This window comes from Coregonus lavaretus (genome assembly GCF_964263955.1).
Source record: "Coregonus lavaretus genome assembly, chromosome: 1".
NCBI classification, from domain to species: domain Eukaryota; kingdom Metazoa; phylum Chordata; class Actinopteri; order Salmoniformes; family Salmonidae; genus Coregonus; species Coregonus lavaretus.
The window spans coordinates 34759719-35048076 of NC_139988.1; the positions used below are offsets into that span (position 1 = coordinate 34759719).

General features: G+C 42.9%; 5 protein-coding genes across 9 annotated transcripts in view; 3 read left to right on the top strand and 2 right to left on the bottom strand.

Annotated features, from left to right (window-relative positions):
* The first annotated feature begins 23342 nt into the window (after positions 1–23342).
* LOC311105042 (polyribonucleotide nucleotidyltransferase 1, mitochondrial-like) lies at positions 23343–33358 on the top strand. The gene is made up of 28 exons (XM_084147025.1): positions 23343–23485; positions 23781–23841; positions 23938–24012; positions 24224–24329; positions 25880–25929; positions 26028–26091; positions 26181–26228; positions 26322–26435; positions 26579–26765; positions 26857–26908; positions 26998–27055; positions 27157–27253; positions 27381–27483; positions 27628–27698; positions 27806–27842; positions 27954–28020; positions 28121–28210; positions 28356–28409; positions 28514–28623; positions 28725–28796; positions 28889–28952; positions 29046–29129; positions 29215–29298; positions 29417–29523; positions 32325–32380; positions 32533–32611; positions 32798–32845; positions 32943–33358. The coding sequence occupies exons 1-28, from the start codon at positions 23367–23369 to the stop codon at positions 33096–33098; spliced, it is 2313 nt and encodes a 770-aa protein (XP_084003151.1). The 5' UTR covers positions 23343–23366; the 3' UTR covers positions 33099–33358.
* A 277-nt stretch (positions 33359–33635) lies between these two features.
* LOC311108508 (serine/threonine-protein phosphatase 4 regulatory subunit 3B-like) lies at positions 33636–66796 on the top strand. 4 transcript variants are annotated; one of them, XM_084151141.1, is made up of 16 exons: positions 33636–34092; positions 35214–35269; positions 37669–37767; positions 38219–38842; positions 46936–47013; positions 47121–47237; positions 47771–47887; positions 48185–48316; positions 48438–48540; positions 63552–63593; positions 63679–63837; positions 64283–64452; positions 64534–64673; positions 64933–65081; positions 65170–65407; positions 65519–66796. In XM_084151141.1, the coding sequence occupies exons 1-15, from the start codon at positions 33951–33953 to the stop codon at positions 65397–65399; spliced, it is 2358 nt and encodes a 785-aa protein (XP_084007267.1). In that variant the 5' UTR covers positions 33636–33950; the 3' UTR covers positions 65400–65407; positions 65519–66796. The 4 variants fall into 4 exon arrangements, with proteins under 4 accessions (XP_084007267.1, XP_084007266.1, XP_084007269.1 ...); XM_084151140.1 differs by having other exon boundaries at positions 65170–65369; XM_084151143.1 differs by having other exon boundaries at positions 65251–65407.
* Positions 66797–67462: 666 nt separating this feature from the next.
* Positions 67463–91814, bottom strand: LOC311108754 (cilia- and flagella-associated protein 36-like). 2 transcript variants are annotated; one of them, XM_084151492.1, is made up of 10 exons: positions 91480–91814; positions 86784–86848; positions 86429–86530; positions 84589–84703; positions 84169–84256; positions 70313–70469; positions 69450–69561; positions 68983–69143; positions 68644–68790; positions 67463–67996 (listed from the first exon to the last, which is right to left on the bottom strand). In XM_084151492.1, the coding sequence occupies exons 1-10, from the start codon at positions 91580–91582 to the stop codon at positions 67913–67915; spliced, it is 1134 nt and encodes a 377-aa protein (XP_084007618.1). In that variant the 5' UTR covers positions 91583–91814; the 3' UTR covers positions 67463–67912. The 2 variants fall into 2 exon arrangements, with proteins under 2 accessions (XP_084007618.1, XP_084007619.1); XM_084151493.1 differs by lacking the exon at positions 67463–67996 and adding an exon at positions 68449–68549 and having other exon boundaries at positions 91480–91808.
* Positions 91815–100585: 8771 nt separating this feature from the next.
* LOC311133103 (inactive phospholipase D5-like) lies at positions 100586–185136 on the bottom strand (the record flags this gene model as incomplete). The annotated part of the gene is made up of 10 exons (XM_084166537.1): positions 100586–100860; positions 101057–101147; positions 101364–101529; positions 101716–101852; positions 105946–106143; positions 107073–107197; positions 108054–108162; positions 117424–117616; positions 136670–136806; positions 184972–185136. The coding sequence occupies 10 exons, from the start codon at positions 185134–185136 to the stop codon at positions 100586–100588; spliced, it is 1596 nt and encodes a 531-aa protein (XP_084022663.1).
* A 65747-nt stretch (positions 185137–250883) lies between these two features.
* LOC311129204 (attractin-like protein 1) overlaps positions 250884–288358 on the top strand; it is a gene marked incomplete at both ends in the record, with an annotated part of 364441 nt that continues 326966 nt past the window's right edge. Inside the window, 1 exon segment of the mRNA XM_084161510.1 lies at positions 250884–251125. Coding sequence (XP_084017636.1) covers positions 250884–251125 — 242 coding nt within the window.

Below are 288358 nucleotides of genomic sequence, written 5' to 3' on the forward strand. Positions count from 1 at the left end.
TGACTAGAAAAATCATTAGTGTTACCACATATAGATCAATAAGAATGTCCAGACAAAATCTTTGTATTATGGTTTGAAATAAATCTACATCGGCCCTATAGATATCTATAGATATCCTGATGTCATTGATTAAAAAAACATAGAGTTTTCTTGAATTTCAGTGATGCTTGCATGCCAGTGCACATATATTTTCTCCTCAAACACACACAACCCTTTCATTATCCTATTTAGAATGCACTGCTTTGTAGGTCATATTGTAGAAATTCATATTGGATTTTTACTTACACTGTTATCTACCTGTAATTACAAAACTAATGGTATGAAACAGGAAGTGTCACAGGAAGGCCAAGAAGATAATCAAGGACCTCAGCCACCCGAGCCACAGCCTGTTCACCCTGCTACCATCTAGAAGGCGGAGAAAGTACAGGTGCATCAAAGCTGGGCACGAGAGACTGATAAACAGCTTCTATCTCCAAGCCATCAGACTGTTAAACAGTAATCACTAGCCGGCCTCTGCCCAGTACCCTGCCCTGAACCTTAGACACAGTCACTATCCGGCCGGTACTCTACCCTGCACCTGAGACTGCTGCCCTATACATTCATTGAACACTGGTCATGGCTCATCCTATATAACTACTGGGGGGGGGTTATACAGAAGATAGCCCTATTTGGTGAAAGACCAAGTCCATATTATGGCAAGAACAGCTCAAATAAACAAAGAGAAACGACAGTCCATCATTACTTTAAGACATGAAGGTCAGTCAATAAGGAACATTTCAAGAACATTGAAAGTTTCTTCAAGCGTAGTCGCAAAAACCATGAAGCGATATGATAAATCTGATGATAGGACCGCCACAGGAATGGATGACCCAGAGTTACGTCTGCTGCAGAGCATAAGTTCATTAGAGTTACCAGCCTCAGAAATTGCAGCCCAAATAAATGCTTCACAGAGTTCAAGTAACAGACACATCTGAACATCAACTGTTCAGAGGAGACCGTGTAAATAAGGCCTTCATGGTCGATTTGCTGCAAAGAAACCACTACTAAAGGACACCAAAAAGAAGAAGAGACTTGCTTGGGCCAAGAAACACGAGCAATGGACATTAGACTGGTGGAAATTTGTCATTTGGTCTGGAGTCCAAATTTGAGATTTTTGGTTCCAACTGCCGTGTCATTGTGAGACGCGGTGTGGGTGAACGGATGATCTCTGCATGTGTATTTCCCACCGTAAAGAATGGAGGAGGTGGTGTTACGGTGTGGGGGTGCTTTGCTGGTGACACTGTCAATGATTTATTTAGAATTCAAGGCACACTTAACCAGCATGGCTACCACAGCATTCATCAGCGATACGCCATCCCATCTGGTTTGGGCTTAGTGGGACTATCATTTGTTTTTCAACAGGACAATGACCCAACACACCTCCAGGCTGTGTAAGGGCTATTTTCCCAAGAAGAAGAGTGATGGATTGCTGCATCAGATGACCTGGCCTCCACAATCCCCTGACCTCAACCAAAATTGAGATGGTTTGGGATGAATCGGACAGCAGAGTGAAGGAAAAGCAGCCAACAAGTGCTCAGCATATGTGGGAACTCCTTCAAGACTGTTGGAAAAGCATTCCAGGTGAAGCTGGTTGAGAGAATGCCAAGAGTGTGCAAAGCTGTCATCAAGGCAAAGGGTGGCTATTTGAAGAATCTCAAATCTCAAATATATTTTGATTTGTTTAACACTTTTTTGGTTACTACATGATTCCATATGTTTTTTTTCTTCATAGTTTGATGTCTTCACTATTATTCTACAATGTAGAAAATAGTAAAAATAAAGAAAAACCCTTGAATGAGTAGGTGTTCTAAAACTTTTGACCAATAATGGACATATTATTTATATTCCGGACTCTGGTCCGGAAGCTAATTCCCTCCAATTCTATCAATTTTGCCACAGGGTTTTGTTCTCCGTATTTTAATACTGTATTCTCGACATAGCTCATTGTAATATTTCTACTACTATACATTGGATTTTAGTTACACTGTTTATACACACCATATATTTGACATAGCCCACTCTAATATATCTACTGCTGTACATATCATTCTTAGTAACTTGGGGTAACTAGCCCCCCCCTAAGAACAATGTCCAATATTGTAGTCCCTTGTAGCTCAGTTGGTAGAGCATGGCGCTTGCAACGCCAGGGTTGTGGGTTCGTTTCCCACGGGGGGCCAGTATGAAAATGTATGCACTCACTAACTGTAAGTCGCTCTGGATAAGAGCGTCTGCTAAATGACTAAAATGTAAATGTCTGACACAAAAAAAGTTTGGAAAATATTTTGGTATGTGGATGATGGTCATGCTTAGGCAAACAAACTACGAAGTTTACACTTTTTTAGTTATTTAATTCAATGCAGAAAAGGGGCGTTTTTCCCAAGTACTGGGGAAATAAATCAAATATTGAAACAAAATGGCATTGCACATCTCACTATTAATATCCTCACTATGATCAGTGGTGTAAAGTACTTAAGTTAAAATACCAGGAAGTCCTACTTCAGTAGTTTTGGGGGGTATCTGTACTTTACCATTTACAGTGCCTTTCGGAAAGTATTGACTTTTTCCACATTTTGTTATGTTACAGCCTTATTCTAAAATGGATTAAATTGAAAAAAAAATCCTCAGCAATCTACACACAAAATGTATTAAAAAACAACAGAAATACCTTATTTACATAAGTATTCAGACCGTTTGCTATGAGTCTCGATATTGAGCTCAGGTGCATTCTGTTTCCATTGATCATCCTTGAGATGTTTCTACAACTTGATTGGAGTCCACCTGTGGTAAATTCAATTGATTGGACATGATTTGGAAAGGCACACACACGTCTATATAAGGTCCAACAGTTGACAGTGCATGACAGTGCATGTCAGAGCAAAAACCAAGCCATGAGGTCGAAGGAATTGTACGTAGAGCTCCGAGACAGGATTGTGTGGAGGCACAGATACCTGAGGAAGGGTACCAAAAAATGTCTGCAGCATTGAAGGTCCCCAAGGACACTGTGGCCTCCATCATTCTTAAATGGGAGAAGTTTGGAACCACCAAGACTCTTCCTAGAGCTGGCTGCCCGGCCAAACTAAGCAATCGGTGGAGAAGGGCCTTGGTCAGAGATGTGACCAACAACCCGATGGTCACTCTGACAGAGCTCTAGAGTTCCTCTGTGGAGATGGGAGAAACTTCCAGAAGGACAACCATCTCTTCAGCACTCCACCAATCAGGCCTTAATGGTAAAGTGGCCATGTTTTTCCTCCAAACATAACGATGGTCATTATGGCCAAACAGTTCTGTTTTTGTTTCATCAGACCAGAGGACATTTCTCCAAAAAGTACGATCTTTGTCCCCATGTGCAGTTGCAAACCGTAGTCTGGCTTTTTTATGGCGGATTTGGAGCAGTGGCTTCTTCCTTGCTGAGCGGCTTTTCAGGTTATGTCGATATAGGACTCGTTTTACTGTGGATATAGATACTTGTGTACCTGTTTCCTCCAGCATCTTCACAAGGTCCTTTGCTGTTGTTCTGGGATTGATTTGCACTTTTCGCATCAAAGTACGTTAATCTCTAGGAGACAGAACGCGTCTCCTTCCTGAGCGGTATGACGGCTGCGTGGTCCCATGGTGTTTATAGCTGCGTACTATTGTTTGTACAGGTGAACGTGGTACCTTCAGGCATTTGGAAATTGCTCCCAAGGATGAACCAGACTTGTGGAGGTCTACAATCTTTTTTCTGAAGTCTTGGCTGATTTCTTTAGATTTTCCCATGATGTCAAGCAAAGAGTCACTGAGTTTGAGGGTAGGCCTGGAAATACATCCACAGGAACACCTCCAATTGACTCAAATGATGTCAATTAGCCTATCAGAAGCTTCTAAAGCCCTGACATCATTTTCTGGAATTTTCCAAGCTGTTTAAAGGTACAGTCAACTTAGTGTATGTAAACTTCTGACCCACTGGAATTGTGATACAGTGAATTATAAGTGAAATAATCTGTCTGTAAACAATTGTTGGAAAAATTACTTGTGTCATGCACAAAGTAGATGTCCTAACCAACTTGCCAAAACGATAGTTTGTTAATAAGACATTTGTAGAGTGGTTGAAAAACGAGTTTTAATGACTCCAACCTAAGTGTATGTAAACTTCCGACTTCAACTGTACATAAAAAGTTTATAGATCTAACTTAATTGTTCTAAATGACGAAATATTAGATCAACTTACTTCAGAATTGTGACTTAAAAAATGTAGATGAGACATAACATTTTTAGTTGAGCAAGGGTAGAGGCAGCCAGGGAAAGTGTTGGGAAAAAAATAGGTGACAAAGTGGTTTCTCCAATGCTTCGTAAACAATAGGTGTACACTAACAGTGAAATGGTTATGTGCCCTTCCCAACAATGCTGAGAAAAAAATAGAAATAATAGAAAAAAAGAAAATAACATAAAGTGACTAGGCAACAGGATAGCTAATAAACAGTAACAGCAAAATATGGGATGAGTCAAAAGAGGTAGTGCAAAAAGGGTCAATGCAGATAGTTAAATAGTTAACTAATAACTATTTAGGAGTCTTATGGCTTGGGGATGAAACCTGTTCTTGGTCCTGTTGGTTCCAGACTTGATGCATCGGTACCGCTTGCCGTGCAGTAGCAGAGAGAACAGTCTATGATTTGGGTGGCTGGAGTCTTTGACAATTATTTGGTCCTTCCTCTGACACCACCTAGTACAGAGGTCCTGGATGGCAGGAAGCTTGACCTCAGTGATGTACTGGGCCATACACACTACCCTCTGTAGTGCCTTATGGTCGGATGCCGAGCAGTTGCCATACTAGGCAGTGATGCAACCGGTCAGGATGCTCTTGATGATGCAGCTGTATAACTTTTTGAGAATCTGGGGACCCATGCCAAATCTTTTCAGTATCCTGAGGAGGAATAGTTGTTTTCGTGCCCTCTTCACGACTGTCTTGGTGTGTTTGGACCATGACAGTTTGTTGGTTTTGTGGACACCAAGGCACTTGAAGCTCTCAACCCGCTCTAGTACAGCCCCATTGATGTGAATTTTGGCGTGTTCGGCCCTCCTTTTCCTGTAGTCCACGATCAGCTCCCTAATCTCGCTCACGTTGAGGGAAAGGTTGTTGTCCTGGCACCACACTGCAAGGTCTTTGACCTCCTCCCTATAGGCTGTCTCATCATTGTCGGTGATAAGGCCGACCACTGTTGTGTTGTCAGAAAACGTAATGATGGTATTGGAGTCATGCTTGTCCATGCAGTCGTGGGTGAACAGGGAGTACAGGAGGGGACTAAGCATGCATCCCTGAAGGGCCCTCGTGTTGAGGATCAGCGTGGCAGATGTGTTGTTGCCTACCCTTACCAACTGGGGGCGGCCCGTCAGGAAGTCCAGGATCCAGTTGCAGGGGGAGGTGTTTAGTCCCTGGGTCCTTAGCTTAGTGATGGCTTTGTGGGCACTATGGTTTTGAACGCTGAGCTGTAGTCAATTAACAGCATTCTCACATAGGTGTTCCTTTTGTCCAGGTGGGAAAGGGCAGTGTGGAGTGCAATTGAGATTGCGTCATCTGTGGATCTGTTGGGGCGGTATGCGAATTGGAGTGGGTCTAGGGTTTCCGGGATGATGGTGTTGATGAAAGCCATGACCAGCCCTTCAAAGCACTTCATTGCTACAGACGTGAGTGCTACGGGGCGGTAGTCATTTAGGCAGAGTTACCTTGGCATTCTTGGGCACAGGGACTATGGTGGTCTGCTTGAAACATGTAGGTATTACAGACTCAGTCAGGGAGAGGTTGAAAATCTCAGTGAAGACACTTGCCAGTTGGTCCGCGCATGCTCTGAGTACACGTCCTGGTAATCCGTCTGGCCCTGCGGCCTTGTGAATGTTTACCTGTTTAAAGGTCTTACTCACATCGGCTATGGAGAGCGTGATCACACAGTCGTCCGGAACAGCTGGTTCTCTCATGCATGTTTCAGTGTTGCTTGCCTCGAAGCGAGCATAAAAGGCATTTAGCCCGTCTGGTAGGCTCGCATCACTGGGCAGCTCGCGGCTGGGTTTCCCTTTGTAGTCCGTAATAGTTTCCAAGCCCTGCCACATCCGACGAGCATCAGAGCCGGTGTAGTAGGATTCAATCTAAGTCCTGTATTGATGCTTTGCCTGTTTGATGGTTCATCTGAGAGCATAGCGGGATTTCTTATAAGCGTCCTGATTAGTGTCCCGCTCCTTGAAAGCGGCAGCTCTAGCCTTTAGCTCGGTGCGGATGTTGCCTGTAATCCATGGCTTCTGGTTGGGATATATATGTATGATCACTGTGGAGACGATGTCATCGATACACTTATTGATGAAGCCGATGACTGAGGTGATATACTCCTCAATGCCATCGGACGAAATCCCGGAACATATTCCAGTCTGTGCTAGCAAAACAGTCCTGTAGCTTAGCATCCGCATCATCGGACCACTTCTGTATTCAGTGAGTACTGGTACTGCCTGCTTTAGTTTTTGCTTGTAAGCAGGAATCAGGAGGATAGAATTATGGTCAGATTTGCCAAATGGAGGATGAGGGAGAGCTTTGTACGCGTCTCTGTGTGTGTGGAGGAAAGGTGGTCTAGATTTATTTTTCCTTTGGTTGCACGTGACCTGCTGGTAGAATTGAGGTAAAAAGTATTTAAGTTTGCTTGCCTTAAAGTCTCCGGCCACTAGGCGCGCCGCTTCTACAATTTAAAGATTTTACTGAGTTACAGTTTATATAAAGAAATCAGTCAATTGAAATAAATTCATTAGGCCCTAATCTATGGATTTTACATGACTGGGAATACAAATATGCATCTGTTGGTCACAGATACAGTACCTTAAAATAAAGGTAGGGGTGGGATCAGAAAACCAGTCAGTATCTGATGTGACCACCATTTGCCTCATACAGTGTGACACATCTCCTGTTGATTGCTCAATGGGTGACATGTCTGGTGAGTATGCAGGCCATGGAAGAACTGGGACATTTTCAGCTTCCAGGAATTGTGTACAGATCCTTGCGACATGGGGCTGTGCATTTTCATGTTGAAACATGAGGTGATGGCGGCGGATGAATGGCACGACAATGGGCCTCAGGATCTAGTCACGGTATCTCTGTGCATTCAAATTGCTATCGATAAAATGCAATTGTGTTCATTGTCCGAAGCTTATACCTGCCCATACCATAACCCCACCACCACCATGGGGCACTTTGTTCACAATGTTGACATCAGCAAACCACTTGCCCACACAACTCCATAAAAGCTGTCTGCCATCTGCCCGATACAGTTTAAACTGGGATTCATCCGTGAAGAGTACACTTCTCCAGCATGCCAGTGGCCATCGAAGGTGAGCATTTGCCCACTGAAGTCAGTTACGACGCCAAACTGCAGTCAGGTTAAGACCTTGGTGAGGATGACGAGCACGCAGATGAGCTTCCCTGAGACGGTTTCTGACAGTTTGTGCAGAAATTATTTAGTTGTACAAACCCACAGTTTCATCAGCTGTCCGGATAGCTGGTCTCAGATGATCCCGCAGGTGAAGAAGCCGGCTGTGGATGTCCTGGGCTGGCGTGGTTACACGTGGTCTGCGGTTCTGAGGCCAGTTGGACGTGCTGCCAAATTCTCTAATACAACGTTGGTAGAGAAATTAAAATTCAATTCTCTGGCAACAGCTCTGGTGGACATTCCGGCATTCAGCATGCCAATTGCACCCTCCCTCAAAACTTGAGACATCTGTGGTATTGTGTTATGTGAGAAAACTGCACATTTTAGAGTGGCCTTTTATTGTCCCCAGCACAAGGTGCACCTGTGTAATGATCATGCCGTTTAATCAACTTCTTGATATGCCACACCTGTCAGGTGGATGGATTATCTTGGCAAAGGAGAAATGCCCACTAACAGGGATGTAAACAAGTTTGTATACACATTTTGAGAGAAATACGCTTTTTGTGCATATGGATAATTTTTTCTTTTTCAGCTCATGAAGCATGGGTCCAACACTTTACATGTTGCGTTCATATTTTTGTTCAGTATAGTTGCAAAAGGTGAATGTTGAACTTTTGTTGCACATTAAATCCATAGATTAGGGCCTGATGAATTCATTTCAATTGACTGATTTCTTTATATGAACTGTAAGTCAGTAAAATCTTTGAAATTGTTGCATGTTGCATTTATATTTTTGTTCGGTATAGTAACATAAGCATTTCTGCTAAACTGTGTATGTGACCAATAAACTTTGATTTGATTTGATGAGCTAGGAGGCATATTTCAGTGGAGGCTGCTGAGGGGAGGCTGGCTCATAATAATGTCTGGAACGGAGTAAATGGAATGGCATCAAACACACGGAAACCATGTGTTTGATGTATATGATACCATTCCACTATACCGCTCCAGCCATTACTACAAGCCCGTCCTCCCCAATTGAGGTGTCACCAACCTCCTGTGGAATATTTTGAGACCAGCCCAGTCATTTACCCCACGAGATAAGCCTCACAATCAATCTAACTGATTAATTGGTCTGTCTGAATGAATGGGGAGAGGTCAATGCCACCAAAAAGGCAATTTAAAAACAATTATTGACTTGTTAATGGCTACGTCTGAGGGCTTAGCTAAAATCAAAATATAGAAGCACATCACCTTCCCAGAAATAATTACTAGGGGTAATTCCCCAGTCTGCCGAGATAAGGAAGGAGAGCTTCTGAGCTCATTTGATGTCACCATTACAGACAGTGACTTTCTGGGAACACTATCTCATTCCCATGGATGTAGGCCTATGTTTATGTTTAAAAAGAGAACGTTGGGTAGACATTCCATGTGTTCTCTGGTTTGGGCGGGACTTTGGACTAAGATTGATGTTGTCATACCATTTTTGTAGGAGGGGATTCAGATATGCAGCAGGCCAACCCACAGGCCAGGCTGAGCATATAGATTCTGAAACACATACAGCTAATTAATACTCATCAATTCCTCATGACTCATGTAATGCACACCTACCACAATCTGAATACAATTATATTTAATGTGGAATTAGTCATGTTGTTTTTAGTGGAGCTCTTTTCAATGGGGAGAGCAGTGTGTGTTTAGCATAAACCTTCATTTTGAGTGCGATTGGTCATATGTCTTTTATTCATAAATTATTAATCATGTTTATGTGGTGCGTCACAGAGCTGACTAATTCATTAATGGGTCATAGAGCGACAGCAGCATTCCTTACACAGCTTGAACACAGCAGGGAAAACAACTCTACAAATTCTTTCAACTTGGCTGGCTTCCTAAAAACGCAGACCGCCCCTTTGGCTAAGGAAACTAAAACTCTCCAAAGCCAGTGTGCTCAAACAGAGCTGCAGCAGAGGTGCATGGGAGAAAAAAAAATCACATTCGAAATCATGTTAATTTAGCCTAAAGCAAAGATTCCACTGACCAAGCAATTCCGCAATACCAAAACGCCAAGCTTTCTCTGAACACAATGGGCCCCAAGTTGTTTTTAACAGTAAAGAGGGAGAGGCATTTTTCCAGGACTAACTGACCTTGTGTCTCCCTTACTGAAACTACAACTCTCTCTCTCTCTCTCTCTCTCTCTCTCTCTCTCTCTCTCTCTCTCTCTCTCTCTCTCTCTCTCTCTCCACAGTGGTCAGGTATTCTACCACTGTGTACTCTCTATTTAGGGCTAGATAGCATTCCAATTTGCTCTGTTTTTTGGTTGATTCTTTCCAGTGTGTCAAATAGTTCTCTTTTTGTTTTCTCATAATGGTTGGGTCTAATTGTGTTGATGTCCTGGGGCTCTGTGAGGTCTGTTTTATTATTTTTGGTATTTTATTAGGATCCCCATTAGCTGTTGCAAAAAGCAGCAGCTACTCTTCATAGGGTCCACACAAAACATGAAACATGACATAATATAGAACATTAATAGACAAGAACAGCTCAAGGACAGAACTACATACATTTTTTATTTTTAAAGGCACACGTAGCCTACATATCAGTACATACACACAAACTATCTGGGTCAAATAGGGGAGAGGTGCTGTGCCTTGAGGTGTTGCTTTATCTGCTTTTTGAAGCCAGGTTTGCTGTTCATTTGAACAATATGAGATGGAACGGAGTTCCATGCAATAATGGCTCTATATAATACTGTACGCTTTCATGAATTTGTTCTGGATTTGGGTACTGTGAAAAGACCCTTGGTGGCATGTCTGGTGGGGTAAATGTGTGTGTCAGAGCTGTGTGTAAGTTGACTATGCAAACAATTTGGGATTTTCAACACATTCATGTTTCTTATAAAAAGAAGAAGTGATGCAGTCAGTCTCTTATCCAATAGAGACTGGCATACATAGTATTTATATCAGCCCTCTGATTACAATGAAGAGCAAGACGTGCCGCTCTGTTCTGGGCCAGCTGCAGCTGAACTAGGTCTTTCCTTGCAGCACTCGACCACACGACTGGACAATAATCAAGAAAATACAAAACTAGAGCCTGCAGAACTTGCTTTTTGGAGTGTGGTGTTAAAAAAGCAGAGCATCTCTTTGTTACGGACAGACCTCTCCCCATCTTTGCAATCATTGAATCTATATGTTTTGACCATGACAGTTTACATTCTAAGGTAACGCCAAGTAATTTCATCTCCTCAACTTGTTCAACAGCCACACCATTCATTACCAGATTCAGCGGCTCAGATTAAAGATATGACAGATAGGAGTGGCTATGCAAATAGTCCGGGTAGCCATTTGGTTAGCTGTTCAGGAGTCTTATGGCTTGGGGGTAGAAGCTGTTAAGAAGCCTTTTGGACCTAGACTTGGCGCTCCGGTACCACTTGCCATGCGGTAGCAGAGAGAACAGTCTATGACTAGGGTGGCTGGAGTCTTTGATACATTTTAGGGCCTTCCTCTGACACCGCCTGGTATAGAGGTCCTGGATGGCGGGAAGCTCGGCCCCAGTGATGTACTGGGCCGCACGCACTACCCTCTGTAGTGCCTTGCGGTCGGAGGCCAAGCAGTTGCCATACCAGGCAGTGATGCAACCAGTCAGGATGCTCTCAATGGTGCAGCTGTAGAACTGTTTGAGGATCTGAGGACCCATGCCAAATCTTTTCAGTCTCCTGAGGGGGAATAGGCTTTGTCGTGCCCTCTTCACGACTGTCTTGGTGTGTTTGGACCATAATAGTTTGTTGGTGATGTGGACACCAATGAACTTGAAGCTCTCAACCTGTTTCACTACAGCCCCGTCGATGAGAATGGGGGCGTGCTCAGTACTATTTTTTTTCCTGTAGTCCACAATCATCTCCTTTGTCTTGATCACGTTGAGGGCGAGGTTGTTATCCTGGCACCACACGGCCAGGACTCTGACCTCCTTCCTATAGGCTTTCTCATCGTTGTCTGTGATCAGGCCTACCACTGTTGTGTCGTCGGCAAACATAATGATGGTGTTGGAATCGTGCCTGGCCATGCAGTCATGGGTGAACAGGGAGTACAGGAGGGGACTGAGCATGCACCCCTGAGGGGCCCCCTGTGTTGAGGATCAGCGTGGCAGATGTGTTGTTATCACGATTCAAAGGACATCCAGCCAAATTGACATACAGTGGGGGAAAAAAGTATTTAGTCAGCCACCAACTGTGCAAGTTCTCCAACTTAAAAAGATGAGAGAGGCCTGTAATTTTCATCATAGGTACATGTCAACTATGACAGACAAATTGAGAAAAGAAAAATCCAGAAAATCACATTGTAGGATTTTTAATGAATTTATTTGCAAATTATGGTGGAAAATAAGTATTTGGTCACCTACAAACAAGCAAGATTTCTGGCTCTCACAGACCTGTAACTTCTTCTTTAAGAGGCTCCTCTGTCCTCCACTCGTTACCTGTATTAATGGCACATGTTTGAACTTGTTATCAGTATAAAAGACACCTGTCCACAACCTCAAACAGTCACACTCCAAACTCCACTATGGCCAAGACCAAAGAGCTGTCAAAGGACACCAGAAACAAAATTGTAGACCTGCACCAGGCTGGGAAGACTGAATCTGCAATAGGTAAGCAGCTTGGTTTGAAGAAATCAACTGTGGGAGCAATTATTAGGAAATGGAAGACATACAAGACCACTGATAATCTCCCTCGATCTGGGGCTCCACGCAAGATCTCACCCCGTGGGGTCAAAATGATCACAAGAACGGTGAGCAAAAATCCCAGAACCACACGGGGGACCTAGTGAATGACCTGCAGAGAGCTGGGACCAAAGTAACAAAACCTACCATCAGTAACACACTACGCCGCCAGGGACTCAAATCCTGCAGTGCCAGACGTGTCCCCCTGCTTAAGCCAGTACATGTCCAGGCCCATCTGAAGTTTGCTAGAGTGCATTTGGATGATCCAGAAGAGGATTGGGAGAATGTCATATGGTCAGATGAAACCAAAATATAACTTTTTGGTAAAAACTCAACTCGTCGTGTTTGGAGGACAAAGAATGCTGAGTTGCATCCAAAGAACACCATACCTACTGTGAAGCATGGGGGTGGAAACATCATGCTTTGGGGCTGTTTTTCTGCAAAGGGACCAGGACGGCTGATCCGTGTAAAGGAAAGAATGAATGGGGCCATGTATCGTGAGATTTTGAGTGAAAACCTCCTTCCATCAGCAAGGGCATTGAAGATGAAACGTGGCTGGGTCTTTCAGCATGACAATGATCCCAAACACACCGCCCGGGCAACGAAGGAGTGGCTTCGTAAGAAGCATTTGAAGGTCCTGGAGTGGCCTAGCCAGTCTCCAGATCTCAACCCCATAGAAAATCTTTGGAGGGAGTTGAAAGTCCGTGTTGCCCAGCGACAGCCCCAAAACATCACTGCTCTAGAGGAGATCTGCATGGAGGAATGGGCCAAAATACCAGCAACAGTGTGTGAAAACCTTACAGAAAACGTTTGACCTGTGTCATTGCCAACAAAGGGTATATAACAAAGTATTGAGAAACTTTTGTTATTGACCAAATACTTATTTTCCACCATAATTTGCAAATAAATTCATTAAAAATCCTACAATGTGATTTTCTGGATTTATTTTTCTCATTTTGTCTGTCATAGTTGACGTGTACCTATGATGAAAATTACAGGCCTCTCTCATCTTTTTAAGTGGGAGAACTTGCACAATTGGTGGCTGACTAAATACTTTTTTCCCCCACTGTATATATATATATATTTAACAGCGCCGGAGAAGATGGCTGCCGTTTTACAGCCCTCTAACCAATTGTACTATTATGTGTGTTTTTCCGCGTTATTTGTAATTTATTTTGTACATAATGTTTCTGCCATCGTCTCTTATAACCAAAAAGAGCTTCTGGATATCAGGACAGCGATTACTCACCTCGTATTGGACGAAGATTTTTTCTTCAACGAGGCGGCCGCGAAGGATATCATACAGACACCCGACAAGGCCCAAATCCCCGTCATTCGCGTGAGGAAGAGACGGAGATATCGTGGACGTAGATCGGGGTGCCTTGTAAGGATCCGACGGCGAGCGAGTAAACTGCCTCTTCCATCAATCCTATTAGCCAATCTTCAATCATTGGATAACAAATTGGATGACCTAAGATTACGGTTATCCTACCAACGGGACATTAAAAACTGTAATATCTTATGTTTCACCGAGTCGTGGCTGAACGACGACATGGATAACATACAGTTAGCGGGCTATACGCTACATCGGCAGGATAGAACGGCTGACTCCGGTAAGACAAGTGGTGGCGGTCTTTGTATATTTGTAAACAACAGCTGGTGCACAAAATCAAATACTAAGGAAGTCTCGAGGTTTTGCTCGCCTGAGGTAGAGTATCTTATTATAAGCTGTAGACCACACTATTTACCAAGAGAGTTTTCATCTATATTTTTCATAGCTGTCTATTTACCACCACAAACCAATGCTGGCATTAAGATTGCACTGAATGAGTTGTACAAGGCCATAAATCAACAGGAAAACGCTCATCCAGATGCAGCGCTCCTAGTGGCCGGAGACTTTAATACAGGGAAACTTAAATCCGTTCTACCTAATTTCTACCAGCATGTTAAATGTGCAACCAGAGGAAAAAAAACTCTAGACCACCTTTACTCCACACACAGAGACACATACAAAGCTCTCCCTCGCCCTCCATTTGGCAAATCTGACCATAACTCTATCCTCCTGATTCCTGCTTATAAGCAAAAACTAAAGCAGGAAGCACCAGTGACTTGGTTAATAAAAAAGAGGTCAGATGACGCAGATGCTAAGCTACAGGACTGTTTTGCTAGCACAGACTGGAACATGTTCCCGGATTCTTCAGACAGCATTGAGGAGTACACCACATCAGTCACTGGCTTCATCAATAAGTGCATCGATGATGTCGTCCCCACAGTGACCGTACGTACATACCCCAACCAGAAGCCATAGATTACAGGAAACATCCGCACTGAGCTAAAGGGTAGAACTGCCGCTTTCAAGGAACGGGACTCTAACCCGGATGCTTATAAGAAATCCCGCTATGCCCTCCGACGAACCATCAAACAGGCAAAGAGTCAATACAGAACTAAGATTGAATCGTACTACACTGGCTCTGACGCTCGTCGGATGTGGCAGGGCTTGAAAACTATTACAGACTACAAAGGGAAGCACAGCCGCGAGCTGCCCAGTGACACAAGCCTACCAGACGAGCTAAACCACTTCTATGCTCGCTTCGAGGCAAGCAACACTGAAGCATGCATGAGAGCACCAGCTGTTCCGGATGACTATGTGATCACGCTCTCCGTAGCCGATGTGAGTAAGACTTTTAAGCAGGTCAACATTCACAAGGCCGCAGGGCCAGGCGGATTACCAGGACGTGTACTCCGAGCATGTGCTGACCAACTGGCAAGTGTCTTCACTGACATTTTCAACATGTCCCTGACTGAGTCTGTAATACCAACATGTTTCAAGCAGACCACCATAGTCCCCGTACCCAAGGACTCTAAGATAACCTGCCTAAATAACTACCGACCCGTAGCACTGACGTCTGTAGACATGAAGTGCTTTGAAAGGCTGGTCATGGCTCACATCAACAGCATTATCCCAGAAACCCTAGACCCACTCCAATTTGCATACCGCCCCAACAGATCCACAGATGATGCAATCTCTATTGCACTCCACACTGCCCTTTCCCACCTGGACAAGAGGAACACCTACGTGAGAATGCTATTCATTGACTACAGCTCAGCATTCAACACCATAGTGCCCTCTAAGCTCATCACTAAGCTAAGGATCCTGGGACTAAACACCTCCCTCTGCAACTGGATCCTGGACTTCCTGACGGGCCGCCCCCAGGTGGTAAGGGTAGGTAACAACACATCTGCCACACTGATCCTCAACACGGGGGCCCCTCAGGGGTGCATGCTCAGTCCCCTCCTGTACTCTCTGTTCACCCATGACTGCATGGCCAGGCATGACTCCAACACCATCATTAAGTTTGCCGACGACACAACAGTGGTAGGCCTGATCACCGACAACGATGAGACAGCCTATAGGGAGGAGGTCAGAGACCTGGCCGTGTGGTGCCAGGACAACAACCTCTCCCTCAACGTGACCAAGACAAAGGAGATGATTGTGGACTACAGGAAAAAAAAGAGGACTGAGCACGCCCCCATTCTCATCGACGGGGCTGTAGTGGAACAGGTTGAGAGCTTCAAGTTCATTGGTGTCCACATCACCAACGAACTATCATGGTCCAAACACACCAAGACAGTTGTGAAGAGGGCACGACAAAGCCTATTCCCCCTCAGGAGACTGAAAAGATTTGGCATGGGTCCTCAGATCCTCAAAAAATTCTACAGCTGCACCATCGAGAGCATCCTGACTGGTTGCATCACCGCCTGATATGGCAACTGCTTGGCCTCCGACCGCAAGGCACTACAGAGGGTAGTGCGTACGGCCCAGTACATCACTGGGGCCAAGCTTCCTGCCATCCAGGACCTCTATACCAGGCGGTGTCAGAGGAAGGCCCTCAAAATTGTCAAAGACTCCAGCCACCCTAGTCATAGACTGTTCTCTCTGCTACCGCACGGCAAGCAGTACCGGAGTGCCAAGTCTAGGTCCAAAAGACTTCTCAACAGCTTCTACCCCCAAGCCATGAGACTCCTGAACAGCTAATCATGGCTACCCGGACTATTTGCACTGCCCCCCCACCCCATCCTTTTTACGCTGCAGCTACTCTGTTAATTATTTATTTATAGTCACTTTAACTCTACCCACATGTACATATTACCTCAACTAGCCAGTGCCCCCGCACATTGACTCTGCAACGGTACCCCCCTCTATACAGTGGGAAGAACAAGTATTTGATACACTGCCGATTTTGCAGGTTTTCCTACTTACAAAGCATGTAGAGGTCTGTAATTTTTATCATAGGTACACTTCAACTGTGAGAGACGGAATCTAAAACAATAATCCAGAAAATCACATTGTATGATTTTTAAGTAATTAATTTGCATTTTATTGCATGACATAAGTATTTGATACATCAGAAAAGCAGAACTTAATATTTGGTACAGAAACCTTTGTTTGCAATTACAGAGATCATACGTTTCCTGTAGGTCTTGACCAGGTTTGCACACACTGCAGCAGGGATTATGGCCCACTCCTCCATACAGACCTTCTTCAGATCTTTCAGGTTTCGGGGCTGTCGCTGGGCAATACGGACTTTCAGCTCCCTCCAAAGATTTTCTATTGGGTTCAGGTCTGGAGACTGGCTAGGCCACTCCAGGACCTTGAGATGCTTCTTACGGAGCCACTCCTTAGTTGTCCTGGCTGTGTGTTTGGGGTCATTGTCATGCTGGAAGACCCAGCCACAACCCATCTTCAATGCTCTTACTGAGGGAAGGGGGTTGTTGGCCAAGATCTCGCGATACATGGCCCCATCCATCCTCCCCTCAATACGGTGCAGTTGTCCTGTCCCCTTAGCAGAAAAGCATTCTTTGAGACTGTGGTCCCAGCTCTCTTCAGGTCATTGACCAGGTCCTGCCGTGTAGTTCTGGGATGATCCCTCACCTTCCTCATGATCATTGATGCCCCACGAGGTGAGATCTTGCATGGAGCCCCAGATCGAGGGTGATTGACCGTCATCTTGAACTTCTTCCATTTTCTAATAATTGCGCCAACAGTTGTTGCCTTCTCACCAAGCTGCTTGCCTATTGTCCTGTAGCCCATCCCAGCCTTGTGCAGGTCTACAATTTTATCCCCGATGTCCTTACACAGCTCTCTGGTCTTGGCCATTGTGGAGAGGTTGGAGTCTGTTTGATTGAGTGTGTGGACATGTGTCTTTTATACAGGTAACGAGTTCAAACAGGTGCAGTTAATACAGGTAATGAGTGGAGAACAGGAGTGCTTCTTAAAGAAAAACTAACAGGTCTGTGAGAGCCGGAATTCTTACTGGTTGGTAGGTGATCAAATACTTATGTCATGCAATAAAATGCAAATTAATTATTTAAAAATCATACAATGTGATTTTCTGGATTTTAGTTTTTGTCTCTCACAGTTGAAGTGTACCTATGATAAAAATGACTGACCTCTACATGCTTTGTAAGTAGGAAAACCTGCAAAATCAGCAGTGTATCAAATACTTGTTCTCCCCACTGTATATAGCCTCCCTACTGTTATTTTATTTTACTTCTGCTCTTTTTTTTCTCAACACTTTTTTTGTTGTTGTTTTATTTTTCTGCACTGTTGGTTAAGGGCTGTAAGTAAACATTTCACTGTAATGTCTGCACCTGTTGTATTCGGCGCATGTGACCAATAAAATTTGATTTGATTTATATATATATATATTAGATGACAAAATAAAAAAAATAAAAAATGTATGCACGCATGACTGTAAGTCGCTTTGGATAAAAGCGTCTGCTAAATGGCATTTTTTTTTTAATGGTAGGGGCGCTGTGTTGAAGCCACTGTGCCTCCATCTTGGCACTCCCCCACCATTGTAAAATATATTTGGGAAGCTATAGAAATGCATTTATTAATGTCTACATTCGTTTTTTGGCACATGTATTATATTACACACACCTTAATGCATACTATTAAATTATATTATGTGAGCTAAACATACTTTTTTTATAGAAAATATATATACACTTTTTTGTAATTTTCTCCTTGAAACATTTAATTGAAATACTGTATAATTCCATTCATTCTTATGGAGGACTGCTCCTACTGGGGAGTGCCAATATTGTCAATAGCCAATAAATAGCATCAGCAATCCAGGGTTTATATACATCATTGGGTCAGCCTGATTACAACAAAAATACCAATACATTCCCTGCTGCTTTGTTTCTTACAAGACTACAGTATCAACACCTCATTGTCATAATAAATATGTCAGGTTAGAGTTTCCTTAGAAGTTTTAATAATACCTACAGCTCTGCTAGGCACCATATGCAATTACTACACACCTGACATGTACGATCAGTCTAATCAAATAAAATAAAATCACATTTTATTGGTCACATACACATGTTTAGCAGATGTTATTGCGGGTTTAGCGAAATGCTTGTGTTCCTAGCTCCAACAGTGTAGTAATATCTAACAATTCACAACAATACACATAATACACACAATCTAAAAGTAAAATAATGGAATTAAGAAATATATAAATATTAGGACGAGCAATGTCGGAGTGGCATAGACTAAAATACAGTAGAATAGAATACAGTATATTCATATGAGATGAGTAAAGCAAAAATATGTAAACATTATTAAAGTGACTAGTGTTCCATTATTAAAGTGGCCAGTGATTTCAAGTCTATGAATATACGGCAGCAGCCTCTAACGTGCAGGGTTACGTAACCGGGTGGAAGTCTGATGGCCTTGAGATAGAAGCTGTTTTTCAGTCTCTCGGTCCCAGCTTTGATGCACCTGTACTGACCTCGCCTTCTGGACGATAGCCCGAGCTTAATGATGGGCCTCGAGCTTAATGATGAGCTTGGAGGGTACTATGGTGTTGAATGCTGAGCTATAGTCAATGAATACCTCCGCTTCAGTAATCAAAATGACTGACTGTGCCCATGATCTAATGTCCACTTTTGACTGGTGAGAAATTAGCTACGGTAGGAGCAAGGATAATGGCCACCACATGTTGTCTGGTAAACTGGGGCAGGGATGAAATGATGTAGAAAATTAAATCTAATTCTATTATCACTCAGCAAAATGTATATTGTACCTTTTGCACCTAAAGCTATTGTAGGCAGACTATGGCTAATGTAAAAGCAATTTCCTTTATATGTCATATCAGTGGAGGCTGCTGAGGGGAGGACGGCTCATAATAATGGGTGGAACAGAGTGAATGGAATGGCCTCCAAGCATGTGTTTGATGTATTTGATGCAATTCCACTGATTCCACTCCAGCAATTAACACGAGCCCGTCCTCCCCAATTTTAGGTGCCACCAACCTCCTGTGCGTCGTATTGCTTTATATAACCGATACTCTAAATATGTGTGCCACAGACTTCCTTTGTAAACATATTTGCACTGTTTCTCTACAGAATGGTCTAATATGTAATCTCTATCTAAGACGCAGTGAGGACTGCCTGCCAGACACCCTTAACCCTAATTGTCACTCCACTGGTGAAAATGTCATTGGATTTGCCAAAAATGAATCACTGTGGTACTTATGCAGCCTGTCGTCAGTGCCTAGCGCCACCACAGTATGGACACTAGCAATGGGTTCACTCTCTTTAACCACCGGAGTCCTGGAGTGACCTACAGGAAATTGGAGGAGTGGCCTAGGCTACAGCAGCACATTCTACACCAGCAACACCAGCAACAAAAATGTGTGCTGTTGGGGGTACTCAAGGACTGGAGTTGGGAACCACTGTTATACACTACACACAGTATTTCCCAATCCTTCAGCATGCCTTTCACAGCACAACTACAATTTGATTTCAGATATGAGGTCAGACACCTTCCAGTCCTTATAGACCAGGGGTACTCAACTCTTACCCTACGAGGTCTGGAGCCTGCTGGTTTTCTGTTCTACCTGATAATTAATTGCACACGCCTGGTGTCCCAGGTCTAAATCAGTCCCTGATTAGAGGGGAACAATAAAAAAAATGCAGTGGAACTGGTTTTGAGATCCAGAGTTGAGTTTGAGGGCTATAGACTGTAGGATAAGTTGTGACCCAAAAGATCACAGTAAAGGTTAAACGTTGAATTGATGTTAAATAGATTACCGGTCAATTAATAGAATATTGATTTACTTGTATTCTGGTCAAAGCACACACATAATTAGAATTCCATTTCCAAGACTGTCTTCTGTAAGAAACCATGAAACAATAATTATCTAAGTGCAATCTGATGGCAACATTAAGTGAATGGTCCACAAGACACTGATGGTCCTTGCCTCTGGATATCGTCAGGACAGGAGCTCCTAACCTGTCCAAATATATGGCAACTGGATAAACCTAATAGAATCTCTGGCAAAAAAACCTGCTGACACTAATCTGTTGTCGTAACAACCACAGCCCCCCACCCCATCCTCAGCAAGGCTGCTCACACTAATATCCCTTCATTACACCAGGATGCCCTCCTGAGGTACAGCAAGGGGATCTTTTTGACACATGAGGCATGGCTTGTAACTGTGAAATTTGAACCCCAAAAAACACCACACAAACATGTCAGGTAGCAAGCAGTAATGGCCTAGATAGAAGACTCATCCAGATCCATATCTACTGAATTAGCCCCCCAAAGAAGAGAATCACTCTGAGAAGGTATAACAGTGAAAGAGAGAGCTTCAGGTCCAAATGGTTATTATCTGAGTGTAAGGATGGTGAACTGTAGTGGTTAGACTAAGATGATTAAATTCAAAGTTACAAACATGATTTGGTATGAAGCATGCATCACTTCAAACATAATGCTGTGACTAGCACGCCAGTTAGGCCTATTTGCAACAGAACATACATATCCCGTGTGCTTTCCCTCTTTATAGATGTTAGGTTAATTATGCATTCTCTTGCCATGTCAACAATTAGGTTGCTGGCGGGTCCAACACCCATCACCAACACTAGCAAAAACAACGACACCAATAACAACACTTTGGTCATTATTATAGAGCAGGACTGCCCAACCCTGTTCCTGGAGAGCTACCGTCCTGTAGGTTTTTACTCCAACCCTAATCTAGCACACCTGATTCTAATAATTAGCAAGTAGATAAGATGAATCAGGTTAGTAACACCTGGGGTTGGAGCGAAAACCTACAGGAGGGTAGCTCTCCAGGAACAGGGTTGGGCAGGATCTGGTGAGCGGTTCATCCATTGAAGAAGTGTCCACTGACACCTAAATGGACAGTAAAAGAGAGGAGACCAGTTTCACCACTCTGAAAGTAAATAAATAATAATTATCTGTTGAATACTGCAAAACAGTGGTTGCCTAATTTAATTTCAAATCTAGAGAATTAAAATAGGGTTTCAAAGTGTAAGAAAACAGAAGAGTCACTCTACATAATCATATAACAAAAGTGGGCTAGCCTAAATGCCTGGGTAGTACCAATAACTGACTCTAAAGCAGGTGAATTGGACTCCCAATATACAGTGTAAGGGACAACCAATATTTCATGATGAAGAAGCTGATAATACTGTGTTGACCAAAAACAGCATATTCCTATCTAACAAGTCTTTCAACATATCCTCACATTGTTCTTTAGGCTGGTACAGTACAGTTACAGCATGGCTGGCAAGCCTGACGTTGTACAACCAAAGACTTCCGGTTCATCGGCCGGTCTTGAATTGCGGTGGCATTTGGGCACGCCATTTTGGGAAAAATATTTGGGTACATCCATTCTAAATCAACTAATATGGCAGCCTAATGACTTTAACTATTTTTTACCATAAGGATAACATTGTGCCACCAGTAGGAGTAGTAACACCACTGATGCTAACATCAATGAGACATTTTAGGTTTTTGAGGATTTTCTTAAATGGAGTTCACAGAGGCTCAAATCTAAGGTCATTAACGCTTGAACAAATAATAATTAAATAAATGTTGCTCACAATGTTATTTCCCTTCATTTAAATTGAGTAACACCAACTGACACTTTGGATTTAGACACACCAAATTATCAATGGAATCCTCAAATTCATAACCTACTAAAAGGGTGCGATTAGCAAATAAATATATTTAATATAGACCACCCCGCCGATAACAGTTTGCCACTGGAGGGAATGCTCAAGGTCCTTGTCTAGTTTTGTAATGAGTGATTTTCAAGGCGGTAACACCAATGACATAAAACTGAGGGACAGACATTATACTAGTACATTTTATTTTATTTTAATAGCCTTCTTTGTTTTTATTGATCTATACAATATATTAAATACTTTTGTTCACTTTCTAGCATTCAAAATAATAGATATCTCTAAATCCCCAAAACATGTCTCTACAACTCTACACTCTATCATAACTGGGACAAGACAAGTACTTTAAGCAATGCATAAACAATGTTTGCAGTATAAAGGAATTGCCATATGTTTTATCATTGATCAATAGTTTAATATAAACAAAAACATGTATGACGTGTAAGTATGTGTCATTTTAAAGTGCTTTCATGGTTGCAAAGGCAAGGGATGCAAATGCCCCCACAATTCAAGAACAACCCTCATCATACAGGATTATCCCTGTGTGCTTCCCAATAATATCTCCTTTCTCCTGAAGTGTGCACTCGTTCACTACTTCCCACAAATCTAAAAGCATGGAATTGGCAGAGGCATGGGCTGGTGGGAGTTTCCACAATATTTCTTATACCAGTCATTTTCTTTCAAATCGGTGAAGGGGAGTGCACTGCACACTTTAGGTGGAAGGAGAGATAATTGGGACATGGCCCATGTGGGCGTCATGTTTATTGTGAGGACAAAGCGCCCTCTTGTGTTCACATTTTTAAACAGCACTGTACCAGAAATGGTTTATATAATATAGTTATGAACCACTTAAAACTCCCCATGAAAAGGTACTAGTTAGATCCATTTACTTGATGGTTATGGTGATTGTGTGGGATACCAACAACAATCACATTAGGAAAGTAAACAAAGCTAAATTCAAACATCACTTTTCTCGCTCAGTTTCTTGAGAAAACATATACTGTATGTAATTTGGACTATAAATGAGGAGGGAGTGTGAAGTGGTCTGGTATGTTGGACCACCTTGGTTAGAAGATGCACAAAGTCGATCCTCTTTGGTCCAATCACAGGACACGATGTATTTCTGACGTACTTCCGTGCATGTGATGAACTGTCATGGCAGCCCACATGCGTATCAAAATTGTGTAAAGGATACCTGTTCAATTGAAGAAATGATCTCATGTTAGCTTTTACTCGAATATGAGACATTTACTGAGGCTTGGGCCCTCGCTGGCCAGACTAAATGTGCGGTTGTGCCACCAAAGCGTCTGGAACAGCCATGGAACGATACGAAAAGTGGGAGTGGACTTGGGTGAGAAGTAAGTTGACATCTGACTTTGCTAGCTTCATAGCTTGCTAATAACATAACGTTACACAGTGACAACCAGTCAAGCCTGTGGGTCAAGGTTTCAAGTTCATTATTCAACGCAGTGGTGTGCTTGTTGGTTTCATATTGTCATAGTCTGAGTCAGATATATTTATAAGAAGGAATATTACTTAGAATATTTCTGTCTGAGTCTTCCTAAATCTGTATTGCTGTTATGATGAATGGGTGATAGACTCCCATCAATTCACTCTAACCTCAGATGTTTTCTGATTTCCCCTCTTTTAAAGAAAACTTGAGATCTCAACAGGGAAACTTGCCAGATTTGCAGATGGGTCGGCTGTTGTGCAGGTAACTATATTTCTGAATTACTTTTGAGAGTTTGTAAGTGAATATGCACAAGATGTTCAGACCAGTTACTCAGATGCATTCCACCTCTTTATCCAGCTTGGGGATACAACAGTGATGGTGACAGCTGTCAGCAAAACAAAACCGTCCCCCTCACAATTTATGCCACTAGTGGTAAGTTAATGCTCCTGTTTTTTTAAGTGGGATCGTATTAATTTATTTCAATTGAATTTATTTCAATTGAAAACCTGCTTTTAGTATTCCATGCAGGATTGTTCATTATGTGTAATGATCTCTTTAGTGTATTGGGCTATTACGTAGTGTTTTCAGGTCCCTTGGAGTAATTCAGGTCCCTTGACTAGAGCTGTGTGTTTTTGATTGACAGGTGGACTACAGACAGAAAGCAGCTGCTGCTGGTAGAATCCCCACTAACCACCTGCGGCGGGAGTTGGGCACCACTGAAAATGAGATTCTGACTAGTAGGCTAATAGGTGAGAAGATTATTCTAACTCCTATCCCATAAGTTCCATCAATGCGGTGACTTTTGATATGTGTAACTTGGTAAAAAAAAAAAAAAAAAAATGATTTCACCTCATTTTTACATTCTGTCATAAAGAGAACATGTTCAACTTAATAAAAAACATGTTTTCCCATCTCAAGAGGTTAAATCATAAATGACTATAGTGAGTGCCTATTAAGTGCCGAATAAAGTAACAGTGTTGACAATTTCATCTTAAATCAGCCATAAATCCTCTTGTGACAGGGGAAATGGAAGCTTGTTGTCAAAGTAGTGACTCGCTCCTGCAGGTTCATGCTCTACAACATCCATAGAGTACGACCCAACCTCACACAGGAAGCGGCACAGGTCCTAAACCAGGCACTTGTCCTCTCCCGTCTCGACTACTGCAACTTGCTGTTGGCTGGGCTCCCCGCTTGTTCCATGAAACCCCTGCAACTTAGCCAGAACGCTGCAGCCCGCCTGGTTTTCAACCTTCCCAAGTTCTCTCATGTCACCCCACTATTCCGCACACTCCACTGGCTTCCAGTTGAAGCTCGCATCCACTACAAGACCATGGTGCTTACCTATGGAACAGCAAGAGGAACTGCCCCTCCCTACCTCAGGCTATGCTCAAACCCTACACCCCAACCCAAGCACTCGGTTCTGCCACCTCAGGTCTCTTGGCCCGGTCACCCATACGGGAGGGAAGCTCCTGCTCAGCCCAGTCAAAGCTCTTCTCTGTCCTGGCACCCCCAATGGTGGAACCAGGTTTCCCCTGAAGCTAGGACAGCAGAGTCCCTGACAACCTTCTGAAACCGTACCTCTTTAAACAGTATCTTAAATAATCCTCCTCCTCACCTCGACCCCCCCCCCTTGAATACAAGCTTCACAAACAAAATGAAATGGTCTTTTTTAGCCTGTCTGTCTATGGGTAACAGGGTTGATGTGTTATGCTCGACCCACTCAGTGTTCCACCAGAAAATGGCCAAAAAGAGTAGAACCAGCTCACCTGCTTTTACACTATGATTTAACTATTAGATGTTCAATGTTTCTTTTGGAAAAAAATATTTTAAAAGGAGTAGTTTCACCATATTAAACGAGAGTTCAGTTCACGTAACAGGGTTGACCATAAAATTAACGTGTTTGTGTGTTTTTTTTACCTTAAAATGAATCGCTAATCACATGAAATAAATAATCTTCATAAATGACAACAAAATAACTAGGGGTTTACAATGATGGAGAAATGTTTGGGGTAAGTGGGTTAAAATCTTCCTGGAATTCAGAGGGTGCACAGCGGGACATGTCAAAAAGTCTTTATTCATATTAATAATCGGATTTATTAAATTCTCCTTGTCGTCTATATTAAAAGGCACTTAATTGAATATAACAGGCTTTTAAAATTCAATATTGGTTCACATTTTCTACCTAAAATATCAAAGGCACTAATTTTGTGGAACAACCCAACTGTTACTCTAGAATTAGAATTAATCCAATACCATTAGCAGACTTTTAACTGTATCCTTTTTTGCTGTCTCACCTCAGACAGGGCAATCAGACCCCTTTTTCCTGCTGGTTATTTCTATGACACTCAGGTGAGTCATCATGTGTAGCTAATGTTATAATAACAGTGTATTTACACTGTTATTACAAGCTATGCTCTTGATTGTAATACTGCTATGTATATTTTCAGGTCCTGTGTAACCTGTTGGCAGTTGATGGCGTAAATGATCCAGATGTACTGGCCATTAATGGAGGTGAGGAGAGATTGATTTCCTTGTAGAAGCAGTCACATTACCTTTGTTTGGCATCCAGTGATTAAATAAACTATGTCTCATCCCTACAGCCTCTGCTGCCCTTTCCCTGTCTGACATTCCCTGGAATGGGCCCATTGGTTAGTATCTCTTACAGACCTGTGTCCTTTTTTCTTTCTTTGTTGCAGAGCGTGTGGCTTTAACCGTATGGTCTGTGTTTCTTGGATGTTTAGGTGCAGTGCGCATTGGCCTGGTGAATGGAGAGTTTCTGGTGAACCCAACACGAAAGGAAATGGCTTCCAGCACTATCAACCTGATAGTGGCTGGAGCACCTCTCAGCCAAGTGGGTTAGTAGTCCATCTATATCACACATCCATTTTTCCTACAGTCCTCTCTCTTCTACCTTAATATCTATAGTAGAATGTTACAGTGTGTGTTATGCCATATTCAGTCTCTGTAAAAAAACAAACACGTATTGTTTATGTTTTAGTGATGATCGAGGCATCTGCTGAGAATGTGTTGCAGCAGGACTTCTGTCATGCAGTCAAGGTTGGCGTGAAGCACACACAGCAGATCATACTGGCTATTCAGCAGATGGCCAGAGAAGCAAAGGTGTCCAAGCGCACCCCTCCCAAAATCTTTTCTGCTCCTGCGGTAATGATTGAGCATACACGACAGTAAGGCATAACATTTCTGTTTTAATATTTCTCATATCTGTCATGTTTTTTTTATTGATGGTAACATGACAGCACACGGTTTTGCTTTCAGGTTGGCCTCTGAAAAGGTCTACGCTGTTTTCACAGACTTCACTCATGACAAAGTAAGTATTTATGTCTGGGTGTTTTTGCTATTGTGTTTTGGTGGTACTTTTTCATTCAGTAAGATTAGTAACTTATTGTGTCCTTTCAGATTTCCAGGGATGATGCCATTAACAAAGTAAGGCTTGAAACAGAGGAACAAATAAAAGGTATATATCATTGCTATATACCAAATAAATGTTTGCAACTTTCAAGGTCTTGTGAGTGGTTGTTTACTGTCTAACTGCCTAAGTATGTCTGTATTATGTAGAGAAATATCCTCAAGCAGAACCTTATGAGGTGATGGAGTCTTTCAACATGGTATCAAAAGAGGTTTTCCGCAATCTGGTTTTGAACGAATACAGGAGGTAAAAAGAACGCATGTCTCAGTAGTATTTAGCAAATTGTCATGAATACATGACCAACATAGGTGATTGATGAATACTGTGTGGTTTGGAACAATAAAATAGTTTCCTTGTTTACCTTGTTTTACAGGTGTGATGGAAGAGACCTGACTTCATTGAGAAATATTTCCTGTGAGGCGGACATCTTTAAGCCCCTTCATGGGTCGGCACTTTTCCAGAGGGGACAGACACAGGTAGGGATCTGGCGTTATAAAGAAGTAGGTTCAGAGTAGGCATCCTATTCATTTTGGGGACATTGGAAAGTATTGACGGAGTCTGATTTGTTTTGGGTTGTTTGTCATATCTTTAGCCTACTTAATAAAGCCATTTCTATCTAGGTTCTGTGCTCTATAACATTTGACTCCTTGGAGTCTAGTATTAAAACAGACATCATTACTACAGCGTTAAGGTAAACTTACACTTTATTAATTACGGTCCTCTTGAATGCAAATTTCAAGCAAGTGTTAATACAATTTATATGTAGGTTAGATTAAACTAGTTGCTCTCTTTTAACAGTGGAGTCAAAGACAAGAATTTCATGCTTCACTATGAGGTGAGTATCACATTTAGCAAATACGCAGGATTCAAGGAGGATTTGCTTATTAGTTTGGTATTGCACAAAAAAAACATCTGAATGGGCTGAAATTATATTTTTCTATTTCAGTTTCCACCTTATGCAACCAATGAGATTGGAAAGATGAGTGGAATGAACAGAAGAGAGCTTGGTCATGGTTAGTATGTTGGCATAGATTAGACGACGCGTGGGTAGTGTGGGTGGCATGGCTAAACTGATGTGACTATTTAAATCATATTCTGCTTCTATGGTGACAGGGGCACTGGCTGAGAAGTCTTTGAGACCTGTCATCCCCAAAGACTTCCCCTTCACTATTAGAGTTACCTCTGAGGTTCTGGAGTCTAATGGTGAGTTCTATGGATGACTTCCATTTTCCTTGTACATTTTTAGACTATGACTTATTATAAGCTTAGTTGCCAAATCTTAGTCATTTCATTGACTGTATGATTAGCCCCCGCTCTTTCTTTCTCTCACACACACTCATTCTCTCAGGGTCCTCGTCTATGGCATCAGCATGTGGAGGCAGTCTGGCTTTGATGGATGCTGGTACAGTACTTAATGTTTTTGAAGTGGAAAATTAAAAATGTAATTTGATAATGTTGTTGATGATCCTTCTGTTTGCAGTGAAACGTAGCACTTTTGTGTTCCAGGTGTTCCTATTTCATCAGCTGTGGCAGGTGTTGCTGTTGGACTCATATCCAAGGCAAACCCAGAGAAGCCATCAGAAATCCAGGACTACCGAATATTGACTGATATTCTGGTACCCAATATTACTAGTATTTTTCTCACCAATCCTACATTCGTACTGTAATAATGGGATCCCCTGTAGAACTGTTTTATTTGTGTTTTCTGTCACAACAGGGAATAGAGGATTACCTAGGAGACATGGACTTCAAACTGGCTGGAACAAACAAGGGTATCAATGCCTTACAGGTACTGTAGCTGAACGTCCAGTGGTTTCTCTATTCCGTCGTTTTTTGTTGACTGTATTTATTTTTGCTATAATGTATGCCGCCTCCTTCTAGGTTGATGTGAAGATTCCAGGCTTACCGCTGAAACTTGTAATGGAGGCTATTCAGCAAGCCACAGGTGAAATGAAAGACATTCCCCAGAAATATATTGTTTATGTCACTATAAAATATCGCAGTCACCAATCCTCATTTCATTCTCATATCCTTACAGTTGCCAAGAGGGAGATTTTGGGCATCATGAACAAGACCATTGCGAAGCCAAGGGACAAAAGAAAGGAGAATGGCCCAGTTGTCGGTAAGATTCTCTTGGTGTCTAGTCCTTATTTGATTCCCATCATTTATGTATTTTCCTTTAAAGGAATGTTTCCTGTCTGTTGCAGAAAATGTCAGAGTCCCTGTCTCCAGACGAGCACGCTTTGTTGGGCCAGGGGGCTATAACCTCCGTAGACTACAAGCTCAAACAGGTAACATTTTAATATTCTAAAACAACATTCTAACTCCATTTGTGTCTACACCAACAAGCTCTCTTCATAGGTGCATAGTGTATGGGAAAATGACAGGTTGTTTTGTGTCATTGGATAGGTGTGACGATAAGCCAGGTGGACGAGGAGACCTTCTCTGTGTTTGCACCTACTCCTGGTGCCATGAATGAAGCCCAGGAGTTCATCACAGAAATCTGCAAGGATGATGTAAGTCCAACCTAGTCTAATTCCACTGTATTGCCTAATTTCTTACCATTCCTTAATGCATTTTGATTTACTATTAGTTAAACATAATTGTACTATAGACCCATTTCCCGGCCGCGTCATAAAGTTTTGCACGCTGTTCGTCTTTAAAAACCTCTTTGTTTACCTAGCAGTGGATACGATCACGTGCAACTTCAAATGCACGTGATTAGATGGTTATCGTCTACAACATTGCAGATGTCATCAGAGGATTGATTACCTAGCAAGCCAGCGAGGCAAGGTCAAAAATCACAAATAGAGCTAGATAAAGCCAGAAGAATAATATACTGTACTTGTTGAACATAGCTATAGCCATCAGTCTTGCATGTTTTCATGGTCATCACTCACTTACTGTTAAGTTTGTCAAGGTCCCGACATCAGCATTTGCTATCCTGCTACAGAGGTTTTTGATGTTGGGATGCGCGCCTTACTCGAACATGACGTTTGATGGTAAACAGAAAAGGGCTCTATATTAGCTCTCAAAACTCTAGGCGGCATTCTGCCTTCTCCCTACAGTTCTCAGCCATTAGCGTCGCCCACGACTGCCTCATGTGAACTACAATCCCGATGCTGTGGTTTAACGTTTAGAAACATCTATAATCATCGCTTGCGATAGGGCTTTCCAAACATATGGCCCTTATCTTTCATCAGCGAGAAAAATTCCTTAAAATAAAAAAACACTTACTGTAGCAGTTTTGCATAGATCCATACAGCTATGGGTGCCTCCATCCGACGAAACTACACTTCCGCTACACTTCCCGAGTTATGCTTACACACAGGTGTTCGGAGCATGCTAGATAGCTCATTAGCACAGGTGGTCGCCTCTTGTCTTCCGTCTGTTTTCCATAAACAAACTCTGTAACATGGAGATGTGGGAACACTAACCCTAACCGTATCAAGATATGTATCAATTTAACCTTTTGTGTTTAGAACATTATTTCTTGCTGAAATGAAAGATAAGTTCCTTATGCTTCCAAAACTTTACCGCAAGCGATGCATGTTAATGTTCATACCGAGTGTCTGGGATCTTAACAAAACTTCCCCCTACAGAAGACTCCTTCGTCCAGTGGCTCTTATGTGTAATGTAATGGAACTGAGAGTCATGATCAAGGGCAAGGATCTACAGTGAGGGGAAAAAAGTATTTGATCCTCTGCTGATTTTGTACGTTTGCCCACTGACAAAGACATGATCAGTCTATAATTTTAATGGTAGGTTTATTTGAACAGTGAGAGACAGAATAACAACAACAAAATCCAGAAAAACGCATGTCAAAAATGTTATAAATTGATTTGCATTTTAATGAGGGAAATAAGTATTTGACCCCCTCTCAATCAGAAAGATTTCTGGCTCCCAGGTGTCTTTTATACAGGTAATGAGCTGAGATTAGGAGCACACTCTTAAAGGGAGTGCTCCTAATCAGTTTGTTACCTGTATAAAAGACACCTGTCCACAGAAGCAATCAATCAATCAGATTCCAAACTCTCCACCATGGCCAAGACCAAAGAGCTCTCCAAGGATGTCAGGGACAAGATTGTAGACCTACACAAGGCTGGAATGGGCTACAAGACCATCGCCAAGCAGCTTCGTGAGAAGGTGACAACAGTTGGTGCGATTATTCGCAAATGATAACTGTCAATCTCCCTCGGCCTGGGGCTCCATGCAAGATCTCACCTCGTGGAGTTGCAATGATCATGAGAACGGTGAGGAATCAGCCCAGAACTACACGGGAGGATCTTGTCAATGATCTCAAGGCAGCTGGGACCATAGTCACCAAGAAAAAATTGGTAACCCACTACGCCGTGAAGGACTGAAATCCTGCAGCGCCTGCAAGGTCCCCCTGTTCAACAAAGCACATATACAGGCCCGTCTGAAGTTTGCCAATGAACATCTGAATGATTCAGAGGAGAACTGGGTGAAAGTGTTGTGGTCAGATGAGACCAAAATCTAGCTCTTTGGCATCAACTCAACTCGCCATGTTTGGAGGAGGAGGAATGCTGCCTATGACCCCAAGAACACCATCCCCACCGTCAAACATGGAAGTGGAAACATTATGCTTTGGGGGTGTTTTTCTGCTAAGGGGACAGGACAACTTCACCGCATCAAAGGGACGATGGACGGAGCCATGTACCGTCAAATCTTGGGTGAGAACCTCCTTCCCTCAGCCAGGGCATTGAAAATGGGCCGTGGATGGGTATTCCAGCATGACAATGACCCAAAACACATGGCCAAGGCAACAAAGGAGTGGCTCAAGAAGAAGCACATTAAGGTCCTGGAGTGGCCTAGCCAGTCTCCAGACCTTAATCCCATAGAAAATCTGTGGAGGGAGCTGAAGGTTCAAGTTGCCAAATGTCAGCCTCAAAACCTTAATAACTTGGAGAAGATCTGCAAAGAGGAGTGGGACAAAATCCCTCCTGAGATGTGTGCAAACCTGGTGGCCAACTACAAGAAACGTCTGACCTCTGTGATTACCAACAAGGGTTTTGCTACCAAGTACGAAGTCATGTTTTGCAGAGGGGTCTCATACTTATTTCCCTCATTAAAATGCAAATCAATTTATAACATTTTTGACATGCGTTTTTCTGGATTTTTTTGTTGTTATTCTGTCTCTCACTGTTCAAATAAACCTTCCATTAAAATTATAGACTGATCATGTCTTTGTCAGTGGGCAAACGTACAAAATCAGCAGGGGATTAAATACTTTTTTCCCTCACTGTATATCATCCAAAAGGCTATGCTTACCCACATTTACTTTTTTGCATGGCAGCAAGAGCAGCAGCTGGAATTTGGTGCTGTTTACACTGCCACCATCATGGAAATAAGGTACCCAATGTTATGTGTTATTGGAGGATGCTGTTTAATCTAATATGATGCAGCTACAGCCTGTGGTTTTTAAACATAGGACTGATTAAACATTGGATTGCTAAATGGGTAGCTTCATGACTTGCTTAAATTCTGTCTCCCTTCCGCCACAGGGACATTGGTGTCATGGTGAAGCTGTATCCCAACATGAGTGCCGTTCTGCTCCATAACTCTCAGCTGGACCACAAACGGGTAAGAGTCTAGCCCCAGAATACCATGCAGGGGTCACAGGACCCTCTACACAGATTATGTTTTACAGATGTTACCATTTTGGAAAGGGCTGCATGTGTTGGCTTGTTTTCTGTTTATTCATGTCATTTATGTTTCAGATAACATTTTTGACAGAGTGAAATAATTGTAAACTCTGAATTTGTCCAGATAAAACACCCAAGTGCTCTTGGATTAGAGGTTGGACAGCAGATTCAGGTAATGTGTTGGAGTAGGATCATTCTTCTGACCTTTAGTTGTTAATCTGATTGACTTCTTGACTAACATTTTTTCTCTGATGGAACTTTGCCAACAGGTTAAATACTTTGGGCGAGACCCAACAGATGGAAGAATGAGGCTTTCGAGGAAGGTGTTACAATCTCCAGCAGCAACAGTTGTTAAGACACTGAGTGAAAAGCAGAGCATCAACATGGGCACAGGGAATGGCCAAGCGACCAGCACCTCCTCTTGACTCCCCTTGTCCTCCTAGACTGTGTGACCAACTGTCCATGACCATGCATCTCAAGGACACTCTGCATTCCCCCTGACTTCACTGAACTACTGTTTCTCTTTACTCACCAACATCCTCCAATCACCAGTTACTGTACTCTCATTCTCTGGTGATTTCAGCAATGATATCAGATCGGTGGCCATACTATTGAGTTTATATGCTGTCAATTTCTGTTAATCTATTTTATACAATGTGTAATAAATATGTAAATTAACAATTTTAATTGTTTTAAATTGAATTGACTTAAAGCTGTGACCGCTCATACCATATTCCAATCTTCTACATACTCATTGTTTTAGTTGTAAAATATTTAGAGTTGGCGTCTTTTATTGAAATCAACAGCATTATTTTTATTAACTTTTTTTTTGCCAAGGACAGACTATAACAGGTCTGTCTGTTTCGATATTGCCACAATAACACACCGGTTTCCGTAGCCCCTCAGAGGAGACCCCGCGGCGGTAACCGTTTGGATGACGTAGGGAAGAAAAAGACAAGATCAGATTACAAGATGGCGGTCTCTGGACGATAGTGAAGAGGCCGTCGTAGTTGTGTTCTCAACTGTGAATTTTACAGGTAGCTAGCAATCGTCGTCATTCTGCGGGGGATATAAATAATAATAATCATCGTAATATGCTCGTGAATTAGCTTTACGTTTTAGCACATTATTGCGAATCATACTCGGATGTGTCTGAAACATGCGGGTAGAAACAAAGTTTGAAGCTCGGGGATAAGGAAATAGCTAGGCAACTATTTGAAAGAGTGAACCAGTGGCTAGCTAACGTTAGATTGTTAGCTTTTCCGCTCAAGGTAACCATGTCGGATACTCGGCGGCGTGTGAAAGTATATACGCTTAATGAAGACCGGCAGTGGGACGATAGGGGCACAGGACATGTCTCGTCTACCTTTGTCGAACGACTGAAGGGAATATCATTATTAGTTCGGGCGGAATCCGACGGTGAGTTGCTAACTAACATGTCTTATTAGCAGATGGTCAGATAGCTCGTCACTTACGTTTGTTTTGTTCGTAACGCAGCTATCTAACGTTAGTTGGCTGGTAACATCAACTAACACAGGCCACAGATGCAATAACTCAACATCGCGAACTAGTTTAAGAATCAGCTACTGTAGCTAACTAAATCAGCCAACTGAACTAACTAGCTAACTGTTATGATCTTGCTAACGTTAGTAACGTACAATAACTGCTGCCGGTGTGAATAGGTTATTCTAGCCAACTAACGAGCTACATCACACTATATTGCTAATGCTAGTTTGCTACTGTTAGCTAGCTAACGTTATCTATTTAGTTAGTTAAATTAACTAGCTGGTTAGCTAACTGGGTAGTTAGCCAATGTTCAACGTTTACTTGTATTAACGCTACATAGTGATGGTTGGCCTTGAAGATGAAATACAAATAAGCAAAACAAATTGCTTAAAAGGTAGCTCGTTAGCTAATTAAGTAGCTATAAACGAAATAAACAACTAGCATGATTTTCTCAAACCAGCTTCTTAGCTAACTAACCTAGTTAGATGGCTAGTTAGCCAATGCTTGGAAGTAAAATGTGGTTGAACTAACTTGCTTTGTAATCCTGATTTTCATTTCAATACTTATTATTTTTATAGCTATCTTGGTACATAACTAGGTAACCTTGGTACACTTAAAATATTGTATCCAGCTAGCTGACGAGCTAGCCAGCCAACTAAGCTAGTTAACTACCCGGTCAAATGTTAGTCAACTTTCTAGTTTTAGCTAGGTAGCTAGCTAGTAAACTCACTTGGCTAACTTGTTAATAAATAAAGGGGCATTTGTTTGCCAGCCAAAAACATACATTCTGTAAGCTAATTTGTGGGTAGTTGTCCTTGTTTACGTGCACAGTTCATGTCAGTAAAGGTGTGGTATTCAGGTTTCAGCAGTAATTGTTAGTCTTACAACAGCCATCTTATTTGAAGAACATGTTCTTTCACACCCATGTGACTGAATTATCCAGTTCTGTACTATAATTTTGCTAACATTTAGGCAGCAACTAATTATTTCAATAAGGTAGTGGGTAGCTAACTAAATTCCTATTTGTCTTTTAGGCTCACTTCTTCTGGAGTCTAAAATCAGCCCAAATACTGCATATCAGAAACAACAAGTGAGTATTCTGCCTCTGTAACAGGCAGGTTAGCGTTTTCGTCATTAGTCTTGTTCTGGAGGCAGCTGTGCAGTGGGCACTAGCTGGCACAGCCACAGTAATACAATCTGATTTGAAATCTAACCTTAACCACACTGCTAACCCTAATGCCTAACCCTGACCAAAAAGCTACTTTTTTTCCCTCATGAATTTTTACAATGTAGACAATTTTGACTTTGCAGCTGACTATGGGGAAATCGCTCAGTTCTGCCTCCAGGACAAGGCTCATGACAATATGTAAACCTGTCTATAGTGGACTGCTGTGTACAGTGCCTTCAGAAAGTATTCATACCCCTTGACTTATTCTACATTTTGTTGTTACAGCCTGAATTCAAAATTGATTAAATCTTTTTTTCTCTCACCCATCTACAACGGGCGGCAGGTAGCTTAGTGGTTAAGAGCGTTGTGCCAGTAACCGAAAGGTCGCTGGTTCTAATCCCCGAGCCGACTAGGTGAAAAATCTGTCGATGTGCCCTTGAGCAAGGCACTTAACCCTAATTGCTCCTGTAAGTCGCTCTGGATAAGAGCGTCTGCTAAATGACTTATTATTATTATTATTATTATTATTATTATTACAACCAATACTCCATAAAGACAGTGAAAACATGTTTTTAGAAATGTTTGCACATTTATTGAAAATGAAATACAGAAATATCTACTTTACATAAGTATTCACAACCCTGAGTCAATTCATGTTAGAATCACCATTGGCAACGATTACAGCTGTGACTCTTTCTGGGCAAGTCTTTAAGAGCTTTGCACACCTGGATTGCGCAATATTTGCCCATTTATTATTTTATAAATTCTTCAAGCTGTCAAATTGGTTGTTGATCATTGCTAGACAACCATTTTCAAGTCTTGCCATATATTTTCAAGTAGATTTAAGTCACAACTGTAACTTGGCCATCTCGGGAACATCCACTGTCTTCTTGGTAAGCAACTCCAGTGTAGATTTGGCCTTGTGTTTTAGGTTATTGGCCTGCTGTAAGATTAATTGAAGACTGAACCAGGTTTTCCTCTAGGATTTTGGCTGTGCTTAGCTCAGTTTCTGTTTTATCCTGAAAAACTCCCAGTCCTTAACTATTACGAGCACACCCATAACATGATGCAGCCACCACTATGCTTGAAAATATGGAGAGTGGTACTCAGTATGTGTTGTATTGGATTTGCCCCAAACATAACACTTTAGAATCAGGACAATAAGTTAAATGCTTTTCCATTTTTGTTGTTGTTGCAGTATTACTTTAGTGCCATGTTGCAAACAGGATGCATGTTTTGTAAAAAAAAATTGTGGACTGGCTTCCTTATTTTCACTGCTAATTAGGTTATTATTGTGGAGTAACTACAATGTTGTTGATCCATCCTCAGTTTTCTCCTATCACAGCCATTAAACTCTGTAACTGTAACATAATGACATTATGGGGTATTGTGTGTAGGCCAGTGACAACAAATCTTAATTTAATCCCTTTTAAATTCAGGCTGTAACAAAACATGGAAGAAGTAAAGGGGTGTGAATACTTTCTGAAGGCACTGTATCTTCAGTGTTTTTTCTTTTCGCTGTGGGTGATCCATTTATAAAAGTAGCCTGTCAAGTTTTAATGTCACGTGCAAAAGCACAGTGAAATGCCTTTATTGCAAGCTCCAAACCCAACAATGCAGTAGGCCTAATCAGTATCAATTAGCACTAAAAATAAGATAGAACAAAAACACACGAGTAATAGAAATAAGAACATGATCAAATAAGAAGCTATATACAGGGTCAGTTCCAATACCATATTTACAATGTGTAGGGATACTGGGGTGATAAAGGTAGATATGGGTAAGGTGACTAGGTATCAGGATATATGATAAACAGAGTAGTTGCAGCGTAAATTATGATTGCGTGTGTGTAGAGTCAGTATAAATGCGTGAGTGTGTGGAGTCCCGATAGTGTGCACAGAGACTGTGTAAATGTGCAAGGGTCAACTCCGTCCATGTAGCCATTTTGTTAGCTATTTAGCGGTCTTATGGCTTGGGGATCGAAGCTGTTCTGGAGCCTGTTGGTGTCAGACTTGATGCACTGGTACTGCTTGCCGTGCGGAAGCAGAGAAAAGTCTATGGCTTGGGTGGCTGTAGTCTTTAATGATTTACCGGAACTACCTTTCACACTGCCTGATCGAAGTCCTGGATGGCAGGGAGCTCGGCCTAATGTATCTAAATAATTCTGCATGTGTACAGTTGCAGTTAATTTGACACAGTAAATAATGAGTTTTTTTTTTTTTTTTTTTACTATTTCGATGCAAAGACCAGATTTACAAACCTCATTTTATGAAAATATACTTTTTTGAACTTGATCATGAGAATGGTCTTTCCCTTCTCAGGACACCCTGATCGTGTGGTCGGAAGCAGAGAACTATGATCTGGCTCTGAGTTTTCAGGAAAAAGCTGGCTGCGATGAAATCTGGGAAAAGATTTGTCAGGTATAGTACCGTGTTTAATCTATACGGCTTTGTAAATCAGTGTAAGGTTTATGATGCACTACTATACTGTTTAGTCTTTTTATGGCACCAGAAAGCACACTTTCAACTGCAGGAGCTACATGTATAGAACATGTCACAACTGTTGGTGACACATGTACACAAATAAGAAAAAAACATCCTTTTGCAATAGAACATTGTCTGGAGCAACTGATTGTACCGTATTTGGTTGTTATTTGAAGCCCCAATACTATGAATAGCCATGTCTGTGCATAGTAGGTCACTGCTGCGTCTTTAGGGGCCAGTAAACAAAAATGTCTCTTACGAAACTAAACCATTTATTAATTTTAAAGTATAGAATATCATGTTACTGAAGTTTCTCTTTTGCAATATGGGACTATAGTCTTTCTCTCAGTAGTTATTACATGTGGCCCGTGTCTAATTTCCTCCCCAGGTGCAAGGGAAAGACCCTGCGCTGGAAATCACCCAGGACCCCATCGATGAGTCTGAGGAGGAGCGCTTCGAGGAGATGCCAGAGACCAGCCACCTGGTGGAGCTGCCTCCATGTGAGCTGGCTCGGCTGGAGGAGATCGCTGACCTTGTAACCTCTGTCCTGTCCTCGCCCATCCGCCGGGAGAAGCTGGCCCTGGCCCTTATGAGCGAAGGCTACATGAAGAAGCTGCTGCAGCTCTTCCAGATGTGCGAAGACCTCGACAACCGGGAGGGCCTACACCACCTGTATGAGATTGTACGTGGCGTGTTGTTCCTCAACAAGGCGGCTCTATTTGAGGTCATGTTCTCGGACGACTGTATCATGGATGTGGTTGGCTGTCTGGAGTTTGATCCGGCGCTGGTGCAGCCTAAAAGGCACCGGGAGTTCCTCACCAAGACGGCCAAGTTCAAGGAGGTAATCCCCATCACGGACTCAGAGCTGCGGCAGAAGATACACCAGACGTACCGGGTGCAGTACATCCAGGACATCATTCTGCCCACACCTTCTGTCTTCGAGGAGAACTTCCTTTCCACCCTCACATCCTTCATTTTCTTCAACAAGGTGGAGATAGTCAGCATGCTGCAGGTGAGTCACTGCAAACCAAAAGAACCCCCCAAAAATGTTACCTCTTCGGTTTTGCCGTTCTTGACTACAAATGGAGTGTAAGCAAATCCGTTTGTGTTATCTGAACGAATGCCTCTTCAGCTCTGGTGTTTTCAGTTTAACAGTTGACATTTTAGTGTGTTAAGTGAAGGTAATAAAGCACAAGCACTGAACTTAACTCGCTACATATCACAGAAACTTTCACACCATTGTCAATGTAGATAACGTTGTTGTGACTGAGTTTTTCTGCTGATGGTTTTATTTTCCTGTGAAAAATATGAAAAATTCCCCCCCCATCTCCAGATCTGAACATAAATTGTAATCGTTACGTGTATGTGATATTCTGCTGTTGCCAACAACCTGGAATGGATTAACCTTATGAATGTATTTTATTTAATGGTAATAGAATGTAATCAAATGTGATAATATACTCATGCCACTTTGTTGTCTTCAGTATTGTATATCAATGCTTGTGACTTCTCTAAGGACTAGTTCTAGACTGTTTGTCTTTGGCTCTGATATTGGTGAAAGGGTTTGTAGTTGATAGGTAATCTTCAATTTAAGGAAATATCTAATCTGAAATCAACATAGGCCCTGATGTTTGTTTTCGATCTCACATTGTTAACAACAATGAGGTTGTGATGTGATTTGATTTTTTAAGTTCCCTTGTTGGCACTACGCAGTATAATTATACAAGTTTAGAAGTTCAAGAGACATCTCTTGAAGTGCTCGTCGAACATCTCATTCCAAAAGCATGGGCATTAATATGGAGTTGGTCCCCCCTTTGCTGCTATACCAGCCTCCACTATTCTGGGAAGGATTTCCACTAGATGTTGGAACATTGCTGCAGGGACTTGCTTCCATTCAGCCACGAGCATTAGTGAGGTCGGGCACTGATGTTGGGCGATTAGGCCTGGCTTGCAGTCGGCGTTCCAATTCATCCATCCCAAAGGTGTTCAATGGGGTTTAGGTCAGGGCTCTGTGCAGGCCAGTCAGGTACTTCCACACAGATCTCGACAAACCATTTCTGTATGGACCTCGCTTTGTGCACGGCGGCGTTGTCATGCTGAAACAGGAAAGGGCCTTCCCTAAACTGTTGCCACAAAGTTGGAAGCATAGAATTGTCTAGAATGTCATTGTATGCTGTATCGTTACGATCACTGGAACGAAGGGGCCTAGCCTGAACCATGAAAAACAGCCCCAGACCAGCTCGGCCACGGAAATCCATTTCATGAAGCTCCTGACTAACAGTTATTGTGGTGACGTTGCTTCCAGAAGCAGTTTGGAACTCGGTAGTGAGTGTTGCAACCGAGGACAGGCGATTTTAATGTGCTATGCGCTTTCAGCACTTGGTGGTCCCGTTCTGTGGGCTTGTGTGGCCTACCACTTCGAAGCTGAGCTGTTGTTGCTTCACAATAACAGCACTTATTGGGGCAGCTCTAGCAGGGCAGACATTTGACGAACTGACTTGTTGGAAAGGTGGCATCCTATGACGGTGCCACGTTGAAAGTCACTGAGCTCTTTAGTACAGGCCAATGTTTTCGCTATGGAGGTTGCATGGCTGTGTGCTCAATTTTTAGCCAAATCCACTGATTTTGAAGGGGTGTGTGTATATATACATTTTATATAATATATATATATGTGTGTGTATGTATGTGTGTGTGTATATATATATATAAATATATATATATTTTTTTTTTTTGCAGGTTTTCCTACTTACAAAGCATGTAGAGGTCTGTAATTTTCAGAAAAATCCAGAAAATCACATTGTATGATTTGTAAGGAATTAATTTGCATTTTATTGCATGACATAAGTATTTGATCACCTACCAACCAGTAAGAATTCCGGCTCTCACAGACCTGTTAGTTTTTCTTTAAGAAGCCCTCCTGTTCTCCACTCATTACCTGTATTAACTGCACCTGTTTGAACTCGTTACCTGTATAAAAGACACCTGTCCACACACTCAATCAAACAGACTCCAACCTCTCCACAATGGCCAAGACCAGAGAGCTGTGTAAGGACATCAGGGATACAATTGTAGACCTGCACAAGGCTGGGATGGGCTACAGGACAATAGGCAAGCAGCTTGGTGAGAAGGCAACAACTGTTGGCGCAATTATTAGAAAATGGAAGAAGTTCAAGATGACGAGGGGCTCCATGCAAGATCTCACCTCGTGGGGCATCAATGATCATGAGGAAGGTGAGGGATCAGCCCAGAACTACACGGCAGGACCTGGTCAATGACCTGAAGAGAGCTGGGACCACAGTCTCAAAGAAAACCAGTAGTAACACACTACGCCGTCATGGATTAAAATCCTGCAGCGCACGCAAGGTCCCCCTGCTCAAGCCAGCGCATGTCCAGGCCCGTCTGAAGTTTGCCAATGACCATCTGGATGATCCAGAGGAGGAATGGGAGAAGGTCATGTGGTCTGATGAGACAAAAATATAGCTTTTTGGTCTAAAGAGGAAGAAGGATGAGTACAACCCCAAGAACACCATCCCAACCGTGAAGCATGGAGGTGGAAACATCATTCTTTGGGGATGCTTTTCTGCAAAGGGGACAGGACGACTGCACCGTATTGAGGGGAGAATGGATGGGGCCATGTATCGCGAGATCTTGGCCAACAACCTCCTTCCCTCAGTAAGAGCATTGAAGATGGGTCGTGGCTGGGTCTTCCAGCATGACAACGACCCGAAACACACAGCCAGGGCAACTAAGGAGTGGCTCCGTACGAAGCATCTCAAGGTCCTGGAGTGGCCTAGCCAGTCTCCAGACCTGAACCCAATAGAAAATCTTTGGAGGGAGCTGAAAGTCCGTATTGCCCAGCGACAGCCCCGAAACCTGAAGGATCCGGAGAAGGTCTGTATGGAGGAGTGGGCCAAAATCCCTGCTGCAGTGTGTGCAAACCAAGACCTACAGGAAACGTATGATCTCTGTAATTGCAAACAATGGTTTCTGTACCAAATATTAAGTTCTGCTTTTCTGATGTATCAAATACTTATGTCATGCAATAAAATTCAAATGTAATTACTTAAAAATCATACAATGTGATTTTCTGGATTTTTGTTTTAGATTCCGTCTCTCACAGTTGAAGTGTGTGGTCCTCTGTAGCTCAGCTGGTAGAGCATGCCGCTTGTAACGCCAAGGTAGTGGGTTCGATCCCCGGGACCACCCATACACAAAAATGTATGCACGCATGACTGTAAGTCGCTTTGGATAAAAGCGTCTGCTAAATGGCTTATTATTATTATTATTATAAGTGTACCTATGATACAAATTACAGACCTCTACATGCTTTGTAAGTAGGAAAACCTGCAAAATCGGCAGTGTATCAAATACTTGTTCTCCCCACTGTATGTATGTGTACGTACATATATATGTACATATACATACATACACACTACCAGTCAAAAGTTTGGACACCTACTCATTCAAGGGTTTTTCTTTATTTTTTACATTGTAGAATAATAGTGAAGACATCAAAACCATGAAATAACACGCATGTAATCATGTAGTAAACAAAAAAGTGTTAAACAAATCAAAATATATTTGAGATTCTTCAAAGTAGCCACCCTTTGCCTTGATGATAGCTTTGCACACTCTTGGAATTCTCTCTACCAGCTTCACCTGGAATGCTTTTCCAACAGTCTTGAAGTTCCCACATATGCTGAGCACTTGTTGGCTGCTTTTCCTTCACTCTGCTGCCCAACTCATCCCAAACCATCTCAATTGGGTTGAGGTCGGGTGATTGTGGAGGCCAGGTCATCTGATGCAGCACTCCATCACACTCCTTCTTGGTCAAATAGCCCTTACACAGCCTGGAGTTGTGTTGGGTCATTGTCCTGTTGAAAGACAAATGATAGTCCCACTAAGCGCAAACCAGATGGGATGGCGTATCACTGTGCTAGCCATGCTGGTTAAGTGTGCCTTGAATTCTAAATAAGTCACAGACTGTGTCACCAGCAAAGCACCATCACACCACCTCCTATGCTTCACGGTGGGAACCACACGTGGAGATCATCCGTTCACGTACTCTGCGTCTCACAAAGACACAGCGGTTGGAACCAAAAATCTCAAATTTGCATTCAACAGACCAAGCAAGTCTCTTCTTCTTATTGGTGTCCTTTAGTGGGCTCTTTGCAGCAATTCGACCATGAAGGCCTGATTCACACAGTCTCCTCTGAACTGTTGATGTTGAGATGTCTGTTACTTTTTGGGCTGCAATCTGAGGTGCAGTTAATTGCCGATTTCTGAGGCTGGTAACTCTAATGAACTTATCCTCTGCAGCAGAGGTAACTCTGGGTCTTCCATTCCTGTGGTGGTCCTCATGAGAGCCAGTTTCATCATAGCGCTTGATGGTTTTTGCGACTGCACTTGAAGTAACTTTCAAAGTTCTTGAAATGTTCTGTGTTGACCAGAACATATGAGCGGAGTGGAGCGGTGAGAATCTCAGCTCCTCGCTCACAGAGCTGTTTACCCCTCCGCTCCCTCCGCTCAAACCACATCAGGCCAGTCCGCTCATTATCGCTCAGCGCTCAACGCAGTTTGCATCGTGCTCCACTCAAATCCCCCCTCGCTCCAAAAAAGGAAAAAAATCTGCATGTATTTCACTGTTAGCTTAAACCACAGCCTTACCTCCCAAAGAACTAAAGAGCAACGATAACATTTTCCAAATAGAAATGTTTTATTTCAAATTACAAATTAGGCCTAGCCTATGTAAGAAGGAATATACACAAAAGTCCTGTAAAATTAAACAATCAATGGGCCTAATTATATAAATAAAAATACAGGCTATACATCAAAGTTTTTAAAAGTAAATGAACTATTAGGCCAAAATTCTGATAACTGAACTTTTGCGCAGCTTGCACGTGAATTAAATTTTTAATTGACTTATATCCATTGTCAAACTTTAAAATAAAATGAATTGCTTTCCTTATCTACAGTTCTTTTGAGTTCACCTTCAAGAACACAAGTTTGGCCAATGTCTGAGGCTTCAGACTCATGCGGTGGTTTCTTGACAGCAGGCCAGCAGCGAAGAAAACCCTCTCTGCGCTCGCAGACCCGCTTGGGATGCTGAACACAATGCGATCTACTTTAGCCAGGCGGGGAAAAGACTGAGTTTTCTTTCCAAACTCGAATAACATCTGCGTCCGGGTTCTGTCTCGGGGATGAGAGGTAATTTTCGACTTCACCTTTGGCGTCTCCGGTTATGCGTAGCTGCTCGCTGAAGTATGACCCGAATAGGCGAGCTCTTTTTGGTTCAGGCTCGGAATTCAGGTCAGCTGCGGGTGGGGTGTCGGTCTCGGGTGTCCCGCTGGGAGCATTAATTTCCTCAGCTTCTTTTATTAGGTGGTCGCGGATCTCCCCGAGTTTGTTGCATACAGATTCATCTCGGATTATCCAGTCTGTCTTGAAACGGATCTAACACTGATGCTAAAATTAGATGTTTATCAGTATAGTATATTCCATAGCGAATTGACACGTTGTTTGCCAATGTTTCTGCAAAAGCAGCGATGCCCATTGGAAGTGCAGCGTGAGTGTCATCGGTGAGCAGGGATTTGATTTCTGTGACAGTAGGGAGGATCATCCCCAGGTTCCCCAGCTCCTTCTGCATTTTGTCTGTGAGGTCTGCCAGTGGTTAGCACACTGACAAGGTGCGTCAGCTGCCGTACTTGATTCAGGTTGATGTTAGCAACATTAGACTTGAGTTTGTTTTGCCATAACAGGTCTTTTTGGAACAACCGGATGAACGACTGAATCATCCGCAGCTGGCTGCTCCATCGAGTGGCGCAGGCATTTGTGGGGCGGACACCTAATTGGTCGGTTTCCTCTGTGTTCAGGGTGCTCTTGCGTACACTTTTCACCAGGTGCCCGACTTTCACTAACAGCCTATTAATGTTGTCGTGCTCGTTAACGGCGTCTTTGATCGCCAGCTGAAGCATGTGAATGGGGCATCTCAGATGTAAATTTGACACAGTAAAGTACTGATTTATCATAGTTTCTACATTAGTGGTTATCACTTCCACATGGACTTGCGAGGGCGCAGGTGGTCCCTCATCCTCCTCTTCATGTTCTGCGCTGCTGCTGGCATCCGCGGTCACTTCACCCTCTGCCTCCTCTTCAGTGCCAGGGAGGAGGTTAAATGCCTTGATCATGTTGCTGGCACTGTCAGTGACGACCCGAATCACACGTCGTTGCACGTTCCAATATTTCAGTACACTTTCATACTTTTGGTAAATACGATCTGCGGTATGGTGCCTCTGTCTGTGCTCACAGCCCAACAAAACCGCGTGCCCCCGGAACGTCCCATCAATGAAACTGGCCACGATGCCAAGGAGGCTGTGCCCTCTTCTACTGGCCCAAATGTCTGCTGACAGAACGAGCCCATCACCATTTTGCAGTAGGTCTTGCAGTTTGGCTTCCATCTCTTCCAGGGCATGTGGCATGCGCGTGTCCCGTACGGTGTTGTAGCATGGGGGGGTGTAGCCCGGTTGAGCTGCGCTGGCGAAGTGTTCACATCCAGCTCTCTTTTTCTCTCCCTTGTTATGGTTGGGCCTTTGCGTGCAGTGAAGAAACTTTTCTCTTGTTGCTGCTGCTGCTCCTCTCGCTCTATAAAATACAAATTCATGGACGGCACAAATTAAATTAAACGAACCATATATTAGGCCTACTTTGAATGACAAAACAATTTTTTTTGAATATTAGGCTATATTTACTGTACACTTTTGTTACAAGTTACCGTATTCAACTTGCTAACCTTTTTGCTTTCTTCCCAGCGTGTTCACGTAGCACACTTTTTCTTGTTTTCGAGAGATGTCTTTTTAGATTCCAAAATGAATCTTTACTGACTGAAATGATGTCACCACATTCTTTTTCTTGTACCACATTATCATTGTTAGTTTTTATATTAATAGTACACCTGTATGACTTCTCATTTTCCTTTTTGAAGTACTTGGTGAACTCCATTATTGTTTTGACTGAAAATAGTCTACTGTTGATGACTGCAAGACACAGATGGATTCTGGGTCAGGCTTGAGCATGTTTCAGACTCGTGGTGTGAGCGGAGCGGGACATAGGGCGACGCTCCGTCCTTTTAAAAATGCCGCTCTGCGCTCTGTCCAAAATCCGCCTGCTCCACTCCGCTCACATGCTCTGGTGTTGACTGACCTTCATGTCTTAAAGTAATGATGGACTGTCGTTTTCTCTTTGCTTATTTGAGCTGTTCTTGCCATAATACGGACTTGGTCTTTTACCAAATAAGGCTGTCTTCTGTATACCAACCCTACCTTGTCACAACACAACTGATTGGCTCAAACGCATTAAGAAGGAAAGAAATTCCACAAATTAACTTTTAAGAAGGCACACCTGTTTAATTGAAATGCATTCCAGGTGACTACCTCATGAAGCTGGTTGAGAGAAGGTGAAGGGTGGCTATTTGAAGAATCTCAAATATAAAATATATTTTGATTTGTTTAACACTTTTTTTTTTTTTTTTACTACATGATTCCATATGTGTTATTTCATAGTTTTAATGTCTTCACTATTATTCTACAATGTAAAAATAAAGAAAAACCCTTGAATGAGTAGGTGTGTCCAAACTTTTGACTGGTAGTGTATATTATATATTTATTTATGTTTTTATTTATTACAAAATAATTTGCACATTTTCTCCACTCCTGACAGTCAGTGTGCCCTGTTTTTGTTAAGCCATTTGTTTGCTACAACACCTTGCTGAAAAGAAGCAAAGTTTCATCTCATTGTAAAGAGTTCATGTTACCACGGAGACTGCCTCAACCACATGTTTGCTGCAGCCGTCGTCAGTCAGCTGTTTGTTCCACAACACAATTCTAAAACTGGCTATTTTGTCTCCTTTCGTCTCTCCTTATATTGGTGGTTCGATGTGAAACATGCTTTTACTGCTTTTGGGTAAGGTTTGTCGACTTAAATGAAGTTCATAAAGTCCTGGTGCTTTTCCACATGACGTCTCTCACCTCACAAAGCCTCTACAGACCACAGAAAACGGATATGCAGTGAGTATGTTTGTAAACCTTATATCCCTGCCTTGCACTACAGGAGGATGAGAAGTTCCTAACTGAAGTCTTTGCACAGCTAACGGATGAAGCCACAGAGGACGGTAAAAGGAGGGAACTAGTAAGTTTAATGATCAACTCGTTTAATTAAAAACATGCAAATACAAAGTTTTAATGCCATGAAGGTTTCAGTTACATACTGTCCTCTGTTTTCCTTCCTCTTCACAGGTGAACTTTTTCAAAGAATTTTGTGCTTTTTCACAAACCTTGCAACCGCAAAATAGAGATGCTTTCTTCAAGACTCTGGCGAATCTAGGCATTCTTCCTGCTCTTGAAATAGTCATGGTATGAATGGTTTTACTACTGTATGCATAAGCATCTTAAATGTCAAACACAGTTTTTGCATATTTATCTTAGACATTTCATATGTGTTTTGATGTGGTAAAGTTCTCTTGATCCCTTGAATGTGAAATGCCATCTCAACTGCAAGGGCTGCATCTTGCAAGCACGTCAAAATAAGTTAATTTAAATGTACAAGTATGTCTCTTAACCCTGAACTTAAAGATATTAAGTCTGTTAGTCCAGATTGCACTAGGCTCCTGAGCCCCTAAAGCAGGGGTGTCAAACTCATTCTATGGAGGGCCTAGTATCTGCTGGTTTTTCCTTTCAATTAAGACTTAGACAACCAGGTGGGGGAGTTACTTAATAATCAGTGACCTTAATTCATCAATCAAGTCCGAGGGAGGAGCGAAAACCTGCGGACACTCTACCCTCAGTGGAGTGAGTTTGAAACATGTACCCGAAAGAAACACGTTGATGGCGCTGAATTAGCTATTAGTTTGAGCACACTATCAGTGTGTCTCTCGCTGTCTCCACAGGGTATGGACGACCTGCAGGTGAGGGCTGCAGCCACAGATATCTTCTCCTATCTGGTGGAGTTCAGCCCCTCCATGGTCCGAGAGTTTGTTATGCAGGAGCCACAGCAGACTGATGATGTAAGTATGGCATCAGCCTTGTCATATAGCTAGGCCTACATTAAATGTGACACTGGTGGGCAAATTTCTCTGCCACATCTAGGTACCATATGAAGGTGTGATTAGGTAAATAAAAAAGGCATGATTATTTACCCAGTAAAATGTTACTTGTAAAATGCGCATTGAACTGTTCCTTATAATAGGTGTACTGTTTACCCAAGCATATATTTTTTGGATCATTTTCAGTGTTTAGATGTTTAGGATGTTCAAGGTTTCCTGTAGGTGTTGCTGCTCAAAGGTCCCCTCTGTGTGCATTAGGATGTGCTGCTGATCAACGTGGTGATAAAGCAGATGATCTGTGACTCCGACCCTGAGTTGGGGGGTGCTGTGCAGCTTATGGGGCTTATACGCACATTGGTCGACCCAGAGAACATGCTGGCCCCCACCAATGTAAGACCCTGTCTGATTATTGTACAAGAATACATAACTATACATCAACTTTCATTAATTTAAAGAACTGCAATATGTCAGCATCACTGACTAATCGACTTCTTACTTTGAGTACCATTAGAAAACGGAGAAGACTGAGTTCCTCAGCTTCTTCTACAAGTACTGCATGCAGGTCCTCACAGCCCCTCTATTGGCCAGCACTGTAGATGAGAAGAACTGTAAAGGTGAGCAGAGGGAACCCTTTGATCTAAATGGATGTATGCATTGTGTGTATGGACTCCGTTTTCATGTCGTGCTTGAATGGGTGTGTTTAGGTCCAGCTGTATGTTGATATACATAGCTTTAGGTTGGACAGTATAATGGTGCCGGAGGGGATGGGCCCCTGACCAGTTGAGCTATTTAGCATTTTTTACGATGAGCCAAACTTTTTTTTTTAACCTAATGTTTGGCCATCGTTTCATATGACCGACATAACGCTCATCCCAGACCAGGCCCAAATCCCTATAACTCGGAGGAGGTGGAAGCGGTGACTATAGAGGTCGGCGTTCGGGATATATAATGAGACTGCGAGTGGATAAGTCGCCATTACCCTCCGTTCTATTGGCGAATGTGCAATCATTGGAAAATAAACTGGATGAGCTCCGTTCGAGACTATTCTATCAGCGTGATCTGAAGAACTGTAATATCCTATGTTTCACGGAGTCGTGGCTGAACAGGGACATGGAAAATATAAATCGAGCTGGTTTTTCTATACATTGGCAGGACAGAACAGCTGCATCTGGTAAGCTGAGGGGAGGGGGTGTGTGTCGCTTTGTCAACAGTTGGTGCGCGATCTCTAATATTAAGGAAGTCTCGAGGTTCTGCTCGCCTGAGTTAGAATACCTCATGATAACATGTAGACCACACTATTTACCAATAATTTTGTTCTATATTTTTCGTAGCTGGCTATTTACTACCACAAACTGATGCTGGCAAACAAGATAATTCTCACCCAGATGCAGCGCTCCTAGTAACCAGGGATTTTAATGCAGGTAAACTGAGCATGTCTCCTGTGCAACTAGAGGCAAAAAAACCTCTACTCTACACAAAGAAACTCTCCCTTGCCCTCCATTTGGCAAATCTGACCATAACTCCATCCTCTTAATTCCTGCTTACAAGCAAAAACTCAAACAGGAAGTACCAGTGATGCGCTCAATACGGGAGTGGTCTGATGAAGCGGACGCTAAGCTACAGGACTGTTTTGCTAGCACAGTTTGGAATATGTTCCGGGATTCATTCGATGGCATTGAGGAGTTTACTACATCAGTCACTAGCTTCATTAATAAGCGCATCGACGATGTAGTCCCCACAGTGACCGTACGTACATACTTTTGTGTATATGTAGTGTATGTGGACACCCCTTCATATTAGTCGATTCGGCTATTTTAGCCACATCGTTGCTGACAGGTGTATAAAATCAAGCACACAGCCATGCAATCTTCATAGACAAACATTGGCAGTAGAATGGCCTTATTGAAGAGCTCAGTGACTATCGTCAGGAGCTTCATGAAATGGGTTTCTGTGGCCGAGCACTTGCACACAAGCCTAAGATCACCATGCACAATGCCAAGCGTTGGCTGGAGTGGCGTAAAGCTCGCCGCCATTGGACTCTGGAGCAGTGGAAACGCATTCTCTGGAGTGATGAATCACGCTTCACCATCTGGCAGTCCTACGGATGAATCTGGGTTTGGCGGATGCCAGAAGAACGCTACCTGACCCAATGCACATTGCCAACTGTAAAGTTAGGTGGAGAAGGAATAATGGTCTGGGGCTGTTTTTCATGGTCTGGGCTAGGCCCCTTAGTTCCAGTGAAGGGAAATCTTAACGCTACAGCATACAATGACATTCTAGACGATTCTGTGCTTCCAATGTTGTGCAACAGTTTGAGGAAGGCCCCTTCGTGTTTCAGTCTGACAATGCCCCCATGCACAAAGTGAGATCCATACAGAAATGGTTTGTCCAGATCGGTGTGGAAGAACTGGACTGGCCTGCACAGAGCCCTGACCTCAACCCCATCGAAACACCTTTGGGATGGATGAATTGGAACGCTGACTGCAAGCCAGGCCTAATTGCCCAACATCAGTGCCCAACCTCACTAAAGCTCTTGTGGCTGAATGGAAGCAAGTCCCTGCAGCAATGTTCCAACATCTAGTGGAAATCCTTCCCAGAATAGTGGAGGCTGTTATAGCAGCAAAGGGGGGACCAACTCCATATTAATGCCCATGCTTTTGGAATGAGATGTTCGAGCAGGTGTCCACATACTTTTGGTAATGTAGTGTATCCTAACCAGAAGCCATGGATTACAGGTAACATCCGCACTGAGCTAAAGGCTACAGCTGCCGCTTTCAAGGAGCGGGACACAAATCCGGACACTTATTTTAAAAATCCCGCTACGCCCTCCTATGAACCATCAAACAGGCAATGCGTCAATACAGGACTAAGATCGAATCCTACTACATCGGCTCTGTTACTCGTCGAATGTGGCAGGGCTTGCAAACTATCACGGATTACAAAGGGAAACCCAGCAGCGCGCTGCCCTGTGACGCAAGCCTACCAGACGAGCTAAATGCAACACTGAACCGACACACCGGCGGTCATGAGTCATGACAGCAGTCAAATTCCACGTGACCGTTTAGTCACGATAATTAGGCTTCTCCAAACTGATGTTGCTGATGGTCGTTAGTAGCCTACCAAACTTGCTAACTGCCTGGTACTCAGCACTCTATTGTCCCTCTAATCACACTTTTTTTTTTATTTATATATTTTTTATTTTTTTGGGGGGGGATGGATCAGCTTAATATTGCAGATAGATTGTATCTTCTATCAATGTAATTGTCTGCATCACTTCCAATCCCCCATGTTTTTTATATACTCCCCTTTATTACTTTTCAACCCCGCCATCCTTTCCCTACTTGGAGTAAATTAGTGAACAACAATGCCCAGGCCTCTACTTCCGGTCTATACTTACTATCTACACCTTATGGACAGAGTTAATTTTACAATAAGTCTATTTTATATATATATATATATATATATATATATTTATTTTTTTGCTCCTGAACTTCTTCTACTCTCAACCTCTCCGATCATTTTCATGATGTCCATCCGGTTTGCTTCTATATGCCATATCTTTCTAACTGTGCTCATTCCCAAAAGCTCCCAACATACAACTATATACTTATTATGGACACAGTATGCTTACATTATTAGCTATCTTTGTTATTATTTGTTGTTATTTGTTATTAGTCCCATCCTTCAACTCTATTCAATACCTCCCATCTATCTCTTAACACCATCCATATAGGATTTCTATTTGCCATATATATTTCAACTGTACTGTGATGTTTTACAAAAGTTCTGAACCTTTCTATTCTCATTGCTTCTACAGATTGTAGAGAAGTATTATTATATTATTGATTGATTGACTATGACTTTTCAGATCACCCAGTAATGCTATCTGCAAGGTTAGCTCCAGGTAAATATTGCAATCCTTTAGCCATTCCTGGACCTGTGTCCAAAAACAAGCTACAAATGGACAGAACCAAAACAAAATCTGCAGAGCTGGGAAGATTGTATCCCCCATATAATTAACATTCTATTGGTAGCAAGAATTTTATATAATAATTTCAATTGAAAGATTCTAATTTTTGAATCCGGTGTCGTTTTGCGTGTCAGTTCATAAACACTATGCCATGGGATCGGTACGTCAAAGATCTCTTCCCAACTATTTTGCAATCTATATGGGACGGCTGTCAATCCTTTGGTCCTTAAGTGAAACTGATATACTTTTTTATTTATCACAGTTTTCCTTAACCAATTATGTTCTTTAATGCAAGGCCGACAGACAAGTTCCTTACTTTCTCCCCCTTCCACTTTCCTCTTCCACTTTTGCGGTAAGGCTGCAATTATTTGGTTGTAATTTTGGGTAGAGCAGACATTTCCATATGTTTTTGTTAGCTGCATGTGCGACAACTCCACCAGTCCTACCGATGATATCATTTACGAAGATTATACCTTTTTTAAACATTCTGTCAAAAAGGTTTTTTGTCAATTAGTATATTTGAATTTAACCACAATATTTGTTGCATTATTTGTTCTGTCGTTTCTGGAGGATTAAATTGAAATTGCAACCAACTTTCTATGGCTTGTTTTAGAAATAGTGATATTTGGGAGATGATTTCCTTTTCAAATAACTGCAACTGATTTGTTGTAATCTGACTAAAGGGAAAAATGCCTTTCTTGAACATTGGGTGAGACAATCTTACTAATTGTCTCCCGAGTGGCGCAGTGGTCTAAGGCACTGCATCGCAGTGCTAGCTGTGCCACTAGAGATCCTGGTTCAAATCCAGGCTCTGCTGTAGCCGGCCGCAACCGGGAGACCAATGGGGCGGCGCACAATTGGCCCAGCGTCGTCCAGGGTAGGGGAGGGAATGGCAGGCAGGGAGGTAGCTCAGTTGATAGAGCATGGTGTTTGCAACGCCAGGGTTGTGGGTTCGTTTCCCACGGGGGGCCAGTATGAAAATAATAATGTAAGTCGCTCTGGAAAAGAGCGTCAGCTAAATGACGTAAATGTAAATTTGCTTGAGAACCAGTTCGGGTTTAAGTATAACCTTTGTATGACTGAAGCTTTTAGTGATAGGTCTAATGCTTTAATATTTAATAATTTCTGTCCTCCGAATTCATATTCATTATATAAATATGCCCTTTTAATTTTTTCTGGCTTGCCGTTCCAAATAAAATTGAATATTTTTTTTCTCATATAATTTAAAAAACTGCTCGCTAGGCGTAGGCAAGACCATAAGCAAATAGGTAAACTGGGATAATACTAAAGAGTTAATCAGGGAGATTTTTCCACAAATTGACAGGTATTTTCCTTTCCATGTTAGTAAGATCTTATCTATTTTTTCTAACTTTCTATTAAAATGTATTGAAGTGAGATCATTTATTTCCTTTGGGATATCTATTCCGAGTATATCCACATCACCATCAGACCATTTTATTGGTAAACTACATGGTAATGTAAAAATTGTATTTTTTAGTGATCCAATACGTAATATAGTACATTTGTCATAATTTGGTTGTAATCCAGAGAGGTTAGAAAATGTATCTAGATCCTCTATGAGGCTGTGGAGGGATTCTAGTTGTGGACTTAAAAGAAAACATGAATCATCAGCGTACAATGACACCTTTGTTTTTAAGCCCTGTATTTCTAATCCTCTGATATTATTATTATTGGATCTGATTTTAATAGCTAACATCTCGATGGCCACAATAAATAGATATGCCGATAGTGGACAACCTTGTTTCACTCCTCTTGACAGTTTAAAACTTTCTGAGAAATAGCCATTATTTACTATTTTACACCTAGGGTTACTATACATGATTTTGACCCATTTTATAAGAGATTCTCCAAAATTGAAATGCTCCAGGCATTTATATATAAACCCCAGTCGAACTTTATCAAATGCCTTTTCGAAGTCTTCTATGAATTCCCATATTTTCCATAGTGTTCTATTGTTTCCAATACTTGCCTGATATTATCTCCAATGTATCTTCCATGTAAAAAACCTGTCTGATTAGAATGAATAATATCCGACAATACCTTTTTAATTCTATGCGCTATACATTTTGCTAGGATTTTTGCATCACAACACTGAAGTGTAAGGGGCCTCCAATTTTGTAAATGGACTGGATCTTTATATTTTCCACTTGTATCCTGTTTCAATAATAATGAGATCAGACCTTCTTCTTGAGTGTCAGATAATCTACCATTTACATAGGAGTGGTTGAAACATGCTAATAACGGTCCTCTTAGTATATCAAAAAAGGTTTGGTATACCTCGACTGGTATGCCATCCAACCCTGGAGTTTTCCCAGACTTAAAGTCTTTAATTGCATCCAGAAGTTCCTCCTCTGTAATTTCACCTTCACATGAGTCTTTCTGTGTGGCTGTTAATTTGACATTATCAATAGAAAAAAATCTCTACAATTAGCTTCAGTTAGAGGAGATGGAGGCGACTGAAAAGAAAACATATGCTTGAAGTACTTTGTTTCTTCCTTCAAAATATCATTTGGTGAATTATGGGTGACTCCGTCAATTGTAACCAGTTTCATTAAGTTCTTTTTGGTAGCATTCCTATGTTGAAGATACAAAATAATTTTGTGTATTTTTCCCCATATTCCATCCAGTTTGCTTTATTTTTATAATATATTACACTTGATCTTTCTTGAATAAGTTTCTCCATTTCTTTTTGTTTTTCCTCTAATTTATTCTGAGCCTCTATGTTATAGTTTTTATTGCCATCTATCTGTTCTGTTAGACTTTCTATTTCCTTTCTTAGTATAAACTCTTTTGACCTAAGAGTACTGAATTGCATGGCCTCTAAAGGCACATTTATAGGTGTCCCATACAATAAGGGGATTCGCTGTACCTACAGTGGGGAAAAAAAGTATTTAGTCAGCCACCAATTGTGCAAGTTCTCCCACTTAAAAAGATGAGAGAGGCCTGTAATTTTCATCATAGGTACACGTCAACTATGACAGACAAAATGAGAAAAAAAAATCCAGAAAATCACATTGTAGGATTTTTTATGAATTTATTGGCATATGATGGTGGAAAATAAGTATTTGGTCAATAACAAAAGTTTCTCAATACTTTGTTATATACCCTTTGTTGGCAATGACACAGGTCAAACGTTTTCTGTAAGTCTTCACAAGGTTTTCACACACTGTTGCTGGTATTTTGGCCCATTCCTCCATGCAGATCTCCTCTAGAGCAGTGATGTTTTGGGGCTGTCGCTGGGCAACACAGACTTTCAACTCCCTCCAAAGATTTTCTATGGGGTTGAGATCTGTAGACTGGCTAGGCCACTCCAGGACCTTGAAATGCTTCTTACGAAGCCACTCCTTCGTTGCCCGGGCGGTGTGTTTGGGATCATTGTCATGCTGAAAGACCCAGCCACGTTTCATCTTCAATGCCCTTGCTGATGGAAGGAGGATTTCACTCAAAATCTCACGATACATGGCCCCATTCATTCTTTCCTTTACACGGATTAGTCGTCATGGTCCCTTTGCAGAAAAACAGCCCCAAAGCATGATGTTTCCAACCCCATGCTTCACAGTAGGTATGGTGTTCTTTGGATGCAACTCAGCATTCTTTGTCCTCCAAACATGACGAGTTGAGTTTTTACCAAAAAGTTATATTTTGGTTTCATCTGACCGTATGACATTCTCCCAATCCTCTTCTGGATCATCCAAATGCACTTCAGACGGGCCTGGACATGTACTGGCTTAAGCAGGGGGACACGTCTCGCACTGCAGGATTTGAGTCCCTGGCGGCGTAGTGTGTTACTGATGGTAGGCTTTGTTACTTTGGTCCCAGCTCTCTGCAGGTCATTCACTAGGTCCCCCCGTGTGGTTCTGGGATTTTTGCTCACCGTTCTTGTGATCATTTTGACCCCACCGGGTGAGATCTTGCGTGGAGCCCCAGATCGAGGGAGATTATCAGTGGTCTTGTATGTCTTCCATTTCCTAATAATTGCTCCCACAGTTGATTTCTTCAAACCAAGCTGCTTACCTATTGCAGATTCAGTCTTCCCAGCCTGGTGCAGGTCTACAATTTTGTTTTTGGTGTCCTTTGACAGCTCTTTGGTCTTGGCCATTGTGGAGTTTGGAGTGTGACTGTTTGGGGTTGTGAACAGGTGTCTTTTATACTGATAACAAGTTCAAACAGGTGCCATTAATACAGGTAACGAGTGGAGGACAGAGGAGCCTCTTAAAGAAGAAGTTACAGGTCTGTGAGAGCCAGAAATCTTGCTTGTTTGTAGGTGACCAAATACTTATTTTCCACCATAATTTGCAAATAAATTCATTAAAAATCCTACAATGGGATTTTCTGGAATTTTTTTTCTCAATTTGTCTGTCATAGTTGACGTGTACCTATGATGAAAATTACAGGCCTCTCTCATCTTTTTAAGTGGGAGAACTTGCACAATTGGTGGCTGACTAAATACTTTTTCCCCACTGTATGTTATGTTGGAAAAAGTCAGTTATAAATTCCTTTGTTCGAATTATAAATAAATTATCATCCAATAGGCTTTGATTAAATTTCCAATATCCTTGCCCACGTGGAAATTCAGTAAGAGTAATGTATATGCCTATTATATGATGGTCCGACCGCATTCTGTCCCCTATCAACACTTTTTTTAAATTTTGGTGCCAATGAGAATGAGATAAGACGACTAGCTTGATTCAGTCTCCGCCATGTATATCTCACTAGATCAGTATATTTAAGCCTCCATATATCTACTAATTCTAATGTATCCATGACATTCACAATTTCCTTAAGAGCATGTGGGTGATTGTTTGTGGTGTGATTTCCTTTACGGTCCATTGAGCTATTTAAAATTGTATTACATTTGTAATTGTATTACATTGTATTACATTTGTATTGTTGTATTACATTGTATTACATTGTATTACATTGTATTACATTTAATTCATTGACAAGCAATTATTATCCTAGCAAATAATTCCTGTGGTCCATCCCATACCCCCCCCCCCCCCCTCCCCCCCAACATCCCCACCCCCCCACAACAGATGCCAGACAAGCACACACGCACATACTCACATACTCCAACACACTCAACCCCCCTCCTCCACAATCCACCATAAAATCAGATACTCAACGGCTGTTATATCCCAGAGCCCAACTCGAGAAATAACTTGATTTACGAGTGCACATACAGTTAAAGCTGATTGAGAAAGCATGCAGATTGAGCAGAAATTGATAACAATGTGAGATTTGATTTATCTACTTAATCTATGTCAAGTCCTAGGTGATGGAGATCAGATCCACCCTCTTCACCTGAGACACAAACACTCTGATCCCCTGTTGTAACCATTTTCCCAAGCATCTCCGTGCGGTCAGACCTTTAATTATTTTGTGCCACCTGGGCCACAATGATAAACCCCCTCTCTGATTGTCCGAGTGTGACCCCCACCCCATGGGTTACTGCAGCCAGTGTTGCCAGCACTGCCACTACCTGGGTGGGCGTACCCCACCGGAATCCCCACGTGCTAGGTAAAAGGTCGTCAAGGTTCTCATTAGCAGCTTTGAGAATTTCCTTGTATATTATGCTCTCCCTTCAGGGGGCTCTGGCTTTGTAGGACCAACCCTGCCAGGCAGGCTCAGAATCTTGAGGGGGCGGTGCTGCTCAAGTAGGTCTCTGACCGCATTTATTTCTCTGTTTAGGCTGCATACTCACAGCAGATCCATAAAAGAGATGGGAACTTCTCTTTGGTGTATGGGTCGCTCAGGTGGGTGTCCAGGTTATAGGGTTAGGGATCTTTCCATCATGATAGGACAATGAAAAATTTGATTAGATGTATACTATATTTAAAAGTGTATATCCCTCATCTACACAAAATTGAAAGCTCTCTCTCACTACCCCTGCTCATAGACCCCCGGTCGGCTCTGGGATATGAAACCATTTCCCCTCTCACTCACTTAACGCTGCACCTTTTCAAACACAAAAATGCACACCACATGGTTGACTGCGGAAGAAATGGGCCGAGCGTGCAAACGCACCAACCACCACAACCATCCGCCAAAACAACAACCTCCCGCCAAAAAAGCCATGTTCTAATTATTTGTATTTAAAGATGTATTATTCTGCTTATGTCGTTTTATCCTTTTATAAAATACTATACTTACTATAAATGTTATTTCATATTACAATCCCTATCATTGCTAGTATCAGGTGCTCCAATATTCGACTCCTCTATTACAACTTTTAGAATAGCCATGGAGTAGTCTTTGTGTCTCCGAACATTTGGTTGTCAATATATAGTTTATCCACCACGAGTGCAACACGTTTCCCTTTTAATCTGTTTTCCTTGAAGATTGGATATAGAACTTTGCGCCTTTCTACAATCTCCCTTGGGAACTGATCATTCATGCCTATTTTCGTGCCAGCAAGTCTTTTTCCTAGGCTTTTCACCATAGCTTTATCCTTAAAAAAAGCGAATTTGGCAACGATTGGGCGCTCATATTTCTGTCCTCTTTTTCCGAAACGGTGTACACGTTCGAGTTGGATTTTATCGACAGCCTCAAGTGGGATTTGTAGCGCTGTATGCAGGAAGTCCTTCATAATATTCTCTGTTATTTCTCCCTCCTTTTCCTGAATACCCGTAAGTACTAGATTTTCCCTCATCGATCTAGTTTGGATGTCTAGTAAGGCTTCTCTCAGAAGGTTGTTCTCCTTTTTTAGTTCCCTAACGTCCGTTTCCATTTTAGAGACTGTCACTTTTAATTATTTGGTTTCTTTCTCCATTACCAAAGCTTTTTCGTCACTCATTTGAAGACTCGCTTTCAACTCTTTTACGTCTTTACTGACCAATTCTAGTATGCCCAATTTGTCATTTATCGACTTCAACAGGTCGCTTTCCACACTTACCATACCCAGTGGTGAAAAGCATATATCATCTGTATCAGTCGATGAGTCGCGTTTCCTTTTGGGGATAGGCTCTCCACGCTTGTCTTCAGTCATGTTTGGGTGTTGCGTGGTGTTGTAATATTTGTCAATATATTTCTCTAGCCTTATGATCTGTTTTGTGTTATTATCCAGATTGAATTATATTAACTGCTAATATTTAGTCTAACTTACTGATTTTGAATATTATGTTTTTATCTTGGTGTTTTGTACCGCTTTCTATTCAATACGCCATCTTGTCTACGCGTCTACGCGTGCCACCACCCTCTAATCACTCTTACATCAATGCAAATGTAATGGAACATTTAATCAAACACTTCATGAGAGCTCATGTTGCGCAACATATCTATAGGCTATGCAATTGCGTGAGAAAACAAGAGTTTTGATGGCCTCTATTAAAAAGAGGATCCCATCTGCTTTCTATAGGCTAGGCCCACTATATTTATTAACCAACTTTCCTAATATTAAGCACATTGCTTCTCTTTACAACAGGAGTATAGACTACCTGGCTGGCATGAAAATGAACCACGGAAAAAGCGAGTATTTTTTTCCCCCTGCCCCGGTTTCGAGACAGGTGCATGATAATGGTCCATTCTAAATAGAAACACATTTCACACACATTATTTATGTAAATACAAGTTGAAAAACAGTCTGAATGGTTACAATATTAGCCTATCACTTGTGAATGATGCCCAGCTTGTGTGCAGTAAGGCAAGAAACAGTGCATGCCTTTTTTCGCGACTTTTTCAAATCAGTCGCATACCTCATGTAGCCTAGCCCATAGGCCTATACAGTGCATTCGGAAAGTATTCAAACCCCTTGACCATTTCTACATTTTGCTATGTTACAGCTTTATTCTAAAATGGATGAAAAAAAAAAAAAATCTTTAATACCCCATAATGACAAAGCAAAAACAGGTTTTTTGAAATGTTTGCAAAAAAAATTAAATACCATTTTATTTACATAAATATTCAGACCCTTTGCTATGAGACTCGAAATTGAGCTCAGGTGCATCTTGTTTCCATTGATCATCCTTGAGATGTTTCTACAACTTGATTGGCGTCCACCTGTGGTAAATTCAATTAGTTGGACATGATTTGGAAAGGCACACACCTGTCTATATAAGGTCCCACAGTTGACAGTGCATGTCAGAGCAAAAACCAAGCCATGAGACCGAAGGAATTGTCCGTAGAGCTCCGAGACAGGATTGTGTTATTGTCTGCAGCATTAAAGGTCCCCAAGAACACTGTGGCCTCCATCATTCTTAAATGGGAGAAGTTTGGAACCACCAAGACTCTTCCTAGAGCTGGCCGCCCGGCCAAACTGAGCAATCGGGGGAGAAGGTCCTTGGTCAGGGAGGTGACCAAGAACCCGATGATCACTCTGACAGAGCTCCAGAGTTCCTCTGTGGTGATGGGATAAACCTTCCAGAAGGACAACCCTCTCTGCAGTACTCCACCAATCATGCCTTTATGGTAAAAGGCACATGACAGCCCGCTTGGAGTTTGCCAAAAGGCATCTAAAGGACTCTCGGACCATGAGAAAAAGATTCTCCAGTCTGATGAAACAAAGATTGAACTCTTTGGCTTGAATGCCAACCGTCATGTCTGGAGGAAACCTGCCACCATCCCTACGGTGAAGCGTGGTGGCAGCATCATGCTGTGGGGATGTTTTTCAGTGGCAGGGACTGGGAGACTAGTCAAGATCGAGGGAAAGATGAACCGAGCAAAGTAGAACGAGATCCTTGATGAAAACCTGCTCCAGAGCGCTCAGGACCTCAGACTGGGGCGAAGCTTCACCTTCCAACAGGACAACGACCCTAAGCACACAGCCAAGACAACGCAGGAGTGGCTTCGGGCAAGTCTCTGAATGTCCTTGAGTGGCCCAGCCAGAGTCCGGACTTGAACCCGCTCAAACATCTCTGGAGAGACCTGAAAATAGCTGTGCAGCGACGCTCCCCATCCAACCTGGCAGAGCTTCAGAGGATCTGCGGAGAATAATGAAACGCTCCAAATACAGGTGTGCCAAGCTTGTAGCGTCATACCCAGGAAGACTCAAGGCTGTAATAGCTGCCAAAGGCGCTTCAGCAAAGTACTGAGTAAAGAGTCTGAATACTTATGTAAATGTGATATTTCATATATTATATGATGTGCAAAAATTTATATAAACCAGTTTTTGCTTTGTCATTATGGGGTATTGTGTGTAGCTTGAGTATTTTATGTATTTAAAAAAAATCAATTTTAGAATAAGGCTGTAACGTAACAAAATGTGGAAGAAGTCAAGGGGTCTGAATACTTTCCGAATGCACTGTATGTTTTGATAAGGTTTGTATCAACTAAAGTGGCCATATACTTCTTAAAATTAAGCACATTAACCTACTTTACAACGGGTGAAGAGCCTAACTGGTATACAGTTTAAAGTTTGGGGAAGATCGTTTTCACCATAAAAATGCACCTGTATAATAAAGGCTTTACATGCATAATCGCATTTGCGGTCACTTTTGAGAAGTGTTTTCCCGCTAATTGATTGCATTTTGGAACATTTCTAAGCTAAACGTTCTTATCTGTTGCGTCATCCTCATTGCTTAAAGGTTTTTGGATGCTAGTGGTTGTATTAATTTGGGATCTAGACTGTTTGGAATATTTATTTCTCGTACAGAATTGAATAGGTCAACTTTTGTAGTATGGAGGATAGTAGATTGACATAGGCAAGTGCTTTTGCTGTTCGTTAGGCCTACTCATCTTGTTGGCTGACGAGGTAAATGTGGACAGTTCTTCCAATATCTTCCATATGCGACTCGGAATTGGATAAGTATGTGTGCAGTTGCATCCCGGATGTCTGTCTTGTAGCCTGTGAGAAGGACCCGATCACGTGACAGGCATTGGCTAATAAGAATTGAGCTTTCTGAGGGAGCCATGTGAGTGAGAGGTGATTCGGAGCACGCAGCCGGGAGATGGGAATTATAATTATTATATTATTATATTATGTGGCTCAACGGCCACAAAAGGCATGGATTTTATTTAGGGGGCATTACGGCCACACAAAGGGGATGCAGCCGGGAAACTCTGCATTATCAAGTGCTTGTCAAATTGGGAATGAGACTGATGAAGTGTGTACAGCCTTCGCAAAACATGCCTTTTCATGCAACTTTTTTCAAATCATCATTAGTCGCATCATGCAGCCTTAGAATGTATTAAAAATCTAAACATATAGCCCAATGTTTGTATCACAACTAAAGTTGCATAAATAACTCTAAATTAAGCATATTGGATGACCTGTTTCTTTGTTAACCGCTCAACACAGAATAGCCGCATGTGCGCACTCCCTCAAAACGTTTGAAGAAAATATCCTTTCCATTTTATTAAGCTATGTTCAATTGTATTCTTCATACTATAAAATAATGCCACGGAATTCTAAGCAAATCTTGTCTGCTAAATGAACAAGTGTAGCCCACAGCCATATGCATAAGGACATCTCAGAGTATGCTATTCTGTTCTTCTGAAATAGACTACATTTTCTTCATATGTTTCTTCAGACCTGTCTAAAATAATGGATTATTTGTGATTGTGTAGGCTATATTACATGGATTTATTAGACTTTAAAATGTAGACGTTCCAAAGGTCTTCATCAATGGCTTGTAGGCTATGCGTGGAAGCCAGAAGATGCTAAATGTGTCGATTACCGTGAGACCTACAGTTATTTGCTTGACAATCACCGGCTGACAAAATGTCATGCCCGCCACATGGCCTGATCACTGACGACGGTGAGATGTCAGTGGTGCCAAGACAACAACCTCTCCCTCAACGTCAGCAAGACAAAGGAGCTGATCGTGGACTACAGGAAAAGGAGGGCCGAGCACGCCCCCATTCACATCGACGGGGCTGTAGTGGAGCGGGTTGAGAGCTTCAAGTTCCTCGGTGTCCACATCACTTAGGACCTATCATGGTCCAAACACACCAACACAGTCATGAAGATGGCACGACAATGCCTCTTTCCCCTCAGGAGGCTGAAAAGATTTGGCATGGGCCCTCAGATCCTCAAAGTTCTACAGCTGCACCATTGAGAGCATCTGGTACCGCTTGGTGTGGCCTCTGACCGCAAGGCACTACAGAGGGTATTGCGTATGGTCCAGTACAACACAAAGGGCCCAGCTCCTTCCCATCCAGGACCTCTATACCAGGCAGTGTCAGAGGAAGGCCCTAAAAATTGTCAGACTCCAGCCACCCAAGTGACTCTCTGCTACTGCACGGCAAGTGGTACCGGATTGCCAAGTCTGGGACCAAAAGGCTCCTGAATAGCTTCTACCCAAACCCATAACACTGCTGAACAGTTAATTAAAACGGCTTCCCGGACTTTCTGCTTTTCACCCCCCCTACCTACATTCAAACAATCACCTGCCCAAACCTACATGTACATATTATTTCAATCATTCTCCAAAACTACCTCGTATCCCAGTATACTGACTCTGTACCGGTACTCCTTGTATATAGCCTCATTATTGTTATTTTGTGTTACTATTTCCTTTATTTGTTTTCTTTTTAACTGCATTGTTGGGAAAGGGCTCATAAGTAAGCATTTCACAGTAAAGCTTGCAAATGTATTTGATTTTGACAGGCCATGATGTCTTTGTTGGGATCTGTGTTGTTTTTATAGACTTATGCATTTGTATGACTGATATTCATTGCTTTGACTGTGTCTTCCAGATCTGCAAGAGGGGTCCACCAAGGTCAACCCAGTGTGTCCTGGTATGTAACCATACATTGATACTCACAATTCTCATTTCACTAAGTGTCTCTTTCCCTATTGTAAATGCATGTTTGTGTCTTTCAGATAATTTCCAGACAGCCCAACTCCTGGCTTTGATACTGGAGCTGCTGACGTTCTGTGTAGAGCACCACACGTACCACATAAAGACCTACATCATGAACAAGGACCTACTGCGACGAGTCCTGGTGCTAATGAACTCTAAACACACCTTCCTTGCGCTGTGTGAGTCACTGGGGAACACTACAGAGGGCGGCGCACAATTGGCCCAGTGTCGTCCGGGTTAGGGGAGGGTTTGGCCGGGGGGGGCTTTACTTGGCTCATCGTGCTCTAGTGACTCCTTGTGGCAAGCCGGGCGCCTGCAGGCTTACTTCAGCCTGAACAGTTGAACAGTGTTTCCTCCGACACATTGGTGCAGCTGGCTTCCGGGTTAAGCGGGCGGGTCATGTTTCGGAGGACGCATGATTCGACCTTCGCCTCTCCCGGGCCTGTTGGGGAGTTGCAGCGCTGACACAAGATCGTAATTGAAATTCAGAGAAAATGGGGTTAAAATACACACAAAAAAACAATCTAAATGTACTGCTTGTGGTGTAAGTAGTTGCAATATGGAGTTTCCTCAATGCCTTTTTTCAAGGTGTTGATTGTAGTGATTTGTTATGCCTTTTAACAGGTGCTCTGCGCTTCATGAGGAGGATAATTGGGCAGAAGGATGAGTATTACAACCGCTACATTGTCAAAGGGAACCTGTTTGAGCCAGTCATCAACACTCTGCTGGACAATGGAACTAGATACAACCTCTTAAACTCAGCCATCATTGAACTCTTTGAGTTCATCAAAGTGGTATGCCCATATTCACCCTTTAACATGTCTGTTTACCATTTTACCACACGTACACACCCAAATAACTATATATCTCTACAGGAGGATATCAAGTCCCTCATAGCACACATCATAGACAACTACTACAAAGCACTTGAATCCATTGAATACGTCCAGACTTTTAAGGGCCTGAAGGGCAGATATGAGCAGGAGAAGGACAGACAGACTCTGAGACTCAACAGGTCAGTGAGGCGTCATCTCCCTCACAGACATGGGCAACTAAAATGGCGTTAAAGTGGAGTAGTTGATTTTGTGGTTTGGTTCAGCCAAAGAGGATAGCTTAGCATATCATTTAATAGTAGTTTGTGTTGAGCAGAGTAACTTAAGCAGTGTTTTGTATGCAGTGCTGTTTAAGCAACGTTGCATTGTCGAGTGACTTGAATTTTTGATAGGTTATTTACATAAAGCCTGTTAAAAGTGGTCTTGACTTTATCCAAGCAGATATCGTAGGGATGCCCGAACGCTGGACGAGGATGAGGAAATGTGGTTCAATGAAGATGAAGATGATGATGAAGGAGAGGCTATTGAGAGAAGCAAGCCTGAAGAAGAGTTCCCAGAGAGCTACGGAAAGTATATGGAAGCAAAAAAAGGTAAGTGCCGCCGCTGTGCTCTGTGTGTGTTCAACCCCATAGCTTGTGGAATGGTATGTTCACCCTATGTATTTCCATCTCTTTGCAGTTAAAGAAAGTGACAACAAAGAGAACTTCCCAAAGCGGGCCCCAACTGGCAGCTTTAAGTTTACCTTCTCTCATTCTGCAGGGGCTGCCAACGGAACCAACGGTGCCAACTGCAAGCCATCCACCTCGCCCGCCTCCGCCGCCAGTTCCAACGGCTCCCCAGCCAAGTCAGCCGCGCCACCCGCCACCCCGGTAGTCAAGGTGAGCTTTCCCTGTCAACTGCCATTCTAGTTGCCAAGGTGAGCCATATCCTCTACCTGTCAATCTGTAGTAAAAACCCCAGTAGTCTAAATGATCCAAACCCCAGGGTTTAGTCACTTGAGTTCTGTGACCTGTGTTCTCGTTGACAGACTGCGATGGTCGGCCTTGTAGACTACCCTGACGATGAAGACGAGGAGGAAGAAGACGAAGAGCAGTCCCCACGGAAACGTCCCCGTCTGGGCTCATAAGCCAGTGAAGTCCTCTGGTCTTGGTCCGCTGTGCCACGGTCACAGTCCACTGGACAGAGACCACTCCCACCGTCCTACCCTCCCAGCCTGCTCCCCTGCTCCTACGCCCCCCTACCTGGCCTGTGGACCAGAGGTTGAACAGTGCCAAGGTTTCCCTGATGCTCCGGCAGGGACACAGCACATCACGCAAACCTCAGCCGCTCTACAGAAGGGGGAGCAGGGGCTAACGGGAGAGCCAGTCAGGCTAGCAGGACTAGCCGCTTAGTAATGGAAGCTTGATTGGCTGACCCTATAGAACTGTTCATTTGGGTTGGGTGGAGGCAACTAGGCAAAAAAAACTAACCAACAGAAAACAAAAAAGTTGCTTAGTTCCGAGGAGCAGGACTCAACCGTTGACGCTGGGGCTGCATTGCTGAGGCTCACACAACTACATCAGCCAGGAATCCTGTATTCATGAGTTTATTAAAAGTACTGTACAGGTATTTTTCTTTTTAATCATTTGCCCCTTAAGTGATTTTAAAAGGGTAGAGCTATACCTTCCAGTGTGTTTCTTTTGCACAAATGGTGGGATCACTGTTCACCCTTTTAATTCAATTATTTGATTCATTGTATAAAGCAAGAGTTGCAAAGCTGGTTTTAAAATAACGTGTATTAAATGGCAGTAAAGTCATTTTTGCAGCCCACTTTGAGGATGTCTAGTTTGTGTATTCAGTGGCTTTGATTTACTGTGGCTCCCTTTCAACTGAGCTACCAAAGGTGTCTTTGTTAAGAGAAGTCTATTTTCCAGCTAATATGTGTATCTTTTTTAAAAGGACACAAGACCTTCTCATACTAGTGTTCCATCCCAGTTCAGTACTCATGGATTGAGTTGATTTTGTTGCTAGCACAGTCGCTGTGGGTCAGAGCATTTTTCAAACCTAAATTGCAGCAGTGGTGGTTTAGGCCAGCTACTGCCATTTATAGACATTCCTAATGACAGATGAAGTGTGAGATGTCAGGGAGAGGTGGAAAGCATTTCAGTCTGAGTACGTACAGCAGCGGAGTGCCCAAATGTAACCATTTCAAAGATGTCTAGAGCGCGTAGGTTTTTGTGTCATGAACATTTACTACCACTATCTCCATTCTAAACATTTGTATACATTTGATACGTTTTCAGATTAAATGTGACCCTGGCATTAATGTGTGAATCTAGCTTTATTTTAATGATTTATATTTACACTAGATGACTGATAGGGGGTACTGTATTGAAGCCACCGTTCCTCAATCTTGGCACTCCCTCATTGTAAAAAAATATTTATAAATGCATTTGTCTACATTTGTTTTTGGCATGTTATTCTATTAGAAACCTTAATACTTTTAAATTATATATTGTGAGCTAAACATAATGTTCCTTAATGTATAATTGAGATTAATGTTAGTCCCCCCTACAAAATACTTATGCAAGTAATTTTGTCCTTAACATTTAATTGAAATACTGTAGAATTCCATTCATTCTATGGAGGACTGCTCCTACTGGGGAGTGCCAATATGGCTGACCGGTGGCTTCAAAGTTCTCAATGGCCAATATGTAGCATCAGCAATCCAGGGTTTATAAGTCATTGAACCTGCAATACAAATGTGAACAACCTGCTTATCTTCTGAATTGTGTTAATGCTACAACCCTTACATATTTCATATTTGTGCTGATAATTTCCTAATGCCTATTCACTCATCAGTATGCACTGTTAAGATGCTCTGAGGTATTCCTCCTGTTATCTACATGCATGGATAGTTAGTTGCATATTTTTCATGCTAACCACCTGTCACAGACCAGTAGGTTTACACACAAGAGCTCTGTCAAAATTTAAATAAAAATTGATTTATTAAACCACATACATTATTACATTGAATCAGTGGTGCAATATTATACTTAAAGGGATTGTGCACCCAAAATGACATTTGTTTCCTTACCCTGTAAGCAGTCTATAGACAAGGTATGACCGCAATTCATGCGTTGGTTTAGTTTCCCTGGCACTGTTTCCACATTTTAGCATTTGCGGCACAAATCACATTCATGTCATGGGACCAATATTAGAATTGTTTGCGCATCATTTCCAAATCAGTGCCAGGGAAACTAAACCAAAGCATGGATTGCTGTCACCTTGTCCATAGACTGCTTACAGGGTAAGGAAACCAATATGTCATTCCCTTTTAAGACTATCAAGAATCATTTAAATACTGCATTCTTCCATTACAAATGCACAGTCCATCTCAGCTTCCCAATGAATTGATGGTCCAGTTTGACTACAGTTGACTTTACTTTTTGATGACTTCCTCTTTCAGCTTTTCTGCCAGATGTTTTCTTTTCTGCAACTTCTTTTTTTCTTCGACAGAGATCTCCTATGAAGAGAAAACAAGTGTTTGAGTCAAATTTTGAACGGTAGCACCACTAAATCTAGTCATGTTGCACATATCAGCCATATTGACAGGCGCAGGGCTGTGCTACAGTAAGAATAGAAGCACACAGGGCAGCAGCACTACACAGTGGAGACAATGTCATCACTCAAACAGATCACCTTGGGCTGCTTCTCCTGTCCCCCCACAGGAGAGCTCACAGGCTGGGGTGCATTGACCCGCTCTTCCTTTATACTAGCACCACCCCCGTTCATTTTGGGACCATCGTCCTTTGATTGGCAATGCAGCAAAATAAAATGAGGGAATAAAGAGCAGAAGCAAATCCAAACTTCAAAAAGGGAAGAATGTGAAAACAGACAAAACTGAGACTAAATATCAGGGGAAATCAAGAGAAAATATTATTTTAAACAAAGACAAAGGATTGAAACTCACTACTAAAAAACACAGGAAGACCAGAGTTGACCTCCGGTGCTTTGCTAGCCGTATTCTTTGCGTTCTACTTGAATATGCAGTCATCAGCCGAGGTGTGGTGCATTATCTACCACAAACGAAAGCTGTTACGTGTGTCTTATGGAGAAATACTACCCATATGCTTACAGGAAGAGTCATTATAGAAGTAGGTGTGATGTTACCAGTGTGCTGGCAGGGGGTGCTGGGTTTTTTTCTGGTGTGGCTGGTTTGGGTCTCTGCTCTTTTTTCAGGGCCTGAAGCTTGTCCCTCTGCTGCCTCAGATACAGCGCCCTCTGCTGGAGTTGTTCCTGCTGCTCTGCTGACAACTCCTGAACACACACAGAAACACAATCCATCAGTCCTCAGTCTCCAACAAAACTGGTAATGTAGCCTTTCAAGGTTTCCTTTCTATGTACTGTTGCCTGAGTGTTGTTTTTGCCACAATCAAGTTATTCAGAGTGACTTATAGTCAGTGCATGACACACATGGCAGGTATGGTATATGCAGTAGGAAAGTCTCACTGTGAATAGATTGGAAATGCCAGCCTCCTTGCATGCCTCTTCTATCCAGCCCTCTGCTGCCTGGCTGCTGCTGCCCTTCTCCCTGGAGACAGCCGGAGGCTCTGTACCCTTCACTGGTACCCTCACTGCAGGAAGGACCCGTGGCTCTGCACTGCCCTGCTCTGCATCAACACATAACCATCTATTACTCATACACCCTCTGAAGTATATTAACCTTTTAGCATTCATGTGCTATATCTACACTACAGGAAAGGCTTCAAGGGTAACAGTAGTGTATACTATAAACTGAGGGCACATAGAATAAATCACTAGTGGGCAGGAAAAGGGAGGGTACAGTGACATCACTAAAGGCTAGTAATAGAGCAAGCATGTGCTGAAAATATGATACAGAGAAGGGAATTTCACACACCAAATTATATGAGGAAAAGAGTAGGCAAAATTGTTGGAGACAGTATCAGTATTATTACCTGATGGCAACTTAGAATGGGTAGATGTGCTGGTCTTGGCTGGACTCATCTGCCCACCACCTCCACCTACAGCAGCCTTCAGCTCCTCTTTCTTCTGAGATGTACTGTTAACCTACAGGGAGGGCACAGGGCAGCCATGTCATTGCATCTAGCTGTTCCAGTTCTAATGCCACTGAGCTTCAAAGTTCAGGTTGTACAGCTAACATTTATGGGCGACCACAACAGACTACAGGTCTAGCACACAATCTGCTATTGCATAACTAGGAGAGTTACCGTTGCGTTGCCATTGACCAGAGCGACAGAGGGCTGTTGGCCCCCACTGTTCCCCACCTTCGCCTTGGCCTTAGCATGTGCAACATACAAGAGAGTTGTCATATACCCCACTTTAGGTTAATATACAGGCTAAAACACCATATATTGTAACGATAATGCAGCAAAAACAGTGTTACAAGTCAATGCTTTAGTTTATAGGGACACAAGCCATTTTCTGCTTTCTGAGATCACTTTCAATCAAGTAATAGAAAAACCAGCCATTGTAGTAAAGAGAGTCCATGTCCTTGAATAGGGCTGGATATCTGCCAGATCATGTACTGCTCTGCATTAGGAGATTGATGTGACTGATTGAAGACCGTCTAGTAACATGATATGTAGCCTATGCAGGGACTGTAAGCAGCTGGCTGCTGCACTCATCACTACCCCTTCGTGTTGATGCTAAATTACATAGCACAGAAGAATACTATAGCTCTGAATACATGAAATATGACACATTTATCACACTCTGAAGAAAGGCAGACAGAGTCATTGGTGTTTATTCTTTTTGTATTACATCACTCCAATGGGTCAGTATTAGATTCATAACTCACCTTGTTAGTGCTGTTTGTCTGTTGAGTGGAGGCGGTCGTCTGGACACTGACTGCCTCTAGAAGTGGCCTATCAGAGCAGCTTCTGGACGTGGAGCCAATCTCCTCCTCTGACTGCAGTCTCAGAGCCATCTCTTGGTAATACTCATCCTTTGACATCCTGTGCAAACACAGAGGGAGATATGTTCAAATATCGGTAGATTCATCCCCTATTCTGGGCCTAGATAGTCGCATAACTCAGATGATGAGAGGTTACTTTCCAACAAAGAACCCCATGGTTTTATAGGGTTGTACTGGTGTGTTTGAATGTGTTACTTGTACAGTGCCTTGCAAAAGTATTCATCCCCCTTGGCGTTTTTCCTATTTTGTTGCATTACAACCTGTAATTTAAATTGATTTTTATTTGGATTTCATGTAATGGACATACACAAAATAGTCAAAATTGGTGAAGTGAAATGAAAAAAATTAATAACAGAAAAGTGGTGCGTGCATATGTATTCAACCCCTTTGCTATGAAGCCCCTAAATAAGATCTGGTGCAACCAATTACCTTCAGAAGTCACATAATTAGTTAAATAAAGTCCACCTGTGTGCAATCTAAGTGTCACATGATTTGCCACATGATCTCAGTATATATACACCTGTTCTGAAAGGCCCCAGAGTCTGCAACATCAAGGCAAACGCTATGTCTGGCGCAAACCCAACACCTCTCATCACCCCGAGAACACCATCACAACAGTGAAGCATGGTGGTGGCAGCATCAACACCACTAAACAAGGGGCACCACCAAGCAAGCGGCACCATGAAGACCAAGGGGCTCTCCAAACAGGTCAGGGAAAAGGTTGTGGAGAAGTACAGATCAGGGTCGGGTTATAAATAAAGTTTCTGATATTAGAACATCCCACGAAGCACCATTAAATCCATTATTAAAAAATGGAAAGAATATGGCACCACAACAAACCTGCCAAGAGAGGGCTGCCCACCAAAACTCACAGACCAGGCAAGGAGGGCATTAATCAGAGAGGCAACAAAGAGACCAAAGATAACCCTGAAGGAGCTGCAAAGCTCCACAGTGGAGATTGGAGTATCTGTCCATAGGACCACTTTAAGCCGTACACTCCACAGAGCTGGGCTTTACGGAAGTGTGGCCAGAAAAAAGCCATTGTTTAAAGTAAAAAATAAGCAAACACGTTTGGTGTTCGCCAAAAGACATGTGGAAGAAGGTACTCTGGTCAGATGAGACTAAATTTGAGCTTTTTGGCCATCAAGGCAAACGCTATGTCTGGCGCAAACCCAACACCTCTCATCACCCCGAGAACACCATCACAACAGTGAAGCATGGTGGTGGCAGCATCATGCTGTGGGGATGTTTTTAATCGGCAGGGACTGGGAAACTGGTCAGAATTGAAGGAATGATGGATGGCGCTAAATACAGGGAAATTCTTGAGGGAAACCTGTTTCAGTCTTACAGAGATTTGAGACTGGGACGGAGGTTCACCTTCCAGCAGGACAATGACCCTAAGCATACTGCTAAAGCAACACTCGAGTGGTTTAAGGGGAAACATTTAAATGTCTTGGAATGGCCTAGTCAAAGCCCAGACCTCAATCCAATTGAGAATCTGTGGTATGACTTAAAGATTCCTGTACACCAGTGGAACCCATCCAACTTGAAGGAGCTGGAGCAGTTTTGCCTTGAAGAATGGGCAAAAATCCCAGTGGCTAGATGTGCCAAGCTTATAGAGACATACCCCAAGAGACTTGCACTGTAATTGCTGCAAAGGGTGGCTCTACAAAGTATTGACTTTGGGGGGGATGAATAGTTATGTACGGTCAAGTTGAAAAAATATTTGGTCTTATTTTTTGTTTGTTTCGCAAGAAAAAATATTTTGTATCTTCAAAGTGGTAGGCATGTTGTGTAAATCAAATGATACAAATCCCCCCAAAATCTATTTTAATTCCAAGTTGTAAGGAAACAAAATAGGAAAAATGCCAAAGGGGGTGAATACTTTCGCAAGCCATTTGTAGTTGAATAAAGGTTGGCCTACTGCCAGTCTTAAACAACATACAGTACATTAACCTACATACTAGTAAAACTAAATGCATGCTCTTCAATCGAACGCTGCTGGCACCCGCCCACCCGACTAGAATTACCACTCTCGACGGGTCTGACCTAGAGTATGTGGACAACTACAAATACCTAGGTGTCTGGTTAGACTGTAAACTCTCGTTCCAGACTCACATTAAGAATCTCCAATCCAAAGTTAAATCTAGAATCGGCTTCCTATTTCGCAACAAAGCCTCCTTCACTCATGCTGCCAAACATGCCCTCGTAAAACTGACTATCCTACCGATCCTTGACTTCGGCGATGTCATTTACAAAATAGCCTCCAACACTCTACTCAGCAAATTGGATGTAGTCTATCACAGTGCCATCCGTTTTGTCTCCAAAGCCCCATACACTACCCACCACTGTGACCTGTACGCTCTTGTTGGCTGGTCCTCACTACATGTTCGTCGTCAAACCCACTGCTAGGCAAATCCCCACCTTATCTTAGCTCATTGGTCACCATAGCAGCACCCACCCGTAGTCTGCGCTCCAGCAGGTATATCTCACTGGTCATTCCCAAAGCCAACACCTCCTTTGGCCGCCATTCCTTTCAGTTCTCTGCTGCCAATGACTGGAACGAATTGCAAAAATCTCTGAAGCTGGAGACTTACCTCCCTCACTAACTTTAAGCATCAGTTGTCAGAGCACCTTACCGATCACTGCACATGTACACAGCCCATCTGAAATTAGCCCACCCAACTACCTCATCCCTATATTGTTATTTATTTTGCTCTTTTGCACCCCAGTATCTCTATTTGCGCACAATCTCTTGCACATCTAGCATTCCAGTGTTAATACTAATTGTAATTATTTTGCACTATAGCCTATTTATTGCCTTACCTCCATAACTTGCTACATTTGCACACACTGTATATATATTTTCTGTTGTATTTTATGACCTTATGTTTTTTTTTACCCCATATGTAACTCTGTGTTGTTTTTATCGCACTGCTTTGCTTTATCTTGGCCAGGTCGCAGTTGTAAATGAGAACTTGTTCACAACTGGCTTACCTGGTTAAATAAAGGTGAAATAAAATAAAAAATTAATAAATAGTGTCTTTATACCACTCGTACTACAGTACTAGGTCCCAGAGCTGGCAGTCCAAGCTCCTGTCCTTGGTGACCACCTTGCTGACACTCACCATGATGATCTCTTAATGTTATTGATTAGCAGCTTGATTCAACAAGGATGAAGCTTTCCATCACACAGGATTTGAAGAGCACAAACATTTTGCAACATTTTCGATGAGCATAACTGAGAACATAACTTCACATGAGAGCAACGTAGGCCAAGTGGTCTCTACACAATCTGTGCTATAAATTAGGCCTAGCTCTTGTGAAGCACATCTCAAAGCTCTGGGTGAACTAGCGATCTAATGCCCCGATTAGACCACTTACAGTCAAAGAATGAAGACGCATCACATAGATCTAGAACAAGTCCCTCTGACACGTCAAATAGACTTCAAGTGGTGGGTGGGGCCAGCCCTAAGACAAGGATAAAAACAAAATGTTCTCCATTGCCATTATACTCTGCAGAAAATGTTATTTGTTTAAGTGCTATCCTCTGTTTTGGATAGAGGCCACATCTCTAATGAAATGTTGTAATATCTATGAAAGTATATAATATACATATATTGAATATATATGATCGCCATCATGGGCGGCAGGTAGCTTAGTGGGTAAGAGCGTTGTGCCAGTAACCGAAAGGTCGCTGGTTCTAATCCCCGAGCCGACTAGGTGAAAAATCTGTCGATGTGCCCTTGAGCAAGGCATTTAACCCTAATTGCTCCTGTAAGTCGCTCTGGATAAGAGCGTCTGCTAAATGACTACAAAAAAAAAAGAGTGTAAACCCATCAAGGAGCTTAGTTCCCTTTGGACACACAACCTTTAGTGCTGCACTTCGCTTAGCTTCAAATGCAGAAATCCCATTAGAGAACAAGGAAGATATAATCTTGGATGATTTGTCACTCACTGACTTACTACACAGCCATCTACCACGAAACATGACGACACCGACACAAGGGTTTACAAGAATTACCAAAATAGTGAGACAGTATGTGTTGTTCACTCCTGGTCCTGGCTATACATCTTACGTAATTTCCTGTCACAAACTCTGATACCTCCTGCGCCTTGACCTGTTGTTTCCGAAGTTTTACTTAGTTTTATAAGTGTTTGTGTCAACACCTGCTACCAACTAGCTAGCTGGGTTGCAACGGAGCTAACAAACATTTCCAGCGCTGTAGAAGCTGTGTTTATTACGCTCTTGTCCGGGACAATATTGACAATATGGAGTTACAATGTGGCAAGTGTTTGCTAGCGGAGGATTACAGGAATGAGGTGGCTATGCTTTGCAAGCAAATCTCAATTCTGTGCGAATTTGTGGGGAAAACGCAAATTGGAACTTTCTCGTCCTCAACTCCTGATGGTAGTTTCCCCACCTTGTCATATGTCCCTATCCGAATGGTATGTGCTACCTGGAACTTGCCTGCCAAAGAAGTAGTCTCCATCTGCTTCTCCTTCTCCATCTTGTAATGAAGTAGACGGAGAACAGCAAGAAGACTGTTCCAATCAGCGCTGGTCACATGTCGTGGAAGCCGAAAGCAGCGGCATGCTGCTAAGTGGATGGGAATGACAAAGAGGTTCGGAGCAGATTGACATAAGGAATAGCTTCGCTGCACTGGTGCCTGATCTACCTGCACCTTCATCGCTGGGATTTCCGGTGCTGACTAACTATGCTGACTCCAGCAGCGGCTTCATCGTCGAGTTTGGCTCCTTTCCCCCTCTCTGGATCTGACGGGGCACTCCTGCTCTGGGAGGTCTGGACCTGTCGCCGGGAGCAGCGGGCGTACGCTATCCTGCTTCTCGTGGACCGGTGAAAGGTTCAACAAATTGTGTTAGGGGTAGGAATGGGCGGATTTCTCCATTCTCTTCTCCGGCCATTGTATTGGGCAGTTCATTGGTGAGAAATGTCTCAGTCCCTGGAGCAAAGACTTTGTGCTAGCCAGGAGCACGAGTACAGGACATCAATAAGCTGCTCCCAAACATTTTAAACATCAGGAAATTGAGTCTATCATGGTTCATGTGGGATTCAATGACTTTATGAAGGGTAGCTCAGAACAGCTGAAGATGGATTTTAAAGAAACTGATTGGGTCACTGCTTGACACCAACAAACGCTCCATAATATCTGGCCCTCTGCCCTCCCTAAAGCATGGCATTGACCGTTTCAGCAGACTTTTAGCCCTCCATAACTGGCTATGAGACTACTGCAGCTCTGTGGGTGTAACATTTATTGATAATTTTGATACCTTCTGGAAACAATGCTTGTCTTTATGAGGAAGGTGGGATCCACCCAAATCATTTTGGTTCCTGAATCCTTTCACAGCATTATAAGGCTGCGTTGAGACAATTATTTATCAAATTACTCAAGCCCAGCTCATTTAATCCCTACCATTGTGTCGCTGAGTTGTCATAATGCTTCAGCAAATGTACATTTTCCCAGGGGTTTTGGAAGACAATGTAAGTAACCTAATTTATGTCCCTCGAACTGCCCTGAATGCCTCTGCTGATCCCACAGCTATTGTATGCAGTAATCATGTGCCTATGAACCAGAGTTATAGTGTTAGCACTGAGGTGGTGTGCCCTAGTAGGAAGTCCACTGTGTGCAGCTCACCCTGCACTAACATAAATAGCATGAGCATGTCTACTTCTGCTAAGCTTCCCAGTAAAGCAAAGAAAACAATCAAGCATCCCAGAAAGTGCTAAAAAATAGCACACGTTAACATACAGTGCATTTGGAAAGTATTCAGACCCTTCACTTTTTCCACATTTCGTTACATTAATGCCTTATTCTAAAATAGATTAAATGTTTGTTTCACCCTCAATCTACACACAATACCCCCTAATGACAAAGCAAAAACAGGTTTTTAGAAATTTTAGCAAATGTATTCAAAATAAAAAACGGAAATAACCATTTACATAAGTATTCAGACCCTTTACTTAGTACTTTGTTGAAGCACCTTTGGCAGCGATTACAACCTTGAGTCTTCTTGGGTATGACGCTACAAGCTTGATACACCTCCCATTCTTCTCTGCAGATCCTCTCAAGCTCTGTTAGGTTGGATGGGGAGCGTCACTGCACAGCTACAGTGGGGAGAACAAGTATTTGATACACTGCCGATTTTGCAGGTTTTCCTACTTACAAAGCATGTAGAGGTCTGTAATTTTTATCATAGGTACACTTCAACTGTGAGAGACGGAATCTAAAACAAAAATCCAGAAAATCACATTGTATGATTTTTAAGTAATTAATTTGCATTTTATTGCATCACATAAGAATTTGATCACCTACCAACCAGTAAGAATTCCGGCTCTCACAGACCTGTTCATTTTTTGACTGTAAGTCGCTTTGGATAAAAGCGTCTGCTAAATGGCATATTATTATTATTATTACCTGTATTAACTGCACCTGTTTGAACTCGTTACCTGTAAAAAAGACACCTGTCCACACACTCAATCAAACAGACTCCAACCTCTCCACAATGGCCAAGACCAGAAAGCTGTGTAATTGTAGACCTGCACAAGGCTGGGATGGGCTACAGGACAATAGGCAAGCAGCTTGGTGAGAGTTGCCGCAATTATTAGAAAATGGAAGAAGTTCAAGATGACGGTCAATCACCCTCGGTCTGGGGCTCCATGCAAGATCTCACCTCGTGGGGCATCAATGATCATGAGGAAGGTGAGGGATCAGCCCAGAACTACACGGCAGGACCTGGTCAATGACCTGAAGAGAGCTGGGACCACAGTCACAAAGAAAACCAATAGTAACACACTACGCCGTCATGGATTAAAATCCTGCAGCGCACGCAAGGTCCCCCTGCTCAAGCCAGCGCATGTCCAGGCCCGTCTGAAGTTTGCCAATGACCATCTGGATGATCCAGAGGAGGAATGGAAGAAGGTCATGTGGTCTGATGAGACAAAAATAGAGCTTTTTGGTCTAAACTCCATTCGCCGTGTTTGGAGGAAGAAGGATGAGTACAACCCCAAGAACACCATCCCAACCGTGAAGCATGGAGGTGGAAACATTTGGGGATGCTTTTCTGCAAAGGGGACAGGACGACTGCACCGTATTGAGGGGAGGATGGATGGGGCCATGTATCGCGAGATCTTGGCCAACAACCTCCTTCCCTCAGTAAGAGCATTGAAGATTGGTCGTGGCTGGGTCTTCCAGCATGACAACGACCCGAAACACACAGCCAGGGCAACTAAGGAGTGGCTCCGTAAGAAGCATCTCAAGGTCCTGGAGTGGCATAGCCAGTCTCCAGACCTGAATCCAATAGAAAATCTTTGGAGGGAGCTGAAAGTCCGTATTGCCCAGCGACAGCCCCAAAACCTGCAGGATCTGGAGGAGGTCTGTATGGAGGAGTGGGCCAAAATCCCTGCTGCAGTGTGTGCAAACCTGGTCAAGACCTACAGGAAACGTATGATCTCTGTAATTGCAAACAAAGGTTTTTGTACCAAATATTAAGTTCTGCTTTTCTGATGTATCAAATACTTATGTCATGCAATAAAATGTAAATTAATTACTTAAAAATCATACAATGTGATTTTCTGGATTTTTGTTTTAGATTCCATCTCTCACAGTTGAAGTGTACCTATGATAAAAATTACAGACCTCTACATGCTTTGTAAGTAGGAAAACCTGCAAAATCGGCAGTGTATCAAATACTTGTTCTCCCCACTGTATTTTCAGGTCTCTCCAGAGATGTTCGATCAGGTTCAAGTCCGATCTCTGGCTAGGCAACTCAAGGACATTCAGAGACTTGTCCCGAAGCCACTCCTGCGTTGTCTTGGCTGTGTGCTTAGGGTCTTGTCCTGTTGGAAGGTGAACCTTCGCCCGAGTCTGAGGTCCTGAGCGCTCTGGAACAGGTTTTCATCAAGGATCTTTCTGTACTTTGCCCCGATCATCTTTCCCTCGATCCTGACTAGTCTCCCATTCCCTGCCGCTGAAAAACATCCCCACAGCATGATGCTGCCACCAACATGCTTCACTGTAGAGATGGTGCCATGTTTCCTCCAGACGTGACATTTGGCATTCAGGCCAAAGAGTCCAATCTTGGTTTCATCAGACCAGAGAATCTTGTTTCTCATGGTCTGAGTCCTTTAGGTGCCTTTTGGCAAACTCCAAGCGGGCTGTCATGTGCCTTTTACTGAGGAGTGGCTTCCGTCTGGCCATTCTACCATAAAAGGCCTGATTGGTGGAGTGCTGCAGAGATGGTTGTTCTTCTGGAAGGTTCTCCCATCTCCACAGAGGAACTCTGAAGCTCTGTCAGAGTGACCATCGGGTTCTTGGTCACCTCCCTGACCACGGCCCTTCTCCCCCGATTGCTCAGTTTGGCCGGGCGGCCAGTTCTAGGAAGAGTCTTGGTGGTTCCAAACTTCTTCCATTTAAGAATGATGGAGGCCACTGTGTTCTTGGGGACCTTCAATGCTGCAGAAATGTTTTGGTACCCTTCCCCAGATCTGTGCCTTGACACAATCCTGTCTCAGAGCTCTACGGACAATTCCTTTGACCTCATGGCTTGGTTTTTGCTCTGACATGCACTGTCAACTGTTGGACCTTATATAGACAGGTGTGTGCCTTTACAAATCATGTCCAATCAATTTAATTTACCACAGGTGGACTCCAATCAAGTTGTAGAAACATCTCAAGGATGATCAATGGAAACAGGATGCACCTGAGCTCAATTTCAAGTCTCATAGCAAAGGGTCTGAATACTTACGTAAATAAGATTTCATTTTTTGTTTTATAAATTTGCACACATTTCTAAAAACCTGTTTTTTGCTTTCTTATTATTGGGTATTGTGTGCAGATTGAGGATTTTTTTTTTATATATACAATTTAGAATAAGGCTGTAACGTAACAATGTGGAAAAAGTCAAGGGGTCTGAATACTTTCTGAATGCACTGTATGTCGCCTAAGAAACAAGGTTCAGGAAGTCAATAACCTGCTAGTAACAGATACATATTCTAACTCTCTTAAACTCAGATAATAAATTTGATGATACAGTGGTAGCAATACATGGTTATAACATCTACAGAAATGCCAATGGGGGCGGTGTTGCGGTCTATATTAAGAACCATATTCCTGTAAAGCTTAGAGAGGATCTCATGTTAAATACTGTTTTAGTAATATGGCTACAGTTTCATCTGCCTCACCTAAAGTCCATTCTTTGTGGGAAGCTGCTATAGACCAAGTGCTAACAGTCAGTATCTGGATAATATGTGTGAAATGCTTGATACTGTATGTGACATCAAGAGAGGTATATTTTCTGGGTGATTTCAATATTGACTGGCATTCATCAAGCTGCCCACTCAAGAAAAAGCTTTAAACTGTAACCAGTGCCTGCAACTTGGTTTAGGTTATCAGTCAATCTACCAGGGTAGTTACAAACAGCACAGAAATGAAATCATCAACATGTATTGATCACATCTTTACTAATGCAGCAGAAATTTGTTTTAAAGCAGTATCCAAATCTATCGGATGTAGTGATCACAATATTGTAGACATATCTAAGAAAACCAAAGTTCCAAAGGCTGGGCCTAATATAATGTTTAAGAGGTAATACAATAAGTTTTGTAGTGATTCTTATGTTGATGATGTAAATAATATTTATTGGTCTTTGGTGTGTAATGAGGAGCAGCCAGACGCTGCACTTGACACATTTATGAAATTGCTTGTTCCAGTTACTAATAAACATGCACCCATTAAGAAAATGACTGTAAAAACTTTAATCACCTTGGTTTGATGAGGATTTGCAATATTGTATGGTTGAGAGGAATGAGGCAAAAGGTATGGTAAATAAGTTTGGCAGCACAACCGATTGGCAAACGTACTGCAAATTGAGAAATCATGTGACTAAACTGAATAAAAAGAAGAAACTACACTATGAAACAAAGATAAATGACAAAGAATGATAGTAAAAAGCTTTGGAGCACGTTAAATGAAATGTTAGGCAAAAAGGCAAACTCTGCTCATTCATTCATTGAATCAGATGGCTCATTCATTACACAACTCACTGATATTGCCAACTATTTTAATGATTTTTTCATTGGCAAGATTAGCAAATTTAGGCATGACATGCCAGCAACAAACGCTGACACTACACATCCAAGTATATCTGACCAAATTATGAAAGACAAGCATTGTAATTTTGAATTCCGTAAAGTAAGTGTGGAAGAGGTGAAAAGTATTGTTGTCTATCAACAATGACAAGCCACCGGGGTCTGACAACTTTGCTGGAAAATTACTGAGGATAATAGCAGACGATATTGCCATATCTTTAATTTAAGCCTACTAGAAAGTGTGTGCCCTCAGGCCTGGAGGGAAGTAAAAGCCATTCCGCTACCTAAGAATATTAAAGCCCCCTTTACTGGCTCAAATAGCCGACCAATCAGCCTGTTACCAACCCTTAGTAAATTGTGTTAGACTTCAGTGCGGCTTTTGACATTATCGATCATAGTCTGCTGCTAGAAAAACGTATGTTATGGCATTACACCCCCTACTATATTGTGGATAAAGAGTTACCTGTCTAACAGAACCACAGAAGGTGTTCTTTAATGGAAGCATCTACGACATAATCCAGGTAGAATCAGGAATTCCCCAGGGCAGCTGTCTAGGCCCCTTACCTTTTTCAATCTTTACTAACGACATGCCACTGGCTTTGAGTAAAGCCAGTGTGTCTATGTATGCAGATGACTCAACACTATACACGTCAGCTACTACAGCGACTGAAATGACTGCAACACTTAACAAAGAGCTGCAGTTAGTTTCAGAATGGGTGGCAAGGAATAAGTTAGTCCTAAATACAGTGGGGGAAAAAAGTATTTAGTCAGCCACCAATTGTGCAAGTTCTTCCACTTAAAAAGATGAGAGGCCTGTCATTTTCATCATAGGTACACATCAACTATGACAGACAAAATGAGAAAAAAATATCCAGAAAATCACATTGTAGGATTTTTAATGAATTTATTTGCAAATTATGGTGGAAAATAAGTATTTGGTCAATAACAAAAGTTTCTCAATACTTTGTTATATACCCTTTGTTGGCAATGACACAGGTCAAACGTTTTCTGTAAGTCTTCACAAGGTTTTCACACACTGTTGCTGGTATTTTGGCCCATTCCTCCATGCAGATCTCCTCTAGAGCAGTGATGTTTTGGGGCTGTCGCTGGGCAACACAGACTTTCAACTCCCTCCAAAGATTTTCTATGGGGTTGAGATCTGGAGACTGGCTAGGCCACTCCAGGACCTTGAAATGCTTCTTACGAAGCCACTCCTTCGTTGCCCGGGCGGTGTGTTTGGGATCATTGTCATGCTGAAAGACCCAGCCACGTTTCATCTTCAATGCCCTTGCTGATGGAAGGAGGTTTTCACTCAAAATCTCACGATACATGGCCCCATTCATTCTTTCCTTTACACGGATCAGTCGTCCTGGTCCCTTTGAAGAAAAACAGCCCCAAAGCATGATGTTTCCACCCCCATGCTTCACAGTAGGTATGGTGTTCTTTGGATGCAACTCAGCATTCTTTGTCCTCCAAACACGACGAGTTGAGTTTTTACCAAAAAGTTATATTTTGGTTTCATCTGACCATATGACATTCTCCCAATCCTCTTCTGGATCATCCAAATGCACTCTAGCAAACTTCAGACGGGCCTGGACATGTACTGGCTTAAGCAGGGGGACACATCTGCCACTGCAGGATTTGAGTCCCTAGTGTGTTACTGATGGTAGGCTTTGTTACTTTGGTCCCAGCTCTCTGCAGGTCATTCACTAGGTCCCCCCGTGTGGTTCTGGGATTTTTGCTTGTGATCATTTTGACCCCACGGGGTGAGATCTTGCGTGGAGCCCCAGATCGAGGGAGATTATCAGTGGTCTTCCATTTCCTAATAATTGCTCCCACAGTTGATTTCTTCAAACCAATCTGCTTACCTATTGCAGATTCAGTCTTCCCAGCCTGGTGCAGGTCTACAATTTTGTTTCTGGTGTCCTTTGACAGCTCTTTGGTCTTGGCCATAGTGGAGTTTGGAGTGTGACTGTTTGAGGTTGTGGACAGGTGTCTTTTATACTGATAACAAGTTCAAACAGGTGCCATTAATACAGGTAACGAGTGGAGGACAGAGGAGCCTCTTAAAGAAGAAGTTACAGGTCTGTGAGAGCCAGAAATCTTGCTTGTTTGTAGGTGACCAAATACTTATTTTCCACCATAATTTGCAAATAAATTCATTAAAAATCCTACAATGTGATTTTCTGGATTATTTTTCTCAATTTGTCTGTCATGGTTGACGTGTACCTATGATGAAAATTACAGGCCTCTCATCTTTTTAAGTGGGAGAACTTGCACAATTGGTGGCTGACTAAATACTTTTTTCCCCCACTGTATTTCAAAAACGAAAAACATTGTACAAATCATTCACTAAACCTCAACTAAATCTTGTAATGAATAATGGGGAAATTGAACAAGTTGAGGTGACTAAACTGCTTGGAGTAACCCGGGATTGTAAACTGTCATGGTCAAAACATATTGATACAACAGTAGCTAATATGGGGAGAAGTCTGTCCATAATAAAGCGCTGCTCTTCCTTCTTAACAGCACTATCAACAAGGCAGGTCCTACAGGCCCTAGTTTTGTCGCACCTGTACTACTGTTTAGTCGTGTGGTCAGGTGCCACAAAGAGGGACTTGGCTCAGAACAGGGCAGCACAGCTGGCCCTTGGACGTACACAGAGAGCTAACATTAATAATATGCATGTCAATCTCTCCTGGCTCAAAGTGGAGGAGAGATTGACTTCATCACTACTTGTATTTGTGAGAGGTATTGACATGTTGAATGCACCGAGTTGTCTGTTTGAACTACTGGCACACAACTCAGACACCCATGCATACCCCACAAGACATGCCACCAGAGGTCTCTTCACAGTGTCCAAGTCAAGAACAGACTATGGGAGGCGCACAGTACTATATAGAGCCATGTCTACATGGAACTCTATTCCACATCAAGTAATTTGTGCAAGCAGTAGAATCAGATTTTAAAAAACAGATACAAATACACCTTATAGAACATGCATACACACACGATAACATACGCACTATACACACACGTACACATGGATTTTGTGTTGTAGATATGTGAGAGTAGTGGCCTGAGGGCACACACTTAATGTGTTGTGAAATCTGTTGTGAATTTATTGTAATGTTTTAAAAATTGTATAACTGCCTTAATTTTGCTGGACCCCAGGAAGAGTAACTGCTGCCTTGGCAGCAGCTAATGGGGATCCATAATAAATACAAACACTGATCCCCAAAGAGGACATTGGATTTGCAACCAGAGCAAACACCAGCACACCGTACAGAATACAAACATCAAAATGGATACTATTGTAGGCAAGTGCATTATCATAGATAGCATAACGCTTAGAGCCAGGAGTTGTTCATGACCAAATGTCCTGACCAGGAAAGTCTCCAGACCCTAGTTGTAGACCATCATTGGAGCTGGAGTTTTTCCAGGTCTAACGATGTGCTCAGGAAAAACTATGGGCCCTATATGTTCTAATTAGTAAAGGAAACTACACAAAGGCCTACATCATTGATGAGATCCTGATGAAAACCCTTTTCTTATAAAATTACATAAATAAATTAAAGAGTCACAGTGCATGTATGAGATTGGGTGTAAAGGCCTCAGTTCTGTCTCTTACTTGAGCACCTCCTGTAAAATTTTCAGCTCCTGCTGCTCCAGCTCACTCATCACATCTGCTCCATCTGTGAGACATTCAGGCAGGGCACCTACATACAAAGGAGTGGAGCATTAGAACAAACGGTTTAATCTGTGTAGTTTTAGACTGTGTAGGCTCATCAGTACCATAGTGCGTGTGCACACATGCCCGCATGATGGAGTACAGTGTAAGCAGGTACGGTAGGCAAGCATTAGGACTAGGGCTGCAAAAATATCAAGTCACTTTCCCAATATTTTCTACAGAAATCCCGCTCGAAAGATTCCGAGAATCAGGAAATCCAGAATCCTCCAAACAAGACTTCTGGAAAATCTGGAAAGTTATAGGATTTTGAAACCCTAATTAGGAGTTGTGTGACAACACTGACAAGGCCTATAAGTCTACCATTTCTCTCTTTAATGACACGCAGCGCCTGGAGCTGCAGCTCCATGTTCTTCTGCACCATGAGAGCCCTGAACATCTGGAAGTCATCTGTGGCCAGGATGGGATGGAATACAGTCTGTACCAAGGAAGACAGGACAGGAGCAGAAAACAGTTAGCCTATCTCACACTAATTAGGATGGACATTGGACAGACAAAAAGACAAGGGGTTAGTAACAAGTTAATAACAAGCAATAAATCATTTTCTAACTATTTTGGCTAGTCAAATTAATTATTCATGTTTGTTCTTGTAAAGGAAGTTATTTTGGGTTCTACTGCCTCCGGGTGTGCATTCTTGGCAGTTGGCACTGTCATTGTTACAGTGGGCCAACAGCATGGTTAGTGTTGAAACCAGATCAGCTGCATGCATTCTCTCTCTATCACTCACAACTGAGGTCTTTTTCTGGCCCAGGTAAGTCCCAGAGGGCACCGCTGGATCTGGGTCTAAGTAACACTCTCCATCAGGAATAGCTCCCTTGAGCTGTTCCTGTATCTCACTAATCCAATTCAGGCCTGGCCCACTAATCCTGTCATATATCAGGTCTACCTGAATTCCTGTAGCTAACTGTCTCAGGCTCACAACCCAACATCACCAGATAAAGGAGAAACAGAATTCATCATTATGTACCGGAACCATTTCCTATTGTTTATTGTCATACAGGTCCATACATTCTTTGGCCATGGAGTTGAACATGATGGGACATGTTCCTCAGTCCACGACGGGGAGAACGCATTTCAACAATAGCTGATCTAGGATGTAAGTTAACTTGAATGATTTGCAGGAGAGCATTAGGCTCAATGGTGATAAGGTCCTCTGAGATTGAAACCTCATGGAATTAGCTACCATCACAACCTTGCAGATGTGCTGTAATTCCTTGGTGGACGGTAAAGACAGGTAACAGCATGTGCAGACCTGAAAGGAGCTTGCCCTCAAAGCATTAACACGTAGCCTACCTTTCTTCACAGGTAGTTCAATCTGTAAATGTTTTGTTCTTGGTTGCTTGCCATGCAAGCCTGGTTAAGCAGACTGACTGCTGCACTTGGCTGGTTCCAGCAGGCAACAACCATAGGCCCTTTTCATAAAATCAGTAAACAGGTCTACACAGGGGCGCAACTAGGCCTTTGGGATGTCAAAGAGCTAATCTCTACTGTTAAAGGTGTTAGGTCAGACGTCAGGTAGCCTACTGCGTGTAACATTACATTAATAAGTAATCACTAATGAACTCCCTCACATACAGGAATCATTTAGGGGCATCTGAACCATAACAAATACATGACAGGCTATATGGCATTAATGGTGCATTAAATTAATTGTCCTGAGATGGAGGCTATTGAATTCTGCCCGGATACAGAATATAGCCTTCACTCTGTTCAGTAAGGCCAGAGTCCAAAGTAAGAGACCAAGAGCTGGAAAGTCTCCAGCAACCATTGGATGTCATCATCATAATACAAATCCTCTAGATATTGGTCATCACAAGGGGCATGATGGAGCAAGTGACAGAGCAGAGTGGCATTGATGATGTTATTCTTAGGGGGAGCCTTAATGCTGTATCTAAAGAGATGCCTTGCCCTGGCCCATACATAGACCTAGGACCTGAATTTCAGAGCAATGGTTTACATCTTCCTTCCACTGACTCTTGTGCAAAGCACTTAATTAAAAAGGCAACTCTCATACTGTGCAATTGTTTGTAGAGGTTCTGTTATCTGAACCCATTTTCAATGTAAAACTGCACACTCATCCATCTAAATCTACGTATCTGGCGTATTTGTGGCAGCATATGAAAAAGATGATCATCGCGCTTACCTGTAAGGTTTTGGACTTGGCGAAAGGAGAGGAGCATGCCTCCAAAAACTGCTGCTCATTGATGCCAACCTCTTGCATGTAGGATTCTAACAACTTCTCCACCTGAAAATAAATGTAGCTACTTGCATCACTGTTTTCCAGAAACAAAACATTTGATGTTAAGACACTGAAACACTTTTCATGACTAGGCTAACTCATGCATTTCATATCTTGATTTAGGTCTACTTGGAATTGTAGATCTAAACTATTTATATTTAAGATGTATGTGTAACGTTAAATAATCAAAATAAGAAAACTTGTACAATAACCCAATGAATATTAATGTTGCAAGCCATTCCAAAGACTAGCTACTCACCAAATGCTTGTACTGCTGATGGATTTCTGTATAAGTCAATTTATTTTCATCTTCATCATCAAAAACTGAAATAAAATGCAAATTGGTGAACTATGCAAACTTGCAGGCATAATCTCAATTAAACAACTAGGGGGACACTACCTAGAGTACCAGTCAAAGGTTTGGACACCAGAGCATATGAGCGGAGTGGAGCGGGAGCGAGCATGGAGCGTGAGCGGACGGATTTTGAACAGAGCGCAGAGCGGCATTTTTAAAAGGACGGAGCGTCGCCCTATGTCCCGCTCCAATTTCGCTCGCTCACACCACGAGTCTGAAGCATGCTCAAGCCTGACCCAGAATCCATCTGTTTAATTTAATTTGTGTCGTCCATGAATTTGTATTTTATAGAGCGAGAGGAGCAGCAGCAGCAACAAGAGAAAAGGGTTGAGGAATTCAAAAGTTTATTCACTGCACGTAAAGGCCCAACCATAACAAGGGAGAGAAAAAGAGAGCTGGGTGTAGCATTTTTTGAAATGATTTTCATGGACTATGAACCGCTGAGTAAAGGAGAACGCGAAGGGATGCAACACTTCGCCAGCGCAGCTCAACCGGGCTACACCCCCCCAAGAAACTATGATAAATTAGTACTTTACTTTGTCAAATTTACATCTGAGATGCCCCATTCACATGCTTCAGCTGGCGATCAAAAACGCCGTTAACAAGCACGACAACATTAATAGGCTGTTAGTGAAAGTCGGGCACCTGGTGAAAAGTGTACGCAAGAGCACAGAGGAAACCGACCAATTAGGTGTCCGCCCCACAAATGCCTGCGCCATTCGATGGAGCAGCCAGCTGGGGATGATTCAGTTGTTCATCCGGTTGTTCCAAAAAGACCCGTTATGGTAAAACAAACTCAAGTCTAATGTTGCTAACATCACCCTGAATCAAGTACGGCAGCTGACGCACCTTGTCAGTGTGCTGACACCACTAGCAGACCTCACAGACAAAATGCAGAAGGAGCTGGGGAACCTGGGGATGATCCTCCCTGCTGTCACAGAAATCAAATCCCTGCTCACCGATTACACATCGCTGCTTTTGCAGAAACATTGGCAAACAACGTGTCAATTCGCTATGGAATATACTATACTGATTAACATCTCATTTTAGCGTCAGTGTTAGATCCCCGTTTCAAGACAGAATGGATAATCCGAGATGAGTCTGTATGCAACAAATTCGGGGAGATAAAGTAAGGCTGTGGTTTAAGCTAAAAGTGAAATACATGCAGATTTTGTTCCTTTTTTGGAGTGAGCGGGGGGCGATTTGAGTGGAGCGCGATGCAAACTGCGTTGAGCGCTGAGCGATAATGAGCGGACTGGCCTGATGTGGCTTTGAGCGGGGGGAGCGGAGGGGTGAACAGCTCCGTGAGCGAGGAGCTGAGATTCTCACCGCTCCACTCCGCTCATATGCTCTGTTGGACACACCTACTCATTCAAGGGTTTTCCTTTATTTTTACTATTTTCTACATTGTAGAATAATAGTGAAGACATCAAAACTATGAAATAACATATTGAATCATGTAGTAACCAAAAAAGTGTTAAACAAATCAAAATATATTTGAGATTCTTCAAAGTAGCCACACTTTGCCTTGATGACACTCTTGGCATTCTCTCAACCAGCTTCACGAGGTAGTCACCTGGAATGCATTTCAATTAACAGGTGTGCCTTCTTAAACGTTAATTTGTGGAATTTCTTTCCTTCTTAATGCGTTTGAGCCAATCAGTTGTGTTGTGACAAGGTAGGGTTGGTATACAGAAGACATTTTGTAAAAGACCATGTACATTTTATTGCAAGAACAGCTCAAATAAGCAAAGCAAAACAACAGTGCATCATTACCTTAAGACATGAAGGTCAGTCAATCCGGAACATTTCAAGAACTTTGAAAGTTTCTTCAAGTGCAGTCACAAAAACCATCAAGCGCTATGATGAAACTGGCTCTCATGAGGACCGCCACAGGAAAGGAAGACCCAGAGTTACCTCTGCTGCAGAGGATAAGTTCATTAGTTACCAGCCTCAGAAATTGGCAATTAACTGCACCTCAGATTGCAGCCCAAATAACTGCTTCACAGAGTTCAAGTAACAGACACATCTCAACATCAACTGTTCAGAGGAGACTGTGTGAATCAGGCCTTCATGGTCGAATTGCTGCAAAGAAACCACTACAAAAGGACACCAATAAGAAGAAGAGACTTGCTTGGGCCAAGAAACATGAGCAATGGACATTAGACTGGTGGATATCTGTCCTATGGTCTGAGGAGTCCAAATTTGAGATTTTTGGTTCCAACTGCCATGTCTTTGTGAGACGCAGAGTAGGTGAACGGATGATCTCTGCATGTGTGGTTCCCACCGTGAAGCATTGTGGAGGTGGTGTGATGGTGTGGGTGTGCTTTGCTGGTGACACTGTCTGTGATTTATTTAGAATTCAAGGCACACTTAACCAGCATGGCTACCACAGCATTGGGCAGCGATACGCCATCCCATCTAGTTTGCGCTTAGTGGGATTATAATTTGTTTTTCAACAGGACAATGACCCAGAACACACCTTCAGGCTGTGTAAGGGCTATTTGACCAAGAAGGAGAGTGATGGAGTGCTGCATCAGATGACCTGGCCTCCACAATCACCTGACCTCAACCCAATTGAGATAATTTGGGATGAGTTGGACTGCAGAGTGAAGGAAAAGCAGCCAACATGTGCTCAGCATATGTGGGAACTCCTTCAAGACTGTTGGAAAAGCATTCCAGGTGACTACCTCATGAAGCTGGTTGAGAGAATGCCAAGCGTGTGCAAAGCTGTCATCAAAGCAAAGGGTGGCTACTTTGAAGAATCTCAAATATATTTTGATTTGTTTAACCCTTTTTTGGTTACTACATGATTCCATATGTGTTATTTCATAGTTTTGATGTCTTCACTAATATTCTACAATGTAGAAAATAAACAAAATAAAGAAAAACCCTTGAATAAGTAGGTGTGTCCAAACTTTTGAATGGTACTGTACATTATGTATTCCTGATTTGCAGCTGTGTTTAATTCATCATCATAAACAATACCAACAAACATCAAGCCTACATTTTCATGTGGGCCTATGTAACATCAGATTTCAAAAGTTAGGCTATAGTAGCCAGCTGTTGTCTTCCATAACATCAAAAGATAGGCGAAATCCATATAGCCTATCAATGGGATTAAATGCATAGAAATGGAACAAATAGAACGGACAAATCATTGTCTTAAATTGGGACTCCCATTCTATTCCTATGCACTTAATCCTATCCGATAGGCAAAATCTTGATCATTTTTGAAAAACTGGGTCCTGGCACTGGGAGGTTTGGCAACTGAGGTGATCGTTAATATTTGGTTAAGCACCGTTGTTGCCACAGTGTGACAGTTCCACGTGCGAGTGGCTTAAAGGAATGGTAGCTAACTAGCGCGAGCCAGAGGGATTAGCTAGCTAGCTTCTTTGCATCAAAGTACTAATTTACAATTTACAATAATTGGATCGATGTCGCTCAAACATGTGGAGCGCTGACACATTTCAAACAACATAAACAACTGGGGTGTATTCATTCTGCCGATTCTGTTGCAAAACAGTTCTTAAACGGATGCAAATGGAACACAACGGGGAGGGACCTATATGAATTTGTCCAATAGAAACTCTTGTTTTGCTCTGTTTGCTTCCGTTTGGTTCCTAAACGTTAAACGGTTTCAGTAATGAATGCACACCTGAACTGGGGTGTAATCCAATGATGTATATAAACCCTGGATTTTTATTTGCTATTTTACACTTAACACTTTTTTTTTCTTTTTCTTAAAACTGCATTGTTTGTTAAGGGCTTGTAAGTAAGCATTTCACTGTAAGGTCTACATCTGTTGTATTCGGCACATGTGGCAAATAAAATTTGATTTGATTTGATGCTATGTATTGGCAAATGAGAGGCTTTGAAGTCACGTGTCGGCCATATTGGCACTCCCCAGAAGAAGCAGTCCTCCATAGGAATGAATGGAATTCTACAGTATTTCAATGAAATGTTTCAAGGACAAAATGACATGTATGTTTTGTTGTAGTGGGGACAGTAATATTATAACTTTAATAATAAAATAGTGGATTATTCTCCATCCTCTCTTGATTCAGAATATGCCATTTTCATTGTCATGGCATGCTTGGTTGGTTGAATAGGTATTGACTAGATTAAAACGTAATATCCAATATAAAACTAACTTTACCTCAGTGCAGAACCGAACTATATACCTACCGGCTCTCTAAAAATTCGGGTAAACAATACTTTCCCGTGGATATTTTTTCTGAAACTGAAGGACAAACTGCACAGACAACCGGTAGAATAAGTTGAAAAGTAATTTGATTCAACATTCTGGCTTGTAAGGAACATTTACACGAGTTTGCACACAAATGTATCAGGCTGTATAGCCATCTATACTGTACAAATTAATGGTGTATTACAGCCTGATTAATCGGACCAAGTAAAATCTAATAACAGCTAACGTTAGTTAGCTAAAGTACTCTGCCGAGCATGCTAACGTTAAGTTAGCTGGCTAGCTAGTTAACTCAAGGGTGCAAAGCATTGATTATAGCATGTGTAATCCTGGTACTACAAACTGTTTAATAATTTATTTATCGTAAAAAAAGTAGAAAATAAATGGCCTTACCTGTACATTTGTTTTCCATGAAGTCCGTGACTGGTATGACCCATTCGGGACTTGACAAATATCCAGCGATGCTCTCCACAACCCACTCGCTGTCCTCAGCCATGTTGTCTAATAACACCCTATAATGTTCTTCGGGCGAGGAGGTTTAGCCCTGAAATTGTACAACAATGCACAATTGAAGTCTAAGTATCCACATATTTGTTGAAATCTAGCTAGCAAGCTAGTCCATTGTTATTATCCCGCTCCGTAACATGCTTTGGTAGCTGCATAAAATCTGAAAATGCGCACTCATGAAGTTTGAAGTGGTCGAATGGGTTGACACCTAATCGGTCCCTATGGTTACCGATTACGTTCTACAAGTACAACAGCTCGTCAAGTGAGAGTAGTGGCAGTGTGAATTGACAAGGAGGGAAGTGAGAATGAACGGGTTTTTCAAAAGAAACGTTTGTATATTGTTATATTCTATTGTTGACACTTAGGTCTTGTACATGACACTGATTCTTTTTGACCAAAATCTGAATTTCTGTTAATAATTTCTGGGATATTTTTTTTCTCCCATCACTCACAGCCGATCATTTTAAGATGCCCGAGTTCCCGAATTGGAATTCTGAGTATAATGACTGTTCAAAACGATTTTTCCCAGGTGGAGCTCGTTTTTTCCACGAGTTCCCAGTTGTTTTGAATGCGGCATTATTGTTTTGCTCTGACGTCATGAGGCCAGCTAGCCAGGGGAAGTGTCGGATTTCTATTGAAGAAGCAGTTTCTGCCTATCTTCATACTGTATGGTCTTTGATACTGCTGTCTGTCCAGTGCCCACTGAGTGCTAGTGCGCAGGCGTAGTAATCCTAGTAAGAAAAATGGCAGCAACCACGAAACCACAGTTTCTAAACCCAGAGGCACAACACCGCGAGACTTCGGGGAACTCTTGCGAAGCAGACCAGGCTAGGGGTTGGGAAGTCAATGAGAGAAGTGAAACATTCTTCCTTAGTTGTTAATTATCTCCAAATCCAAAGGCACAACCTAGATTCGAGCCAATGTCTTAAGTAGTTGAACATGTTATTACTCCATCATGTTATTACTCCATCCTCGTGAAAGTGATATACTGACACGTTTTGATTTGTCAAAAAGTGCGTTTGATATGACGATATGCCGTTAGACCCGATGACGTGTTTCTGTGCATGAGTTTAGCTAGCTAACGTCGCCATGACATTGCCTACAAGCGTGATGGGGATTTCTATTGGAGAAGCAGTTTCTGCCTATCTTCATACTGTATTGTCTTTTACAAAATGGCCAATGTATGCTTGATCCTAACATGTGGTCGGAGGCGCCGTATGGATGGTGTGACGCAATTGCGAAGCCTCTGGAGGCATGCAGAGGCCAAGTTGAGCTCAGTACCACATTGCCATGCGCCTCAAAAATGTTGTAACAATGCGGAGGGCTCCGTATAGCTCAGCATTGACATGGTTGGTTGACGGGAGGTCCTGTATAAACACAAACTCACTTCCTTGACAGCTCTGCGCTGCTCCGCGAAGCGCAATAAGTATGATGTCACCCTGACTTCCAGTGTTGCCAACTCCTCAGTAAGGAAAGTAGCTATTGGCTGTCCTAAAAGTCCCTAGAAGTCGCTAAATTACGTCATCACCTAATTTATATAATTTGCCATGTGCATGTAATTGTGATGGACGCTGTAGAAGAGAGGAAAATGTCATGGGAGAGACAAAAAGTGAGTAAAAAACACCCTACATTTACATCCCACCCTGAATGTAAGCCAGGGCGGGATCAGCCAGCGGCGGCTTCCCGCATGTGCCATTCATTTGCAGTCTGGATGCGGAGGGGTGAACATCTCCTGCTCTGACTGCAGCTGGGAGGGACTGCTGCACGAGGACTGGGCCGCCTGTGAGTGCGTTGGGACGGGGGTGGGGCCCACGGCATCACCCACTGCTCGTTGAGCTTTCACGTCAGAGTCTCCAAAAGTCTCCAATAACACCAGAAAAAGTAGCTAGATTTGTCGCTAGTCGCTTTTTTGAAAACGTGTCGCTAGAGGGGTCTGAAAACTCGCTAAATATAGCGACAAAGTCGCTAAGTTAGCAACACTGCTGACTTCTGCAGAGGCAATATCACCGTAAATGCTGCAAGGCCAATGCAGATGTGGGATTGACCATGCAGCGCCTTTAACATGAGAAGATTACATTAAAAACAACGGTCGGCCATCTTGGACGCAGTCTCCAGTTCTATTATACCTCAATGAGTAAAAGCCAATTTATGCTTGATCCTAAATGTGGTCGGAGGCTTCCTATGGAGGGTGTGACACAATTGCGGAGCCTCCAGAGGCATGCAGAGGCCAAATCAAGCTCCGTACTGCATCGCTGTGCACCTCTCAAATGTTGTCACAATGCGACAATGCGGAGGTCTCCGTATAGCTCCGCATTGACATGATTGGTTGACGGTAAGTGGGGGTGAGAGGTCCTGTATAAACACAAACTCCTTCACAACAGCTCTGCTCCGTGAAGAGCAAGAAGTAGGAATGCCCTGACTTCTGCAGAGGCCATATCACAGTAAATGCTGTAGGCCACTGCAGATATTGGATTGACCTTGTAGGCGGTGGAGACCAACCAGAAACTGAAGAGGAAGTGAGACACCCCACTCCATTTTTTCTGGTTACATTACAGTCAATTAACTAAGCAGACCAGACCCAGGTGCTATTGCATTGGTGTCTATGAGAGAACCTCACTGTTAAGCAGACCGGAACGGACCTTTAAAAAAGAAAAGGTCAACAGCCTGAGTGAACTATCTTCATTTATCCACCATCTGTGGACCAACTACAGCGCTGCACAATTCGCTGCCATTTAGCCAATGTAGGCGGTGGGCACGTTCCACAGCTAATAAGGCGACGCAACAACCAATGGTTGCGTGCCACGTCATCGACTGACAAATTGCTATAACATGGTTAGCTGATACTTAAAATACCTATCCAGGCGAAGATCTGTCAGGTGTCAGCAAGGTCTAAGAATAGTAATGCACCCGGTGACTCTACTTCAGTTTTCTTTTCGCTGGGACACTTTCTTCAGCTATGAACCCAGCGTGAACCGGCAGAGTTCGCCCATTGGTTGTTGCGTGATGTCGCCTCGCCGGGGCAGAGGGAGCGGCCCTAGCCCCGCAAGCCGCCTGAGCGGCCCTAGCCCCGCAAGCCGCCTGAGTTCACTTACATGGATATCAGTGCAGCGGTAACAGAGATAGGGCACAGTCCTCTGCCTGGATAGGTATTTTAAGTATCAGCTAGCCACATCATTTTATATGCCGCGTTCGCGTGCTAGTCAGAACTATGAAACTCAGAAATGTCCGACTTGCCAACTGGTTGAACGTGGCACGTGTATAACTACAACCTGTTAGCAAGTCTGACATTTCAGAGTTTCCTAGTTCCGACTAGCATGTGAACACGGCAATATAAATCTGTCAGTCGATGATGTGGCACGCAACCATTGGTTGATGCATGCAACGTCTGAGCAGGGGAGCCTGATCATACTCTAGATAATGATGAGATGGTCTTGTCTCCACCCTAACAATGGGAGTCGTTGTCGCAAAGGCGGAAAAGGCAGGTGGGAGGAGGTGAGATCAGGTGGGAACATTCTAGCCAATTAGAGGGCAGATATGCGTGTGAACCAACAACTCCGATATAAAATTGTTTTTTCTCAAAGTTGCAGAGATGCCACGTGCGTCTAACCTGGGTACCAGGCTAATCCACTCCCTATACTCCATGTCATGTGCCAAAGCAATAACAAGGAGTGGAATGTTAGCTAAAGAGACTGGTACTCAGTCTAACATGCATCCACTTACATCAGCATATTCGTAACAACCTAAACATTACAAAACTTCTATTCGATCAAATAAGCCTCCCTCAGCAAATTAGCAATACAAATTTCTGTTGATCAAATCCGGCACACTCTCATAGACCTCCATCCCCACTTGGTCTGCATAGGCAGATTTTGACGGGAGTGGAACCTCTAACTTTGCCTCTTCCTCTCTGGCGGTAATCAGTCTGCTAATTACGAGGCTACTGACCTCCCTGAATAGGGTGATTGAGTTAGCCTAGTTTCAGGATTGAGAGCCCTCACCAACCCCACTCTTGAGATTGGATTAATTAGTTCACAGGTTAAACCACCACAGTTTAAATCACAAGTACTCTGAAATGGATAGTCACTTAGGTTGGACTGGACATTAACATGTACAGGCTCTGAATAAACCACAATACAATGTCAGAACATGTTTTATTAAGAGTACAAATTAAATGTATCAATTAGATATAGGCATCAACAAGGTTATATAATAAATATACATTCCTTTTGTATTTTTTAATTTTATAATGTTAAAAGAAGGCTCTATTGTACTATACAGTTCATAAAGGCAGGGCATACAAGCAGTGAGCATGCCAAAATTGAGCAAAATAGATGCAAAACAGAGATGCTATAATGTACACTGATTGGACAAAATATTATGAACACCTGCTCTTCCAATGACAGACTGACCAGGTGAATCGAGGTGAAAGCTATGATCCCTTATTGATGTCACTTGTTAAATACACTTCAATCAGTGTAGATGAAGGGGACACAGGTTAAAGAAGGATTTTTAAGCCTTGAGACAATTGAGACATGGATTGTGTATGTGTGCCATTCAGAAGCTGAATGGGCAAGCCAAACGATTTAAGTGCCTTTGAATAGGCTAGGGTAGTAGGTGCCAGGCGCACCGGTTTGTGTCAAGAACTTCAACGCTGCTGGGTTTTTCACGCACAACAGTTTCCCGTGTGTATCAAGAATGGTCCACCACCCAAAGGACATCCAGCCAACTTGACATAACTGTGGGAAGCATTTGAGTCAACATGGCCCAGCATCCCTGTGGAACGCTTCAGGGGGCTGAGGTGTGCAACTCAATATTAGGAAGGCGTTCTTAATGTTTTGTACACTCAGTGAATAATCAGCTGGTGGGACATATTGTCCTCCAGAGGGCAGTGATTGTACTGTAATAGAAAGTAGTAAAATGAATGTCTTCAATGTTGTGATGTGATGCAATGTGCTTTTTGAATTAACTGTGTGGTCACCTTGACCACAGTGGTATCCTTCCAATTATTATTAGAATATTACAATCATACCTTTTAATTAACACATTTACCAGTCAGTAGTAGCCTATGACATGTTGGCCTACTGTGGATGTACAAATCTAATGTAACATATTGAGAAAACAACACAGGTGTCTATTCTAATCAAATGTAGGCTATCTGTCTAATCCACAATTGATTATTTCAGACATCTTTTGTTCCTGTTTGCAGGTAAGAGAAATAGCCTTTCCTTAAACTAACTCTAGGTGGCAACAGTAAGTCGGGGACAGTTTATAGATTGTATCTGGGACACACCCCAAATTTGGTTTGCTCTGATCTGTTATTAACGGGTTCGATGTATAGGTTAGTAAATGTAAGTCGCTGTGGATAAGAGCATCTGCTAAATGACAAGGTATGTAAATATTAATCCCAGCATTGCTACATCAAGAGTAATACAGTGACTGAAGATTTGCCAGCAATGTGAAAAAAAGTGACAAAGTGCAAACAGAGTATTCACAGTCAATATTGATGTACTCTTAAAACAATATTTAAAATAGCCCACTCTGGACCAAAATCAGTCAAATGCCTTTGACTACCTCTTTTTGACAAGAGGACATAGTTCAAGGGTAAATTCTTGTACAGATATTTACTCTCAGATTAAACTATTTTAAGAACATTGTCTGGCACAAGTGCAATGTACATCATAGACGTTTGTTAATGCTACATTTATGTTCTGGTTAACACTGACAAAATATTTCAGGAAGTGCATTGTTATTTTTTCAATCTACTATTAATAGTTTTCCTGTATAAAAATATGTTAACAGATACAAAATAACTCCAATGAAAACAGAATGTGTGCGAAGAGAACCGCCAGGAACCATAGAGAAAGTGTTCTCCCATTATATTACTGTAAAAAGACAATAAAAAGACAGATATAAGACATGACAATTAATAGAAGTGTAATGCCCATCAACCACCACAGATAGGCTATTACATACAGTATTAATTGGCGTGACATGATCATAAAAAGATATTGACAACTCCTGTAGTTGATCATCTTTGATGATCAGGCACAAAGCTTGTATCATGCAGTTGATGTAAAGAGATCCCGTGGTTAAGCAATGCATACCATCTTATTTCAAAACATGTCCTTGGGGGAAACTGGAAATGGTGTCTAGCAGTCTTTAAAAATTCATGCTATTGATCCAACAACTGTTTTTTCAATATCTGTTAAATAAGTCAACATCTGCTTCCAAAGAGAGCTACAGTTGTCCCACTGGTTAGACACTTTTTTCCAGCTGAGTTATACCAGAAAGAAACCCAATTATCCACGAAGACCTTGGGAATCAATTACCAATATTCCATTAGGTAAAATCATTGTCCTGCCTTGTAACTTGACCAAACGAATACCGTAGACCTTATATGGCAGCTCAGTGCCTTCCAATGTTAGTATGCTATTGACCTCTGCTGTTGTTTCTCTGTTTAACATATGCATATGACAGTGGTATGGTAACATATCCATTACAAACTAAGTAAAGCCCAGGGACGTTTTGTTTCTCTAGTGGTGGTTTTCAATACTTTCCAAGATACTCAAGGAAGCAAGACACTCACCTTTTTACAGAAATGTCAATTTTATGAAGAATTTAGTAATAGATAAATGATTTGATTATGTTAAAACAACATAAGACGCCTAAAGCTCTATTAAAAGTTGAATACATACAGTGGGGAGAACAAGTATTTGATACACTGCCGATTTTGCAGGTTTTCCTACTTACAAAGCATGTAGAGGTCTGTAATTTTTATCAAAGGTACACTTCAACTGTGAGAGACGGAATCTAAAACAAAAATCCAGAAAATCACATTGTATGATTTTTAAGTAATTTAATTTGCATTTTATTGCATGACATAAGTATTTGATCACCTACCAACCAGTAAGAATTCCGGCTCTCACAGACCTGTTAGTTTTTCTTTAAGAAGCCCTCCTGTTCTCCACTCATTACCTGTATTAACTGCACCTGTTTGAACTCGTTACCTGTATAAAAGACACCTGTCCACACACTCAATCAAACAGACTCCAACCTCTCCACAATGGTTAGAAAATGGAAGAAGTTCAAGATGACGGTCAATCACCCTCGTCTGGGGCTCCATGCAAGATCTCACCTCATGGGGCATCAATGATCATGAGGAAGGTAAGGGATCAGCCCAGAACTACACGGCAGGACCTGGTCAATGACCTGAAGAGAGCTGGGACCACAGTCTCAAAGAAAACCATTAGTAACACACTACGCCGTCATGGATTAAAATCCTGCAGCGCACGCAAGGTCCCCCTGCTCAAGCCAGTGCATGTCCAGGCCCATCTGAAGTTTGCCAATGACCATCTGGATGATCCAGAGGAGGAATGGGAGAAGGTCATGTGGTCTGATGAGACAAAAATAGAGCTTTTTGGTCTAAACTCCACTCGCCGTGTTTGGAGGAAGAAGAAGGATGAGTACAACCCCAAGAACACCATCCCAACCGTGAAGCATGGAGGTGGAAACATCATTCTTTGGGGATGCTTTTCTGCAAAGGTGACAGGACGACTGCACCATATTGAGGGGAGGATGAATGGGGCCATGTATCGCGAGATCTTGGCCAACAACCTCCTTCCCTCAGTAAGAGCATTGAAGATGGGTCGTGGCTGGGTCTTCCAGCATGACAACGACCCGAAACACACAGCCAGGGCAACTAAGGAGAGGCTCCGTAAGAAGCATCTCAAGGTCCTGGAGTGGCCTAGCCAGTCTCCAGACCTGAACCCAATAGAACATCTTTGGAGGGAGCTGAAAGTCCGTATTGCCCAGCGACAGCCCCGAAACCTGAAGGATCTGGAGAAGGTCTGTATGGAGGAGTGGGCCAAAATCCCTGCTGCAGTGTGTGCAAACCTGGTCAAGACCTACAGGAAACGTATGATCTCTGTAATTGCAAACAAAGGTTTGTGTACGAAATATTAAGTTCTGCTTTTCTGATGTATCAAATACTTATGTCATGCAATAAAATGCAAATTAATTACTTAAAAATCATACAATGTGATTTTCTGGATTTTTGTTTTAGATTCCATCTCTCACAGTTGAAGTGTACCTATGATAAAAATGACAGACCTCTACATGCTTTGTAAGTAGGAAAACCTGCAAAATCGGCAGTGTATCAAATACTTGTTCTCCCCACTGTAGCTAGTTCTACCCTTTTGAGTGTTTCCAACAAAGAAAATATACAGAATAAAATAAAAGATGCAACTTTCTCTTAAAATTGGTTAATGTATCTTAATCCTGTAAATTTAGTTAAGATTCGGAGATCAACCCCTGGCATTATGATATTAAATATAATCAAGTATACATTCTAGTTGAGACCAAGACAAGATTTTAGATGTGATACCAAAATAGATTGATGCTAATGGGGCATAATTGTCTGTACTCTGCAACAATAAACACCCGAAAGATGTCAGTAGCTTATGAGTCTGATGAGATCAAGACATGCTTCTGGCAGTCTGTTATTTTCCCATTCACTTCATTTGATCAGCTGTTGTCCAACAGACAGATGGCACCTGTTCATTTGGTCGAGGCTGGAGGCATGTTGGATTTTCAAAATTAATATTGAAGACATCAGGTAAACACCCTTGGAGTATAGATTTGTATAGGACATACTGTATCTCCACACTACTGTCCATGCAGCTCCAACCGTGTTTTGGTCAGAGAGGGTTTTAAAGGGTTGTGATAAATGACGACATTATTGGCAAAATGGATTAAACAATTAACTATATTTAGGTTTGGCAATCAATAGAAAATATATTTATTTCATCAGTTCCCTGCCCATGTCTTCTGTAAGAAACAGTCATAGAGGATGAAATAAACAGCAGATGTGATAGAAAAACAAATATTACCTCAAAACAAGTCCTATATTGTATCCGATTTCAGCATTCAAACAGTTATTTTTCTCTTAAAGCCTGCATAAATCAGTTTTGTAACGCACCACATGTCTTTGGATTCACAGGGAGCCATTGGGACTCTCCTGACTCCCACTGCTCTCTGTTGGTTGAGTGATTTTGAGATGTGCCAGTTGGTTGAGCTGGTGCTTGTTGCAGACTGGGATCTTGTTAGCCTGCAGGCTCTTGGTGTGGCGTGAATACCAGTCCCGCTCGAACGCATCCCTCACCTGTTCCACCAACGTTGAGTTCCTCTCCTTCACCCCCTCTGCCTGACTGATCACCATGCCTGCTCCAGCGTTGAACGTAAACTCATTCCCCACCCAGTCAAAGTTCCCTATGGGACAACAGACACCCGCCAAAAGCATTAATCAGAAACATAGATTAAAAAGTACTAGCCAAAGATCAACCCACCTCACAAGCAAACTAATCAACCCACCAACCAGTAGACCGACCAATAATTGAATAAACAAATCATTCATTCATTCGCAAAATACATATTAGTCATCTGAAATTCACGGAAGTAAACTCACCTATGTACACAGCACTGTCTGTCACTATGAATCTGTTATGGTTGATTCCCTGTAGCGTGCCATCTCTCTGCTCCCTGGGACTGAAGAACTTCTGCACAAAACACACAGAAGGACTGGCTTAGCAGTAGTGATGAATATGTTTGACATGATGTACAGTACATAAGGTTTGCAGGTACAGTAGAGATTATAATATAGTTATGATGAGCCTGATAATGTAGGCATGATGAGTGATGTTATACAGTTTGTATCCAGTTAATGAGGATGTAGGTGTGTGGTGTCCAATAATGTATTGTAGGTGCACACTCACAGCCTCCAGTGAACAGTTGGGGAGCTCCATACACAGGGTCTTCAGGGACCACACAAAGTTAAAGGTCAGGGGGTGTGTCTGCTCCCAGCAGCTTACTAACAGACGCACTTTGATGTTCCTCAGGATCAAGGCCTCCCGAAGCATCCCGTCTATACCTGACCAGTATCTGCCCAGGTAACAAAGAGTTACAAACACTTACCTGTTTGGTAATGACTGGTAATTATACACACATTTACACAGTTTTATCCTATCAGTTTCATTCTATCAGTTGTCATTGTGTTGTATAAATGGGCATATGATACAATGCTAACAATAAGATGATCAAGTGCTGTCAGTAATAAAGATTGCTCACCTGTGAGAATTCCTATTAGTGAGAGGCAGGTAATCTGTAATGGATATATAGATGAACCTCTTGGCCTTTTGGATCACATAGGATATGGCGTCGAGGTCTCTGGTCCTGTCTTTAGGGCAGAAGACATCTGGAGAGCTCTGCCACATGATGATAACAGACACTTAAAATCAGTGGAGAGTAGAGAACTGAGGCCCTCATGTCAATGTCAGGGCTACAGTGGCTTGCAAAAGTATTCACCCCCCTTGGCATTTTTCCTATTTTGTTGCCTTACAATCTGATTTTTTGGGGGTTTGTATCATTTGATTTACACAACATGCCTACCACTTTGAAGATGCAAAATATATATTTTTGTGAAACAAACAAGAAATAAGACTAAAAAACAGAACTTGAGGGTGCATAACTATTCACCCCCCCAAAGTCAATACTTTGTAGAGCCTCCTTTTGCAGCAATTACAGCTGCAAGTCTCTTGGGGTATGTCTCTATAAGCTTGGCACATCTAGCCACTGGGATTTTTGCCCACTCTTCAAGGCAAAACTGCTCTAGCTCCTTCAAGTTGGATGGGTTCCGCTGGTGTCCAGCAATCTTTAAGTCATACCACATATTCTCAATTGGATTGAGGTCTGGGCTTTGACTAGGCCATTCCAATATATTTAAATGTTTCCCCTTAAACCACTCGAGTGTTGCTTTAGCAGTATGCTTAGGGCCATTGTCCTGCTGGAAGGTGAACCTCCGTCCCAGTCTCAAATCTCTGGAAGACTGAAACAGGTTTCCCTCAAGAATTTACCTGTATTTAGCGCCATCCATCATTCCTTCAATTCTGACCAGTTTCCCAGTCCCTGCCGATGAAAAGCATCCCCACAGCATGATGCTGCCACCACCATGCTTCACTGTGGGGATGGTGTTCTCTGGGTGATGAGAGGTGATGAGAGGTGTTGGGTTTGCGCCAGACATTTTTCCTTGATGGCCAAAAAGCTCAATTTTAGTTTCATCTGACCAGAGTACCTTCTTCCATATGTTTGGGGAGTCTCCCACATGCCTTTTGGCGAACACCAAATGTGTTTGCTTATTTTTTTCTTTAAGCAATGGCTTTTTTCTGGCCACTCTTTGGTAAAGCCCAGCTCTGTGGAGTGTACGGCTTAAAGTGGTCCTATGGACAGATACTCCAATCTCCGCTGTGGAGCTTTGCAGCTCCTTCAGGGTTATCTTTGGTCTCTTTGTTTCCTCTCTGATTAATGCCCTCCTTGCCTGGTCCGTGAGTTTTGGTGGGCGGCCCTCTCTTGGCAGGTTTGTTGTGGTGCCATATTCTTTCCATTTTTTAATAATGGATTTAATGGTGCTCCGTTGGATGTTCAAAGTTTGGATATTTTTTTATAACCCAACCCATATCTGTACTTCTCCACAACTTTGTCCCTGACCTGTTTGGAGAGCTCCTTGGTCTTCATTGTGCCGCTTGCTTGGTGGTGCCCCTTGCTTAGGAGTGTTACAGACTCTGGGGCCTTTCAGAACTGGTGTATACAGTGGGGAGAACAAGAATTTGATACACTGCCGATTTTGCAGGTTTTCCTACTTACAAAGCATGTAGAGGTCTGTAATGTTTATCATAGGTACACTTCAACTGTGAGAGACGGAATCTAAAACAAAAATCCAGAAAATCACATTGTATGATTTTTAAGTAATTAATTTGCATTTTATTGCATGACATAAGTATTTGATACATCAGAAAAGCAGAACATAATATTTGGTACAGAAACCTTTGTTTGCAATTACAGAGATCATACGTTTCCTGTAGGTCTTGACCAGGTTTGCACACACTGCAGCAGGGATTTTGGCCCACTCCTCCATACAGACCTTCTCCAGATCATTCAGGTTTCGGGGCTGTCGCTGGGCAATACGGACTTTCAGCTCCCTCCAAAGATTTTCTATTGGGTTCAGTCTGGAGACTGGCTAGGCCACTCCAGGACCTTCTTACGGAGCCACTCCTTAGTTGCCCTGGCTGTGTGTTTCGGGTCGTTGTCATGCTGGAAGATCCAGCCACGACCCATCTTCAATGCTCTTACTGAGGGAAGGAGGTTGTTGGCCAAGATCTCGCGATACATGGCCCCATCCATCCTCCCCTCAATACGGTGCAGTCGTCCTGTCCCCTTTGCAGAAAAGCATCTCCACAGAATGATGTTTCCACCTCCATGCTTCACGGTTGGGATGGTGTTCTTGGGGTTGTACTCATCCTTCTTCTTCCTCCAAACACGGCGAGTGGAGTTTAGACCAAAAAGCTATATTTTTGTCTCATCAGACCACATGACCTTCTCCCATTCCTCCTCTGGATCATCCAGATGGTCATTGGCAAACTTCAGACGGGCCTGGACATGCGCTGTCTTGAGCAGGGGGACCTTGCGTGCGCTGCAGGATTTTAATCCATGATGGCGTAGTGTGTTACTAATGGTTTTCTTTGAGACTGTAGTCCCAGCTCTCTTCAGGTCATTGACCAGGTCCTGCCGTGTAGTTCTGGGCTGATCCCTCACCTTCCTCATGATCATTGATGCCCCACGAGGTGAGATCTTGCATGGAGCCCCAGACCGAGGGTGATTGACCGTCATCTTGAACTTCTTCCATTTTCTAATAATTGCGCCAACAGTTGTTGCCTTCTCACCAAGCTGCTTGCCTATTGTCCTGTAGCCCATCCCAGCCTTGTGCAGGTCTACAATTTTATCCCTGATGTCCTTACACAGCTCTCTGGTCTTGGCCATTGTGGAGAGGTTGGAGTCTGTTTGATTGAGTGTGTGGACAGGTGTCTTTTATACAGGTAACGAGTTCAAACAGGTGCAGTTAATACAGGTAATGAGTGGAGAACAGGAGGGCTTCTTAAAGAAAAACTAACAGGTCTGTGAGAGCCGGAATTCTTACTGGTTGGTAGGTGATCAAATACTTATGTCATGCAATAAAATGCAAATTAATTACTTAAAAATCATACAATGTGATTTTCTGGATTTTTGTTTTAGATTCCGTCTCTCACAGTTGAAGTGTACCTATGATAAAAATGACAGACCTCTACATGCTTTGTAAGTAGGAAAACCTGCAAAATCTGCAGTTTTTCAAATACTTGTTCTCCCCACTGTATATACTGAGATCATGTGGCACTTAGATTGCACACAGGTGGACTTTATTTAACTAATTATGTGACTTCTGAAAGTAATTGGTTGCACCAAATCTTATTTAGGGGCTTCATAGCAAAGGGGGTGAATACATATGCTCACACCACTTTTCCGGTATTTATTCTTTAGAATTGTTTTAGACAAGTTATTTTTTTAATTTCACTTCACCAATTTGGACTATTTTGTGTATGTTCATTACATGAAATCCAAATAAAAATCCATTTAAATTACAGGTTGTAATGCAACAAAATAGGAAAAACGTCAAGGGGGATGAATACTTTTGCAAGGCACTGTATATACTGTAGATGCAATCAATCATTGTCATTGTCATCATCATCACCACACGTCTTGGAGCATATCTTTGTCACAGCCTCTCTAAGAGTAAAATGATGTCTCTCCCTGGAACTGATTCTGTCGCTATGTTATTCACCTCCCCTCTCTGTGTGTAATCAGAATGTGGGTGTGTGTGATGAGAACAATGACGGATCACGGTTCACATGGATTGCTATCAATAGTTCCAATGATTAACGTTTCCTCTGCATTTCAGAAATGTTCATCGACATGAAGAGATGGCCAAGCCTAATTTATAGCGAGCCAACCACATGTTTTCTGATGCCATTTTTCATCCAGTCAGCAGACATAAAAAAATTGAGCTGATGAGTTATAGCGAGCTGTATAAGAAATTGATTTTTTCACCTAACCGTCACCTCTCTTGAAAGTTATTACAACTGTGGGAGGATGTTGCAAATGTTTACATCATATCAGGACTAATGAAAAGGTTGGAGCCAAGAAAAGTCTTCGCTATGAAAATAGTATCCATAAATATTGGCAATTTCTTATTGCTAGCAAGAAAAAACCCCACAGAATTCCAAATCTCAGAGAAGTATTCATTAATTGAATATACAGATGAGCCTGTCTCTCAGAATGATAAAAAAAACAATGATACATTAGTAACGGCATGAGTTTTCCCCTGACTATGTAACCAGACATGGAAAAACTCAAGGCCCTTGTTATAAGGTCACATCGTCAGGACAAACTCCTGGCCTTAAGTATAAAGCCATGGGTGAGAATGTCACTCACAGAGAGAAAGACCTCAGCCTTGGTGTTGTTGAAGAGAAGCGGGAGGTTCTCATCTTTGTTCCACAGGGCACTCAGCCTCTTGGACCAGATGGACGGTATAAAGTCCTTATACTGCAGCTGCCAGTAGAGATTGAATACCCTGTGCAGGTCCAGTGCCAGGCAACTACAGTTGTAGATGATGATCCCCAGTTCTTTCATCTAAGAGACAACAAAGCAACAACACAGATGTTGTAAGATGTTAGCACGTGCCCCCAGGGACTCCACCCACACCCAACTTTACCCTTCCTCCACCCATCTCCTCTTCTCCTTCTCTCCCCCATTTTCCTTTACTTCCATTCCCACTTTGTCCTCTCCTTCCGTCTCCTACTCCCCACACTTCCATTTACCCTTCTCCCTTGTTCTTGTCTCCCCTCCACAGCCCAGTGCCTCTCGCCCCTCCAGCCCTGACTCCCCCCATCCTCTCCTGCCCTCTTCTGGCCCTGGACAAGGCAGATAGTCCTCCAGGCACTTCCAATCACCAGGCCTCTCCTATCCCCTCTCACAGCGGGGGTTTTCAAGTGATGCCCTTTTCAAGCAAGGGTTTATTTCAGTGAAATGCTAAAGAAAGACAGGCTAGGTACAGCGAATCGGGTCACACTTGAATGAACCGTTGTACTTTTTCCGGCTTTGAGCAGCACATGAAAGAATGTCCACATTCCCTTTTTGTCCCTACTCAATTAATTCAGTATTTTCCTCTCTCCTTCGTTAAAAGGTTTCAAGTTTTCTGCCAACTATAAGGTTGCATCTCTTTCCTATTCAGTATGTTTGTGCAACCTGAGCCAATTAATGTATGCTGTTCTCCTAAGGTAAATAGCAGAGTGTTTGAATAAATATTTATTGCTGAGTCATTGGACAAATCACCAGAGAAGATGGCTGTACACAGTGGCCTCAACATACCTGCCAAATATCAGAACTCAAAATCAAACAGATTTTGTGTACACAATTGGTTAGTAAAAGGGTTTACGGAATCAAAGTGTGGAACATAGTCAGTATGAGGTGTACTCATAGGTGGTCTCATTGAATGGGGTAAAAATGTTACAGAAATACACACAGGTAGGTGATATAATGGAGTGAATATACTAAGATACCATGGACAGTGATCGCCAGTCCATGGTGGCACTGCCGATGTAGATGTGCTTCCTGTCCACCACCCAGAAAGAAGAGTGCAGAAAGCCTTTGGTCAGGGCAGTCATGTTAATGTAGTGCACCTCACCTACACAGGTTGGAAAAGACACAGAAAACGACGGAGATAGAAATCTCAACATTTTATGTATGTTAGTATTGCATGTAAGATGGGAGTCATGATGTAACGTCCCTCCTCAAGGTAAGTGTCAAGACTATATGAATACGCTGCAATAAAAGTCATTTCCACTATCAATAGTAATGATATAAACAGTATTTTCTATAAAAAGTGGCAATATACACTTCCAGTCAAAGGTTTGGACACACCTACTCATTCAAGGGTTTTTCTTTATTTTTACTATTTTCTACATTGTAGAATAATAGTGAAGACATCAAAACTATGAAATAACACAAATGGAATCATGTAGTAACCAAAAAAGTGTTAACCAAAAATATTTTATATTTGAGATTCTTCAAATAGCCACCCTTTGCCTATTTGACCAAGAAGGAGAGTGATGGAGTGCTGCATCAGATGACCTGGCCTCCACAATCCCCAGACCTCAACCCAATTGAGATGGTTTGGGATGAGTCGGACGGCAGAGTGAAGGAAAAGCAGCCAACAAGTGCTCAGCATATGTGGGAACTCCTTCAAGACTGTTGGAAAAGCATTCCAGGTAAAGCTGGTTGAGAGAACGCCAAGAGTGTGCAAAGCTGTCATCAAGGCAAAGGGTGGCTATTTGAAGAATCTCACTTTGTTGGTTACTACATGATTCCATATGTGTTATTTCATAGTTTTGATGTCTTCACTATTATTCTATAATGTAGAAAATAGTAAAAATAAAGAAAAACCCTTGAATGAGTAGGTGTGTCCAAACTTTTGACTGGTACTGTATTTGGAAAGTAAATATAGCTGTAACTCTGATGTTGTGGGTTACAACATGACTCACTCAGACGAGAGAGGCTCTTGAGCTCTACAGAGTTGATCATTCCACTGGCTATCTTCAAATTGATTCCCTTCTTCTTCAGCCCCCGCAGTCTTTGCAGCAAAGCCCGACCCTGTAAGCAAGAACACAATCAATAGCATCATCATAGGTCATCACATTCTGGTGGGTAACTGGATGTGTTTGATAGGGGATGTTTAGACAATTCCTAACATGGTAGGAAGATGACATACTGGCAGTGTCCAATTCTCAGAATCTTCATTCAGCGATATACCCCTACACATGAGTATACACATTCAGGGAGCATAAAGCACAGCCATGCTCTGAAATAATATGTTATACTTTCAGGTCCCCAATCCTTTTTTAAACTGAGGTTTCATTTCAGTGGAGCACAGGAAACAATTGCTGCAGGCTAAAGCGATTAGGTTTGCATAGCCTGGAGGCCCCCTCTCCAGTCAAACTGCCATGGCGAGCAATTAGGCATGACACATTACATTCTCACTAATTACACTGAACCAAAATATAAATGCAACAAGTATTGTTTCATGAGCTGAAATAAAAGATCCCAGAAATTTTCCATACGCACAAAAAGCTTATTTCTCTCCAATTTTGGCCACAAATGTGTTTACATCCCTGTTAGTGAACATTTATCCTTTGCCAAGACAATCCATCCACCTGGCAGGTGTGGCATATCAAGAAGCTGATTAAACAGCATGATCATTACTTACTTACTTACTTACTTTATTGTCCCCATGGGGAAATGTTGTTGCAGTGTCATGTACACATTTAAAGTGGCGTTAAATACAAAACAAGATTGACAATACAACTTTCAATAACAGTCACGCACCAATAAAAGTAAGAAATAAGAAATAAAACATTTAAAACATTTAAAACAAAGACTAGCCTGCTGGCCTTACGGGGTCAATGGGAACATTTGCCCGAGCTATTTAAGAGGGATATCACACCTGGCACAAATGATTGTCTCGTTCTATTTTTCCTGCTGAGGGGTGCCCTATACCTACGCCCAGAGGGGAGTAATTCAAAGTCCAGGTACAGGGGGTGACTTGGGTCTAAAATGATTTTGTGAGCCTTACGGAGGGCCCTGACCTTAAAGATCTCATCCAGGCCTGTCTGTTTGACTCCAAGTACCTTACTTGCTGTGGTAATAATCCTTCTCAACATGTTTCTCTGACTGACAGTGGCATTGCCAAACCAACAAACAATACAAAAAGTTAAAATACTCTCAATAAAGGATTTGTAAAACAGAGTCAATATAGTACAGTCTATATTAAAAGAACCCAACTTTTTTAAAAAGTACAGTCTCTGTTGGCTCTTTTTGTAGATCTGGTCTGTACATTTACTTACACAGGTGCACCGTGTGCTGGGGACAATAAAAGGCCACTCTAAAATGTGCAAGTCACCCAACACAATACCACAAATGTCTCAAGTTTTGAGGGAGAGTGCAATTGACATGCTGACTGCAGGAATGTCCACTAGAGCTGTTGCCAGAGAATTGAATGTTCATTTCTTTACCATGAACTGCCTCCAACGTCGTTTTAGAGAATTTGGCAGTACATCCAACCGGCCTCACAACCGCAGACCACGTGTAACTACGCCAGCTCAGGACCTCCACATCCGGCTTCTTCACCTGCGGGATTGTCTGAGACCAGCCACCCTGACAGCTGATGAAACTGTCTCAGGGAAGCTCATCTGCTTGCTCGTTGTCCTTACCAGGGTCTTTACCTGACTGCAGTTCAGCGTCATAACCGACTTCAGTGGGCAAATGCTCACCTTCGATGGCCACTGGCATGCCGGAGAAGAGTACTCTTCACAGATGAATCCCGGTTTCAACTGTACCGGGTAGATGGCAGACAGCGTGTACGGGGTCGTGTGGGCCAGCAGTTTGCTGATGTCAACGTTGTGAACAGAGTGCCCCATGGTGGCAGTGGGGTTATGGTATGGGCAGGGATAGACAAAAGAACACAATTGTATTTTATCAATGGCAATTTGAATGCACAGAGATTGACGAGATCCTGAGGCCCATTGTCATGCATGATAATGCACGGCCCCATGACGCAAGGATCTGTACACAATTCTTGGAAGCTGAAAATGTCCCAGTTCTTCCATGGCATGCATACTCACCAGACATGTCACCCATTGAGCATGTTTGGGATACTCTGGATCGACGTGTACGACAGCGTGTTCCAGTTCCGCCAATATCCAGCAACTTCGCACAGCCATTGAAGAGGAGTGGGACAACATTCTACAGGCCACAATCAACAGCCTGATCAACTCTATGAGAAGGAGATGTGTCGCGCTGCATGAGGCAAATGGTGGTCACACCTGATACTGACTGGTTTTCTGATCCATGCCCCTACCTTTTTTTTAAAGACATCTGTGACCAACAGATGCATATTCCCAATTATGTAAAATCCATAGATTAGGGCCTAATGAATTTATTTCAATTGACTGATTTCCTTATATGAATCTTAACTTAGTAAAATCTTTGAAATTGTTGCATGTTGCGTTTATATTTTTGTTTAGTGTAACTAAACGCCAGTGGGTAGATACAGGGGCTGTCCAAAACTCAACACTGGCATTTTAGCCAAGCCCAAGTGTAAATTTAACCTCAATATAAGCAGGGCTGTTAGGGTGCTAATGGCTGTCAGCTGTTTGGGAGTCTGCCTGTGTGCCAACACAGTGGATGGGCTCAACTTTGCCTGCAACCCAGGAAAACGAATGGCACATTCTGGCAGAAAGAGGCCATACGTAGCCTGCATAAGTCTATAAATACAATGTGTGAGAGATGGATAAGACTGGGCTTAAAGTAACTGTCCAGTGTTTCCAGATTTCTATGAAATAGGACCTCTACTTACTTACAATATGAGTGAAATAGTTCTTTCCAAAAAATTGTAATTAAGCATGTTAAAAAGCAGCTTTTCTGTGTTGGAACGGTGCGGGCGTACCCCAACCAACAGAATGGTGTGGGCGTATACCGGTCATTAAAAATATTCACACGTGTAGACCGCTGATTGGCCAGCTCATCCTCCTCTAGACCGCTGATTGGCCAGTTCACACCCCTCAGGAGGATGACATCATACAGAAAGCATTTTTTAGATAAAAGTTTGAAGTGGGGATTTTAAAGTGTTTTTTCTCAAATGTATGCGTTGGCCACAAATACGAGTACAAACAACATTATTTGGGTATTAGTTAACAGAATATGAACTTTTAAAGTGAGATTTTCACTGGCTGATCTTTGAAGCTTATCATAGAAAGCAACAGTGAGAAGTCAAAGCAGGTGGAATACATTATTTGTATTCTTGGTGGAAGAACAGTAATAATCTGGTTTTGCTGACAAGAAAAATACCATTAGTAAAACTGCAACGTAAGTGGAGAGACAATTGAGAATTAGACTATAGTTGCTATATTTTACTGTCAAACTTTGATTTTTTTCAGGTTCAATAGAGATTAATTACATACATCTTTATGTGCACTAACTAATATCATATGCTAATAACATTTGTGGTTCAACCCCTGAGGAAGTGGAAACTCAAAACACATTAACTAGATCGCTAACTAAATATAAATATAATAGATAAATATAATACCCACTGCTAGTAGCCATGTATTCATCCAACAGTAAATGTAATGTCCTAAAAAAATACTTGCAGTTGTAGGCTACTACCTATGAAACCTATTCATACGTTGCAACTCCGTCACGTCATGCCATTGTTATGAACGTTCTCAAGCCGCCATCTATCGGCGGCGCCATAGTGGTGCCCTAAAGTGGTGATAAACCCAGTCATTCTGAACGGAGGCTAACTACTGTTTAGTCTAAATTACACTATAGTACCTGGAAGTATGATTGCATTGCTAAAGTAGTGAAATATTTAGTAGGAAACAACTTTGCCAGCATTATCATGTCGTCAAATGTCCTTTAGACGTATGGCAATGGTGTCATTTAGCTAGCAAATGGACAATGCTAAGGATAGCTAGCTAAAATCCGGTGGCCTCCCGTCAACCTTATACTGCATCTAAAGTCAATCTGGTGACATCAAAATTATGACAAAATGTTTTCCTTTCAAATTCATTGTATTTCCAAGCCACTGTAACGCACTTTGGATTAAATCTTCATCAGCGTCCATTGACGATGAATTGAGTAGAATGCTCAGTCGGGCATCAGTCCAAAACGAACGTTCAAAACAATATTGTGAGGAAACATGCAACCCATGAATAGGCCTATGCCCTCGCAATGGCCGGTGCGCATTTCGCGCTTTCCGCTCCATATCTCAACGCCATATAAAATATCTTGGTTGTAAAATAGTTGCTATTGAGACGAATATTGAGAAATAAAAATTATACCTACAAAAAGCTGAGACCCTCCTCTCTTCGACAGGGACAAGGGGACGAAGCTTCTAAAGCTGTGTTTTTCCCCCAATTGCATTTTTAAATGTTATAAGATCACAACACATTTTTATCTTTAGCGCATGGAGTGTGAAGAGAGCGGCTCGTTCATCACAGCAGCAGGCCCCAGAGAGGGCACAGGCACAGGGGCAGGGCAGACACTTTCATTACAGGAGTCATGTTTGACCAAATCATGGTTTTAGCCGCACCAAAAATAGGACGTTTTGTGTGAAATTACAATGCAGAATGTGCTCTTTCTACATTATAGGCACCATTTCCGTTTTCTACAACCCATGATCTTGGCTGTCTAACTGAAGACAGAGTTGGAGTGGATCTCTTTGCTGATCTCCTTGCTGATTGATGGCTTGTTTGACTTTGAATGTGAGTTTGCGTGACCTCAGCCAACTGATCAGCCAAAGGCTCATTATAGATTAGGATAAAAGAGAAATTGTGCAAAAATCATAAAAAACAACAACACTTAACCGGCCCATGGGCTGCCATATCACCTTTTTCATTGTTTTATTTTTATACTGTTTATATAAAAATATACACTACCGTTCAAAAGTTTGGGGTCACTTAGAAATGTCCTTGTTTTCCATGAAAACATACATGAAATGAGTTTGAATAGGAAATATAGCAAAATGCATAGAAAATGTAGTCATTGACAAGGTTAGAAATAATGATTTTTTATTGAAATAATAAGTGTGTCCTTCAAACTTTGCTTTCGTCAAAGAATCCTCAATTTGCAGCAATTACATCCTTGCAGACCTTTGACATTCTAGTTGTCAATTTGTTGAGGTAATCTGAAGAGATTTCACCCCATACTTCCTGAAGCACCTCCCACAAGTTGGATTGGCTTGATGGGCACTTCTTACGTACCATACGGTCAAGCTGCTCCCACAACAGCTCAATAGGGTTGAGATCCGGTAACTGTGCTGGCCACTCCATTATAGACAGAATACCAGTTGACTGCTTCTTCCCTAAATAGTTATTGCATTGTTTGGAGCTGTGCTTTGGGTCATTGTCCTGTTGTAGGAGGAAATTGGCTCCAATCAAGCGCCGTCCATCTTCAAGATCCCTTTTACCCTGTACAAATCTCCCACTTTACCACCACCAAAGCACCCCCAGACCATCACATTGCCTCCACCATGCTTGACAGATGGCATCAAGCACTCCTCCAGCATCTTTTCATTTGGTCTCCGTCTCACAAATGTTCTTCTTTGTGATCCGAACACCTCAAACTTCAATTTGTCTGTCCATAACACTTTTTTTCCAATCTTCCTCTGTCCAGTGTCTGTGTTCTTTTGCCCATCTTAATCTTTTCTTTTTATTGGCCAGTCTGAGATATGGCTTTTTCTTTGCAACTCTGCCTAGAAGGTCAGCATCCCGGAATCGCCTCTTCACTGTTGACGTTGAGACTGGTGTTTTGCGGGTACTATTTAATGAAGCTGCCAGTTGAGGACCTGTGAGGCGTCTGTTTCTCAAACTAGACACTCTGATGTATTTGTCCTCTTGCTCAGTTGTGCACTGGGGCCTCCCACTCCTCTTTCTATTCTGGTTAGAGCCAGTTTGCGCTGTTCTGTGAAGGGAGTAGTACACAGCGTTGTACAAGATCTTCAGTTTCTTGGCAATTTCTCGCATGGAATAGCCTTCATTTCTCAGAACAAGAATAGACTGATGAGTTTCAGAAGAAAGTTATTTGTTTCTGGCCATTTTGATTCTGTAATCGAACCCACAATTGGGTCAATATCACCATAAGGTGCCTTTGAGACTTCCCCATTTCCCCCCAAAAAAGCTGAGATTTTCCATTGAACTTCATATTCATTGTATTAAGTATATGTTATGCTGTTAGAAATGCATATTGGTCAAGCTCCCACACTTTTTATAAATTAACTGCAAGCAGACAATTTACATGCAAACAGCAAAATATGTCCACCCTGTCATGGACAATTTCAAAGCAGAATAAATACATTGTAATTACATAGTGATTATAAAACGTACATTTTCAGAAAACGATTTAGTCACTTTCTCAACAATATATTTTAGTTTATGGGAAAAGTATTTGGATAATAATGAAATTATGGCAAACTATTTGTTTCTCTATAAAATCTGCGAGAGTTGCACTTTCTTTTCTAAATAAAATCTAACAAAGAAGATATCTGGTCAAACTTTCAAACAAACTATTTGGCCCTCATTTGTTTATAAAGGAATCACACAAAAGATTTTGCTAACTTGTGAAAATAATTTGTTTATTTTCATAGAACATGAAAATAACAGGGTGGACAGTGACATGACAGGGTGGACCCTGGGCATGACAGAGTGGACACGTTGTGAAATGTCATTGAATGGCCTCATAAATGCAAGGAACAATGCAAGAAAATGATGTAAAAAATGCCTTTTCCCATGTAGGGGGAAATTACAAGTTGAACAGACTGTTTTTGATCCACTCTACCTGCATGCAGCCACTGAATAAAGATGCCCAAAATGAGACATTAATGTGGCCTTCTAGCGTTAAACTCTGTACATCATTCTGCACAGTGAAATTCAAACATTCAACTGTAGAACAAGAAGAAAAATGTTTTTTAAGTGGAGAACAGTTGATTTGAAAAAACAGAATATTACAGAAAGATCACTTGGACGCATCTCCAAACAGTCTCTCCCTTTCTGCAGAGACATGGCTCAGTTCTGCAGTTGCTGTTCCACATACTTCCATGCAGACACTTCAATCTGTACAGAGCGCTTGTTCAGAGCCTGTGGTTCTGGTATTAGGCAAAGTACCTGCCAGTCATGGTACCAACAGATGTCGTCCTGAAGACTTGGCCATTTGAACTTGTTTATGCCATGGCGTTGCATACACTTAACTTTCACACTGTGCCCTTCTGCATCCATGATGATACCTGGGTATGCTTCATTGTCATAATTAACGACGCACCACTCTCCAATGTGCTTTACCTCAATCATTTCTGGTCTCCTAGGATTATCTGGTGTCTTTCCACATGCTGGGGACTTGTCAGATGAAACAGGAACATTAGCTAGAGTGACCTCTTGAAGGTTAAAGCAGGGGCAGTCCAAAACACCTTCCTCCCTTTTACACAGACATGAAATGTCTCTGTATTTCATTTGGCCTGGTGTCAGACTGATAGCTTGGTGGATTCTCATAGTGCCTTTTATGGCACTGGCCCTGTTTCTGGCTCTGGCTTGACTTTTTGCCTCTCTCCATTTCTTTCTTTTTGCCCTCTTCTCTCTCTCACTGAGCTCATTGACACCCTTCTTCTTTCCAGTCTCTCTGTCTTTTTTCCATTTGACCCTTTCTTTCTCAAGGTACTTTCTTCTTCTGTCTGGGTCAGCATCACGACGTTCCCGATATCTCCTTGCTATCTCAGCTCCTTTTGATCTCATTCCTTGAAAAAGACGATTCAAAATGTTCCCTTACACACTTTAATTGGCAGTCCCGGTAAACTAGGCTTGCATTATCAAACTAGGTTTGCTGATACCGATATCGCCAAAAAAATTGTCCATATTGTCCATTCTTACTATGTATAGCATGTACTGTTATAAAATGTGTGTAATAGCTGTTGTAATATGTGTAACATTATCAGTATGTGGCCTAAACTATGCACATGTCCTTCCTGTCATGAACCATGTCCACCCTGTCATGGAAGGCTTGCTGACAGGGTGGACAATGACAGGGTGGACATTTTTGGCTAATGTTAGCATTTAATGAGCACATGGTGGACCTTCACTTAGCAACATACTACAGTTAGCAAGCTGACTGTGTACTGTTTTACAAATATATTTCAAAGTTCTGATAGGTTTTTCTATCAATTGATATTTCACTATGACAGAGTGGACATGTTAAGCTTGACAACATCCAACTACACACATAATATGATGAAAATTATGAAACATAAGTGTAAATACTTACTCTGCAACTAGACACTGCTTCAGCCTTCATTGAAGAAAGACAAAATGCTCGTAGTGATGTCACTGAAAACATCAGTGGGTTTCATAAAGGGGCAGTTACCCCATAATGACAGGGTGGACAGCAATTTCAGGGACACATGCAAAATGTTCAATATGATTATGAAAATACAATATACATGATCAAAATTACTTGTTTTATCAAATAACTTATTGTGGACAGTAAAACCATGAATTTTTGGGGGGGATTTAGTATCATTTATCCACTTATTACACACACTGTAGTTAGCAGAGCAGTGTGTGGGACATGCCAAAATCACGTACATCCAATGAAAAAAATTTAATAAAATGAAGGAAACACTTTTTTAGAGACTTATCATTCTACTGATATGTGTGCAAATGTTTGGCCACTTATAATAAGACCTCAGACTTTCATTATTCTGCTACATTTTCATGATGACTGAGTGAGTCTGATGAGGACACCAAAGGCACCTCATAGTGATATTGACTCAATTGCTGATGCTCCAGATACTCAACTAGTCTCAACAAGGCCAGTTTTATTGCTTCTTTAATCAGCACAACAGTTTTCAGCTGTGCTAACATAATTGCAAAAGGGTTTTCTAATGATCAATTAGCCTTTTAAAATTATAAACTTGGATTAGCAAACACAACGTGCAATTGGATCACAGGACTGATGGTTGCTGATAATGGGCCTCTGTACGCCTATGTAGATATTCCATAACAAATCAGCCGTTTCCAGCTACAATAGCCATTTATAACATTAATAATGTCTACACTGTATTTCTGGTCAATTTGATGTTATTTTAATGGACAAAAAAATTGATTTTCTTTCGAAAACAAGGACATTTCTAAGTGACCCCAAACTTTTGAACGGCAGTGTATATTTTCAATTTTGACCAGCCTACCCAAGAAAAAAATGGTCCAGCCCATCTGGCACTTGCCAGAACTGCCAGATGGCCAATCCGCCACTGCTAATGACGTACTTGGCCTGGTTGGTTGTTGGGTTTACCTGGTTGGTTGTTGTGCTTACCTGACTAGAAGATGGTAGGAAGCTTGATTCATAGTCAGAAGAGTTCAGGTTCCATTGTGGTGACACAATCTCCACAGAACGACCAGCCACGGCCAGGTCCAACAGGCTGTGCAGCCCAGCAGAGAGGGTGAGGTGGGCCGTACCATTCTCAGAGAAGGTGACATCTTCTGGAATATTCTCCACAAGCACTACCCTGTGATTGAAAAAGAGTGAAAAACATCCAATGTAATGAAGACAAATGGCTGTTTTTCAGGTTTGTAATGGAAAAGACCTGAAAGACAGAAGTTTAATTAAAGAAGCCCCCAAAATGTTATTTCTAATAGAGGAATTTACAGCACATTGATGTGTAGTTTGAGTCTTCAAGAGACAATTATGTCCGTCTGTATTAGCCACAGAATCATCCATACCTTGTGCAGCTGCCTTGGGATGTTGTAAAATTAGGTCATATTCATTGACTTTCACGTATGATTACCTCCTGCACTATGTTTGAGATTGAGAACACTTTCCATCTGGGCATTATTACTGAGATGGGTTTTAGGGGAGAAGAGAAGAGTAGCTGAACTGCTTTCTAACAGGAACACCATGGCAGAGCTCTTATTGAACTGTAATACATTTTCCAGGGCATAATTTGGCATCATTCTCTCCTGACTGCTTTCAAGTAGAGTGAATGTTTGTATCATAAATGTAATGGAAATGAGACATTAAAGGTTCAAAAAATGATATACCCAGCCAGTGAAGTCCTAAGACCAATAGTCAGTCATCAAGCCTGGCTTAAAATAGTACTTGTTTTCTTTGAAATACTTCAAGCAATAGATTGAGTCTGCTTGGATGGGCAGGGTTTGCAGTTTTGGGATTATTCCATTAGTTCCATTACACCAGGCAAGCTCAATTAAGTACAGTTAAAGTATTTTAAAGAATTTGGACCCAGGTCGTCGTTTTTTCTTTACCCCACCGATTGGCACCCAGTAGGAAATACATTTCAGAAACACTTTATGTACTTGTTTCTATTGTGTCTCCAGTTATTTATCAAGGCCTTAGTGAAACAGGCAACATGACAACAAACACAGTCCTAACAGATACCAAAGTATCTATTTTAATATGCATATGCAGCACAATGCATGTCAAACTGTGTGCTGGGCCACAAGAACATTTACATTTGACGTTTTAGTCATTTAGCAGACACTCTTATCCAGAGCGACTTACAGATAGTGAGTGCATACATTTTTCATACTGGCCCCCCGTGGGAATCGAACCCACAACCCTGGCGTTGCAAACGCCATGCTCTACCAACTGAGCTACACAGGACTACTTCATAGCTAATTGATCATAGCTAATTTAAGGCAGTCTTCCAAGAATGTGCCACATCTTCCAAGAAAGTTCAGTCCCGGTATCGTGTCATTTGGGTGACAGAAAATCGTTCCCTGCTGTCTTTAATGTTTCAAACCCAATTATAACCCGGCAGGTAAACATATTGGATTTAGTGTGTCAGTCCGAGTGCTTTAGACACACTGTATGCTATATCAAGCCTCAATGGCTCCTGCTTTATCGTGCCAGGTCATTGATTCATACCGATCCAATGCTGAGCACATATTCTTCATGCTGGGAAATGGTTCAATTTTGGAGGAAAACACAGTAAATCATATAAAGCAGTAATGGGGCAAGTCAAGTGAATGGTGAATGCAGACAACCATTAATTTCCTGTCCCTGGTTGATTCAGCAAGCTGATGAAATATTGTCAGTGCTGCAAAACCAAACTGACAGGTGGTGAGACAGAAACATGACTAACCACTTTATTCAGGTCACGATGTTGGAGCAAGATGAGGAATATGGTAAGGTGAGGCCACTAAGGTGTTCAAATGTTCCATAATGAAAGCACTACATATCCCAAAGAGGATGGTAGTCAAAGAAATGTGTGTGAAATGAACTTAGATTGATTTAGGTCAGGATCAAGAAAGTATTGTAGATTATTCTGCTGGCTTTCAATCTCTAAAACATGTATAGCCAAACGCAATAACACGCAATAAACAAACACTGAAAATAGCATGCAATATGCAGAGAGATTTAGCAATATTCAAATGAAAATGAAGTCACTCCATGCATTATTTACCATTAGAATTAGAAACACAAAAGGGGCACCGCATCAAATAGGACAGATAGCTCATAATAACCATCTCATAATGAAAAAAGCAGGGAAATGGAAAACCAGGGAAGGGAAGAATGTAATCTTAATAAAAAACAATAAACACAACCCATTCACTCAGGAAATGATGCATGGCGATTCTGTATGCCTGTAGACATCAAGCAGGTTTGTGTAAAGTGAGAATAAGAAGAACATTTGTTTCAGCACTAAGGCAGTCCATTGATTTATTCACAGTCAGTGTGCATTACCCCACACTCATTTGAAATCCCAATGTGCAGCCATGTGTGTTATTTGGTCTGCAGGTGGAGGAAATTTCAGTGATTTTCAAGGCAAAACTTTTCAATCTCCAGAATGACCATGAAATGCCTCCCACCTATCTGACAGGCTAATTTTACTGTTGTTGCTGTCCTTCAGTGGAGCATCCGTCATACACATACAGTGCATTCGAAAAGTATTCAGACCCCTTGACTTTTTCCACATTTTGTTATGTTACAGCCTCATTCTAAAATTGATTAAATTGTTTTTTCTCCTCATCAATCTACACACAATACCTCATAAGGATTTTAGAATTGGCTGCAAATTGTTAAACAATAAAAAAACGTTAATATCACATTTACATAAGTATTCAGACCCTTTACTCAGTACTTTGTTGAAGCGCCTTTGGCAGCGATTACAGCTTCTTGGGTATGACGCTACATGCTTGGCACACCTGTATTTGGGGAGTTTCTCCCATTCTTCTCTGCAGATCCTCTCAAGCTCTGTCAGGTTGGATGGGCAGCTTCACTGCACAGCTATTTTCAGGTCTCTCCAGAGATGTTCGATTGGGTTGAAGTCCGGGCTCTGGCTGAGCCACTCAAGGACATTTAGAGACTTGTCCAGAAGCCACTCTTGCATTGTCTTGGCTGTGTGCTTAATGTCGTTGTCCTGTTGGAAGGTGAACCTTCGCCCCTAGTCTGAGGTCCTGAGCGCTCTGGAGCAGGTTGTCATCAAGGATCTCTCTGTACTTTGCTCCGATCATCCTTCCCTCGATCCTGACTAGTCTCCTAGGCCCTGCCGCTGAAAAACATCCCCACAGCATGATGCTGAGGAGTGGCTTCCATCTGGCCACTCTACCATAAAGGCCTGATTGGTGGAGTGCTTCAGAGATGGTTCTCCTTCTGGAGCTCTGAGAGTGACCATCAGGTTCTCGGGCACCTCCCTGACCAAGGCCCTTCTCCCCCGATTGCCTAGTTTGGCCGGGCAGCCAGCTCTAGGAAGAGTCTTGGTGGTTCCAAAGTTCTTCCCTTTAAGAATGATGGAGGCCACTGTGTTCTTGGGGACCTTCAATGCTGCAGACATTTTTTGGTACCCTTCCCCAGATCTGTGCCTCGACACAATCCTGTCTCGGAGCACTACGTTCATTAGGGCGATATGGGCGACGCACTGCCAAACGGGAAAAGGAAGGGATTTTTTTTCTAATCAATTATATCACGGCAACAGTAGTTATCAGTGTTCTAATCTAGACGTCTGATCTGCCACTAAATGTCCAATCAGGCTAAAGTCGTGCTTCAAATGGCCCCGCCCCTTCTGGGGCGATTTCAGTCAGGTTGAAAATCGCCCCAGAAGTCTGTCATAGCCTCTCATGTAAAATAATTTTTTTTCAAATATCAGAGCTTTCAATACAATCTCTATGGGTTTCTGAGGGCTTGCACTTACGCGCTTTCGTCATACGTAACATAACCATGAACGTAACTAAGAAAAGAGCGGGTAGCAGCGTCAATCAATTCACGTACTACTATCAAAAGATGGCTAGCGTTCAGTGCAACTCGATTGTCTCTTTGAAAGAAGTTCACATCAAAGACCATTCAAAACGAGCTACTGGAGTGTATGCTAGCGGTCATGAGGGAACATATTGTGGAGGAGGTGAAGTCGGCGAACTTCGTAGCTATCCAAGCTGACGAGACCACGGACGTTTCTACACAGACACAGCTGGTGCTTGTGCTGAGGTACATAGATAGCAACCACAAAGTGCAGGAGCGCTTTTTTGAGTTCCTTCCCATCTCGGAATCAACCTCAGTCTCAATCGCCAGTGTGCTTTTGGAGAGACTGAACGGTCTTTTTGCCGACGACGAGAAAGTCAAACTGTGGTGCACTGGCACTGTACCAGGTTCTCATGAGCTACAACCTCCAGGAGACGTTCTCTGAGACTGTGACTCTGTTGAACATCCTCATAACTACTCCCATGACAACAGCTGAAGCTGAGAGATGTTTCTCAACTTTGACTGCGATGCAGTGGTCTAAGGCACTGCATCGCAGTGCTAACTGTGCCACTAGAGATCCTGGTTCGAATCCAGGCTCTGTCGCAGCCGGCCGCGACCGGGAGACTCATGGGCGGCGCACAATTGGCCCAGCGTCGTCCAGGGTAGGGGAGGGAATGGCCGGCAGGGATGTAGCTCAGTTGATAGAGCATGGCGTTTGCAACGCCAGGGTTGTGGGTTCGATTCCCACGGGGGGGCCAGTATAAAAAAATATGTATTCACTAACTGTAAGTCGCTCTGGATAAGAGCGTCTGCTAAAAAAAAAAAAAAAAAAAAAAAAAAAATTAAGACATTCCTGCGAAATTCAATGGGCCAGGAACGTCTGAATGCACTGGCCATGCTTTCCATGGAGAGGGAACTAGTCCTCAGCATGCCTGATTTCAATGAGAAAGTCATTGACCGCTTTGCTGCATTGAAAGAGAGAAGAGAACAGTTTCAGTACAAGTAATGTAGCCTCTCTCTCTCTTTGTCCCTCCCTGTCTGTCTCTTTAACACACACACGCCCAAATCAGTTCACAGTTGATGTTGTTTAAAATAGTTATTTTTCATTTTTTTTTAAAGTAAAAAAAAAAAAAAAAATCTGTTCATGTTCATTTTTACAAATCTATACAATTGGCCAGAATATGGTTGTTCATATTTACAAATCTATACAATTGGCCAGAATATGGTTGTTCATTTTTACAAAGCCATACAGATAGCTGTGTTTACCTTTTCTAGAAATTATTTTCAAATTCTGTTTTCAGGCAAAATGTCTATCACTGTTCATTTTCACAAATCTATACAAGAGGGCAGAATATGGAAGTCTATAAAAATTTCTTATTACCAATAACTTGCATCAATGTTTTCAGTAGCCTCTATCAAAAGCTCCTGCTTGCTTGTTGTGAATTATGCTCAGGTGCACATATTTCCAATTCAACCATGAGGCAAAAAATGTGGTAAAAGCTCTTGTTGATCCTGCAATCTGAACAAATACCAAGATGCTGTATTTTCAGCTGATATTTCATTTGTTTATGGAAATGCATATTGTTTATGCAGTGTTGAGGAATGTGAAAGAACACCCTTGATTATTTTTACTGTGATAACTTATTTTGCTTTTGTAAGCCAACACTTTTGAGATCAGTCAATAAATGCTTCTGGCATTGACTTATATGCTGCCCCTGTCTTCATGTTGTTGCTGGACATATCTTTTTTTAAATGTGTGTAGGTCACCTAAATCATCAGAAAAATTGCCCCCCCTGAGAATTTTTTCAGGAGCCGCCACTGCACCTGAGCTCAATTTCGAGTCTCATAGCAAAGTGTCTGAATACTTATGTAAATTATTTTATAAATTAGCAAAAATTTATAAGAACCGGTTTTCGCTTTGTCATTATGGGGTATTGTGTGTAGATTGATGAGGGAAAATAATTATTTAATCAATTTTAGAATAAAGCTGTAACGTAACAAAATTTGGAAAAAGTCAAGGGGTCTGAATACTTTCCGAATCTTCTAACAAATAAGTCCAGTTAAATCCAGCGGCTCTGCGAACGGGCAGGAAGCCTGTCCAGGCAGACACACTGGAGCAGACTGCCATGTTAATTGGTGGAAGCTATTTTGATAGCAGCATCCAAGGCTCTGTGAATGTTATCCATGTACAGTGCCTTCAGAAAGTACTCATACCCCTTGACTTATGCCACATTTTGTTGTGTTACAGTTTGAATTCAAAATTGATTAAATACACTTTTTTCTACAGACAATACCTCATAATGACAAAGTGAAAGCAAGTTTTTAGAACTGTTTGCAAATATATTGAAAATGAAATACAGTATTCACACCCCTGAGTCAATATATGTTAGAATCACAATTGGCTGCGATTACAGCTGTGAGTCTTTCTGGGTAAGTCACTAAGAGCTTTGCACACCTGGATTGTACAATATTTGCACATTATTATTTAAAACATTCTTCAAGCTCTGACAAGTTGGTTGTTGATCATTGCTAAACAGCCATTTTCAAGTCTTCCCATAGATTTTCAATACGATTTAAGTCAAAACTATAACTAGGCCACACAGGAACATTCAATGTCGTCTTGGTAAGCAACTCCAGTGTATATTTGACCTTGTGTTTTAGGTTATTGTCCTGCTGAAAAGGTGAATTTGTCTCCCAGTGTTTGTTGGAAAGCAGACTGAATCAGGTTTTCCTCTAGGATTTTGCCTGTGCTTAGCTCTATTCCGTTTCTTTTTATCCCAAAATATTCCCTAGTTCTTGCCGATGACAAGCATACCCATAACAGCCACCACCATGCTTGAAAATATGAAGAGTGGTACTCAATGATGTGTTGGATTTGCCACAAACATAACGCTTTGATTTCAGGAGATAAAGTTAATTTCTTTGCCACATTTTTAGCAGTTTTACTTTAGTGCCTTACTGCAAACAGGATGCATGTTTTGGAATATTTGTATTCTGTACAGGCTTCCTTCTTTTCACTCTGTCATTTAGGTTAGTATTGTGGAGTAACTACAATGATGTTGATCCATCCTCAATTCTCTCTTATCACTGCAATTCAACTCTGTAACTGTTTTAAAGTCACCACTGGCCTCATGGTGAAATCATGAGGCCAGTGGTTTCGTTCCTCTCCGGCAACTGAGTTAGGAAGGACGCCTATACCTTTGTAGTGACTGGGTGTATTGACATACACCATCCAAAGTGTAATGAATAAATTCACCATCCTCAAAGGGATATTCAAAGGTATATTCAATGTCTGCTTTTTTTATTTTTTACCCATCCACCAATAGGTGCCCTTCTTTGCGAGGCATTGGAAAACATCCCTGGTCTTTGTGGTTGAATCTGTGTTTGAAATTCACTGCTCGACTGAGGGACCTTACAGATAATTGTATGTGTGGGGTACAGAGATTAGGTATTCATTCAAAAATAATGTTAAACACTATTATTGCACACAGAGTGAGTCCATTAAACTTATTATGTGACTTGTTAAGCACATTTTTACTCCTGAACTTATTTAGGCTTGCCATAACAAAGGGGTTGAATACTTATTGACTCAAGACATTTCAGCTTTTCATTTTTAATTAAAGAATTCTAAATCTAAAAACATAATTACACTTTGACATTATGGGGTATTGTGTGTAGGCCAGTGACACAAAATCTCAATTGAATCCATTTTGTTCTTCAGGCTACAACACAACAAAATGTGGAAAAAATCAAGGGGTTTGAATACTTTCTGAAGGCACTGTATGATGGATGACTAGATATGCCTGGAATTGATCAGTGTTTTCATATATTCTTTATGACATCCCAATAGGAATAGGCAAATTAATATATAGTAGGATGACACAAGTCATAAAAAGGTATTGTTATTATGCATTATTGTAATGACATTAGAAATGTCTCTGATATATTGCTGAGAAATAACTCAAATACAGAGATATTGGGATAAATTCCCAAAATAATATGTAAGAATCAAAGGCCTGGGCCTGACCCTGGGGTTTCGTTGTTATAATACTTCTGTGGCTTAGACAATTCATTCATTCACACTCCAGATGCTGGCAGAACTTTGAGCCTGTCTGGTTACTGTATAGTACATGACCAAGGTAGAGTGTCTTGGATGCTACCGACTGAAGGTCTGCCAGAAAAGTAAACAGATTATTGATTTATAGGGCACTGGGTGCATAGACCGACTGCCTATAAGACTGATTGCACTGGTACTCAGTAGCCAAAAATACATGTTTAACAAACTGTGCTTATGCCCCTTGATTCATTATACACTATATGACATGAAAAAAAAAAATTGGGTGGGGACTTATATGTATAATGTCATGTATGAAATAAACATAGAGTAAGGCCAGTGATAAGAATGTAAACCAGGGACACTGAGACTTCAGCATTAGACTCAATGTTTAATGTTGGAGTGTTACACAACTTATACGGGACAAGGTCCCGTGTGGCTCAGTTGGTAGAGCATGGCTCTTGCAACGCCAGGGTTGTGGGTTTGATTCACACAGGGGACCAGTATGAAAATGTATGCACTCACTACGTAATTGTACAAAATAACGTGAGGCAAGAGCGTGGCTCCTTCTTCCACTCAAGACTGAATCATTACCCATGAACTTTTGCTCCTCTTCCAAGAGCCAGAATAACATTTCAAAATAAGATTCCCACACATTATGTTGTCACAATAAAGGTCCCACAGTACTCTTTCCGTAGGAAAATAAACTTCCATGTTTCAGAAAAGCAATGTAGAAAACTGTAACATTTGGGAACAATGTAACTTAATTTCTATAGTCACGTCACAACAGCTTGACTGCAGTGCAGCACAACATAGAACATAAGTGCTTGTTTTGTCTTTCAGTCTTTTTTGTTGTTGTTGTTTTTGTATGTTTGTATTCGTGTACTTCACACCAAAGTCTCTGAAATGGTCAGGCAATGTAACAAGCCTGTGACCCGGTCATGGGGACTGCCCAAAGTCCAGTGGGGGACAGCGTGACTGTGTGGAGCTGCACAGTAACATTTGACATTGTTCGCGTTTTCGTTGTTTGGCCACAGGACAGGCAGCTGAAGATGGGCCGTCATCTCCAGCTACAGTCTGTTTACCTGTACCTTTGTCTCTGTAAAGTGTGTGTGCATGGTGTGCACACGATGGTGTTGGACTTTGGGAGTGGTGTCTAGAAGTCTGCTCTCCTCTTTGACTTTCCCTGTCATCTGTGCTGCAGCTGCGGAAACGCCCGCCATGGCTGTAGTACGGGCTAGGTGATTGCGGTCGTCCTCTTGAGTAGAACTGGTCGACTGAGTAAACCTCTGGGTGGCGATGGCTGTGGCACCCAGTGGAGGCTGCTGAGGGGAGAACGGCTCATAATAATGGCTGGAACAGAGCGAATGGAATGGCATCAAACCATGTGTTTGATACTATTCCACTAATTCCGCTCCAGCCATTACCACGAGCCCGTCCTCCCCAATTAAGGTGCAACCAACCTCCTGTGGTGGCACCTCCCGCAGCGGTCATCCCTTGCACGCTCACACAGTGGAGTTGTTCTCCACAGATCTAGAGGGGTGCTCAAGGGAATGAACATTAGTGTCTCTTTTTAGGTTAGTGTGTGACAGAAAGGCTACCTCTGACTCCAGTTTGTCTACTACATGGGTGAGTGCATCAAGTTGGGCTGCAAGTCTGCTGTCGGTGGTGCTAGAGAAGCTATGACATGGGTAGACATAGGTGATGCAGTTGGTGCAATAACTGTAGATAGGGAGGGGACATTAAAAGAGGAGTGTGCTCTTTCACACTGACTAGTTACCCTGAGAGCTTCATCTAGGGTGGTACCACCATACTCATACAACTTGGTCAAGTCCAGCAATAAAACGTCTCAGAATTTCTCTTGTAATATCAGTCTGTCCATATTCTGGGAAGGCCTGAAGTACAAGGCGGTGCACATCTGCAGCCTACACCTCCAGCGGCTCATTGTACATATAGGGCCTTGCCTTCAGAGAAATAACATATTTTCTTGGAAAATGTGTCGTTTTAAAGTTGATGTCCTGCAATTCTACACATTCTGCTGAGTGAAAATGTAGCAATTTTATAACAAATTTCATGCAATTCTACTCATTTCGTCATGGAGCAGAGAGACAGTTTAGCAGTTTTAAAGCAAATTTCCTGCAATTCTACACATTTTGCCATGTAATATCTGAATGAGAGTGACTAACAAAATCAATGAGGGACACCTGGAGGTCAGGGCCCCTGGGCACGTGTCCTGCGTGCCCGGTTTGGAATTCGACCATGATTACTTCAAGTTTACATAGCTGGCTAGACTAACTAGCGATGTGCATCTTTCCCTTTCAAGACAATTCGATATCTATCTAGTTACATGGGCTCTGTTACGATACGTTTTAGTTTGAAACGATTCGGTGCAATTTGGTTTGATTAGAGAATGAATTGATGCGATTCAGTGCAATACGATTCAATGCACTAACATTTGTTGGATAAACACATTCATTTTCAATTCTAAATGAAAATCTGCTGCTGATGGAGCTCATGAGCTGGGCCTCTGAGCTGGATCTGTCGGAGCTGACTTCTGTGTGGTATATGTGTGTGTGTGTGTGTGTAAATGATGTACAGTGCATTTGGAAAGTGTTCAGACCACTTGACTTTTTCCATGTTTTGTTACGTTACAGCCTTATTCTAAAATTGATTTGTAAAAAAGTCAATTTCTTTTAAACCCGGAAATATCACATTTACATAAGTATTAAGACCCTTCACTAAGTACTTTGTTGAAGCACCTTTGGTAGCGATTTCAGCCTCGGGTCTTCTTGGGTATGACGCTACAAGCTTGGCATACCTGTATTTGGGGAGTTTCTCACATTCTTCTCTGCAGATCCTCTCAAGCTCTGTCAGGTTGGATGGGGAGCGTCGCTGCACAGCTATTTTCAGGTTTCTCCAGCGATGTTAGATCAGGTTCAAGCCCGGGCTCTGGCTGGGCCACTCAAGGACATAAACTAGCAATAATGTAAGAAAAATGTTAAAGCGGCTCTTATGTTGCTGTTGTGATTTTGCCCAAACTATGAAAGGTTATTTTCCGCAATTAAAGTTCCTTAAATGGAATAAAAGTGTACATACAGTGCATTTGTAAAGTATACAGACCCCTTGACTTGGGCCACTCAAGGACATTCAGAGACTTGTCCCGAAGCCACTCCTGCGTTGTCTTGGCTGTGAGCTTAGGGTCGTTGTCTTGCTGGAAGGTGAACCTTCGCCCCTGTCTGAGGTCCTGAGCACTCTGGAGCAGGTTTTCATCAAGGATCTCTCTGTGCTTTGCTCCGTTCATCTTTCCCTCAATCCTGACTAGTCTCCCAGTCCCTGCTGCTGAAAAACATCCCCACAGCATGATGCTGCCACCATCATGCTTCACTGTAGGGATGGTGTCAGGTTTCCCCCAGACGTGACGCTTGGCATTCAGGCCAAAGAGTTCAATCTTGGTTTCATCAGACCAGAGAATCTTGATTCTCATGGTCTGAGAGTCCTTTAGGTGCTTTTTGGCAAACTCCAAGCGGGCTGTCTTGTGCCTTTTACTGGCTTCCGTTTAGCAGTTTAGCAGGGATTATCAAATCTGACTTCTCTATGTGGGCATCTATAGACATTTTCTTTCTGGGCCGGGTGTCAGTTAAACTGCAGTACCGAAGCAAGACTGTAGGAGCAGTCAAAACCGTGCTTCTAGACTAGAACCCTGGCCCCTTGCAACACACCTAAGCCACAGAGTTTCTAAACTCAGAGGTGCAACATCGCAAGACTTCCGCGAAAGTGGCTAATATTGCATTGATTCAATCACAATTCCCACAGTAGAGGGAAATGTTGATAGTGTTAACTAAAGGGGAAAACTAGAAAGTTGCGTGAAGTTCAAACGTGCTTCTCTGCGTGGGCTGATATTTCTTCTGTGCAGCAGTCCCGGGGAGCTGCGAGCGCACGCACACAGCTTGGAGGGAACATTGCCCATGAACCTTTGCTCCTCTCCCAAGAGCCAGAAAAAACATTTTAAAATAAGATTCCCACACATTATGTTATCACAATAAAGGTCCCACAATAGTATAGTTATCCAACTGCAGTATCAGGAGCAGTGTATTCCATAGATATATTCTCATCAAAGGTCTTCCAGTAAAAGAAGACCAGTGTAACGCTTTTCTAGGTCCATCACCATCCGAAAACTACAGTATTTGGTTTCAAGCCTGCCACTACACAGCCTTGGATCAATATGTACCTCGTCAATAGACATTCAATACCAGCAATTAGACATGTAGAGGAATGCACAATATGATCACATCATAGTGGCTATCTACAGTTGAAGTCGGAAGTTTACATACACCTTAGCCAAATACATTTAAACTCATTTTTTTCACAATTCCTGACATTTAATCCTAGTAAAAATTCCCTGTTTTAGGTCAGTTAGGCTCACCACTTTATTTTAAGAATGTGAAATGTCAGAATAATAGTAGAGATAATTATTTATTTCAGCTTTTCTTTCTTTCATCACATTCCCAGTGGGTCAGAAGTTTACATACACTCAATTAGTATTTGGTAGCATTGCCTTTAAATTGTTTAACTTGGGTCAAACGTTTCGGGTAGCCTTCCACAAGCTTCCCACAATAAGTTGGGTGAATTTTGGCCCATTCCTCCTGACAGAGCTTGTGTAACTGAGTCAGGTTTGTAGGCCTCTTTGTTCGCACATGCTTTTTCAGTTCTGCCCAAACATTTTCTATAGGCTTGAGGTCAGGGCTTTGTGATGGCCACTCCAATACCTTGACTTTGTTGTCCTTAAGCCATTTTGCCACAACTTTGGAAGAATGCTTGGGGTCATTGTCCATTTGGAAGACCCATTTGCTGTCACGCCCTGGCTCTGGGGACTCTAGTATGTTGAGCCAGGGTGTGAGTTTTCATTTGTGTTTGTTCTGGTTTTGTATATCTATGTTGGCCAGGGTGGCTCCCAATCAGAGACGGCTGTAGCTCGTTGTCTCTGATTGGGAGTCATACTTAGGTAGCCGTTAGGCATTCATTTGGTGTGGTTTCTTGTTCCGTGTTGGTTGGTGTATGTAACCAGGGACATCACGTTATCGTTTTGTTGGTGTGATCATTATTTAATAAATATGTTCGCATTCCACGCTGCGCCTTGGTCCTCTGTTCCCGACGATCGTGACAGAAGAAACCACCAAGACTGGACCAAGCAGCGTGTCCAGGAGCCATCGCCAGGGAGATCTCTAGCAGATCTCCTTCGCCTCCTCGACTGGGTCAAGCCGGGTGAGGAAGAGAAGGGCTGGACTTGGAAGCAGAAGGGCGAAAGTCTGGCGAGGGACATGGAGACCTGGTCCACGGGTAGGAGAGACGCCCAGACATTTTTTAGGGGGGGGCTCACGCCGTGGACGACGGGGCAGCAGGAGGCCGCCAGGTTACGGGAGTCACTGGTCACCAGGGGGAAGGAGGATGTAGAGGCACGGCGAGAGGTACTGGGGTGTGTTGCCAGTCCGGTCCGGCCTGTTCCTGATCCCCGCGTAGGGCCAGTGGTGTGTGTTCCCAGTACGGTCCGGCCTGTTCCTGCCACTCGCACCAAGTCTACGGTGCGCGTCGCCAGCTCGGCCCGGCCTGTTCCTGCTCCCCGCACCAAGCCTGTGGTGCGCGTCGCCAGCCCAGTCCGGCCCATTCCTGCTCCCCGCACCAAGTCAGTGGTGCGTTTCGTCAGCCCAGCTCGGCCCGTTCCTGCTCCCCGCACCAAGTCAGTGGTGCGCTTCGTCAGCCCGGCTCGGCCGTTCCTGCTCCCCGCACCAAGTTAGTGGTGCGCTTCGTCAGCCCGGTCCGGCCCGCTCCTGCTCCCCGCACCAAGTCAGTGGTGCGTTTCGTCAGCCCGGCTTGGCCCGTTCCTGCTCCCCACACCAAGCCAGTAGTGTGCGTCGTCAGTACGGCACAGCCCATGCCTGTTCCACCGGTGCCTGGTTCGGCACGGGTCAGCTGCGTCACGCCGGAGCTAGAGCAATCCGCTCCACCAGTGTGCAGTCCAGCTCCGGTCAGCAGGGTCAGACCGGACCAGGGGTACTTTGGGGGGTTAGAGAGGGAGTGGGGATCATGCCCGGAGCCGGATCCGCCTCCAAGGCGGAGTGCCCACCCGGTCCCTCCCCTGTGGTGTTTGGTTGGCGCGGTCGGAGTCCGCGCCTTTGGGGGGGGGGGTACTGTCACGCCCTGGCTCTGGGGACTCTAGTATGTTGAGCCAGGGTGTGAGTTTTCATTTGTGTTTGTTCTGGTTTTGTATATCTATGTTGGCCAGGGTGGCTCCCAATCAGAGACGGCTGTAGCTCGTTGTCTCTGATTGGGAGTCATACTTAGGTAGCCGTTAGGCATTCATTTGGTGTGGTTTCTTGTTCCGTGTTGGTTGGTGTATGTAACCAGGGACGTCACGTTATCGTTTTGTTGGTGTGATCATTATTTAATAAATATGTTCGCATTCCACGCTGCGCCTTGGTCCTCTGTTCCCGACGATCGTGACAGAAGAAACCACCAAGACTGGACCAAGCAGCGTGTCCAGGAGCCATCGCCAGGGAGATCTCTAGCAGATCCCCTTCGCCTCCTCGACTGGGTCAAGCCGGGTGAGGAAGAGAAGGGCTGGACTTGGAAGCAGAAGGGCGAAAGTCTGGCGAGGGACATGGAGACCTGGTCCACGGGTAGGAGAGACGCCCAGAAATTTTTTAGGGGGGGGCTCACGCCGTGGACGACGGGGCAGCAGGAGGCCGCCAGGTTACGGGAGTCACTGGTCACCAGGGGGAAGGAGGATGTAGAGGCACGGCGAGAGGTACTGGGGTGTGTTGCCAGTCCGGTCCGGCCTGTTCCTGATCCCCGCGTAGGGCCAGTGGTGTGTGTTCCCAGTACGGTCCGGCCTGTTCCTGCCACTCGCACCAAGTCTACGGTGCGCGTCGCCAGCTCGGCCCGGCCTGTTCCTGCTCCCCGCACCAAGCCTGTGGTGCGCGTCGCCAGCCCAGTCCGGCCCATTCCTGCTCCCCGCACCAAGGCAGTGGTGCGTTTCGTCAGCCCAGCTCGGCCCGTTCCTGCTCCCCGCACCAAGTCAGTGGTGCGCTTCGTCAGCCCGGCTCGGCCCGTTCCTGCTCCCCGCACCAAGTCAGTGGTGCGCTTCGTCAGCCCGGTCCGGCCCGCTCCTGCTCCCCGCACCAAGTCAGTGGTGCGTTTCGTCAGCCCGGCTCGGCCCGTTCCTGCTCCCCACACCAAGCCAGTAGTGTGCGTCGTCAGTACGGCACAGCCCATGCCTGTTCCACCGGTGCCTGGTTCGGCACGGGTCAGCTGCGTCACGCCGGAGCTAGAGCAATCCGCTCCACCAGTGTGCAGTCCAGCTCCGGTCAGCAGGGTCAGACCGGACCAGGGGTACTTTGGGGGGTTAGAGAGGGAGTGGGGATCATGCCCGGAGCCGGATCCGCCTCCAAGGCGGAGTGCCCACCCGGTCCCTCCCCTGTGGTGTTTGGTTGGCGCGGTCGGAGTCCGCGCCTTTGGGGGGGGGGTACTGTCACGCCCTGGCTCTGGGGACTCTAGTATGTTGAGCCAGGGTGTGAGTTTTCATTTGTGTTTGTTCTGGTTTTGTATATCTATGTTGGCCAGGGTGGCTCCCAATCAGAGACGGCTGTAGCTCATTGTCTCTGATTGGGAGTCATACTTAGGTAGCCGTTAGGCATTCATTTGGTGTGGTTTCTTGTTCCGTGTTGGTTGGTGTATGTAACCAGGGACGTCACGTTATCGTTTTGTTGGTGTGATCATTATTTAATAAATATGTTCGCATTCCACGCTGCGCCTTGGTCCTCTGTTCCCGACGATCGTGACATTTGCGACCAAGCTTTAACTTCCTGACTGATGTCTTGAGATGTTGCTTCAATATATCCACATAATTTTCCTTCCTCATGATGCCATCTATTTTGTGAAGTGCACCAGTCCCTCCTGCAGCAAAGCACCCCCACAGCATGATGCTGCCACCCCCGTGCTTCACGGTTGGGATGGTGTTCTTCGGCTTGCAAGCAACCCCCTTTTTCCTCCAAACATAACAATGGTCATTATGGCCAAACAGTTCTATTTTTGTTTCATCAGACCAGAGGACATCTCTCCAAAAAGTACTATCTTTGTCCCCATGTGCAATTGCAAACCGTAGTCAGTTTTTTTTTTGGCGGTTTTGGAGCAGTGGCTTCTTCCTTGCTGAGAGGCCTTTCAGCTTATGTCACTATAGGACTTGTTTTACTGTGAATATAGATACTTTTGTACCTGTTTCCTCCAGCATCTTCACAGGGTCCTTTGCTGTTGTTCTGGGATTGATTTGCACTTTTTGCACCAAAGTACGTTCATCTCTAGGAGACAGAATGCGTCTCCTTCCTGAGCGGTATGACGGCTGCATGGTTCCATGGTGTTTATCCTTGCATACTATTGTTTGTACAGATGAACGTGGTACCTTCAGGCGTTTGGAAATTGCTCCCAAGGATGAACCAGAATTGTGGAGGTCTACACATTTTTTTCTGAGGTCTTGGCTGATTTCTTTTAATTTCCCCATGATGTCAAGCAAAGGGGCACTGAGTTTGAAGGTAGGCCTTGAAATACATCCACAGGTACACCTCCAATTGACTCAAATTATGTCAATTATTCTATCAGAAGCTTCTAAAGCCATGACATCATTTTCTGGAATTTCCCAAGCTGTTTAAAGGCACAGTCAACTTAGTGTATGTAAACTTCTGACCCACTGGAATTGTGATACAGTGAATTATAAGTGAAATCATCTCTGTAAACAATTGTTGGAAAAATGACTTGTGTCATGCACAAAGTAGATGTCCTAACCGACTTGCCAAAACTATAGTTTGCTAACAAGAAATTTGTGGAGTGGTTGAAAAACGAGTTTTAATGACTCCAACCTAAGTGTATGTAAACTTCAGACTTCAACTGTATAATGTTGTCGTCAATGAAATCTTTGGATGAACCTAAAGTGGTAAGGTAGAATATCATCATGATAATGCATTAGTTGATGTTAGGCCCTAATGGTTTGATACACCGTGTATTGCAGTGAGCAAAGTTTGACATTCGGGTATAGGTTGACAATTTTACATTACTCATTCGAGCCATACTTTCTGGTATCGGGAAATAAAAGAGCTTAGGCAGTATATGTCTGAAAAGTATGAAAAGTACATCAGCACATGCAAAAGTAACTCTTACAAGAGAAAGAGCTCTAGAGAGATGCTATCAGCCCCCATACTGTTTACAGTACATTACGTTCACTAAGCTCTACCATGGCATAGCAACATTTAGTCTTTAACAGGCCGTCATTGTAAATAAGGATTTGTTCTTAACTGTCTTGCCTAGTTAAATAAAGGTTCAATAAAAATGAATAAAAATTAAAAACAGAACCCCAATCATTCTAAACAACATGCCATTCACAATCCCAGACAATTGATGCTAAGACTGGAGCCAATGGGATCAGGCATTGCAAGACGTCCTAAAACAGCCCACGTTGACAGCATGGAAATGTAGCCACGATCAACAGTGGCTCCAAATACTGACAGCTTGCAAAGAGTCATGAGGAAGAAAGCAACACTATGTCGATCATTCTGAGCTTCTCTCTGACACACTGCAGCCTGAGCTGTGAAAATGTCTGACGCAGCACATTAGTTTATGCTTTCTGATCTGCACACAAGATTTTCATTTGATAAAATATTCTGTTTACATGGCCTATGTGCCGTAATCCGGATTTAAATTATTTGATGTCATTTTGTTCCCTGAAGCAGACTTCGTCAATGCAAAACAAGATCCCTGCCTCACAAAGGTCTTGGTCTATGACACATACAAAATGGTATATTCCGGATGTCATTGATTTTATCTAAACCTGACTGAGTTAGCAGACTCGGCTAGTTCCACTCTAACTGAATGAGCACAGTGGATTTTCCTATTCCTCAAACAAACAAATCCATGGCTCAAGATAAATTATTCCTCACACAATGCTTTCAGATGTGCCCTGTCATCAATGCAGCCCAATAGAATGCCATCTCAGTTTCAGAAGTGCGTATTTGCTTACCAAGCATGATTCATCCCACTCTAGAGAGCATCCTGATTAAAGGACATTTGCATAACAGGAACAAACACTGTGGTTTAGTGATTTAGGCACACTGCTAAGACGCATCAGCGCAGGAGGAGCCTTTCTATCTGAAGTAGTGGAGAGAAATGACTTAGGCCTGGCTCACAGTCGGCGTTCCAGTTGATCCCAAAGGTGTTCAATGGGGTTGAGATCAGGGCTCTGTGCAGGCCAGTCAAGTTCTTCCACACCGATCTTGACAAAACATTTCTGTATGGACCTTGCTTTGTGCACGGGGGCATTGTCATGCTGAAACAGGAAAGGGCCTTCCCCAAACTGTTGCCACAAATTTGGAAGCACAGAATTGTCTAGAATGTCATTGTATGCTGTAGCATTAAGAATCCCCTTCATTGGAACTAAGGAACCATGAAAAACAGCCCCAGACCATTATTCGTCCTCTACCAAACTTTACAGTTGGCACTATGAATTGGAGTAGGAAGCGTTCTCCTGGCATCCGCCAAACCCAGATTTGTCCGTCGGACTGCCAGATGGTGAAGTGTGATTCATCACTCCAGAGAACGCGTTTCCACTGCTCCAATGGTGGCGAGCTTTACACCACTCCAGCCGACGCTTGGCATTGCGCATAATGATCTTAGGCTTGTGTGTGGCTGCTAGGCCATGGAAACCCATTTCATGAAGCTGCCGACGAACAGTTCTTGTGCTGATGTTGCTTCCAGAGGCAGTTTGGAACTCGGTAGCAAGTGTTGCAACCGAGGACAGACGATTTTTACGCGCTACGTGCTTCAGCTCTCGGTAGTCCCGTTCTGTGAGCTTGTGTGGCCTACCACTTCGCGGCTGAGCCATTGTTGCTTCTAGATGTTTCCACTTCACAATAAAAGCACTTACAGTTGACCGGGGAAGCTCTAGCAGGGCAGACATTTGACGAACTGACTTGTTGGAAAGGTGGCATCCTTTGACGGTGCCACGTTGAAAGTCACTGAGCTGTTCAGTAAGGCCATTCTACTGCCAATGTCTGCATGGCTGTGTGCTCGATTTTATACACCTGTCAGCAACGGGTGTGGCTGAAATAGTCGGATCCACTAATTTGAAGAGGGGTCCACATACTTCTGTATATATAGTGTATTTATGTATCCAGCTGAAATAACATACTTGATTGACAGTGTTATTATAGTGTCTAGAGGCAAGTGAATATCACCTGGAAATTGAGAGATTGTGATGGCTGGAGGATATCTCACCTGCAGTTCTTGTTACAGTTCTCTTCTGTTATACCGTCTTCATCCTCTCCCCAGACATCCACCGCCGAGAAGATCAAGGCCACCAGGACAGCGAAACAGCACACCAAAGCAAAGATTACGATGCATTTCTGCTGAGACTGCAAGAGAAGAAACACATTAACTATTTGTTATTTTTATTCGCCTAGAGATGGTCAAAGTTCCCCAACCTTGCCCTCACACTGCCTGATGTATTGCACCACACAGCAAATCATAAATGATAGCAGCTTGTTACCAGGGGAATTTTACACAAACATATACATGCTGTACATGGCCACTTGTTCAGGCTCCACCATATGGAGGAGAGAAGCCAACAGGGAACCCACTGAAGAGGCCTTTTAATTCCACCCTTGTATTTATAGCCGCTAACTTGACATATTTAGGCTAGATCCAAGTGGCTTCATATGTTGAAAAGGTGATCCTTATTTGGAAGGATAATGATGGGAAAAGGGAGAACAAAATAGTTACAGGGGAGGGCAGGGCTGGTGGTAGAGTGATCTACTGAAAATAGTTTGATTTGGCCCTAAATCAATCATTTATAAGAAAGTACTGCTGGGGGCTTGTCCAAATCACATGGGACACTTGGACCTTGGCTAAGCCTGAAAAAGTGATATTGAAATGGCGGACAATCTGCAATATATACAGTATATCATCACAACATTGTATTTATTAGTCTCTCTCAGACAGATAATTTTAGAAAATAATTGTGGGTAAATCAATAACTATGTCTTGAGGCCTAATGCAGTCAAATGCAATTTTATAAAGTAAATATGCCAGTGGAAACTGTGTGAACAATATTATGTATGCTAATGGTGCACCCTTGTTACTAATTATGCTTAGATGGCATGTTCAGTGTCAATATTACCTCTAGCATGAATCAGCTCCTCTGTAAAACTGTGGATTATCTAATAGTGCTCTCAGTACATTTGCTCTGTGGACTGTATATGGCTGACAGAGTCTGACATCATCTATAATGTACCTCTGTTGATGTGAGAGTGCTAAGGTATATTCACTCTGCTAATTATGATCCTCAAAGGGCACCAGCTGATCTACAACATGTGCCCATAGAAAGATATGCTGACTTTGAACTTTGAAATATACTGTGGATTTATAATTAATATAATGAATACATTCAAAAGTGAAAAATTGCTGCTTAGGCTACATACATGTGGTTGCTCAGAATTTCAAATGTCCTTTACTGATCTATCAAGCTAATCATGTGCATCATTGCCATGGCGGTTAATGAAACTTGAACTCAAACTTATGGTAATAGACCAGGCATTTAGTGACTGATCCACTCAAACATAACAATCAACGGAAAGCAGGAAACGAATGTGGTTGCTATAATTAATTTTTTAGTTAGTTACCAAGTTATTACATAAACATTACAGAGACCGTTATTTACCCACCCACTAAAGGGTGTTTATATTGTGTTCTGTGTGTGTTTGCTTATATATACTGTAGGCCAAGACTCTCCAACCCTGTTCCTGGAGAGCTACCCTCCTGTTGGTTTTCACTCCAACCCCGGTTGTAACTAACCTGATTCATCTTATAAACATTTACATTTACATCACTTAGCAGACGCTCTTATCCAGAGCGACTTACAAATTGGTGCATTCAACTTATGATAGCCAGTGGGACAACCACTTTTTTATTTATTTTATTTTTTATGGTGGGGTGGGGGAGGGAGGGGGGGGGGGGTAGAATGATTACTTTTAACTATTCCAGGTATTCCTTAAAGAGGTAGGGTTTCAAGTGTCTCCGGAAGGTGGTCAGTGACTCCGCTGTCCTGGCGTCATGGGGGAGCTTGTTCCACAATTGGGGTGCCAGAGCAGCGAATAGCTTTGACTGGGCGGGAACTGTGCTTCTGTAGAGGTAGGGGGGCTAGCAGGCCAGAGGTGGATGAACGTAGTCCCCTCATTTGGGTGTAGGGTCTGATCAGAGCCTGAAGGTAAGGATGTGCCGTTCCCCTCACAGCTCCGTAGGCAAGCACCATGGTCTTGTAGTAGATGCGAGCCTCAACTGGAAGCCAATGGAGTGTGCGGAGGAGCGGGGTGACAAGAGAGAATTTGGGAAGGTTGAACACCAGACGGGCTGCAGCGTTCTGGTTAAGTTGTAGGGGTTTAATGGCATAGGCAGGGAGCCCAGCCAACAGCGAGTTGCAATAATCCAGACGGGAGATGACAAGTGCCTGGATTAGGACCTGTGCCGCTTTCTTTGTAATTATTAGAATAATGTGAGCTAGATTAGGGTTGAACGAAAACCTACAGCATGGTAGCTCTCCAGGAACAGGGTTGGAGAGCCCTGATATAGGCTATTGCTGAGGGGGACTCACTTATAATGAGAAAGTATTGGATAGTCATATACTGTATCATCTAGTGACACTTTATATTCCAAAAACCCCCGGCTATAGTTTCCCCAGTGAGCTGGTCACTTTATAGTATATTTAATTGCTTGCATTTTGTTTGTCCTATTTTTACATACTTGGGTGTCCTTGGAGGGTAAGAAAAGTTAATCATAACATCAAATAATATTGAAATATTCCCTCATGTACAGTATATTCTCATGTTATCTGTATCCATTAAAAGTATACCAAATACACTTTGTGCAGTGGTAAATCATAACTCCAACCGAAACATTGTTTAATGTGCATTGATTTACAACCATGACCTAATTACTCCAAAACATCAAGCCTATAAATAAAACAATAACAAATGTGTCCCAATCTCTAACTGCTGTAAAGGGAGCCAAACATAATTACCCTTGAACACAAAGGGTCATTAAATGGGTAGCATCCCCAAGTTCATTACTGATAAGAACTTCATATCATACAACAATGACATCTTAATTCAAAAACAATTATAGTTGTAGGTACATATACATTTCTCTCACATGATCATATAGGACCCCTGTGGGCACATTAGGACATATATGTGAATTATGTTTGCGTTGCTGGGAGGGGTCATAGTATATGTGCACTTGAGACTCTGCCAGTTATCTGTCTCTGGAAAGGGGCCCAAGTCAATAGACCTTCAATTACCAAAATCATTCTCCCTAGATGAAAAACAGCCATGCCCTCCTCGGTGAACATCCTTTTAAACAATAACGCCCACCTTGGTAAGACGGAGCAAGAAACAGTAATCGCCACCAACAAGAACACAGAGTACAAACAGCACTGACCACCTTATGACTACCAAGTATCACACAGCAATGTCCAGTAATATGAATATAAGTATAGAGGATTATATAGGGACTCCAATCTCTGAACACAAAAGGCTACTCCTAATGAAACAAGTATATAATTGGCTATAGGAACAGGAACAATACATTTCTACTTGGTTCATGGCTTCTAGGGGAGTTTCTTCTAGCCACTGTGCTTCTGCCTCTGCATTGCTTGCTCTTTGGGGTTTTAGGCTGGGTATCTGTAAAGCACTTTTTTGACAACTGCTGATGTAAAAAGGGCTTTATAAAATATATTTGATTGATTGAGGGAACAGACCACATCTTTGACAAAGACATCAGACACCTCATTGGATCTCACCCTCACTACCAAGAGGCTGGACTGACCTTGCGGGAAGCCCCAAGCCTGCTCAAAGTGGCTGCTGCTTTAAAAGCTTCATAGTTATAGTCCCTGTGAAAAAGGCTGACTGGTACATGTCAGCTGGCAGGGTGCCCATCAGTCACACACCCAATTTGAAGGGAAGGTCAACCTGGATGAGCATTCACATTCAGGGATCTGAGGCATAGATGTGTGCTGAATAGAGGGTGTTTCTCCATCAAGGATTAAAACATTAGGCCAAAATGTTGGAGGTTAAGTATGCAGTGGAAAGTTATTTTCCCAACTTGTGTGTATTCACTGCCATTACAGTCAACTCTCTCTCAGAATGTTATGTAAGGTGAATTAAAACTATTTTACCATGGTAGTCATGGTTCTGTGGTATCAGTTATCTAGAGCATTTTAACTAATTAGATTACTGTAATATTGAAAAGGGTAATGTAAATGTCTATTTTCAGAGACACCCATAGTAAAATGTGTGTCTTACTGTACACAAGCAAAAAGCAGGCAAATGTCAGGGGCCCAATTAAGTTGATGATGATTACTCCTATTTTAGAGTTACAGACTACTCCTATTTTAGAGCTACAGACTGCTCCTATTTTAGAGCTACAGACTACTCCTATTTTAGAGCTACAGACTACTCCTCTTTTAGAGCTACCATGTCCTCATGCTTCTCGAAGGAAAGGGGTATACCGCAGCACAGGTAGAGGGAAAACACTCAGACCTCATATAGTGCTATGACTCTAAGCATTGGAGAACCTCTGCAGAGAATGAAGCCCCATGGCGTGGCCACATTGTTTCATGAAAATTTGAACAGACAGTCTTGTTTCGAGGCAAGCCAAGTATCTGTAAGCCACTTCTGTGACCAGAGATTGTTTCGAGGCAAGCCAAGTATCTGTAAGCCACTGCTGTGACCAGAGATTGTTTCGAGGCAAGCCAAGTATCTGTAAGCCACTGCTGTGACCAGAGATGCAACTTCATTTTCTATTCCCTTTGTAGTCGCTGAAAATGTGATTCCAGAATAGAGGAACAGCTGGAGCGTTTGCCTGTTGACTTCAGCCATTGACTTCAGCCTACATACAGTACAAGCGTTGGAAAATGCTGTCCCTTAAACACTTTAGCATGTATACAGCTATCCAAGAAAGAAAAGTGCCTATGCCCCCAACAAACCAGATTTTTCTTTCTTTCAGCATAAAGCTTCAAGTGTTGAGTTGTATTGATCCAAACTGACAGGGCCTGACAATCAGGGATTTCTGGTTGGTTTCATGGAAGTTACAATCTAAATGTGCTTCCCTTGGGTCGGTCATATTTATAACAAGATAATTGCAATAACTAAAAACCAAAGCAGAAAGACATGCTTTAATCCATACTAGGCTCTCAGCAGTGATTAACAGATGGCCTGCACACCTCTTCTGTACAGGTTCAGTAACCTACAACATTCCTTCATCAAGCCCCAGAGCTCTCTAAGCACTCAGTTTTAACCTCTACCCACCCACAAGGTTGGTCTGCCACAGTGCCTGTACCATAACCTTACACCATGGTCATCATAATATATGCACGTACATACATTGTTACCTATACAATTATGCAGAGATCAGCAATGGAAGCTACTCATCCTTAGAATTGGGGAAATAGTGGAGAGACAGTGTTAATATGCTGTGTGCCTCATGAGCCTTATTGCCTGTTGTGAGCACAGCTGTTCTATGAAGAACTGTCATCGCTCACAAGCCTCATCTTCAGAACACCCAGAAGCCAAACACACGCACATCCAGAGATACAACTTGTAATGGAAAGGGCAGGGGAAATTACATTGTATAAATATTAAACTATGTAAAAAAATATAAACATTACTGCTCAAAAAGGTAAAACAGGAAAAGCAATGACAACTGCCAACACTGAGTTAGATTGGAAATATTACTCTGGGCTTTAGCTAAGGTCAGGTTTTTCAATCGTGACTTCTTTGTAAACACACCTTACTTTCCCATTCAAAAAAGACAATGATTTGTCTTTTTCTGAGGAACATCTAATCGAAGAGGAGGATTTCTTATCAAACTTGGCATGTTGTACAGACAAGCAAGAAGCAGAGTATAACTATATACTACACTAAATTTCTCATCTGTACTCTTGTGAGAGGATCTTCCCTTCTAATGTAGTAGGGAAAGTCGAGGCCTACAGCACTTCCTGACATCTAACAGCTTGGTAATTGTTAAAGAACAGGGCCCGGTTTCCCGATAGCGATGGAATTTAGGCTGACAAGTGTTTTAAAGACGCATCTTTCCTACAACGGATGAATATGTCACATGCATTTCCAAAAACACCATGCTGAGATAATTGCGTTGTTGCAGCATACTAATACTGATAGGATCGAAAAATAGGGAGTAGCTGCTCTCGGATCAGTTTCTCCATTCAAATCTTTCCTTAACATTATAATTATTTCACAATATTGATGACGGATCAGCTCATAGAGAGATCAGCCCACTATGGCTGCAAATATTGAGGCTGCTTATTATATTGCTTACCCAATAAAAACACATTAAAATCACAGATTTGGCACACCAAATTGTTTTGCCTGCGCTACAGAAGTCTTTATAGGTCTGCCAATACAGGGTTTGTAAAGGCCCAGTGCACTACTTTTGTGAAAAAAATAAAATTTTCAAAAACAAAAAACTATTTGTTTAAAAATATTTTTGGGGGTTCCCTGCTGTATTCGACCAAAGCAGCGATTGTTTGACACATTCCCTAAACAACAGACTCTTAATGTAAGAACTGTGTTTACCTTCTACTTATAGACACTTTACACACAGGGGACTTACAGTAGTGTGGAGAATGTGTCAAATACAGATAAGACACACCAAAACGGTGTAATCAGTTAGATTGATTTGAAAAGAAAACTTCACAACTTCAAGTTCTTTGGAGGACCAGATTTTTTAAAGAAAGATATCTGATTGATGACACTGTATAGCCAATCTTAGAGATGCTATGTCTTGAATTATAAAAAGCCTGGAAATAAAATACCTCTGAGTTTCTTTATGTCTCTGAAGGTTGATGCTAAATCCGCTTCCTGAATAATGTTTAAAGGATATCACATTTTTCTAGCTTATCCCTTTAACAAGTACAAATGGCTCCTCTACCCAACATTAACAGTGAAATCTTCAGATCTTGCACCTCTCCGAAGGTATAACTAAAACAAAGAGAAGTGGAATAAGTTAAACTGGTGGTATGACGCACAACAGCTAAGGAAAAGGAATTAGAGTAGCTGTAGATCACCTAAGGTAGAGGGATAGTTACAGTAAGAAATAGTGTACTCTTTATCTATCAGACAATGGATAATGCAATATATGGCTTTATTTTATATACTACTGAAAAGTTATTACATTAAGAAGAGTTATTACATTATCCAGTGGATATTAAGTTATGTTGCACCAAAAACAAAGGGAGGGTCCTCCGTTGGGTGAGCCCACAGGAAAATCTTCATACATGTTGTTGTATACATGTTATGTAATGTATCAACATACAGTACATGCATGTTGTTTCAAAGCAACACACAAGACATCATACCCTTGGGGTATCATTTGAAAGGTCAAAACAACTTCCTAATATTCAGAAAAATTGTATATGCTGAGGTCTGTAACAGTTTTGCTGAGGTTGACTGTACATAAACAATATAGGCAGTAATCAACCCAACTTAAATCAGCCTCAGTTATCAAGCATTCAAGTGGGATCCATTTATTGGTACACTAATTCACAGTGAAATGTATCAAACTTAAGCAAACAATCTGTGTTCATGATATTGAATTGATAGATTAGGATTGTCCTAAAATGAAGTTCAAGGACTTCTAAGTTGATTCAGTTAAGTTCCATACAACTGCTGCAGCCATTAGAACAAACAATAGCATACATAAAATAAATTATTGAAACAATAATTATTATAACATACTTATTTAGCACAACGATTTACAACATTTGTCATTGAACTATTCCCCAGACCACTATATATATATATATATATATATATATATAAAAGATCTCTCATCACCTGATGTTGCACTGTGTCTTCGGTGTGCATATCTCTGACACCTGCAACAAAGTGCTGGCAAACGCACCACCTAGTCCAAACAGTGTCTGGTTCCACAGTCCCTGGCTCCTGTCTTTTTATTCCCTGTCTTTCTACCGCTATGCCCATCACACAGTGTTGTTCACTACAGTACTGTACCTCCTCTTTAAATGACAGTGTGTAGGTCCCCTGAGCCAGTGAGTCAGGCCAGGACAGTGTGTCCTGTCAGCCAGAAGAGTCTCTGCACATACTCAGCACATCAAGGCTAAGCACTCTGGGATGTATGGTCTTTCGTTGGACACGCTCACTCCTTTTCCATCTCCAGAGTGAAGGACAGACTGTATTCATGTTGGCTGATGGCCCAGACAAGATACCTACAGTGCAAAAGGTAAAATTTTTCCAAGGCCCTGAATATTTCCATCTAGAAGTGCAGAGATGCTCAAGTTTTATTGTTTTAGAATGAATACTTTTTTATACTGGTTTGGTTTTGTCCAGAGGCTGGTTAAAAGCCTCTCAGAGGAATGTGTGACACCATGACACAACAGTGCGACTTCAGAAATGTTGCAGAGCCCCAGGTACCATTTCAAAGGACCAAGAGTGACATGGCAATTCAACTAAGGAACAAGCAAATGGCAATATCAGATTCATATAGCTACTTACTGTATAGGCTACTGCAAACTGATCCTCACATTAACATAGTGTCCATAACTATTTTGACACCTTTGATCTTATACAGTCAGAACTGTGAATTAATGATGATGTGTTGGGGAACTTAGAGCTTGGCTAAGAAGTCCAGCCAGCTTTATGATAGCTGTATTGGTGCGGAGGCTGTCTGGCTATATCAAATCAAATCACATTTTATTTGTCACATGCGCCGAATACAACAGGTGTAGACCTTACCGTGAAATGCTAACTTACAAGCCCTTAACCAACAATGCAGTTCAAGAAATAGAGTTAAGAAAATATTTACTAAATAAACTAAAGTTAAAAATAAAATAAAAAGTAACACAATAAAATAACAATAACGAGGCTATATACAGGGGGTACCAGTACCGAGTCAATGTTCGGGGGTACAGGTTAATCAAGGTAATTTGTACATGTAGGTAAGGGTAAAGTGACTATGCATAGATAATAAACAGCGAGTAGTAGCAGTGTAAAAACAAAGGGGTGTGGGGGGGGGGGGGGGGGGGGGGGAGGGAATGTAAATAGTCCGGGTGGCCATTTGATTAAATGTTCAGCAGTCTTATGGCTTGGGGGTAGAAGCTCTTAAGGAGCCTTTTGGACCTAGACTTGGCTCTCCGGTACCGCTTGCTGTGCGGTAGCAGAGAGAACAGTCAATGACTTGGGTGACTGGAGTCTTTGACCATGTTTTGGGCATTCCTCTGACACCGCCTAGTATATAGGTCCTGGATGGCAGGAAGCTTGGCCCCAGTGATGAACTGGGCCGTACGCACTACCCTCTGTAGCGCCTTACGGTCGGATGCCGAGCAGCTGCCATACCAGGCGGTGAATCAACCGGTCAGGATGCTCTCGATGATGCAGCTGGTGAACCTTTTGAGGATCTGGGGACCCATGCCAAATCTTTTCAGTCTCCTGAGGGGGAAATGGTGTTGTCACGCCCTCTTCACTACTGTCTTGGTGTGTTTGGACCATGATAGTTTGTTGGTGATGTGGACACCAAGGAACTTGAAACTCTCGACCCGCTCCACTACAGCCCCGTCGATGTGAATGGGGGCGTGTTCGGCCCTCCTTTTCCTGTAGTCCACGATCAGCTCCTTTGTCTTGCTAGTCACATAACTGAACCAATCAATGGAACCTGGAGCTCATCTGTCATGAAGACAAGCAGATAGGATGTGATTTCCTATACTTGAAAGTGCCATGTAAGCCTCCATTTCTGCATGCCCTTTGTAAGCCTACACATCTGATAATATAATCTACAATCACTGGTACACCATCATATAGTAAGATTGGCTGTGATCAGGCTTATCTGCTACACAACAGTTAGTATTAGCATTGGCCACATGGCATATTTCTTGTCACTCAATTTACAGTTTATCCTAGATACCCGACTCACTGTTCCTTTCCTAATGCAATATCACCACTTAAACAAGAGACAAGCCAAGTTTCAATCTGTTGGCAATTTGTGCAGAGGCATTACTGCTGCAACATTCATCAATACCCAATCAGTGTGGGATTGCCATCTATTCAGTCCATCGGGACTGGGCCTGAAGGTTAGCGCTGATTCCTGCCAGAATTATCCATCATTACTCCAGTCTGCATTCTGAGAAGTAATTTACGATTTCAATACTAACATGTTACAGATTAAATGTAGCCTGCCACATGGTCTAGGTCAGTACCTATCTAATTTATGTCTGGGCTGGGAGGTAGACACACGTAAGGTAGCTATATGCCAGTGACTGACAAATGTGTTTTTTAGGTTTTATTTATTTGCACCAAAGAAAATAAGTGAAAGACAAAACAGTACAGATTAAAAACGGGTAAAAATGGTGTGCAGATGAGGTTGGAAGTCCAAAAGGCCTTATATGAAAACCACACCACAAATATAAGTACAAAAAATCTGCTAAACAAATAATAATTGTACTTGATATACTCAGTATACAAGAAAAGTGTGCTACATTGGTTCCAACAGGAGGAGCTTTGCTGTCTGTGATTGGTTATTGGCACCCATGTCACCCACTGATTAATGCTGCTGCCAATCACACATTGGAGTGATGGGTGTTTAAAATGTATATTGTTTAGCTCTAATGGTTCCTTGACTATATCATGTTAAATTGCACCAACCTGAGTTATCACCACAGTGGATTTCTATGTGGAATCTCCTAAAGGAACTTTAACATTGGAAATGTGAGGTGAGGACGCTAATAATTGTGATCAACAATCAATGATAACTATTCAATATACATGAGCCATCATATCTGTGATGCATCTCCTTTTCAATGCCAGTCAAGCAGTCAAGTCGAGGTCCTCTTCCCTGATCTTACCGCCATCACACAGAAAGGTCAGAATACAAACGCTGCCGTTCGCCTTGGAACTCGGCTGACCTCCCCACTATTAAAGGCCCAGTGCACTACTTTTTTGTGATTTTTTATTTTATTCAGATTTATTTATTCAGATTTTTCAGGGGGTGCTGCAGCACCCTCAGCACCCATACTTCCCGCAGCTATGCCCCTCTCTCCTCTGTCTCTCAGAGTGGTAGCTGGTAAGGATTGTGTCTACTATAGTCTGAAGGGCTGGGAACCGCTCCCTGCCTTGCATGGCAGCTCAGCCCATTGATCACAGCCAGGGCCCTCCTGATCAATAAGTCAATTAAGCCTCCATCAGAGCGACATTAGAGCTGAGGCTCCAGACACCTCTAATGCCAGATGGGAGCAGACTTCCCCACATTCCTGTGAAGCATCAGCCTGGTACTTTAATGACCAGAGGACAGCTGGTGCAGAACGAACACCATGATAATAGGAACAATGCGACTGGAATGCCAGAACTGCTGCACTGACAGAAAGACAGCCATTTTCTTCAAGACAAGGGATCAATTAAACACTATCTGTGTCAGAAGACTCTGCTGCCTGTCAGAATACAAAAGCCTTGAACACTTCAAATACAAAAGTAGGCAAAACAAATGACTATGCTGGTGCAGAAACATCCGTTTTAGCAGCTGCAGTAGGCTACCACTGTTATCCATTTACAGTAGAAGTAGTATATATTTTGCCGACTTCTGCGGTTCTTCTAATGCTGCTTCTTGCTTCCTGCCTCTGCTCTCTCTGCATATCTGTAGAGTATCATATTGCCTTGGGCAGGTCACTATCCACTATCAACCTCTCTCCGTAGGAACCATCTTTACTGTGGAATCAGCACGATTTACAATGGCACTGCCAGGACTGATCTGTGAATTGGTGTCTGGTTTAGAGGGGGTGTAAACTCCCATCAGTACTACTCTAAGCCGCATACTAAAAGACAGACTACGACACACTCTGCAAGCTACATAACTTTCATTAAAGCTTTGCCAATAGGAATGAGTGTGCTTATCTCTTGACGAGCCACAGGCAAAAATCATTCATTAAGGAGGAGGTACAAACATTAAGCACTTCAGGGGAGATTCCAGGACATGACGGGGTTTAATTATTTGGTCTTTGTTTCAAGCAGGGGTTTTCTCTGTAAAGAACATAATCAGCAGATCGTGTAACCTGAGGTATTGTTGTTAATGAAAGGAGGATTATCTTTATTTTTAATGAGTCTACTTTGCTTTACATTCGATACATTATGATCACAGACTATACTGAACAAAAATATAAACGCATGTCCCATGTTTCATGAGCTGAAATAAAAGAGCCATGTGCACAAAAAGCTTATTTCTCTCCGATTTTGTGTACAAATTTGTTTACATCCCTGTTAGTGATCATTTCTCCTTTGCCAATATAATCCATCCACCTGACAGGTGTGGCATATCAGGAACCTTGTACTGGGGACAATAAAAGGACACTCTAAAATGTGCAGTTTTTTCACACAACACAATGCCACAGATGTCTCAGGTTCTGAGGGAGTGTGCAATTGGCATGCAGACTGCAAGAATGTCCACCAGAGCTGTTGCCAGAAAATGAAATGTTACATTTCTCTACCATACCCGTTTTAGAGAATTTGGCAGTACGTTCAACCGGCCTCACAACTGCAGACCAGGTTTAACCACGCCAGCCCAGGACCTCCACATCCGGCTTCTTCACCTGCGGGATGGTCTGAGACCAGCCACCCGGACAGCTGATGAAACTATGGGTTTGCACAACCAAAGAATTTCTGCACAAACTGTCAGAAACCGTCTCAGGGAAGCACATCTCCATGCTTGTTGTCCTCACCAGGATCTTGACCAGACTGCAGTTCAACATCGTAACTGAATTCAGTGGGCAAATGCTCACCTTCGATGGCCACTGGCACGCTGGAGAAGTGTGCTCTTCATGGATTAATTCCAGTTTCAACTGTAAGGGGCAGATGGCAGACAGCTTTTATGGCGTTGTGTGGGTGAGCGGTTTGCTGATGTCAATGTTGGGAACAGAGTGCCCAATGGTGGCATTGGGGTTATGTTGTGGGCAGGCATAAGCTACGGACAACGAACACAATTACATTTTATCGATGGCAATTTGAATGCACAAAGATACCGTGACGAGATCCTGAGGCCCATTGTCATGCCATTCATCCGCTGCCATTACCTCATGTTTCAACATGATAAGGCACGGCCCCATGTCGCAAGGATCTGTACACAATTCCTGGAAGCTGAAAATGTCCCAGTTCTTCCATGGCCTGCATACTCATCATACACGTCACCCATTGAGCATATTTGGGATGCTCTGGATCGACGTGTGCGACAGTGTGTTCCAGTTCCCGACAATTTCCAGCAACTTTGCACAGCCATTGAAGAGGAGTGGGACAGCCTTCCACAAGCCACAATCAACAGCCTGATCAACTCTATGTGAAGGAGATGTGTCGTGCTGCATGAGTCAAATGGTGGTCACACCAGATACTGACTGCTTTTCTGATCCATGCCCCTACCTTGTTTTAATGTATCTGTGACCAACAGATGCATATCTGTGTTCCCAGTCATGTGAAATCCATAGATTATGGCCGAATGAATTTATTTCAATTAACTGATTTCCTTATATGAACTGTAACTCAGTAGTATCTTATAAATTGTTTTTGTTCAGTGTATAATTGTAGTATTGGGTTTCATGGGGAAAGCCTCAGCTTAGGGCAAATAAAATAGGACCACACCACAGGAGGACTCCACCGCAGACATGGACATTATATATTGATGACCATAAACCTATTTGGAAGTTGCCAACGGGATAATTCAGAGAGAAAAAGCCATCTCATAACAGCAACAAGGACATTATTCTTGTCCCAGCATTATAATAATTTTATAACATCAAATATTTTTCAAGGTCACCTTTGGGAGATGAGGCATAGGTGTTTTCAAATCAAATCAAATCAAATGTATTGGTCACATTCACATGGTTAGCAGATGTTATTGTGAGTGTAGTGAAATGCTTGTGCTTCTAGTTCCGACAGTGCAGCAATATCTAGCAAGTAATATCTAACAGTTCCACAACAAAAACCTAATACACACAAATCTAAGTAAAGGAATGGAATAGGTATATATAAATATATGGATGAGCAATGTCATTATTAGAGTGGCATAGTCTAAGATGCAATAGATAGTATAGAATACAGAATATACACATGAGATGGGTAATGCAAGATATGTAAACATTAAAGTGGCATTATTAAAGTGACTAGTGTTCCATTTATTAAAGTGGCCAGTGATTTTCAAGTCTGTATGTAGGCAGCAACAATGACAGGACAGCAGCGGCCACACTAATATGACATGTCTCCGCCAGCTTAATGAGCTGACTGGCAGGCAGACTGGGAGACAGAGGGTAGAAGTAGAACACACTGTTACCTGAGAATACTCCACATGACAACACATACTGGAGATAGCTAGCCAACCGCTGGTGTTGACATCAAATTGTGTTACACTAGTTAGCAATTAGCAATGGATTATCATTAAGATGATAGGTATGTGTAAGATTCCGTATTTATTTTCTTAGTTCACCTTGTGTTCTTGAACGTAGCCCTGTTTCTTTGTGTTCTTGAACGTAGCCATGTCTTTCATTTTTGTTCATTGATTTCACCTGTGTTAGTTACTCACCTGGTCTCATGAGCTCCTTTTTAGTTCAGTTAATTCTGTTTGTGCCTTGTGAGGTATTGTTCGTTTTGACTCTACTAAGCCTTTTCCTAGCTCGTTTGTGAGAACCAGTTATAGCCTTCAGTCTTAGTTTTGATTCACCTGCCTGTTTGCCTACCTGTGTATGACCATTGCCTGCCTGTGACCATGATTCCTGCCTTCTGCTAAGGCGAAATAAACACCTGCCATGCTCTGCGCGTGAATCTACACCTTTTCCTCCCTGAGTATTCATTACAGAATACCTCACCTAAAAACGGAATGGATTCAGCGGAGCTACAGCGGCACCTAACCCAGCAAGAGGAGCGTATGGAAGTAATCGGCCATCTTCTCCGCCAGCCTATCCCTACTCCTCCGATGCCAGGTATCGTAACCCATAGCCCTCCTTCATTCATATCCATGCCTGGAAAATATGACGGTTCACCTGGGAAATATCAGGAATTTCTGATGCAATGCAGCAAATACATTGAGCACAACCCAACTAACTTCGCCACTGACAAGAGCAGGGTGGATTTTGTTGTGTCTACTCACAGGCAAAGCCCTGGATTGGGCCACTGCCATATGGACTGCCAACAGCACAGAAGTCGGATCCAAGACCCATTTCCACACCCTCTTCAAAGAGGTATTCGATCACTCTCCTTCCGGTCGTCCTATAGGAGACCTCCTTATAGACCTTCAAGGACGCAATTCAGCTGCCGAGTATGACCTCGAGTTCCGCACCATGGCTGCAGGGAGTGGATGGAGTGAGGCTGCTTTACTTACCATCTACCAAAGAGGGCTCAACAGGGAACTTCAGGCGGAGCTGGCCTGTAGAGGGGACCTTCAGGATTTAAATCAATACATTCGTATGTCCATCTCCATCGACCACCTCATTGCCGACCGCCGAAGAACTCTGCCACCCAGGAACCTGAAACCTTCTCTTTCCATGATTCCGTCATCCCGTTCGAGTCTTCCAGAGCCCATGCAGTTGGGCCATGCTCCTCTCCCATGTATCGAATGTCAAAGGCGGATCCAAGAAGGGCTCTGCCTATACTGTGGAGGGAAAGATCATCTACTCAGCCATTGCCCTGTTCGCCCCCCACGGAGAGATGAGAAGGGTCCCTCCGCTGCCATGCAGGTAGGCGTGTCCTTATTTCTAAATCTCTCCCAGAAGCAATTCTCCATCCCAGTATTAATAACCATGAAGGGGGTTACTAAGTACGTAGAGGGCTTAATAGATTTGGGAGCAGCAGGTAATTTTATCGATCACCAGCTAGTACAAGAGCTTGACATTGATCTAACACCTGTCACCCCTCCCTTAAGGTTTAACACCCTGTACGGGCAGCCATTGGGCACGGGCTTCATTACGCACCTGACAGTGCGTAATGAAGTCTTCCACACCGAAACCATTCAACTCGACTGGGGGTCGCCCTCAGCCTCTCCTCCGGGTACCATCCCCAGACCAACGGGCAGACGGAACGCCTGAACCAAGAAACAGGGAAGTACCTCCGCCAATAATATTCTGCCTCTCCACAAGACTGGAGTCGGTATATGGCCTGGGCCGAATACACTCAGAACTCACTCATGCATTCATCCCTCCGCCTTACTCCGTTTCAGTGTGTCCTTGGTTACCAACCCCCCATGTTTCCCTGGGAGGCGGAGCCTGGTACTGTGCCAGCTGTCGACGACTGTTTCGGCATAGTAAGCGGGAATGGGAGACCACTCACCGGCATCTGCAGGAAGCCTCTAATACCCAGAAACGCTTTGCCGACAGACGCCGCCGACCTACACCACTCTTTCACCCCGGACAGCGTGTGTGGCTCTCTACCAGAGACATCCGGCTCCGCCTCCCCTGCAAAAAGTTCTCTCCTCGCTTCATTGGTCCCTTCAAGATAACCCATCGCATCAACCCTGTCACGTACCGCCTCCAGTTACCCCGTCAGTATAAAATACTGTATTTATTTTCTTAGTTCACCTTGTGTTCTTGAACGTATCCTTGTCTTTCAATTTTGTTCATTGATTTCACCTGTGTTAGTTACTCACCTGGTCTTATCAGCTCCTTATTTAGTTCAGTTCTTTTGTGAGAACCAGTTATAGCCTTCAGTCCTAGTTTTGATTCACCTGCCTGTTTGCCACCTGTGTATGACCATTGCCTGCCTATGACCACGATTCCTGTCTTCTGCGAAGGCGAAATAAACACCTGAATCTACACCTTTTCCTCCCTGAGTATTCATTACAGTATGCTTATACACTACCAGTCAAAAGATTGGACACATCAATTGTCACTATCAATTGATTAAGCTATTCACTTTCTGTACAATAGAAGATGTTTAAACCCAGACAGCTTTTAGGAAAACACTTGTGACCTTCTCTTGTTGGGTTAAGCCACAGAAGAAGAGTAGCCAGCAGTACATTTTTCTGCATTGGTAGGTGAAAAGGTAGGCCTAACTTTTGAAATTACCATGCTCAGATTCCTAAATGAAGTCTCAGATATAATTATTTACAAACAGGGAGTTTTGTTGCAAACAAGACACACTGCTTTGGCATTGGATACATATTATAAGATGAACACATAGGCCTATCTCTCTGTCCATTCTGAGCCAGAAATTTCGGTAATTTGTGTGGTATTACCAAAGAGGTAACACTTTCCCGGGTATTTTGTCAGAATATGTCATAACCACTGACATAACTTGACATAACCTGTCATAATATGGTCATAACACTGTCATGGCCCACATATTTACACCTGTTGTGACATATATTGCGTTATTTTATGGCTGGTTACGACACTTACATAAGAGTGTCAAAACCCACATTTATTCAAATTAGTTTTTTCCCTGACAAGAAGTTTCCTTTCGTTTGAAAGTTTGTTTCTTAAATCCTTTGTTGTTGTAATGAATTATTTAAAGTCATGTTTTTTTCATCATAGTTTAAATAACTTGTAGAAAATATCCTTTATGACACTGTCATGAAGCATTATGACCATCCTGTGTCACTTTACTTGGACTAAGAAAATACGCTTTATGACACTGTCAAGAAGCATTATAACTATCATAATGCCAGCTAGGCCAATCACGTACAGTGAGGGAAAATAGTATTTGATATCCTGCTGATTTTGTACGTTTGCCCACTGACAAAGAAATGATCAGTCTATAATTTTAATGGTAGGTTTATTTGAACAGTGAGAGACAGAATAACAACAAAAAAATCCAGAAAAACACATGTCAAAAATGTTATAATTTGATTTGCAATTTAATGAGGGAAATAAGTATTTGACCCCCTCTCAATCAGAAAGATTTCTGGCTCCCAGGTGTCTTTTATACAGGTAAAGAGCTGAGATTAGGAGCACACTCTTAAAGGGAGTGCTCCTAATCTCAGCTTGTTACCTCTATAAAAGACACCTGTCCACAGAAGCAATCAATCAGATTCCAAACTCTCCACCATGGCCAAGATCAAAGAGCTCTCCAAGGATGTCAGGGACAAGATCGTAGACCTACACAAGGCTGGAATGGGCTACAAGACCATCGCCAAGCAGCTTCGTGAGAAGGTGACAACAGTTGGTGCGATTATTCGCAAATGGAAGAAACACAAAATAACTGTCAATCTCCCTAGGCCTGGGGCTCCATGCAAGATCTCACCTTGTGGAGTTGCAATGATCATGAGAACGGTGAGGAATCAGCCCAGAACTACACGGGGGGATCTTGTCAATGATCTCAAGGTAGCTGGGACCATAGTCACCAAGAAAACAATTGGTAACACACTACACTGTGAAGGACTGAAATCCTGCAGCGCCCGCAAGGTCCCCCTGCTCAAGAAAGCACATATACAGGGCCGTCTGAAGTTTGCCAATGAACATCTGAATGATTCAGAGGAGAACTGGGTGAAAGTGTTGTGGTCAGATGAGACCAAAATCGAGCTCTTTGGCATCAACTCAACTCGCCATGTTTGGAGGAGGAGGAATGCTGCCTATGACCCCAAGAACACCATCCCCACCGTCAAACATGGAGGTGGAAACATTATGCTTTGGGGGTGTTTTTCTGCTAAGGGGACAGGACAACTTCACCGCATCAAAGGGACGATGGACGGGGCCATGTACCGTCAAATCTTGGGTGAGAACCTCCTTCCCTCAGCCAGGGCATTGAAAATGGGTCGTGGATGGGTATTCCAGCATGACAATGACCCAAAACACACGGCCAAGGCAACAAAGGAGTGGCTCAAGAAGAAGCACATTAAGGTCCTGGTGTGGCCTAGCCAGTCTCCAGACCTTAATCCCATAGAAAATCTGTGGAGGGAGCTGAAGGTTTGAGTTGCCAAACGTCAGCCTCGAAACTTAATGACTTGGAGAAGATCTGCAAAGAGGAGTGGGACAAAATCCTTCCTGAGATGTGTGCAAACTTGGTGGCCAACTACAAGAAACGACTGACCTCTGTGATTGCCAACAAGGGTTTTGCCACCAAGTACTAAGTCATGTTTTGCAGAGGAGAAAAATACTTATTTCCATCATTAAAATGCAAATCAATTTATAACATTTTTGACATGTGTTTTTCAGGATTTTTTTGGGGTTATTCTGTCTCTCACTGTTCAAATAAACCTACCATTAAAATTATATACTGATCATGTCTTTGTCAGTGGGCAAACGTACAAAATCAGCAGGGGATCAAATACTTTTTTCCCTCACTGTACATGCCCTGATATCAGTCATTAAAAAGAGGGCGTCTTGTCCTGCTCCTGAAATCTGCTCCTGCATTCATCCCAGTCATCGACAACAGAGCATTGGGGTAGGTTCATGTCTGACATCAATGTGTGTACAATTACAACGATAATTTAACATGGTCAATTTCAAAAATAAATAAATAACATAAGCATACTGTTGACACGTATGTTATGGTGTAATGGAATGTTTTGCCTTGTGTGGTAGATTGTATGGGTTTTCACACTCTTATGTTGGTGTAATAACCAGACATAAAATAACTCAATATATGTCACAACAGGTCTAAATATATGTCATGACAGTATTATTTTTTCATTTTAATGTTTGGTAAACAACAGGTGTAGACTAACAGTGAAATGTTGACCAACAATGGAGGGTAAGCTTGGCGTCGGGTAAGCTTGGCTTTACACATAGCTTGTGCTTTGTCGAGTAAGGCTTAAACTATGTATTTAGATTGTAGTTAGGTATTGTAGGTAGTAATTGTGGGTTGTTGTATGTAATTATTGTAGGTTAGTATTGTATTCGGCTGTGCCCAGCGTAGCCCAGCGTAGCACGAAGCTAGCTAGCTAACCCACCACCGGGACTAGCTGGCGAGTAGCTATTAGCAACGGTATAGTTATTTCACGCCTGAGAGTGCCTGTAATTACGCCAGCTGGCTGCCTACAATAATTACATACAATAATTGCCTACCATTCAGCTGTTTCCTAACCTCATTGTCTGAACCGTTAACGTTAGGTAGCAAGTGGCTACTGTGCTTGAAATATTAGCTAGCTTGTTGCTACCTGGATAGCTACTAGTAAACAATAGCTGGAACGACCGTGCGAACAGACGCGAACTGGCTGAGTCAATTCAGTGGCTAGCTTTGCACTTGGCTAGCTAACAGTAGCTGCTAGGGGTAAGTCATAACCTACATTTGTGTTTTGTTTTTTACATATTGATAGCCCGAGTCGTTCAATGAATTTGGGACATGGGTGACTAGTTAACGTTAGTTTGGCTCTCTCTGTGTGTTCGTGCCGGCTCTCTCTGTGTGTTTGTCTGAAAGCAATGGCTAGCTAGTTTGCTAACTATTCTAGCTAACTAACTGGCTGAATAAGTTGACGACAGACTCGCTCAAGCTGTCGGGACTAACCCACAACGTTAGACACGGACACGAACGATCTGCTTGCATGTTGATACACTGGTGGTTTGTTGTGGCAGAGTATTGGCGCTAAACCGTGTTGCTGGAGTCCGGCATGCTAGCTGGCTGTGGCGTCATATGACTTGATGCCCGGACGATTTTCACGGAATAATACTGCACCTAGTTAGCTAGCTGAATAAACTGAGTTAGTCTATTCCTAGAAACATTGAACTGCTGTAGTTTACAACAATTATAGTTTCTGAGGTGGAAGTTGGGAGAGTTATATTTGGGAGTTGTGCTGAGGGAGGCCCCGCTCTCTCCTTTCCCAGATGTTTAGTTCATTTCATTCCGATCTCCTCTGCATTATTGTAGCCATTTGCTGCAGCCTGTCAACTATGCCTCTGCCTATCCCTGTTCTCTCCTCTCCGCACAGGCTACACAAACGCCTCACACTGCGTGGCTGCTGCCTCTCTAACCTGGTGGTCCCTGCCTGTGCCATTAAACCCCTACAACTCATCCAGAATGCCGCAGCCCGTCTGGTGTTCAACCTTCCCAAGTTCTCTCACGTCAACCCCCTCCTCCGCACACTCCACTGGCTTCCAGTTGAAGCTCGCATCTGTTACAAGACCATGGTGCTTGCCTATGGAGCTGTGAGGGGAAAAAAAATGAAAATAAAATAAATTAAAATAAAATAAAAAACACATTGTAAAGTGGTTATCCCACTGGATATAAGGTGATTGCACCAATTTGTAAGTCGCTCTGGATAAGAGCGTCTGCTAAATGACGTAAATGTAAATGTAAATTATGACCATATTATAACAGGTTATGACAAGTTATGCCAGTTGTTATATGACATATTATGACATCGTTTTGACCGTGTCATAACGTGTTATGACGCTGGGTGTCGGGTAAAGTGTTACCAAAAAATATTCTGCTAATATGTAAAATGATGTAGAATTGCATGAAATATTTATAAAAGCCCAAAAAGATATCGGACCTGTAAATACGATGATTCATGCAATGCTTTTACTGCCTTTAAAGCCTTCTGGCCCGCAACCCTGTGCGCTATTCCTGCGTTGCCATGTAATGCTTACAGGACAAAGAACAGTTTCTAAAACTGCATATCTAAGTCTCTGGTCTGTCCTAGGAGTGAGGGTAAATGGTAGACATGTTCTCTGCTATCCACTTTATGTTTTAGTTATTATTTTGTGTATAGGGGAGGGTCTTTTCAAGCGTTCAGGAAGGGTTTAGGTAAAATACATTTTGCTGAAGGGAGGGCCATCCATTTTCATTTCAGAGAGGTCAGATTTAACCCATATTATAAATATAAGTTCACTCCCTTATGGGTGGCACAAATTGTGATCTGAGGGGAATGGGCATGGTATATGCAAATTAAATACTGTAGTATTTACTATAGTTAGAAAAGTGTATTTTTGCTGACATTACTGTAGTATTAAGTGAAGTGTTTTTTTGTAGATAATACTGTAGTATTTACTGTAGAATTCTACAGTATACTACAACATTCTATGGTAAGTACTACACATGATCAAGGGATACTACAGTGTGTAGTATAGTATTCTACAGTATACTACAGTTTACTATACTAAGTACTGTAGTATTCTGTAGTAAACTGTAGTATTTTTCATGTGGGTTGGTAGAAGAATGGAGAGAAGGTAGAATATTTGATAAAATAATAACTTTCAAGCATCAACTAAGCTATCTCAAACACAATTCAAAACCATTTCCCTTTCCTTTTGTATCTAATAAAGGGACATACACTAATTCATGTTTTTATAAATCGGACAGTGCACACACTCCTTTGATCTCATTATCTTTGGAGGGGCACCATTTGTTTTCTCCAGTAAAGGGCCAATTTGGAGGGAGATGATCAATGATGTGTCTCCCCATGCTGCAGTATCAGTGGCCCAGCCAGGAAGGGTAGCAATGTCGCTGTCCCAGTCCCTCCCTCCTGGAGCTCCTATAGGCTGCAGCCTGCAGCACTGTCTGGGTCATTACAGGCTCACAGAGACCTCAGTGCTCCTGAGACCTGACAATGACTGATCTGTGGTCAGCCCATCCGCTCATCCATCTGTTCATTCAATCCTGAAAATGATCTCCAGAGCTCTGTGTGATCTAATGCACTTGGGAAGAGGAGGGGTACAGTAGGATCCATTCCCCTGTGTTAGTTTAGTGAAGCGACATTAGCAATAATGTAAGAAAAATGTTAAAGCGGCTCTTATGTTGCTGTTGTGATTTTGCCCAAACTATGAAAGGTTATTTTCCACAATTAAAGTTCCTTAAATGGAATAAAAGTGTACATACAGTGCATTTGTAAAGTATACAGACCCCATTGACTTGGGCCACTCAAGGACATTCAGAGACTTGTCCCGAAGCCACTCCTGCGTTGTCTTGGCTGTGTGCTTAGGCTCTTTGTCCTGTCTGAGGTCCTGAGCACTCTGGAGCAGGTTTTCATCAAGGATCTCTCTGTACTTTGCTCCGTTCATCTTTCCCTCGATCCTGACTAGTCTCCCAGTCCCTGCTGCTGAAAAACATCCCCACAGCATGACGCTGCCACCACCATGCTTCACCGTAGGGATGGTGCCAGGTTTCCTCCAGACGTGACGCTTGGCATTCAGGCCAAATAGTTCAATCTTGGTTTCATCAGACCAGAGAATCTTGTTTCTCATGGTCTGAGAGTCCTTTAGGTGCCTTTTGGCAAACTCCAAGCGGGCTGTCATGTGCCTTTTACTGAGGAGTGGCTTCCGTCTGGCCACTCTACCATAAAGGCCTGATTGGTTGTCACGGATTCTGCCGAGGCTGCTCCTCCTCCTTGCTCGGGCAGGCTTCGGCGTTTGTCGTCCCCGGAGTACTAGCTACTGCCGATCGATGTTTCGGTGTTTGTCTTGTTCTGTCTTGAGTGGTTACACCTGTTGTCTATTATGTTTGATTGTAGTCCCTATATTTACCCATGTCTCTCGTTTGGTATTGTGTGTTATTGTTTTGTGTCTAGGCTGTATCGGCATTGCTGTTTTTGTCGTATACGTGTATTTGTTTTCCTCCCTGTTAGGAGGTTTTGTTTTTGTATGTTCTTTACTATTAGTAAAGTACGTCTGCTAGTATCTCTGTGTCCTGCGCTTGACTTCACTCACCGCATACACGTCGCCCCTGACATTGGTGGAGTGCTACAGTGATAGTTGTCCTTCTGGAATGTTCTCCCATCTCCACAGAGGAACTCTGGAGCTCTGTCAGAGTGACCATCGGGTTCTTGGTCACCTCCCTGACCAAGGCCCTTCTCCCCCGATTGCTCAGTTTGTCCGGACGGCCAGCCCTAGGAAGAGGCTTGGTGGTTCCAAACTTCTTCCATTTTAGAATGATATAGGCCACTTTGTTCTTGGAGACCTTCAATGCTGCAGAAATGTTTTGGTACCCTTCCCCAGATATGTGCCTCAACACAATCCTGTCTCAGAGCTCTATGTACAATTCCTTCGACCCCATGACTTGGTTTTTGCTCTGACATGCACTGTCAATTGTGGGACCTTATATAGACAGTTGTGTGCCTTTCAAAATCATGTCCAATCAATTGAATTTACTACAGGTGGACTCCAATCAAGTTGTAGAAACATCTCAAGGATGCTCAATGGAAACAGGATTCACCTGAGCTCAATTTCGAGTCTCATAGCAAAGGGTCTGAATACTTATGTAAATAAGGTTTATATAAAAAAGAAAAAGGCAAACATTTCTATAAACCTGTTTTTGCTTTGTCATTATGGGTATTGTGTGTAGATTGATAAGAGAAAAAAACAATTTAATCAATTTTAGAATAAGACTGTAACGTAATTAAATGTGTAAAAAGTCAAGGGGTCTGAATACTTTCCGAATGCACTGTACACATTTTTGAGCCTACATACTTCTCAAATAAACAACAAAGGTAAAGCTTCTGTAGCGAGTACCACTTCCTCCTGATTCGGCCCATACCTGGCACGAACTCGGGACCTCTGCCTTGCTAGCACACATGACCGCCCTCCTGAAGCTTCTTACCATTCAGCGCCACGCGAAAAGCTAGCTATTCACTGGCGCAAGTCAGGACACTTCAGGCTGAGGAGTAGGTTTCACCAGAGAGGAAGAGGAGAAGCGAGAGGGATAACTGGGCCCAAAATCTGTCTTCTCCAGCACGTAGGGTTTTCTTTTTTTTTCACCTCACCAAGGGAGGAGTCTTTGTATGGAGGTCAATGAGGGTGTCATATTTGGTTAACAAAAATTGTATGGCTTATTTGCTACGCGTGGCTTATTTGATCTAATAGAAGTTTGGTAATGCTTAGGTTGTTACGAGTGTACTGATATAAGTAGGACATGTGACATCCCGGCAACTTTGAGAAAAAACACTTTATATCCGAGTTGTGCCCGTTACCACACTCGTATCTGCCCTCTCATTGGCTAGAATGGTCCCACCTGCCTCCTCCCGACTGCCTTCCATTTTTGAATACCTTTTTTTCTATATTTTTACCCCCTTTTTCTCCCCAATTTCGATCTTGTCTCATCGCTGCAACACCCCAACGGGCTCGGGAGGAGTCATGTGTCCTCCGAAACATGACCCGCCAAACCGCACTTCTTAACACCCGCCCAACCCGGAAGCCAGCCGCACCAATGTGTTGTAGGAAACACTGTTCACCTGACAACCGAGGTCAGCCTGCAGGCGCCCGGCCCACCACAAGGAGTTGCTAGAGCGCGTTGAGCCAAGTAAAGCCCCCCCGGCCAAACCCTCCCCTAACTCGGACGACGCTGGGCCAATTGTGTGCCGCCCTATGGGACTCCCGATCACGGCCGGTTGTGATACAGCCCGGGATCGAACCCGGGTCTGTAGTAACGCCTCTAGCACTGCGATGTAGTGCCTTAGACTGCTGCGCCACTTGGGAGGTCCCAATGACATTTATTTTCATTGTTAGAGCGGCCAATGGAGTATCTGGTCAATATAATGGATAATCTGGTTTCACACATCCCAATGTGCTACATTCACCCCTCAAACTTACTCAACAGTGACCCCAGTGTTGAGCTGAGCACAACTGTAGATCCAGGTCACGGCACCACTGTAAAGGACGTCACGCTTAGCGAGTAAGGGTAAGGAGGCTGAGGAGTACGTTTCACACATCCCCATGTGCTACATTTCCATATTGCACCAGTCGGCAGAATGTGTTATTTCTGAAATAAGATTCAGCAAATGGCACAGAATTCTGCCCATGGAACTGTCTTACAGCATGAGGTCTGAGAAAACGACATTAGAATTTCAGTATGCTTCCCACACACACACACACACAGACACACATACACACTAGTACAAAACAAACAGATACAATGTTACTCATACCCTCATTATAGACTTTAAGCCCTAAGTAGTAATGTTATCCTCAAATGATCCCACCAACTCTGTTGCATTAGATGACTCTGTTGCATTAGATGGAGCTACCTGAGGAGACAGTAATTATGTTTCCATGGGTACCACTCCAAGTGCTTTTGTCTACTCTCTCCTATGGGCTTTCTGCTGGATGAGGTGTGTGTGTGTGTGTGTGTGTGTGTGTGTGTGTGTGTGTGTGTGTGTGAGTGTGTGCGCGTGTGTGCGTGTGTGCGTGCGTGCGTGCGTTTGTGTGTTTGTGTGAGTGAGTGTGAATGTTGGCACACTCTGTGCATAGAGATCCTGTCTGTGAGTGGAATTTAGAGAGACCCCCCCCCCCCCCTTCCACTCATCTCCCCACACACTGTCAGTGTCATATTGGCTGCCTGCTTCAGTTGTCAGACTTTGTTTTGTGCAGCGGGGCTGAAAGAGTGACGGGCGATGTGAGGGAAAGTTGCTGCAATTTGCGGCTTCCCTAACTGTTAAGTGAGCTGTGACACCCACAAAGAGGAGGGTGTCAAAAAAGATCTACACAAAACCTTCAACCCTGCCTGTATCCCTGGCCAAACATTGTCAGTCTCACAATCCTCAGCATTTCAGAGGTGTCGTCCGTAATGTGACAACAATATGACAGATGACAAAATTACTTGAACCACCACATTACAAAAACATTAGCCAAATATGTAAATGACCAACATCCCCAAATCCTCATGAAAGTTTTCACCCACTAACTGTATAAACATTTGAAATCTGTTTAATGTCATAACTGCCTTATGTCAGTAACTTAGTGATAGACGCCTTCACAACACAAACTTTCTTTAGTCTTACAGTGAGGGAAAAAAGTATTTGATCCCCTGATGATTTTGTACATTTGCCCACTGACAAAGAAATGATCAGTCTATAATTTTAATGGTAGGTTTATTTGAACAGTGAGAGACAGAATAACAACAAAAAAATCCAGAAAAACGCATGTAAAAAATGTTATAAATTGATTTGCAATTTAATGAGGGAAATATCGTGACATCTGCCTCGCAAACACACGTGACCGCCCTCCTGAAGCGTCTTACCCAGTCGCGCCACCGAAAAGTTAGCTATTCAGCAGCATAAGTAGGGACACTTCAAGATGAGGAGTGAGGTCCACAGATCCCCCATCTTCTACACCAGCACATTCATCCAAAACAACACAAACAATCACTCACTCTGGTTCACATAATTACTACAGACATTATGCACTGGCAGACCGCCAATAAACCACCTGGATGTGAAATAGTTCAAGGCAAGCCATACATGCATTTATAACTTGAACTGAGGTTTGAAACAATCAACTCTCAGCTAAGCAGATCGTATATACTGTAGCATCAAGATCTCAGAGAAGAAGACTGTTCACAGGCAAAAACACATTCATCTGTTCTGAATTTCAAAGTCTAATTGAGAGCTACAACACAGCTACACACTGTCCCACGTAAACTGACACATGAATGTGAGCGAAAAGATGACAAGGCAGCTGTTAACTGCCCAGTGAAACAGTACAGTAGCTGCTGACATACAGTAAGGTGTTGACTTCCCCTCAAACTATTTGTCACTCTGAGTGAGTAGAGCTCACCTTCATGGTGCATCCCTGTGTCGACAGTGTTCTCCGCAGCACACGTGTGAGTGTGTGTGTAATTTGTGTGTGTGTCCTGGGCAGGAGCAGGGAAAGATGTCCCCTCACACGCTGCTACTCCTGTTTGCTGGACAGCATCCAAATGAAAGGTATAACGTAGAGTGAAGAAACAGGAAGCTACTGAGTCCTGACATGATGCTATCAATCTCCCCCCCTCTCCATTTCTCCCTCTCCTACTCTCTCCCTTTCTCCCTCGTCTCTCTTTTTATCCCTCTCTTCCTCACACTTTTCCACCTTTTAGTTGGAAACACAGATAGAGAGAGAGATTGGGAAAGATAGATGGTCCATTCTCCTCACCCCTCCTACCCTTTATGATCCACCCCCTCTTCTATTCCATCCAATACAAATCCTCTCCAGCCCTCTTCCCCCTCCCTCTGTTCAAGCCATACTGAGTGAGAGCCTCAGCCAGTGGCAGACTGGAGAAAATAACAACTCCTGTAGCTTCTCAGTTCTTTTCAAACAAAATCAGACATTGACACACTGTATAAATTGATACATGCATATGCATGATTCATATTAAGGAGCTCACATGAATCCAAATGAAATTGTAGTTGACAGGCCTGTACTAGACAAATTATAAATCCTCAGAAGGTATTATCCATTATACAGTGCATTCGGAAAGTATTCATACCCCTTGACTTTTCCACATTTTGTTACGTTACAGCCTTATTCTAAAATTGATTAAATTATTTGTTTCCCTCATCAATCTAACCACAATACCCCATAATGACAAAGCAAAAACACATTTTTTATTTAAAAAAAAAAACTGAAATATCACATTTACATAAGTATCCAGACCCTTTACCCAGTACTTTGTTGAAGCACTTTTGGCAGCGATTACAGCCTCGAGTCTTCTTGGGTATCACGCTACAAGCTTGGCACACCTGTATTTGGTGAGTTTCTCCCATTCTTCTCTGCAGATCCTCTCAAGCTCTGTCAGGTTGGATGGGGAGCGTCACTGCACAGCTATATTCCGGTCTCTCCAGAGATATTTGGTCGGGTTCAAGTCCGGGCTCTGGCTGGGCCACTCAAGGACATTCAGAGACTTGTCCAGAAGCCACTCCTGCGTTGTCTTGGCTGTGTGCCTCGGGTCGTTGTCCTGTTGGAATGTGAACCTTCGCCCCATTCTGAGGTCCTGAGCACTCTGGAGCAGGTTTTCATTAAGGATCTCTCTGTACGTTGCTCCATTCATCTTTCCCTCGATACTGACTGGTCTACCAGTCCATTCTGCTGAAAAACATCCCCACAGCAGGATGCTGCCACCACCATGCTTCACCGTAGGGATGGTGCCAGGATTCCTCCAGACGTGACGCTTGGCATTCAGGCCAAAGAGTTCAATCTTGGTTTCATCAGACCAGAGAAACTTGTTTCTCATGGTCTGAGAGTCCTTTAGGTGCCATTTGGCAAACTCCAAGCGGGTTGTCTTGTGCCTTTTACTGAGGAGTAGCTTCCGTCTGGCCACTCTACCACAAAGGCCTGATTGGTGGAGTGCTGCAGAGATGGTTGTCCTTCTGGAAGGTTCTCCCATCTCCACAGAGGAACTCTGGAGCTCGGTCAGAGTGACCATCAGGTTCTTGGTCACCTCCCTGACCAAGGCCCTTCTCTCTAGGAAGAGTCTTGGTGGTTCCAAACTTCTTCCATTTAAGAATGATGGAGGCCACTGTGTTCTTGGGGACCTTCAATGCTGCAGACATTTTTTGGTACCCTTCCCCAGATCTGTGCCTCGACAAAATCCTGTCTCGGAGCTCTACGGACAATTCCTTCGACCTCTTGGCTTGGTTTTTGCTCTGTCATGCACTGTCAACTGTGGGACCTCATATAGACAGGTATGTGCCTTTCCAAATCATGTCCAATCAATTGAATTTACCACAGGTGGACTCCAATCAAGTTGTAGAAACATCTCAAGGATGATCAATGGAAACAGGATGCACCTGAGCTCAATTTCGAGTCTCATAACAAAGGGTCTGAATACTTATGTAAACAAAGTATTTCTGTTTTTTATTTGTAATAAATTAGCAAAAATGCTAAAAACCTGTTTTTGCTTTGTCATTATGGGGTATTGTGTGTAGATTGATGAGGACTTGTATTTATTTAATTAATTTTAGAATAAGACTGTACAAAATGTGGAAAAAGGGAAGGGGTCTGAATACTTTCCGAATACAATGTAAATGTGTAGATTATAAACAAGTTGCCAACAGCAAAGGAAATACATAATGAACACTATAGGTGGCGTGGAGTGGCGAACTGTCAGCTAGGTCCTCAAATCTCATGTGAATTACATCAAAATATTACCAATAGGCTAAGTACCTACACAGAAATGTATTGTATAGATAAAGATTTGAAGCCTCAGTGATGACAAAATAATTACCTGTTTTAATATTACATGATTAACTTAATGATCTACTGAAACGAATCAATTAGATTAATATGTCACAATTCTAAGTAGATATACAGTATGTCTCCCATTGTGGCTCTGCAGTGTGTTTGTGCAGTCAGGGAAGGAGATGCTGTCTGTACTTTGTGTGCCAAGAGAGAGCGGTAGAAAGAGAGAGAGAAATTAAAGGGAACAAGAGGGAGAGAGAGAGAAAGAGAGAGGGCGGCTGAATCGCAGCACAAGTCTCCCCATACTGTGCACTGAATGAAAATTGTTTAAGCCACAATTACCAAGCTATTGCAAAGCACATACCCAAAAACACCCATGGTATTTCCCACAGTCTGATTTAAATTATCATCCTGTTTTGGCTGTGAAGAAATCTTGATCAAAATGTAATGTTTTGTAGACTCATGACATCCTATCAGAGCATCAACCTTCCCTGCAACACTGTCATAACAAACAGCCACCAATAGAGGACAGTCTCCTCACACCGTTTTCCTATAACAGGCAGATCTGCCATCGACTTCCATCACCAAACAGAAGTAAATCATCTGTGAGGGTGTCACCGTGAGCATCTGGTCAAATCCATAGGTGTCTAATCTATTTTCTGTCTAGCCTTTTGGGATGGCTATGTGTCTACTACTCCGTCTGTCTGTAATAGCCCATCTTCTCTGACCTGTCAGATCTGATTTGTTAGTTTCTGTAGATCTATCAGAGCACCTGAGCTGAATTATCGGATCCATCTTTGTCTTTGCTCTTCTGTCTGCTATGTCTATCTAGCTAACTGCTGATCTGCTTTGCTGCTGTTCTATCAGATCTAGCGCTGCTATTCTACCTTAGTGTGCTTTACAGTATTTATTACTGACTGTGCAGTTCTATCTCATACATCTCTATTCTAATCGGTCAGTGCTATCTGATCTACAGAGTGCATCTGTATTGTGCTGTGTTGGACAGTGTACTGTGTGCAGTTCTGGATAATGAAGCACCCAGCTGACTGAAGAACAAAGGGGGAACAATAGACATTTCACAGCCCCGAAGCCAGGAAAGCCATAACTCAGATCATTGGGAATGAGAGTGGGGATAAAGACATGCTGTAAAGGGACGGGGCTGGCAAACATATTCCCCACAGATGACAGCTAGCAGGGACAAAAGCAGACCACTGCACCATCGTGCCTTTGAACTACAATATCATATACAATACAGCTGTCAATGAGTATGTAATGAAGCAAAAACAAAGCCATTGATATTACGATGCTCGGTTCAAAATCACAGACATGACAGCTTGAAAAACAAAGAATTAATGAACATGATGCCAGCTGTTTGATCAAATTGACAGATGAAGAGAGGTAACTATCTCGGAATGTGTTCACATGGAAAAACTAAACCAGATGGCAGTTGTTCCTGGAAACTCATCCATCCACTCAGTAAAGTTCCTCTTCAGGAGATAAAAAGATTGTATTGCAGAAGAAAATTAAGGTTTGATCCACTCTACTGAAAAGTTTCCCCCCCCTCACTTACAGTGCCTTCGGAAAGTATTCGAGTGGCGCAGTGGTCTAAGGCACTGCATCGCAGTGCTAGCTGTGCCACTAGAGATCCTGGTTCGAATACAGGCTCTGTCGTAGCCGGCCGCGACCGGGAGACCCATGGGGCGGCGCACAATTTGCCCAGCGTCGTCCAGGGTAGGGGAGGGAATGGCCGGCAGGGATGTAGCTCAGTTGGTAGAGCATGGCGTTTGCAACGCCAGGGTTGTGGGTTCGATTCCCACGGGAGGCCAGTATAAAAAAAATAATAATAATGTATGCACTCACTAACTGTAAGTCGCTCTGGATAAGAGCGTCTGCTAAATGACTAAAAATTTAAAAAATGTAAATATTCAGACCCCTTGACCTTTCAGAGACTACAGATATAAACACCCAGTCAAAATACGGTGCTGACCATAAAAATATGTATCAATTATCATATCAGGATGATACAATCAAAAGTGGTCATTCACATTAGTTTAATGTAGTGAAATATCAATTCCAGTTACAAATGTTGACAATAAGGATTTTTTCAATAACCATCACCATGACTGTTCACTGTATTTCCACTGACGTCTAATTATCACAGTTGCATGAAATTGCATTTGATGCAATATTTCAAGGGTGTGAAAATATGTAATGGGAATGGGGGTAGAGGGGTTGGGGTGTGGTGGGATGGCAGAGAAAGAAATGTACTAATGTACGAGTGATATGTGTTGCAATTGCCCTTGGCATATACTTTGCACAATTTAATTAGATTAGCATTGAATTAGATCTGAGACACTACACAACTGACAGCCCCAATTAATCCTATACACTGGAAGGCCACTCCCTGTCCCTCAGCGTCTCCTACTCATGATCTCAAATGAATCTGTGAAGAAAAGGAGTGAAAAGGACATAAATAATGTAGCAATGGTCCTGCAGTGAAGCGATGATAATACGGTCACTGGTCAGGATTTAAGGTGGTGTTATCCAGCAGCAGCTCTTTAAAGATATATCTAGTCATTAAATTGCTTTATGAATGAGTAAGAGGGAGAATCAGTGATAAAAGAATGTCCAAGTGCATTTTCTACTATTAATACAGCATACAAACCAAATGAACCAACAATATTCACGTCTGATAAACAAAACAATAACATCAACCTTTGTCTCTATCCATTTAGACTTTGCCAAACAGGAGATGCCCGGGAGGCTTTTGAGAACAATATTCTGTTCACTTCAACAATGCTGATAATAGTAATGATAACTTCAACAATACTGAAGACTGTAGCATGCAGTAGAAATGCATAGGACCTGATGCATCTCTGCTTGGCACTCAGCATTAAGGAGATAGATTTGGGGTGATAGACTAGCGTCCTGCCCAGGGCGGTGTACTTGTACATCAAGCTGCCTCACGCTACAGAAACAGGAGATAGGCTCCTGCCTATGACCTGTTCTGGCTCATATAAGCCAAAGCTTGTGCAAGGCTATTTTACATACTATGATTAATAATGCTATTATAAAACAAATGTGTGATACATTGCTGAGATCCATTCATCTCTACTGATCTCGCATATGGTCAATTAAAAGGATTTCAACAGCTTTTGTCAGTTATGCATAATAAAGCATGGAAGTTTAATGCAAAACACTTTACCAAAATTGCAGAGGGGATTTGAGTTAACTGGGGATATTAGGCTAATGTTGCTGATATGTACGTTAGAGAAGTGTGCAGGGTAAAGTACTTGTCTGGGATTTGGGTACGTCTGGTGCTTGATCAGGTCTTGAGGGTTCGGTGTGAACTGTAACTGAAGCATCACATCAAATCAAATCAAATCAAATTTTATTGGTCACATGCGCCTAATACAACAGGTGCAGACATTACAGTGAAATGCTTACTTACAGCCCTTAACCAACAGTGCATTTATTTTTAACAAAAAAAGTAAAAATAAAACAACAACAAAAAAAGTGTTGAGAAAAAAAAGAGCAGAAGTAAAATAAAGTGACAGTAGGGAGGCTATATATACAGGGGGGTACCGTTGCAGAGTCAATGTGCGGGGGCACCGGCTAGTTGAGGTAGTTGAGGTAATATGTACATGTGGGTAGAGTTAAAGTGACTATGCATAAATAATTAACAGAGTAGCAGCAGCGTAAAAAGGATGGGGTGGGGGGGCAGTGCAAATAGTCCGGGTAGCCATGATTAGCTGTTCAGGAGTCTTATGGCTTGGGGGTAGAAGCTGTTGAGAAGTCTTTTGGACCTAGACTTGGCACTCCGGTACCGCTTGCCGTGCGGTAGCAGAGAGAACAGTCTATGACTAGGGTGGCTGGAGTCTTTGACAATTTTGAGGGCCTTCCTCTGACACCGCCTGGTATAGAGGTCCTGGATGGCAGGAAGCTTGGCCCCAGTGATGTACTGGGCCGTACGCACTACCCTCTGTAGTGCCTTGCGGTCGGAGGCCAAGCAGTTGCCATACCAGGCGGTGATGCAACCAGTCAGGATGCTCTCGATGGTGCAGCTGTAGAATTTTTTGAGGATCTGAGGACCCATGCCAAATCTTTTCAGTCTCCTGAGGGGGAACAGGCTTTGTCGTGCCCTCACACAAATCTAAAAGTAAAATAATGGAATTAAGAAATATATAAATATTAGGACGAGCAATGTCGGAGTGGCATTGACTAAAATAAAGTAGAATAGAATACAGTATATACATATGAAATGAGTAAAGCAGTATGTAAACATTATTAAAGTGACTAGTGTTCCATTATTAAGGTGGCCAGTGATTCCATGTCTATGTATATACGGCAGCAGCCTCTAAGGTGCAGGGTTGAGTAACCGGGTGGTAGCTGGCTAGTGATGGCTATTTAACAGTCTGATGGCCTTGACATACAGTAGAAGCTGTTTTTCAGTCTCTCGGTTCCAGCTTTGATGCACCTGTACTGACCTCGCCTTCTGGATGATAATGGGGTGAACAGGCCGTGGCTCAGGTGGTTGATGTCCTTGATGATCCTTTTGGCCTTCCTGTGACATCGGCTGCTGTAGGTGTCCTGGAGGGCAGGCAGTGTGCCCCCGGTGAAACGTTGGGCAGACCGCACCACCCTCTGGAGAGCCCTGTGGTTGCGGGCGGTGAAGTTGCCGTACCAGGTGGTGATACAGCCCAACAGGATGCTCTCAATTGTGCATCTGTAAAAGTTTGTGAGGGTCTTAGGGGCCAAGACACATTTCTTCAGCCTCCTGAGGTTGAAGAGGCGCTGTTGCGCCTTCTTCACCACACTGTCTGTGTGGGTGGACCATTTCAGATTGTCAGTGATGTGTACGCTGAGGAACTTGAAGCTTTACACCTTCTCCACTGCGGTCCCGTCGATATGGATAGGGGGCGTGCTCCCTCTGCTGTTTCCTGAAGTCCACGATCAGCTCCTTCGTTTTGTTGACGTTGAGGTTATTATTTTCCTGGCACCACTCCGCCAGGGCCCTCACCTCTTTCCTGTAGGCTGTCTCGTCGTTGTTGGTAATCAGGCCTACTACTGTTGTGTCGTCTGCAAACTTGATGATTGAGTTAGAGGCGTGTGTGGCCACGCAGTCAGTGGTGAACAAGGACTACAGGAGTGGGCTGAGCACGCACCCTTGTGGGGCCCCAGTGTTGAGGATCAGAGAAGTGGAGGTGTTGTTTCCTACCTTCACCACCTGGGGGTGGCCCGTCAGGATGTCCAGGACCCAGTTGCACAGGGCGGGGTTCAGACCCAGAGCACCGAGTTTAATGATGAGCTTGGAGGGTACTATGGTGTTGAATGCTGAGCTATAGGCAATGAACAGCGTTCTGACGTGGGTATTCCTCTTGTCCAGATGGGATAGGGCAGTGTGCAATGCGATGGCGATTGCATCGTCTGTGGATCTATTGGGGCGGTAAGCAAATTGAAGTGGGTCTAGGGTGTCAGGTAAGGTAGAGATTATATGATCCTTAACTAGCCTCTCAAAGCACTTGATGACAGAAGTGAGTGCTACGGGTGATAGTCATTTAGTTCAGTTACCTTTGCTTTCTTGGGTACAGGAACAATGGTGGCCATCTTGAAGCATGTGGGGACAGCAGATTGGGATCGGGAGAGATTGAATATGTCCGTAAACACTCCAGCCAGCTTGTCTGCGCATGCTCTGAGGACGCGGCTAGAGATGCCGTCTGGGCCGTCAGCCTTGCGAGAGTTAACACACTTAAACGTCTTACTCACGTCGGCCACGGAGAACGAGAGCCCACAGTCCTTGGGAGTGGGCCTCGTAGGTGGCACTGTGTTTTCCTCAAAGCGGGCGAAGAAGGTGTTTAGCTTGTCTGGGAGCAAGACGTCGGTGTGCGCGACATGGCTGGTTTTCCCTTTGTAATCCGTGATTGTCTGTAGACCCTTTCACATACGTCTCATGTCTGAGCCGTTGAATTGCGACTCCACTTTGTCTCTGCACTGACGTTTTGCCTGTTTGATTGCCTTACGGAGGGAATAACTACCATATTCCCAGTCACCTTGCCATGGTTAAATGCGGTGGTTCGCACTTTCAGTTTTGTGCAAATGCTGCCATCTATCCACGGTTTCTGGTTTGGGTAGGTTTTAATAGTCACCGTGGGAACAACATCCCCTATACACTTCCTGATGAACTCAGTCACCGTGTCCGTGTAAATGTCAATGTTATTCTCAGAGGCTACCCGGAACATATCCCAGTCCGCGTGATCAAAACAATCTTGAAGCATGGATTCCGATTGGTCAGACCAGCATTGAATAGACCTTAGCACGGGTACTTCCTGTTTGAGTTTCTGCCTATAGGAAGGGAGGAGCAAAATGGAGTCGTGATCTGATTTGCTGAATGGAGGGCGGGGGAGGGCCTTGTAGGCATCTCAAAAAGGCAAGTAGCAGTGCTCTAGTCTTTTTCCTAAGCGAGTACTACAGTCAATGTGTTGATAGATCTTCGGTAGCGCTTTCCTCAAATTAGCTTTGTTAAAATCCCCAGCTACAATAAATGCGGTCTCAGGATATGTGGTTTCCAGTTTCCATAAAGTCCAGTGTAGTTCTTTGAGGGCCATCATGGTATCGGCTTGAGGGGGAATATATACGGTGACTATAACCAAAGAGAATTCTCTTGGGAGGTAATACGGTCTGCATTTGATTGTGAGGTATTCTAGGTCAGGTGTACAAAAGGACTTGTGTTTCTTTATGTTATCACAATCACACCATGAGTAGTTAATCATGTAACATACACCCCCGCCTTTCTTCTTCCCGGAGAGTTCTTTATTCCTGTCTATGCGATGAGCTGAGAACCCAGCTGGCTGTATGGATGGGGACAGTATATCCCGAGAGAGCCATAATTCTGTGAAACAGAGTATGTTACAGTCCCTGATGTCTCTCTGGAAGGAGATCCTCGCCCTGAGCTCGTCTACTTTATTGTCCAGAGACTGAACATTAGCGAGTAATATACTCGGAAGCGGTGGATGGTGTGTACGCCTCCTGAGTCGGTCTAGAAGTCCACTCCGAATATCTCTTCTCCGCCGGCGGGATAAGTTCAATTGCCCTGGGGGGTATGAACAAAGGATCCAATTCGGGAAAGTCGTATTCCTGGTCGTAATGCTGGTGAGTTACCGCTGCTCTGATATCCAAAAGTTATTTCTGGCTGTATGTAGTAGTAATAATAATAATAATGTAAGAAATAACACACAAAAAAATAAAATACTGCAAAGTTGCTTAGGAGCTAGAAGCAGAGCTGCCATGTCTGTCGGCGCCATCTTGCTGAACTTTTAAATCCAAAATAGCTGTTCAATAGATTTAGAAATCAACTGTAGTTTTACATGAGTTGTTTTAATGATAGTGATTCACCTTACAATTCCAAAAATACATATGTGCATAATACTGAGAGCAAAAATCCCTCTTCTTATCACAATAACTCTCTAACACTTTACAGTACACTAAGTAGACTATACAGTAGACTAAGGCAGAGCCTACACTGAGAGCTGATAAATGGTGGCCTGAAGGCTTGCTTTAAATGTCCCACTGGGGCCATATAACATAGAATCGACCAGCAGTGTGTCTGCCTGCCCTGAATTAGCAGGATTAGACTGCATTGACATGGCCCATCTGCCCCATCTAATGAACACACACGCGCACACACATGCACATGCACTCACACACATAATAAAACGTAAGCAAACCCGTGTCATCTTGATGCAGATGCATGCATGGCTATCCCACTACTGAAAGTTATTGTATTTCTTTTTACAACTGGAAACTATAGTGTTACCAAAGGAGAGTTATGTAATAGGATCCCCAGGTCATTAAGGAACTCTTATTCAGTGTTGTAGTATTCGATGTCCGGTCCACATATTGAGTGTCTCTGTCTTTCTCGGTGTCAGATACATTTTTACTCGGTCTTGACTCGGTCTCGGACAGTGAGGACGGACAGTGAGGACTCATAATTTCTTGCGGAGACCAGCCGTGACCAGCGGAGTAAAAAACTCATAATTATCAGCTTCCATTCAGTCAGCTCATAAAAGCGCTTCGCCAGGCCAAATATATACACTCCTTTCTTGAAACATTACTATCTTATGCCCTATTGAAACCTGGGATTCCTACTTTACTCGTAACAGTACTGTTCTTTACTTTCATTGAAAAATATCCTCAAACTTTGTCTGAATTTCCTTGACTCGCTGGTCGGGAAGAGTGGGGGAAATTGTTGGAAAGTTGCGCTCACTATTAGTGAGCAGGAGACGGGGAACGGGGAAATTGTAACAGTCTTTATATCTATTATAGACATGTCTGAGCAGTGGCGACCTATTGGACCTAGGCCTACAGTGTGTGAGGCTCGTAATGCTGAAAGGACAGCAACCGTAATACCAGCGCACTCATGTAGGAGAGAGTGCACTTTTTTGTAAAACACAAAGGGCCAGTGGTGTAGTGGAGGCTATACGCAGGTATACACCCTACACCTACTTTTATTTTCAGTGGGCATTGCCTATACTCACTTCTTAATCCCTTCTGTTGCGTATCAAAGTATGTCGTGGAGGTATACGACTTATTAATTATGTAGTACAGTAGAGAAATCATGCACAAAGTAGCCTACACAATCACAAAGCACATTAAATATATTCACATGCGAGCAGCACACAGCCAAGTTTCAGTGGAATATCATCTGCAGGCAGCAAGAACGCGCAGCTCTCAACTGGTTGTCGCATGGAGCAGCTCCCAGAATAATGACATCAGTAGCCGGTGTAGTACGAGAGTCGGAGCCGGTGTAGTACGATTCAATCTTAGTCCTATATTGACTCTTTGCCTGTTTGATGGTTCGTCGGAAGGGCATAACGGGATTTCTTATAAGCGTCCGGGTTAAAGTCCCTCTCCTTGAAAGCGGCAGCTCTAGCCTTTAGCTCAGTGCGGATGTTGCCTGTAATCCATGGCTTCTGGTTGGGGTATGTATGTACAGTCACTGTGGGGACGACGTCATCGATGCGCTTATTGATGAAGCCAGTGACTGATGTGGTGTACTCAATGCCATTGTAAGATTCCCGGAACATATTCCAGTCTGTTCTAGCAAAACAGTCCTGTAGCTTAGCATCTGCGTCATCTGACCACTTCCTTATTAACCGAGTCACTGGTGCTTCCTGCTTTAGTTTTTGCTTATAAGCAGGAATCAGGAGGATAGAATTATGGTCAGATTTGCCAAATGGAGGGCGAGGGAGAGCTTTGTATGCGTCTCTGTGTGTGGAGTAAAGGTGGTCTGGAGATTTTTTCCTCTGGTTGCACATTTAACATGCTGGTAGAAATTAGGTAGAACGGATTTAAGTTTCCCTGCATTAAAGTCCCCGGCCACTAGGAGTGCTGCCTCTGGATGAGCGTTTTCCGGTTTGCTTATGGCCTTATACAGCTCATTGAGTGCAATCTTAGTGCCAGCATCGGTTTGTGGTGGTAAATAGACAGCTACGAAAAATATAGAAGAAAACTCTCTTGGTAAATAGTGTGGTCTACAGCTTATCATGAGATACTCTACCTCAGGTGAGCAAAACCTAGAGACTTCCTTAGTCTGTTTCACCTGTCTTGTGCTTGTCTCCACCCCCCACCAGGTGTCTCCTATTTTTCCCCATTATCCCCTGTGTATTTATACCTGCGTTTTCTGTTTGTCTGTTGCCAGTTCGTCTTGTCTCGTCAAGTCGTCCCAGCGTGTTTTCCGTGTGTTACCTTCTCTCTAGTTTTGTTTTTCTAGTCTTCCCGGTTCAGACCTTTCTGCCTGCCCTGACCCTGAGCCTGCCTGCCGTTCTGTCCCTTGTTGACTCTGCCTTGGATTACGAACCTCTGCTTGCCCTCGACCTGCCCTTTTGCCTGACCCTTTGTAATAACAAATATTCTGAGAACCGAACCATCCATCTCCTGTGTCTGCATCTGGGTCATATCCTGAGTCGTGATACTATTACTTCCCATTGCAAAAAACATTTAACATTTAGCCCACAAAGTAACAGGTGATCTAAAGTTTAAATGCAACAATGTTTCACACACAAGTTATTTTCAAAGAGATGGCTAACAACAGCATGCGAGCTGCAATAAAAAACACAGTTCCACTCACCAGATGATGATCATTTGAAACTTAACTTCTTGTTGAAAGTTAGTCTTGAAAAGGGAGAAGCTAACACATTAGCAACAACATCCTCTTCAACAACACCTGCTGCAGCCGCTGCAAACTAGCCTACAACAAAAGCTAGCTAGCTAGACCATGGGAAAACAACTGTTTGCTATTGCACAGTGAGCTATTGGCCATTACAAGTCAATGTGATTGGTTGATTTCACTGTCACTCCAAAATGTTGCCCTAATACAGTTGAATGGCAGATGCCTTCTATCAAGCTTCTGATGGCCTAGCCAATGGCTGACTTAGCTAGCTACAGTAGATTTATCTCTCCAGAGACCACCAAAGAAAAATCCTGATTGGATCTTTTTTTCTCTTCAGTGTTAACCTTTTCCTTTCTAACGAAAACTGAGGAGATTAAATCAGAACATCATTGAAAATAATAATATTATTATTATTATTTGTATTATTTTATAAATCCTTAGCCTTTCTCTGAAAGCGTAGAAGGCCCTAATTGTTCCCCACTGCGTTTGTGTTAGTTAACATTTGTAGAATGGCTCTATTTGCCCTCAGCATGCATCTTTTCACCATTCTGAATGTCTAAAGAACCCATTATGTTCTTCTGAAATATGAACACAGAAATACTGGACATTTTGAAGGCTTATTATGGTGACATTTAACAAAATTACAGTCATGGTCTTGAATTGGACTCGCATTTTTCTGGTTTAAGTCTTGACTCGGTCTAGGACCTCTTGTCCCCCCCGGTCTTGGTCTTGACTCGGACTTGATTCGCTCCGGTCTTGGTCTTGAATCAGTCTCGCTTTAGGTGGTCTCGAACACAACACTGCTCTTATTATTCGTTCACACCCTCCCCGTACCTAGTAGGCCTATGTCATTACAGAAAGTTGGTGCGTGTGAAAACGTTTGATCTAGAGCCTCAGTGACAAACCATTCATTATTATAATTCATTACACCTGCACTTCCATCCAAACCCGCCTCTGCCAGTAATGAACTTGGCCTCAGATCTTTATTGGCATATGTGCAAATGTATTATATATAAATAAAACACTCATATATCATTATATCAGAGGTCTAAGCCGTCATGATATATAGAAAATCAATATACCACTATACAGAACAATATATTCTGACACCAGGAAAGACATAGCATAGGAACAACAAATAAACTAATTTGATGTCATTTCAGGATATCTAGTCCACAGATTCATTGATTTTGAATGCGTTCTCATTTCCATATATCTCAGAGTGTTAGACTTTGCAGCTGTGCTCAGTAGCGCTATTGAAAGCTTCACTAGGGTGTTGATGCAGTCAGTGCCCTCTGTCACTGACAGAGACTAAGCTTTAACTTCCCACGGGAAGCTAATTAGGAAGCAGAAATCAGCAATGTAGATTCTCACACATTGTTATGGAGCCATCATGTAAAGTGAGGCTCTACACACTGCACATCACAAAGCCACCTGCATCCCTTTCATGAGACCATAACGTTGAGATCCTAAGATCTTTTAGACTTGGCAATAGTACCCTCTGCTGTATCTGTGGTTATAGTGACCAATGTGCACAGACAAATACTGGACAGTAAGGCTCTAGTGTTTGGTTTATTCTTGTTCTATAATATTAAAACCAATGCTGGCCAAGCTAAACTAAAACTTACTTATCCTTTTCTCGTTCATCTCTATGGTCTCTCTCTTCTGGCATATTCCCCAGGCTTATGGTTTTATGTGCCTGTACATTTAGCTGGAATTTTGTCTTGCCACTGTCAACTCAGATGTAAGGCAAGCTCAATCACAGGGCATTAAATATAAAATTGACGTGTTTGACATGTTTTATTTAAACTATGATGATGACATGATGATGAAACAGCAGTTTCACTCATGCCCTTGGTAGAGGATGAAGTTTGAAAGTAAAAGCTTAATTGGCAAGTCTACAAGTTGATGTAATGTTTATTGTCATTTCAGGTCATAACTATACTACTAACTTATTCTACTGAGCCATTTACTTCGTTCGTATTCTTCTATTAAATGTTTTCTTATTGTTGTTGCGTTGTCGAGAAGGAACCTGCAGGTAAGCATTTCGTTGGACGGTGTATACCATGTGTATTCTGTACATACGACTAATAGAATTTGAAACTAACACTCAGACGATTGGGGGATTGAACGTGTGGCATCAGCAGAGAATAGGTTGTGCCTGAACTGTCCCTTTTCTTTAACTCTAACAGACATTGGGGAAATGGGTGAGAAGGCAGTCAGCCAGACCTGGCAGTTGATTCCATTAGTTTTACTGTCAAAGCTAGGGCTTCTTCAATCTCTCCGTGACTTAATTATCCAGACATCCTGCACCCTGTTGGGAGACTGACATTTGCCTCGGTAGAAAGGTTCTCTTTCATCAATACACTCAACATGCAAAGTTCAAAGGCACCATAATTAAGGCAATTAGTCTTACATCTTTAGATCAAACATTGCTCACATACAGCCCTGCTTCATATTGAACTACAGTGTGCCTCTCCAGTGAGACGATTTGCCTAGCTGCTAGTCTATTTTGCGAGAAACAAAACGAAGGTAGGCTACTGATTTGTTTATTTAGATCCCCAATTGGCTTTTACTGATCGCAATAGCTAGGCTACTCTTCCTGTAATTCAACATATCAAACTAGATGAGTTATGAGAATTATTATATTCCTGCCTCATATCCATAGATATGAAGTGCAGTAAACTCTCTTAACTCTGTTTGGTGTGATATGATGGGTTCAGCAGGGGTTCACCCACACAGCCCACGGGATACTGATAGAGAAGAGCATCTGCATCAACACCATGCCATTTACAATCTTCACTGCTTTTAACAGCAAGCATAGCACCTCTACTGCTTCATTCCGCAGCACGACTCTCCCAGAGTTTGCTCTCAGAGCAAAACAAAGATTATGCCCTATTCACAGTTAATTTAAGGTGGGTGACTGTTCATGGTGGAATGGTGTTGATTACTTTATTCCCTCCAAGACTCAAGTTTCACCAAAGTAAAGTACAGAATACATTATCTCAAGTGTAGTTTTGTTTTCATACAGTCATTAGCACTTACAGTGCCTTGCAAAATTATTCATCCCCCTTGGCGTTTTTCCTATTTTGTTGCATTACAACCCGTAATTTAAATGGATTTTCATTTGGATTTCATGTAATGGACATACACAAAATAGTCCAAATTGGTGAAGTGAAATAAAAAAAATTACTTGTTTCAAAAAATTCTAAAAAAATTAATAACCGAAAAGCGTGCATATGTATTCACCTCCTTTGCTATGAAGCCCCTAAATAAGATCTGGTGCAACCAATTACCTTCAGAAGTCACATAATTAGTTAAATAAAGTCCACCTGTGTGCAATCTAAGTGTCACATGATCTCAGTATATTTACACCTGTTCTGAAAGGCCCCAGAGTCTGCAACACCACTAAGCAAGGGGCACCACCAAGTAAGCAGCACCATGAAGACCAAGGAGCTCTCCAAACAGGTCAGGGACAAAGTTGTGGAGAAGTACAGATTAGGGTTGGGTTCTAAAAAAAATATCCGAAACTTTGAACATCCCATGGAGCACCATTATTAACAAATGGAAATAATATGGCACCACAACAAACCTGCCAAGAGAGGGCCGCCCACCAAAACTCACAGACCAGGCAAGGAGGGCATTAATCAGAGAGGCAACAAAGAGACCAAAGATAACCCTGAAGGAGCTGCAAAGCTCCACAGCGGAGATTGGTGTATCTATCCATTGGACCACTTTAAGCCGTACACTCCACAGAGCTGGGCTTTACGGAAGAGTTGCCAGAAAAAGCCATTGCTTAAAGATAAAAATAAGCAAACATGTTTGGTGTTCGCCGAAAGGCATGTGGGAGACTCCCCAAACATATGGAAGAAGGTACTCTGGTCAGATGAGACTAAAATTGAGCTTTTTGGCAAATAAGGAAAATGCTATGTCTGGCGCAAACCCAACATCTCTCATCACCCTGAGAACACCATCCCCACAGTGAAGCATGGTGGTGGCAGCATCATGCTGTGGGGATTTTTTTCATCGGCAGGGACTGGTAAACTGGTCAGAATTGAAGGAATGATGGATGGCGCTAAATACAGGGAAATTCTTGAGGGAAACCTGTTTCAGTCTTCCAGAGATTTGAGACTGGGACGGAGGTTCATCTTCCAGCAGGACAATGACCCTAAGCATACTGCTAAAGCAACACTCGAGTGGTTAAAGGGGAAACATTTAAATGTCTTGGAACGGCCTAGTCAAAGCCCAGACCTCAATCCAATTGAGAATCTGTGGTATGACTTAAAGATTGCTGTACACCAACGGAACCCATCCAACTTGAAGGAGCTGGAGCAGTTTTGCCTTGAAGAATGGCCAAAAATCCCAGTGGCTAGATGTGCCAAGCTTATAGAGACATACCGCAAGAGACTTGCAGCTGTAATTGCTGCAAAGGGAGGCTCTATAAAGTATTGACTTTGGGGGGGGGGGGGGGGGGGGGGGGGGGGGGGGGGGGGGGGGTGAATAGTTATGCACGCTCAAGTTTTCTGTAATTTTTTTGTCTTATTTCTTGTTTGTTTCACAATAAAACATGTTTTGCATGTTCAAAGTGGTAGGCATGTTGTGTAAATCAAATGATACAAACCCCCCAAAAAATCCATTTTAATTCCAGGTTGTAAGGCAACAAAATAGGAAAAATGCCATGGGGGGGTGAATACTTTCGCAAGCCACTGTATTTTACCCTGTTCCGAATTCAATAAAGTTGCAGACTTTATTGATCAAGTCTTAATAAATGGTTGCAACAATTTTCACAGAGTGAACCTCAGAAAGGAAATAGCTGGGGTGGTGGGGGGGATTGTGAGAGCTGGCTAACTGCATGGTGTGACAGGACGAGCAGCCAGGAGTGGAGTGCAGCAGGTTTGAAGAGGCTGCAGCTGCAGACTCTCTCCTCTCCTCCTCTTTGGAGACGCAGACAGAGTCTGAGCAGAGAGAGCTGGGTTGGTAAAGCATCACTGGTAATGCTTAAAATAAGTTGCCCCAGTTAATATGTAACTAACACAGTAATAACTGTTAACAGTAGTTACATATGTTTTACACATAATTACATGGTAATAGTGGTTGTTGTGAAATCAGTTATTACACAATTGGAACAAGGAATGTGTAATTACACATTGACTTGCTGAAGGTTATTCCACTTGTGTTACTACAGATTCTATTACACATTCTCTTGTTCCACTATGTAACTAATGTTTTGTAATTACACATTTGAAAGTCACCTGTGAATTACCATGTTAATAACTCAAACCGAAATATGACCTTGTTACATGTAACTACAAGGTGCCACTACCATGGAATGTACTGTAATACCAGGGTTGATAAATAGGCTAGGACCTGGCAACAACAATTGTAACATCACACATCTTGTCATTAACTACCAGTCATTTTCAATTAGTTTATGACCTGGCTCAAAAGCTATACCGAATCAAGTGTAATGTAAGAATAATGTAGTTACATGGGATATACTTGTAATTATCATGTAACTACCCAGGAGCAAGCAACTTAATGTAAAGTGAAACCCAGTAGGGTATAACCTTTATGATTACCATGTAGTTACAATATAACAACCTTTGCAAACAACAGGCTAAACAGGAGAAATTAGGAGACAGGAGAACATTAGGTTTAACCTTTTTAGTTACATTGCACTTACAATGTAGCAATCTTTAACAACCAACTCTGTAATTACAATGTTGTTACAAGTGATATACATGTACTTACAATGTACTTACCCAGGAGCAAGCAACTTAATGTAAAGTGAAGTGACATTTTAATTACAACATAACAACCTTAGGCTAAAAGACTAACCAGGAGACATTTCTTTAATGGATTTGACAAAGACACCATTCAAATTCAATTCCCCATTTCAGACTCAAAGCAATAACTATTTTAGTTTGTAAAACATACTAACAGGGTGGTGGTAAAGCTAGCTAGCAAGAATTTCCCCATCATTCACTAATGTACTGTAGTTAGCTAGCTAAGCACTGGCATAATGTCAACACGTTTTCCAAATCAATAAAATTTGAGACTTGAATTGCACTTTTGCACATTACAAACCTTTATTGGCCTAAACAGGAAAGATTAAGAGACATAAATGGTATCCGGAATCCTTAGGACATCCATTCCCTAACCCTTACCCTTACCATTTAAAATGTCAACTTCAATGGGGGGTAGGAAGGTCCCAAGGATCCCAGAATGCAAATAAAAATAGCATGTGACTTCCATTTTGGCTGCAGAGGAGAGTGTGAGAGGTCAGTGTGACATCACTTCCTGGTGAACTCTCACTTATACAAAATCGTTTAAATAAACTTTTGAAACAGTTAACCTTTTTGTTCACTATTACTAAACATTGGACATTTGCGCATTCAAAAGAAGAAAATTAAAATAAGAACTCAGAAGAACGCTGGGCTGTCACCAGGAAGTGACATCACACTGACCTCTCACTAGTGAGGAGAAGTTTCGCTCTTTTTACTGACTTCGATCTTTCCACTCGTTCAGTCAAAATAAAGAAATATATTTTGCCTGTGCGCATATATGACAGACAGTTGGTCTGAGTGCTTGTTTAGATGCTCTGGGGTCAGAACGCCATCATGGTTAGATTAAGACACCACGGGAGCCGGCGCGAGATATGGCTCGGAAAATGTACCTAAATCCAGGGGTGAGAAATTGCTTTGTACTCCGAATTATCCATATTAATATTAATCCCAAATGTTACACTGGGAAGATTGAATGACTGTTAGTTTTTCCGGAAAGCTTCCCTTTTCATCCTCATGCTAGCTAGCAGTAGCCACAGCAGCCATTATGGAATGGCACTTCGTGTTGAACAACAAAGGAGCGGATTTGCTGACACTGCCATTCCACAATGACGGTGGTGGCTACTGCTAGCTAGCATGAGGATGAAAAGGGCAGTTTTCCGGAAAAACAAGCAGTATTTCAATCTTCTCGATGTATCAGTTTGGATATATGTAACATTTGGAGTACAGTGGCACATCCCATTCCTACATTGAGGAATGTTTTCCGACCCGTATTTTGTGCCGCCTCCGCAGTATCTTATTCTAACCATGAATCCATTTCGACCCCAGTGCAGCTCAGTGTAAACAAGTGTAACAGTAGGATCGGAATCTGCTGGCTAGACCCCAGAGTCACTGGAGGAGTGAGTATTAATTCTGCTGTAGAATTAATTACTCAGCCAGCAGGTCAAACAAATGACAAATCAACGAGTCACTCAGAAAAACGAATCATGATTCTCTTGTGTTGTGTGACAAAACGGCACATTTTAGAGTGGCCTTTTATTGTCCCCAGCACAACGTGCACCTGTGTAATGATCATGCTGTTTAATCAGCTTCTTGATCTGCCACACCTGTCAGGAGGATGGATTATATTGGCAAAGGAGAAATGCTCACTAACAGGGATGTAAACAAATTTGTGCACAAAATTTGAGAGAAATAATATTTTTGTGCATATGGACATTTTCTGGGGTCTTTTATTTCAGCTTATGAAACATGGGACCAACAATTTACATGTTGTATATTATATTTTTGTTCAGTATAGTTACATGTGGAATAACCTTCAAAAAGGGACTGTAATTACACATCCCTTGTTCCAATTGTGTAATAACTGATTCCGCAACAACCCTATTACCATATAATTACATATTAAAACCTATGTAACTACGATGTTAACATAATATTACTGTGTTAGTTACATAGTAATAGGGGCAACTTAATGTAAAGTGTTCCCACATCACTTAGACACTGCCCATTCCCATTGAAACATCAAATAGTCAACGCACCATTTCCATTTCAAACTGCTGGCCGCAGGCTAGCCACTAGATATGAATAGATGACTTGATAGAATATGAATAGAAGCCTTTACTCTGCTTTTAAGACACTGACTGGAAGCAAGCCAAAAAACGAAGCTTTTCTCTAAGTCTGACTCATATTAACTTCCTTCAATAAAAAGAGCACATTGAAGCATTACTTACAGCTGCATATGGATAAATCAGTTGTGATTCATAGTACAGCTATGAGGAGCAAATCGTTAATCTCAATCCTCAATAAACAATGCCAGAACTCCTCTACATCAGGCTCAGTCCACTAACAGCATCAACTGAGCACTGGGAGAATCAACATGCAGTGCAGTCTGAATTTAGCATGCCTTCCCTTGTCTGAAAACATTCAATGGTTGCAGCAGCTTATCCAATGGATTTCTGGACCCTAACTTCTACTATGTAAAGCGGAGCAATTAATAATGCAATAGCTGTCTGCAGCAATAAAGTCAAACTGTATAATTTATGTCAGACAATGCAGTCGCTACTAAAGCAGATAAGATCATGCAGCATCCAGTCAATGCATATAACAAAGAAGCACTGGAACTGCTAACCCAAAACACTAAAGTCTAAAAACTGCTAACCCAAAACACCAGATAAAAAATACCTAACACCAACACCAACTTCCAAATAACGATAGATCCACATGGCTGTTCTATAGATTTCACAAGTACAATAACTTATCAGACAAACATCTGAAAGCTTACATGTTCAAGTTTTTTCTCTTTCCTGCGGAGCCAGACACCTGCAGAGTAGTCCTGCTGCTGGACGGTGCTGTAGATGGTATTCGCGGGGACCACCAGGGGACCACCCCCCTTCAGCTGGAGCTCCATAAAGCCCACTGACGGCAGCCCGGCTGAGCGCATCTCCATCCCCTCATGGCAGGCTAGGCTGGAGAAGCCCTGTGCTCAGCCCCCTGGCTTGGGGCTCACGGATCCCATGTGTTGTGCTGACGGAGGAGGAAGAGACTGACGGAGGAAGAAGAGACCCGTCTGGATCAGACCCCAGTAGAGTCAGCAACACTGCCTGGCAGAGGTAGGGAGGCAAGCTGCTCCACTCTACCCTCTCTCTCTCTGGCACTTTTATCCCCCTCCCTCCCTGTTTCTAGTTTCTAGGTCTTTCTATCTCCTCTGTCTCTACCTTCACCACTCTCCATCTCAAGCAGGGATTAGCCTTCACAGACTAATCTAAAAGGTATGCACACACGCATACATAAACAACTGAATGTGTACACACACACACTCAAACAGACACAGACACACACACACACACAGGTATGACCCTGGCCAGACTATCGCATTTGGGGCCCCGGGGCGACGACCTCCGCCCCCCCCCCCCCCCCCCCCCAAAACAGTTGTTGCCATGGGGCAGAGAAGAATGTGCCATTTTATAGCTCATATCATGCTTTTGTTCACATTTTGCCATGAGGCTGAGAGAAGGGCCCCAACCCCCCCAAAAACCCTGCATGCACGTCCGGTAATCCAGCCCTGGGTATGACATCATTTTGTATGATCTGTGGACACAGACATACACACGTATGACATCATGTATGATCTGCAGTAACCTCTGTTTACCTCAGCCCATCAAACGCCACACAGGCAATAGAGCTTGATGCCTTGTTACCCAGACAGAACCTCCTTTCCCAGAGGAACAGTCAGAGCTCCTTAATTTGGACATATTGTAGCATGAAAGCCTGCCTTCCTGACGAATAATGAGATAACAGTGGCTTATTTTCACCTACGCTACCCTTTTGTTTGTTGGGAGTTTGTTGGGACCCACACATTTGTAGGTGGATTCCTCAGCTTGACTCTTCAACTTTCACCATAGTTATAGCTACTGTAGGTGTTACGTAACTTGAAGAAAATACTTTGTAAAAAAGGCAGGTTATGTGAGATTGCTCTTCCAGCCCATAAATCATGGCTGTGTCTAGCTGCTTTACTTTTGGGAGCAATGGTTCATAAAGCAACCATAAGTTCCATCTTTCTGGCTAAAAACTTGGATAATCCACATGTGCTAAAATTGAGCAATGAGTTTGGAGATGCCGATTTAGCTCTCCCAAATGTAATGCAACTGTATATCTATGTCAGAGGATCGACGATAGCGATGTCTTTCAAATTATATAATTTATCAGTGTCTGATTCTTATTTACCTGAGTATCTTAAAGGACAATTACGCCACTTTATAACCAGTTATTATACTGTTAGTATATATGCACTACCGTAAGATTTGATACACTTTGATTTTATCGTTTTTATTAGTCATACTGCACTATTCCTTTTTTGTCATTTTGAAGCTTCTGTATTGCCCTCGTCTACAGAATACTACAATTCCCAGGGTGCATTTCGTCTCCCATGATGCAATGCTCTGCATAGTTAGCCTGCAGTTAGCTTAGCCAGAGATACTTTTGAAGAGATGGGGAAACTCCATTGGGATCGTATTAATGGCCATTGTTAACATTGCTTATGCGTCGTCAATAGGCCACGCGGTGCATTCTGGGCGATTATGGGACAAGGAGATCACTCCTTCAAGTACTGAATGGGAGTCAATTGGGCGCTAGCTCAAAAACCCAACATTAGTATACATTTTGTGATCAAGCAGTACAACATTACCAATATTTTCAGAGATGTGAGATAATTAACTTGTTCTCTGTAATATCGTATAGCTTTGGAATCGTGACATTACATACTTTTGAGGAAAATAGGCAGGTTTCTTGACTCATGGTGCTTTCAAGACAGACTGGGAACTCTGAAAAGAATGAGGTAAAATCATGGTATCAGTGATCTTCTGGTTGGAAAGTCGGAGCTCTAGAAAGATGCCAGAGCATCCGACTTGGAATTCCAAGTTGGATGACCGTAAAAAATTAATAATAATCCCAGTCTGAGCCATTTTTCTTTGCGTTTCCAGTTGTCTTTAACCTACTGAAGTCGGAAGTCAGAGATTTCCGAGTTCCCAATTCCCAGTTGTTTTGAACGTGGCATCATACTCTGACTTTGAGAAGAGATTGCGTGATGATTAGCGTAGCAACCGTGTGACGCAGCATGACAACGTCAAAACGATTGGTCGACAGTCTACTGGGTGGGGCGTTATATGTTCCTCCATTCATTGCCCAATTGGATTCCTATCTCCTCCTTCCTCTAATATTTCTGGCTTAGCTTGCTGGCTATTAAGCCCAGACAAAGCTTAGTCTAAATATTGCTTATTTCATAAGTTATGAGTGCATTTCACATTACGTTTGGGTTGTAAATATATTATAATTAGTGCATAAATGTCATGTTGAATATATGTTCATGTCATTGTCACCAATGAACTGCAATACACTCAATAATTATTCGGTCTTAGATTCTAACTAGCTATGCTAACCATAACACAGATACCACAGAGTTTCTAAACCATACTGAACTGTCTTTGGAGTTACCGTTTCTATCATACTAGCTAGCCCGACTGCTAATGTTACATCCAAAATAGTGTGTGCAACAATGACAGCCGAGTTTCCTCTTAGTGACTGTCTTAAAGAACGGTCCAAACATGTAGGCCTGTTAGAAGTACACAACATTTATTATGAAATATACAGACAAATCATTACAAAATCGTAGTCTCCACCTGTATCTTTGTAGCTAATGTTAGCAATGCTCGCTAAGTAGCCAAACATGCTGCATCGGAAATAAGGGATCGGTCGAAATGTACATAATTGTTACCCGGAGGAAAATGGGGGAGGGTCATGCTTTTTTAATTTCTGTCATGTGGAGTGTTTAGTATTTTTTTATTTGGTCCAGGGGAGGGTCATGTAATTTCTAATCGATTAAATGTCATATTGCTTAGTGTTTGAGAATGAGTTGCTTATAATGAACTACATGTTCACTCATTAGATGGTTCTCCAATTGAACGTGTTCCCGCATATAAATACTTAGGCATTTGGATTGATATGGATTTTATTTACCCCGTTTTTCTCCCCAATTTCATGATAACCAATTGTGATCCAATTACAATCTTGTCTCATTGCTGCAACTCCCCAACGGGCTCGGGAGAGGTGAAGGTCGAGTCATACGTCTTCAGAAACATGACCCGCCAAGCCGTGCTGCTTCTTAACACCCTCTCGCTTAACCCAGAAGCCAGCCGCACCAATTTGTTGGAGGAAACACTGTTCAACTGACGACCGAAGTCAGCTTGCAGGCACCTGGCCCGCCACAAGGACTCGCTAGAGCGCAATGAGCCAAGTAAAGCCCCCCCCCCGGCCAAACCCTTCCCTAACACGGACGACGCTGGGCCAATTGTGCACCGCCATATGGAACTCCCGGTCACAGGGATTGAACCCCAGGCTGTAGTGATGCGCCACTCGGGAGGGATTGATATGGATTTTACGTTTAAAAAAACATATAGATAAGCTGGTTAAGAAGCTAAGATTTAAAGTTGGCTTTTTCTACAGAAACCGATCATGCCTTTCTCTAACCAGTAGGAAGCAGATTATTCAGTCAACCTTTTTATCTGTTCTTGATTATGGTGATATTATTTATCAAAGTGCAGCTGCTACTACTCTTAAACCTTTCGATGCCAACTACCATAGTGCCCTTCGTTTTGTTACAGGTGACAGTTTTGATACTCATCACTGCATCCTGTATCAAGTGTGCCTAGTGTGGGCTCAATCAAATGATCCATAGCCTATACTATAGGCTATAGGCCTGGGCTGTACAAAGAGCATGCTCGGAGAAGCACAGGGCAAAGTTATATTTCTAAGAAAATGTACTTCCTTCCTGAGTTTTTGAACTGCTGGGATGGTGTATATAAAACTTGGTTACACTGCATTACACACTGCAATTGATAGGCTATCCCAATCATGAGCCCTGCCTTGTTCTTGCTGATGTAAACTATTTTGTGCTGCCTAAGGAGGCCAAAAAAAATGTATTCCTAGAAAAATAGCAATATCTGTGTGTGTGTACTAGGCCTACTGATGTCCTGTTCAGTTTGAGAGGGAGAGCGCCCTCTCATACCACCCATACACAAAAAAAAAAATGTTTTATGCACACATGACTGTAAGTCGCTTTGGATAAAAGCGTCTGCTAAAATATCTGCTTATTATTATATTAAGAGCGCAAGATGAGGAGGACATGAGGTAAGCTTGCTACTGCTATAAGTGATTTTAATAAAAACAATATGTTTCATTGTCCATAATGAAGCTATTTATCAGAGTTAATGACCTCACAATAAGCCATATTTGAGTAATTTACATAGTTTAGAGATGGACAGCGCATGGGAGCTGAAAGTAAGCTAATTCGAGAAGGCCTAATTCATTTAAACAGTCTTCAATTTCATTTTAACTTTAGGCTACTAACAACAAGAGGGCTTTGTGTTGGAGCCTATTTCTTCCTATTCAAGAAATACTGTAAGAGGTAGGCCTACCTGTTTGACAGACGAAATGAATGGTCTCCATCGACCTGTTAAACCCAACGCTCTTCTATTTTCAAACTGTTGCGAAAGGATTGGTAATTGACCTGTTTTATATCAGCTCTCTTGCGCTCAGATGGGAGGGGTGGAAATCTGAGGGGTGTCCTTAAAAACATGATCCAAAGTACTAATTTCAGGCAGCACTGGTAGGGGTATTTAAGACCAAAAGCTGGTTTTAGCGGTAATGCAGTTGGTTATGGCATGAATTTTGACAGCATAAACGCAACCTATCCAGCCCCTACCCATATGTACATGGAACAAGAGTAATGTGCTTTTGGTGACTGTATACCTTGTATTTAGAAACATAAACTCATGTTTTTATCCCCGTTTCTTTTATTTATGATTAAAAACCAAGCATAGCCTCCCCTCCTCTCAATGAAGGCTGTTTTATTTTTGTCCTGCTCTTGAGACCACTTGGAAATTAATCTTAATCACCAAGCTTTATTGAAAGATCAAGTTTTAGAGGAGCAAAACAGTAAGCTGACGTTCCCTTTTTTTGTATTGTAGGCAGGCCTACATTCTTTTTGTCATGCAGCAGCTCCCGTTTTGGACGTGCGTAAAACCCCCTCCATGTTGTATACTACATGTGTTCATGCCCATCATGAAACGAGAGATGAGAACCTCGGTGAATACCGGTGAATCTTGTATTTAGAAGTTATTTTCCTGTAACAGTTGCTTCCCATTTCATATGATAAAACCCAAGCCCTCCATAGGCTACCCTTACCCTATGCCGTGGCAACCCGTCATTCAGGGCAGGTGGGGCAGAGCGCCACCTGTTTTGAGCCCCTTGTTTAGCAAATAAAATAAAATAATATATATACATATATATATACTGTATATTTTATATATTTTTAAAATTATTTTTGTGCCTGTTTTGCATGTTATTTTGGCATTAATACGTGTCACATATCAGTTTGCAAACAATGTAAAAAATAAATAATTAAGTTAATAAAGCCGCATACAAACATGGTCTCTTTTTTGCTTTCTTGAGTAAGGCAGCTCCAAAATGCAGGTATTTCAGCCTAGCTCAGTGCTTTCTGTAGTGGTGGGGCAGCCAGCGGAAAATACAGAGCGTAATGTTCTCTAGTTGCGCCGTGATTGGCTCAGTGTTCTGTCCCTCATGGGGACACTAAGTCACAGCAAAAATCTACAGGGAGAGCTCTGGAAATTCAAGCCCCTTGGGTGCTGCCATAGATTTACATTATAAGTGCCCATCCAAGAAGGCTCAAGGTCATAAAATGATGTCAAATCACGTTATATCTACTGTAGCTTTGATTGGACTGATCATGTCAACATCATACTTTCAAAATCTTAGCTAGCAAGCTAGACCAGCAGTCATCGTCATGAATCAAGTTGACAATCTACTGGCAAATCCTTTTCAAAACGTATCGGTGCTCATCAGCCATTGGAGATAAACAGTTGGAAATCGCAAATTCCACAATGAGTGGTTTGGAAGGAATCAGTGGCTAACTGCAAGCGTTGCAAAGCAATCGTTAGCCTGCTATTCAGTGGAGAGGGTGTGTGGTCCAAGTCTGGGTTTAAGGGTCTATTTTCCAAGCTTTTAAGGATAAACATTCACTTGCAACACCATGGGCCAGAAAATGTTGAATACATTGGCCATGCTGTCAATCCAGCATGACTTCTGCCGCATTCAAAACAACTGGAAACTCCGAACTGGGAAATCTCAGACTTCAGTGAGTTCAAGACATTTTGTTACATATACATTATTCATGCACTTCACATGATACTTTTATACACGGTTAGCCTTCGGACTCGGGGACCGCACCTAACCCCGCAAGATCGGGAGTCTGTGTATGTTTCGCTCTGGCGGGCTTGCAGTTTTAACCGGAGAGTGAGTCATGTGTCGCTAGGCGCACCATGCTTACCTCTCACAGGGCGCAGCCATCTTGCCTAGACTCTTGTGTGTTCCACAGTGAACGAGCTATGCAGTAGCTAGCTTAACGAGAGCAGACCACTACAGGACTAAGCACACTCCTTACATCCTGCCAACACCCCCACGTATAGTAGAATCAACTATAACTTAGCATGAGTTACAGCCGACCCGCACGTATTAACCAAAGTGAGCTAAAGTGTGTGAGTTTGTGTGCTCTGCCCCTCCCCCCACGATCAGACAGTTCACACCACACTGTTGGCTTCACATTCACAGAGAAAATACATAACTATTATGGTGTTTCATTCTGAAAGATGCGGGGTACCCTATGGGGGATGCACACTATGCCTGCATGACCTGTCTTGGGTTAGATCACCCACAAAGAGCGGTTAGAGAACCCAATAGTTATTTGGCCTGCGCCGCATGTGCTTAGCACGCCTGGAGGGGTTGAGGGCCACAGTACAGTCCTCCCCATCTGATGACCGTATTCCCCCCTCTGAGGTGATGCGTCGTCATGGCAGCACCCCTTTGGCCGCTTTGGCCTCCCCCCCCCCCCCCCCCCCACTACAAACTCAGTACGGCTGAGGAGTTGATCCGCCTCGAACGTCAGGCGGAAAGCCTGAAGGAAGTGGACGCTTTACGGGGGGATGATGACCGCGACGATGCCCTCTCGCTCCACGCTGGAAACGAGTTGGAGTTGGGTGACAGTGCTTCAGTGTGCCGAGCACATCAGGGATTGACCCAGTCCACAGCGCCATCTGTAGCTGGGAGCGCCACTAAAGAGGCATCCCCGGTGGTGACGGAAGCAACACGGGAGCTTTTAGCGAGAGTGGCTACTGCCCTTCATATCAAGCTGGAAGAAACACCATCTGAGCAGCTCCTTATTCCCATCTACCCCAAGTTCACTTTGGCTCTCCGCGAATACTGGAGCAAGATGTGAGGGTCCTTCCGTTGCGACAACCAGACCAGGCCGTGGACTCTCCTAATGGATGCAGGGTCCTTGGGGCTAGACCACTATCCGGTGATGGATGACATGGTGGCTGCCATGATCCTCCCTGACAAGGAGATCGTCGCCTCAAACCAGGACCTCGTAAATGCAGCTACGATGCTGCAATCCTACCTCACCTGGCTTTTCCCTCGCCTCCAAGGGGGTGGTGACGAGCTTCTTAAGGAGGCTACAGAGGTGTCAAGGCTGCTCACTATGCTCCAGATGGACATAGCACCTGCCAACGGCAAGGCTTTGGCTTCAGTGGTGACTTCACACCGCCATCTTTGGCTCGCACAGTCTAAACTGCCACGGCCAGTTCAGAAATCATTCTTGGAGCTCCCCTTCATGCCAGGTTCCAGTTTTTGACCAGGTGTCAACAACATCATACAGCAGACTACAAAACTGCGCAAAGACAGAGACTGCAGACCATCCGCCACCCCTCGGAGGAGCTGGAAGACAAGGCAGGATGTCTCGAGGGCGCTTCAGCAACGTCTTGGCCCCCCTCCTCCCCTGCCGAGACAGCAGGGGCAGGGAAATGGGAACTGCCATTTTACACCCCGACAGCACAAGGACAGGTGTCGTGACCACCCTTACAAGCAGTGTCACGCGTCTAAGAACGATGGGCCCTGGCAGTCCTCCTGAGGTGCTGGCGGTCGGCCTCGGCCGTCTCTCCCTGGTTACTGGGCACAGTCCTGGGGGGATACAAACTCCAGTTCCGATGTCGACCGCCGTCCTACAGGGGCATCTGGGTCACCTCGGTGGCAGATGGGGAGAGGAAGGAGGCTTGCCAGTTGAGCAAGGATGCAATCAAGGAAGGTAGAGCTAAGTGGGTTCTACTCCACGTATTTCAAAGTTCAGAAAATGGACGACAGCTTTCAGCTGATCCTGGACATGCGCGGCCTCAACAAATGTTTAAAGGAGCTGAAGTTCAAGATGCTCTCGCCAGCGCGGGTGTTACAGGCAGTCTCGACCTGAAGGATGCGTACTTCCATGTTCCTGTTAATCGAGATCACTGGAAGTACATCCGGTTTGCCTTCGAAGGAGTGGCTTACGAATTCAAAGTCCTCCCGTTCAGCCTCTCACTGGCGCCGTGTACATTATGTCCCAGGGCATTCTAGTGCTGACCTACCTGGACGACTGGCTGGTGTGTGCTCAATCAAGAGAGCAAGCTACGGCAGACACAAGGATAATCTTGAAGCACATTCAAGACCCGGGCCTCACCCTAAACAGGGAGAAGAGCAACCTGACTCCCTCACAGATGGTGGTCTTCCTGGAGATGTTGATTGACTCAACTCTTATGAGAGCATGTCTCCCTCATGTGAGATTGGAGAGGATGCAGGCCTACCTAGACCGTTTCCGGCTTGGACGAGCTGTGTCCGTATTAGAGTGCCAGAAGTTACTCGGCCTACTCATGTCGGCTTCTCTGTTGATTCCGCTGGGCCTTCTTCACCTCAGGCCACTCAAGCGATGGTTCAACTCTAACCATCTACACCAGAGACGACTCAGACATTGTCAGCTATCGGTGACAAATGCATGTGTGAGGACTCTGTTGAAATGCCACTCTCACTCCTTCCTGTTGGAGGGAGTGACACAGAACAGAGTTCACCGCAGGGAGCTAGTGTGCACCGATGCCTTGCTAGCGGGTTGGGGGGCAGTGTTCGCCTGGCCCTCCAACAGTTCCTGCCCTACTTGGAGGGGAAGCATGTCCTGGTCAGATCAGACAACAACACGGTAGTGGCATACAGTGGGGAAAAAAAGTATTTAGTCAGCCACCAATTGTGCAAGTTCTCCCACTTAAAAAGATGAGAGAGGCCTGTAATTTTCATCATAGGTACACGTCAACTATGACAGACAAATTGAGGAAAAAAATTCCAGAAAATCACATAGTAGGATTTTTAATGAATTTATTTGCAAATTATGGTGGAAAATAAGTATTTGGTCACCTACAAACAAGCAAGATTTCTGGCTCTCACAGACCTGTAACTTCTTCTTTAAGAGGCTCCTCTGTCCTCCACTCGTTACCTGTATTAATGGCACCTGTTTGAACTTGTTATCAGTATAAAAGACACCTGCCCACAAGCTCAAACAGTCACACTCCAAACTCCACTATGGCCAAGACCAAAGAGCTGTCAAAGGACACCAGAAACAAAATTGTAGACATGCACCAGGCTGGGAAGACTGAATCTGCAATAGGTAAGCAGCTTGGTTTGAAGAAATCAACTGTGGGAGCAATTATTAGGAAATGGAAGGCATACAAGACCACTGATAATCTCGCTCGATCTGGGGCTCCACGAAAGATCTCACCCCGTGGGGTCAAAATGATCACAAGACCGGTGAGCAAAAATCCCAGAACCACACGGGGGGACCTAGTGAATGACCTGCAGAGAGCTGGGACCAAAGTAACAAAGCCTACCATCAGTAACACACTACGCCGCCAGGGACTTAAATCCTGCAGTGCCAGACGTGTCCCCCTGCTTAAGCCAGTACATGTCCAGGCCCGTGCTAGAGTGCATTTGGATGATCCAGAAGAGGATTGGGAGAATGTCATATGGTCAGATGAAACCAAAATAGAACTTTTTGGTAAAAACTCAACTCGTCGTGTTTGGAGGACAAAGAATGCTGAGTTGCATCCAAAGAACACCATACCTACTGTGAAGCATGGGGGTGGAAACATCATGCTTTGGGGCTGTTTTTCTGCAAAGGGACCAGGACGACTGATTCGTGTAAAGGAAAGTATGAATGGGGCCATGTATCGTGAGATTTTGAGTTAAAACCTCCTTCCATCAGCAAGGGCATTGAAGATGAAACGTGGCTGGGTCTTTCAGTATGACAATGATCCCAAACACACCGCCCGGGCAACGAAGGAGTGGCTTCGTAAGAAGCATTTCAAGGTCCTGGAATGGCCTAGCCAGTCTCCAGATCTCAACCCCATAGAAAATCTTTGGAGGGAGTTGAAAGTCCATGTTGGCCAGCGACAGCCCCAAAACATCACTGCTCTAGAGGAGATCTGCATGGAGGAATGGGCCAAAATACCAGCAACAGTGTGTGAAAACCTTGTGAAGACGTACAGAAAACGTTTGACCTGTGTCATTGCCAACAAAGGCTATATAACAAAGTATTGAGAAACTTTTGTTATTGACCAAATACTTATTTTCCACCATAATTTGCAAATAAATTCATAAAAAATCATACAATGTGATTTTCTGGATTTTTTTTCCTCATTTTGTCTTTCATAGTTGACGTGTACCTATGATGAAAATTACAGGCCTCTCTCATCTTTTTAAGTGGGAGAACTTGCACAATTGGTGGCTGACTAAATACTTTTTTTCCCCACTGTATATCAATCACCGGGGGGAGTGGGATCACGGCACCTCCATGAAATGGCTTGGGCGCTCTTGCTGTGGGCTCAGACCCGCTTAGCGTTACTGCAGGCAGTGCACATTCCCGTGGTCTTGAACCGGGTAGTTGACATGCTTTCGTGAAATGGCCCGCTGGAGGGGGACTGGAGTCTACACCCTCAGGTGGTGTTACAGCTGTGGGAAAGGTTCGGGAGAGAGCAGGTGTGCCTGTTTGAGTCTCAGGAGAGCACTCATTGTCCCAGCTGGTTCTCGACGTTGGACCCTCCAGGCCCTCTGGGTTTGGACGCCCTTGCTCACGATTGGCCGGCAACAACACTTTATGCGTCCCCACCATTTCTCCTGATCACAGCTATGCTAGACAGGGTCAGTTTGAAGGGCCACCGGCTGCTCCTGATAGCCCCATTCTGGCCGAGATGACAATGGTTCAGCCTCCTGTTGTCCCTCCTCTCTGGGACCCCATGGCAGATGTCACTGAGACCCGACCTGCTCTCTCAGTCTCGTGGGACGCTGTGGCATCCGGACCCACGCCTACTCCAGCCCCTGAGATGCGTAAATGGGCAAGTCTAGGCATTCAGGACAATGTGGTGAACACGTTGCACAATGCATCATATCAAATGCGGTGGGGCATATTTTGTACTTGGTGTGAGGGTCATAATATTGCCCCAGAGTCGTGTGATGTACAAAAGGTTTTACACTTTTTACAATCACTGCTTGATGCGGGCCGAGTGGCATCTATTTGAGAGTGTATTTGGCCGCATTTATGGCGTGCCATGACGATGGCCCGGAGGGACCCATGGGTGGCCACCCATTGCTCTCCAAGTTTATGAAGGGAAAAAGACGTCTGCGTCCAGTGAAGGCCCGTTCGGTGCCAAACTGGGACCTTGGCGTGGTGCTATCAGCTCTTGCTAGGCCACCCTTCGAGCCCCTGGGGTTAGCATCTTTGAAGCACCTATCCATGAAGGTGGCATTCCTGTTGGCTATTACCTACACTAAGAGGGTTAGTGAACTTCATGCTCTTTCAGTGAGCGCTGAATGTTTCCGAATGGGTGCAGACAAGGGGAGTGTTATCCTCCGGCCTAACCCCTCTTTCTTGCCAAAGGTCCTGTCTGACAGACATGTGAACCGGCCCTTACATTTCTCCGCATACGCACCTCCCATGGCTGCGAGTGGGCTGGTTTTTTCCCCCAAGTGTGCTGTGCCCGGTGAGGGCACTAGACACTTACTTTACACAGACTAAGACATTACGACAGTCGGATCAGCTGTTCGTATGTTATGGTCAGAGAGTTCTGGGGAAGAGCCTATCAAAACAGAGACTCTCACATTGGATTGTGGACACTATTACTACAGCATATTAGCTGGCCAGCCGGCCTGTGCCGTCTGCTGTGGTGGCGTATTCTACTACATAACCTTTCAGACAACCATTAACACAGTGTACAAAACATTAGGAACACCTTCCTAATATTGAGTTGCACCCCCTTTTGCCCTCAATTCGTCAGGGCATGGACTCTACAAGGTGTCAAAAGCGTTCCACAGGGATGCTGGCCCATGTTGACTCCAATGCTTTCCACAGTTGTGTCAACTTGGCTGGATGTCCTTTGGGTGGTGGACCATACACACAGGAAACTGTTGAGCGTGAAAACCCCAGTAGCATTGCGGTTCTTGACACAAACCGGTGCGCCTGGCACCTACTACCATACCCCGTTCAAAGGCACTTAAAATTATGTCATGCCCATTCACCCTCTGAATGCCACAAATACACAATCCATGTCTCAATTGTCTTCTTTAACCTGTCTCCTCCCCTTCATCTACACTGACTGAAGTGGATTTAACAGGTGACAATAAGGGATCATACATAACTTTCACCTGTATTCACCTGGTCAGTCTATGTCATGGAAAGAGCAGGTTTTCCGAATGTTTTGTACACTCAGTGTATATTCTGACTGTAGTGTCCACATTACTCTATCAATATATGCACTGCATTAAACATCAAGCCAAGCCGAGTCATGTCTGTCTCCCCATGATGGGAGAGCATAATATACAAGGACATTCTCAAAGCTGCTAATGAGAACCTTGACGACCTTGTACCTAGCCGGTGGGGATTCCGGTGGGATACCCCCACCCAGGTAGTGGCAGTGCTGGCAACACTGGCAGCAGTAACCAATGGGGAGGGGGTCACACTCGGACAATCAGAGAGGGGGCATATTGTTGTGGCCCTGGTGGCATAAAATAATCAAAGGTTTGACTGCACGGAGATGCTTGGGAAAATGGTTACAACTGGGGACCTGAGTGTTTGTGTTTCAGGGGAAGAGGGTGGATCTGATCTCCATCACCTAGGACTTGACATAGGTTAATCAAATCTCAAATTTGTGTCAATTTTTGCACGCTTTCTCAAACAGCTGTAACTCTATATGTATTCGTAAATCAGGTCCTTTCTTGAGTTGGGCTCTGGGATGTAACAACCGTTGAGCATCTGAGCTTATGGTTGATTGTGGAGGAAAGGGGTTGAGTGTGTAAGAGTATGTGTGTGTGTGTGTGTATGTATCCCACATCTGTTGCAAGGGGGTAAGGATGTTAGGGAGAATATAGGATGAACGACAATAATTGTTTGCTAAAATAATAATAGCTTGACAAAAATGTAATGTAATGCAATGGCAATATTTGAATACAGTGGGGAAAAAAAGTATTTAGTCAGCCACCAATTGTGCAAGTTCTCCCACTTAAAAAGATGAGAGAGGCCTGTAATTTTCATCATAGGTACACGTCAACTATGACAGACAAAATGAGAAAAAAGAATCCAGAAAATCACATTGTAGGATTTTTAATGAATTTATTTGCAAATTATGGTGGAAAATAAGTATTTGGTCAATAACAAAAGTTTCTCAATACTTTGTTATATACCCTTTGTTGGCAATGACACAGGTCAAACGTTTTCTGTAAGTCTTCACAAGGTTTTCACACACTGTTGCTGGTATTTTGGCCCATTCCCCCATGCAGATCTCCTCTAGAGCAGTGATGTTTTGGGGCTGTCGCTGGGCAACACAGACTTTCAACTCCCTCCAAAGATTTTCTATGGGGTTGAGATCTGGAGACTGGCTAGGCCACTCCAGGACCTTGAAATGCTTCTTACGAAGCCACTCCTTCGTTGCCCGGGCGGTGTGTTTGGGATCATTGTCATGCTGAAAGACCCAGCCACGTTTCATCTTCAATGCCCTTGCTGATGGAAGGAGGTTTTCACTCAAAATCTCACGATACATGGCCCCATTCATTCTTTCCTTTACACGGATCAGTCGTCCTGGTCCCTTTGCAGAAAAACAGCCCCAAAGCATGATGTTTCCACCCCCATGCTTCACAGTAGGTATGGTGTTCTTTGGATGCAACTCAGCATTCTTTGTCCTCCAAACACGACGAGTTTAGTTTTTACCAAAAAGTTATATTTTGGTTTCATCTGACCATATGACATTCTCCCAATCCTCTTCTGGATCATCCAAATGCACTCTAGCAAACTTCAGACGGGCCTGGACATGTACTGGCTTAAGCAGGGGGACACGTCTGGCACTGCAGGATTTGAGTCCCTGGCGGCGTAGTGTGTTACTGATGGTAGGCTTTGTTACTTTGGTCCCAGCTCTCTGCAGGTCATTCACTAGGTCCCACCGTGTGGTTCTGGGATTTTTGCTCACCGTTCTAGTGATCATTTTGACCCCACAGGGTGAGATCTTGCGTGGAGCCCCAGATCGAGGGAGATTATCAGTGGTCTTGTATGTCTTCCATTTCCTAATAATTGCTCCCACAGTTGATTTCTTCTGTTTGAGGTTGTGGACAGGTGTCTTTTATACTGATAACAAGTTCAAACAGGTGCCATTAATACAGGTAACGAGTGGAGGACAGAGGAGCCTCTTAAAGAATAAAGTTACAGGTCTGTGAGAGCCAGAAATCTTGCTTGTTTGTAGGTGACCAAATACTTATTTTCCACCATAATTTGCAAATAAATTCATTAAAAATCCTACAATGTGATTTTCTGGATTCTTTTTTCTCAATTTGTCTGTCATAGTTGACGTGTACCTATGATGAAAATTACAGGCCTCTCTCTTTTGAAGTGGGAACACTTGCACAATTGGTGGCTGACTAAATACTTTTTTTCCCCACTGTAGATAGATATTTTTAATAGCTATATATACAGTGGGGAGAACAAATATTTGATACACTGCCGATTTTGCAGGCTTTCCTACTTACAAAGCATGTAGAGGTCTGTAATTTTTATCATAGGTACACTTCAACTGTGAGAGACGAAATCTAAAATCCAGAAAATCACATTGTATGATGTTAACGGATTAAAAATAAATAAAATAAAATGTTATTGAGCTATTTATAATATTCCTGAGTTAAGCTGTTTGCTTATTTCTTAGCGCAAATGTGAACAAATGAAATACTACTGGTGGAGAAAAAGAAGGAGAAGAAACAAGCTTTGGTTATGAAGAATCAGTGTGCACCAAATCAACAATCACTGCCACAGCTTCAATTGGACCAGTTCCAATCGCAATTGTACCAGCCACCAATAGCGGTACCAGTTGTTTCATATCCACAGCCAGTCTCTGGACAGACACAGAATTGGAGAGGAAGAGGACGAGAAGACTTAGGAAGAGGAAGAGGAGGAAGATTTAAGCCATACTTCCAGCAATCTTCAGAAGTGTGTTATAATTGTGGACAGGTTGGTCACTTTGCCCGTGAGTGTAATGGGCCAGGAGGAAACATCAGAGGGAATTTCAGAGGAAGATACAGGGGCCAGTCAAGATCATCTGGAGGACCGGTGAACCCTTATAGGGTCCCGGAGCAAGGATTCTAGGGGTGCCCAGAAGATCCGAAAGGGGGGTATCAGCTGGTAGCATCAGGACCGGAAAAAGATCCAACAATTGAGGTGAAAATAAACAACCGACCATTGGAAGTGATGGCGGATAGCGGAGCTGCTTTTACCTGTGTTCGGCCTGAAGATGCTACACATCTCCCTATGTCCAATCAACTAATTAGGACAATCGGATTTGAGGGAGTGAAACAGCTGATTCCTCTTACGGAACCAATTGAGCTCTGCTATAAAAATCAGAAAATTACAATACCCATACTGGTATCAGAACATACACCTATTGCATTGTTGGGAAGAGATGCATTGTGTAAGTTGAACTGTACAATAAAATGTACACCAGACGGCTGTCTGGTAGAAGTGCCAAAGGAAAAGGTTTACCAATTGTTGATGATGACAGAGATGGATTCGTCTTTAGTATTCTGGATTGGAAATCTCAGTGAAGATTTTTTGAAGCAGGCTAAGATATGGGAGAAATGTATTGTGACAAATATGCCAGATGCGAGGCTTCCGGAATATCCATTTCATTGTACGCTCAAGTATTTCAAGAATGCTGCCCGATCGAACTCAGAGGAATGGTTGAGTCATCAACCAAAGAAAGTTCAACTCAGCTCATGTTGCATAATTTTAGGACCACAAGGAGCAGCTACGAAGATAAACACAGACGATTATCTGGATAAAGAATTGGAGATTGAGAAGAGTGTGCCACATGTGACCTTGTTGGTTTCTGAAGGCTATGAGCAGAAGCAAATAGGAGAAATGATGACAGAAGCAGAGAAAGCTGTTTTCGTACCGATGAAAGAGAATTTGGCGATTTGGAGGAGTGAAGATCAGCGATTTCTCAAAATAATGATTTTGGCTCAAGGACAAGGAGAGCCACAAGCTGTACGGATTACACATGAATCTATTTGCAGTGTGAAGATGGATTCAGACCCTATGAAAGAGGAGATGTTGCAACAAGTTCCAGAATGTTTGTGGTCTCAACACAGTACCGATATTGGACTTGTGAAATCAGCCCGATTGAGGTGAAAGTTGAACTTCGACCAGGAGCCAGACCTCCTTGGAAGAATCAGTATCCATTAAAAGATGAAGCAATCCAAGGGATTGAATCACAAATTGAAGGACCTTCGAAAGCAGGTGTTTTGAAGAAAATAAAAAATCCTTAGAGTAGCAATCCTTTGTTGTCTATGGAGAAACCACGAGGGGTTGATAGTAGCGCCTCTAGACCTATTAGGTCTGATGATTCAGGAAGCACATGGGTTAGCTCATGTTGCAAGGGGGGAGGTTAGGAGAAAGATCACAAAGGAGTATGGGTTTTGTGCACCATATTTGCTTGAACAGGTTGACTATGTCATAGGCAGGTGCACAATCTGTCTGAAAAATAATGTTTGCAGGGGTGTGACTGTTATTCTTGGTTACATTCCTACACCAAGAGGTGCATAGGATGTCCAACTAAGCGAAAAGATGCTCAATCGGTTGCCAAGTTCTTGTGTAAAGAAGTCATAAGCAGGTGGGGACTTCCCAATCAAATATCCTCAAATTAGTGGGAGAGAGTTTTGTGGATAAATCAGTGAAATGGTTTTTGAAAAATTGGGGAAAAAAGTCAGACAAAAAAAGTTAGGAAAACTAGGGTTGAAGTAACTCTAGGACAGTCAGCTCAGCTTCCATGTAAGTGCACAAGAGAGAACAGTGGTGAAGGGAAATTTAGAGTTCAGTGGGAAGATAGATATGGCAGGAGTTTAGATCTGTTAGGAGCAGTTGCATTGAGAAAGTATGCGTTGCTGAATGATAAGAGAAGAATGAAGATTGAGGGTGATTGCAGTCTCTATGTGTACAATTCCCAGCAGGAGGATCAAGGTGATTATAAATGTATTTTTTATAATCAACAGTTTGAAAGTGAGGGATTAGAGTTGGGACTGAGAGTTAATGTAGTGACACTAGTGGTGATAGATGGAAATATAAGTAAAGAGTTCGAAGCTTTAGGGAAAATAGATGAATCAACAACAATGACATCAACACTTCAGCCTATTACAACAACAGTGAGAAGCAATTCAACTATTTCAACATTGACAGTTATTAAAGCTATAAATGTATCACATTTGATTATAATGGAGCCAATCGCTCCAACACCAATTTTAGAGGAAAAGACTGTCATTAGTGTTAGGATGGGTGGTACAGCTCATCTTCCTTGTAGATGTGAGAGAAGGAGTGGGGGTGGTGACATTCCTCCTACGTGGAGAGATAATTATGGAGAAGAAGTGTTGTTATCAGGACCAGAAGTAGAAGCTGTGCCCCCTAGTCAAAGGAAGTATATTTTGTACAACGATATGAAGTGGAAGAGGGTTATGAGTGATTGCTCACTTATTTTGCGTAATGTTACATGGAAAGATCAGGGAGAATATATGTGTACTTATTTAGTGCAAGCATTAAAATTTATTCCGGTTAAGAATTATTGGTTAAAAGGCTATGTAACTCGTAAGGTGACACTTATGATGGAAGATTTAAAGTCTGTTGAAGCTTCCACAGTCACCAAAGGAGTTCAGGAGAAGTATATTACAGTAGCAACTCCAACAGTAAATAATACACAGAGGACATCTGTCACTTTCCCACTGGAAATAATTAAGAGTGTTAATACATCAACTAAAGCAACTATTTTAACAGTAACTTTGAAAGAGATTAATGTTACGACGGCAATAACAAATTTAGGAAATGTGACACAGACACCAACAACAACTTTTCTGAAACTAAAGGATGTAGTAAGAGTGACTCAGCAGTTTATGATACGGATGGAGAGTGCTGTGAATGGTAGTAAGGATAGTGTTGAAATAGGAGAGCAGATGGTAGTAGAGAATGATGTAGATTCATCTGAAATAGTGCAGAATACTATCATGGAGGTACAGGATGAGTTCTTTGATTTTGATGGAAGACAAGAAGATATATCTGATCAATACCGCTCGTTAGGGAAGAGAGAAACTAAATGGAAGGCATATGGATTTGATTATTCTGTTTTGCAAATTAAAGATGGATGGGCAGGTAGGAATCTATGGTTCCAGCAGTTAACTCATTCTGTAAGATCAGTGAGGAATCTTGAGGGTCCATGTCTGTTGAGAATTCCAGCACCAGGCACATGGGGTTCAATCTTAGAGACGGTGGCTCAACCTCTATCATGTACGTGTCAATCTTATGCTTTATCATGGCTGTTGTATCAGCAACAATCATTAACAGATACAATAATGTCGTTGTCGAAGCATTTGTTTAGGCATAGGTTTAAGTGTTCTTGGTTAAATGAATTACCCTATGTGAATTTGTTAGATCGGAAGGAAAATCAGTTAACAGCGATTCCTGAAGCATTGGAGGTGAAACCCGTGAGGGCTAAAAGCTGTTTTTGTTCAAATAAAACATATGATGGAAAGGGTATGTTTATGGGAATATCAGATTGTGATGATTATATGATGACTTTGGGTAAGCATGAACATAAGGTTAGTAATGAGAAATATAATGTAACTTTTTATGTTCCAGTTCGTAAGAAGAGCAGGACTTTGATGGTGAAAGATCAGCTTTTGCCTGGTAATGTGACTATTGGGAATTGTAGAGATATTTGGTGGGTTTGTGGTGATAAAGCATATTCTTACCCTATGGATGGACAGGATGTTGTTACATGTCTGTTACGCACGCCTCTCGGAAGAGGGAACGCAACACCCTGCTACAACTCAACTCTCCGTGGTGTGAAAGAGGTATGGGACTGTAGGTGTGAGTAAGGATGACAAAAGGCAGAGAATACCGTTAACAGGGAATTTATTCCTTCGCACGGTAAGTTTGGGGAAAAGGGGCTGGACGGAACCAAAGCAAATGAAGTAAATATCAAAGCCCCCTCTCCTACCTTACCTGCCTACCCACTACTTACTTAACTAGCACCACCTGGTGCACTAACCAAAATACAAGGGATGGTCCGCACAGGTCTTTCCTAGTGTGCATAGACATCAACTTCTACGGGTAATGTATGCCCGCGGGCCTCTTGCCTAAGCACTCCCTAGGTGCCTTCCCCTTCCCCCCTTGGGAACAAATGAAACATAAATAGCACAAACTGGTTCACAACAAAAACCTGAGAAAAAAACTAACTCAGGACATTAAAGAAACTCTGAGCCACAAACTAACACAAAACATTACAATTGGTGGTCAGAGCAACAACAGCACAGTACATACCAAACTCTTAGCATACAACCAACATGCTGTAACTCTCAGCAATTCTGGTTCCCCTTTTTCCTGCCTTTTCTGAGCAACTGGGGCTTATATAGCTTCAGGAGGAGTTGGTAAATTGGAGACAGCTGCGTCCTGACGAGGGCGCGGTGTCAGCTCTCCAATCATCAATGTTTTTCAACTCAATCAGCTGCTTGTTGAGGAATTTCAGGAACCCATTTCCTGAAATACCTACATGAAAATACACAAACCACAACATAGAAACTGGGGAACGTAACAATGTCGACGTTGAAGCTTCCATATGAGGTTTTTACCATTAAAAGAGGGGAAGAACCGGACACAGATAAATCTTCTAGGTTTGGAAATAGGGTGAAAAGAGACTGCTGAGGAGATGCAGTGTAGGGGACTACATTCCAGTGTCTGCAATGATATATAGACATATTTGCATGTGTAATACATCATTTGTGTCATATTCTTTCTGTATTAATTTTTGAAGAATGATGGTTTCTGTTGTTGGGTACATGTGGGGATCTCAGATGTTTTTGTTTATTTCGTGGATGCTTAGGGATATTGGGTCTAGGCAGGGACAGAGAGAATCCACAGGAGGGTCCGATGGGTCGACCAGCCTGAATGTAAATATTTTTTGATTGTATTTTGTTTTCTGAGGCTTTCATGTGTATTCAATAGTATCATAGTTTAAAATGGATTGATAAAGATTTATGAATTGATCTGGAGTACTTAGGTGGTCGCCTGGGGCAGAGGGGCCGTGAGAGAATTTTACTGTCTTGATTGATTGATGGATATTTGGAAAGAAAGCTGCCAGACAGGTTTTTTGCTCTCACACTCCATAAAGATGTGTTCATATTTCATGGAAATTTATTTACACTCCATAGAAAAATTAGTTTACTCTCCATAAAATGTGGTTTATTGCTAAAGTTACTCAATAAGAGAAATTGTTATTTGTCATAATCCTATTCTTTTTGTTTTCGAGACTTAATTAGTCTCGAAGGGGGGAAATATGTAGTGTCTAAACAATTTATGACTTTGCTGACGTTTGCAAATGTTGTGTTAGAGGAAGTTGACTCAGCTTGAGGAAGCATCTGGAGAGCATTTCTATAGGGGCACCCTAAAACAGAGGAAGTCTGTTATGTGGCGTCCTGGGATTGGTCTGTAGGGGAAACCACCCATATCATGTCACAGATTATAAATACTATGGTTAGGACATAGGAGGGTAGTAACAACATATCAGAGATTGGGACGGTTGTTCTCCAGATGTCTGTAAATTGGCGCTGAAATCTTCAATGTAAATAAACTATTATAATCGAGGACAGTGTCAGCAGATTCCTTGTTCTCACAGCATAATTAGCATCATTAATTAGGGACCACACCTGCTTCTGTTTTGTGGGTGGCACTGTGTGCTGTTTTCGAAGGATGAGTCCTGGCCTCTCCGGTGCCTAGGGATCCGGGGAGATGGGGGTGGTATGCCAATCACTGGGATGACAACCCAACTTGGGATGGGGAAGGGCTTTAGCAGGGGGAATAGTGGAGAACAATTGGAGGGTTACTTAGTAGCAATACAAATATCATGGTACAGCTATAAGGACACTCAATCACTATGGTACTTTTTATTGGTAAATTTACAAACATTTATTATGATAAATAGATTTGAAACTTGTATCTCATTATGGTAAGTGGTGAAATAAGTATAGCCAGTTATAATTGTAATGGCTTAGCAGATAATAACAAAAGAAGAACAATATTTACATGGCTCAAAGAGAAGGAATGTAATATCTATTGTTTACAGGAAACTCATTCAACAATTCTAGATGAAGTTGGGTGCAAAAAGGACTGGGGGGGGGGGCAAAATATACTTCTCCCATGGGCAAAGAAACTCAAAAGGGGTGATGATATTAATGAACAGTAATTTTTAACCGAATGTGCAAATTGTCCAAACAGATCCGCAAAGTAGATGGAAGATTTTAAATATGTTATTGGACCATAAACAGATATGTCTCATTAACCTTTACGGACCAAATAATGATGATCCACGCTTCTTTGACAATATATATAATAAATTATCAACCCTGCAAGCAATACAAGACTCTATTATTATGGTGGGAGATTATAATACTGTTTTAAATAGCTAAAAGGACCGTAAAGGAAATCACACTACAAACTATCACCCTCATGCGCTTAAGGAAATCATGAATGTCATGGATACATTAGAACTAGTGGATATATGGAGGCTTAAATATCCTGACCTAGTGAGATATACATTAATTTATAATTGAATTTTTCTGACATAACATAGGTACAGCAAATCCCCTTATTGTATGGGACACTTTTAAATGTGCCTTTAGAGGCCATGCAATTCAGTACTCATCTCGAAAACAAAAGCAATTTAGGTCAAAAGAGTCCACACTAACAAAAGAAATAGAAGGTCTAACAGAACAGATAGATATAAATAAAAACTGTAACATAGAGGCTCAGAATAAATTAGAGGAAAAACAAATAGAAATGGAGAAAGTTATTCAAGAAAGATAAAATGTAATATATTATAAAAATAAAGCAAACTGGATGGAATACGGGGAACAAAGCACCACATTCTTTTTTAATATTCAACATAGAAATGCTACCAAAAATAATTTACTGAAACTGGTTACAAATGACAGTCACCCATGATTCACCAAATGATATTCTGAAGGAGGAAGCAAAGTACTTTAAGCATATGTTTTCGTTTCAGTCGCCTCCATCTCCTCTAACTGAAGCTAATTGTAGGGATTTCATTTCTATTGATAATGTAAAATTAACAGCCATACAGAAAGACTCATGTGAAGGTGAATTTACAGAGGAGGAACTTCTTGATGCAATTAAAGACTTTAAGTCCGGGAAAACTCCAGGGTTGGATGGCAAACCAGTTGAGATATACCAAACCTTTTTTGATATACTCAGAGGAACGTTATTAGCACGTTTTAATCACTCCTATGTAAATGGTAGATTATCATACACTCAAGAAGAAGGTCTGATTTCATTATTACTGAAACAGGATACAAGTGGGAAATATAAAGATCCAGTCCATTTCAAAAATTGGAGGCCCCTTACACTTCAGTGTAGTGATGCAAAAACTCTAGCGCATAGATTTAAAAAGGTATTGTCGGACATTATTTATTCTAATCAGACAGGTATTTTACATGGACGATACATTGGAGATAATATAAGGTAAGTACTGGAAACAATAGAACACTATGAAAAATCTGGGAAACCAGGCCTGCTATTCATAGCTGACTTTGAAAAGGCATTTGATAAAGTACGACTGGAGTTTATATATAAATGCCTGGAGCATTTCAATTTTGGAGAATCTCTTATAAAATAGGTTAAAATCATGTATAGTAAATAATGGCTATTTCTCAGAAAGTTTTAAACTGTCAAGAGGAGTAAAATAAGGTTGTCCACTATCTGCATATCTATTTATTATGGCCATCGAAATGATAGCTATTAAGATCAGATCCAACAATTATATCAAGGGATTAGAAATCCAGGGCTTAAAAACTAAGGTGTCATTGTACGCCGATGATTCATGTTTTCTTTTAAATCCACAACTTGAATCCCTCCACAGCCTCATAGAGGATCTAGATATATTTTCTAACCTCTCTGGATTACAACCAAATTATGATAAATGTACTATATTACGTATTGGATCACTAAAAAATACAACTTTTACATTACCGTGTAGTTTACCATTAAAATGGTCTGATGGTGATGTGGATATACTCTGACTACATTTCCCAAAGGAAATAAATGATCTCACTCCAATAAATCTTAATAGAAAGTTAGCAAAAATAGATAAGATCTTGCTACCATGGAAAGGTAAATACCTGTCTATTTGTGGAAAAATCACCCTGATTAATTCTTTAGTATTATCCCAGTTTACCTATTTGCTTATGGTCTTGCCTACGCCTAGCGAACAGTTTTTAAATTATATGAGAAAAAAATATTCATTTTTATTTGGAATGGCAAGCCAGACAAAATTAAACGGGCCTATTTATATAATGAATATGAATTCGGAGGACAGAAATTATTAAATATTAAAGCGTTAGACCTATCACTAAAAGCTTCAGTCATACAAAAGTCATACTTAAATCCGAACTGGTTCTCTAGCAAATTAGTAAGATTGTCTCACCCCATGTTCAAGAATGGCCTTTTTCCCTTTATTCAGATTACAACCTCTCACTTTCAGTTATTTGAAAAGGAAATAATCTCCCAAATATCACTATTTCTAAAACAAGCCATAGAAAGTTGGTTGCAATTTCAATTTAATCCTTCAGAAATGACAGAACAAATAATGCAATAAATATTGTGGTTAAGCTCAAATATACTAATTGATAAAAAACCATTATGAAAAAAATATAAAATAAAAGTATAATCTTCGAAAATGATATCATAGGTGGGACTGGTGTAGTTATGTCACACATGCAGCTAACATGGAAATGTCTGCTCTACCCAAAATTACAACCAAATAATTGCAGCATTACTGCAAAAATGGAAGAGGAAAGTGTAAGGGGGAAAAAGTAAGGAACTTGTCTGTCGGCCCTGCATTAAAGACCATAATTGGTTTAATAAAATTGGGATAAATAAAAAAGTATACCAGTTTCATTTAAGGATAAAAGGATTGACAGCCGAAATATTCACCCCCCTTGGCATTTTTCTATTTTGTTGCCTTTACAACCTGGAATTAAAATTGATTTTTTGAGGGTTTGTATCATTTGATTTACACAACATGCCTACCACTTTGAAGATGCAAAATATTTTTGGGGTGAAACAAACAAGAAATAAGACAAAAAAATAACAGAAAACTTGAGCGTGCATAACTATTCCCCCCCCCCAAGTCAATACTTTGTAGAGCCTCCTTTTGCAGCAATTACAGCTGCAAGTCTCTTGGGGTATGTCTCTATAAGCTTGACACATCTAGCCACTGGGATTTTTGGCCATTCTTCAAGGCCAAACTGCTCCAGCTCCTTCAAGTTGGATGGGTTCCGTTGGTGTACAGCAATCTTTAAGTCATACCACAGATTCTCAATTGGATTGAGGTCTGGGCTTTGACTAGGCCATTCCAAGACATTTAAATGTTTCCCCTTAAACCACTCAAGTGTTGCTTTAGCAGTATGCTTAGGGTCATTGTCCTGCTGGAAGATGAACCTCCGTCCCAGTCTCAAATCTCTGGAAGACTGAAAGAGGTTTCCCTCAAGAATTTCCCTGTATTTAGCGCCATCCATCAGCCATCCATCATTCCTTCAATTCTGACAAGTTTCCCAGTCCCTGCTGACGAAAAACATCCCCACAGCATGATGCTGCCCCCACCATGCTTCACTGTGGAGATGGTGTTCTCAGGGTGATGAGAAGTGTTGGGTTTGTGCCAGACATTTTGTCCTTGATGGCCAAAAAGCTCAATTTTAGTCTCATCTGACCAGAGTACCTTCTTACATATGTTTGGGAAGTCTCCCACATGCCTTTTGGCGAACACCAAACGTGTTTGCACATTTTTTTCTTTAAGCAATGGCTTTTTTCTGGCCACTCTTCCGTAAAGCCCAGGTATGTGGAGTGTACGGCTTAAAGTGGTCCTATGGACAGATACTCCAATCTCCGCTGTGGAGCTTTGCAGTTCCTTCAGGGTTATCTTTGGTCTCTTTGTTGCCTATCTGATTAATGCCCTCCTTGACTGGTCCGTGAGTTTTGGTGGTTCTCTTGGCAAGTTTGTTGTGGTGCCATATTCTTTCCATTTTTTAATAATGGATTTAATGGTGCTCCATGGGATGTTCAAAGTTTCAGATATTTTTTTTATAACCCAACCCTGATCTGTATTTATCCACAACTTTGTCCCTGACCTGTTTGGAGAGCTCCTTGGTCTTCATGGTGCTGCTTGCTTGGTGGTGCCCCTTTCTTAGTGGTGTGGCACTCTGGGGCCTTTCAGAACAGGTGTATATATACTGAGATCATGTGACACTTAGATTGCACACAGGTGGACTTTATTTAACTAATTATGTGACTTCTGAAGGTAATTGATTGCACCAGATCTTATTTAGGGGCTTCATAGCAAAGGGGGTGAATACATATGCACGCACCACATTTCCGTTATTTATTTATTTGAATTTTTTTAAACAAGTTATTTTTTTCATTTCACTTCACCAATTTGGACTATTTTGTGTATGTCCATTACATGAAATCCAAATAAAAATCCATTTCAATTACAGGTTGTAATGCAACAAAATAGGAAAAAGGGGTTTTCTAATGATCAATTAGCCTTTTAAAATGATAAACTTGGATTAGCAAACACAACATGCCATTGGAACACAGGACTGATGGTTGCTGATAATGGGCTTCTGTACGCCTATGTAGATATTCCATTAAAAATCAGCCGTTTCCAGCTACAATAGCCATTTACAACATTAACAATGTCTACTCTGTATTTCTGATCAATTTTATGTTATTTTAATGGACAAACAAATTGCTTTTCGTTTGAAAACAAGGACATTTCTAAGTGACCCCAAACATTTGAACAGTAGTATATGTGTATATGTATGTATGTATGTATATATATATATATATATATATATATATATATATACATTTGCGAGAAGAAAAACTTATGGGGGATTGGAAGTGATGCAGACAATTACATTGATGGAAGTTACAATCTATCTACAATATTAAAGCTGATTTTCCCCCTAAAGAAAAGGTTTAAAAAAATATATAAAAGAAATAGTGATGACTGAGCTGCAACTTCGGTCAGTGATGGTGGGGGTGGATTTGCCAAATGGAATCATGGGAGCCCTGAACAAAAAAATATTAGAGTAAGCCAACTATAAATAAAATTCCATAGGTTTTTGAGAGTCTATTTAAAATATTTACAGATGTTATTAGACAAAGACAACCAGAGCAACATATAACAGGGAGTTCCAATACGATCAGAAAACTACAGATGGGTTACATAGATTGATGAAAATGACTGTCCATAATTTATTGTATTAGTCATCCCAGGGATCCTGCTTTGAAAATGTCACAGAGAAGCAATTTCCGGTTTTGCTCATTACTTTATCACTAGACATGAAATCATACAATTACACTAAAAACATCACTAAGTACTTCATAATAACAACCCAAATGTTAAAAGTGGCCGGAGTTGTCCTTTAACATAACCTTTCAGACAACCATTTACACAGTGTATAAAACATTAGGAACACCTTCCTAATATTGATTTGCACCCCCTTTTGCCCTCAATTCGTCGGGGCATGGATTCTACAAGGTGTCAAAAGGTGCCCATGTTGACTCTAATGCTTCCCACAGTTGTGTCAAGTTGGCTGGATGTCCTTTGGGTGGTGGACCATACACACAGGAAACTGTTGAGCGTGAAAACCCCAGTAGCATTGCGGTTCTTGACACAAACCGGTGCGCCTGGCACCTACTACCATACCCCGTTCAAAGGCACTTAAAACGTATGTCATGCCCATTCACCCTCTGAATGCCACAAATACACAATCCATGTCTCAATTGTCTTCTTTAACCTGTCTCCTCCCCTTCATCTATACTGACTGAAGTGGATTTAACAGGTGACAATAAGGGATCATAACTTTCACCTGGATTCACCTGGTCAATCTATGTAATGGAAAGAGCAGGTTTTCCTAATGTTTTGTACACTCAGTGTATATTCTGATTGAAGTGTCCACATTACTCTATCAATATATGCACTGCATTAAACATCAAGTGAAGCCGAATCATGTCTGTATCTTTGCAAGGAGAGGTGGGTGTTGTACCCTCCTGCTGGTTCTTGGTAAAGGTTGCTGTCCATCTCATTATATTCCAATCACATTCTCTACCAGAAAGCCTATCAGAGAAGCATCAGGAGTCTATCCAGCATAGAGAATACTGAACTCTGGACAACACTATAACTCTACCTCAAGGCCAACATTCTGGCTCTAGTTCAGAGACTAGAATAGAATTGATGTTGATCTGACATTAGACTTGGGGATTAAGGAGATAGCTGCAGTATAGAGTATTATGCTACACATACTTGAAAACTATCATTTAAAATACTTGGCTTCACTCCAATTTTCCTATGTGGCAATGAATTATTAAAACTAATGTCAGTATGACTGAAATGTTTCCATAGCATTTCCCCCTGCACAAATAAAAGAGAATGTGGGGGATAAGCCATTAAAAACAGTTTGCGAAATAGGATGCTATGTGGATGACTTTATTGGCGGCAGCAGATTAGGTTGCACCTTGTCCAATCTTACCAGCAACATTTAAATGAGCCATGAAATGACATAGTAACCTCATCAGTGGGAGTGAAACCAATCTAGCTGCTTATGGATACAAAAATACGTATTTTATGAATGAATAATGACACTGGATTTGAACAGAAATGCATACTGTACCACTTTCAATGATATTACAACTTAAAAGTCTTGAAATAAAGATAAATATGTTGCGCTCCAATGTAATACTTGCATCCTTGAGCCATGCATGCACTTGCAGAATTGGGCCAAATAGATGAGAAGAGTCGATGTCAAAAAAATCCATAAATCCTTCTGTTTAAGCTAGAGATATGTTTTTTTGCATGGGCTATGTCTCAATCCAACGCATCTGCCGATGTCGGCCTTGTGCATTTGCATTGGAAGGTGGCAGAGTTACAGCACTGTTTGTCAGACCAAGCGACATTCCGAAAATCTTCTCACAAAAACGTCTTCAGAGTCAGAAAGGTTTGGGCTTATATGACCCCCACTATGTAAAGCTGAGACTCACAAACACAATAGTTTCTACGTTTTGCTCTACGACCCCCACAAGCTTCCTGGGACTAGTCTGAAGTCGGTACCGCCGATGTGCCAACTTCTGTCCGTAGCGTTCGAACGGTTGGGGCTACAAACTAATATGACCCCACCATCGAACAGGTACATGTCGGAATATAATTGAAGTGAATAGGGCATTTCCACGTGAAAGGTATACTGTTTTTTCTCTTGGAGTTTTTCTCAGATCTAGGACAGACACTTCAAAACATGTTTTACTATCTGTTTTGACATGTATAAATGTATTAAATGCACCATTAATTCTAAATTGTAATTATTTTGCACTATGGCCTATTTATTGCCTTACCTCCATAACTTACTACATTTGCACACACTGTATATAGATTTTCTATTGTGTTATTGACTGTACGTTTTGTTTATTCCATATGTAACTATGTGTTGTTGTTGTTTTTATCGCACTGCTTTGCTTTATCTTGGCCAGGTCGCAGTTGTAAATGAGAACTTGTTCTCAACTGGCTTACCTGGTTAAATAAAGTTGAAATAAAAAAATTAAAAAACAAATGTGTTTCTATGGGCTAATAACAGTAAGGCCCAATTCAATGTTTCATCAAATACAAATATATATATATATATATATATATATATATATATATATATATACTTTACCTACAGACAGGGTTCTAAAGTGCGACCAATTTGGTCACATATGTACTGAAATATTTTGCTGTGCGACCAGGAGTTTTATTTTGGGAGCACTGTTCGACTATTAAAAAAAATCTCCCAGGTATTTGTTGTAATGATAAGGCTTTGCTATACCATTGTTTCAGAGTGCCGTAGAGAAAGATCCAAGTGCAGATTCATTTGTGTCATGTTTGCACCAAAACCAGGTCTACCGATTTGGTAACACTTTACTTGACACCTAGCATCATAACATGTGATTCTCTGTAGCTCAACTGGTAGAGCACGGCGCGTGTAGTGGGTTCGATCCCCGGGACCACCCTTACACAAAAAATGTATGCATGCATGACTGTAAGTCGCTTTGGATAAAAGCGTCTGCTAAATGGCATATATATTTTTTTATTTTTTATAATTTTTTATGACACGGTCATAACCTGTCATAATATGATCATAACACTGTCAGTTATTTTTTGGCTGGTTATGACACCTACATAAGTGTCAAAACCCATATTTATTCTGCCAAGAAGATTCCTTTAGTTTGAAAATGTGTTTCTTAAATCCTTTGTTGTAATTAATTATTTACAGTCAGGTTTTTTTTCCATCGTATTCTAAATAACTTGTAAAAAATACACTTTTTGACATTGTCATGAAGCATTATGACCATCCTGTGTCACTTTACTTGGACTAAGAAAATACTACTTTATGACACTGTCAAGAAGAATTATGACCATCATATAAGCCAGATAGGCCTATCACTATTATGTCAGTCATCAGTCAAAAAGATGGTGTCTTGTCATGCTCCTGAAATCTGCTCCTGCATTCATCCCAGTTATCAGCATTGGGGTAGGTGCATGTCTGACATCAATGTGTGCGCAGTTACAATGATAATTTAATGTGGTCAATTTCAGAAAATGTTAAATAACATAAAAATACTGTTGACAGGTAGGCTATGGTGTAATGGAATGTTTTGCCTTGTGTGGTATGTTTTGTGGGTTATGACACTGATGTTGGTGTCATAACCAGTCATAAAAAAACGCAATATGTCACAACAGGTCTAAATATACAGTGAGGGAAAAAAGTATTTGATCCCCTGCTGATTTTGTACGTTTGCCCACTGACAAAGAAATGATCAGTCTATAATTTTAATGGTACGTTTATTTGAACAGTGAGAGACAGAATAACAACAAAAAAATCCAGAAAAACGCATGTCAAAAATGTTATAAATTGATTTGCATTTTAATGAGGGAAATAAGTATTTGACCCCCTCTCAATGAGAGAGATTTCTGGCTCCCAGGTGTCTTTTATACAGGTAACGAGCTGAGATTAGGAGCACACTCTTAAAGGGAGTGCTCCTAATCTCAGCTTGTTACCTGTATAAAAGACACCTGTCCACAGAAGCAATCAATCAATCAGATTCCAAACTCTCCACCATGGCCAAGACCAAAGAGCTCTCCAAGGATGTCAGGGACAAGATTGTAGACCTACACAAGGCTGGAATGGGCTACAAGACCATCGCCAAGCAGCTTGGTGAGAAGGTGACAACAGTTGGTGCGAATATTCGCAAATGGAAGAAACACAAAAGAACTGTCAATCTCCCTCGGAGTTGCAATGATCTCACCTTGTGGAGTTGCAATGATCATGAGAACGGTGAGGAATCAGCCCAGAACTACACGGGAGGATCTTGTCAATGATCTCAAGGCAGCTGGGACCATAGTCAACAAGAAAACAATTGGTAACACACTACGCCGTGAAGGACTGAAATCCTGCAGCGCCCGCAAGGTCCCCCTGCTCAAGAAAGCACATTAACATGCCCGTCTGAAGTTTGCCAATGAACATCTGAATGATTCAGAGGAGAACTGGGTGAAAGTGTTGTGGTCAGATGAGATCAAAATCGAGCTCTTTGGCATCAACTCAACTCGCCGTGTTTGGAGGAGGAGGAATGCTGCCTATGACCCCAAGAACACCATCCCCACTGTCAAACATGGAGGTGGAAACATTATGCTTTGGGGGTGTTTTTCTGCTAAGGGGACAGGACAACTTCACCGCATCAAAGGGACGATGGACGGGGCCATGTACCATAAAATCTTGGGTGAGAACCTCCTTCCCTCAGCCAGGGCATTGAAAATTGGTTGTGGATGGGTATTCCAGCATGACAATGATCCAAAACACACGGCCAAGGCAACAAAGGAGTGGCTCAAGAAGAAGCACATTAAGGTCCTGGAGTGGCCTAGCCAGTCTCCAGACCTTAATCCCATAGAAAATCTGTGGAGGGAGCTGAAGGTTCAAGTTGCCAAATGTCAGCATCGAAACCTTAATGACTTGGAGAAGATCTGCAAAGAGGAGTGGGACAAAATCCCTCCTGAGATGTGTGCAAACCTGGTGGCCAACTACAAGAAACGTCTGACCTCTGTGATTGCCAACAAGGGTTTTGCCGCCAAGTACTAAGTCATGTTTTGCAGAGGGGTCAAATACTTATTTCCCTCATTAAAATGCAAATCAATTTATAACATTTTTGACATGCGTTTTTCTGGATTGTTTTGTTGTTATTCTGTCTCTCACTGTTCAAATAAACCTACCATTAAAAGTATAGACTGATCATGTCTTTGTCAGTGGGCAAACGTACAAAATCAGCAGGGGATCAAATACTTTTTTCCCTCACTGTATGTGTCATGACAGTGTTATGACCATATTATGACAGGTTATGACAAGTTATGTCAGCTGTTATGACATGGTTATGACCGTGTCATAACGTGTTATGACGCTAGGTGTCAAGTAAAGCGTTACCAAAGATTTTACCACCGCAACATTTATATCTTCCTATAGCCGATCGCTGGGATTGCATTTTACATTCATAAACCATGTCGTGAGCCGTTCTAAAACTACTCGACATCGTTAACCATTTGTTTTCACTTTGTTCAGTCATGTTACCTCATTGGCTAGCTAGCTAACAACCTGTTAACTTTACCAGTATATCCTAACATTTGGGGGCACAGAAAGAAAAGGGATAGCTTCTTCAGGAGATCAATGATCATAGCAATGAATGAATGACAGATCTCTTGCACGTCGTCATCACCAACCTGACGTTTTTAAAGAGACGTGTACAATTTTCAATGTAATGCATCTCAATTGAAATGTTTTGCTTTTACACAATGTAGAAACCTAATATTCAACAAATGACTTTGTAGTTTCAATGACAAGTATTAGTTTAAAAAATGTACAGTGTTACATATTAGTTTCTAGGGCACAACATGCTTAAAAAGTAGCTAGAATTCTTAGGCTGCTTTTAGACAAGCAGCCCAATTCTGATCTTTTTCCACTAATTGGTCTTTTGACCAATCACATCAGATCTTTTCACATCAGTGCTGATCTGATTGGTCAAAAGACCAATTAGTGAAAGAAATTTCAGAATTGGGCTGCCTGTCTAATGCAGCGTTCAAAACATGGGACCTCGGAAATCTATGTACCTGGCGCCGACGAGGATGGCGGCCTCGCGACTTGCTCTTAGGAAACTTTGGAGAATTTGATTTGATTTGATTCGAAATCTCCAACTTCCGACTTTAGTGCGTTCAAGACAACAGAGAACTCGGGAAAAAGACGAGCTCCAACTGGAAAAAAACATTTTAATGATCTTTCTAGATCTCCGACTTTCCGACCTGAAGATCACTGACGTCATGATTTGACTTTTTTGTTGTTGAAAGTACCATAATATAGACCCAATATAGGCTGTATTTCAATCAATTGAAAACAAATGTTCTGGTGCTCCTAACTTTTTAAAGTTAGGAGCACCAGCGCTGCCAAAGATTTGTATTTATTTACAGCCCTGCCAAGGGCCCTAAAATTCCAAATCAAATAGCTAAATGATCTATCAACATGGTATTACCATCTTAAAACAATTCCATATGTTAGCTTAGTCGATGTGCAGTGGTACAATGTAATTGAGGTAGATATGTACCGTGTAGCTGAGTTGGTAGAGCATGGTGTTTGCAACGCCAGGGTTGTGGGTTCGTTTCCCACAGGGGACCAGTATGAAAAAAAACATGTATGCACTCACTAACTGTAAGTCGCTCTGGATAAGAGTGTCTGCTAAATGACTAAAATGTAAATGTACATATAGGTAGGGAGAAAGTGACTAGGCAACAGGATAAATAATAAACAGTAACAGCAGCGTATGTGATGAATCAAAACAGTTACTGCAAAAAGGGTCAATGCAGATAGTTAAATAGTCCGGGTAGCTATTGATGAGCTATTTAGCAGTCTTATGGCTTAGGGATAGAAGCTGTTCAGGGTCATGTTGGTTCCAGACTTGACGCATCGGTCCTGCTTGCCGTGCGGTAGCAGAGAGAACAGTCTATGACTTGAGTGGCTGGTGTCTTTGACAATTTTTAGGGCCTTCCTCTGACACGGCCTGGTATAGAGGTCCTGGATTGCAGGGAGCTCGGCCCCAGTGATGTACTGGGCCGTACGCACTACCCCCTGTAGCGCCTTGTGGTCGGATGCCAAGCAGTTGCCATATCAAGCAGTGCTCTCAATGGTGCAGCTGTGTAACATTTTGAGGATCTGAGAGCCCCTGCTGTATCTTTTCAGCCTCCTGAAAAGGTTAAGGCCTATGGCATTATATCCTCTGTCCCTGGAATTGGGACTGAATGGTAATTGCCTTTGTGACAATATCTGTATGAACCAGATTCATAATTAGTATTCACTGTGCATGAAATTTAGGATAAAGTTCGGACATTCGTTGTGTCTGTCGACTGCTTAAAACGTACAGCCTAGAACATACCATTATATCGTTTGAGCTAAGAAAACATATAACCTGCAGTGAATAAACTCAGCAATTTCTTATGCATGGCATCCAATGATTATTCAGCATATGCCTCAGCCAAAGTCTAAATCAAAAAACTATTTAGTTTAGAAGTTAAAAAGGACATTATCTGCATGCAGATTTTTATCAAATGGCAGTCTCTTTGTTTTGGGATTAATTAGCCATTTAACATTGGCTGCGTTTACACAGGCAGACCAATTACATTTCAGTAATTTACAGTAGTGAGTGCATAAATTGTCATACTTTTTTGTACTGGTCCCCCATGGGAATCAATCCCAGAACTCTGGCATTACAAGCGCCATGCTCTAACAACTGATCCACACCGGACCCCAATTCTGATCTTTTTTTTCTCCGATATTGGTCTTTTGACCAATCACAGACATTATCATAGATCTTTTTCAGAGCTGATTGGGCAAAAGGCCAATTAGTGGGGGAAAGAATCTGAATTGGGCTGCCTGTGTAAACTCAGCCAAAGTGTCCCATGCAGTGCCTTCAGAAAGTATTCATACCCCTTGACTTATTCCACATTTTGTTGCATTGCAGCCAGATTTCAAAATTGATTAAATTATTTATTTTTCCTCACCCATCTACACACAATACCCCATAATGACAAAGTGAAAACATGTTTAGAAATCTTAGCAAATGTATTGAAAATGAAATACAGAAATATCTAATTTACATAAGTATTCACAGCCCTGAGTCAATACATGTTAGAATAACCTTTGTGAGTCTTTCTGGGTAAGTCTCTAAGAGCTTTGCACACTTGGATTGTACAATATTTGCACATGATTCTTTTTCAAATTCTTCAAGCTCTGTCAAGTTGGTGGTTGATCATTGCTAGACAGCCATTTTCAAGTTTTGCCATAGATTTTCAAGCCAATTTAAGTCAAAACTGTAACTAGGCCACTCAGGAACATTCAATGTTGTCTTGGTAAGCAACTCCAGTGTATTTTTGTCCTTGTGTTTTAGGTTATTGTCCTGCTGAAGGTGAATTTGTCTCCCAGTGTCTGTTGGAAAGCAGACAACCAAGTTTTCCTCTAGGTTTTTGCCTGTGCTTAGCTCTAATCTGTTTATTTTTATCCAAAAAAACTCCCTAGTCCTTGCCGATGACAAGCATACCCATAACATGATGCTTGAAAATATGAAGAGTGGTACTCAGTGATGTGTTGGATTTGCCCCAAACATAATGCTTTTTATTCAAGAAAAATTGAATTTCTTTGCCAATTTTTTTGCAGTTTTACTTTAGTGCTTTGTTGCAAACAGGATACATGTTTTGGAATATTTGTATTCTGTACAGGCTTCCTAATTTTCACTCTGCCATTTATGTTAGTATTGTGAAGTAACTACAATGTTGATCTATCCTCAGTTCTCCTATCACAGCCATTAAACTCTGTAACTGTTTTAAAGTCATAATGGACTCATGGTTAAATTCCTGAGCGGTTTCCTTCCTCTCCGGCAACTGAGTTGCCTGTATCTTTGTAGTGACCGGGTGTATTGATACACCCTCCAAAGTGTAATTAATAACTTCACCATTCTCAAAGGGATATTCAATGTCTGCTTTTTTTTACCCATCTACCATGAAGTGCCCTTCTTTGGGAGGCATTGGAAACCCTCCCTGGTCTTGTGGTTGCTCAACTGAGGAACCTTACAGATAATTCTATGTGTTGGATACACAGATGAGGTAGTCATTCAAAAATCATTTTAAACACTATTATTGCACACAGAGTCCATGCAACTTATTATGTGACTTGTTAAGCAAATATGTACTCCTGAACTAATGTAGGCTTGCCATAACAAAGAGGTTGAATACTTACTGACTCAAGACATTTCAGTTTTTCATTTTTAATTAATTTGCAAAAATGTTGAAAAACATAATTCCACTTTGACATTATGGGATATCGTGTGTAGGCCAGTGACAAAATAAATCTCAATTTAATCAATTTTAAATTCAAGCTGTAACACAACAAAATGTGGAAAAAGTCAAGTGTTGTGAATACTTTCTGAAGGCACTGTAGCTGAATTCATCACAGACATGGTTGCAGTTGGTTTCATGAGTCACCCAATTACAGACACACTTACATTCCCCTGCCATGCCCTGATCACAGTCAACACACATACACTGAGTGGACAAAACATTATGTATTTCCATGACATAGACTGACCAGGTGAATCCAGGTGAAAGCTATGATCCCTTATTGATGTCACATGTTAAATCCACTTCAATCAGTGTAGATGATGGGTAGGAGACAGGTTAAAGAAGGATTTTTAAATCTTGAGACAGTTGAGACATGGATTGTGTATGTGTACCATTCAGAGGGTGAATGAGCAAGACAAAAGATTTAAGTGCCTTTGAACGGAATAGTAGTAGGTGCCAGGCACACTGGTTTGTGTCAAAAACTGCAACGTTAGGAAGGACGCCTGTATCTTTGTAGTGACTAGGTGTATTAATACACCATCCAAGGTGCAATTAATAACTTCACCATGCTGAAAGGGATATTACATTTCTGCTTTTTTGTTTTACCCATCTACCAATAGGTGCCCTTCTTTGCGAGGCATTGGAAAACCTCCCTGGTCTTTGTGATTGAATCTGTTTGAAATTCACTGCTCGACTGAGGGACCTTACAGATAATTGTACTGTATGTGTGGGGTACTGAGATGAGGTAGTCGTTTTGTTAAACACTATTATTGCACACAGAGTGAGACCATGCAACTTATGTGACTTGTTAAGCACATTTTTACTCATGAACTTATTTAAGCTTGCCATAACAAAGGGGGTTGAATACTTAGACTCAAGACATTTCGTTGTTTAAAAAAAAATTCCATTTACACTTTGACATTATGGGGTAATGTGTGTAAGCCAGGGACAAAATCTCAATTTAATCTATTTTAAATTCAGGCTGTAACACAACAAAATGTGGAAAAAGTCAAGGGGTATGAATACTGTATCTGGTCAGCCCTATGCTAACCCTGAATTAAAGGTTAATTGACATTATGCTTTGCAGAAATACTTAACAGACTCATGTCCTCGGTGGACAATAGGGAGAGTAATGTAGCGGAAAAGTTTTATAAAGTGGATTGATGTTAGGGTTGCCCTTTCCATGTCATTGGAAGTGAATATACTTTTTGCTTGCTACCATTTTGGGGGATGGTCCGACATTTACCCATGACCCTTTGAGGCGTCAGATACTTTATTTTGTCATTCCTGCACTTATGTTTTCTTCCGTGGATTTGGAAGATCACCGTTTGAGTTTAGCACAATGAATAATTAATGTGATTCAGTGCTGGTGTGAGTTGTTTGTGCTTCTCCTATAAAGTCCACTGGGCCCTGGGAAGCACCTCATGCCTTTAAAGCCCACTGCGGATAGATTGTGCAGCTCTGACTATCAAGGAAATGAAACAATAGCTTCTGATACTTCATGAACTGGGTTCCTCTGAGACGCCCTGTGCCAAAAGAGTGAATTTATTAGTGTTACTTTCCCTGTCTAAAAGTGTGTCATTGTGTTCCATTTTGGACATGGATTTTGGCAACACCACCCACACCTACAATAGAAAATGACTGTCAGCGTCAAAAGATTATCATATTCTAGGGCCTCCCGAGTGGCACACTGGTCTAAGGCACTGCAGTGCTTGAGGCGTCCCATGAGGCGACGCACAATTGGCCCAGCGTAGTCCGGGTTAGGGGAGGGTTTGACCGGCCGGGATGTCCTTGTCCCATCGCGCTCTAGCGACTCCTGTGGCGGGCCGGGCGCATGCACACTGACACGGTCGCCAGATGTACAGTGTTTCCTCCGACACATTGGTGCGGCTGGCTTCCGGGTTAAGTGAGCAGTGTGTCAGGAAGCAGTGAGGCTTGGCAGGGTTATGTTTCGGAGGACGCATGGCTCTCGACCTTTGCCTCTCCGTACGGGAGTTACAGAGATGGAACAAGACTGGGGAGAAAAAGGGGTACTGCCTGCGATTCTTATAAAACATAGCAACTTCTATCCTACATGGCTCCATAGCAGTACTGTACTGGTGGTTTAAGATGGCCAATTACAGTATGTGTTTTAATAGGGCACGTCTCAGGGGCCCAAGAAAGTTCTCAAATAACTTCTAATGAGAGCAGCTGAGACCCAGGAGACAGATGAAGAAGCTCTAATGAAACCATAATACACTGCATAGCTGCTACAGAGCTCACCATACTGTTGTAGGAAGGCACTCCCTTTCATGCTATTAGTTAAGTGGGCTTTTTTCGCCGGTCGGTAAGATTTGCTAATAAGCAAAAATGTGTAAGAACCTTTTCTGGAGTAGAATATTCAAATTAGGTAAAAACTGATTGGCTAGATTGAAAAGTTGGTGCTAACCCTGCTCCAGAGCAGGGCCAACTAGCCCTGGGCTAAGGTTGTTGCTAGCCTACTTTATGTGCATGTGTGTCTTGGCCCTGGCCCAAAAGCTCCCTTAGCTCAGGGCTAAGTGCAGTGTGAACACAGCTTATGTTATACCTTTGCAATTAGGGTTTGGGTTTTTCATGTTCAGGTCACATGGTCAGGAAAAACTCCTGGCACTCCTGATAATCACTTTGCGTTGTGCATGGCGACTTATTCAATTTCTGAGATTCCCATCTTTTGTTGCCATCTAGTGGATGTTTGTGTGGCTCAAAAGTTCAGCACTGCAGAAGCTGGTGTTAAATTATGTTAGTTTGACTAGTTTGACTTGAAATACATTTGGCAATAATATTTTAGAAAAAAGTTTATTTGCATTAAAGCTGCAGTGGACTATAAAACTTAGTCTGGTCGTGTAAACATCCATGCTATATCAAAGGGCCATACCTAATGTACGTACAGTTTCATATATTATCCATTATTCTTGACTGATTCTATTAATCCATTAATTGATGTTATTGAATAATTGTGAAATAGAAACCTTCAGTCCATTGTATAAGTTGGATTTAGGTGCTCTTTTCATTCAGTGCCACAGGAGAGACATTGGTTTTAAGAAAAGTGTTGGTGTGACCTACTGGACTAAGTGGTACAAGCCGATACTACGCTACCCCTTTGTTTATACAGGAGCAAAGAGGAGCGCCGAACTAAGGCTAAGGCTACATGACACAGGCAATTAAATTAATGATAAGAAGCACATTGCAGTTCAAAAAAGTTTAATAGTTTAAAACCTCTTAAGGATCGGACCCTTTTTTTCAATTTTCGCCTAACTGCCTGTAGCTCAGGACCTGAAGCAAGGATTTGCCGAGGCGGCAGGTAGCTTAGTGGTTAAGAGCGTTGTGCCAGTAACCAAAAGGTCGCTGGTTCTAATCCCCGAGCCGACTAGGTGAAAAATCTGTCGATGTGCCCTTGAGCAAGGCACTTAACCCTAATTGCTCCTGTAAGTCGCTCTGAGCGTCTGCTAAGGTAAAGGTAAAATGATATGCATATTCTTGATACTATTTGAAAGGAAACACTTTGAAGTTTCTGCAAATGTGAAATTAATGTAGGAGAATATAACACGTTAGATCTGGTAAAAGATAATACAAACAAATAAACATGTGTTTTCAATTTTTGTTGTTGTTCCATCATCTTTGAAATGCAAGAGAAAGGCCACAATATAATATTGCAGTTTAGGCACAATTTAGATTTTGTGCAACGTTTCAGATTGATCTAGTGAAGCATTGCAATACTGGACTATTTTGTATCAAGTCTGCCCAAATGTGCCGTATTGGTCAATTGATACATTTTCAAGTACATAACTATAGAGAACATACAAAAATGATATGGTAATACAAAATGTAAGTTTACACACTTCCAGGAATGTCATACATGATGGATCATTAGCTTATACACTAACTTGCACACATCTAGATGGCCGGGGTGGGGTGGGTGTGGAGCCAGAGACAGCAGGGGTTCAAACTGTTGAACACAGTTCCTACATTTGAATATAAAAATGGATTTTATCAAACAAAACTATGCTACATTTTATCTATGGGACCCTTAGGATGACAAATCAGAGCAAGATTACTGAATGTAAGTACATTTTCTACCTTTAGAGGTGAATGTATTAAACCAGTTGTCGTGATAAGTTTGTTGTTGTTGTGCACTCTCCTCAAACAATAGCATGGTATTTTTTCACATTAATAGCTAGTTAGATTAACAAGAATGTAAGCTTTCTGCCCATATAAGACATGTCTATGTCCTGGAAAGTTTGCTGTTACTTACAACAGTCATGCTAATCACATTAGCACATGTTAGCTCAACCGTCCCGTATACAGTACCTTGCAAAAGTATTCATCCCCCTTGGCGTTTTCCCTATTTTGTTCTATTACAACCTGTAATTTAAATGATTTTTATTTGGATTTCATGTAATGGACATACACAAAATAGTGAAATGAAAAAAATAACTTGTTTCAAAACATTCTAAAAAATAAATAATGGAAAAGTGGTGCATGCATATGCTATGAAGCCCCTAAATAAGATCTGGTGCAACCAATTACCTTCAGAAGTCACATAATTAGTTTAATAAAGTCCACCTGTGTGCAATCTAAGTGTCACATCATCAGTCACATGATCTCAGTATATATACACCTGTTCTGAAAGGCCCCAGAGTCTGCCACACCACTAAGCAAGGGGCACCACCAAGCAAGCAGCACCATGAAGACCAAGGAGCTCTCCAAACAGGTCAGGGACAAAGTTGTGGAGAAGTACAGATCAGGGTTGGGTTATAAAAGAATATCCGAAACTTTGAACATCCCACGGAGCACCATTAAATCCATTATTAAAAAATGGAAAGAATATGGCACCACAACAAACCTGCCAAAAGAGGTCCGCCCACCAAAACTCAAAGACCAGTCAAGGAGGGCATTAATCAGAGAGGCAACAAAGAGACCAAAGATAACCCTGAAAGAGCTGCAAAGTTCCACAGCGGAGATTGGAGTAACTGTCCATAGGACCACTTTAAGCCGTACACTCCACAGAGCTGGGCTTTACGGAAGAGTTGCCAGAAAAAAAGCCATTGCTTAAAGAAAAAAATAAGCAAACGTGTTTGGTGTTCGCCAAAAGGCATGTGGGATACTCCCCAAACATATGGAAGAAGGTACTCTGGTCAGATGAGACTAAAAATAAGGAAAATGCTATGTCTGGCACAAACCCAACACTTCTCATCACCCCGAGAACACCATCCCCACAGTGAAGCATGGTGGTGGCAGCATCATGCTGTGGGGATGTTTTTCATCGGCAGGGACTGGGAAACTGGTCAGAATTGAAGGAATGATGGATGGCACTAAATACAGGGACATACTTGAGGGAAACTTGTTTCAGTCTTCCAGAGATTTGAGACTGAGACAGAGGTTCACCTTCCAGCAGGAAAACGGCACCTCCTTACCTTCAGGCTCTGATCAGACCCTACACCCAAACGAGGGCACTACGTTCATCCACCTCTGGCCTGCTAGCTCCCCTACCTCTACGGAAGCACAGTTCCCGCTCAGCCCAGTCAAAGCTATTCGCTGCTCTGGCACCCCAATGGTGGAACAAGCTCCCCCCACGACACCAGGACAGCGGAGTCACTGACCACCTTCCGGAGACACTTGAAACCCTACCTCTTTAAGGAATACCTGGAATAGTATAAAGTCATCCTTCTTCCCCCACACCCCATAAAAATAAAATAAAATAAAAAGTGGTTGTCCCACTGGCTATCATAAGTTGAATGCACCAATTTGTAAGTCGCTCTGGATAAGAGCGTCTGCTAAATGATGTAAATGTTAATGAAAATGACCCTAAGCATACTGCTAAAGCAACACTCGAGTGGTTTAAGGGGAAACATTTAAATGTCTTGGAATGGCCTAGTCAAAGCCCAGACCTCAATCCAATTGAGAATCTGTGGTATGACTTAAAGATTGCTGTACACCAGCGGAACCCATCCAACTTGAAGGAGCTGGAGCAGTTTGGCCTTGAAGAATGGGCAAAAATCCCAGTGGCTAGATGTGCCAAGCTTATAGAGACATACCCCAAGAGACTTGCAGCTGTAATTGCTGCAAAAGGTGTCTCTACAAAGTATTGACTTTGGGGGGGGGGGTGAATAGTTATACACGCTCAGGTTTTCTGTTTTTTTGTCTTATTTCTTGTTTGTTTCACCCCAAAAAATATTTTGCATCTTCAAAGTGGTAGGCATGTTGTGTAAATCAAATGATACAAACCCCCCAAAAAACCATTTTAATTCCAAGGGGGTTGAATACTTTCGCAAGCCACTGTACGGGCCACCGATCTCGTAGAGGTTAATTTCACGTAAGTACGTTTCTCGATTGCTTGAACACTTCTAGAAACAGGTTTCAGTCAACGCAGCCCACTAAACTGAAGTGCATTTGCCAAAATGCCACATTTCTCTTGCTAAATGCACAAACATCATCAGAACTTAAAATACCAGTCACATAATTTGAAATCTAATGATTTTGATAAAGGTCACCTTGTCCTAGAGAGATTTACACAGTTATCAAAACGTCACACCAGGGTAAGCCTACACGAAACACAGCCCTTATTTTAAGCGTTTCTAAAAACCCCTATGGGAAAAATGAATGGTGGAAAAATGATTGGAACCATTTCCATGTTTGACCACTAGGTTTTATGGGTATTATAACTCATACTGTGGTATTCTATTGTTGTGGACATCTAAAAGGTCCCTCCTGTTACATGCTAATGCTGTGTTCATAAGCAAGTGGGACGGTGGTAATTTCCAGTTGTAAAGTAGTAAATAGTAGTTGGATGCATTCACGTGCTTTGAACTCGTCGAGAAACACAGATTGGCTAATGGAAAATAAGATGCATCAACTATTAACAAAAATTATTGTGCTCACAAACAAATTATAGTGTTCAAAAACCATATTAATAGATTGCTTTTTATAAAGAATGTTTTGTTTAATTTAACTCCAGAAAATGCTGTTATCAAGGTAATTTCCTTAGTAGGGGACGTCAAAGGTCAGCATGTGGGAGAAGTCTGAGCTCAGAGATGATAGACGAGTTTCCCACTAGTAATTACCAGTTGGAGGGGCGTTCAAGTGGATTTTCCCAGTCGTATGTGATAAATACCAACTTCCCACTTTGTTATGATTGCAGGGTTATGCTCCACTATGGTGAGGCATGTAAAGACTGGTGGCGTTCCTGCCTGACTACATTGCAGGCACATGCCAGATCTCACAATGCCTGGATAGGTGGTTAACATATCAGCTGACCACATCATATGATATATCAATCTGCCCGACTGCTGCCCAGTCGATGAGGTAGCACACAACCACTGGTTGATGCAATGCAATGTCTGCAATGTAGTCGGACAGGAACTCGACCACTGTGTTGGCACAACTAATAGTCATCCATACATGAAAGACTCCCTGATTATACCATAGACTTAGATTGACAGCTCTAGTGCCACAAAGCCTGTTTTAGCATGGGCAGCGCCATTGAGGACATTCACGATTTTGAAGAAGTTAACTGGGTGGGATTTCCCATAGAGTTAAATGTTTGATTGTACAGTATGGTAGACATCTTATTTTTCTGACGCGACAGCAAAATATTTAATTGTGCTGTCACAAGAAAAATCATATGTAATAGGGAAAATATTCATTTAACTCATCGCTATAATTTCAACCACCCAAAAGAAAAACAACAAGAAAAAAATAATCTAGATATTATTAAAGTGTGCCATGCTTTTGGTGTGAGGAAATTGGATTTGTGCTTTATCAAGGATCATTAGGCTCCAATTAGTGTGGAGGCTTCTATCTGCAGACTAAGCTATGTCCATATTTCACTGTGTCTCTCAAACAGGCAAACACTGAAGCAAAAAACAACAATTGTCCCTGAAGCCAAGGGTCTGTGGGCTCTGTTTACATGGCCATATCACTCACACGGACAAGTCATGCCCTCCTAGCCTCAGTTCTTTTAGGCATAAATATAATTACCATCTGATTGGTGATTTCATTATTTTGTGTTATTGCAACCATAACCAAGGTCATACTGGAATACTCATTCTTATCTTGATAACATTATACAGAGACAAAAATATTATCTGCAGAGAGACTCTAGGAATGTTAGTCCGCACTGGACAGAGGAGGCAGGCTGAATACTGCAGGATTGTTTTGAGAATACTTGTCACGACTTCCTCCGAAGCTGCCACCTCTCTTGTTCTGGCAGGCTTCGGCGTTCGTCGTCACCGGCCTTCTAGCCACTGCCGCTCCTCATCTCATCATTCCATTAGTTTTGTCTTGTTTATTACACACACCTGGTTCATATCCCCTCATCAGTACCTGTATAAGTGTTCCCTCTGCCCCCTTGTCTTTGTGTGTGATTGTTTATTGTGGAGGATAGAGAAGATCGGTGGAGCTCCGTGTATTTTGTATCGCCGGGATATTTCCCCATGTGCCTTGTATTTTCCAGTGCGCCTGTTTTGCGCACTGGAGTGTTTTTGATGTATTACTGCGTAACTCTGTATTTCAGAATATAGCCTGTTATTATGCGATTTACCCTCCTGCGCCTGACTCCTTCGAAATCACCTCATCACAATACTGATTGGAATATGTTCAAAGATTCATCCATCAACATTGAGGAATATACATCATCAGTCACATGCTTCATTAGGAAATGTGTTGATAATGTTGTACCCACAATAACAATCAGGACATACCCCAACCAAAAACCCTGGATGAACGGAGATATCCGTACAGTGCTGAGAGTCCGTACTGCAGCATTAATTGTCAGCAGAACGAACCCCGATGACTCAGTGTTACACAATGCGAACAAGGCAAGCAGGTACGAGCTCCGCAAATCCATTAGGGATGCAAAAAGACAATAGAGACAGAAACTTGAATTGATGTTCGACAACCCAGACTTGCGTCACATGTGGCAAGGACTACAGACTCAGGCAAATCCAAGTGTGTGGTGCCCACTGAAGCCTCCCTCCCAGACGAGCTTAACACATTCTATGCTCGCTTCAAGGCAGACATTACCGAGCCATCCGGGAAGACTCTCGCTGCTCTGGACGACCAGGTGCTTTTGCTCTCCGAGGCTGACGAGAGGAAAACTATCAAAAGAGTGGATTCTCACAAAGCCGCCGGCCCAGATGGCTTCCATGTCCGTGTCCTCTGTGTGTGATGACCAGCTGGCAGGTGTCTTCTCAGACATCTTCAATCTGTCTGTGTCCCAGGCTGTAGTCCCCACCTGCTTTAAGGAGACCACCATTGTCCTAGTGCCCATGAAAAACAAGTTGACATGCCCAAACGACTATCGCCCCATCGCGCTCACCTTGGGCACTATCAGAAGTGCTTCGAGAGGCTGGTCATCTCCTACATCAAGGCCAGCATGCCAGGCACACTGGACCCACTCCAATTTGCCTACCACTCCAACAGATCCATGGAAGATGCTGTTTCCATCGCTATTCACCCTGCCGTAACACATCTGGACGAGAGGAACACCTATGTGAGAATGCTGTTAATTGACTACAGTTCAGCATTCAACACTGTTGTTCCCTCCAAGCTCAACACCAAGCTCAGAGCCTTGGGTCTGGACACCACCCTCTGCAACTGGATCCTGTACTTCCTGAAGGTCAGACCACAGGCTATGAAGATTGGCAACAACACCTCCTCCACACTGACACTTAACTCTCGGGCCCCCCAAAGGTGTGCCCTCAGTCCTCTGCTGTACTCCTTGTTCACCCACGAATGCGTGGCTTTGCATGACACCAACTCCATCATCAAGTTTGCTGACGACACCACGGTTGTAGGCCTGATAACCAACAATGATGAGTCAGCCTATAGGGAGGAGGTAAGTGAACTGGCATTGTGGTCTCATGACAACAACCTCTCCCTCAACGTCGGCAAAACAAAGGAGTTTATTGTTTACTTCAAGAAGCATAGGAGGGAGGAGTTCTTGTCATGGACCAACAACACCACCACTCTTGTCAACATTTACATTTACATTTTAGTCATTTAGCAGACGCTCTTATCCAGAGCGACTTACAGGAGCAATTAGGGTTAAGTGCCTTGCTCAAGGGCACATTAACGTCATTTAGCAGACGCTCTTAGCCAGAGCGACTCACAAATTGGTGCGTTCACCCTATAGCCAGTGGGATAACCACTTTACAATTTGGGGGGGGGGGGGGGGGGGGGGGGGTTAGAAGGAATACTTTATCCTATCCCAGGTATTCCTTAAAGAGGTGGGGTTTCAAATGTCTCCGGAAGGTGGTGAGTGACTCCGCTGTCCTGGCGTCGTGAGGGAGCTTGTTCCACCATTGGGGTGCCAGAGCAGCGAACAGTTTTGACTGGGCTGAGCGGGAGCTATGCTTCCGCAGAGGAAGGGGAGCCAGCAGGCCAGAGGTGGATGAACGCAATGCCCTCGTTTGGGTGTAGGGACTGATCAGAGCCTGAAGGTACAGAGGTGCCGTTCCCCTCACTGCTCCATAGGCAAGCACCATGGTCTTGTAGCGGATGCGAGCTTCAACTGGAAGCCAGTGGAGTGTGCGGAGGAGGGGGGTGACGTGAGAGAACTTGGGAAGGTTGAACACCAGACGGGCTGCGGCATTCTGGATGAGTTGTAGGGGTTTAATGGCACAGGCAGGGAGGCCAGCCAACAGCGAGTTGCAGTAGTCCAGACGGGAGATGACAAGTGCCTGGACCAGGACCTGCGCCGCTTCCTGTGTAAGGCAGGAGGGCGCAACAGTGCCTCTACTTCCTAAGACGGCTGAAGAAATTGGGCATGGAGAGGATCCGCCCCAGGTCCTCTCCAAATACTACCGCTACACCATTGAGAGCGTCCTGACCGGTTGCATCACGGTCTGCTAGGGGAATTGTTCCGTCCACAACCGCCAAGGCCCTCCAGAGGATGGTGAAGACGGCCCAGTACATCACTGGGACTGTGCTCCCACCCATCCAGGACACCTACTCGAAACGGTGCCTGAGTAAGGCACGCAGCATCATCAAGGACCACACACACCCCAGCCATGATCTGTTCTGTCCCTTATCATCGTGTAGACGGTATTGGAGCATGAGGTCTGATACCAACAGGTTCAGAGACAGTTTCTATCTACAATTGAGTAGTACTCATGAGTACATTTTATACATTCAGCTTTGTATAGTTGTCCTACATAAGGACCGTATCGATAGATACAGCTTTCAACAAAAGTCCTAACAAATGAACTTGTGCAAGTTCGTATCCTAATCTGTACTGATCTGATACAAAAATCCCAAAGAAATCAACCCAATATACACAGGATTCTGCAGCGATACGCCATCCCATCTGGTTTGCGCTTATTTATTTATTTCATTTTACCTTTATTTAACTAGGCAAGTCAGTTAAGAACAAATTCTTATTTACAATGATGGCCTACACCGGCCAAATCCAGACGACGCTGGGCCAATTGTGCGCCGCCCTATGGGACTCCCAATCACGACCGGTTGTGATACAGCCTGGAAACAAACCAGGGGGTCTGTAGTGACGCCTCAAGCACTGAGATGCAGTGCCTTAGACCACTGCGCCACTCGAGAGCTTAGTGGGACTATCATTTATTTTTCAACAGGACAATGACCCAACACACATCCAGCCTGTGTAAGGGCTATTTGACAAAGAAGGAGAGTGATGGAGCTCTGCATCAGATGACCTGGCCCCACAATCTCCCGACCTCAACCCATTTGAGATGGTTTAGGATGAGTCGGACGGCAGAGTGAAGGAAAAGCAGCCAACAAGTGCTCAGCATATGTGGGATCTCCTTCAATACAGTTGGAAAAGCATTCCAGGTGCAGCTGGTTGAGAGAATGCCAAGAGTGTGCAAAGCTGTCATCAAGGCAAAGGGTGGCTACTTTGAAGAATCTAAAATATATGTTGATTTGTTTAACACTTTTTTGGTTACTACATGATTCCATATGTGTTATTTCATAGTTTTGATGACTTCACTATTATTCTACAATGTAGAAAATAGTAAAAAAATAAAGAAAAACCTTTGAAAGAGTAGGTGTGTTCAAACTTTTGACTGGTACTGTATAGAAATGACAAATATAATATATTGTAAAACCCTGACCCTAACATGAAAGCAATGGGACGTTTGGGCTATACAAACCTAACACAAGCATCACAGAGAAAGAGAGAGAGAGAGAGAGAGCGAGAGAGAGAGAGAGAGGACCTGATTTAAACCCAGACTGCAGGGAGTGTTTGACCCTGGGGGACATACATCATTGAAGAAGATGGGGTCATCGGCACAATTTTTCATTCTCATGACATAACATAACGGATGATCCTGTCAGTGCTTTAGCCCAGGCCAGCCTCAGACCTCCCTGTTTAGACGCACTGCAAAAGGCAGGACAGATGGCAGTGTTTCATAAACCCTCTCTGGCACGTGCAGCTCAGAGAATATGAAATCACATTTTCATCCTCATCGATGATCTCCCTCATGGCAAGTTCACAGACGCTATATGACAGGATTTGTCTGAAATGGGTCTGACCTAGATGGGTCTGACCTAGATTTGGTTTTGCCCTCTGCCCTCAATCACTAGGACTCAATCATTCTCTTTGGACTTCCATTATTCAGTAACATGCTTTTTGTTTGGCTACAGCACCTGGGTGAATGTTTTGGTGTTTGCCCTAGCAATACACAGCTGATTCAAATAACCAACTCATCATCAAGCTTTGATGATTTGTATCAGCTGTGTAGTGCTAGCGCAAAAAACAAAACGTGCACCCGGGGGGGCCCCAGGACCGAGTTTGGGAAACCCTGGTCTCTGTAGAGGATAGGTGCAGCTCAGAGGCAGTTGTATTGAATGCATTAACAGTACAACTTGATTGGGCACGGTGGCCCTAAGGGGCAAACCAGCTTTCAAAATAATAGTCTGCGAAGTTTGGTAAAATGCTTCACGGGTGCTAAATATTTCATAGGCCTGAGGAATTTGGTAAAAGGCTGCAAAATATTTCAGTGGCCTGCAAAGTTTGGTAAAAGGCTGGAAAATATTTTGGCTAGCGATATATTTCGGTCTGCAAAGTTTGTTAGAAGTTGTGAAATTTTTCAAAAATTTGGTAAAAGGCTGCGAAATATTTCAAAGGCCAGTGACTGATAATTCCCTAAGTGTTAATACATTTGTTTCCATCATTAAGCCTTTATGTATGTATTATGAATGACCAAATGCGTCTGACTTTATACTAAGTACAACGTCATATGATATAAGGCATTTATGTATGTGTTATAAATGACCAAAGGGGTCTGACTTTAAATTAAGTACAGCATCATGCAATATAGAGTCTTCATGGATGTGTTATAAATAACCGAAGGTGTTTCACTTCAAACTAAGTATTACAGGACACTACATAAAGTGTCAATAAATAGGTTATTAACATTCTGCTGATTTATGAAGGTTCTCTCATGATCCACAGAATACTGTAGGGTGTGAGAGGTATTTAAATTGGTTGCTGGACCTGCAAAGCTTGCGTTTGTGTGTATGTGTCAGAACCAAGATGATTTGGAGAAGTCCAACATGAGACTACCGCACCAGGTATTCCTCTTCTGTTCCCATGCTGGAGGCCAGGGCTTGATTAGAACCTGTTACAATGGTGCCAACATTTTGTGGCTGATCTTTCAGCGGGTGAGTGGGTGAATGTGTCAAAGATCTGATTGGGCCCAGCACTGTGCGGTATGGCTCGTTTTTGTTGTGTTCATGTTTGTGTACTGAGGAACATGTAACTTGGTTCCAGAAGAAAATACACTTTCAATTTCTTTAGGTTGGGGGCTTTCATCAAGGTAAGTGTTTCTTGGTGTAAAGTCATCCCCAGCCTATTGCACACACAGCACACATACAGTGGGGAAAAAAAGTATTTAGTCAGCCACCAATTGTGCAAGTTCTCCCACTTAAAAAGATGAGAGAGGCCTGTAATTTTCATCATAGGTACACGTCAACTATGACAGACAAATTGAGATTTTTTTTCTCCAGAAAATCACATTGTAGGACTTTTAATGAATTTATTTGCAAATTATGGTGGAAAATAAGTATTTGGTCACCTACAAACAAGCAAGATTTCTGGCTCTCACAGACCTGTAACTTCTTCTTTAAGAGGCTCCTCTGTCCTCCACTCGTTACCTGTATTAATGGCACCTGTTTGAACTTGTTATCAGTATAAAAGACACCTGTCCACAACCTCAAACAGTCACACTCCAAACTCCACTATGGCCAAGACCAAAGAGCTGTCAAAGGACACCAGAAACAAAATTGTAGACCTGCACCAGGCTGGGAAGACTGAATCTGCAATAGGTAAGCAGCTTGGTTTGAAGAAATCAACTGTGGGAGCAATTATTAGGAAATGGAAGACATACAAGACCACTGATAATCTCCCTCGATCTGGGGCTCCACGCAAGATCTCACCCCGTGGGGTCAAAATGATCACAAGAATGGTGAGCAAAAATCCCAGAACCACACGGGGGGACCTAGTGAATGACCTGCAGAGACCTGGGACCAAAGTAACAAAGCCTACCATCAGTAACACACTACGCCGCCAGGGACTCAAATCCTGCAGTGCCAGACGTGTCCCCCTGCTTAAGCCAGTACATGTCCAGGCCCGTCTGAAGTTTGCTAGAGTGCATTTGGATGATCCAGAAGAGGATTGGGAGAATGTCATATGGTCAGATGAAACCAAAATAGAACTTTTTGGTAAAAACTCAACTCGTCGTGTTTGGAGGACAAAGAATTCTGAGTTGCATCCAAAGAACACCATACCTACTGTGAAGCATGGGGGTGGAAACATCATGCTTTGGGCTGTTTTTCTGCAAAGGGACCAAGACGACTGATCCGTGTAAAGGAAAGAATGAATGGGGCCATGTATCGTGAGATTTTGAGTGAAAACCTCCTTCCATCAGCAAGGGCATTGAAGATGAAACATGGCTGGGTCTTTCAGCATGACAATGATCCCAAACACACTGCCCGGGCAACGAAGGAGTGGCTTCGTAAGAAGCATTTCAAGGTCCTGGAGTGGCCTAGCCAGTCTCCAGATCTCAACCCCATAGAAAATCTTTGGAGAGAGTTGCCCCAAACATCATTGCTCTAGAGGAGATCTGCATGGAGGAATGGGCCAAAATACCAGCAACAGTGTGTGAAAACCTTGTGAAGACTTACAGAAAATGTTTGACCTGTGTCATTGCCAACAAAGGGTATATAACAAAGTATTGAGAAACTTTTGTTATTGACCAAATACTTATTTTCCACCATAATTTGCAAATACATTCATAAAAAATCCTACAATGTGATTTATTTGGATTTTTTTCCCAAATTTTGTCTGTCATAGTTGACGTGTACCTATGATGAAAAATACAGGCCTCTCTCATCTTTTTAAGTGGGAGAACTTGCACAATTGGTGGCTGACTAAATACTTTTTTCCCCCACTGTAAGCCTGGGATATCAACCATTCAGAGTTGGCCTTAGTGGGAGTGACCAAAGACTTCTATAGGAGTGACCTTACTGAGTAAAGTATTTGTCATCGTCACTACTTAACAGTCAAAAAGTAATTTTAAACCTAACCCTAACTAATGAAGGCCAAGTTTGATGCGTTGTTCCATCAGACCTTCCTCGCATTTGGGCAGAAGTGTCTGGGAACGAGATTAGGTGTAATGTGACTAACGTGACATCACTTAAGAGTGTATGCCATCCTTCAGCACAACATGTCACCCTTTATAAAGCACATGTTTATATCATATTCGACCTAGTGGTTTATGTCACATTTGACATGGTGATTATGTCACACAGTTATGCCACATTTATGAACTTTTTTTATTTTTTATTTCACCTTTATTTAACCAGGTAAGCCAGTTGAGAACAAGTTCTCATTTACAACTGCGACCTGGCCAAGATAAAGCAAATCAATGCGATAAAAACAACAACAACACAGAGTTACATATAGAATAAACAAAACGTACAGTCAATAACACATTAGAAAATCTATATTCAGTGTGTGCAAATGTAGTAAGTTATGGAGGTAAGGCAATAAATAGGCCATAGTGCAAAATAATTACAATTGAGTATTAACACTGGAGTGATAGATGTGCAGAAGATGATGTGCAAATAGAGATACTGGGATGCAAATGAGCAAAATAAATAACAATGTAAATAACAATATGGGGATGAGGTAGTTGGGTGGGCTAATTACAGATGGGCTGTGTACAGGTGCAGTGATCGGTAAGCTGCTCTGACAACTGATGCTTAAAGTTAGTGAGGGAGATAAGTGTCTCCAGCTTCAGAGATTTTTGCAGTTCGTTCCAGTCATTTGCAGCAGAGAACTGGAAAGAATGGCGGCCAAAGGAGGTGTTGGCTTTGGGGATGACCAGTGAGATATACCTGCTGGAGCGCATACTACGGGTGGGTGTTGCTATGGTGACCAATGAGCTAAGATAAGGCGGAGAATTGCCTAGAAGTGATTTATAGATGACCTGGAGCCAGTGGGTTTGGCGACGAATATGTAGTGAGGGCCAGCCAACGAGAGCGTACAGGTCACAATGGTGGGTAGTATATGGGGCTTTGGTGACAAAACGGATGGCACTGTGATAGACTACATCCAATTTGCTGAGTAGAGTGTTGGAAGCTATTTTGTAAATGACATCGCCGAAGTCAAGGATCGGTAGGATAGTCAGTTTTATGAGGGAATGTTTAGCAGCATGAGTGAAGGAGGCTTTGTTGCGAAATAGGAAGCCGATTCTAGATTTTACTTTGGATTGGAGATGCTTAATGTGAGTCTGGAAGGAGAGTTTACGGTCTAACCAGACACCTAGGTATTTGTAGTTGTCCACATATTCTAAGTCAGACCCGCCGAGAGTAGTGATTCTAGTCGGGCGGGAGGGTGCAAGCAGCGTTCGATTGAAGAGCATGCATTTAGTTTTACTAACGTTTAAGAGCAGTTGGAGGCCACGGAAGAAGTGTTGTATGGCATTGAAGCTCGTTTGGAGGTTTGTTAACACAGTGTCCAATGAAGGGCCAGATGTATACAAAATGGTGTTGTCCGCATAGAGGTGGATCCGAGCTTCACCAGCAGCAAGAGCAACATCATTGATATACACAGAGAATAGAGTCGGCCCGGGAATTGAACCCTGTGGCACCCCCATAGAGACTGCCAGAGGTCCAGACAACAGGCCCTCCGATTTGACACATTGAACTCTATCTGAGAAGTAGTTGGTGAACCAGGCGAGGCGGTCATTTGAGAAACCAAGGCTATTTAGTCTGCCAATAAGAATGCGGTGATTGACAGAGTCAAAAGCCTTGGCCAGGTCGATGAAGACGGCTGCACAGTACTGTCTTTTATCGATCGCGGTTATTATATCGTTTAGGACCTTAGCGTGGCTGAGGTGCACCCATGACCAGCTCGGAAACCAGATTGCATAGCGGAGAAGGTACGGTGGGATTCGAAATGGTCGGTGATCTGTTTGTTAACTTGGCTTTCAAATACTTTCTAAAGGCAGGGCAGGATGGATATAGGTTTGTAACAGTTTGGATCTAGAGTGTCACCCCCTTTGAAGAGGGGGATGACCGCGGCAGCTTTCCAATCTCTGGGGATCTCAGACAATACGAAAGAGAGGTTGAACAGGCTAGTAATAGGGTTTGCGACAATTTCGGCGGCTAATTTTATATGAACCCTTTATAAAGCATGACATACGGTTATAGATGCTTTGTAACACGTTCATGTAGTGCTTATGAAGGCATTACGTCATTTTACAGGTCTCTGAAATATTTTACAGGCCTTTGAAATATTTTGCAGGTCTTTGAAGCATTTTGCAGGACTTCTAAATATTTTGCAGCTTTCTACCAAAGTTCGCAAGCGTTTGAAATATTTTTCAGCTTTTTAACAAACTTCGCAGGCCAAAATGTTTCACTGGCCAAAATATTTTGCAGCCTTTTACCAAATTTCTAAGTATTTTACCAAACTTTGAAGCCTTTTACCAAACTTTTCACAGCCTATTATTTTGAAAGCTAGTTTGCCCCTTAGGGCCACAGTATTGGATACTTGCAGTAACAGTTTGTGGACGCATGAGGGAGCCAACAAACAGGGAGTAGGCAAACAGACTCTGTTATACTAATCAATGATTTTACATTTAAGTCATTTTAGCCGAGTGCATACCTTTTTTTTTTTTTTTTTCATACTGGCTTCCCGTGGGAATTGAACCCACAACCCTGGTGGTGCAAACACCATGCTCTACCAACTGAGCTACATCCCTGCTGGCCACCCTCCCCTACCCTGGGCCAATTGTGCGCAGCCCCATGGGTCTCCCGGTCGCGGCCGGCTATGACAGAGCCTGGATTCGAACCAGGATCTCTAGTGGCACAGCTAGCACTGCGATGCAGTGCCTTAGACCACCTCACCACTCGGGAGTTCCGATGATTCATATATACATATATCTGGCTATGGTAGTGTCAGTTGGCAGAGCTGAGGGGTATACTACAAAGCAGCATAAAGGAGTTAGCCAGCTAACTTGCCTAAATATTCTGAAATAGTTTTTATTTTAAAGAAAGATAAGCTTGAAATGGGCATTGTCTAATTGACTCAACAACCAAAAACACATATATACAGTGGGGAGAACAAGTATTTGATACACTGCTGATTTTGCAGGTTTTCCTACTTACAAAGCATGTAGAGGTCAGTAATTTTTATCATAGGTACACTTCAACTGTGAGAGACAGAATCTAAAACAAAAATCCCAGAAAATCACATTGTATGATTTTTAAGTAATTCATTTTCATTTTATTGCATGACATAAGTATTTGATACATCAGAAAAGCAGAACTTAATATTTGGTACAGCAACCTTTGTTTGCAATTACAGAGATCATACGTTTCCTGTAGGTCTTGACCAGGTTTGCACACACTGCAGCAGGGATTTTGGCCCACTCCTCCATACAGACCTTCTCCAGATCCTTCAGGTTTCGGGGCTGTCGCTGGGCAATACGGACTTTCAGCTCCCTCCAAAGATTTTCTATTGGGTTCAGGTCTGGAGACTGGCTAGGCCACTCCAGGACCTTGAGATGCTTCTTACGGAGCCACTCCATAGTTACCCTGGCTGTGTGTTTCGGGTCGTTGTCATGCTGGAAGACCCAGCCACGACCCATCTTCAATGCTCTTACTGAGGGAAGGAGGTTGTTGGCCAAGATCTCGCGATAAATGGCCCCATCCATCCTCCCCTCAATACGGTGCAGTCGTCCTGTCCCCTTTGCAGAAAAGCATCCCCAAAGAATGATGTTTCCACCTCCATGCTTCACGGTTGGGATGGTGTTCTTGGGGTTGTACTCATCCTTCTTCTTCCTCCAAACACGGCGAGTGGAGTTTAGACCAAAAAGCTCTATTTTTGTCTCATCAGACCACATGACCTTCTCCCATTCCTCCTCTGGATCATCCAGATGGTCATTGGCAAACTTCAGACGGGCCTGGACATGCGCTGGCTTGAGCAGGGGGACCTTGCGTGCACTGCAGGATTTTAATCCATGACGGCGTAGTTTGTTACTAATGATTTTCTTTGAGACTGTGGTCCCAGCTCTCTTCAGGTCATTGACCAGGTCCTGCCGTGTAGTTCTGGGCTGATCCCTCACCTTCCTTATGATCATTGATGCCCCACGAGGTGAGATCTTGCATGGAGCCCCAGACCGAGGGTGATTGACCGTCATCTTGAACTTCTTCCATTTTCTAATAATTGCGCCAACAGTTGTTGCCTTCTCACCAAGCTGCTTGCCTATTGTCCTGTAGCCCATCCCAGCCTTGTGCAGGTCTACAATTTTATACCTGATGTCCTTACACAGCTCTCTGGTCTTGGCCATTGTGGAGAGGTTGGAGTCTATTTGATTGAGTGTGTGGACAGGTGTCTTTTATACAGGTAATGAGTTCAAACAGGTGCAGTTAATACAGGTAATGAGTGGAGAACAGGAGGGCTTCTTAAAGAAAATCTAACAGGTCTGTGAGAGCCGGAATTCTTACATTTACATTTTAGTCATTTAGCAGACGCTCTTATCCAGAGCGACTTACAGTTAGTGAATACATATATATATTTTTTTATACTGGCCCCCCGTGGGAATCAAACCCACAACCCTGGCGTTGCAAACGCCATGCTCTATCAACTGAGCTACATCCCTGCCGGCCATTCCCTCCCCTACCCTGGACGACGCTGGGCCAATTGTGCGTCGCCCATGAGTCTCCCGGTCGCGGCCGGCTGCGACAGAGCCTGGATTCGAACCAGGATCTCTAGTGGAACAGTTAGCACTGCGATGCAGTGCCTTAGACCACTGCGCCACTCAGGAGCCAATGCTGGTTGGTAGGTGATCAAATACTTATGTCATGCAATAAAATGCAAATTAATTACTTTAAAATCATACAATGTGATTTTCTGGATTTTTGTTTTAGATTCCGTCTCTCACAGTTGAAGTGTACCTATGATAAAAATTACAGACCTCTACATGCTTTGTAAGTAGGAAAACCTGCAAAATCGGCAGTGTATCAAATACTTGTTCTCCCCACTGTATGTTTAGCTTTCTTAATTAATCAGAAAATCAACAGTTATTTCTGGTTGTTTATCAAAGTTAGCTGGCTAACTCATTGATCCTCTTTTGTAGTATACCCCTCTGATGATGATCTAGCCATAGATGTTCTGTTCATGATGTGATGCTCTTATCTGGGCCCCATGTCTAAATAAAGGATCGGTGGCCATTGTGTAATCTGATACAAAACCATTTTCCTTACCATTCTGTAAAAAAATCCCTGACCAGCAATTAGGTTTTATTAGCTATTTCAGGGAAATCATGGAACAATGGGCTCAAACTATTTTTGGTGCAGGCAGTAAAGAGGGCACTGCCAACTCTCCCGCAGGTAGCTACCTACTCTACACAGTCCATCAGGAAACATCTGGCCCATGGCTTACCTAAGGATCCCGGGGATGCCCACTTTGGGAACATAAACAACATCATGACGAGGTATTAAATGACATTTCCTGGTAGCTGAAATGACAAATATGTGTGTTTGTATGTGTGTGTGTGTGTGTGTGTGTGTGTGTGTGTGTGTGTGAGAGAGAGAGAGAGAGAGAGAGAGAGAGAGAGACAGACAAATTTGGTCTCATTCAGTGCTGGATGGTCCTACCTGAAAATAAAACAAACAGTTACACGTTTGTTTTTAAAATGTTGTAGCTATTGTAATCGACTCTAATGAAAACAAGTATACTCAGACACGGAAAACTGTAATTATTTTTCCAGTCAAATGTTCCTCTGTGGATTTCAGCCCCTACTCTTGCAATTACGTTAGGGGGTGTCCATAATGGTGTCCACAATCCAATATGGCTGCCACAATACCATTAAATGGTGGTTTAATCACCTATATAGCCGCTCTACATGTTTTAAATGAGAGACAATTTTCAGATTTGTGTACTGTGCTTATAATTTTTTTTACATTTTAGTCATTTTAGCAGACACTCTTATCCAGAGCGACTTACAGTTAGTGAGTGCATACATTTCTCATACTGGCCCTCCGTGGGAAACAAACCCACAACCCTGGCGTTGCAAGCGCCATGCTCTACCAACTGAGCTAAACGGGACTTATGACCTAGTCAAGAATATTTTTATGTAATTGAATTATGTTGGGAATCCAATATGCCCGCCATAATTACACTAAAACACCTTTGTCTGGATATAGAAAAGGCAGCAGACTGCTTGGCATGGTATTTTAAGTCACAAGCCTTTTTGAGGATCAATGAGGCAACTTAGAGGCTCCAATGAAAGGAAAGAGAATCCAACCCTGGACTCGGACACCCACTCCCTAGCTTTACAACTTGCCCCCACTGTGGTATAACTTGAGCCTCCAGTATTGGGTTATTAAGTCACCTCCTTATCATTTAGAAGTGAGCTTTGATTAATTGCTAATCCAAAATGGCTGCCTAAATCTAGCATGATCTTCCACTGGCTCAGTGAATTCGTGATGCATATTGGTGTGTTCCGGTGCACTCTTATGCTGTTTGGGTTGTGCTGGCACATTGCTTCTTCTAGGAAATAATGTCCACCATCCTGGCTGTCTGACCTGGAGCTTCAATATACTGTATGTTGACATGGTGACATTATGGTGTATGGGGAGGATGCAAGCACACATAATGACAAGCGCATAAGGCAGGTGTTAACCACAATGAACAAACACAACCTGAGACTCTTAGACAAGAAATGCTATCAACTTAGTGTGCCTTCACATGTCATAGGAATTGCACCAATGTCAATGCCATCCTGAATCTCCCAAAACTGTCATTGATAGGCTCAATTCACCTTCAGTCCTCCCCTCTGGCAGTTACTAACAATTTTTATTTCAATGTTTGAGCCCACTTATTTTCCTTGGAGCCAATTACAATAACCACAACATGCTGTTTGGGGTTTTAGGCTGGGTTTCTGTATAGCACTTTGTGACATCTGCTGATGTAAAAAGGGCTTTATAAATATATATGATTGATTGATTGATTAAAAAACATGTAACTGTATGTATTTTTGTCAGGCATGACCATACAGCACTGAATGCGAGCGAATTTTACTTGGAAAGTTGTCTAAGACTCAGCTACCAAAAGTAAAGCTTACATTCATCATAAATATTCATAGTTGCTGTTTCCACCTTTTGTATCTCTGTGTTTACAGGTCTATATTTCCAAGATTAATTAAGATATCCTTACACTAATTATTTGTGTATGTATGGCAGACAACTGACTACTTGTGTTTAGCTCTTTCAGAGCTTGCAATGTTGGGTAACATGAGTTTATGTGGCCCATGAGTTTAGGGGGTGTGTCACAATATCTATCAATTTAACCACTTTTGCAGTAAGATATTTTTACACAACCATCCATTTAATAAATTAGAGACATTATAGATTTGAAAAAAACATGGTTGTGTTTTGTTACACCTCGGGTAGGGGTACCTACAATTTTTGGGGGCCTTGCCACTAGCCTATATCTTCAAGGTCTTTCCATCTAGGATGGCTCTTTTCCCCGATGCTACTTCAGCCCCACTAATAGTTTTTGGACAAAGAGGAACATTTTGGGATTCATTTTATTCAAAGAATTCTCTAATGTTTCTCTGGGCCTGCAAAAACATGCAATATAATGTCATTATCTGTGTGTTGCTCGGTTTCTAGCAACAGAGATACAGTGGGGGAAAAAAGTATTTAGTCAGCCACCAATTGTGCAAGTTCTCCCACTTAAAAAGATGAGAGAGGTCTGTAATTTTCATCATAGGTACACGTCAACTATGACAGACAAATTGAGACAAAAAAATCCAGAAAATCCCATTGTAGGATTTTTTATGAATTTATTTGCAAATTATGGTGGAAAATAAGTATTTGGTCACCTACAAACAAGCAAGATTTATGGCTCTCACAGACCTGTAACTTCTTCTTTAAGAGGCTCCTCTGTCCTCCACTCGTTACCTGTATTAATGGCACCTGTTTGAACTTGTTATCAGTATAAAGGACACCTGTCCACAACCTCAAACAGTCACACTCCAAACTCCACTATGGCCAAGACCAAAGAGCTGTCAAAGGACACCAGAAACAAAATTGTAGACCTGCACCAGGCTGGGAAGACTGAATCTGCAATAGGTAAGCAGCTTGGTTTGAAGAAATCAACTGTGGGAGCAATTATTAGGAAATGGAAGACATACAAGACCACTGATAATCTCCCTCGATCTGGGGCTGCACGCAAGATCTCACCCCATGGGGTCAAAATGATCACAAGAACGGTGAGCAAAAATCCCAGAACCACACGGGGGGACCTAGTGAATGACCTGCAGAGAGCTGGGACCAAAGTAACAAAGCCTACCATCAGTAACACACTACGCCGCCAGGGACTCAAATCCTGCAGTACCAGACGTGTCCCCCTGCTTAAGCCAGTACATGTCCAGGCCCGTCTGAAGTTTGCTAGAGTGCATTTGGATGATCCAGAAGAGGATTGGGAGAATGTCATATGGTCAGATGAAACCAAAATATAACTTTTTGGTAAAAACTCAACTCGTCGTGTTTGGAGGACAAAGAATGCTGAGTTGCATCCAAAGAACACCATACCTACTGTGAAGCATGGGGGTGGAAACATCATGCTTTGGGGCTGTTTTTCTGCAAAGGGACCAGGACGACTGATCCGTGTAAAGGAAAGAATGAATGGGGCCATGTATCGTGAGATTTTGAGTGAAAACCTCCTTCCATCAGCAAGGGCATTGAAGATGAAACATGGCTGGGTCTTTCAGCATGACAATGATCCCAAACACACCGCCCGGGCAATGAAGGAGTGGCTTCGTAAGAAGAATTTCAAGGTCCTGGAGTGGCCTAGCCAGTCTCCAGATCTCAACCCCATAGAAAATCTTTGGAGGGAGTTGAAAGTCTGTGTTGCCCAGCGACAGCCCCAAAACATCACTGCTCTAGAGGAGATCTGCATGGAGGAATGGGCCAAAATACCAGCAACAGTGTGTGAAAACCTTGTGAAGACTTACAGAAAACGTTTGACCTGTGTCATTGCCAACAAAGGGTATATAACAAAGTATTGAGAAACTTTTGTTATTGACCAAATACTTATTTTCCACCATAATTTGCAAATACATTTATTAATAATCCTACAATGTGATTTTTTTGGATTTTTTTCACTCATTTTGTCTGTCATAGTTGACGTGTACCTATGATGAAAATTACAGGCCTCTCTCATCTTTTTAAGTGGGAGAACTTGCACAATTGGTGGCTGACTAAATAATTTTTTCCCCCATTCCTCTCCTCCAAAGTACATTCACTTAGTGGAAAGTAACCCCCCCCCCCTGCCCTCCCCAAATCACTGAAGGTGATGATGAACAAGGTCAGACCTGAATCCTCATTACAACTCTGAATAGGGTCTGTAAAAGAGTACCTGAGTAGAAAATTCATATACCACAGTGAACCATTTATGCTGCCTTTGTATTCTTGTTGCTTGGATAAATTCCATTATGCAGCTTAGCATTTTGCTCACCCTGGAGTCAATGCAGAAATATTGATTGGGTCACAAAGACCCATCGTGAGGAAAATTAAAAAGAAAAATGTATATTGATTCTTGACAATTCGATTAAAACCAAAACAACAAATTGCATTTATAAATATAAAACTCACTCAACACATCTAGGCCTAGGCTATTCAGTGGCAAACCATTTACATTTGTATAATGATAGCTTATTTTCTTGGTCGAGTAGAAAAGGCTGACTCCATGGTAGGTTCTTGTTCTTGTTCAACAGCATCCATAATCAATCGTCTTCCTGGCCTCAAGTCAAGTGTGTGCCATTTAAAACAAATTGAGATTAAATATATTAGCAGTAACAAAGAAAACATTTCTGCCAGAGTGGTTTGAAATTGCCCATGGGAGTATTATGTGATGTGATTGTGATAAGGTTCTGTACAGGGACCATAGAGATCCTATTAAATCACTATAGTGGTATGTCATAAACCCACAATGTTCCAGAATGGAGGTGAATGTAAGGTTCTGTATTTGTTTTCTTAGTTCACCTTTTGTTCATGTAAGTAGCCCTGTTTCTTTGTGTTCTTGAACATAGCCCTGTCTTTCATTTTTGTTCATTGATTTTCTGTAATGAATACTCAGGGAGAAAAAGGTGTAGATTCACGCGCAGAGCGCGGCAGGTGTTCATTTCACCTTCGCAAAAGGCAGGAATCGTGGTCACAAGCAGGCAATGGTCATACACAGGTAGGCGAACAAGCAGGAGAATCAAAAACTAGGACTGAAGGCTATAACTGGTTCTCACAAACAAGCTATAAAAAGGCTTTGTAGAGTCTAAACAAACAATACCACACAAGGCACAAACAGAAAGAACTGAACTAAATAAGGAGCCGATGAGACCAGGTGAGTAACTAACACAGGTGAAATCAATGAACAAAAATGAAAGACAGGGCTACGTTCAAGAACACAAAGAAACAGGGCTACGTACAAGGACAAAAGGTGAACTAAGAAAACAAATACAGAACCTTACAGTGAAAATGGCTGCCATAAAGGTCAGGAAGAAATCCAAACCAGTCTAATCAGAATGAATGGCAGTAGTGGCATAATCTTGATTTTACTTATGCAGGAAAAGTAAGTACGGCATGTGATGTATCAGAAATGTTGTAATAGAATTGTTGTCAACCTACAAAATTGTCATATAATTATAAATACGGTTTATATGGGTTTTATATACATTTTCTGTATATTTAGCCTCTAAAATATACAGTGAGGGAAAAAAGTATTTGATCCCCTGCTGATTTTGTACGTTTGCCCACTGACAAAGACATGATCAGTCTATAATTTTAATGGTAGGTTTATTTGAACAGTGAGAGACAAAATAACAACAAAAAAATCCAGAAAAACGCATGTCAAAAATGTTATGAATTGATTTGCATTTTAATGAGGGAAATAAGTATTTGACCCCTCTGCAAAACATGACTTAGTACTTGGTGGCAAAACCCTTGTTGGCAATCACAGAGGTCAGACGTTTCTTGTAGTTGGCCACCAGGTTTGCACACATCTCAGGAGGGATTTTGTCCCACTCCTCTTTGCAGATCTTCTCCAAGTCATTAAGGTTTCGAGGCTGATGTTTGGCTACTCAAACCTTCAGCTCCCTCCACAGGGAGTGGCTAGGCCACAGTGGCTAGGCCACTCCAGGACCTTAATGTGCTTCTTCTTGAGCCACTCCTTTGTTGCCTTGGCTGTGTGTTTTGGTTCATTGTCATGCTGGAATATCCATCCACGACCCATTTTCAATGCCCTGGCTGAGGGAAGGAGGTTCTCACCCAAGATATGACGGTACATGGCCCCGTCCATCGTCCCTTTGATACGGTGAAGTCTTCCTGTCCCCTTAGCAGAAAAACACCCCCAAAGCATAATGTTTCCACCTCCATGTTTGATGGTGGGGATGGTGTTCTTGGGGTCATAGGCAGCATTCCTCCTCCTCCAAACACGGCGAGTTGAGTTGATGCCAAAGAGCTCGATTTTGGTCTCATCTGACCACAACACTTTCACCCAGTTCTACTCTGAATCATTCAGATGTTCATTGGCAAACTTCAGACGGCCCTGTATATGTGCTTTCTTGAGCAGGGGGACCTTGCGGGCGCTACAGGATTTCAGTCCTTCACGGCGTAGTGTGTTACCAATTGTTTTCTTGTTGACTATGGTCCCAGCTGCCTTGAGATCATTGACAAGATCCTCCCGTGTAGTTCTGGGCTGATTCCTCACCGTTCTCATGATCATTGCAACTCCACGAGGTGAGATCTTGCATGGAGCCCCAGGCCGAGGGAGATTGACAGTTATTTTGTGTTTCTTCCATTTGCGAATAATCGCACCAACTGTTGTCACCTTCTCACCAAGCTGCTTGGCGATGGTCTTGTAGCCCATTCCAGCCTTGTGTAGGTCTACAATCTTGTCCCTGACATCCTTGGAGAGCTCTTTGGTCTTGGCCATGGTGGAGAGTTTGGAATCTGATTGATTGATTGCTTCTGTGGACAGGTGTCTTTTATACAGGTAACAAGATGAGATTAGGAGCACTCCCTTTAAGAGTGTGCTCCTAATCTCAGCTCGTTACCTGTATAAAAGACACCTGGGAGCCAGAAATCTTTCTGATTGAGAGGGGGTCAAATACTTATTTCCCTCTTTAAATTGCAAATCAATTTATAACATTTTTGACATGCGTTTTTCTAGATTTTTTTGTTGTTCTTCTGTCTCTCACTGTTCAAATAAACCTACCATTAAAATTAAAGACTGATCATTTCTTTGTCAGTGGGCAAACGTACAAAATCAGCAGGGGATCAAATACTTTTTTCCCTCGTATGTAAACAGACCATAAATGCCAACATTTTTGTTTTCTTGGAAAGCTGTGAGTGCTATTATATGATACAATATCAGTAATTGTTGCATTTACAACTTGTCTAAATCCTATCACATCAACAGATTTCAGCCAGTGTACAGCTGTGGATTGACTGCATTGTTTAAAGATGCACTATGCTGAAATCGCTCCGCCATTTCCTGGTTGCTTAAATTCTCGTTTCAGTTTATGTGACAAAAAAAGCAAGTATAGTGTAGAGAATCATTGTACCATCATTTTCCGTAACCCAAAATATTGTATTTTCAGCTGTTTGAAGCTGGTGTACAAAACTCAAAGTAAAAGAACCAAAAACGAAATTTAAGAACGGGAAGCATAGAAATAGCGCACATAGAACAGATCTACCGCTTCTTATGCTTTCAATGAGAATGACATATCTATAACACCTATTTCTGCGTGAATTTGGTCTTCACCCAAAAAGTTACATATTGCATCTTTACATTTACATTTCAGTCATTTAGCAGACGCTCTTATCCAGAGCGACTTAAATGAGCAATTAGGGTTAAGTGCCTTGCTTAAAGGCACCGACAGATTTTTCACCTAGTCGGCTCGGGGATTAGAATCAGCAACCTTTCGGTTACTGGCACAACGCTCTTACCCACTAAGCTACCTGCCGCCCTAGTTTTAAATGGAATGTTGGCATATTGTCAGTTAATTAAAAAAATTATGGAATCATTAATGGCTGGCTAGCTAGCTATCAAACAGTGCAGATCAATTCTTCCAATAAATTATTTTACACAATATCTTATCACAGCACTGGTAAACCATGCTTGACCAACTCCCTGACCAAAATGGCAGACCTTTATCCATCATAAGAAGGTTCATACCGTTCTAGTATTGTAATTCCCAATTCTATGTCACCGTTCTAGTATTGTAATTCCCAATTCTATGTCAGGGACACTATCGCTACATATAGCTCAATCATGTAGCTACTGTCTCTTTAAATGCGTAATTTTGCACTGCACATGCTCGGAGCTTTGTCCAGGAGTTTCCCTGTCGAAAAACCAGCTGTGCGAGCATCTTCACGTAGGGGAGTTGTGTTGTTATTCATCGGTGAATATCGCTCTCTCTGACCAGGATTAAAAGGATTTTAATGTAAATAACTAGGCATTATCTTCGGTGGATGCGCCTAACCTGAAAGTGGGAAAAAGCGGAACGGAGAACGGTCAACTTGATCTATTTGTCCGGGTTGCTGCATTCTCCACCGCAGCGAACAACATCCAACACCGGCTCTTGCAATGGAAATTGGGTTCCAGAACTAACATCTCAGTATCAATCCTGTGACCTTTTCTTCCGGTTTTTCTGGAAACATTAGGATGGCAAACTTGAAAATTGCTTGGAAAATACTTAATTTAGAATAGGCCTACAACTTATACACAACAATTTTCTTTGGTTTTTTAAAATGGCTTCTTAGCCTCTGGGAATAACGGTGTGTGCATTCATTAGTTCAAGAAAGTTTAATAGGAGTGCATTAAAGTCAGTGCAAATTTGCAGGCTTTGTTGTCGGATGATGCTCTAGTTGCGGGAGCTGACTCTAGCAATATGCTCAGACTCAGAGCTATGTTTCTATAGCCTATAAATAAGCCTATTTGGATGTTGAGTGTATTATTAACATTTATGGCTAGGCTATCACATGCATACGCTAAACCTTTGTTTACAAATGAGTTATTACCAATAAGTGACGTATAATTGAGTCACTCCATCTGTTTTAAGTGTGAATAAGGGAGTCATCACCAGAAAAGTAGACATTTACCTGTTTCTAAAGTAGAATGGGTGGGGACTGCCGAGGAATGCGTCTATGCACATGGACTACATATCCAAATACGAGACCCCAGGACATAAAAATATATTTTGGGGCATTCCTTATGCTGTACTTGGTGTTTTACACCGAAGCATCAGTCTCCAAGTCCTGTGATAAAAATTGCTTCTCTGGGAAATGCACCAATGGAACATGCGTCTGTGACCAAGGATGGGTTGGAGACCTGTGTCAACACTGTCAGGGAAGATTCAAGTAAGTATCCACAAAGATAATGTTTCTAAGTAACATTCTAATGGAGTATTGAGTTGTTTGATCTAGACTACTTTGTAACCTTTGTTCAAATACAAATTCCACTAGACATTATTACATCCTCGGTCTGAAGTAGCCAATTATTGGCATGCCGCTGATGCTTCAGAATCTTCAACCAATATCGAGAGCCATGACTCCGTAACCCGGCTCATTCCTTTGTTATTGCTCTCTGGCCACGCTACAATATAAAGTCTTTACATTTCCATCAAGAGGGGTTTTTGTCCAAATAATTATTTCTGGCGAATCTTATCGATTTCCCAATCAAATAGCCCTAGCAGCAGTCACCTGTAGACTCAACAGAAATATGTAATGCATAAAGCCATGTTTTTTTGACCTTGTGGTTTGGGCTTGCTATTGCTGTCATTTCATGGCTAACCTAACTTAGCAGGCGTAAAAGAAATGCCTGTGCAGAGTCCCAACGTCCAGTTTTCAGGGGAAACGGAAGCTAGGTTGAAGATACTGTTTCCCTGAAAACTGGATACATCCAGGTGTTGCTCACACCACTAAGGGTGATTCCTGGGATACACTATTTAAAGGAGAAGTTAACCCAAAATCCAGAAACTCCCAAGTGATTCCATACATTGAAACTAGTTCAGTGCAGTTTACCCTCTCCCCCTCTCTCCCTGTAGTGCTGTACTGAAACAGCTGCAAAAAACGGGTCACATGACTCGTTACGTTTCTGGATGCAGTCTACACTCTGTTCTGTTGGCAGTGAATTCATGATTCAGAAATCCGCGAAGTGTGGGCAAATTCGCTGTTTTATAGAGCTATTTTTGTCAAAAGTACTGTCGGATTTGAGTCAAGAAATGTGTACGTTTCCACCTAAAACATTGCGATGATTTTATATTATTGTTTTATGAAGCTGACTGCCACAGCAGCAGAGATGGGTAACTGCACATGTGCGCCCTTGGGGGAACTCCTGCTACATAGAAACTGCACATTATTCCCTTATCCACAGATGCAAGTTTTCTTCGGCGGATAAGTGAAGACAGCGTTACACATTAGTTATACAAAGTAATCAAACAAACTACAAATACAGTACCAGTCAAAAGTTTGGACACACCTACTCATTCAAGGGTTTTTCTTTATTTTTACTATTTTTTACATTGTAGAATAATAGTGAAGACATCAAAATTATGAAATAACACTTATGGAATCATGTAGTAACCAAAAAAGTGTTACATTTGAGCTGTTCTCGCCATAAAATGGACTTGGTCTTTTACCAAATAGGGCTATCTTCTGTATACCTTGTCACAACACAACTGATTGGCTCAAACGCATTAAGAAGTAAAGAAATTCCACATGAAGCTGATTGAGAGAATGCCAAGAGTGTGCAAAGCTGTCATCAAGGCAAAGGGTGGCTACTTTGAAGAATCTAAAATCTAAAATATATTTTGATTTGTTTAACACTTTCTTGGTTACTACATGATTCCATGTGTGTTATTTCATAGTTTTGATGTCTTCGCTATTATTCTACAATGTAGAAAATAGTAAAAATAAAGAAAAACCCTTGAATGAGTAGGTGTGTCCAAACTTTTGACTGGTACTGTATGTCTGACGATGAAATACTTGCGAGTGATGAAGAAAACTACTGGAGGTGCACAGATCGAACCGTATTTATTTAAGCCTGAGTATTCGGACGAAGAATTGAGGCAAATTGAGCTTCAGATGGCCGCTGCTGCTCTTGCCACCGAAGCCGCAGCAGTAGCTGTACCACAGACCCAACCCATCCCCAGGATCAACACAGACTGGTGATGCAGTTGTGGCAATTGCACTCCAATGCCTTGAATGAGGAATGTTTGTGCTGCGGAGAATTTGAATACGTGACTACAATTCGTACAGAAATGGAGGATGATGATGAGGAGCAGTTAGTTTACATTTGCGACCACTGGGATTTTGCTGCCAACATAAACTCTGGTGTCCAGAAAAAAAAATCTGTATTCCAAAAACGAATGGGAGACGCACCCCTGTTCCAGCTGGGCCAAATTGACAGTTATCTAACGAGTAAGTAGCTAAACTTTACTTTATTGAATGATCGCTTATCATAAACCTCTATGAGCGGGACTGTTAGTGGGTTTATGTTTTCACATTAGCCCTAAACTCTATAGCCTATGTTTATTTATCACCATGTTTTTTTTTATATTCTATTCTGCAATGTAAGGTGACACAATGTCTATTATCTCTCAACCCCCCTGGTCATGAATACATAGGGCACATATGCTAACCTGTAGAGCACCTAGGCCTATATGTATGTCTACATGATATGGTGCAATTGTAATAACACAATAAGAACACCTTGAACGTCAAGAATCAGGCTAGGCTACGTTCCTCCGCACGCTTGCTTTGTCGCTGTCTCTTCTCAAACGCGCCTTTGTATTTTGGCATTGTGCCAGATCCAGTCCATGGAAATACAGTAGCAACTGCTGTACCTTTTAGTATCCGCCGGTTTTCTGTCCCCAGAATTTCAGATTGCATAGCTGTGTCCCAATCCAAAGGCAGCTACCTACCTGCCTCTAAAGGCACCTACCTTAGTAGGTAGCACTTTTCCAGTAGGTAACTGCTATTTGGGACAGGATTCGAAGGCAGCATCACGTGACAACGCATTCACAATTCTACCGAGCGCAGGACGTTTGCTTACATTGTAGCCACTGTAGCAGCGTAAGCACCATCATTAAGTTTGCCGACGACACAACAGTGGTAGGCCTGATCACCGACAACGATGAGACAACCTATAGGAAGGAGGTCAGAGACCTGGCCGTGTGGTGCCAGGATAACAACCTCTCCCTCAACGTGACCAAGAATAAGGAGATGATTGTGGACTACAGGAAAAAAAAGAGGACTGAGCACGCCCCCATTCTCATCGACGGGGCTGTAGTGGAACAGGTTGAGAGCTTCAAGTTCCTTGGTGTCCACATCACCAACGAACTATCATGGTCCAAACACACTAAGACAGTCGTGAAGAGGGCACGACAAAGCCTATTCCCCCTCAGGAGACTGAAAAGATTTGCCATGGGTCCTCAGATCCTCAAAAAATTCTACAGCTGCACCATCGAGAGCATCCTGACTGGTTGCATCACCGCCTGGTATGGCAACTGCTTGGCCTCCGACCGCAAGGCACTACAGAGGGTAGTGCATACGGCCCAGTACATCACTGGGGCCAAGCTTCCTGCCATCCAGGACCTCTATACCAGGCGGTGTCAGAGGAAGGCCCTCAAAATTGTCAAAGACTCCAGCCACCCTAGTCATAGACTGTTGTCTCTGCTACCGCACGGCAAGCGGTACCGGAGTGCCAAGTCTAGGTCCAAAAGACTTCTCAACAGCTTCTACCCCCAAGCCATAAGACTCCTGAACAGCTAATCATGGCTACCCGGACTATTTACACTGCCCCCCACCCCCACCCCCCACCCCATCTTTTTACGCTGCTGCTACTCTGTTAATTATTTATGCATAGTCACTTTAACTCTACCCACATGTACATATTACTTCAACTACCTCAACTAGCCGGTGCCCCCGCACATTGACTCTGCACCGGTACCCCCCTGTATGTATAGCCTCCCTACTGTTATTTTATTTTACTTCTGCTCTTTTTTTCTCAACACTTTTTTGTTGTTGTTTTATTTTACTTTTTTTATTTAAAATAAATGCACTGTTGGTTAAGGGCTGTAAGTAAGCATTTCACTGTAATGTCTGCACCTGTTGTATTCGGCGCATGTGGCCAATACAATTTGATTTGATTTGATTTGAACTAGTGCTAGCATCGATCTCCTCAGTACCTGGTAATGAATTATCCTGCGGCATAGGTTCCCCCTCTCGCATATTGCTTGGTCTGCAGCTCCATTGTTGTGGACAGACAAGCTTGCTTGGATGCATGATACAGGATAAGATTTTTTGAGATAGCTAAATAAGCTATTTTACTGACTGTTTAAGAATGATTAATAGCCACAATAGTGGTGTTTCACTGGGAAGCTAATATTGCATTAGAGCTGCTAATGTTTGTTCTAATGAGTAGGCTTACATTGTGATTAATTCATACTACTATCATACCTCTGCATATTATTAAATTACACTGATGTTCAGGATAACATGGTTTAATATTAGTTGATAACTGATATTGAAAGGTGATATGATGCAGTCTAAGTAGATTAGAAGGCCTAGGCTACTTCATCCTAATGTAAGCTAAATGCATTGGATACAAATACTGGCATGTGATAAAGGATAACATGTCCAATATAATTCTATAAATGCATATCAAACATATCTATTAAATGAAATGAATACAGCATTGTAATATTATTGATGCCTTTCACTCTCCTTGCAGGGGATTAGACAGATGAACTGCAAACACCAGATGCCCAAGCTTCAAAACCAGAAGCATGGATACACCAACACTTGTCATTTTGAATAAATATTGACATTTTTATTGGTTTTCCTGTATCTGTACATGAGTTCTTAAAACAAAGTCCATTGTACAAAATAGGTAATTCCCAAGTGAGGGACATTTTAAGTAGATTAACATCCAACATCCATAAGCTTATTCAGTAGATGAGGGCAAATTTAGTCATGACCGCCACAGGTTTTTTATACACAGGACAGGAGTTTACAAGTTTTTGTTCCAGCCCTTTACTAACACCTCATTCAACTAATTGTGGTCTAAATTGAAGACTTGCACACAGTGCAAACCCCCAGGGACAAAAAAATCATGTCTGAATGAGGAGAATGAGCTTCACAAGGTACAATGTCCTGACACATCTGCATGATAAACAATAACATGGGTGAATTTATTTCTATCTAACACTGTGATGTTGCACACTCCATAATAAGATCCTGGGATATGGTGACTATCCTAGTGGCTGGGAGGTTCCCAACAAGTTCTTTACATCTGCAGGGTGTCAGGGTGATATTTCCTTCAAGCTGGAACAAGCAGAGACAAGGGTGGAAAAATTAACCTACTGCTCAAATTTCAGTGCTGGTTCAAGTCGTTGAAGTCACAACTACCTTTATTAATGTCCAATCTTTTTGTTAACAGTTTAACATATTTTTAGGCTTGTTCAGTTGATTACAGTAAGAGTAAAATAACTTAGCCTCTAATTTTAACTAGTAACACCAAACCCAATTGAAAGTGACGAGAAAGTTAGCTAATGTTAGGTAAACAGACACTGCATGCAGCTAGTTAGTAAGCTAGCTAAACAGACTCATCAACAGAATGCACAAATAACTTGTCTGGCTAGCAAGGCTAGAATGAACAGAACAAAAAAAAATTAACATGTCTTACCTCCAATTGAGTTGGGCAAGACTGTTTTCTCCTGTCAAGCCAATGCAATGGAGTGAAACGCGATCAGGTGCCCACTTCATTCCCTGAAAACAAATGGGGAAAAAACTATTTGCTACATGTCTATTTGCTACATGTTCGGGTCTTCACAATTGACACATTGCTGAATCTACGATTAGGCCTAGTTTGTTTAGAGATCGCCTACTAACGTTAGCTAGCTATTGCGCAGCAAGGTAATATGGGATAGCCTTCCCAGCGAAGGATACATGGGATGCTGCCTTCTTCTGCTTCTCTCTGTATCTTTATCAGAAAACAGTACAATTTGGTGCGTTCTTCCCTTGATTTCCTGTACAAAGTGCAGCCAGGGACCGAATAGCCAGCTTGCTCTTGCAGCCATATATTTTTACACTTTGCGTAACTAACTTTACCTGCGATATGCCTAACTCTATCAACTTTCGCACCAGCACCTTCTCCCCCCCCCCCAAAAAAAAAATAAACTTGAATTTGTGACATCAAGCTCCATAAAAAGGCATATCGTAATGTTTCCATGTAGCAGGATCACCACCACAAGGGCGCACATACGCGGTTGCTACCCATCTCTGCTGCTGTGGCAGTCAGCTACATAAATAAATGATATAAAATAATCACAAATGTTTTAGGTGGAAAAGTACACATTTCCTGACCCAAAACCGATAGTACTTTTGACAAAAATAGCTCATTCGGCCAGACGCTTTCAATAAAATAACACATTTGTCCACACTTTTTTGAATTTCTGAATCATGAATTCACTGGCAACAGAGCAGAGCTAGGCTTGCATCCAGCAACGTCACGAGTCACGTGACCCATTTTTTTTTGCAGCTGTTTCACTACAGCACTACAGGGAGAGAGAGGGGGAGAGGGCAAACTCGTTTCAATGTATGGAATCACTTGGGAGTTTCTGGATTTTGGGTAAACTTGGGTACATTTTGGCGTCCACATGCTTTCCATCCGAAACAATTTGTGCATATATTATGATTACATTTTGTAACGTTTTTGTTCGTTTTGGTCTTCGGCTGTTTGTGCACGCAATCTTAGTCAGATGTAAATTTGCGTGACTAAGACCTCCTCGGCAAAAACGTAACTCAAGAAATTGTCATTAATTTCTATCTTATATTAATTCAGACTATTTTGAGGAAGTGTATACTGGCTACGGTGTCTCAAGAGGGACAAACAGTACTATTGCCACTTTTTTCTTGTTTTTCAAGCAGTCTTTTAAGGGTGTATGCGAGGCACAGCCGTTCACTTTGCCTAGCTGAGTTCAGCTAGGAGAAAACCGAACCTAGTATGCAAACACCTAAACACTCCCCCATCTCTCTTTTTCTGAGAGCCCAGCTGAGGTATGGTCCATGTCTGGTTTCAAACCACACGTGATTAGAGGTTTAATCATGTTGTGGGCATGTATTTACTTGACTGGATGTTTCATCAAGGTCTGATCTGTCTTTTCTATGCCATATGTTTTATAATGTGATATTAATTGGTCATAAAATATCAATTGTAAATCAGTGGATGTTGGTCAGAGAGGGTAGGCCTATCATCAGTTCATAGTTCTCTGGTTGATATCTCATGTCAGTATCCATAATGACATGGCCAGATCCATATCTGGTATCAGAATGCTGAATGCATAGAAATACAGACGTAAAGTGGAATATGATCATAAGCTAGGTCACAAGGTACTGATACTACTGATACTGAGCTAAACTAAGCTACTGATACGTTTCTGCAGTGGCATCACTAAACAGCACTGCATTGACTCTGGTGCTCAATGCAGTTCTGTCTCTGAGTCCACCATAATAGTCCACTTAGAATGGACTGCCAAGTCTCGTTCTGCAGTCTGGAATAAGTCTCCATTTCAGTAGACATCCATTTTATCGATCATGACGTTGGGAATGCAGTGGGGCTTTTGGCAAGGCAAGTATTTAGCGCCACGCCATTTCGCCGAGAAAGGGTAGCTGCAGCTCAATATGACGACCGGAGTATGGGCGAGTGGGTGTGTCGATAGGAAAGTAGTGGGCGTGTGGAAAGGAGTGGGTGTGTATAAAGCGCTCTGCTATAGGTTAGACGGTTTTGATTAAGCAGTGTTTTTTGTTTCTTACCACGCAACTAACGTACCGCGAGAGGATGAGTCTGAGTTGTATTTCACTGTTAGTTTTACACAAATCATTGTAAATGTTCAAATCGAATTGTATTTGTCACATACACGTGTTTAGCAGATGTTATTGCGGGTGTAGCGAAATGCTTGTGCTTCTAGCTCCAACAGTGCTGTAATATCTAACAAGTAATATCTAACAATTTCACAACATATACCCAATACACACAAATCTAGTAAGGAATGGAATTTAAGAATATATACATATTTGGACAAGCAATGACAGAGTGTGTGACGAGGTGTGAATGAAGGAGTCAGGTGCAGGAGGTAAAATACCGAAGTCCAGAGTTTATTCCGTTTACATAAATCAAACGCCCAAAGCGTCAAACGAAACTATTACAAGGGAAACATCCACCTTGGCATAAACACAGTGAATAGTAGCTCAACCGAGCTACACGCTCTCACAACAAACAATCACTCACAAAGACAAGGGGAACAGAGGGAACACTTATAGACATACTAATTAGGGGAATGAGAACCAGGTGTGTGTGATTGACAAGACATGACAAGTGGAGTGACGAGAATGGGATCGGCAGTAGCTAGTACTCCAGTGACGACGAACGCCGAAGCCTGCCCGTACCAGGAGGGGGGGCAGCCTCGGCAGAAGTGGTGACAGTACACCCCCCCCCCACCCCCCCAATGCGCGGCTCCAGCAGTGCGCCGACCCCGGCCTCAGGGACGGCCAGGAGGACGCGGAGCAGGGCGATGGTGGAAATCCCTCAACAGGGAGGGATCGAGGATGTCCCGCCTTGGGACCCAGCACCGTTCCTCCGGACCGTACCCCTCCCACTCCACGAGATACTGAAGGCCCCCCACCCGACGCCTCGAATCCAGGATGGAACGGACCAAGTATGCCGGAGCCCCCTCAATGTCCAGAGGAGGTGGAGGAACCTCCCGCACCTCAGACTCCTGGAGCGGACCAGCTACCACCGGCCTGAGGAGAGACACATGAAATGAGGGGTTAATACTGTAATCAGGGGGGAGTAACAACCTTTATGTCACCTCGTTTATTCTCCTCAGGACTTTAAACGGCCCCACAAACCGCAGGCTCAGCTTCCGGCAGGGCAGGCGGAGGTGCAGATTCTGTGTCGAGAGCCAGACCCGATCCCCCGGTATGAACACCGGGGCCTCCCTGCGGTGGCAGTCAGCGTTGGCCTTCTGATAATGCACAGCGCGCTGGAGGCGAACGTGGGCAGCGTCCCAAGTCTCCTCCGCCCCCCGAAACCAGTCATCCACCACAGGAGCCTCGGTCTGGCTCTGGTGCCAGGACTGATTGGTAACCTAAAACACATTGGAAGGGTGTTAAGTTAGTGGAGGAGTGGCGGAGAGAGTTCTGAGCATATTCTGCCCATGGCAGGAAAACCAACCACTCCCCCGGCCGGTCCTGACAGTAGGTCCGCAGGAACCTACCCACATCTTGATTCACCCTTTCCACCTGCCCATTACTCTCGGGGTGAAATCCAGACGTCAGGCTGACCGAGACCCCCAGACGTACCATGAACTCCTTCCAGACTCTAGACGTGAACTGGGGACCTCGGTCGGACACTATATCCTCTGGTACCCTGTAGTGCCGGAAGACGTGAGTAAACAGAGCCTCCGCAGTTTGTAGGGCCGTGGGGAGACTGAGCAGAGGAAGGAGGCAGCAGGACTTTGAAAAGCGGTCCACAACGACCAGGATAGTGGTGTTACCTTGGGAGTGGGGAAGATCAGTGAGAAAATCAATACTCAGGTGAGACCATGGTCGTTGTGGAACTGGTAAAGGTTGTAACTTACCCGATGGGAGGTGCCTAGGTGCCTTACTCTGGGCGCACACTGAGCATGAGGAAACATACACCCTCACGTCCTTAGCCAAGGTAGGCCACCAGTACTTTTCGGTCAGGCAGCGCATTGTACGACCGATACCTGGATGACCAGAGGAGGGTGACGTGTGTGCCCAGTAGATCAGACGATCACGGATAAGCGCAGGCACCTGCAGCCCAGCTGGACACTGTGGTGGAGATGGATCTGTGCGTAATTCCTGCGCTATATCTGCGTCCATCGCCCATACTACCGGCGCCACAATGCATGAGGCCGGGAGTATAGGGTTGTTGTCTCTGGGCCTCTCCTCTGTGTCATACAGCCGAGACAGTGCGTCTGCCTTCACGTTCTTCGTACCCGGAGTGTATGAGAGTGTGAAATCAAACCAGGTGAGGAAGAGGGCCCACCTGGCCTGGCGAGGATTCAGCCTCCTCGCGCTGCCCGAATGTATCCAGGTTACGGTGGTCTGTCCAGACGAGGAAATGGTGTTTCGCCCCTTCGATCCAATGTCTCCACACCGTCAAAGCTCGGACAACAGCCAGCAGCTCCCGATCACCAACGCCATAGTTCTGCTCCACTGAGCTGAGCTTCTTAGAAAATAAGGCACAGGGGCGGAGCTTGGGTGGTGTGCCCGAGCGTTGGGATAAGACAGCTCCTATCCCTACCTCGGACGCATCCACCTCCACTACGAACGGTAGTGATGGATCGGGGTGAGCCAGTACCGGGGCTGAGGTGAACAGACCCCGCAATCTACTGAAGGCCAAATCAGCCTCAACAGACCAGCGGAGCCGGGATGGCCCACCCTTCAACAAGGAGGTAATGGGAGCTGTGACCTTGCCAAAGCCCTGAATAAACCTTCGATAGTAGTTGGCAAAGCCAAGGAAGAGCTAAACCTCCTTTACCGTGGTTGGAGTCGGCCAATTATGCACGGCTGCAATGCGGTCTCCCTCCATCTCCACACCTGTGGTGGTAATGCGATATCCGAGGAAGGAGATTGACTGCTGGAAAAACTCACACTTCTCTGCCTTGGCATAAAGATCATTTTCCAGCAGTCGGACCAGTACCTTGCGAACCAGGGACACATGCTCGGCGCGTGTAGCGGAATACACCAGGATGTCATCGATGTAGACCACTGTCACGATCGTCTGAGGAAACGGACCAATACGCAGCGCGTGGAGTGAACATGATGACTTTATTTAAATAAAAGCAACCACGAAAACAACAAACAAATGACGATAGTGAAGTCCTACAGTGACTATGCCTGAACCTGGAACAAAAACCCACAATTCCCACAGGAAAACAATCAGAATAAATATGGCTCCCAATCAGAGATAACGAGCCGACAGCTGACACTCGTTACCTCCGATTGGGAGTCATCGACCAATCCTAGAAATAAACCCCACAGAACTGCAAACATAGAAATACACCCAAATTACCCAACAAAACAAATACACCCTGGCTCAAATACAAACGTCCCGGAGCCAGAGTGTCACAGTACCCCCCCCTAAAGGTGCGAACTCCGGGCGCACCAGCATACAGTCTAGGGGAGGGTCTGGGTGGGCGTCTGTCCACGGTGGCGGTTCTGGCCCTGGTCGTGGTCCCCAACCCACCTTAGTCACTATCCGCTTCCGTAGCCTCCTCCACATGACCACCCCCCAACTAAACCCCACTGGATTAAGGGGCGGCACCGGACTAAAGGGCAGCACCGGACTAAGGGGCAGCACCGGACTAAGGGGCAGTACCGGACTAAGGGGTAGCACCAGGATAAGGGGCAGCACCGGGCTAAGGGACAGCACCGGACTCAATGGCGGATCCTGGCTGGCTGGCTCTGGCGGATCCTGGCTGGACGGCTCTGGCGGATCCTGGCTGGACGGCTCATGGCTGGCTGAAGGATCTGGCTGCTCATGGCTGGCTGACGGATCTGGCTGCTCATGGCTGGCCGACGGATCTGGCTGCTCATGGCTGGCCGACGGATCTGGCTGCTCATGGCTGGCCGACGGATCTGGCTGCTCATGGCTGGCTGAAGGATCTGGCTGCTCATGGCTGGCTGAAGGCTCTGGCTGATCCTGTCTGGCGGAAGGCTCTGGCTGATCCTGTCTGGCAGAAGGCTCTGGCTGATCCTGTCTGGCAGAAGGCTCTGGCTGATCCTGTCTGGCGGAAGGCTCTGGCTGATCCTGTCTGGCGGAAGGCTCTGGCTGATCCTGTCTGGCAGAAGGCTCTAGCGGCTCCGGTCTGGCGGACGGCTCTGACGGCTCATGGCAGACGGGCGGCTTAAGCGCCTTTGGGCAGACGGGCAGTTCAGGCCCCGTTGGGCAGACGGCAGACTCTGGCCGTCTGAGGCGCACCGTAGGCCTGGTGCGTGGTGCCGGAACTGGAGGTACCGGGCTGAGGACACGCATCTCAGGGCTAGTGCGGGGAGAAGCAACAGGGCATGCTGGACCCTGGGGACGCACATGAGGCCTAGTGCGGAGAGAAGCAACAGGGCATGCTGGACCCTGGGGACGCACATAAGGCCTAGTGCGTGGTGCCGGAACTGGTGGTCCCGGGCTGAGGACACGCATCTCAGGGCTAGTGCGGGGAGCAGCAACAGGCCGGACCGGGCTGGCGACGCGCACCGTAGGTTTGGTGCGAGTGGCAGGAACAGGCCGGGTCGGGCTGGCGACGCGCACCGTAGGCTTGGTGCGGGTGGCAGGAACAGGCCGGGCTGGGCTGGCGACGCACACCGTAGACTTGGTGCGGGTGGCAGGAACAGGCCGGACCGGGCTGGCGACGCACACCGTAGACTTGGTGCGGGTGGCAGGAACAGGCCGGACCGGGCTGTGGAGACGGATAGGAGGCCTGGAGTGAACAGCGGCCACCACCCGTCCTGGCTGAATGCCTACCCTCACACACTCTGTGTGAGGCATCCGCACAGGACGTACAGGGCGGTGTACCCCTGGCCTGGTGGCCTCCTGGATTCGCCCCATCTTTGCCTCCGTCGTCCATGCCGTGTGCTTGATGCGTGGAGTCGGAACAGGTCGGGCTGGGCTGGCCACGCACACCGTAGGCTTCCTACGTGGCACAGGAACCGGCCGGGCTGGACTGGCGACGCACACCGTGGGCTTGATGCGTGGAGTAGGAACAGGCCGGTCCGTACTGGGAACACACACCACTGGCTTTAACTGGGGATCAGGAACGGGCCGGACCGGACTGGTAACACCCATCAGTCTCTCACGCCGTGCCGCAACAACCTCCCTTCCTCTACTCGCCAATGGCTCCCGTAATCCGATAGCCTTCTCTCCACATCTCCCTGTGGCAGCCTCCTGCTGCCCAACCGCCCAAGCCATGTGCCCCCCCCAAAAAACTTTTTGGGGTTGCCTCTCGTCCCTCCGACGATGGCCCTGCCGACGCCGTTGTTCCTCTCTCCGTCGCCTCTCCACTGTCTCGCTCCATGGACGGCGATCCATCCCCTCCAGGATCTCCTCCCAAGTCCAGGACCCTTTTCCGTCCAAAATCTCCTCCCATGTCCAGACCTTTGGAGCTGGGTCCTGTTGCCGCTTGACACGCTGCTTGGTCCTTTTGTGGTGGGTTTTTCTGTCACGATCGTCTGAGGAAACGGACCAATACGCAGCGCGTGGAGTGAACATGATGACTTTATTTAAATAAAAGCAACCACGAAAACAACAAACAAATGACGATAGTGAAGTCCTACAGTGACTATGCCTGAACCTGGAACAAAAACCCACAATTCCCACAGGAAAACAATCAGAATAAATATGGCTCCCAATCAGAGATAACGAGCCGACAGCTGACACTCGTTACCTCCGATTGGGAGTCATCGACCAATCCTAGAAATAAACCCCACAGAACTGCAAACATAGAAATACACCCAAATTACCCAACAAAACAAATACACCCTGGCTCAAATACAAACGTCCCGGAGCCAGAGTGTCACAACCACCACACTGCGACCAAGCATGTCCCGAAACACCTAGTTCACAAAGGACTGGAATACGGTTGGAGTATTCATCAAACCGTAGGGCATCACCAGGTATTCATAATGCCCCGAGGTTGTGCTGAATGCTGTTTTCCACTCATCCCCTTCCCGAATACACACCAGGTTGTAGGCACTCCTGAGGTCTAATTTGGTGAAAAAGCGGGCCCCATGCATTGACTCAATCACTGAAGGAATGAGGGGAAGAGGATAACTAAATCGTACCGTCACATTATTCAGTGGTCAATAATCAATGCACGGGCGTAAACCGCCATCTTTCTTCTTCACAAAGAAGAAACTTGAGGAGGCAGGTGAAGTGGAGGGACGTACAGTGAGGGACAAAAGTATTTGATCCCCTGCTGATTTTGTACGTTTGCCCACTGACAAAGACATGATCAGTCTATAATTGTAATGGTAGGTCTATTTGAACAGTGAGAGACAGAATAACAACAAAAAAATCCAGAAAAACGCATGTCAAAAATGTTATAAATTGATTTTCATTTTAATGAGGGAAATAAGTATTTGACCCCTCTGCAAAACATGACATAGTACTTGGTGGCAAAACCCTTGTTGGCAATCACAGAGGTCAGACATTTCTTGAAAGTACACATGACTCCTGGGAGGTACAGCGTCTACCCGAAGGTTTATCGCGCAATCCCCCTCCCGATGAGGTGGTAATTTAGTCGCTTGTGTCTTGGAAAACGCGAGCGTCAGATCATGGTATTCGGGGGGAATGCGCACGGTGGGGATACCGTCTGGACTTTCCACCGTGGTCGCACCAATGGAAACACCTAGACACCTACCCGGACACTCACGCGACCACCCCGTAAGAACCCTCTGCGGCCATGAGAAATTGGGGTTGTGAAGGGCTAACCACGGGATACCCAAGACTACAGGGTAAGCAGGAGACTCAATAATCATAAAGGTGATCTGGTCAACATGCGTCTCCTGCGTAATCATGGTGATTATGGTGACTGGTACCGTAACTTCCTTAACCAACCCGGACCCTAATGGTCGATTATCAAGTGCTCTAATGGGGAGTGGAATGGTTAGGGGAACCAATGAAATGCCTTGACGGTGTGCAAATGCCTTGTCCATAAAATTCCCAGCTGCGCCTGAATCGACTAGCGCCTTACACTGGGAACCTACCAAGTGATCGGGAAAGGAGATAGATAAAGTACAGTGCGCCGCAAAGGGCTCTGACGCAATAACATAGCATCTGACGCAATAACGCAATATTTTAGTTCTGGGTTTTCCGAGAGCATCTGATTCATTAGGGTGAATCAAATAGTTTAGTGGACTACAACAGGTTCATTATCAGTGGCAAATAGGGAAGTTGGAACGGCACAGATGCTGTGTGAGGTTCATAACAGCTTAAGTGCCAATCTATGAGAGACAGACAGATGCATGAAAAAAACATGTGGTTCATCCTCCCATTGACTGTGCATGACATTAGAGTGGTTCTATTGTAGTCAGTGAAATATGTGAGACAGCAGTGTGGGAACAGCTTGCTTTGTTTGTCTATTGATTTTGATATCAGTGCTTTTTACGGCACTGCAGCCCTCTCTAGTCTGTTTCCCTGAGTGTGACTATCTGACTGTCCCACAGGCTGGATGCTGCAAATGGAGCCAGACAGATAGATTGCATCTTGCAGTTAACCCATACATTAATTATTCCCACAAACAAACACAGTTACAACTCAGATGCTGCCAAAACCAAAATTCAGGCTACGAGCACTCGCTGGCATCCTACATTTAAAAAATGCTAGCTCATACTCTTACAGCCTGATAAAGAGGTCAAATTAAGTTTATGGATTGTTTTGAATGCAGGACAAAAAAATGGTCTCTGGCAGTTTTGCACATCTGTCAATGAAGCACTTTTGTTATTTTATTCTCAGTCCTGTTATAGGAAAATGTGAGGGTTACGAGTGGACATGGAGTTGAGGCGATTGCCTCCTGCTTGGCCCATGTAGGCCTATACTCCCACACTTTACTTTTCCCTCCTTTTATCTCTTATTTTTCTCTTTCTTTCTTGACTCTGCCTTGGTGATCAAACTGCTAGTTTCACCAAAAACCTATTGCTCATGTTTTTAAAGTGGTATAGTTTGAAAGGACATAATTGCTACAGAACCAGTAAATGTGTTTCCTGTTACTCTAGTGAAACTACAGTACATTGTGCACTTAGCGAGGGATAATAAGGTTCTGCTCTTTCAAAGGAAACTTCTGATATGGGGGATTGAAGGCCTCTGGTCATTTAAACTTGCCTTTTTAAGACTTTCCTAATTAGATTTTTCCTGACTCTCATCTCATCACAAACATGCTGAGTGCATTCATTTAGTTCATTTATTTGTCAAGCAGCACTTGCTGGTGTCATGTGCACTGAATTTATTAAACATTGTAAAATCCATTGATCTCGGAACACTGAGCTCAGAAGGGAAGATTCAAGTAGTAAATCTCTATAGTAGCTGTACTTGCCTATTGATAACATCATTCCCACCAGGAATAAAATCCCTTTTTGACAAGAATATGAGAATCACAAAGATATGGACACAATGTCAATCAGAGAGCATCCTGGTAAGGGAGAACGCACAGTATCTAATTAAGGAAATTAGCCTATCTGCTTTTACTCCCCCCCCCCCCCCTTCATTCCCTTATCCCCTTCTCTCCATTTCTTCTCTGCATTTCTAGAAGTTGTTGTAAGCTCTGAGGAGCACCAAATAAACTCTGTGATGTAAATAGCCAAAATGAACAGATATTAGAATCTGTATTCGTTGCTGCATCTCCCCCTATTACATTTTTGTCATTTAGCAGACGCTCTTATCCAGAGCAACTTACAGTTAGTGAGTGCATACATTTTTCATACTGGCCCCCCGTGAGAATCGAACCCACAACCCTGGCGTTGCAAGTGCCATGCTCTACCAACTGAGCTACAGGAGTCCTATCTACTCTATTTCCATTTGTTCCTCCTCAGTCCCTCCAGTCCTGATGTGGTTCTCTAACTTAGCTCGGGACGTGGAATTTGGAAACAGATCAGAGTGTGAAAACTGCTAGAGACCTCATGCAGATGTAGCCGAGGGGTGAAGTGTCCAAAACATGAAGGCCTTCTTTCCTGCACGGACAGCCTGAACAGCTCTGAGAGGAGGGATTGTAAAGTTGTTTTGAGATCATGACACTGTATTTATAGAGCAAAGAACATCAAGCACTTATTTTTACACGGCCTCTCAGTTTCCTCAGCATCCAAACCCTCTGGGGGTGTTCTGAAAATGGTGTCACATATACAGGCGAGGTGGTGGGAAACATCCCTGCACAGCACAGACTGAAAGAGAACTACTGTAGAGGGAGTGTGCACGCAAATAGTACAAGAACATTGCACATGACCCTGCTCACCTTCTATTGACCAATACTCTTTGTTATCAGGATGTGATCTCTGAATATGAACACAGTTAGGGCCTCTCTAGATTCATACAGACCTCTGAGACTTCTAAATGAGAATGGGCTGCTCTTCTACTCCATGGTCTACTCACAAGCCCTTCAGAGCTCCTCCCACTAGACCACATTTCATAAATGCACTATATTGCTACGGCAGGTAGCTTAGTGGTTAAGAGCGTTGTGCCAGTAACCGAAAGGTTGCTGGTTCTAATCCCCGAGCCGACTAGGTGAAAAATCTGTCGATGTGCCCTTGAGCAAGGCACTTAACCCTAATTGCTCCTGTAAGTCGCTCTGGATAAGAGCGTCTGCTAAATGACTAAAAAAGAAATAAAAAAATTGTATTGGGCTGCTCATGACATTACAAACAGAGTTCCCTTGTGGTTAGTTAGACACGGCTATGATGTGGTGGACTGAACCATTTAATGACAGAGATACTGGAGACTCAACATCTAAACCAGGATTAACTGTAAAATGACATGATATTAAAGAGCACGTCTGATATAAATATAGCCATGTTGGTTTTTGATCCCTGTGGATCAAGATAATCGGCTCTCCCAGCGGCATCGACAATGAAGAAAATGAAAATAGACACATTTCAGTTTAAACAAACCTCAATGTCTGACCAGATCTACTGTAGAAATGGCTCGCCTGTCCTAGGAACAGTTAATGTTTCCCAAACTCCTGTTAAATGGTTGATGGGTAATGGCTGTTCTGGTGTTCATGTGCATACTGTAGGGAGGGAAGAGGTAGGAGTCCAGTTCTGTCTAGTTCTCACAGGCGTATCCTACATATTTTAGTTGTCTGAGAACACAGGAGTGACCTCTTACATCACCAAACATGTGTTTCTCATACACAATGTGTGTGTGTGTTTGTCTGTGTGTTGTGATTACCGGTATGCATGTTTAAGCCTCAGGCTGGGTACAGTGATGACGCAGCTGATGGCGGCTATGTTTTTGTACACAGTGAACTGAAATTGCCACTGTGTTGAGCTGAGCTGTGTGTTTGAAGGGTGGGTGGGGGAGAGCTGGATGGCCATCTGTCCAGAGAGTGAGGTAGCCCTTTCCTGCAGTCGAATGACCAAAGCGCCCTCTAGTGGCCTCATGGGTGGAATGTTATTAATATATTTCATAATGAATAAACATTATACACTGCTCAAAAATATTAAGGGAACACTAAAATAACACATCCTAGATCTGAATGAATGAAATAATCTTATTAAATACTTTTTTCTTTACATAGTTGAATGTGCTGACAACAAAATCACACAAAAATTATCAATGGAAATCAAATGTATCAACCCATGGAGGTCTGGATTTGGAGTCACCCTCAAAATTAAAGTGGAAAACCACACTACAGGCTGATCCAACTTTGATGTAATGTCCTTAAAACAAGTCAAAATGAGGCTCAGTAGTGTGTGTGGCCTCCACGTGCCTGTATGACCTCCCTACAACGCCTGGGCATGCTCCTGATGAGGTGGCGGATGGTCTCCTGAGGGATCTCCTCCCAGACCTGGACTAAAGCATCTGCCAACTCCTGGACAGTCTGTGGTGCAATGTGGCGTTGGTGGATGGAGCGAGACATGATGTCCCAGACGTGCTCAATTGGATTCGTCTCCTGATGTACTGGCCTGTCTCCTGGTAGCGCCTCCATGCTCTGGACACTGCACTGACAGACACAGCAAACCTTCTTGCCACAGCTCGCATTGATGTGCCATCCTGGATGAGCTGCACTACCTGAGCCACTTGTGTGGGTTGTAGACTCCGTCTCATGCTACCACTAGAGTGAAAGCAGCGGCAGCATTCAAAAGTGACCAAAACATCAGCCAGGAAGCATAGGAACTGAGAAGTGGTCTGTGGTCACCACCTGCAGAACCACTCCTTTATTGGGGGTGTCTTGCTAATTGCCTATAATTTCCACCTGTTGTCTATTCCATTTGCACAACAGCATGTGAAATGTATTGTCAATCAGTGTTGCTTCCTAAGTGGACAGTTTGATTTCACAGAAGTGTGATTGACTTGGAGTTACATTGTGTTGTTTAAGTGTTCCCTTTATTTTTTGGAGCAGTGTATTTAAAACAATTCTGAGATGTATATAAAGTGTAATGTTGGGATGCAAACCCAACATTTTATACATTTCAACTCTATATCTTACATGGTACATGTCTTCATTTTTTACTCCCGAGTGGCGCAGTGGTCTAAGGCACTGCATCGCAGTGCTAGCTGTGCCACTAGAGATCCTGGTTCGAATCCAGGCTCTGTCGTAGCCGGCCGTGACCGGGAGACCCATGGGGCGGCGCACAATTGGCCCAGCGTTGTCCAGGGTAGGGGAGGGAATGGCCGGCAGGGATGTAGCTCAGTTGGTAGAGCATGGTGTTTGCAACGCCAGGGTTGTGGGTTCGATTCCAGTATAAAAAATAATAAAAATGTATGCACTAACTGTAAGTCGCTCTGGATAAGAGCGTCTGCTAAATGATTTAAATGTAAATGTTAAGCCCATAACCATGTGTGCGAGGTGTATACTTTTGTTTCAAAGTAGATTTGTTTAAGACTACCAACAAACACTGTGTGACCCTGATTCAGCCCACTGCAGTAAAAGGTTAATCCTGCTATGATGAGAGAGAGGGCCATCCCTCATGTAAGAATACACACACACACACAATGTCACTATGTTTTCTGTGACCATCACCATCACCATGGGATTATCATGAAGAATGAGAGAATGCTTGTTGTGATCTGAAAAGTGGAACAATGTGGTCTGCTTTCTTTCTAAGATGTTTGTAATCACTGCATGTATCCATCTCTGTTCAGTATACTCACTGCCTTTTGGGTTTTCAGTCATTCTGCAAATTGCTTATGTAGACATATAAATCAAATTAGAACACAAACTTATTTCAGTGCCTTGTGTGAGTATGGCCATGGTTATATATCTGTCTGACAGACACCTTCCGTCTCTGAAGGAGGTATTAGTCTCATCTGAACCACTGCAGCATAGCTTTCCTCCGATGGTTTTGGTCGCCTGTCTTGAGCTCATCAACTGAATAGCTATTACAATGTTGGCATTCAACATGTAAAAGTTGGCATTCCTTTCTCTTTCCTAAATGGAAGTTTGACAGTGGTTCTGCCTGCCATTCTCTGGTCTGTCAGTGTCTGTGTCAGTCAGTCTTTGTTAGTCGTGAAAGAGTGTCTGCTTCAGCGTGGAGTCGCTTCCATCAGCAGGGAGTTAGAACCATAGAACCCTGCACCTCACAATAGATTTCTCCCCCAGTTGATGATGTCATGCCAGTGTTGGCATGCTCCATAAAAGCAGAGCGATCAATGATAATTTGTCCCTATCGTAGCAATCCCAGTCCCCCTGCTCTTTCTACTATTCACCAAGAAGAATAGGCTGTGCAGATCAATTAAGTGCCAGGCGCAATTGTGGTGTGAGATTGTCAAGTAAGATGAATTGTTATCCTTCTTTAATGGACCAGGCCAATTATTAAGATGCAGAGGGGGAAAATAATCGATTTAAATAAATGTCTGCTACAAAGTGGGGTCATTTGGTTTGCCCTTCCCTTTTGCACAAGTTATTATACTCGGAGCCAGTGAGGTATCCGGGGAGGTGTTAAGAGTTGTAAGCAATTTGTGTTAAATTAATTTCTCTATCTGTAGTTCTAGGTCTCATTGTGTATTTTTTGTCAATGTCCTGTGTGTATGTTGGAGCAATTGTTGAATCAGTGTGGGACTGTGTGTAGGACATGAGTTAAAGGGAAACTTCGGGATTTTGGCAATGAGGCCCTTTATCTACTTCCACAGCAGGTAGCAGATACATTTACATTTACATTTTAGTCATTTAGCAGACGCTCTTATCCAGAGTGATTTACAGTTAGTGAGTGCATACATTATATATATACCACTGCTCAAAAAAATAAAGGGAACACTAAAATAACACATCCTAGATCTGAATGAATGAAATAATCTTATTAAATACTTTTTTCTTTACATAGTTGAATGTGCTGACAACAAAATCACACAAAAATTATAAATGGAAATCGAATTTATCAACCCATGGAGGTCTGGATTTGGAGTCACACTCAAAATTAAAGTGGAAAACCACACTACAGGCTGATCCAACTTTGATGTAATGTCCTTAAAACAAGTCAAAATGAGGCTCAGTAGTGTGTGTGGCCTCCATGTGCCTGTATGACCTCCCTACAACGCCTGGGCATGCTCCTGATGAGGTGGCGGATGGTCTCCTGAGGGATCTCCTCCCAGACCTGGACTAAAGCATCCGCCAACTCCTGGACAGTCTGTGGTGCAACGTGGCGTTGGTGGATGGAGCGAGACATGATGTCCCAGATGTGCTCAATTGGATTCAGGTCTGGGGAACGGGCGGGCCAGTCCATAGCATCAATACCTTCCTCTTGCAGGAACTGCTGACACACTCCAGCCACATGAGGTCTAGCATTGTCTTGCATTAGGAGGAACCCAGGGCCAACGGCACAAGGGGTCTGAGGATCTCATCTCGGTACCTAATGGCAGTCAGGCTACCTCTGGCGAGCACATGGAGGGCTGTGCGGCCCCCCAAAGAAATGCCACCCCACACCATGACTGACCCACCGCCAAACCGGTCATGCTGGAGGATGTTGCAGGCAGCAGAACGTTCTCCACGGTGTCTCCAGACTCTGTCACGTCTGTCACATGTGCTCAGTGTGAACCTGCTTTCATCTGTGAAGAGCACAGGGCGCCAGTGGCGAATTTGCCAATCTTGGTGTTCTCTGGCAAATGCCAAACGTCCTGCACTGTGTTGGGCTGTAAGCACAACCCCCACCTGTGGACGTCGGGCCCTCATACCACCCTCATGGAGTCTGTTTCTGACTGTTTGAGCAGACACATGCACATTTGTGGCCTGCTGGAGGTCATTTTGCAGGGCTCTGGCAGTGCTCCTCCTGCTCCTCCTTGCACAAAGGCGGAGGTAGCAGTCCTGCTGCTGGGTTGTTGCCCTCCTACGGCCTCCTCCACATCTCCTGATGTACTGGCCTGTCTCCTGGTAGCGCCTCCATGCTCTGGACACTACACTGACAGACACAGCAAACCTTCTTTCCACAGCTCGCATTGATGTGCCATCCTGGATGAGCTGCACTACCTGAGCCACTTGTGTGGGTTGTAGACTCCGTCTCATGCTACCACTAGAGTGAAAGCAGCGGCAGCATTCAAAAGTGACAAAAACATCAGCCAGGAAGCGAGAAGTGGTCTGTGGTCACCACCTGCAGAACCACTCCTTTATTGGGGGGTGTCTTGCTAATTGCCTATAATTTCCACCTGTTGTCTATTCCATTTGCACAACAGCATGTGAAATTTATTGTCAATCAGTGTTGCTTCCTAAGTGGACAGTTTGATTTCACAGAAGTGTGATTGACTTGGAGTTACATTGTGTTGTTTAAGTGTTCCCTTTATTTTTTTGAGCAGTGTATTTTTAATTTATTTTTTTCATACTGGCCCCCCCGTGGGAAACGAACCCAAAACCCTGGCGTTGCAAACACCACGCTCTACCAACTGAGCTACATCCCTGCCGGCCATTCCCTCCCCACCCTGGACGACGCTGGGCCAATTGTGCGCCGCCCCATGGGTCTCCCGGTCGCGGCCGGCTACGATAGAGCCTGGATTCGAACCAGGATCTCTAGTGGCACAGCTAGCACTGCGATGCAGTGCCTTATACCACTGCGCCACTCGGGTGGTACCCATAGACTTCTAGTCATTGCGCTAACGCTAGTTAGCAGTGGCTCGGAAACTAGCTTTAACTTCCTTCATACTGGACATAAAAATGGTATTCACGAGTTCATCTGACTGGGAAAGTAGATAAAGGGCCTCATTGCCAAGTATCCCTTTAATGTCCTGTGCATGTGTTTGTGCATTTGTAGAATCAGTGTGTGTTTGTACATATACTGAGTTAGGTTTAGTCAGTTGAACTGTAGTTTGATAGATTGCACAGCATTGCTGTAAAAGGTCTCCCCATGTGAGATCTCCAAGGGAGGTATTACGCACTTCAACTCCTTGACCCTTGGCGTTGTCAAGCTGTGTCTCAGCGGTGTCTAGGGCGGAATGTTCACTCAGTGTTATGGATACTGTGCGTCCCTGCTGGAGTTGTTATGGTTTGCCTGGCCGAGTGCATCTCTCTCTCTAGGAACACATGGGAACACCAGGGAGTGGAGTGATGGTTCATGTATAGTTCACAACAAAACCTGTGATTGAACCGAGTGCGCTGTGATTACTTCAGATTTTTTCTTCCTTCACCCCCATGCCCGTCATTTGATCTCTCTCTCTTTCTTACTCTCCCCATCTTTCTCTCTCCCTCACCCTCTATTTCCACCTTTCTCTCCCTGCTGGATGCATTTAGTTGTTTCCTTTCTGTCAAGCTGCACTAATGACCACTCATGAATGCACCCTGGAAAGCGAAGTCCACACCCCCATTTCAAAATGGCTGTTTTCATAACTGATTTCATAACCCAAGCATTTGCTGGGTGGCGGTGTGTGGGTGTGGTGGTTTAAACTACACAGTGTGGTTTGATTATTTGTACTTAATTTGAGTTTTTTAGCCGTGTTCTTCCCTGGGTCTGCTCATGTGTTTTATTTTTCTTAGCTGCCTCTAACTATGTTCTGACAGCTTAGTTAAGCCGGGGGAAGAGTTAAGTCACCAACACCAACGTTGTGTGAGAGAGGCTTCATAGCTATTATCCTTTCCATGTAAAATGACCCATGAGCACCAATATGTGAAGTTCATAGGAGTAGGAGCATGTCAAATTGGGTGTCAAATGAAAGCTAAGAGTCTATATTTTTGTTTTTGAAATTTAGGCATGGGGGTGGGGGGGGGTCGCTAGAGAGCGTGCTATGGAATAAACATGGATTGGTAGAGCTCTGCTCAATTTGGAAACAAATTCATATTGATCTTAATCTCTCACTACCTATAATTTCAAAAATTGTCTGACAAGATGATAAGAGGAAAAGGCACCAAAAAAGGGGGCGCTAAACAAGATAATTTGGATGAGACAGACAACGAACCGATGCCAACATCGCCGATCCACGTAGAGTTAGCTGAAGATGCTAGCTCCCAAGAACATCCGAATCTTTGGGATCCAGGAGGACACTGAGAAAGGGAGACCCACTGAATTTGTATCGGAGCTGATACCGGCACTGCTGGGGATGTAACATTTCAAAACGCCCTTCCTGATCGACTGCGCACACAGATCACAGGCAATGAAGCCGGCCAAGGGCGCGCCACCAAGGCCATTCATCGCACAGCTGCACTACCCCCATACCAGGGAGCTCATCCTCAAGCTGGTGAGTCAAAGGTTCCCCCTTCACTACAACGGAGCCAGGGTGTCTTTCTACCCATATCTTACTTTGGAGGTGAGGAACCAATGGAATGAGTATTTTGATTTAAAAAAAATATTTAACCTTTATTTAACCAGGTAAGCCAGTTGAGAACAAGTTCTCATTTACAACTGCGACCTGGCCAAGATAAAGCAAAGCAGTGCGATAAAAACAACAACACAGAGTTAGTATGATGAGCTGCGCAAGAAATGCAGGGAGGCCAGCATCCGATATGGATTCCTCTTCCCGGTCCAAGGTGACAGTTGAGGGATTAACACCTACATTTTATACCCCAAAAGAGGCCGAACTGTTCTTGGCAAGCAAGCTCCCTGTCTAAGGATCCAGAACTGTTGCGTCAAATTAAATCACATTTTATTTTTCACATGCGCCGAATACACATGCGCCGAATTCAACCTTACAGTGAAATGCTTACTTACAAGCCCTTAACCAACAATGCAGTTTTAAGAAAGAATACCAAAAACAAATCACAAAAAATGCAATATAAAATAATACGAAATAAAAGTAACAAATAATTAAAGAGCAGCAGTAAAAATAACAATAGCGATGGCTATATACAGGGGGTACCGGTACCGAGTCAATGTGCAGTGGCATCGGTTAGTCGAGGTAATTGGGGTAATATGTACATGTAGGTAGAGTTAATAAAGTGACTGCATAGATAATAAACAGAGAGTAGCAGCAGCGTAAAAGAGAGTGGGGGGGGGGGTAGAAGATGTTCAGGAGTCTTATGGCTTGGGGGTAGAAGCTGTTTAGAAGCCTCTTGGACCTAGACTTGGCGCTCCGGTACCGCTTGCCGTGTGGTAGCAGAGAGAACAGTCTATGACTGTCAGCCGTCTAAGTGGCCAAATACAGGCCAGAACTGTGTTTGAATTTCCTGCCGATGTCTTTTCCAGCAAAAGATCAGACATTGGGACATTTTATTTACTCATCCTCGATTTCAGATCCTAATGGTCAGTATATTATTGTGGTTGGTACACTGAATTCAATATTAATAACCTTGGTCAATTTATATGGACCCAACTTCGACGGTCCATTCTTTTTTCGAAGGGTATTTAAGGCCTTACCAAATATCTCAGATACAAGTGTTATTGTCGCAGGCGACTTTAACTGTACGTTAGATCCTCTTTTAGATAAACAGCCATCAAGGTCACTTCAACAATCAAATGCCAGTGTCTGTCTAAATACATTGATGACAAGCCTTAACATTGGCAATATTTGTAGACTGACGCACGAAACAGATAGGGATTATTATTTATTTTCATCAGTTCATAAGTCATATTCCAGAATTGACTACTTTTTGTTGGGACTCCAAACCAATTTCAGCAGCTGCATCAGTTACCTATCACCCGATTCTAATCACAGACCATTCTCCGCTGTCCATGGTGCTGAAACTGGACAATATGTTGCAGGTCGGCGACTGTGGCGCTTAGACGCTTACTTGAGACTTTCTGTCAGTATTTGAAGGAGCAGATTTATTTTTTCTTGGAGCTAACGACACAGGGGATATTGACGACTCTACCCTTTGGGAATCTCTCAAGGCTGTGATTAGAGGTCCTCGAATGTAGACCTTGAGAAGATCACAAAGTTGAAATATGAATACAATACCATCCTTTCGAAATGGGTGCGCTCTTTACTTGCTAGAACACAACAACGGTATTTTGAACTGGGTGACAAACTGCATAAATTATTAGCAAGACAGCTAAGGCATACACAGGTGACTCGAGCTATTCATGAAATAAAAGACCTGAATGGGAAAATTGTAACAGATCCGCAGGATATTAATAAATGCTTTGCACAGTTTTACTTGCGATGCTACTGATCCACAAATTACGGAACGCTTTCTCACTGAATGTGAACTTTCTAAACTAGACAGGGGGGCAGCTGTTGCACCCAATGCCGAGATAACTTTAGAGGAGATTAATGCAGTGGTAGCACAATTTCCCAAAACGGCTCCTGGGCCTGATGGATATGTAATATAATTTTATAAGAAGTACTGTGCCAGTCTAGCTCTGCTTCTGTATTCCAAAGAAAATACCAAACTCCCGCAAACACTGTATGAGGCTACTACCGTATAGCTCTGATCTTGAAAGAAAGATACAGAGGCCACTGAGATGTCGTCTTATTGCCCTGTGTCATTCCTCTGCATAGAAAATAAAGTGTTGGCAAACTGAATATATTTCTGATATCATACACCCTGACCAAACAGGTTTTATCCCAGGCCGACATATATACGACAATTTGAGACGCCTTTTCAACATAATGTATCCTGATTATAAAGTTGAGGCAGTGGTAATTGCTCTTGATGCAAAGAAGGCATTTGATCAGATTGAGTGGATGTATATGATGTCGGTTCTGGAGCATTATTCACTCACACCCAATGGCATCCGTGGTAACCAATCAGGAGATGTCGCAGTCTGTCGACAGGGTTGCCCTATTTCACTGTCTCTCTTCTCTATAGCCATGGAACCCCTCGCTACTCTCATTCGTGGACGTGCTGATATAGCTCCCGTTAAGATAAAAGATACGCAGCACAAAATCTCCCTCTATGCAGACGATGTTCTTTGGTTTTTATCCAAGCATAAACTCATATTCCTCCCTTGCTTAACTTGAAGAATACATTTGGCTCTTTCTCTGGCTACAAGATAAACTGGCAAAAAAGCTAATTGATGCCGATATCACAGCCTGTGGATATGCAATTTCTGAAATCTACCCCATTTAGAACAGTGATGGACAAATTCACACCCCTGGGCATTGTAGTGATAACAAAACTTGATCAGCTGTTGAAAACGATTTGGGACAGGAAAATTGATCAGCTTAAATAAAATATAGATTTTTTGAATACACTGCCTAGTTCCTTGGTTGGTTGAATAAACGCTATTAAAATGGTTGTCCTACCCAGGTTTCTTTACCTCTTCCCATGTCTACCTACTTTCATACCACAAAGCTATTTTAAGAAAATGTATTCAATAGTATTTCCATCTTTATGGGACAACAAGGCAGTCAGAATTTCAAAGAAGCATTTATGGGATCTCAATAACACTTTAAACTGTGTTATTGGCTGCCTATCTGAACATTGTGTCTTTCTGGAGGGAATTAATATGGAGTTGGTCCTCCCTTTGATGCTATAACAGCCTCCACTCTTCTAGGAAGGCTTTCCACTAGATGTTGGAACATTGCTGCGGGGACTTGCTTCCATTCAGCCACAAGAGCATTAGTGAGGTCGGGCACTGATGTTGGGCGATTAGGCCTGGTTCGCAGTCTGCGTTCCAATTCATTCCAAAGGTGTTTGTTGGGGTTGAGGTCAGGGCTCTGTGCAGGCCAGTCAAGTTTTTCCACACCGATGTCGACAAACCATTTCTGTATGGACCTCGCTTTGTGCACTGGGATATTGTCATGCTGTAACAGGAAGGGGCATTCCCCAAACTGTTGCCACAAAGTTGGAAGCACAGAATCATATGCTGTAGCCTTGTATGCTGTAGCGTTAAGATTTTCCTTCACTGGAACTAAGGGGCCTAACCCGAACCATGAAAAACAGCCCCATACCATTATTCCTCCTCCACCAAACTTTACAGTTGGCACTATGAATTGGGGCAGGTAGTGTTCTCCTAGCATTCGCCAAACCCAGATTTGTCCATCAGACTACCAGATGGTGAAGCATGATTCATCACTCCAGAGAACGCGTTTCCACTGCTCCAGAGTCCAATTTACACCACTCCAGCTGATGCTTGGCATTGAGCATGGTGATCTTAGGCTTGTGTGTGGCTGCTCAGCCATGGAAACCCATTTCACAAAGCTCCCGACGAACAATTATTGTGCTGACGTTGCTTCCAGAGGCAGTTTGGAACTCTGTAGTGAGTGTTGCAACCAAGAACAGACGATTTTTACGCACTACGCGGTTCAGCACTCGGCGGTCCCATTAGGTTTGTGTGGCCTACCATTTTGCAACTGAGTCATTATTGCTTCTAGATGTTTCCACTTCACAATAACAGGACTTACAGTTGACAGGGGCAGCGCTAGCAGGGCTTACATTTGATTAACTGACTTGTTGGAAAGGTGGCATCCTGTGACAGTGCCACGTTGAAAGTCACTGAGCTTTTCAGTAATGCTATTCTACTGCCAATGTTTGTCTATGGAGATTGCATGGCTGTGTGCTCGATTTTATACACCTGTCAGCAACGGGTGTGGCTGAAATAGCCGAATCCACTAATTTGAAGGGGGTTCCACATACTTTTGTATGCCTTCATGGCTTATGATTGAGCAGGCCTCCTGTCGACGTTCCTCGCTGCCTGCACTTTTTAATAGCCCAGCATATGTGAAGAAAGCCACTTATGACTCTAACACAGTCATTTGTCACACTCTTAAGGTTAAACTGCATAAAATATTCCCAGACACCTCACCACTGTGTGAGAGGTGCAAGCAGGATGAGGGGACTTTAACTAACTATTTTTGGACATGTCCTAAGTAACATTCTTACTGGGCGCTCATTTTTGATTACTTATCTAAAGCTTTTGATAGAGTTATAGCCCCAGACCCATTGATCAGTCTGTTTGGTACAGTTGAAGGGAATAACCAGTAAGGAAGGCTGTCTCTCTTTGTACTCTGTTAGCCAAATGGGTCATATTGCAATTTTGGAAATTGGAGACTGTACCCACCTTTGAAATGTGGTTACGGGATTTAAGGAATGTAATGCATATGGAAAAGATTCGATACAATACCTCCAATAGTGTTTTACAAAATCTAGTGTTTTACAAAATATGGCAGCTGATACTGGATAAATGGTCTATTCCCCCTTCACAACTGGGTTGATGATCTGTTGCTACTCTGTGCTGTACTACACTCAACATTTATTTTTGTTTTAACTACACTGCTTGTAATGACTATATGAAGTCTTCTTATAATATGTACCACCTAATAGCAGCAGTAAAATAACAATAGTGAGGCTATATACAGGGGGTACCGGTACCGAGTCAATGTGCGGGGGCACCGTTTAGTCGAGGTAATTGAGGTAATATGTACATGTAGTTAGAGTTATTAAAGTGACTATGCATAGACAATAAACAGAGAGTAGCAGCAGCATAAAGGGGGGGGGGGGGGGGGGCAATGCAAATAGTCTGGGCGGCCATTTGATTAGATGTTCAGGAGTCTTTTGGCTTGAGAATAGAAGCTGTTTAGAAGCCTCTTGGACCTAGACTTGGCGCTCCAGTACCGCTTGCCGTGCGGTAGCAGAGAGAACAGTCTATGACTAGGGTGGCTGGAGTCTTTGATCATTTTTAGGGTCTTCCTCTGACACCGCCTGGTATAGAGGTCCTGGATGGCAGGAAGCTTGGCCCCAGTGATGTATTGGCCACTACGTACTACCCTCCGTAGTGCCTTGTGGTCGGAGGCCAAGCAGTTGCCATACAAGGCAGTGACGCAACCAGTCAGGATGCTCTCGATGGTGCAGCTGTATAACTTTTTGAGGATCTGAGGACCCATGGCAAATCTTTTCAGTCTATTGAGGGGGAATAGGCTTTGTCGTGCCCTCTTCACGACTGTCTTGGTGTGTTTGGACCATGATAGTTTGTTGGTGATGTGGACTCCAAGGAACTTGAAGCTCTCAACCTGTGCCACTACAGCCCTGTCGATAAGAATGGGGGCGTGCTTGGTCCTCTTCTTTTTCCTGTTGTCCACAATCATCTCCTTTGTCTTGATCACGTTGAGGGAGAGGTTGTTGTCCTGGCACCACAAGGCCAGGTCTCTGACCTCCTCCCTATAGGCAGTCTCGTTGTTGTCGGTGATCAAATAAGTTACAAGCAATGCGAAATAGCAAACAAAAATAGCACGGTCGGTTAAGAGTCCATAAAACGGCAGCCATCCCCTCCGGCGCCATTTCTCTGTCTTCTTTATTATTGCCAAATAATAAACATATTCTAAAACAATAAAGACATTCTGGCATATACAATGCATTTGGAAAGTATTCAGACCCCTTGACTTTTTCCACATTTTGTTACGTTACAGCCTAATTCTAAAATTGATGAGGATTTTTTTTTTTTATCCATCTCCGCACAAAACCCCATAATGACAAAGCGAATAAATGTTTGCAAATATATTAAAAACAAAAAACAGAAATACCTTATTTACGTACATTTCCAGATCCTTTGCTATGAGACTCGAAATTGAGCTCAGGTGCATCCTGTTTCCATTGATCATCCTTTAGATGTTTGTACAACTTGATTGGAGTCCACTGTCAATTGATTGGACATGATTTGGAAAGGCACACACCTGTCTATATAAGGTCCCACAGTTGACAGTGCATGTCAGAGCAAAAACCAAGCCATGAGATCGAAGGAATAGTCTGTAGAGCTCCGATACAGGATTGTGTCGAGGCACAGATCTGGGGAAGGGTACCAAAAAATTTCTGCAGCATTGAAGGTCCCCAAGAACATAGTGGCCTCCATCATTCTTAAATGGCACCAAGACTCTTCCTACAGCTGGCTGCCTGGCCAAATTGAGCAATCGGGGGAGAAGGGCCTTGATAAGGGAGGTGACCAAGAACCCGATGGTCACTCTGAAAGAGCTCCAGTGGAGATGGGAGAACCTTCCAGAAGGACAACCATCTCTGCAGCACTCCACCAATCAGGCCTTTATGGTAGAGTTGCCAGACGGAAGCTACTCCTGAGTAAAAGGCACATGACAACCTGGAGTTGCACCTAAAGACTCTCAGACCACGAGAAACAAGATTCTCTGGTCTGATGAAACCAAGATTGAACTCTTTGGTCTGAATGCCAAGCATCACGTCTGGAGGAATCCTGGCACCATCCTTACGGTGAAGCATGGTGGTGGTAGCATCATGCTGTGGGGATGTTTTTCAGCGTCAGGGACTGGGAGACTAGTCAGGATCGAGGGAAAGATGAACGGAGCAAAGTACAGAGAGATCCTTGATGAAAACCTGCTCCAGAGTGCTCAGGACCTCAGACTGGGGCGAAGGTTCACCTTCTAACAGGACAACAACCCTAAGCACACAGCCAAGACATCGCAGGAGTGGCTTCGGGACAAGTCTCTGAATGTCCTTGAGTGGCCTAGCCAGAGCCCAGACTTCAACCCGATCGAACATCTCTGGAGAGACCTGAAAATAGCTGTGCAGTGACGCTCCCCATCCAACCTGACAAAGCTTGAGAAGATCTGCAGAGAAAAATGGGAGAAACTCCCCAAATACAGGTGTGCCAAGCTTGTAGCGTCATACCCAAGAAAAGTCGAGGCTGTAATTGCTACCAAAGGTGCTTCAACAAAGTACTGAGTAAAGGGTCTGAATACTTATCTAAATGTGATATTTATTTTCTTTTTTATACATTTGCAAACAATTCTAAAAACCTGTTTTTGCTTTGTCATTATGGGGTATTATGCATAGATTGATGAGAAGAAAAAAAACAATTTAATACATTTTCAAATAAGGCTGTAACGTAACAAAATGTGGAAAAAGTCAAGGGGTCTGAATACTTTCCGAATGCACTGTGTATATTATATATATTTGTTACTGCTTGACTAAAACAATTTCGGTCGACCAAACAATCGACCAGTCTACTAATTGGGGTCAGCCCTAATGCACGTGTATGTATACTGTGTGTGTGTTTGTGTGCTACCAGACAGAGGTGGGTGGCCCAGGGGGCAGCAGGTGGCCGAGCTGCTACTCTGCCATGGTCTGTCACTCTGTGGCAGGTGCCAGATGGGATGTGGGGGGGTGCCCTTTGCTGCCCTGGTGACATGTACAAGATGGAGCTGTCAGTGGCACTAACAGAAACACAGCCTTTTGACTGCAGCGTCAGAAAGGACATTTTTCATCAGTATTTCTACCCACATTTATTTGAGTCATTTAGCAGACACTCGCAATTAGGGTTAAGTGCCTTGCTCAAGGGCACATCGACAGATTTTTCACCTAGTCGGCTCTGGGATTAGAACCAGTGACATTTCGGTTACTGACACAACGCTGTTAACCACTAAGGTACCTGCCACCCCACATCAGTGTAAAGGGAAAGACAATCAATGCTGACCTGTGTTGAGGCGGTGGCGTTGCACTGTCAAATGCAGTAATCTCACGTTCAATCTACAGTCGTGGTCAAAAGTTTTGAGAATGACACAAATACCAATTTTCACAAAGTCTGCTGCCTCAGTTTTGATGATGGCAATTTGCTTATACTCCAGAATGTCATGAAGAGTGATCAGATTAATTGCAATTAATTGCAAAGTCCCTCTTTGCCATGAAAATGAACTTAATCCCCCAAAAACATTTCCACTGCCTCATCATTGCTTTGCACAAAAAGGGCTTCACAGGCAAGGATATTGCTGCTATTAAGATTGCACCTAAATCAACAATTTTTCTGACAATCAAGAACTTCAAGGAGAGAGGTTCAATTGTTGTGAAGAAGGCGTCAGGGCGCTCAAGAAAGTCCAGCAAGCGCCAGGACCGTCTTCTAAAGTTGATTCAGCTGCGGGATCGGGGCACCACCAGTGCAGAGCTTGCTCAGGAATGGCAGCAGGCAGGTGTGAGTGCATCTGCACGCACAGTGAGGCGAAGACTTTTGGAGGATGGCCTGGTGTCAAGAAGAGCAGCAAAGAAGCCACTTCTCTCCAGGAAAAACATTAGGGACAGACTGATATTATGCAAAAGGTACAGGGATTGGACTGTTGAGGACTGGGGTAAAGTCATTTTCTCTGATGAATCCCCTTTCCAATTGTTTGGGGCATCCGGAAAACACCTTCTCCGGAGAAGACAAGGTGAGTGCTACCATCAGTCCTGTGTCATGCCAACAGTAAAGCATCCTGAGACCATTCATGTGTGGGGTTGCTTCTCAGCCAAGGGAGGCTCACTCACAATTTTGCCTAAGAACACAGCCATGAATAAAGAATGGTACAAACACATCCTCAAGAGCAACTTCTCCTAACCATCCAAGAACAGTTTGGTGACGACCAATGCCTTTTCCAGCATGATGGAGCACCTTGCAATAAGGCAAAAGTGATAACTAAGTGGCTCGGGGAACAAAACATCGAAATTTTGGGTCCATGGCCAGGAAACTCCCCATACCTTAATCCCATTGAGAACTTGTGGTTGATCCTCAAGAGGCGGGTGGACAAACAAAACCCCACAAATTCTGACAACCTCCAAGCATTGATTATGCAAGAATGGGCTGCCATCAGTCAGGATGTGGCCCAGAAGTTAATTGACAGCATGCCAGGGCGGATTGCAGAGGTCTTGAAAAAGAAGGGTCAACACTGCAAATTTTGACTCTTTGCATAAACTTAATGTAATTGTCAATAAAAGCCTTTGACACTTATGGAATGCTTGTAATTATATTTCAGTATACCATAGTAACATCTGACAAAAATATCTCATAACATTGAAGCAGCGAACTTTGTGAAGACCAAACTTTTGAGCACAACTTTATATGCACTGAGTGTACAAAACATTAGGGACTACACTTTCCAAGAAATAGACTGACCAGGTGAATCCAGGTTAAAGCTATGATCCCTATTTGATGTCACCTGTTAAATCCACTTCAATCAGTGTAGATGAACGGGAGGAGACAGGTTAAATATGGATTTCTAAGCTTTGAGACAATTGAGACATGGATTGTGTATGTGTTTCATTCAGAGGGTGAATGGGCAAGACAAAATATTTAAGTGCCTTTGAATGGGGTATGGTAATAGGTGCCAGGTGCATCAGTTTGAGTGTGTCGAGATTTGCAACGCTGCTGGGTTTTTCACGCTCAACAGTTTCCCGTGTGTATCAAGAATGGTTCACCACCCAAACGACATCTTGCCAACTTTCAAGGTTTAATGTTACATGCACAAGTACAGTGAAATGCCTTTCTTGCAAACTCAAAACCAAACTTTGCAATAATCAATAACAATGTATTACTATAAAAAAAACACACGAGAAATAACAGTAGGAAATATGAAATACACGATAAAGTAAGTAAGTAATCATACTATATACAGGAAATATTTTAAAAAATCAGCTCCAATACCATATTTACATGTGCAGGGATACTGGAGTGATGGAGGTAGATACAGTTGTAAGTTTACATACACTTAGGTTGGAGTCATTAAAAAACTCGTTTTTCAACCACTCCACAAATTTCTTGTTAACAAAGTAATTTTTCCAACAATTGTTTACAGACAGATTATTTAACTTATAATTCACTGGATCACAATTCCAGTGGGTCAGATGTTGACTGTGCCTTTAAACAGCTTGGAAAATTCCAGAAAATGATGTCATGGCTTTAGAAGCTTCTGATAGGCTAATTGACATAATTTGAGTCAATTGGAGGTGTACCTGTGGATGTATTTCAAGGCCTACCTTCAAACTCAGTGTCTCTTTGCTTGACATCATGGGAAAATCAAAAGAAATCAGCCAAGACCTCAGAAAAAAAATGGTAGACCTCCGCAAGTCTGGTTCATCCTTGGGAGCAATTTCCAAACGCCTGAAGGTACCACGTTCATCTGTACAAACAATAGTATGCAAGTATAAGTACCATGGGACCACGCAGCCGTCATACCACTCAGGAAGGAGACGCGTTCTGTCTCCTATGGATTAATTTACTTTGGTGTGAAAAGTGCAAATCAATCCCAGAACAACAGCAAAGGACCTTGTGAAGATGCTGGAGCAAACAGGTACAAAAGTAGCTATATCCACAATAAAACAAGTCCTACATCGACATAACCTGAAAGGCCGCTCAGCAAGGAAGAAGCCACTGCTCCAAAACCGCCATAAAAAAGCCAGACTACGGTTTGCAACTGCATATGGGGACAAAGATCGTACTTTTTGGAGAAATGTCTCCTGGTCTGATGAAACAAAAATAGAACTGTTTGGCGAATGATGTGGATATATGATGTGGATATATTGAAGCAACATCTCAGGAAGTTAAAGCTTGGTTGCAAATGGGTCTTCCAAATGGACAATGACCCCAAGCATACTTCCAAAGTTGTGGCAAAATGGCTTAAGGACAACAAAGTCAAGGTATTGGAGTGGCCATCACAAAGCCCTGACCTCAATCATATAGAAAATGTGTGGGCAGAACTGAAAAAGCATGTGCGAGCAAGGAGGCCTACAAACCTGACTCAGTTACACCAGCTCTGTCAGGAGGAATGGGCCAAAATTCACCCAACTTATTGTGGGAAGCTTGTGGAAGGCTACCCGAAACGTTTGACCCAAGTGAAACAATTTAAAGGCAATGCTAAACTTCTGACCCACTGGGAATGTGATGAAAGAAATAAAAGCTGCAATAAATCATTCTCTCTACTATTATTCTGACATTTCACATTCTTAAAATAAAGTGGTGATCCTAACTGACCTAAGACAGGGAATGTTTACTAGGATTAAATCTCAGGAATTGTGAAAAACTGAGTTTAAATGTATTTGGCTAAGGTGTATGTAAACTTCCGACTTCAACTGTATGTATAGGGGTAAGGGGACTAGGCAACAGGATATATTATAAACAGAGTAGCAGCACCTTGCATGTGAGTGGGTGTGTGGGTGTGTAGAGTAATTATAAATGTATGTGCATAATATGTGTGAGTGAGAAAATGATGAAGTGAGTGTTTGTGTGTGTTGGAGTGACAATGTGTGTGAGTGTGTAGGGCACTGTGAGTGTGCATAAAGGTCAATAATGAAATAAAAAGTCAATAAAGATACAAGGTAAACTCAGTCCGTGTAGCTATTTTGTTAGCTATTTAACAGTCGTTTTGCTTGGGGATAGAAGCTGTTCAAGAGCCTATTGGTGTCAGACTTGATGCACTGTTACCTCTTGCCATGCGGCAGCAGATAAAATAGTCTATGGCTTGGGTGTTGGGGTGTTTGACGGTTTTCCGGGCCTTCTTTTCACACCACCTGATATAGAAGTCCTCCTGAAGGGGAAGAGGCATTGTCGCGCCTACTTCACGACTGTGCATGTGTGTGTTTGGACCATTTTAACTTGACACAAATGTGGGAAGCATTGGAGTCAACATGGTCCAGTATCCCTGTGGAATGCTTTCGACACCTTTTAGAGTCCATGCCCCGACGAATTGAGGCTGTTCTAAGGGCAAAAGGGGATGCAACTCAATATTAAGAAGTTGTATATGAAGAAGCATGGAAATGCAGGCTAATATGAGGAGGATAGTCTCATGCATAAATCATGAATGGACACTTGTCTTGTAAATGGATTACTCCATGTCAACAGTGGATTGGTCAAACATGACCTTTGACCCTATTTAAAATACCCCCTCGTCTCAGTTGACAGATCACTGAGGGTAGTGCAGACACACTTGTTAATTGCACACTTGTACATGTGTGTGTGTAATTATTCTGTATTTACATTTCACAATGTCACACCATTCCTTTTTGGCTTTGATGATTTGCAAAGTCTCGCCTAGTTTCAGACCTTGCATGAGCTTAAAGTACCAATTAAACCACTTTGACATGTTTGCCCAAGTCTCATCTTTTGTTTGCCTGGAATTGCTGACACCCGTTGTCAACATCTCGCTTTTCACGGAAACCATGTGTTACTCTTTTTTATTCCAGTGTCTTGTTTGCTCAACTCAGGACTTGATTGAGATATAATTTCCAGTAAAATGATAATTTATGAATTAATATTGTATGAAGACTGTGTTGGAGCTGCCAGCCTGAGTTCTGGGTCTGCAGTGATCTAAGGAGTGTGTGGGGCATACAGTACAGTATGGTCCTTTAATGAAATCAGGAGGAGGCTGACGACAGCGGATAGTGAGTTCAGTTGGCATGGATTCCCCATGCTGCTCTGGAGTCCTAATGAGGAGCATATGTGATGGGGCCCACCATCAGGACTGAGTTAGGAGGAGATGCCTATTAGTCTGGCATTGCTTTCACAGACCCTCCCTCCAATCTTAGCTCTACTTTCTAAGTCTAACATTCTGATCCAGAGCCTGTAGTTGTTTAGCTCATAATGGATTGGGTCAGGTTTGGGTTAGGGAGAACTGATCCTAAAATAGCTGTTAAGGGTAGAGTGTTGAGCCTGCAGATGGAGATATCAGTGGTGTGGTCAGCTCTGGAGAAACTGGAAGCAGCTCTCCATCATAGTGGCAGGACACATTGATTTATCTGGCTCTGTAAATGAAACTATTAACCCTGACTGACCAGGTTCTCTCTCTCTCTCTCTCTCTCTCTCTCT

Coding starts and splice junctions, on each gene's coding strand:
- LOC311108508 (XM_084151140.1), top strand. CDS start 33,951: ATGTCGGATACTCGGCGGCGTGTGAAAGTATATACGCTTAATGAAGAC. Junction 35,270..37,668: donor CTGCATATCAGAAACAACAA/GTGAGTATTCTG, acceptor TTCCCTTCTCAG/GACACCCTGATCGTGTGGTC. Junction 37,768..38,218: donor TCTGGGAAAAGATTTGTCAG/GTATAGTACCGT, acceptor TTTCCTCCCCAG/GTGCAAGGGAAAGACCCTGC.
- LOC311108754 (XM_084151492.1), bottom strand. CDS start 91,582: ATGGCTGAGGACAGCGAGTGGGTTGTGGAGAGCATCGCTGGATATTTG. Junction 84,704..86,428: donor CCAAGTCCAAAACCTTACAG/GTAAGCGCGATG, acceptor TCCTTGGTACAG/ACTGTATTCCATCCCATCCT. Junction 69,562..70,312: donor AGACAAACAGCACTAACAAG/GTGAGTTATGAA, acceptor CCCTCCCTGTAG/GTTAACAGTACATCTCAGAA.
- LOC311105042 (XM_084147025.1), top strand. CDS start 23,367: ATGAGACATTTACTGAGGCTTGGGCCCTCGCTGGCCAGACTAAATGTG. Junction 27,843..27,953: donor ATTTCATGCTTCACTATGAG/GTGAGTATCACA, acceptor TTTCTATTTCAG/TTTCCACCTTATGCAACCAA. Junction 29,130..29,214: donor GGAGAATGGCCCAGTTGTCG/GTAAGATTCTCT, acceptor TGTCTGTTGCAG/AAAATGTCAGAGTCCCTGTC.